Genomic DNA, 288358 nt, shown 5'->3' on the forward strand with positions numbered 1-288358 from the left:
CAGTGGATAAGTGCCATAGTGGGGGGGGTGTCACATGCCACGCAGTCACGCTGCCTACACCAGGTTTTGGCCATCATCACTACACACCCATCAGTCCGCAGGCACATATACCTGCCCAGAACATCTGCAGAAAGGCAGGCTGCCACCCAGGATTTCTACTGGGTGGCACAATTCCCAAAAGTGCTAGGTGCCATTGATTGCACCCATGTGGCTCTACGTCCCCCCAGGGCATCTGAGCACATCTATAGAAACCGCAAGCACTGGCATTCCATCAACATCCAGGTAGTATGTGATGCCAAGGAAATCATCACCTCAGTATATGCCAACTATCCAGGGTCCACCCACGACAGTTTCATTTACAGAATGTCAACCCTAAACTGAGACCTAGAAGCTGGGCGGCATGGCGATACATGGCTGCTTGGTGAGTATAAATGCCGCTGCACATGCATGCATGTCAAATACTGAGTAATGTCACAACGCCACTAATGATACCCATCACCACCTCCCCAGGGGACAGTGCCTACCCTCTGAGCACCCACATGATGACGCCAATTCGGAACCCCACCACGCCACCCCAGGTAAGATAAAACACAGCCCACATTGCAACCCGGGGCATAGTGGAGCGCACATTCGGAGTGCTCAAGTCACGCTTTCGCTCCCTTGACCGTTCTGGCGGGCAGCTATTATACGCTCCCCCAGTAGTGTGCAGGATCATAGTGTCAGCATGTGTCCTGCACAACGTTGCAACACGCCGGGGCCTGGCCATGGACACGGTGGTGCCCCACATCCCCAACCACATGCATGCCTGCTGCGTATGGGAGGGGAAAGGGCACAGGGTGAGGCAGCCCGTATGCAGCTGGTGGCTAATTACTTCACCTAAAATCACACCCCTGTGGAGTGCACACAGCCCTGGCACATACCAGCTGACTATCAATGATGATGAGTCAAGTGACAGTCAACTGTCACAACCATACCAGCCTGAGATTGTTCACCTGGAACTGTTCCATTGTGTGCATCCCTACCTACACAAACACCACCAATGCTGCGTCATCAAAAGACACACTTCTATGCTGCTAAAATCATTACCCCCTTGCAAGATACAACATGACAATAGTGCCATGTCACCCAGCCCCTCCCCAACACCGCAACCCAACACACCATGGCATGTCATGCTATGTGAGAGCAAACAAAGGAATCCCCAAAACATGACACAAGTGTCACAAAGTACAGTGTCCCGAATGGAAAATGGCCACACACCATATGCTCCCATTAATGTAGAACTGACAACACACATGACCAAATGCTTACCACAATATAATGCAGCTAGCCAACCCCAAACATAGCATTCACATGACAGTACTAAGTTAAAGGATACGTAGTCTTACAACCTGGTGATGCTAGCACATCAGCCACTTCCAACTGTACAGTGTTGGTGCCACGCAAATCTGGAAGTGCACTGCTTACAACATGAACTTCATCTCCAAAGTAGACGGCCTTGTGAAGACATGAGGAATGAACCTGCAAATTAGGAGGAAGACATGGATGCACAAGCACACATCAATACACCATGCAGTGTACAATACTACAACAATATGCACTAGGAATGTATACACAGTATTGACTACAGACTGCCCACATATGTCATGGGAGTGCAACGTCATTGTGTATGTAAGTCACTGTCACTTGGGCACACCCTTTGCAAGCCCATGGAAACAGGAAGCAGGAGGGGTGTGTGTCTCACAACCCCAATCATCTAACCCAAACTCAGGACAAGCCTGCATGTGCCCAGCCGGAATACAGTGGATGCCCACGGGAGCCACACAAGGCAATACACTGTAACAAAAACTCAAAAACCAAAAATCAAAAACCAAAAATCAAAAATCAAAAGTCAAAAATCAAAAATGGCCATGTGGGGGGCAGGGGGGGGGAGAGACAACCCAGGAGGTCCAAGGACAGGGTGCACACCAACAGCCACCTGTGTGGCTGTTGCGCAAAAAAAAGCACCTCCATGGGCTCATGGCCTGCACGGCTACGCTATCGTGAGAGAATCAGAATCGCTGTGGTCGCTCTCATCACTCTGTGCTGCTACCGCCACAGGAGGTGGTGGTGCTATGGGAGGCAGCCCACGCAAAGCCCTAGTCTGGTCCTCCATGGCAGCAAGCATGTGGTTGAGGAAGGTCTCATTCTGGAGGAATATGGTGCGGAGATCCCCATGCACCACCTGACGTGATGCCCGGACCTACTCCCGAGTTGCCTGTATCTCTGCTGAGAGCGCACGTGTGACCCGCTCCAGCAGCTTTTCTGTCCTCGTGACAGTGGAAGCCTCGAGGTCCACAAGAGTCTGCCTGAGGTGATGGACTTCTACCCTCAGGGCTTCCCTCTGGCCCTGGGACTCTAAAGAAATAGCTTCCCGCAAAGTGTCCAGGGCTGCCCGTCTGTCCTGTTGAACGCCAACATGTCCTCCCTGAGTGATCGGCAAATGGAGTCTGTTGCCTGCTGTAGTTGCTCCATCTGCCTTTCTGGGGGGACAATGGAAGTGGCCACCCTCTCCATAGCTTGAGCCACCATCTCAGATCATGCTGCCTGTTGGTTTGCCATACCGCATATGGATTTCTCCCATGCGGTATTGCCTGGTGGCGTACAGCCACCATGTTGGCGGGCACCACACCTGTCTGGGGCAAGGCGAACTGTGCCTTGCTGTGTCGGCACTGCCTGAGGCTGCAGGACTGCATTCCCCCTCTGATCTGCTTGCCCAGGAACAGGATCAGATGTTGCGGAGTGTGGCCTTGCATCTGTAACCACCAAAGGCGGACCTACCAACACTGACATCCCCATAGTGGGCTGTACCCCTGGTACAGGTGGGTCGGACAGAACAGAATCCCTCCCAGAAACACCTACCTGCGAAGCCACATAGGTCTCATCATACGAATGAACACCTGAATAGAGGTCTGGGGAGGTGCACCCAGAGACACCCCTGGAGAGAACAGTCTGCAGTAAGAGTGGGTTCTCACCAACCACCACACCCCGTCCCCCACTGGTGCCCGGTCGTGCCTGAGATCCCTCCTGGGTCTGCACCATCTCCTCACCCTCAACAGCATCAAGTGTGTCATCCCCTGCAAAAACATGAAAGACAAAAAATGGAAACAGGCTTTAGCACCATGGCGCACAATTAGGCCTCACAAGCTACAGAACCAATACTTGATTGACACATGTCCCACATGACTATAACCCTCCCATGCAAGCACTGTCACTGAGTTTGAAGGGGAGGAAAATGTCAGACACTGATGACACCAAGATGGAAGAGCAACACATTAGCTGCATGCTGGCTAGCAGTGCCATCACACATTGGCCTGTGAGTGGCATGTCCAATCCACATACATGACACATGCCATCACACAGATGGCATGTACCATAGGCATGTCACATATTGTTTGACAATAGGGCTGAGAAATGCGTAGTGAAAGTGGTGGAATCGAAACAATCAGCCAGAATGAACACTGAGAAATATGGAACAATGTTGTTGCAAGATGCCATTTCAAGGGCAACTGGCGTGATGTTGCACAAAATGTCTACTTTGGGCAGAAGGGATACTGTAATACCCAAATCCAAGGGCGCAGAATGTTTTGGATGAAGCAAATGGGTGACCCAAACCACTCAGGCACACACACCCTCACCTGGCACTCAATCAGGACCCCTCACACACACAATACACACATGGATCACACACACATGCATATGCACTCACCGGACAATGCCTCGTAATCTGGCAGTTCTCCCACACCTTGGATCTGTTCCTCTGTGACGTAGGTCCCAGCAACAGACTCATGTACAGTGAGTTCAATGTCCTCTTGTGGAGACCCACCTCCAGTCACCAGAGTAGGGGCATGACTTGAGGCCAGCTTTTTCTTTGCCCTGAGTTTAAGGTCATGCCAGCGCTTATAGCACTCACCAGCTGTGCGCCTCACAAATCCAAGAGCACTTATGATGTCCGCGATGGTCTGCCAGTGTGCCTGACGTTGAGCAGGTGTGGTCTTGCACCCTGAAGTGATCAACATTTCGCTGTCATGTGCGGACACATACTGCACAAGTGCATCACATTCGGCATCATTGAAGCTAGGCTTCCTTGGCGTGCCGGACTGCGTAGCTGTGTCTGGGGTAGCAGCCTGTAGTGGACGAGCACTCTTCCTCTTTCTTTTGGAAGGTGGTGGGGATCCTGAGTGGCCTACGCCGCTCTGGCCACTAGGGGCAGGAGCACCGGTGGACTGGGTAGTTGGAGTGTGGGAATGCACACTGAGCATGGGACTTGGTGCAGGCATTGGCTGAAGTGTGACGTAGTCAGGGGGAATGTTAGCAAGATGGACTGGGACCAACACTGCCCTGGCTAGGAGAGCCAGAGCTGGGGTGGATGGAGCTGCAGCTGCCGCTGCAGCCTCCCCACCCTGCCCACTAGGGGCAGCAGGTGACATAGCTGCCCCTGATCCACGTGGCCTGGTGACACCAACTTGCACCGCCACACATGGCCTAGACTTGGCGACCTGGAAGTAATCCTGGGAGTCACCCTGTGCCAGGTCAGGTGCCACAATGGGCCGGTCCAACAAGGGCTGAGCAGAGATGGTGTCAGCCACATTTCCCTCAACTATGGGGGGGGCATGGGTTTCCCTGACAGGTCCTCCACATATGGGGGGCTAGGGGTACCCTGCAAATCCCGGCCACGTCCCCCACCGTACCCACCACGCCCACCTCTTGAGGCTCGACCACCTTTGCCACCCTTACCGCTTGGTCGCCTACCAACCATGGCACTGATGTTGTTGTGCGTATGGGAGTTGCAGTAAACTATTGTCCTGGGCAATTGGGGGTCAAAGGGGTAGGGTAATAGATGGAATTCGTACCCTAGTGCTCTAGCAAGGCTGTATGTGACTCCTGGGGTAAGATGACGGGTCACGCAATGCACAGGCACCCCAAAAACAGAAAATAATGTGCACGCAACCCCACGTAGACCATGTGCGTGGAAAAATGAACCTGCACTATGCTGTGGCACCCAGAAACACAAAAATGAATGTACGCGTGTTACACGCAGCCTACAATGACCTCTGATGGGGTATGCAACACACGGGGCAAGCACAGTTGGTAAATACGTGCGCGACTCACCGTCTGCCTGGAAAATGAACGTGAAAAATATGCGCATGTGCGCGTTGGCAACACCCCCGCCAAAAGAAGAATTGTACACTGTCTGAGGAGACAGGACAAAAGAAGAAGCGAACGCTGTTTGAGGAAACAGGCCCAATGTAACGCTCACCTGATTCCCACGGAGGCGCGCGTCTTGGCAGGAAGGTGTCCGTAACACGAAACGTGATGTGCAGGATTCGGTTGGCTTCTGGGGTCGAACCTCTCTGCACTGTGTGTCGAACTCGAAGGGTGAGGTTTCTGCAGGTGAAATAATATGGGGATTAAAGGTCTGGGTTGTTGAATGTCCCTATCTCTCTCCTCCCAGCTTGTCTGTTGAACCCCCCTCCCAGGTCAACTTGCTCACCTTAGATAGGTGAATGCTGGGCTCTCCATCTGCGTCTAGTGCAGGGTGCCGTTGCCAGTTCCTTCACTGGTGAAACGTTAGCCTCTTGACTTCAGAGGATGAGTACCGTCGTTGTCTGCACGACCGGTAAGTTTCTGGACACCTTTAGTCTTTATAGTCTTTTATGCTTGGCAGTGAAGCGCCTGGAATTGAGTAAGTATGGCAAGCGCTCTTACTGTCTCTTTCTTTGTCTTTGCAGGCGGCGATGCAGAAAGAAGAAATCCGGAATCCGCCACGTGCCGGTGAGTGCTGTTGTGTATGCAGGTGAAGATGCAGCGTGAAGAATCCGGAATGCACAGCGTGCCGGTAAGTAGAATAATGCTGTTTATCTTTGTGCAGATGCAGCGTGAAGAATCCGGAATGCACGGCGTGCCAGTAAGTAAAATAATGCTGTTTGTCTTTGTGCAGATGCAGCGTGAAGAATCCGGAATGCACGGCGTGCCGGTAAGTAAAATAGTGCTGTTTGTCTTTGCAGGCGAAGGTGCAGCGTGAGACACGGCCGCTGCCGATGGATCAGGTAAGCAAACACTGTGTGTGAAAGTTCGTTCTGCTAACCTGTTGTTTCTGATCTTTTGCAGGTGCTGATGTTGCTCGGGTACCGGAATGGTGAGGATAATTCTTGCAGGTTCAGGATCTAAAGAAGAAAAGCTGGAGCAGACTCGGTGAGCGTTCTGCTGCTGATGCAGAATAACGCGAAGCACGTTTCATCAATCGGGTGTGGTTTAAATAGCCTTGGAGTGATGAGGCGTCTCCTTCCACGGCCCCGCCTAGGTAAGAAAAGAGTTCCTGCTTCCAGAAGAGTTCCAGTGGAGTGGTGCTGCCCCACCCAGGTAAGAAAAGTAGTCCCAGTTCACCGAGGACTTTTAAGAGTCTGGCAAGTCAGCAGCATGGTCTGCCGCAGGTAAGTCCACCCAAGCATCTTCACACCAATGATGAGCCCGGCGCTTCCAGTGCCGGGACCGAGGCTTCTGATGAGCCTGGTGCCACCGGCGCCAGGACAAGGTCCAAAAGGTCCCTGTGGGGACCGGCTGGTGCCTAGTATCAGGGTTAGGGGCCTGCTTCCAAGGACGTTGGGCTGATCCTGGCTCCTTGGAAGCAGTGATCATGACAGTATCCCCCCTCAAGGCCCCTCCTAAGTGTGTCTTCTCCGGGGGCTTTGGCTTGTCGGGGTGATCCAGATGGAATCTCTTGACCAGACGAGGTGCGTGGACGTGTTCTGAGGGTTCCCAAGACCTTTCCTGGGGACCGTATCCTTTCCAATCAACCAGATGGTATAATTTAGACCTGGAAATTTTGGAGTCTAGGATGTTCTTCACTTCAAATTCGAGTTCTCCGTCTACCAAAACGGGTTCCGGGAGTTCAGTCAATCGGGTTTCTGGTTGTACTGGTTTTAATAAGGAGACATGGAATACTGGATGTATTTTCATATGCGTAGGTAATTCCAATTTGGCAGCCACCGGATTAATTATGGCAGATATGAGGTAGGGCCCAAGGTATCTCGGGATGAAAGTGCGGGGTCCTTTTAAAGGCAGGTGCTTAGTGGATAACCAGACTTGATCTCCTACAGCGTAGTGAGGGGCCTCTTTACGGTGCCGATCGGCTGCCTTTTTGAATTGAGCTTTAGCTCTTTGCAGATGGGCAGTGGCTTCCTTAAAAGCACAGGTGATCTCCGAATGCAAGTGATCCACAGCAGGTGCTTCAATTTCTTGGGGAGGATCCAGGTTGGAGGTTCTAGGATGGTGTCCATAAAACAAGAAAAAGGGAGTCTTCCCGGTTCCAGAATGAGTCGAATTGTTGTACGCGTATTCAGCGATCCAAAGAATGTCCTTCCAGGGGTTTTCTGTTTGTTGGAGCATGCAGCGTAGATATTGTTCTAGTGTCTGGTTTGTCCTTTCGGTTTGTCTGTCAGTTTGGGGATGGTGACTGGTCAAAAGTCTTACATCAACTTGGGCTAGACGACAGCAACTGCGCCAGAAGTGGGAGATGAATTGACTTCCCCTATCGGAGACTAAAACCGAAGGAAAACCGTGTAAGCGAACAATGTTTGCCAAGAATTCCCGGGCCAATACTGAGGCTGAAGGCAGACCCTTCAAGGGTATGAAGTGAGCCATTTTCGAGAATAGATCCACGACTATTAAGAGGGTAGTATATCCCAAGCATGGAGGTAAGTCCGTGATAAAATCCATGGACAGGGTATGCCATGGACAGGGAGGGATGTCAAGTGGCTGTAACAGGCCGGCTGGTCTTTGCTTTTGACTTTTATTCTGGGCACACACACCGCAGGAGATTACAAAGTCTCTAATATCCCTTTTCCACGATGGCCACCAGAAATGTCTTTTGATCTTTTCCATGGTTTTGGTAATGCCAGGGTGCCCCTCCATTAGAGAATCATGATAACCGGAGATTACTTGTTTTTGTAGTTTCTCACAGGGCAAGTGCAATCGTCCTCGGAAATATGGTAGGTCTTGATCTACTGAGAAATCTTTTCCCTTTAATTGCCAGTCCTGCAAATCGGTCGGAGTTAGGAGCGATTTCACCGTGGTCTTGATGTCTTCAAAAGATTGAGTGCTGACCAAACCCAAAATCCTTTGTTCTGGGATTATGGGTATTGGATCTGGATTGATCAAATGTTCATCTACTCCCATCCGGGAGAGGGCATCCGCTTTTCCGTTCTTACTGCCTGGTCGATAAGTAATTAGAAAGTCAAATTCTGCTAGAAACAGAGCCCAACGAAGTTGTCTGGAAGACTGAGCTTTGGCTGTCTTTAGGTATTGTAAATTGCGGTGGTCAGTCATTACGGTGACTGTGTGTCTGGCTCCTAGAAGATAATGCCGCCAGGCTTTAAAGGCCGATCTGATGGCCAAAAGTTCCTTGTCTGTAATTGAATAGTTGATCTCAGGAGGCGAAAACTTGCGGGACCAAAAAGCAACCGGATGTAGTTGGTTTGTGACCGAATCTCTTTGTGATAACACTGCTCCCATAGCAAGACTAGAAGCATCCGTTTCCATGATGTAAGGTAGTTCTGGGCGAGGGTGTTTTAAAACAGGTGCAGAAATGAATTTAGCTTTTAGATCTTGAAAAGCTTGTTCCGCTTCAGAAGACCACTCAAAACGTTTGTTCTTTTTCAACAGAGCGGTGATGGGCTGGACTATCCGGGAAAATTCAGGAATGAATCTGCGGTAAAAGTTAGCGAATCCTAACATGCTTTGAACTCCTTTTACAGAGGTTGGTGATGGCCACTTCATAATTGCATCAACTTTCTTTGAATCCATATGGACTCCGTTAGGTGACAGTATGAATCCCAGGAACTCGACTTCCGTTGCGTTGAAGACGCATTTCTCAAGCTTAGCAAAAAGACTATGTTGACGCAATCTCTCGAGAACCTTTTTAACATGTCTCTGATGTTCTTCTTCAGATGATGAATAGACGAGGATGTCGTCAATGTAGACAACTACACATACGTCAATGAGTTCTCTGAGGACATCGTTCATAAAATATTGGAAAGCAGCAGGAGCATTACACAGTCCAAAGGGCATCACTTGATATTCGAATAGCCCGTACTTGGTGCGGAAGGCCGTTTTCCATTCATCGCCCTCTTTGATCCGTACCAAGTGGTAGGCTCCTCTGAGATCCAGCTTTGTGTATATACAGGCATCTTTGACTTGGTCCAGGAGTTCAGGGATCAAAGGTAACGGGTATCTGTTTTTAACAGTGATCTGATTCAGGGCGCGGTAATCTATGCAAGTCCTAAGGTCTCCTTCCTTTTTCGGAACGAAGAACAAAGCCGATGAAGCTGGAGATTTTGAAGGACGGATAAACCCGTTAGCTAGGTATTGGTCCAGGTACTGTCTGAGGTGAAGGTTCTCTGGCTCGGTGAGGGCATAGATCCTGCTGCAAGGAGGAGTTGTTCCAGGTATCAGATCTATTTGACAGTCGTAAGACCTATGAGGAGGTAGGGTGTTAGCTTGATCCTTCTGGAAGACGTCTTGGAACTCCTGGTATTCGGGAGGCAATTTGAGAATCTCCTCAGAAGAGATCGTCGCCAGTGAAACATCAGGTCGAGGATAACAAGTGGTAGAACACTCTGGAAACTGAACCGTCTTTGCTCGCCAATCAATCTGAGGGTTGTGCTTCTCTAACCAAGGGATTCCCAGAATGATCTGGAACTGAGGGGCCTTGATTACATCGAACACTATTCTCTCCCGGTGTCCATTATGACTCAACAGCGTCACTTCTTGGGTGGCATGCGTTACTGGTCCGGAGGCTATCTCCGTGCCATCCACAGTAGTGATGACGTCTTTTACTGCCTTAGGGACAAGGGGTAGATTCATCCTTGATACCATTTCACGGTCCACATAGTTACCGGTTGCTCCGCTGTCAATGTAAGCTTCAATTGCATGCAAACGATCCGGACGTTCAGGACTAATGAGGACCATGGGTATCACGAAATGCGAGGTCACGGGACAGATCTTAACGCTCGGCAAGAGGACCTCTACTCTTGTCGGGCAAGGTTGTTTCCCTGCTCAGAACTTGTGGTACAGGTATCAGCGGCTCCTACAGTCTTCTTAGCTGGTTTCACGGGACAGTCCCGAAGAAAGTGTCCTGAATTACCGCAATAGAGGCATAATTGCAGCTGCCTTCTTCTTTCCCGCTCTTTCTGGGTTAAAGGTCCTCTCATGCCCCCTATTTGCATGGGTTCCACAGTGTCAGCTCCCTTATTCGAGGTCTGTGGTTTGGAAAACACTCGGGTATCAATTTTGGAACGATCTGCCTTCCTGTTCTGTAGTCTATGGTCTAGTTGGACAACTAAGTCAATATAGTCTGAACATTCTTGTGGAGGATTCACAACCTGCGCTAGCACATCCTTGAGCTCTCCACGCAGGCCTCTGTAGAAAAGCGTTATTCTCTTGTCCTCGGGCCATTGTGTTTCCACAATGAGTCTATTGAAAGAGGCTATATAAGCCAAGAGGTCTTGGTTACCCTGTCGTAATGAGAGAAGTTCATTGTCCAAGGCCTGCCCTTGTGCATGTCTTGCGAACAGTTTCTCCATGCTGGACTGGAAGGCTTGAAAATCGTGTAAAACCGGATCATCCTGGGTGACTAAAGGGATCGACCAATCTGCAGCACTGCCACTGAGATAAGAAAGCACGAAAGCTACCTTGGCCTGGTCCGTTGGGAATGCAGCTGGTCGACATAAAAAATGCAGGCGGCACTGGTTGATGAACACTGCGAATTTCTTTGGATCACCAGCAAAGCGTTCGGGCGGAGCCAAGGGCACATTACCGGGCAGATTGATTTGCACTGGATTTGAAGCTGATGCAGAAGGATAACTCCCTCCTGGAACGGGCAAAGGTGTCTGTCCTGCCTGAGTTTGTAACAACTGCCTAGCAAGGTCCTCTGTTCGCTCCTTAGAAATTATCAGTTCTCTTCTTAGAGAGCTCGTTTCCTGGCGAGCTGCATGTACTTCTGATCTTAATTCCCCAAGCAACTGGGCTAGTTGATCGGTATCTGAAGTTTCCATTGCGCCTGGGTAGGAGTTTAGTGGTGGGCTTCGCGTTCTGTAACGCTCACCTGATTCCCACGGAGGCGCGGGTCTTGGCAGGAAGGTGTCCGTAACACGAAACGTGATGTGCAGGATTCGGTTGGCTTCTGGGGTCGAACCTCTCCGCACTGTGTGTCGAACTCGAAGGGTGAGGTTTCTGCAGGTGAAATAATATGGGGATTAAAGGTCTGGGTTGTTGAATGTCCCTATCTCTCTCCTCCCAGCTTGTCTGTTGAACCCCCCTCCCAGGTCAACTTGCTCACCTTAGATAGGTGAATGCTGGGCTCTCCATCTGCGTCTAGTGCAGGGTGCCGTTGCCAGTTCCTTTACTGGTGAAACGTTAGCCTCTTGACTTCAGAGGATGAGTACCGTCGTTGTCTGCACGACCGGTAAGTTTCTGGACACCTTTAGTCTTTATAGTCTTTTATGCGTGGCAGTGAAGCGCCTGGAATTGAGTAAGTATGGCAAGCGCTCTTACTGTCTCTTTCTTTGTCTTTGCAGGCGGCGATGCAGAAAGAAGAAATCCGGAATCCGCCACGTGCCGGTGAGTGCTGTTGTCTATGCAGGTGAAGATGCAGCGTGAAGAATCCGGAATGCACAGCGTGCCGGTAAGTAGAATAATGCTGTTTATCTTTGTGCAGATGCAGCGTGAAGAATCCGGAATGCACGGCGTGCCAGTAAGTAAAATAATGCTGTTTGTCTTTGTGCAGATGCAGCGTGAAGAATCCGGAATGCACGGCGTGCCGGTAAGTAAAATAGTGCTGTTTGTCTTTGCAGGCGAAGGTGCAGCGTGAGACACGGCCGCTGCCGATGGATCAGGTAAGCAAACACTGTGTGTGAAAGTTCGTTCTGCTAACCTGTTGTTTCTGATCTTTTGCAGGTGCTGATGTTGCTCGGGTACCGGAATGGTGAGTATAATTCTTGCAGGTTCAGGATCTAAAGAAGAAAAGCTGGAGCAGACTCGGTGAGCGTTCTGCTGCTGATGCAGAATAACGCGAAGCACTTTTCATCAATCGGGTGTGGTTTAAATAGCCTTGGAGTGATGAGGCGTCTCCTTCCACGGCCCCGCCTAGGTAAGAAAAGAGTTCCTGCTTCCAGAAGAGTTCCAGTGGAGTGGTGCTGCCCCACCCAGGTAAGAAAAGTAGTCCCAGTTCACCGAGGACTTTTAAGAGTCTGGCAAGTCAGCAGCATGGTCTGCCGCAGGTAAGTCCACCCAAGCATCTTCACACCAATGATGAGCCCGGCGCTTCCAGTGCCGGGACCGAGGCTTCTGATGAGCCTGGTGCCACCGGCGCCAGGACAAGGTCCAAAAGGTCCCTGTGGGGACCGGCTGGTGCCTAGGATCAGGGTTAGGGGCCTGCTTCCAAGGACGTTGGGCTGATCCTGGCTCCTTGGAAGCAGTGATCATGACACCCAACAGAAAATCAGAAAAAAGCTGTCAGAGGTAACAGGGAGTACGAACTAGAAACGCTGTGAAGTAAATCGTGTGTGAACCGACAAGAAGTACAGAATTCACCCACTCGCTCTCCACGAAAAGCACGTACAATGAAATGATGTCCTACCCGTACCTTTTGAACCGGCCTACACGTCCAACGTCACTTGCGCGTATACGCGCTAAGGCCCTATTATCCAATTATACGAGCTGCCACTTGGACGTGCAATTCTTGGACGTGTAACATGCACCCGGGTTCAGGGAAATGCCCGCGCGCGCACTTCACAGACACGCTTACGCTCTAAGGGCCTTTGATCCAATGAAATCACGTGCGCATGCTGACGCGCTTACGCGCTAAGGGCCTTTCCTCAAATTACACGCTGACGTGCTAGATTTTCACGTGCCAAATCACTCTATATAAAGCTGGCCACGCGTTCGCACATGGAAGACCACGCTCCTGCCCAGAAGGCTGAATTACTGCCCCCCAGAGCCCCGAGCACGCTCCCACCTGCCATCTGCTGCTGCCTGATTGCCTGCTGCCCACGTGCCCTGCCATTTGCTGCCTGCACGTCCGCCCGGGCTGCTGTTGCTGTGACCACCCCTGCTGGAACCGAAGACTCCTGACTACTATTCCATCGCTCCACCGCCCAGCCCCAGGACCCAGTTGCCCACCCACTCCTGCCTCTGGGGTTGCCATGTCGGGCACTACACCATCTGGCACCACTGGCAACCCCCAGCCAGAGAGGCAGAGGGCCACCAGCTTCACTGCCACTGAAGTTGGTGTCCTGGTGGAGCAAGTCCGGAGGCAGTATGATGCCCTCTTCGGAAGGTCGGCCGCCAACTAGTAAGGACGGACTCGGATCTGGATGGACATCGTGACTGCCATCAACGCAGAGGGGGTAGCAGTCCGTGACTTCCAACATGTCAAGAAGTGCTGGGAGGACTTCAGGTCCACAACCCTCAACAAGGCACGGCGCCTCTTGAAGGCAGCGGATGCTAGGGGGCACTGGGGCCACCTGTCGGAACATCAGATGAGGGTCCTGGAATGCATATGCCCAGCACTCCACATTCAGATCCTTGAGAGGCAGACCCATCTGGAGTCGAGCGGTAAGTGTACATGCATACTGATTGGAAGCTGTGCGTGTGGTGGTGTGCCAGTAGTGTGCAGGTTGTACATGTGGTTTTGTAGGGCCATGTATGGATGTGTATGTACAGGGCTGTGAGGCTGACACATGTAAGTCCTTTCATGTGTGAGATACATGGATGGTGTATGTGTGGGTAAGCATGCAGGCCAATTGCAGATGTGTGAGCACACATGTTTGGATTACTGTGTATGTAAGATGGCATGTTTGTGGTGTCACACATGGATGTTGGTTCCAGCTGGATGTATATGCACTGTGTACATGTGCATGTGTGTGTATTTGACATGGGTGCAACAGTGATGCAACATGGATGCATGTGAGACTGATATGTAGAAGACTGATTGCCAGATGTGACATGGATGCCAATCTCATCACTGCGACAGTTGGCATAGGTGTACATATGCATGTAATTGTGGTGGCGTGTGTGCATGTCTAGTGCACTCCCTGTGTTTCATGTGATGTCTGGCTCACCTTTGGCTGCTCATGCTGTTGTATGTGTATGGATGGTGCTGGCTGTTGCAATATGGCTGTGGAATAGCTCATGTGTGTGAGTTGCAATGACATGTGTGTAGGGGATTGTGATGCCATGTCTGAAGTTTGACAATGCCACTCATGTACAACTGTCATGTGTGTATGAGTCCATTTTACAGTGCCCTGATGCCTGTCTCCTATCTCTCCCTGTCTGCAGCGTCAACTGATGAAGAGGGCGGAGAAGGTGCTGTGGAGCACAGCGGCAGGGATCGCACCGCCAGCCGGAGACGCAAGGCCCGGCTCCCCTCCCAGGTTGTCATCTTGTCGGTGAGTGAGGAGTCTGGTGCCGCGTCCCAGGTTGCAGCTGCCGAGGGCAGGTCCAAGAGGCAGAGGTTGGAGTTGGACTCCTTGGCAGCCGAAGGGGCAGCTGAGACCCCACATGGACCAACGGAGGAAGATGGCACGGAGTCATCCAGGTTGGTGGGGGGTTTGGTGGAGGAGGAGGCCGTGCAAGGGACAGAGACGGGGTCTGGAGGTGGGGATTCCACTGGTGCTAGTGGTGCAGTGCAGGTGCAGGGACAGGAGGCAGCACAAGCCGCCGCAGAGGTGCCTGAGTGTAATCCTGTCCCCGATCCTGTGACTGCATCATCTTGCACCAGCAGGGGATTGCCTTACACCAACTGGCCTTCCTCTCCCTGCGGATGTGGCTATCCGGCACTGGGTTGAGCCTGTCCTGGGTGGGGTGGCGTTGCGTCAACGTGCCATGCGAGCTGACCTGCAGTCTTTTCATGAGGAGACTGCACGTCTTCTCGCATGGCTCGTTGACCGCGTTGACCCACTGGGACTGCTCACCATGGCCTTATTCCTCCGTTTTCTGGACCTTCTTCTGACCCCCTCCTCAACTGAACCCCCTATGTGCCAGTCGTCCTCCGTGCCATCTTCCCACCCATGTGTCACCTGGGTGCCCTGTGGAGCTGCCTCTGACCCTGCGACCAGGCTGGTGGAGGACACATCCCTGCGACAGTCGGGAGTCGGACGTCCAGCAGGGGTGGCCACCTCAACAACTGCACCCCAGCTGGAGGAGGATGTGCAGGCAGCAGGAGCCAGGGCACAGGCAGCGGCACAGCAGCAGCAGCAACAAGGTGGGAGCCATGATGGCTCGGGGCCTTCATCATCGGAGGGGCAGGCATCGGCCGGAGGGCAGGAGGACCATGGACAGGAAGTGTCATCCGTGTGGCAGCGGTTGGGCCATGCGATAGATGCGGAGCGGCAGCGGGCAGAAGAGGCACGGCTCACAATGGTCAGGGCGGAGAACTCCATGCGTAGGGCCCTGAGGCGGGCTGAGTGCCTCGAGGCCATTCGCAGGGACCTGGAGTTCCAGATGTCATCGTCCCTGCGAACCCTCGGGCCATGGAAGAGGACCTCCTCCGGGACATCGAGCAGGAGTTCGATGATGCCCTGGCCCGGAACATCAACATATGAGCAGTTGGACTTGCCCACTGCCCTTGTAAATAGTTATTTAGTTAGTATTCCTTTGGTTTTTTCTTTATTTTGGACCGCTTGGACAATGGACCACATTTTTGTACATAGTTTTTTTTATTAGGTAGTAGTTTTTGGTAGGTTTCATTTCTTAAGTTGGGCTCATGGACCCTGGATTCTTCAATTGTACATAGTTTTACATTGGATTCATCTTTTTTGATATGTTTTTTTTTGCGTTCACCATGGAGCAATGGTGTTTACTTTTTATTTTCCCTTGGATTTGATTTTTTGAACTGTGACTTTGGACACCTTTCCTTTGGATTATGATTTCTTGTTTTTCATTATTTTACAGACATTCCATTCATGTTGCTTTTAATACATTTTTTCTTCATACTTCGATGTGTGGTATTATCTCATTGGTTTCATGCGTGTCATGATATGGGTTTTGACATTCACTTGTCATGTGTTCATTTACATACTTGCCATTGGGGTTGTGCCATGTAATTTGCATTTCTATGTGGGTGGATGCAATACTTGGGTGGGTCTTTGGCATGTGGAGGCTGGCCATAAGGGCCAGGGATCTAGATTGTGATGACGTGTTGGCTGGGGGACATGTGTCGGGGCCTGCTGGCAGGTGTCCCGCACTGCTGGGGGTTGGGGGTGGCGGTGCAGGAGACATGTTTGGGGGCCTGTTGGCAGGTGCCCCTCAGTGCCAGGGTGTGGAGGTGCAAGGGGACATGAGGTGGACATGAGTGGGGGCCTGCTGGCAGGTGCCCCGCACTGCTGGGGGGTGGGGGTGCAAGGGGACATGAGTGGGGGCCTGCTGGCAGGTGCCCCTGACTGATGGGGGGGTGGGTGGGCAAGGGGACATGAGTGCGGGCCTGCTGGCAGGTGCCCCGCACTGCTGGGGGGTGGGGGTGCAAGGAGACATGAGTGGGAGGGGACAAGCACGTCAAGAAGCGCTGGGAGGACTTCAGGTCCAGGACCCTCCACGTGGAGGGGGGCCGGGCATGCCTGAGTACCATTCACATGAGGGTCCTGGAACGCGTAGGCCCAGAGCTCCACACCCAGATCCTTCAGAGGCAGACCCGTCTGGAGTTGAGTGGTAAGTGGCCAAGCATTGCTGTTTGAGACAGGGCATGTTGCAGTGTGCTGGTAGTCTGATGCTTGCCTGTATGTGTGACATAGGCCATGTATGGATGTGTGTGTGCAGGGACACCATGGTGAGGCATGTGAGACCAGTTATGTGGGGTCTGGTGGGGGTAGTACCATTGGTGCAAGTGGTGAAGTCCAGGGCCAGGGTCAGGAGGCAGCACAGGTCACTGCGGAGGGGCCTGTGCATGTCGCTGTCCTTGACCCTGTGACTGCACCATCATGCACCAGCAGGGAGGCCCCATCCCAGGCCCGTCCGCAGGTAGGGGAGAGTGCCATATCACCTGCCTCTCCACTACCTGTGGGCGAGGGGTCCCGCGACCGTATGGGATCCGTCCTGGTGGGTGCCACGTTGCACACGCGTGTCATTCGTAATGACGTGTGTTCTTCCTGGGCGGAGAACGCACGCCATCACGAAGAGCAGCGTTGTGACGTGGCACTGCTGGGAGGGGCCCTGGTCTGTGGGTTCCTACATGTGACGCGCACTCTGGCGGGCCTCTCCTCCTCTGTGGAGGCTATGCGCCGGTCGTTCTCCACATTGTCTTCTGGCCCAGATTCCACCAGGGCCCCCTGTGGACCTGGCCTGTCCAACACAGCCAGCTTGGTGGAGATCCCATCCCTGCCACTGTCGGAGTTGATGTTCCAGCATGGGTGGACACCACAACTGGAGACCAGCAGATGGAGGATGTACAGGCACCATCGGACAGGGCACATGGACAGCAGCAGCAGCAGCAGGAGCAGGCTGTGGGTGGGAGCAATGATGGCTCGGGGCCATCAATATCGGAGGGGCAGGCATCGGCCGGAGGGAAGGATGAACCTGGAGGGGAAGTGTCTTCCATGTGGGAGCGGTTGGGCCATGCGATAGATGCTGAGCGGCATGCAAGGGGACATGAGTGCGACATGAGTGGGGGCTGCTGGCAGGTGCCCTGCACTGCTGGGGGGTGGGTGTGCAAGGGGACATGAGTGGGGGCCTGCTGGCAGGTGCCCTGCACTGCTGCGGGGGGATGCAAGGGGACATGACTGGGGGCATGCTGGCAGGTGCCCCTGAGTGCTGGGGGCGGGGGTTCAAGGGGACATGGGTGGAACATGAGTGGGGGCCTGCTGGCAGGTACCCTGCACTGCTTGGGGGGTGGGGATGCAAGGGGACATGAGTGGGGGCCTGCTGGCAGGTGCCCCGCACTGCTGGGGGGGTGGGGGTGCAAGGGGATATGAGTGGGGGCCTGCTGGCAGGTGCCCTGCACTGCTGTGGGGTGGGTGTGCAAGGGGGTAATGAGTTGGTGATCAGTAGTGCAAGGTGACATATGGCTTGGCTGGGGTGGCATGCCCATGGTGGATGGGCTGCCTGCGAGACATGACCAGTGGTGCAGGGTAGTCCCCTGTGGTGTGGTCTGCCTGCAGGGGCGGTGGAGGGTGTAGAGGGAACACCTGGGAGGACCCACAATGCCAATTCACATGTAGGACTCCCCTGCACCCCCGAAATACACGTGCCCCTTTCGCACAGGGCCTATCGCGTGTGAAACTTGCCCGCACCCCAGTAATACACGTATCCTGCTGAAATCGCGTGTGGAACTTCCCACGCACGCCAGTAATACACGTACCCTGCTGAAATTGCTTGTGGGACTTCCCACGCACCCCTGTAATACACGTACCTTGATGAAATAGCATGTAAAACTTTCCTGCACCCCAGAAATACACGTACTCTGCTGAAATCGCGTGTGGAACTTCCCGCGCACTCTTGTAATACACGTTCCCTGCTGAAATCGTGTGTAAAACTTCCCCGCACCCCAGAAATACACGTACCCCACTGAAATCGCGTGTGGAACTTCCCACGCACCCCTGTAATACACGGACCCTGCTGTAATCGCGTGTTAAACTTCCCTGCATCCCAGGAATACACGTACCCTGCTGAAATCGCGTGTGGAACTTCCCGCGCACTCCTGTAATATACGTTCCCCCCTCGGCGTTTGCTGTTTGCCAGCCCTGTATACTGGTCCAGGGTTAGCGCATCCCTTTGCGCTGAATTGGGAATTTTGATGGCTTTTCCTTGCACGAGGGCATTCTTGGGGGCATAACTGGCGCTGCTGCAGGGTCGCTGTGCCACTCTACGCCATGGCTGGTTTTGGAGGCTAAAATCCATGAATACGCTGTGCGCGGATATCGATTTTAGTTCACGCGGCTAGTGCAGGCATTCGCACACGCACTCTGTGCGCCAGCCGCGTACCCCACTTTTGTGCAAAATTCTATGAATTACCCTCTTGAAGTGTACCATGCTAGACATGTGATGGTCCAGGCAGTGGTCCCTATGGCAGAAAAGAATAACATAGGAGAAATTGCTTTTCGCAATGGTGTCTCGCAAAGGTTCTTCCAAGTAGAACTGCCACAGCATTAGGAGGGAAGGTGGGAGGTGGCAGATGCATGGGGTGGGAGACAAAGAGGACCAATCAGGAGTTTGGGATGGGGTGTTCCGACACTGCAACACTGTCTTTGACCTTGCTGTGTTCTCTCACAATCGATTGGTCGCGCTGTCTCCAAATTAAGGGTACAATTAGCATAATGTAAAGGATGCCAACCAATAGGATTACTGAGTTTTCTGTCAGTCAGCATATTCTGATGTTATTGAGGGGCAGTGGAGGTAGTGTCATGATGACCTTAAGAGGTTTTATGTTGTGAGTTCCAAAATTGCACTGCCCAATCCCAGTGGTTAATGTATAGGCTTCTTAAGGGGTTAGAGGACATGTTGCCAACCATATTGTTCGATTTTCCCTAAAATGTGGCAACTGCAGAATATTATAATTTGTGGTTCTCCAACTATAAAAATGTAGCACGTCATAGGTGGAGTTGAGAATGTGTGTTCCAGTTCACTTCCACAGAGCTGACTGTTTTTCACTCAGCTGATTGATTATTAAAGATGTGGTCTTTCCTGCACAGTGTACTCTCCTTTTTGGAATACGTTTGTATTATTCAAGGATTACCCCTGGTGACAAATTGTCTACAGTGGCAAACATACGTTTGGATATTAGTAACACAATATAACACTAAAAGAGTTGTCCATTCCCAACTATAAGCGACTAAAGTTCCAAATGCCCACCAGTCCATTCAGAAGTTGCAGTTTGTCATATAGAAAATTCGAATGAATAATAGTTATATAGAAATATAGAATTATTCCAATTCCTATTGTTAACAAACTGGTGGTGAACTATGAGACAATGCATGATATTATGCAATTGTCACATCTGGAAACTGTCATATGAAATGGTTTTTCAAAAGAAATAAAGATCACTGGTGTAAGCCGTGTTCAATAATGAAGGGCAGTTGAAAATTCTCGATGAAAAAAACAAACTTAGAAGCTGTGATGATGCAAAACAAATGTTATTATTGATGAAACATGCATTTGTTCGTTCAAACTGTGTTCTGTTATTGTGTTGTGACATTCATAGAAATGCAAAATCTAAAATAATGGAATGAATTAGACATGGATTGTTTCTTACCTGCACAACGCTCAAAACTGCAGCATAAGAACTGAACTTCATAATCGTAACACTGTCCATCAGTCTGGTTCACATTATAACACGCAAGTCCAGATGCGTCACATTTCACTTTTTGTCTGAGATCGGTTATATTTTTGTCAGGAAACATCTTTGCTCTACATTTAAACTCTCTGGGTTCACTGCAGACTGGGATTCCATTGGCTCTCAGCTCCTCAGGTGTCTCAAAATCTCCATTGCCTTTGGCTGGATTACTGACATCATGCCAGTCTGACCAGACACAGACTTCATGCACGTAGACACAAGGGGCCTCTGTTGTCACTGTTCATTACAGAGAGAAAGTTAAATTAGGTGACTCAAATAAACAGAACCACCTGTCCATTGAGCATCACTGTAAGTTACAGCCTAACAAAGACTAAAGTATTGCATTTCTTTTCATGTTTACCTGCACCAAAGAGTCGATGAAAAAGTATATTCTTGCCCTGATGCAGTCTATTCATCCTCCTAAAACATCTCTCTGAACACTAACCATCAAACTCAGAATATCTTCAATATGCTTCTAACAATGTATTTGTTTCATTTATCAAGACAGAATTTGAAATGCATATATATACACCAAGCTATGATTGTAAAAGTGGACATTTGAAACACTCATAGGAGGGCACAAAATGCATCAGGAAAATTGCTCATGGTGTCGATTTAAATGATGAGTCTGCGATTAACATGTGTTATTATAAAAAAGTCCAGTGCTAGCCAGTATCTGTGCTTGTATCTGAATAACAACCTGAAATGTACCTCTTGAGAGAAGAATCCAAAGAGCCATGAAGATGAATCAAAAGAGCATCACTTCCAGCCTTTACAAGGGAGGAAGAAGAAACCATGTACAGTCAATAACCAGGACTGAGGCAATGAACTGGAATAGAAGTCTGGAAGGTGAGCCTTAGGCAGAGTTTGAAGAGTGTGTGGAATGGGTTTCCGGGAACAGAGAGACTAAATGGGGGCTACACCCTTGACCGGTGCCCACCAACGGACAAGTGAATTCATTCTGGGGATGAGCGAGAGAGTTGTGATCTGGGTTTGGATGTGATGCTATGTGAGCAAGTATGATCTATGTTGCAGTATTGAGCTAGTCCTATGCCTGCAAGCCCTTACATTGTCCAGCACAGGCATTTTTTATTCATTTTTTTTTTTGTTGCATTTGTTAGGCGCTTAACAGTAAGTCAATTCTGTCTCAAAACACCCACAAGCTATACTGCCTTTGTTGGTAGTGAGCTGGAACCTGGGCTGGCTTAGTGAGCTGACCCACATCTGGAACAGCGGATCATACCTAGTAATGGGAAAACAATTCAAATGAAGATGATGTGCATTAATCTGACCGGGGCTCAAGGATTAAACGGGCCTAAGAATGTAATGATGGTCAAGATTTAAGAATTCAATGAACTGCTGGACAAGGGACTTTGTCAGGGGTAAGACCGGAGAGACGTGTGGTTTTAGATAACCATTTATACTCAGAGCTTTTGAATAGGACTGATTTCATTTCCAAACTAATAGAGTTGGAGCTATGAAGATAATTTGCAAGAAGTAGTTCCACTGTACAGTTGTCTATCAGGAGAATGTATATTTTCTTCTCATTTCTTCTCTTAAACACCAGCTCTTCAAGCAAAGTCTGCAAGTAGGAACCTGCAGCCCCAAATGTGCATACCTTGCTGATATGTTATCACACCCGGTTGTTCTACCTCCCTATGTGTTTTGATTTTCTCAATTGCATTCAATTCTACTCTGCACAATTTTCAACACTGTGCTCACATCGTAAGTGGTCAGGTGCTGTGATGTAGAACACATGCACATTTTAAACATTATGTTTAATAAAGAGAAGCTGTGGGATTTATTGGGAAACAGATTTGCTATAATGTGAAATATTTAATGAAATTGATGAATGATATTTAATGTTTACATTTTCAATCCTTTTTTCACAAAGAGAAGCAGGTCTGGATCAACTGATGTTACCCAGGGTAATCCAGACGTGGATCCCTTGCTCCCCGTGCTTAGAGAGGCACATCTTCACCTCACTGGTGAGGCCCAACAAAGCCAAAACTCTTGTCTGGGGTTGCTGTTGGTACACTGTTGGTACACTTGCAGCATTTCGGCACACGCCTGTCCAAGTGGGTGGGACCAGACTGATATGCAAATGGCATTTTCTCTGCTGTGACCGCCCTGAATGAACACCGTCCCAAGAACAGGTTATTTGGTGGTATTCTTTCTCGGTAGAGGGGCTGCCAGACCTCTATTTGTATGTTAAGAACTTGGGGTTTTACATTACGTTACCCAGGTCTAGCTAGAGGCAGACCCCTTACTCACTGTGATTAGATAGGAACAGCTTCATCTCACTGATGAGGCCCAACAAGGAAAACCATGTGCCTCGGGTTGCTGTTGGTACTCTTGTTCAGAGGAGAGTTGCCTAGTATTTCGGTGCTGGACTTCCCAAGTCGGTGGAACCAGACTGATATGCAAATGGTAATGTCTCCTCTATGAAAGGTAAAGTGAGCTAACAAGTGGTTGTAGACCCTCACAAGTGGGCACCTTCCCAAAGAACAGGTCTTTTGTCTATCTTAGTTCTCAGTTGAGGGGCTCACAGACCTCTTTTTGTGGTTCTCTTTACAGTGTCAGCACACACACATCAGCCACTGCTTATGCACTACCAGCCATGCACACACCATAACTACAAGTATATATGTGCATATGTACCAAACCCCACTATCACCACTTCAATTAGCACAACTTACTCCATGACCACACACACACACACACACACACACAGATCCTTCAAACACCACTTCCACACCTGTAGCTGCAGTCATCTCCTACAACATCTGCTCCCACTAACTTAATAACAACCATCATCTTTCCTAGAAATATTATCATTGACATTATCACACACACTGCCAAACAAACCAACACATGCAGCCTCCAGAAATGCATTCATATACATTGCACAGCACAGACTGAAAACAAAACAAACGTACCAACAGACACTACCCTTACTCCAAGTAACACTACACTGACTGCAAATCAAATTTCACTGCCTGACTCACAAACACAGATACACCTATCACACCAACACCATTACCACATGAGAAGAATGTCACACCCCTGAAACCATTACCCAAGCTATATCTCTTGAACCCTCCCGTTCTTTGTGTGGCACTATTTTGGTGTCCCACACAGAGAGGATGCACAAATGGCACAAGCACTGACCCAAACTGGTACAACCACTTACTGCCTGCCTGGGTCAACTGCAATGAGGGGCACCATGGGGAAAGGTTGCATGTTGGTGCACATGCAACTAGAACACAACCACATACATAAACTATTTGCAGGCCCACACTGTAAAATCACAAGCATGACAGCACACACGAAGGAGCAAACAACAAACAAACATGTCCAACACCACTCACACAAGCACTGCACCTCGCAGCACAAACACAACACACACAACCAATGCATTGAAAAAAACATGACCAGCACCATCCTGTCCCAGACACTGATAGGAAGAATGCTCCTGCCACCCAAACCCCAATAAAGCTGGTAACAACACATACACAACCAACAATCATGCACTCCCCTCCCAAGAGAAAACAAATTTTCTGTCAGGATGATGCTAGCACTTCTGTCCCTTGCACAACAATTAACTTGAAACATCTGGAAAATAGTGTAATGTGTTTATGCCCAATCACCAGACTAAAATAATGTGAAAACACTACATATGAGATAGTTACATTGGGTGCCTGCCACCCAAAATTCAAATATGTTGAATAAGAACATGTTTTATGAATTATAACTGTGAATATATTTCACGTTACTCCTTAATCATGTTACTCTCGCACCTCACATTTAACAGCATTGGTAAGTTTCTGTTGGTTACTATTGGTTTTAGTTGTTATGCTTGTAAAAATATAAAGGATTAAAATTATATATTTTTCTTCATAATTGTGTTTGAACCAAAAACAAAAACGAAAAAAACACCACTGTGTGTTGTCTTACAATTAAAATGTGTCTACAATTTTAAAAAGCCTGTCTATGTGTATTTCCTCTAACATGTCCAAACAACAAAACCCGTATTAAGATGACACAACAAAAAAAATCAATGGGGAAAACATTTTTAAAGACACATATGCTGACATGCGACTTACTTTATATTGTAGAAGGTAAGTTAAAATTCCAGCAACACAAGTTTTGTTTCAGCATCGAGTAGGTTGTAATGAGATACAAACTCAAATTTCTATGGGAGCTTTTCTATTGTTTTCACACTTTACTTGTATTGCAACCACGCACAGATGTGCTATTTAATTGGAGCTGTAGGTGGGGCGTTCTTTCATTTGGAAATGCCCCACTTCAGTGCCAATTGAAGCACTTTGCTTGTGCATAAGCGCTTTACAAATGAACAATTACAATTACAAAAACAATTGCCTAAAACGTTAGGCCTAAGAAAGGCACTGCTGATAACAAAATGAAAGTAGTTCTGCAGACCATAACTGTTCATCGTCTACATTTCGTCCTGCTCGTAACATCCCTGAAGGTCAGCAGATGCCATTAGGAATGGCCAAGAGTTTTAGAGGGAGTTTCCTGGAGCTCAGTTATCCCAATGGTGCTGCACCCATGCATCCAGTTGCCTTTGTAAGCATTGAAGCTGTGACAGAGTCACATGGCAACAGAGTGCACTGTCAGAAACTGGCCAGATTGGTCTCAAGGACAGCTTCACATTCCTGAAGTCAAGTAACAAGCATGAACGATAGGGACCTGGACCACATGTACACTTACAACATGTCATTAACGCACAATAAATCCAGGGTCAGCTCGTCCATAATGGGTGCTGGGGTACCGACCCACCAAATCCCTTGCCTATCATGGAGGAGCCACACCAACCCAGGAGCCCTCCCTGAGCTGCTTGTTGCTTGTTGCAGCTAGGGTCCCTTTACCAGACGTCCTTACCGTGTCACGCGAGCACACCTTGTAATGCGGCGGTAGGGGGTTAACGGGCCAGCAGCTCTACCGCCCCGTTAACCCCTACCGCCAGGTTCGTAATGACCCCGAATGTGTGTTGTATAATGCAGCATTTTAACACAATATCAAAAAACATTTCTCAGGGGGTAAACCCTCTGAACCTGTTATGGTTGGCCTAGTCTCCCTCGCTACGCTTTGGCGCTCTGCCATATTCCTATATCTTCTCTTGTTCTCTTCAATAGAGACGCTAATTATTTTCATACTTCAGTTCATATTTTCACTAACAAAATTTGTTCAGTTTTATATTGACCACGTAACTCATTTAGTGATATATATTTTTATATTTATTTATTTTATATATATATTTTCCAACTAACTTGTTTAATAAGTATCACGCTTCAGGGTTGCCCTGTATTACTGCTGGAAAACTGATTAGTTATGAAATCAAATTGATTTACTTAAAGAGGGTGTTTTTCTGTTCAAAAGTGCCGGAGCTAGAGTTAAAAATACAACTAAAGAGTCACAAAGTAGGTGAAAAAGGGTATATTTTACAGCAGTACATGGGTTTTAGAAGCACTGGGTAAATGAATGAGATCTTTTTAAAGAAAAAAAAGAGAAAAATTCATGTTTTCTTATGGACCATAGTCAGTCATTCGATCTGTAAATTCCCTTGAGCTCTGCCTCCTGGTGATCTATTGAAAGTCACATATGTTATCTGGGACTTGAGAGTCCCCTGCACCTTTTTCTTGTCTTGGATGATGCTTTTTGCTTTCGTTATCTGAGTCAGAATGCTGAGATTCTAGGTGGCCATTCAAACCAAGTGGGTCTGAATGGCCATGGCTTCCTTCAACGGGTGCAAGGCATTTCCAGATCTGCATGGGCCTGGTGACCATCTGGTAAGACTCCCAGGGTAATGGAAATCAACTCTGCTGTCCTTCCCAGATGTTTTTGGTTGGCCTGCATGCCCTGGCATGGCTCCACTAACCAAACCCACAAGTGGATTAACTGTCATCTTGGCACCCACACTGCTTCTGAGTTGGTCGCCACTGGTCTCTGCCTCCACATCTGCCACTACTACACGCACTGAACCATCAATAAATATGTGTTGACTGTAGCCAGCAGGACCCTGCATTCATAGTTCCCTTGCAGATTCAGCTGTATGTGCTTTCCTCTCTTGACCATAAGGAATATTAAACACAAATCCTTCTGTTTCCATTGCTTTGTTTGCTTTATTTCAGGAACTCATTCATTTAGCAGGTATTGCCATGCTACTGAACTTTTAATGGGGATGGATGTTTGGGAAGCCCAGAGCTTGTTGGCAAACCCAGAGCATGCAAAATGTTTCTATTTATAAGGATGATACATGATAGGTCTACAGGATGTTGGTATGAAGACCACAGGTTAGAGAGGGTAATAGGAACCCGTGGGACTTTGCATTGACCTTTTTCAGGCCGTACATCAAGTTATAGGTTATGGGTGGTGGCACCATCTCCCCATACTCTCCTCTGCCTCATCTTCTAACCCCAAACATGGGTCTTTCTCACATGATATGATATGATAAGTAATTTATAATGCACCTGAACACAAGCGTTTTTAGGCACAACAAGGCAAGGGGGGGGGGGGCAGAAGGAGTACAAAACAACGATTTTACAAGACCTTTTTGTGTCATTCAGATTGCGCAAGTGCAGGGAAGAGGGAGGAGAGAAGTGCCAGAGGGGCTGTGGGGAGTGCAGGTGACTCAATACGTGCTGCTGGAGGGTGGCTCATAAGTGTAGAGAGATAAGGGACTGTAGGGTTGCAGATACAGACCATTAAGTGCTGGGTGAATCCAGAAGCAGTGTGAGGGCAACTGAACATGCAGGAGCCTGGCCCAAGTTTCAGTGGGTGGCCAGGTGACCAGTGTGCAGAGCAGTCACGGACATTAGCAGGGGCGAGGACGAAATAAAGTGGAAGCAAAAAGGAAGGTCTTCAGTTGCTTCCAGAGCCAGGGTTGTTCTGCTCAAGTTTGAGTGAGACATGGGTGCTTTGAGAGAAACTGATGTGGCTTAGGGGAGCCTGAAGGAGAGCTGGGTATCATCTGCATAACACTGAATGTTAGAGCAGAATGTCATGATGTGGTGGGCAAGAGGTGCCAGGTAGTGGTTGAAATGCCAGGGACAAAGGTTAGACCCCTGGGGAACACCCAGATATCAACAATGCCTCTCCTAACCACAGACACCCCATTCTACCATTACGAAAAAAGTGCCATCACCTACCATCCGCAAAACTAAGATCCCACACAACCACCCCAAGGTTAACATACCTTCACTGAAATGTGCTCTGCTCAATGCACTCTCTACGACCGCCCACGCCCTAGATATCCATAAACTCCTGACTTCTCACATCTTAGACATCTGGGAAACATGGCTTCCCAAAGCTTGCATCACAGCACTACATCTAGCCATCCCCCCTAGGTTACACAATGTGTTTCGAAGACAGACTCTAACACCAGAGGAGGAGGAGTAGATCTATTGGCCAAATACTCCCTCACCATAAAAACCTTTGACACCTCCCTAGAAATAAAATGGAGACATCCTCTCACTCAAATTCACCAACTCTCCCATCAGCACCATCACTATCCACAACAGCTAGCGCCCACCAGGCCTGGAACTCAACATTGAAGAAAACCTTTCTTTTCCATATGATTGGTGACAATATCAAGGCCTTCTCTCAAATCATCATCCTAGGCGACCTCAACCTAGGCCTCAATGATCCTGCCAACTCACAGTCTACTTCCATATCCAACTCAATGAAAGCACTGAACTTTCAATAATTTATCCATGAACCTACTCACTCAAAGGGTCACACCCTGGACTGGATCACAGTCCTCATCTTCCAGATCACCATCAAAAGAAACACCCTATGCCTGGGACAGACCATCACATAATCACCTTCTCCATCTTGCAGAACACAAAAAAAAGATACAATGTCATTTCATTGCTGGATGTTTTTTCGTGGGGTTTTTTACTGTGGATTTTATTTCGAAAAAAATAATTGAAATTTTGGGGTGGGTTAAAATAATTATATAAATTGGGTGTTGGTGTACGGGGATCTAAAACAAATTAAAGGGGATGGAGGGTTTGGGTGGTAACCCCACAAAAATAAAAAATAAAAAAATTCAATGAGTTTTTTCAAAAAAGAAATCTGTGGAAAAAAACTGCGAAAAACATCCTGCGATGAAATGACATGAAACCAAAAAAAACACCACCTAAATCCTAACCCCTTCCCTAACCCGTAGCCCACACAAGCTCACCAAAAACCACATCATGCCACTGCTGTCTATACCTACATTGGAACACAAAGCCTGCACTCCTATTCCTAGATGCCAATATTGCCAGTTCTTCTCAATGCTGTCCATCTTAACTGCCTATTCCTGCACCCCTTAATATTCCCAGATTCATACCTTTGTCTATAACTATTGCTATGCGGAAACGTGACTCTTCCCTGGCCTCTAACGGTGCTACAAACCAATGCAAATGCATAAACAATAGTAGCACCGCTTATGCACTTTTTACCATTATTTTAAACGTATATGGACCTAATTATGTGTTAATTACAGTGCTAAATGTTCAGCAATGAATTCTGAGTTTGACAATGAAATGGAGAATTTAAACTTAGCGTAATGCTGGAGGTCAATCGCTCACTTCAATGTAAAAAGGGGCAGATGTACTGGTAGAACTAGCAACTTCTTTGGTGCACCGCTGAATCTGACCTTGAAATGGAGGAGCTGGAGGTAAGTAATGTACTTCAATGTAAAAAAAAGGTCAGATTTTCCGTGGGTGGAATTACTGCCTGAGGTAAATCTAGCAAATCCCCAAATAATTCCTGTTGACTCCAAAAATTGGAATAAAGACTGCCATGCTGGCACTATAAATCTAGCATTACATCCACTCAGTGGCTGTAGCAGAATTTGGCAGAATTTCCACTTAAACACTTTAATAATATTGCTATATTCTGCATCTCCACTTGCCCCACCATAACCCCATTTATTATATAAATAATCCCCCAAAAATGATTGGGCACAAAAAAATGTACTTTTTAAATATGACAACTCTGTTTCCTTAAGTTATTGCTCATTTAATAAATATTTTAATTAATTCACATATTTGTAAACTTTTGTTCATAAAAAGCAAGATGTTAGCAATTTTATCTAATTTCTCCCCTTGTTCGCTACAATAAAACATTGCCATTAGGGCTTTTCGTCATTCAAATTTGATCGTGATAGCTTTATTACCTCTTTTTCTTCATTTTTACATAATGCTATTATTGTTCGGTGTTGTTCATTACAACACAGAAATAAATATAATTGCAATAATGCCAACTTAAAAACACTGAGTGAAACATATTTTTAAATGATAATACCAGATTTCAGATAGTACTTCACGCCACCCTCCTCTCCGATCTGAGCCCTTTGATTGCAGGTGTTTTTCTTACTTAATTCAATGGTGCTCCATTTAACGTAACAGATGCCATCTCATTTTACTCAAGCTCTTAATTTGGTGGGAGGGAGCTGTTAAGGCTCACCCAATATGAGCCTCTATGTGTATACGAGATTGTTAGGTAGCAACTTGTGAGAACATATCTGTGTCAATATCTGGCATGAACCTAATGCTAGGTACTGTAGAAGTTGCTCAAGCAAATCGCTCAGTAGGTTTAAGCTTCACGTTGAATAACCTGTGCTTCAAATTCATAGTCAGTGGAAATGACGTGATTGTCAAAATGGATGGCAGATTCAGCTTTAATAATCTATGACATTCAGGAATCCGTGCCTGCGAATGATTAAATATATATATTTGTGTTTTATCAATACAGCTAACCCAGTTTTGAAGCTTCCATTCAAAGTTTGATTTTTGCCAACGACTAATTTACTGTATGCCATATAATTTTGGGATGTCAAAAGGTTTTCACAGAAAACAATATCTTTCGTCTTGTAATGTTATACTCATGCAGGGCACTTCTTGATCACTCAATGCCTTCGATATACTTATGGTAAGGATTCCATAAATACTGTGACCACAAAAGTGATTTGTAGGGTAGTTATGAGGTGGTCATTTTCTATCTTTTATGAGTTAAAACACAATAACCTGGTTGAACAATTTGCTGACAGGCCTGCAACACCCAGAGGCACATTTTCGTTAATGGAGAATGGCAATAATAAATAGCTCAAACATTACAGCCCCTTTAGGCCTTCTGTACAGTCTCTGCAATTCACAAAAAGTAACCACATGCGTATGATGGGGGCTCATGTTTTGGTACTGTCACTGCGGATGTATACAATGACATATGCGTGCACACAGTATTGATTTGAAAAAGCACCTTCCATTTCAACCCTCTCAAATCATTGCAGTCAAATGTTAAGGCCGGAGCCTGGTATCGCTCATGTGATTCTGGAACAAACAGTGTTGGGGATTTTAACTACCTAAGGTGGGTGTGGCTAATAAGAGGACAAGCCAAAAAAGCTCTCTAAAAGTAAAATGTGCAGGCCGGGCTGTTTTGTACAGCCAACCTTTGATTAACGTCCCAACCCCCCAATTGAGAAATTATTTTTTGTTGTTGAGGATGTATTGATTTATTTCCAGAGGATTGCTTTTACCTGGGATGAAGATGTGCATTTTGTATATTATTTTAGAAGTATTGAACCTGTTAACTATGTGCCAGTGGTTTATAGAGGTGTGATGCTATGCACAATGAAAGTCACACCGTCCCTATGCACGATGAAAGCCACACCGTCAACAGGGCCCCAGACTACTTACAGGAATGTATTTTCAGCTTTTCATCACCCAGTTTGTTATTCAGTGCTTTTTTTAGATAAACATGTATCTTTCTGTTTCAGGTAGATTCAAATCCATGCTGGCCTCTTTAAATGATGATGCATATCCTACTTCCTGCAGTTGTCCCAGGGATTCACATCTATTATGGTTTTAGTTCATGCATAAATCCGGCTTGGAAATTATTGCTGTAGTATTATTGGAGTATGTCATCAAGTTGTAGAAGCTCTGCACCACTTTTAGGTACCAGGATGGGCTTTAGGTTATGCAAATAAGTGTCCCTAACTTGGTCGTACTCACTTGCAGTAGTCCAATCAAATGCTTTTAATAGTTAAATGACATCATGCATTCTTACCCATTGAATATAATGTCCAATCTGCACCTACCCATTCAAAGCCTCTAACTGCAAAACTATTAGCCCCACTTACACACTCTCCATTTGGACCTAAACTGGACTCTCTTAGGTTGACTGAATCTTCAGAATTGTGGTGTTCTATTTGCAGATAGCTTCAGAAAAATCCCCACTTTGCAGGTGGTGGTTCACTGATGGTCCATTTGTTGGACCATTGCTAGTTCTAGGGTAAAGGGGGTTGAGCAAAGGGATTTGAGAGGGGGCTGTTGTGGTTGAGGAAAGCAATGTAGATAAACAACAGGAATCACAACTAGCTACCCAACTTCCACACACATAAGGTGATTCTTACCTGGATATTGATCTTATCTGTCACTTTTTGTTACTAACATCATAAAAAGACTGAATTACTGTTTAACATCTTGTGTTTGCCCCCCAAGCCACATTATGTATGGCTCCTTGATAAATGCAAAGCAATACTATTTTTCCCATATATTTGCTAGTTTATTGTTTTAAAACGTCATATTAAAATGTATATCCATTAAAATATGTATTCTTTACTGAATCTGGTGTATAACTGTGTATTTATCCACTGACAGCCTGTGTGTTACATATGGTCTTTGAGTCACCGACCACCTTATGTGGGTGGAAGTAGGGTAGCTAGTTGTGGATCCTGTTGTTTCTGTCCATTGCTAGTTCAGCATTGTCACTTGAGACAACTTTCTAGTTTTGAAAATCAGGGGGAGCTAAAGTGCCATCACTAATCAGAAAGTATTGCATTGGAGTACTGCTAGGAGGAAGATGGCATCTGAAGAGGAACATAAAGCGTGTGGGGGTTGTTTATTTACCCACCCATTTACTGCCCATGGCCATGTTCATTTCTATGAAATATGCATGTGAGTACCGACCCCTCCTCACCCAAAACACATCCTCCTGAGTTGAGCTAGTTCTTCTAACCAGTAATATCAAATGTTAGCCTGCCAGTGCTATTTCTAAGCTGCCTGCTGCAAGTTAGTGGTTTTTCTTGCAGTTGTAAAAGTGCTACTGGTGGAATTAAAAAGTTTTAACCAAGTATCCATTCAGACAGTTGGTTTATCTCTGTTCTATGCACTGAAGTCATGTCAACAAATAGGCGTTGTAGTTAGATGTTGTTAATTGTATCTCATGTATTAGTAAAGCCTCCTTCCTCTATTGTGTTTGAAGTTGTGGATGTGAGCTTGAATTTGCCTCTCACCATTTCTATTTCTGCTTGTTCAGCACACATGGCATGCTGTTCTAGGGAATGCATTTTGGTGCACTAGATTACTTTCTGTTCAGGTATTTGTTAGCTGCCACCGAGCATGCAGTATTCAGCATTGCCTTTTTGTTAACACATTTCTTCTATCCTCACTGACCATGGTCCATTATTTATGGACCATGGTGTAGCTCAGATTCTTAGGGCCTGCAGCTTCCTATTATGTGTCTTTGGGGAGTTCATCGACTGGTGCTCTGTCATCACCCTAGTAGCCCTTTTGATTCCTTTTGGTTTGTCCTCTCCAACATTTAGCTATTCTAACACTTGGAATACGACTGGGCAAATGTCAATAGAATGTTTTTGTATGAGGATGCTTCTGGTAGACTCTTCCTGGTCAATGTGTGCAATGGTAAGTGCTGAGCCCCTGTCTTGATTGGTAGTTTGTCTGGGATCTTGGAGTTGTGCCTTGTCCTAGGGTTCTATTTTGGAATTCCTGGCCAAACTGCCATAGAAGGTAGATTTTGGAAGACCCTTTGTTATTGGTGCTTTCACTGCCTTCTTCCACTCCCTGGGGATGATTTTCCTGATACTTTGCAGGGCAGGTAGGCCAGACTTAGGGATTGGAACATACCAGCAGTTGGCATCTGGGAACTCCTTAGGGGAAGGGCCCCCATAACATTCTGTAGGTTCAGATTATGCACCAGGTGAGTAGCATCCTGAAGAGAGAGTCCCAGGAATGCCAGCCTCATCCCCATGAACATGATGGCCTGAAAAGTCAAGAATGCACAAAGTCACTCACAATTCCGACAGCCCCCAGGAGCAAAAGTGACTTAGACGTATGCAGAGAGATATTCTCTCAGGCAGCCATTCAAACCATATCCAGTAAATGTCTTTATGGAGACAGGTTCTTCAACAGTGGTAGTAGACCCAAATGCCATGAGGGATGACATTGACTAATGCCAAGAAACCACAGGGCTGACTTCAATGGTGACACCACGGAATGTCCACGATAGTCATGAGGTACACTCGCAACCATGCACAATTCTACACAAACACACACTCTTGTACACGAAGAACAGGCTTGCACAGTTCTGTAGATAGACGACAGATACATATAAATACTGTCAAAGCTTTTATTATTTTTCTTATTAGCCAAGTGCAAAAACACTGAACGCAAGGCAACAAAGAGGTTCAGAGCAAGCTGCAGATGCTTATGGCAACTAACCCTTTGGAACTACAGGATCACATAAGGAGCCTGGTAGGACCAAATACGACTAACCTATTGGAAATATAGCACTATATAAGTGTGTAGAAATCATAGTATGAATCTAATGAAAATCACATAAGGCAACAAGCCGCAGGAAAAGAGACGAGGGGAGTAGAACCATGCTGCACAGAGCAGGAAGGCCAGGGCTCACAGACCAGGTCAGAGACAAGTAGCACATTCCAAAGCTAAAACAACAAGAGGCCAGCTGACGAAAAACAGAATAAATCATCATAATTGCAGACCAGAGGAACTTGGTTTTGTGGTCCTCAACCATGTGATGCGGCCAAGCTAGGCACTGGTCATTCACCCCAGTGGGAAGATTAACAGTTCTCAGCAACCCGTACATGAAGTGAAACATGAACAAGTTAAAAATGTTGCAACATGGAGAGCACTCTCACAGGCAAAAGTGGTGTTGCTAACAGATTCATTGGGAACACATAGCTATTCACATAACCTTGAAGAAGTGCACAGATGTCTGAGAACAGAACTAGGTCCCAGGCCTTAGGAGACCAGTTCCAGCCAATTAAGGGACAGAAACACTGGGGTGGATTGGAGCGGGCAAGGGTCAATGGTAATACTGTGACCCTGCAACAATGTAATAGATAGTTTCTCAGGGAAGGGGAAGGCCAGCCAACTGACATGTAAGGGCCAATTGAGTAAGATCTATGAGGGCAATCCATAGTGTATACCACTCCAATCACCTGATGAGTATGTTTGAAAGGTTTTTCGGGAGGGCCCAGGATGTGACAACATTCTAGACCAGAAGGGGTTGACACGATTATGAGAATTGTGACTCTGGAGATGTTTTTATGTCCTGAATGATCCCAGTTGGTTTTTGTAATAAACAACAGTTCTAACTTGCCCTTGGCCCAGTCCTCCATTTATTCTGAGGGCAGGGTTGTTGGGCCCTTGGGAGCTAAACGGGTGAGCTCGTAGTAACCTCCAGACCTCTGGCATACCAGACCTCACCAATAAGTTGGTAGCAGAGGGATGGTTTACTATGCCCGTTTGGCATAAAGCTGCCTGTCCTGCTGCAGCCCCTGGAGAGCTGCGGTGTGCCTCGCGTAAAATTGAACCAGACAGGGGTGCAGCCCTCTGCAAAGGTCATCAGGAGCCATCTTGGAAATGTCCTGCCCGTGGTCCATTAGGACTCCAGCAGACCAGAAGGGTGGATTGTCAGCTTTGGAAGACCCAGTAGCTAAACAACATCAGTGGATCACAGAGTGTAAGTATTGACTCAACCACGCATCAACTATGGGGAGTTGAAATTAACGTGGGGTACGTGGGTGGTAATGAGTATTGTTGAGTATCTTTGTCAAGTATTGTGCAACATAGCAGGAAAGGAGCAGATGCAGATGTCGTTCTTGTGATTAGGGCACATTCGGTCCTAAGGTAAAAGGTTTTGGTGAATAACCTTGACTATTGATTTACAGGCATGGATGACAGAAGTTATGTAAATAGTGGATTCTCTGTGGATTGGGCATTAGTTATGTGTTCAGCTGATGTAATCGCTGTATGGTAGCTGCATCCTAGTGTTAGGTGTGGTGTGGAAGGTATTATTTGGGATGTGTGCAGTCTGGTGGGTGGAAATCCATGCTGGGATTGGCTGCGTGTTAGGGAGAATTCTCATAAATCTGCTAATTCCCTTCACCTTAGAGACCCCCAGCAATTTTGCTGGATTTTGAGGACTTCATTTTTTTTTCCAGGAAAGAGTGTGTGCCTTTTTACCCCACTCTTGCATGTATTTCGATGTGTGTTTTACTCTTGTGTTCTTTGATTATGGAGTTTTAAGATTTCTCCATAGGCATCTTTTCGTGTGTGTTACACAGCACCTTCAGTGCAGTGACACAGGGATATCTTTTTAGACTTTCAAAAGGTTTAAATACCTTCTCTTGGATAAACTACTGTTTCCCAGAGAATGTAAGTTAAATTGACCTTACTAGTCATTTTAAATTCCTAGACCCAGCACACACTATCTTCCAATAGAGTGTGGGAGGGCTTACCTAGTATCCCGTGTCTAGAAACTCATGTAGCAATCAAATGCTATCCTTTCCTATCGAAATGGCTGGTGGCAGTGGTTTTACAATGAACTACCATGACTTTTCCCGACCGCGAACACCTGTAGCTAAAAATTATCAACATGGCGCCTTAAGCCCCTTTGTTTAAACAGGTTCCAGTCTTCTTTTGTCGCAATTTCTTTTTGGAAAGGTCCTTCTAGAGTTTGTCCCTGCGTGCCAAACTAGGTGTGGTCCCATTGTTTCTATGCCTTTGGCAGGCTTCAGGACTGAAGATCGCCTCTGTCGGCTGAGTGTCTCGGGTGGGCAGGAAGTGATGATGTGCCTGAAACTCCCTGTGCTTAGACTCCTAGGAGACCCAAATACACTCTGGTGTGATTGGCCGGCTGACTGTCCCGCAAGGATAGCCACCCTCCTGAGTGGGTGGCATCTAGGCTAGAATGAATGGGAGAGAACTGTTTAAAAGGTGAATCTCTTGGACTGGAAAGCAGAGTCGACCACTGGAACGAAAGAACCAAAGACAAGCTGGAAGAGGACCGCTGCTTCAACTCCTGGACTGTTGGTTTGCCAGGTGAAGCCATGCTGCAGGTCTGAATTCATCTCGACAGAGAAGCCCTTCAAGGAAGACATCTTCCTTTGAATTGGTAGGACCAATCAACATTTAAGCCACCTTGATACCATTCTTAGAGCTGGTTAGGATTAACCAGGGGGAAGGACACCGGCTTGTGTACTTGAGGACAGCTACTCGAACCAAAGATCTTCCATTTTGCTAGCTTGTTGGACCCGTCCCTGTGTAGTGCAGGAGTCCCCCAACATCCTCCCTCTTGTTGCCAAGACTGAGGCTCAGGAACAGTGAGATCTGCAGGAACTGCCAGGAACCAACGTCTTCAGCTGCATCTTTTCTGCATATTAAAGTACTGTGCCAACCCGAATTGAGAGAACTTACCTCTTGAGGTGAACGTTTATGAAACTTTACCAACTTGCAGGCATGATCAGCTTGTGACCCAAAATATGATTCTTTTTTGTACAGACTACTTCTGAGAACTTTGGTAAAGACTTTACCGTTTACTACAAGAACTGCTCTTTCCTATTCAAGACACTAGCCCATTGACTTTGGCCTAGGCATATTGAATCGAATCGAGTGCTCTAGTGAAATGAAACTATTTGCACTGCCTAAGAAAGTATTTTTGATCTATTTTATTAACGCGCGCCTTTTTCCTCCTATTTAAAGTAACTGAAGTGCCTTTTTGCTCCTATTTTAGGGGAGCATTATTTACTCAGAAACGTATTGGTTTGGAACGGAAGTATATTTGTGTATGATATTAAGGTGCCTCCTTCTAGTTAATGTTTTCTAAATGATTGTGTAATAAGTTAATAAGTGTTTTACCAAGAAACCTTGAGTGTAATTGTCTACTTGAACCATTGTGATTGTAAGACCTCTATGTAACTTCTTTTACTGCTTACATTCCCTCTTGAGATCAGCCTTGCTGCTCAGCTCGCTACCAAAAACTGTGTAGAACACACTTATACCAAAGGTTTGTTTTGCTTACGCCTGTAGTCCTAATTGTATGTGGTGGTCCCAGAGGGTGGTCCATGCAATTCTGCCTAACACTAAGCCAGAAGGACGCTTATGTGAGCAGCTATGCCGGAAAGTCATCGGATAGCTACGCTTTATTAGGGTGTTGAGGTGTTCATGGGGTAGTGTTCATATGTGAACAGCTAGGCCGAATTCTTCAGGGGTACAGCTGTTTTGTAGTTGAGTGATGGTGTATAGTAGAGAGTAGGCGTAATGATGAGATATGATTACGATATGGTGGTTCATCTTATTGACACACGGACACACAGTGACAGTGGGCTGGGCTTACAGTTACCGGAGCGTTCATACGGATATATAGTAGTAGCATGGGGATAAGAAAGCAGAGTGCACAGTGATACATGGGTACAGAGACAAGTGTACAAATGTAGATAGGCTTTCAGTGCACTATCTATATTTGAGATGGGCTAACGGGTGGAATGTGATGCCTTTCAGACACAGATAAAATGTGATAGTCTTAAGAAGCAGAGTACAACACAGTAATCTTTGGGCACAGTATCTAGATGTGACACAGTCTTAAGATGCAGAATTCAATACAGTAAACTTCCAGTCTTGAGAGGCAGAGTTCAACACAGTAAACTTTCAGTGTACTATAGGCTTAGGGGGTGGGATGCAACACATTTCTAACTAAGTGTGACATTGCTAACATTCACAATCCCGTCCTGGTGTGACGCAGGTCAATGTTCATAATTCTAAACAAGTTGCTAACATTCACAATCTCATCTAGATGTGATGTTGGCTATTGTTCACAATTCTAACCACGTTTGGCATTGCTAACCTTCACAATCCTATTCGGGTCTGGAGCAGGCCATGTTCATAATTCTAACCAAGTGTGGTATTGCTAACATTCACAATCCTATCAGGGTCTGGCGCTGGCTAATGTTCATAATTCTAACCAGATGTGGCATCGCTAACATTCACAATCCCGTCCGGATGCGGCGCAGGCCATATTCACAATTCTAACCAAGTGTGGCATTGCTAGCATTCACAATCCTGTCTGGGTCTGGCACTGGCCATGTTCACAATTCTATCTAAGTGTTGCATTGCTAACATTAACAATCCTGTCAGGGTTTGGCTCTGGCTAATTTTCATAATTCTAATTAAGTGTGGCATTGCTAACATTCACAATTCTGTCCGGGTCTGGTGCTGGCTAATGTTCATAATTCTAACTAAGTGTGTCATTGCTAACATTCACTGTTCTGAGGTAAGGTAATGTTGAGTGACAGGTTTTTCTGGAGTAGAGTAATTGCTCTAATCCCCACCCATGCAACACTTACTTTTTGGTTGCTGCTGGTTGACGTCTGGTCGCTTGATACACTGGGCCTCAACAAGAGGTTGGCGCTAAAAATCTGGCCGAACCGGCATGGCGGTAATAACATGTCCGGCTTGGCACCAACCCGCAAATAGCAGACGATCAAGAGTGCACGGGCAAGCACATCCCTGCATGCCGGTTACAGCCGTACCGGCATGCCGGCAACGACCCCCAAACCCCCACACAGTGGCATCGACCAATACGCACAGAACGGCTCTGCCCTCGGCAACCCCTAAATACGTTACCGTTATTAACATAGTGCAAATAACGGGTGCATTAATACCGGACCCGGAAGTAACGTCATCGCGCCGGAACGGGAAATGCCATGGCGGCCATCTTTAAAAACACAATCCATTGCCATCCTCCACCTACATGACCCTCTACACCCCAACTCCCAGGCCACCACTGACAACATGTCGAAGAGCACCCGGAGAGGCATGGCCCACCTACGCAAACCACGTTTTACGGATGATGAGCTGAACATGTTGGCCGACACCCTTGTGGCAACTGCAGAAGTGGTGTTCTGCAACGACCTCAGGCATCCAGCCCAGCTCAAGAAAAAGGCCATCTGGGAAGAAGTTGCCCATAAAGTAAGTGCAGTCGGCACCACCGCACGCACAGTGCGTGATTGCAAAAAACGTTGGGACGACCTCAGGCTGAGAGTCTGGCACATATTGCCAGCTAATCAGAGCCAGGGGCTGGCAACAGGAGGAAGACCACACTCCCCACTGAAATTGGCCAGATAGGAGGATACCTGCAGCTCCATCATAAACGTGGAGTCCATCGAAGGAGTCGGTGAAGCAGAGTTTGGCGTGCCAACATCGGCAGATGAAGGTGAGTGTCCCTACTGAAACAGTAAAAATAATCATAATCATCCTCCCCCAAATGTGGCTGCTACACCAGCCAACAAATGGGCCATCATGCACACCTACACATATCCATGTACACATTCTGGGTCTACCACCATCCCATCCCAATGCATGTTGCGGTCATACACGAATACACCCACAAGACGCATTTCATGGGCATGTGCCACCCAGAACGACCCTCCCAAAACAAATCAATGTCCAACTGCACCCAACAATGCATACATGTGGACATGACTACGCTATCAAAATCCATTCTTAAACATTGCATGTACACAGTCCCCTACAAAGCCACAAATGCAACTGTTCAGATGGCGCCACATGTCCAATGACTAATGCATACACAATGCAATCGGAACCATCACTGATATCCTGCCACTCTCTGTCCCCCACAGGTACGGATGATGACAGTGATGAAGCGCAAGGGAGTGCACAATGCACAACACCAGCCAAAAGGCCTAGGAGGCAATCTGATGGCACAGGTTCATCAACCTCAAGTGGACCAAGGATGGGCCATGCGGGAAGTGGGGCAAGAACGGTGCAAAAACAGCACCACAGACAAGTACACAGGTTGAGCTGACACCTGCACCTGCATCCATGGTCCCACCATCCACACTGGCTGAGGACACAGCAGGCATGGAGGATGGCACACATTCTGCTGCTGCCAGCACAATTGGGTAGAGGCTGCATCGGCAGATCATAGTGTTGGTGAGGTAGCTGGGCCGGACAATGAGGGCGATGCAGGACTTGTCCACTCAGAGCCTGTAGTGCACACACCAAGCCCGCAGGCCACCCCTCAGGACAAACCTCAGCGAGACTCATCCGACCAGGGCAGCCATGGACAGTGGTCTCCGGCCATGCACAGCCCCATGATCCATGCTGTGCCGCCACATCACCCACCGACCACAACCCACACTGCCATACGGGACCTTGAGGGACGTCTCTCCAGGATGGAGGCCCGGCAGGAGGTGATGCAAGGCTATGTGCAGCAGTACCTTACTGAAGGTGAGACAACACGCCGTATTATCTAGGACAGCACAGCAGCCGTTATCCAGGCCATTAACTCAAGTGCACAGCAAGTGCGTGATGGCCTCAATTACTTGGGTCAGATTCTCACCTTGATTGCTGACCGCATGGACCAACGGCAAACCCTGCCCCTTGGATCACAAACTTCTGGGTCATCCGCATCATCCACGCCATCGGGCTCGAGGCAGACCAGCCCCGTGCGCATGTCCCTGCGGAGTTCGCGCCGCTCAGAGATGCAACCCCCACCTCCTAAGGGGGCTCAGCAGTAGCAGGGCCACCCTGCATAATCCCTTTGGGCATACATCCAGACACATGTCATGCCATAGTTGACTTTGGTTGTTAGGGGGTGGGTGGAGGGTGGTTGTGGGTGTAGTGTGTAGTACTGGGGTGTTTGGGGGCATGGGATTAGGTTGGGGGAGGTGGAGGGTGGTGGTGAGTGTAGTGTGTAGTACTGGGGTTTTTGGGGGCATGGGAGTAGGTTGGGGGAGCTGGAGGGGTGGTGGGGGCGTGGATTGTTGAATCATGTTGTACTTAATTTCTCACGAATACACCAGTTGTGTAACAAACATCACATGAGTGGACATTGCTGATTTTTCATATATCAATTTATTGCTTCATGGTGATTTGTGCGCATGTGCCCACACAACCAGTGCCCACAGTACACAACACATGGCACCCTCTGCTGTAAAGCACATCAGAATGATTGGTCTATGACCATTTTGCGCACTGCGCGACCCTCACGAGTTTCGCGCCCTGGCCTATGTCCTACTTCTACTCCTTCCTCTCCTTCTACTTCACCAGGTGGTGGCAGCTCCACGTCAGGTGGCAGGGGTATGTTCTGCCGGATGCACATGTTATGTAGCATTACACATGCCGTGATGATCTTGCCCACCTTCTCAGGCCCGTATATGAGTGCCCCTCCCGACCTGCTGATTCAGCGAAACCGTGCCTTCAAAAGGCCAAACGTCTGCTCAATGACCACACGTGTACATGTATGTGCACGATTGAAGTCCTCCTCCTGCCTGTTCTGCGGGTTCCTGACAAGGGTGAGTAGCCACGGCTTCAGGGGATTTCCAGCATCACCTACATGGGAGCAGAAGGAGGTATGTGTGAGGATGAGGTTCAGTTGACAGGTGTGCTCAGCCTGTACGTCATTCAAGTTCATATGCACTATCTCGTCATTGGCAGCCACATCCACATGACTATCAGCCCTGTACAGTGCATGCCAATCCATAGAGGGATCCTTGTGTGACATACACGACCTAGGGTCCTAGGACATCCTAGGCAATGTATGTCTTGGCTAGGGGCATTTTGCATGCAAATGTGAGGGCTGTGTGTCGACGGATGACTTAAGAAACTACCATTTCCCCCAATCCATCTGTACCCATGGCCCAGAGGGCATTCCCCTAGCATATGCATGTACCTCCCCCCCCAATCCATCTACCCCCATGCCCAGAGGGCATTCCCCTAGCATATGCATGTACCTCCCCCCGAATCCATCTGCTCCCATGGCCCAGAGGGCAGACTCACCCAACAGCCAGCCACTTCGTACAATGTCTCCTTCCATGTAGCGGGGTAGTGAGGAGTTCCGCAGCACCATGGCATCATGCGTGGATCCTGGATATCTGGCACAGCAGTGTGTTATTATCTGGCTGGCATCACATGCCATCTGCACATTGATGGAATGGTATAGCTTCCGATTGCGGTACACCGCCTCCACGGCATGTGGGACTACCAACTCTACATGGGTACAGTCGAGGGCACCAATTACATTGGGCATGCCTGCCAGTGCATGGAATGCTATTTTGGTGGCATTTGCCTCCTGTGGTGTCCTTGGTAAGGATATGTAGGCATTTGCGTGCTTCAGTAGTGCATCCAGCACTTGGTTTAACACAACAGAGAAGCATGATTGGGACATGCCATGCATTTGGCCCACTGTGTGTTGATAAGTGCCTGTGGCCAGGAAGTGGAGCACAGATGCCACCTTCAGCAAAGGGGAGATGGCTGTGCGGATGTTGATCAGGCTGACCAAGTCATCCTGTATTCATTCCACTATGTTGGTGATGGTGTCTCTGTCCAGGCGGTACAGGGTGTGGATCTGTGCTGGGGTTAAGTCAAATGGATTGGCCGTTATACGTTGGATAGTTGGCTGTCTGCGGGGAGAGACTGCCTGCACTGGTGGGATTTGCTGGGCATGTCTCACCCTCCTTCTCCTCCGGCGTCTCCTCTGTGTTTCCTGTTGTACTGCCTGCTCAAGGAGTAGCAGTGCAGGCATGTCCTCCAGGCCCAGTTTGGCAAGTACAAGTGGTAGCATTTTGCCTTGGAGGGGGGTGTGGTGTGTGGGTGTGCTCCTTTTGTGCTGACCCTGACTCCATTGCCTCCACCTGTGCTGATTGAGTGCACCTGTGGCACTTGGTTACACAGCAGTTTGCTGTTTATGGGTGGTCCGGGATGCCGGTATTGCCGGCATCATGGTGGCCCTTCTTACCGGCATCTCGATGCCGGTATGTACTTGTACATGTGACTCCTAGTGTCCCCTTCTTTGCGGCATGCCGGTATTAAGGCCTCCCCATATGTGTGCTTGCCCGCATGCCGGTACGGTGGTGCATGGCGACAGCGGGTCCTTGACGATGCCGGTAGCAACGGCATCTAGGGTCATGATACACCGGCCCGGTAATGGATGCCGGTATTGCCTTACCGGTGCCGTTGTTACCGGAGCGCCAACCTTGTGATGAGGCCCACTGGCTTCCCCTGCTGACACCTGTAGACACTTTCTGGAGCCGCCTCTGTTGGAACCACCCTTTGCCTTGGGACCCTTAGCAGCAGGGGCTGCCTGGCAGAGGGCTGCCGAGGAGAAGGCCCTTATGGCCTAAGTGGAGGACCAATCACGGGCGGTGGGTGACATGTTAGGCGGGAGGAGGCGGGAGAGGGAAGGGCACACTTACCTGTGAAGTAACCGGTCTTGAATCCATCCTGCTCTTCGCTTACCTCACCCATCTCCGGAGTTCGCCGCAAACTGCAAAAGTAAAGAAACAAGGACAGCATTAATAACAATTCTTACCTGGGCAAGCAGCGACTCCTGGCAGCACCCTGTGCTTCTCTTACCTCGTCCATGTCCGGGTTTCACTGCAACCTGCAAGGGAGAAGGAACAAGGTCAGCATTAACAAAGCACTTACCTGGGCAAGCAGCGCTTCGATCACTCATTACTTCGGAACATCACTGCATCCTGTACAAAGAGAAGAGAACACAGGTTAGCAATTAACACCAATAAACAGCGTAGCCCTCCGCGCATCAATAACTCACCATGGTCTTCGCCCTGTGAAAACAAAAAGAGACGTTGTTAGGGAACAGTGTAGTGGAGCAAGACGCAGAGAAGACAGAGAAAACAGAGGGAAAGAAAGAGACAGAATAAAGACGGAAAAGACATTATAACTCACCTGGAAGACAGTAAGCAGAGTCAGAGTCACAGCCAGTATGAACCCGACATAAGGGCAAACGGACCAGTGAAGCAACTAGGTCCACGGAATGCCTGCATCAACCATGCGCCCCTGCACAGAGACGCAGGACGGAAAGTTCAACACACAAAAACATAAGGTGAGCAATAACCCCAAGGGAAGGGATTTGGACCAGAGGGAGGTGGGAGCCCACCCATCACAGAACCAGTATCTTAACCCTCCTGTTATAGGTGCTACCCAATGTCTGGCACATAACCAAGCAGAGAGGGGTCCGGGATAGAGCTTAGACCTCCATCCAGTATTGTGTGGTGCCCCAGTGGATACCAGATGAGCGTAACATAGTGGCAATCTTCAGAGAACCTGCTGATGACATATGGAAAACAGTGGGGTACCCAGGAGTCAACACCTAGGACATAGCACACAATGGCGCACCATTTGAAAACTGGCGAGTGGCCGTATGGCAAGCTCTAAGGACACAGTATACTTACTTACATGTCAGACATTTATGCGATTATGGCACGCAAAATGGGGGAAGACAAAAACCCCTTACACTACATTCAGACGATTCAAGAGCTTTGTCACTTTGAAACGTGAGAACCTTGGGACAAAACAGTAGCATTATTCTGCTACATATTATGCCAAGGGTTGCCAGAACAGGTGCAAAAGCAACTCAAGAAGTTAGTGGGGATGGAGGTAAAGCCTAGGTCAGAAATACAGCTCATGATAGTACATTATTGTCGTCTACTACAAGAGAATGTGAGGAAAAGCAAAAGGAAAGGAAGCAGGAGGAGGCGAAGTTAGTACAAAGGAAGCTATCAAAATATGCAATGGAAGTAGCAGTATTGACGAGCACCGGAGGAAAGGGGCCACCACAGATGCAGTAAGCACCACCACCCACTGGGATTCATGGGGCAGGGGAATGAGCAGCATGGGTTATATGGAAAAGGGGGCCATCTAGAGGATGCGGTTATGGGGAGCAGATGCAGCAGAATCAAAGGGGATTCCCAGGTGTTTTCGAGGATATGTCCCACAAATGTAGCAGAGCCCAGGGGGATTTTCTGGGGGCTTCTGAGAGCAGGGGACAGAGCCACACCAATTCTGGGTGTTCAGGCAGATAGGACACATCTCGACAATGTTCAGAAGCAAGGGAGGGATGGAACAGAAAAGCAGGGGAACACAACAAGTTTTACATGCAAGACCAGACCCACCGCCAAGGACAGGCACCGAACGCCTACCTTCAGACACATCAGCCAATGACCAGGCATCACAACTGGAAGCACCTATGCAGTAGGTATTCGCAAACTACAGCTGCCACAGATGAAAGGTAACACACAACACACTTACACAACACAGCAAATACTTCAGATGCAGAACAGCACACAAGCAAACAATGTGACAATGGCACATACAGACTCCATGACAGCCACTCCCATTAGGAAACTGTGGGTGTCACTGTGGTGGGGGCAACCCATTTCTGGGGAATGGGATGTCCTTATACCCTCAATAGGACAGCCAACAGACAGACTTGATGTGTTCCATCCTATCGATTACACACAACCCTGCAGAGGAACCACGTGTACAGCCATCAATGCTCAAGGATTGTCTGCGGTGACGAAAGTGGTTCCTTTTACAGATGATATTGCTCTTTCAATAGAGGAGAATGATCTTTCCTTGCCCTCTACTTTATTCCTGAGAGAAACCTGTGAACATACTGGGGAGAGACATCAAGAGCAGACTTAACATGACCATTTCATTCACTGACAAGGGGATAGTATGCTCCACACCAGGGATACACATTCTCGATGTGAGGGAAATTGTTCAAGCTTATTTTGGACGAAGGGTACAGAAGGGGGTGCCAGTGGACGAGGAGCTTTTCCAACAAGGGACTGAAATTATAATAACATGACTTCTAGGGATCATGGGGAAAATGTGGCGCCTTCCAAATGAGTACCTTTTCAGTTCAGAGATACCATTAGACAAGGAGGAAATAACGATAATGCCACTAGAATTAGCGACAGTACATGTCTATATATAAATGAAAAATGGAAACATAATACAAGACTTCCTCAAGGGTACTGTGAATCACCTTCCATATTCAACATCGTCCTTAAAATGGACCTGGGCAACGTACAGATGGAAAGCACGGTTATACAGTACATAGATGACATATTGATCTGTAGCAAGACAGAATAACAGTGTAGAAATTACTCAGTGCACATTCTGGCAGTTTTAGTAGATAAGGCATACAAAGTGGACAAGGCAATACTACAATATTGCTAGACAGAAGTGTTATACATTGAACAGATTATCTCTCAAAATGACAGACGAGTGACACCAGAGAGGGCGGAGGCAATACGCAGGACAGCAAAACCCACAACAGTCAGAGAGATGCAGTAGTTCTTGGGACTATGTAATTATTGACGGGCATGGGTATTTGATTACAGCACGTATAATGGGTCTTTATTAAGGTTTTTGACAAGCTGAAGAAAGTAATATGCACAGCACCAGTATTAGGGATCACAAACTATCAAAAGGTATACTTTCTGTTCTCTCACTCCGATGGAGTAGTGATGACAGCAGTAGTGACACAGAAGACTAGATTAGGGCACAAACCACTAGATAATTACAGTGGGAAATTAGATCCATTAATGGGAGGACACTATCCATGCGAACAAGCCTTGGCTGAAGCCTCATTGCATTGGAAAAATCATCGAATATTACCATGGGATGCAGCACCACTCTCTACGTGGAACATGCTCTCTTTGAAATAATGGAAAGACCAAAGAGCACCCTGACAACACAGAGAGCCTTGGGGTATGAGGATTTCTATCTAACCTAGCTCTCAAAATAGTGAGATGCAGACTTGTCAACCTGGTGACATTTCTCGAAGACACTTTAGAGAAGAGTGACTATGCATATGACTTACAGCAAACCTAGATGAATTCAGGGACACTCACAAGGTACAGGAGGAGGCACAGAGGAGGAGATGTGCTTTACATTGACGGGTCTTCAACAATTGACCAGATGAGGCAGGAAGGAGATAATGGGACCGCAGTCGAGAAGGTGAAAGAGGACGGAACAAGTGAGGTAGTGAGAAGCTCATGACTACCATCACATTATTCAGCAGAAGCAGCAGAATGAGTGGCCTTAATATTGGAGCACAATGTAACGCTCACCTGACTCCCATGGGGGCGCTGGCCTGGTTCGCGCTGCTGTGACCTCGTCTAAGGTGATGGGCAGGGTTCGGAAGACGGACTGGACCGGGCCCCAGATCTGGCTTGTCTGACTCGCAGAAGTATCCTTCTGTAGGTGAGAATAGGGGGTTAACTGTCTGCGGGGTAATGCAATCGGCCTCTCACTTCTCCCTCTCACCCTCCTCAAACCCTTCTGTGCTTCCCCGTAGCGTCTCACCTTAGAGTCTGGAAGGACGAGCTCTCCATCCTGCTTCTGATGCAGGGGCACGTTGGTATCCAGTTACGTCACTGGATTTTCGGATGGGTGAGAACCAAACTTGCTTGGCTTCCAGGTAAGCTTTTCTGTAAGTGGTTCCCCTTGTGTCCATGCATTAAGGTTCTAATACTAGTGTCTTTTTCCCCATAGGGGCCGGGGTACAGAATGCCGGGGAACAGGTACCGACCCGAGGTGAGCGGTGAAATCCTTGAGGAAATCAGTTAAGTCTTTAATGAGTGTTTTGGTAATGTCTTTTCATTCACTCATTAACGCTGATGTCTTTTTCCCCTTAGGGGCCGGGGTCCGAAAATGCCTGGATGCGGCGCGGACCCGAAATGAAAAGGGAATGACCCAACAGGTAAGTCTTGACATGGAGTTTTAGCTTCCCTTTTCCCTTCTTTCTCTAACCTTTGTTCTTGTCTTTTTCTCCCTAGGCGCGGGGGCGCGACTGCGAATCCGGATGGTCGCTGCTGAACATGGAGGCGCCCTGTAAAGGTGAGTAGAATGGGGCGCTGCAGCGATCGATGCGATGTGCTTTTAAAAATAAATGTCTTTCTTTTCAGGATTGTCGGCAAAATGTCTCTGGGATGCAGATTTAGCAGGTGAGGCCTTTTCCTTCTTCTGTTCGCTTGTCCCTTCCTTTGCAGGTGATTCAGGATGCTGGCAGGTGAGACAGAAGTCAAGATGCAGGAGCAGACACGGTGAGCGTCCATCTGCTAGATGCAGAACAACGCGAAGCACGTGTGGCTGATCGGGTGTGGTTTAAATAGCCTTGGAAGAAGTTCCTAGAATGTGTCCTTCCTCCAATCAGGTATGTATCCTTCCCCGACCACGCCCGGGTGGTAAATGAGTCCCACAGGTAAAGTAGTTCCTTTCAGGCCTCAAGGAGGCCGGGGTTCTGCAGCATGGTCTGCATTAGGTAAGTGCACCCAAACACTTTCATAATGAGCCTGGCGCCTATGGGCCAGGACTGATGTTTTCTATGAGCCTGGCGCCATAGGCGCCAGGACGCTGTCCAAAGGGCCCCTATAAGGGGTTGCTGGGACCTTCCCCGGGGACTTGATGTCCGCTTTCGGGGACGCAGGGCCTGAGCCGGCTCCCCGGGAGCGGGCATCGTGACAGCACTCCCCCCCCAAGGCCCCTCCCAAGGTTGTTCCCTCCGGGGGTTTTGGTTTGTTTGGAAAGAGTCGGTGGAATTTCCTGACTAATCGAGGTGCATGCACATGGTCACTGGGTTCCCACAACCTCTCCTGAGGTCCGTACCCCTTCCAATCAATTAGGTAGAAAAGCTTTGACCTAAACATTTTTTAATCTAAAATGTTCTTCACTTCGAATTCGGGTTCCCCATCTATTTGAATAGGTTCTGGAGGTTTGAGTAGTCGGGTTCCGGGGACCACTGGTTTCAGAAGTGACACATGAAAAACAGGGTGAATTCGCATATTAGCTGGTAAATCAAGTTTAACCGCTACTGGGTTAATTATTGCCATAATAGAATAAGGTCCCAGATATTTTGGGTTAAAAGTTCGAGGACCTTTGAGCGGTAAATGTCTGGTAGCTAACCACACTTGATCCCCAATCTGATACGGAGGTGCTTCACTCCGATGTAGGTCAGCATTCTCCTTGTATTTTCTCTTGGCTTCTTGTAAATGCGTGGTTGCCTCTTTGAAGGCTTGGGTAATCGTAGAATGCAGATGTTCTACTGCGGGCACTCTGAGGTTCTGAGGTGAGTCGAGGTTTGAGGTTCGAGGGTGATGTCCAAACAAGGTATAAAAAGGACTATGGCCAGTTCCAGAGTGTACCGAATTATTATATGCGTATTCGGCTATCCAAAGAATGTCTTTCCAGTTGCTTTCAGATTGCTGTAACATACACCGTAAGTACTGCTCAAGGGTCTGATTTGTCCTCTCGGTCTGACCATCGGTCTGAGGGTGGTGACTGGTCGATAATCTTACATCGATTTGTGCCATTTGACAACATTTGCGCCAGAAGTGGGAAATGAATTGGCTTCCCCGGTCAGAGATTAGTATAGATGGGAATCCATATAGCCGAACAATATTTTCGAGGAATTCTTTGGCTAGGACAGAAGCTGAAGGTAAACCTTTCAAAGGAATGAAGTGGGACATTTTGGAAAACAAATCCACAATTACCAGAATGGTATTGTATCCCGAACAAGGAGGCAAGTCCGTAATAAAATCCGTTGATAGAGTGTGCCAGGGTGCTGGCGGTATGTCTAGAGGTTGAAGGAGACCGGCTGGTCTTTTCTTTTGACCTTTATTTTGGGCGCAAACACCACAGGACATCACAAAAGATTTAACATCTTTTCGCCAAGAGGGCCACCAGAATTGTCGTTTCAGCTTTTCCATTGTCTTGGCAATACCGGGGTGTCCCTCTGTTAATGTATCATGATAACCTGAAATAACTAGTTCGTGTAAATCCTTGTGCGGCAGGAATAAGCGTCCTTGGTAATAAGGTAAACCATTATCTATAGTAAAGTCTGATCCCTTTTGTATCCAATCCTGTAGGACTGTAGGGTCCAGGAGTTGTTTCTCTCTGACTTGAATGTCTTCAAGGGTCTGTAACAAAGTCATGCCTAGAATTCTCTGTTCGTGAATTATTGGTACTGGTTCTGAGTTTGTATCAGATTCTCCCATTCCAATTCGGGATAAGGCGTCTGCTTTGCCGTTCTTGCAGCCAGGTCGATAGGTAATTATGAAATCAAATTCAGCGAAAAACAAAGCCCATCGGAGCTGCCGTGATGATTGAGCCTTGGCGGTTTTCAAATACTGTAAATTCCGGTGATCAGTGATCACCGTGATGGTATGTCGAGCGCCAAGCAGGTAATGCCGCCAGACTTTATGGCTAACAGTTCTTTGTCAGTGATTGCATAATTAATCTCTGGTGCCAAGAATTTTCTGGACCAAAATGCTACAGGATGCAGTTGGTTGGTTTCAGGATCTCTTTGAGACAGAACTGCTCCCATGGCTAGGCTGGATGCGTCAGTTTCGACGACATACGGGAGATCTGGATGTGGGTGTTTCAATATAGGTGAGGAGGTAAACTTAGCTTTTAAATCCTGGAATGCCTGCTCGGCTTCTTCAGACCATTCAAAACGTTAATTTTTCCTCAAGAGTACAGTAATGGCTTGTACTATGTGTGAAAATCCTGGGATAAACCTGCGATAGAAATTGGCAAAGCCGAGCATGCTTTGAACCCCTTTTACAGAGCTAGGTGATGGCCATTTGAGGATGGCATCCACTTTTCTTGAGTCCATTCGGACTCCTTTGGGTGTCAGGATGAAACCGAGAAACTCAACTTCTGTGGTATGGAAAACACATTTCTCCAGTTTAGCAAATAGTTTGTGTTGGTGCAGTTTTTCCAGAACTGCCCTAACGTATTTTCTGTGATCAGATTCCGAAGAGGAGTACACTAGAATGTCATTGATATAGACGACAACACAAACATCGATGAGTTCCCGAAGGACATCATTCATGAAGAATTGGAAGGCAGCAGGCGCATTGCACAACCCGAAAGGCATTACCTGGTATTCGAATAATCCGTATTTTGTACGGAAGGCTGTTTTCCATTTGTCATCTTCTTTTACTCGCACCAGATGATATGCCACCCGGAGATCTAACTTGGTGTATATGCAAGCGTCCTTCACCTGGTCAAGGAGTTCAGGAATCAGAGGCAGAGGATAACGTTTTTTTTTAACGGTTTTTAACCGTTATCTGGTTCAATGCGCGGTAATCGATACAAGTTCTAAGGTCGCCTTCTTTTTTAGGCACGAAGAACAAAGCCGAGGATGCCGGGGACTTTGACGGGCGAATAAAACCATTGGCGAGGTATTGATCCAAATATTGTCTCAAATGCAGGTTCTCAGGTTCGGTAAGGGCATAAATCCTGCTACAAGGGGGTTGTGCACCGGGCACCAGATCGATTTGGCAATCGTACGATCGGTGAGGAGGTAACGTGTTGGCCTGTTCCTTTTGGAAGACGTCCTGAAAGTCCTGGTATTCCGGACGTAATTGCATGGAGGCAGAGGTTACAGATGCTAGATTAATCTTCAGGTTTTCTGGGTAGCATGTTTGTGCACAATCCGGGAAGGTTATTCTCTTAGCTCGCCAATCAATTCGAGGATTATGTGTCTCTAACCAAGGAATTCCAAGAATAACCTGAAACTGTGGAGCCTTGATTACATCAAACACAACTGCCTCCCGATGGCTGTCAGGACCAATAAGAGTCACCCCAGTAGTGGAATGTGTTACCGGTCCAGAGGCAATTTCAGTTCCATCGACTGTGGTGATGACATCTTTGCTGGTTTTAGGACGGAGAGGGAGGTTAATCCTAGAGGCCAATTCACGATCCACATAGTTTCTAATAGCCCCACTATCGATGTATGCCTTTATTGCATGCAACCGCTTAGGCTTTTCTGGATCTACGAGAACCATTGGCACAATGAAATGCGAGGTCTGAGAGTTAGTTTTCAAGCTCGGCAAGCGGACCCCTACGTTTCCCGAAACAGAGTCTTCATGGTTTTTATCAGCGCCTCCTACCGCTTTTCGGGGCGGTTTTGCCAGGCAATCTCGTAGAAAGTGTCCAGAGTTCCCACAATAAAGACATAATTTTAACTGCCGACTCCTTTCACGTTCCATTTGAGTTAAGGGTTCTTTAACCCCTCCAATTTGCATAGGCTCAGAGACATCAACTCCCTTGGGGTCAGCGTGGGTCTTGACCAACACCCGGGTCTCAAACCCGGACCGATCTGTTTTTCTGTTTTGAAGTCTGTGATCCAATTGGACCACTAAGTCTATATATTCTGTGCATTCTTGGGGCGGATTTACAACTTGGGCCAAGACATCTTTAAGTTCTCCGCGTAGACCTCAATAAAATAACGTGACTCTTTTATCCTCTGGCCATCCCGTTTCCACAATTAGTCTATTAATGGTTGCAATATAGGATAGGAGGTCCTGATTGCCCTGTCGCAGGGATAGAAGTTCGTCATCCAGAGCCTGCCCCTGAGAGTGTCGAGCAAATAACCTTTCCATGCTTGCTTGAAATCCTTGAAAATCACGGAGAATCGGGTCATCTTGAGTAACCAGTGGAACTGACCAATCGGCAGCACAGCCGCTGAGATATGACAATACAAAGGCTACTTTGGTCTGATCATTAGGGAAGGCCCCAGGTCTGCATAGGAAGTGCAAACGACACTGATTCATGAATACAGCGAATCGTTTGGGGTCCCCAGCAAAGCGTTCAGGTGGGGCCAGCGGCATGTTTCCAGGTAGATTAATCTGCACAGGGTTACTGGGAACCACAGGAGCGGGGTTCCCTCCGGAACAGGGTAGAGGAGTTTGTCCAGCTTGACCTTGCAAAAGCTGTCTGGCCAGGTCATCAGTTCATTCCTTTGACATTATTAATTCCCTCTTGAGGGCATTAGTCTCTTGACGAGAGGCATGTACTTCGACCCGTAATGCCCCCAGTAATAGGGCCAACTGATCAGTCTCAGAAGTTTCCATAGCGCCTGGGTGGGAATTTGTAGGAAGGCTTCGCGTTCTGTAATGCTCACCTGACTCCCACGGGGGTGCTGGCCTGGTTCGCACTGCTGTGACCTCGTCTAAGGCGATGCGCAGGGTTCGGAAGACCGACTGGACCGGGCCCCAGATCTGGCTTGTCTGACTCGCAGAAGTATCCTTCTGTAGGTGAGAATAGGGGGTTATAGGAGGGAAGGAAGTGACAACGTATTCAGTTTCAGCTTATGTGACATCCACAGTGCATTCTGAGCTGTCACATTGGATGATGAGGGGCTTCAGAAGTGCTGATGGGTCATTAGTACAGCATGTACTCCTATTGGGCAAATTGGTAGATGTCATAGATCTCCCAGAGTGACTAGCAATCTTGAAATGCCAAACAAACAGAAAAGGGGATGATCCGATCTCAAGGGGAAATGAAGCAGCAGAAGTGGAGGCAAAATGAGCCGCCTACTTTGGGGACATTTTAGAAATGGAGGCTTTGTCACATGCATGCGATTATGCAAGAACTATGATACTGAAAGAGCGGTATAACATATAAAAAGTGGCATAGATTATGGAGCTGCAGGGAGCTGCATCCAGGGAGGAAAAGGAACGATGGCTTCGGAGGGGATGAACTGCAACTCCAACAGATGCCCTATGGTAGCGAAACAAAAAGGGAAAGTGGCTATGCCACTTGCATTATTGAACACAGCACTGAGACAATTGCATTATCCAACCCATATGGGGAAGGAGGTGCTTTCCGCCATGTTGAAGAAACATGGATCTGTCCTAACTTGGCGGAATACAGGGCCAAATTCATGGTTGTTTGATATGTAAACAGTACACAGCAAGGTCTTACATTAAGGGTAGTTAACAGGAACCATACTTTGCCCAGTGGGCCCATTCCAACACTTCCATGTCGACTATGTTGACATGATCCAAGTCTGCCAAGGGTACCACTATATGATAATGGTTGTGTGTCCATTCTCCCATTGGATCGAATATGGTCCTTTTTTTATCCTGATGCCCTTAAATAAAGTGGCAAAATTCATGGTCCTGGAAGTATTCCCACGATGGGGCGTGTGTGGGGTCTGACAATGGCCCTCACCTCGCTAATGAGATGTTTCAGCACATTACAACTTTGCTGGTAGTCCAACACAAATTCTCCTGTGCATATCACCCACAAGTCAACAGGTTGTGTGAATGCCTCAAAGGCTTGCTTATAGAAGCTATAGCTGAGACTAAAAAGAGTTTGTACAATGGTTGGTTGCACTGCATACCCCTAGCCCTGTTTGCACTGCACAATAAGTCTGGGTCTGACCTCCATTTAGCCCCACATGAGGTGGTAAAAGGACAGCGCATGTGACTTCCCCTGGCTCCTCCTACTAGAGCAGTGAAAAATGCTGAGAGTGTAGTAAATTTATTGGGTCAGGAAATGTATCAATGTATGACTTCCTTGATTGCTAGTGCCTCTTTCATTTGTCACCAGCTGCAATGACACCAGAAGGGGCCTGAAGCCAGTGCAGAAGAAAACAATGTTGAGGACTTACTTAAGCAGCCACCCATATACCCAGGAGACCAGGTTCTCCTCAGGACCTTTTCCAGAAGGTGCAATTGACCCAGGTTCACAGGTCCCCACACCGTTGAAGCAGTGACTGAAAGAGCTGTCAAATTAATTGGAAAGAGCATTTGGAATCATTTAGGCAACATCAAACCCTACAGAGCTGTGGCCTCACCTGTCAACGACATCGACAGAGCCAACGATCCTCAACAAGAAGAGCAAAGTCGAGAGTCTTGGCGCAGGTGGTTCTCAGGAACCCTAAACTATTGTTGCTGGTGTGGAGGATGAAGGGACAATGATGTTCTACGAGACCTGTTTCTATATACCACCACTGCATTGATCAAAAGAAATATAGCTAAACTATGGGGCTCGGAAACAACACCGCAATACACACGGTGGGTCATGGATGTAAACATTTGCATAGCAATGGAACATCGGGTCTACACGGCCAGATGATGCCCAGGGAAGGCCAAAAAATCTGGCAGAAATGGGAAGATACCCAATAATCTGTTACACAAAGACTGTTGTGTAACCTAAAGAGGGGATGTGGTAATGAAGTTAAGAATATATTGTGTTCATGGTAAATGCTTTCTTTGGATCCAAATTCAATTTTAATTTGTTGTTGACTGACTCCTTCTGAGTCTAAGTTTATATGTTGTAACAAGCAATGTGTAAATCAATAAAATGTGTTATAAAAAAAAACAAGAAGAGCAAAGGGACAATTTGGAAGCAGCACTGCCGAGCAGAGGACACCAAATGGTTACTCGCTCACAGGCAGCAGAGTTAGGGCAACAACTTCCCATACATACAGAGTGAGGGTACACACTCTGTTATTTTGCTTTCAACATACATTTATCATGAAAGTGTGACTGTTCTTATTGCATTTCTTCCATGCTGCCCACTTATCAACCTGATACCTTCCAAGGCCAATTTCTCCAATTTATCAGAAGATCCAGAGCATGCCCTCCTAATGTGTATTATCATGTATTCATAGTATATTTGACCCAAGTTTACCCACAACTAGAAAGACGAATCCCATCTACTACAACACTAATTTTTTTGCATTTCCAGTAAGAAACTGATATCTTCAAGCTGCACCAGGTTTCATGCAGCACAGGCAATGGAAAGGGTTATTAAAAACATGCCCATCTTGTCTCTTATTTCCAAGTGGTGTTTTTGCATTTCCCTTTTTGGTGAATAGCCCTTGTATCTAGTTCTGCTGCTGTATCCTCTACTAACATTCCCACAACTCTAGCAGGTGGATTCACCATGTCAGGTGGACAGGAGGGAACTGCAAGCACGGTAAGGAGAGGTAAGCACAGTTATGACAAAGAAATAGGAGTGTTAGATCTATATCTCACGGACACTGCTCGAGTGTCTAACAATTTGTGGTACAATCACCTGGCTATGACTAAGTAGGTAAAGAAATCACTGCAGAGAGCTGCTATGTCTGCTCACTAATACCCAATGCCATGAGTGCTTCCAGAACGTGTATAGCAACTGAAATACCAGCAGCAAGAGCACAATGCCTTATGTACCTATCCATGTTCACAACCCAAGGAAGTTTCCAAGGGAAAACAGCAACATTAAGATGGATGTCTCAGGCAACGTTCCCCTATGAAGACAGTGATAGAAAGACTCTTGACAAGATGAACAATTACTGACAACTAGACCAATCTATACAATACATAACTAATGGCCCATAGAAAGGATAGACAAAAACAATAACACTGAAATAATTACTCTGCTTGAAGATGGGGTGGTCAAAGAAATAGGAGGATAACCAGGATGTTGGGAAAGACCACAGATGCTCGTGTATGGCCAAGTATGCACAGCAGAAGTATGGAAAGAGGGAGTTGTAAGAAGCAAAGCACACACCCTAGTACAAGTACCAGTGAACACAGTGCAAGGAGAAAACAACAAGTGCCTGAAGGAATGGAATGCAGGCACTAAGTTGCTCACCTGGGTAGACAATGAAGCTGGACCAATGCCTATAATACTAATGAAGAAACCAGCATTATGTTACCAGAATTAAGGTGCAGTTAAGGTAGGAGATACTACAGAGTGTAGGTCCACAGAGAAGCATCCAGCAATGAAGGTCAGCACAGCAGTACCAATGGACCATTATTGGGAATGTGGATCCAAGACATAAGCGAAGCTTCCACCCAGCTGGTGTGGAGTTTGCTCATTGGTGCACCGCAATATGCCAGCACTGGTAGTGTCACAGAAGGATTTGACGATAGATTGCTTCCCTAAAATGGATACTAATAAGAGGAAGAAGAGCTCAAAAGAAGGGGAAGAAAAGGGAAGAAAGAAAGAGTCATTAGAAATGAGTAGAGTGAAAATAGACAACTATTTCACATCAGTATCAGAAGGATCACTAGACGATGTATCCCCCTGAGCATCAGCTGTTCAACAGGACAGAGATGTTTTTCACATCAGTAGTTTCAGCTGTCCAGACATACACAAACGTAAAATGGTAACAGATAACCAGATGGGAGCTGATGCAGACAATACATTCTACAGTAAATGGCTTAAATGCGATAAAAGAAGAGCTCCGAGCATTAAGGTTAATGGCACTCCAAAACAGCAATGTTCTATAGCAATAAAAGGAGTTTGCGCCAAGATTGGGATTTTCTGTTGCATGTTCTGATCTGCCAGTGGCGGAAAACACGGCACACTGACTGAAGTAGTGACACGATTATCGAAGATGCACGCCAAGATGGAGGAAGTAGCCAAAGGGACAGGAAAGGACCAGAGCTGGTTGTTATATATATGGTCCTGGATGCCATCATGGTTAGCAGATGGTCTGAAAGTATTACTAGGAGCATTATTACTAGTACTAGTGGGAATGTTTGTGGTGAAGATCTGCATTACACAATGTTGTAAAAGTGTTAGTGGATGTTAACACAAAGAACAAAAGGGCACGATAGTGGTAGAAAAAATAGCCTTAGGGCCAGGATAAAGGAATGTCCACTGTTACCGACTGAGATGATAACGTTTGACAATCCATTCGACAATAACGCATACTGGGGAACATGGGGATGGTGCAACCCAGAAGGAGATTGCAGATATATGACCTGGAGTTTCGATGGCCATGCAAATTACTATTTACATCTTGGAGGATTAACAAATATATGGCTTCCAAAACCCAGAATGACAAAGTATGGAGGGTTGGTCGAAATGTCGACCAGAGTGGGGACTGAAGAGAGGGTCCCAGGAATGCCCGCCGGCTTCTCCATGAACATGACAGCCCAAAGTCACTCACTATTCAGACAGTCCCCAGGAGCACCAGTGACTGAGACATTTGCAGAGAGATATTCTCTCAGGCCACCATTCAAACCTTATCCAGTGAATGTCTTCATTGATACAGGTGCTTCAACAGTGGTCATAGACCCAAACGCCATGATGGGTGATATTGACTGATGCCAAGAAACCACTGTGCTGACGTCATTGGGGACACCACGACATAGCCACGTTAGTCATGAAGTACACTCGCACCATGCACAATTTTACAAAAACACACTTGTGTACAAGAAGAGCATGCTTACACAGTTCTGTAGATAGAGGACAGATACATAATAATACTGTCAAAGAATTATTATTTTTATCATAAGCCAAGTGCAGAAATGCTTAATGCAAGGCAACCAAGAAATGCAGAGCAAGCATGGAGATGCTTAGGGCAACTAAATCTATGGAATTACAGGATCACATAAGGAGACTGGCAGGACCAAATATAACTAACCTATAGGAAAATTAGCACTATATAAGTAACTAGAAATTATTTTATAAGTCTAATGAAAATCCCATAAGGCCACAAGTCTCAGGACAAGAGACGAGGGGAGCAGAACCAGGCTGCACAGGTCGGAGGCCATGGCTCACATCCAAGGTCAGAGACAAGTAACATATTCCAAACCTAAAATGACAAGAGGCCAGCTACAGAAAAACAGAAAAATTCTCATAATTTCAGACCAAAAGAGCTTAATTTTGTGGTCCTCAACCACATGATGCGGCCGAGCTAGACAGTGGTCATTCACTGCAGTGGGAAGACGAACAGTCCTTAGCAACCCAGGCACGAAGTGAAACATGAACAAGTTAATAACATTGCAACATGGAGAGCACTCTCACAGGCACAGTGGTGTTGCTAACAGATAAATTGGCAACACAGTCATTCACATCACCTTGAAGGGATCTATGTGATCACTGCTCCCCCATAACTGCGACGGCTGAAAATGCTGACACCAGTTACGGCGTGGCGCAGTGATCAAATGGATCACTGTGCCCACTTCCCCTGGCCTGCATTAACTCTCTCCACCCCCCAACTACACTTACCTTTAGGGCGACACACGCAGAAGTGTGCCGCCTGCACTCTGCGATCCCTGCTGTGTCAGCTCCTCTCACTAACGTGGGTTGGAGCTGACGCCGCAGGGAGATTTTCTTTTTGCTCTTTTTTTTCTTACTTATCCCTCGCTTTCCGAAATGGTAAGTGGGGGACTCCCCCGCAACCTCCGACCCCCATTACTGCGTGCAGGTAGAGCGGGGGACACACCCGCAGCCCACGCTCTGCATGGGCACAGTAAATGTCAACCTATTTTGTACGCCTCCAAAGTCGCAGTGACTGCTGGGGTGCACAAATGAGGGTGATATTTTGGTACAATACCGCTTGAAGAGGTGCTCCAGTTCCAGCCAATCAGAGGACAGCAACCCAGAGGTGGATGGCAGGGGGCAAGGGCCAATCCTGCAACCCTGCAACCCTGCAACAATGTAATAGATAGTTTCGCAGGGAAAGGGCAGGCCAGCCAACTGACATGTAAGGGCCAAATGAGTAATATCTATAAGGGAAATCCATGGTGTATACCACTCCAAGCACTCAGTGAGTACATGTGATGGCTTTTTCAGGGAGGGCCAAGGGTTTGACAACATTCTGCATCAAAAAGGGTTGACACGATTGTGGGAATAGTGACTGGAGATTTTTGAATGTCCTGCATGATCGCTGTTGGTTTTTGTAATAAACTACAGTTCTAACTAGCCCTTGGCTGAATCCTCTGTTTGTTCTGGTGGCAGGGTAGTTGGGCCCTTGGTAGTGAAATGGTGAACTCCTAATACCCCCCAGAAATCTTGCATACCAGACCTCACCGACGACCCTCAACCATATTATGCTTCTTCAGAAATGTCTCTGCAATAGGCTGTGGGATAGAAGGTCAGCCTGCTCAGTCAAACACAGAAGAACAGCAAGTATCAGGTGAAATGGAAGGAAGCAGGATGACAATTGCCATATTTACAGTCTCCATGTTCATAGACCTAAGTTGTATGTCTGTGATAGTAAGGAAATATTCTGCGTCTATGAGTGAGAATGGGATCTGTGCCCCATCCTGTATGTTGGAATCCGATTCCACTCCACTTGAGGTGCCTGCACTTACTCCAGCCCCTGGTACCGTGAACCCAGTTGCAGGAGAAGTACAGCAGGCACATTACTCCAACCTCCCTACCTTCCAAAGCTTCCACCTCTACCGTCACTCTAGTGCTGGTGAACAAGTGCTGTATTGTGGGCATGTCAGAAGCATGAACCCTAAGCCATCCAAAATTGCAAGCCAACTAATTGTAAGCCAACTAATTGTACCCCCATCATCAACCATCCCGATGCACAAAGTGGTCCAAAGTCCATGCTCCAGCAGGAACTGAGAACAAAAATTATATCAAGGAAAGGATAAAGAAAAGACATTGCCCTGCCTCCACAGAGACAGTGACAAATTAGAGGAGATCCTGTTGGGGGTGATCCTCATCCCATCCCCACCTCGGTAGAGGGGCCAGGGTCTCTGCAATCATGGCAAATGATAGTATTCAATATACTGTGAGTTCCTGTCCTATAAGATGGAAGCATCACATGATGGGGACTGGAAAGAGAGAGAGGAACAAGGAGATGATGTTTATGTTGGAGTAAGTACTTTGAGATTGAAAAGTGGGTGTAGAGGTAACGCGGCTTTGGGATACATGATTGTCAGGCAGTGCATGGATAGTGTGAGTACTGTGAGTAGGAAAAGTGGCTCTAGGGGTAATGTAGGCTTGCGGTTCATGACTGTCAGCGAGTGTCTTGATACTGTGAGTACCTTGAAGAGGAAGAGTAGGAGTGCAAGTAATGGAGATTATTGATAAGTAATCTGTCCATTCCTTCTGTATGATTGTGCCATGCAAATCCCTCTTTATCTCTTCCCAACGTGGCATAATGCTCTTCCACAGTGCTATCTGGTACTTTGCTGGGAGTGTGTGTGTGGGTGTGCCTCCCACAACAGAAGTTCATATTCACTATTGTATTCTGCGTGGGATCTCTTCTGGGAATCAGCTGCCTGGGCAATGCATTTCTGCCACACAATATTATCGATGGTGCAAACCCTTTCTGTTATATTAGCACTTTTTTTGTTAATTAGGCCCTTAATGTGTTACACTGTTCAGTACATGCATTAACTCAATCTGTAATACGCCCAACTTCTTGTAATGTCCAAGCATCACAGTATTTCACCTATTTGGCAGGGCCGTGTTTGGTAAGTAAACATGCCTCGATAACAAATTTGATTGCAGCGCTGTCAATGAAATTTACATGGTACCCCGCTTATATTCACCAGCATAATATGGAAATTGACAAAAGACAGTAAAAAATAAAATCATTGTATAATTCACAAATATTCAACTTGACTAAGTGGGTGACAACTGTTATGCTATTCATGCATCTTTATATCATTATTTTTACAGAGTGCTGTCCCTTGAACACAATGGGTGATGGGAATGGTAGTTTATTTCATAACGTAGATCTGTGAATGGTTTGCTATTTATGTATGTATTCATTTTATTGTTTAATGATCGGAACTAGCGTTTGGGCTGGCATCTTTCAACAGTCACCCAGTACTGAGCATCTTTTGGAATTAGACCTTGTCAGGTTGTGTTGAAAAACCCACATGTTGAGTGCTCTGCGGAATTCGAGAATTGTGGGAGCATTCCGATCCCATACAGTGATCGAGTTCCAGGGGTTGGGTGCATAATTAGAGAAAGATTGTTTGCAGGTCCTCTCTTTGTTACCTCAGGGCTCTTTGCAAACTAAAATGATGCAACAAAAATGTCTCTTCAATATTGTTGCAGAAAACATGACAAACATTGACAGAAATCGAACCAAAGTAGAAAACACTAAGGGCCTAATCCACAGACGCGTTTTATAATGGCAAAGCCCAATTGGAAAACGCTCTGTGAATTAGGGCATAAATGTACAAGTATGTGCATTATTAATTTGATCTCAAAACTGTGTACTCCACGATGCTCATGAATACACGTATTCAATCTCTTACTGACTCATCATTTCACTTGATTGCATCTCACTAAAAATAGCATTTCATGACAATCCATATTATCTTTCACATTTTACTATTGAGATTATGCAAGCAGTGTAGCAATGGACAGCTTCACAGGACAAAAAAAGAGATATTTATCAACATCAAATGGTATTTTAAAGAGTAAAGGAATCAAGTAAATGTTGTCAGTAAGATATGAATTACGTATTATATTCTTCATGTTCGTACTTTGGATTATACAGTTTTAAGCACAAATGGTTTGATCCAGAGGCATGCAAATCCATGTTACCATTCGAGTTTACTAGTGAGGTTGGATTTGCTTGAATGGTTGTCGAATTATTATGCATCAATATTGTAGCGACAAGTAGAGGACTTGTCCATTTTTGGTTATCACATAGGTAGCAAAACAATCACGGATATAGGGTTGACGCTAGTCTTTGGGGCTTATTTTCCCATCTGACACACTGAGTCCCTTCCCGTTACTCACAAATAAGCTAAGATGATCCTATTTGGGCAAACTACAAATTAGCTGAATTGTTAAATATTCAGTCAAACTACATTTTTCTGAGCTTCCTTCAATGATCGGGCATGCAGGCTTCAGCACGTTTGCATGTTATATATGGCTTCATATAATCCTACTGATTTTATAAAGCACTTGTGGTTGGAGTTTGTGATCGTCTTGTAGGCAGATCAATGTGGTTGCAAGTTTAGGAAGAGATATAAAACTCAAATCGGATTTACTTCAGTAAACAATCAACAATGAAAGAGGAATTAGCTAAGGCAGAGGGAGATGATTGAAATAGCTCAGACTGGTTATTTGTTTATTGTTCTAGAAGTTTTTGGAGGCGGGAGATTAGATATATAAGCATGTGATATTTCTTGTCTGACAGTGACTATTTAGGAAGGGGAAATCCAACAGTTTGGAGGCAGAATACATGTTGTGGCTGTAATTTACAGTCCAAAATAGATACAATAATTGCATGACTACAGAGCAGAGACATTGGGCAAAATAAGACAATTTTGGATGATTAACAGGAATGCTGTCGAATCTCATAAGAATGTGCGATGATGATGAACCCTGAATATGACATTTAATTATCATCAGAAGATCGCAAATCTGGAATATCAAATCCGGTTCACAACTCATTCTCCCCATCTTCAATGGTGCAGAAGTGTGAGTTGAGTGTGATAATAATTGCTACTTTCATATAGCAGGGACATCTCATATTTATGTGTTGCTTAGTTATAATAGATTGCTGCAGGTAATCATGGCACTGCTCAATGTATCAGTCTTGCATTGCTTTCTGATGGAATCATGTGGAGTGGTGGTCAAATGTGCTATGTTGTCCCCTTCTCCTGAAAGGCAGTGGGGAGGGAGAAATGTGGCTCTACAACTTAAAATGTATCTCAGCGCGTGGTCTAACACATACACATAAACAAGAAATACATAGAGATCCTCAGTAAAAAAAAGACCATAGGAAATGCATAAGAGTAAAGAATACAGAATCCCTTAAATGGAAAGAAAAAGAGAAGGTAGGGCACAATAAAGATTGGGGGAGTCCAGACACAAGGAAACTAACTGGCAGTCTGTGAAACAGAAAGGTATCCTAAAGCTCATCTGCCCCTATGCCAAGACCTATTCAACCTGTACACTTGCCAACGAAGTTGCCTCATGAACCCTGACCTACATATGGGGAGTCCATTGCAGACTTTATTTCATAAACACTGCCAATAGATTTGTTTTGGGCTTCCCACGCCACGCTCGCCTACACTCCCAGAGACTCACTGGAACAATCACTCCTGTTACACTATGCTCTATATGCATAGCTATCATATACAGATCCCCTTCATCTGTGCGGCCCCTACTCTTGAACACTGTCCTTGTCGCAAGCCCTCGAGCCTGTATGTGTAACATATCCTTCTCTTGAAATGTTGTTATAATACTGTACAAGCAATTACAATCTTTGCAATTCCACCTATGTCTACGCGATACTAAAGTTGCTGCTGTATGGGTTATACTGCACACCTGATTGCTCCCAATGTTCTGAGTCAATCCAGCTCATCACCATCACCCACCCTGGGATGGTGCCACTGCGCCTGCATTGCAATTTAAACTGCCTAATTCCAGTCCACTGTTTCTACTCTGATCACCAGACTATCCTTAAAACTGGAATGGCCTTAATACTGGACTTTTCAATGATTTCTGTACGCTGCATCGAGTCTGCAGGCTGCTGTGCCTGCACACCTCCAATCCCCCACTTGTCCCAATAGCTTACACTATTTTTAAAATGTTTTTTTGATTGTTTAATCAAAACAGATTTTTACAATACAATAGTTTCTTGAAAATTCCTAATAGATCAATGATTATGTAAATGTTGCAGTTTCATTTGCAAGTTTTTTGTGTGTAACTTGTTGCTTGTTGACAGACGTTGCCATTAAGTAGATTTTGCTCAATATATTCTTAACATTTTGGCCGTGGCAATTTGCCAGGTAGTTTTATCGCCTCCAATGAGCTGACACCATCATATATTTTCTTCATGTAGGATGTCAAAACCAAGTACGGCTGTCTGCTGGATGCGGTGGCAGGATATACCATAAGTAGATGTCTTATAGTCTCTTTTATGGGATATATGGTGTTATCGCAGAATCTACAGCCATTTGTTTGGGCTTGTCCTCTGATGTATAGTATCTCATTTGTTTTTAATAGATTGAGTCGTGCCTATAGGATTAAGTTTCGGGCCTTTTTGTTTGGAAATTGTTTTATAAAACTTTGCAACTCATTTCTTTTCAGAGTGTTGGGTGGCAAATGGGAGGTGAGCTGTAATATGGCAGTCGCATCTATTGTCTTTACCCAGTCTGCATCTTTAATTTTTGTAGAACTTTACATGGGTTACCAATAAGTTCTTCTTCATCTGATGCAATTTCGTGTAGCACCACAAGATTTTCTTCTTGCCATGCCATCAACATGACACAGCTTTTGGTGTACGTTTCGCGTTTTATCATGTTCAATATCTTGTTGCTGCTGTCCATTCTGGTCTTTCTGAAAAGCATGATGGAATTGCAGATCACTGTGCATTCTAATGACTGGAAACTTAGTTCCTGACGAATGGCTGCCCCAGATGTAGAATTGGGTAATTTCCGTACTTTACTCCAGAACAAGGCCTCCACTTTTGCCCATATTCGCTTAGGGACCGCAGGCATAGCTTCAGTCCCATGTGTGACCGCCGGCACAACCTTCCTTTCATAGAAGTTTAGTGTTGGCACGAGTGAGTACTTTCCAAATTTGCTATCGATGGCCTTTGCTTGTGTCGCTAATTTGTTCATCTTCACATACAGTTCAGATTGCATTGCGGTTTCTTAACATGAGCTAAGATATTTAAACGCGTTCACAATCTCGATTTTTGCTTGACCCAGCTGCCAGTTAAAATTGCTAGGTATTTTGTTATGATTTTGAAAGATCATGATTTTTGTTTTACTTATGTTGATTTCTAAATGTTTGTTCACGGCATACTGTTGTAAAGCATTGCGTTTGCGTTGTAGCCCTATTTGCGTCTGATCAAATATGGTAAGGTCATCAGCATGCAGAAGGTGACCAATTTCCTTTGCTCCAATTTTCGGCAGAAAAGCTCTTACTGTTTTTGCAATTTCTTGCATATCGCCGATATAGGTCAAAAAAAGAGCGGAAGCCAGAGGACACCCCTGTTTCACTCCACGTGCGCTGTTGACTTCAGCTGACAGTTCGCCTTCATGACTGAGTCACACTCTCATTGTGGTGTTACGATGAAGAGCTTGTATCGGTGCCAAGATATCTTCAGGGCAATTCCACTCCTTTAACTTCTTCCATAGGAGTGGTCTCTCTACTCAATCGAAAGCTTGCGTGAAGTCGATGAAGACTACGAATAAACTGCACTTGTTTTGCAGGGCTTTACTTTTTAGTATGTTACAAGCCAGGATGTTACACGTGGTGACTGCATTTTTTTTAAAGCCGTCTTGGAAGTCATCATTACATTTTGCTGAAGAAGCCCACACTTAAAATCTCTTCAATAATAGTGAGGCTTATACCTTGCCTATGACGTCTAATAGGGCTATAGGACGGAAGTTCATTGGATCTGTTAAATTACCTTTTTTGTAAATCGGTATGATTATCGCTTTTGTCCATGACTTGGGTATTGATCTAGATATAGTGCAGTGATGAAACATGGCGCTCATGAGGCTGGCCCATTCCGTTGGATGTTTTCAATTCGGCATTAGAGATGCCTTCTGGGCCTGGTGCTCTTGAATATTTTAACCTCTTAATTATGTCTAGAATGTCCTCTTTGCTTTCTAGGTTGACCCAATTTGCTGCTTCCAATTGTTGCTCGCTACTGTTTTCCGTTGTCGCTGCTTTGAAGACTTCAAAGTGCTTTTGCCACGTATGTTGACTGATGTTATTCAAAATTTGATTGTCTAAAGTTTTTCCTGTGTCTCTTACTAGGGTCCAAAAGTCACTGCTGTTGTATGAGATGAGTGCTTTTGTGATTTGTTCTGCATCAGCCTGGTAAAATTTGTGTCTATGCGTCCTCACCCATGCTTTGTACCTTGTCTTAATGTCTTTAATAATTTCGGGCACTTCTGCTGGCGTGTTCTTGTGTGCACGTCGTAACGCTCTTCTATATTCACATCTTCTTTAAATTAACTCTTCGTTATATACTTGTTTTGTGTCCCATTTTGTTGCATTCCCACTTCTTTTTTTTACAACACTTGTGCGGGATCAGCAAGGATTGGTAGTCAATTGCATCCTTTGATTCTGAGTATGAAGCTGCTTTGTATTTTGTTGTCACTTTGATGATGTCCTTGGCGCTTATTTTTATCCGAATACCTTGAGCATCAGGTTCGACCTGAAAGCCTGTTTGAATATTATTGTTGTTTACTAGGTGACACGATGTTTCTAGCAAATTGTGATCACTTGCTGTTGTGTGCCGGACATTGAAGTAAATCATAATATGTAGCAACGGCTGTGAAACGAAGATGTAATCGATCGTAGATGCGGAAAGTGCAAGCTCCCACGTTGGTATTCTGTTTGTGTGCGGAAATGCATTGTCCAGATTATGCAGCCCACACAAGCTGGTAAACTTGAGCCATTCTTTGGCTCGTTGTTCTATGGAATCAAGGGCTAAAGTTGCTCTTGCATTTTTTGTTGCTTTACATATTGGGTTTAAATCTCCACATACGAGAATTGTCGTCAGTAGATTTTCAGACGTGGCTACATCAATTACGTCCTCACACAGTGCAATACGTTTTTTTGCATTTTTTGTTGAGGGATTCCAATAGGTGTTGACTAAAATGGCTTTTGTGATTTCCACTTTTTGCTTCCTTGCATTTGCCAGGAAAATAGTACTGCCAAAATTGGCTGATTTGCGGTTATTGTTTTTTCAATTGATACTCCACATCCATTTTGACATGCCGTCATCAGCCCTGAGGTTGATCGCCCTTTACCGCCTCTTGCGGCTGGTGCTAGAATGACCTGATAGCCTTCTATCGTTGGTGTTAGTTGCAGCAATGTCTCCTGGAGACATATGATATCAAATTCTCTGAGATTTGGTCCCCCTGGTAACGTCAAATGTGAATGTCCTCGCGTGTTCCATGAGGATAGATTTACTTCCTTTGGTCGCTCCTCGTTCTGGTCGCGTGTCGCTGTCTCTGACCGCAAACATGGCTATTTCTTACAGTGCAGTGCGAGTGCTTTCGGGAGCCAGGCCCATAACCCTGTTTTGCTGCTTTGAGGAGCATCTTGGTTTTGTCCTGTCGGGCTGTTGTCTACTTTTTGTATGAATGTTCTTGTCATCGCACTCTCATTGTTGTTTGTCCGTTGCTCTTTTGTCATTTGCTTTTCCTCGCGGTTTCTGCTTTGGGATGAGCCATTTTTGATTGGCGGGCACTCGATGTTACGTGTTACATCCCCCGCTCTGTGTTGACTCTGTATTAGTTTGCACACCTTTGCTCTTTTATGTTCTTTTTGGGGACTTTCCTCTTTCTGTTGCTCGAAGTCCACCTTATTATCTGATTTTATTTTTCTGTCTCTGGTTGGAATTTCATGGCATTTGGTGATTCCTTCTGTATTTTCTTGATAATTTCGTAATGCTGCTTCTTCTATGTGGTAGCCATATTTGTAAATGTCATCTTGGTACTTTTGTATCATTTTATAAGCCGTGGTGGAGACACGATGTAGCAATGCAACTGCCCCCTGTCGATTATGCCATGGCTCAACTATTTTTATGTCTTCCGATTTTAGCCCTTTCAAATTGGTAATTTGATGTAGGATGTCTAAGACAGTTCTCCTGTTTAAAATGAGGTCTTCTTTATTGCTCCTCCTTTGTGTCATTTTGAGTGTCCACTTAAGGTCTTTTTTTTGTTTGATTTACCAGACTCGTCGCACTCTGCTTTAATCCTCGCATGGCTTGTGTAACGGCACAATCTTTGGGTGTTGCCATCTTTGCCATGCTGATGTTTTATTTTCGAATGTTTCTCCTTGCTGTTTTCTTTTTGTTTCGTGATGGGGTGATTGTGAATGTTCTTGTACTCGGCCGTTAGCCCTCGATTTCCCTTCTGTGCTTGACATGTTTAATCGCTTCAACACTGCTGCTTTTAAATTGATTCTGTTCTTTAGGTTTTATATTTGTATTTCTTTCTGAGCTATGTTTTTGCCCATATAGCTTGTGCGCCTCAGACGTTTGTAAACGATAGATCAAACAATTTCGTTTCTCCTCAAGTATTTCAAAGTTGCGGTCTTTGCAAACTTTGTTGTTGTTTTATTTCTCAATTGGAGATACCTCATAAACCAATCTGTGGCTCTTCTCTGTCATTTCCTTGGATTGTTCTGGCATCATCGCTAGGTGTACATCATCATCTGGGTACACACTCAGATTCATTAGGGTGCCTTCAGGATCTGCCGCCTCCGATTGGCTTGCTGTCACTGGATTTCCTTTGTTTGTTTTTTCTATTTTCTGGTTTTCTCCATCCGACATTTAGGGGAGTACTCTGCTGTGTCTTGTCTGTTGGCGATGAAGTGTCTCCCTTCAGTGTGCTCATTCTCGCCACAGTTTCTGCATTATGTTTATTGTTCATGTTTTTTGATGAGTCTGAGTTGTTAGCTGTTAAGGTTCTTGCGATTCCGGTGTTGACTTTGTCTTTAGGCTTGATTGGGTCGAAAATTACAGATGTTGATTCTTTGACTTCATTGTCACACTTGTTGTTTGCGGTTTCTTTGTTTAATACCAGAACCACCTTTGCAGTCTGTTTTGCTTTGCCCGTGGTTGCCTTATCGGTGATGCTATATTTGTCCATTATGTCTCTTGATTGTGTCTGTACCTCGACACTTTTTGTCGACTTCTGTTCCGCTGTTAGGTCGATGATTGTTTTTATCTGTGTTCCCACTTCATTCATGTTGTTTCTCTTGTCTTTCACGTCAGACTGTGCTGATCCATTGCGTGTGATTGCACTTTTGTCCATCAAATTGTTTGTAAACTGGTCCATCGCTTCCTTATTGTTTTGATTGTTCTCGTTTGCTGTTAAATAACCTTCTAAATGCAGAACTTTTGTCAAAATCATGGCTGAAATGGCGTGTTGATCTTTAGCTGTATCATTTAATCCCTCGTACAGTTTGCAAAAGGGATTAAGAGCAATCGTTATGGCTGACATTGTACTTAGCAAGTCAGTTTTCTTCGACGCAGAATCTTGTGATATGCTGGGAGTTTGCGAAGCCATACTTCTACCATGTGTATGTGGAAAGTCACTATACCTCCTTCTAGGCATTTGTGGAAAGCTGGTGGCTTTCTGTATTTTCAATGTCGATACATAATCCTCTAAAGCTATCCGATGTGACTTCTTTTTTTGCGGCTTGCATTTTTCTTCCTGTTCTGTCATGTCCTGCTGGTCACTTGGTGTTGCTGTGTTTGCCAAGTTAGGCCTTATTACTATTTCTGTTCCCATGGGACTTTCAGGTCCTGCCGTCTTGCTTCCTCCTATCTTTGTGGACTGTGACACTAAGTCCTGTCTTTGTGATGGAGGACTGGCAGATGCTTCCCTTTGATGTCGGAGTGGCTCATATTCAACCTCTGTTTCCTCTGTCAGTTCCTGTGTTTCACCATGACTGTACTTGTTTTATGCTGCATTATTTGATATAGATATTCTGGATCCCACGTGTGGTAAAGTGATGTCCACTTCGCTGCTGTGTGGAGCACTTTGAACTTTCTTTTTCCAGATTGTCATTCATGTCTGCCCTATTATGATTGGCAGCATTTGCCTTTGGTGAGTTTGGCTCATTTGGCACTGATTCTGACACTATTTCCTGACTCTGTGGTTCAGTGTCTATTTCCAGATCTGGCCATATCTCTATCATGTGGTCAATTTTCCATTGTTTTGCGTGTGGCATGGTGTCATTTACCACCGCGAGCATTTCAGCATCTGAAAGTTCACTGAATCTTTTAGATTTTGTTAGAAGCTGCATTTCGAAGAAGTCTGTCAGTATTCGCATGGTTTTGATTTGTCTTGTAGCTGCTGTACCTTTGATGTTCTTCGGTCCGCCTTTAATTAGCTCTTGCAAATTCTTATTGGGGCTTTGATTTTGGTTTGTATGCTGTTTTATTTTCTTTTGTTGTGACTTTTTGCCTCGGATGCTCGTCTTCAACTTTGTTTTTTTCGCTAATCTCCTTAGCTCTCTTCTTAGAGTTTTGTGCGGTTGACAGGGTGCTGTCCATTTGCTCCTCTCCAATTTGAATGTTGAGTGGTACTGGAGGACTTGTTTTGCTTTGCATGTCTGCTTTATTGCTGTTTATGTGCACCTGTGCCTTGACAATCTGGTCAAAAGGCAACACAGTCGAACTCGTTGACCTTGCCTCTACCTGATTTCCCCTGTATGCGCGTACCCCGGGTCTTTCTGTTGATGCTGTGGGCTACTGCTCATAACAACACTCCCGGGCCGCTTCCTCCACACTCGTTCTTAACAATGTTCCTGGCTGGCAAAAATCGGCTGCATCTCTTTCTGTTTTGCTCCCGGCTGTCTTTCTTTGCTGCCAGCACACAACGCCATGACTTCCTCAACAGCACCGTTGCTGCCTCGCCATGTCTCCCCTCCGGGAGGCTGCAGCGCGACAGGAACCACGGGGCTTAGCGGGGAGTCATTCGGCTTTTGCCATGACTTTCTTGGGATGTCGTCATGTTCTAATTTCCCAGTACGTTGCCTATGTCGTGGTAACCTGCGAAATTGTGACTGAGGTCTACTTGTTTCGGACGTGAGTTAAACATTTTGGGAATTTGTAGACCATGACCTTTTGTTGTACACGTCACGCCATGTATGCAGTCCCCACCCCCCTTTTTTTAACTGCATAAGCAGCGGCCGTCTTCTTCCTCCATACAACGTTAGATAGGGGAGGGGATGGTGGTGGTGGAAGGGGATTGGAGGCACTGGATTGTGTTTTTGTTCAATTTGTACAGAAACTTTGTCTTTCACGAAGTGTTTCATGCACAGTTTATGAGTCTTATCCTACTTTCCTGCACCAGTGTCCTCAGGCGGCACCACAGTCCACGGGCCCCCACCAGACCACGGCAGATGAGTTCTATACCGCTTCCACTCAGGACACTTTACGTTTTCCTTTTTGCTGATAGTGCCCCACTGCACCAAACAGCCGCACAACAGCCAGCGCCCTTTACCCCTGTCGGGCTTGATGCCACAAGGGTGGATGGCTCCGCGCTTTGAAGCTGAAGATAGTCACGTGATGATTCACGTGACAAGCGCAAGCCCCGCCTCCTCAAGGCAGCGTTCAAACTGCTGCAAGAGCCCCTTCATGTCTTGCAATGCAGGAGATTCAAAGTAAAGGAACGTTCGTTTTGCACAAGGTAATTCTGGGTAGTCCAACAAACACTTATGCTATTCAACACTAGCAACCCATTGCCTCCAGCCGGGCCTGCTGCCTACTGAGCCACTGCCGAGCATTGCTATCCTTGCATTTTCTATGGTTTGCTGCTTGGCTTCCAATTTGCCCTCCACTGCCATTATCCTGTCACGTTATGATTGGTAAAGCTGCTTACTGGCGAAACAGCCCAATAAACCCACGTTACTACTTTCATTCTACTTACTTATCTGCTGCCCCCAGTTTCATTTGTGACCTCATTACCCATTGTATTTAGAATTTTTGAAATGCTGCATTGATTGCCTCTAACACTCTGATGCCCCCAGTTTAATTTGTGACCTCTTTGCCCATTGTACTTAGAATGTTTGAATTGTTGCAATGTGCCAATGACTGTCTTCAACACATGTTGGCTCAGTCAGGCAGTCTCACCTCATACCCAAGCGCATAGATAAGTATTGATACCCATGATCTGATTCTGACCAGTTTCGAAATTGATTGCTATTGTAGCTACCGAAATATTGAAAACGGTCATTATTACTGCAACTAACATTTTCAATTTTGCCTTAGCCCTGGAAATTAACAGTAACTGTTGCCTCACTGTACCTTGAACCCACCCAAAATACTCAATTTGACATTCTGACATTTGCTGCCATCTGCACTCCAAACAAGTTCAACCAAGTCAGCAAACATTTAGGATCCATGCTAGCTAAGTGAAGTAAGCTGATCTATATTGTTGCTGTGCAGTTAAACCACTAGCACTGTCCAACCAACCACGTCCAACTATGCTAACATTCCTAACCACTATAATGTTCCCTTTTTGCGTAATGCCACACTCTGTGCCTTGCACAGGAGGACACTTAACTTTGTTCAATGATGGCATTGCGAGACTAGGCTGCCAGCGCCACCTCCAATTCCCTGCCCCACCCCATTTCTCCCATCTCTCCCCCCATTCCCAGCAATAAGCGCACACAACAATATCGCCACCACTTTTGCCGCTAACCCAGATGCTCCTACTACTCCCATCCGTAACTCAACACTATCCTCCCCTTGCAACAAGACCAACTATAAAACTATACCTTCCATGGGGCTCAACAAACTTAATAGACTTAGAGCCAGAACCAGTTCCAACCTTCAAGTGCCCAGACCCACAGCTACCAACCCACAGCTACCAAAGCCTCCAGCTCCAAAACAGCAACCGTACGTCCCAATAGACCATTCAAAGACTCTTCTAAAAAAAAAAACCAAACCACTCAGAGAAACCAAAAACATGACCCACCTTCCAAACCTAGTAATTACACCTCCCCTGGAGCCCATACCTTCAATCAGAGGTGCACTCATCAATGCTCGCTCTCTCTGTGCACATGCTGTAGAAATCCATGGCCTCATTGTCGACCAACAACTTGACATACTAGTAGTCACCGAAACCTGGCTACATCCTGCCGCAGGCCCCCTACTAGCCATTGCCATCCCCCCAGGGTACAGTATCCTCAGAACAGACAGAAACAACCTCCAAGGAGGCGGAGTTGCCCTTATAGCCAAAACCACATTGTAATTCAGAGCCTGCTCACTGGAACAAATACAGGGCTACAAACTCTTATTAGTAAAATTTTTCCCCAACCCTAAAACCACCACCAACTTTTTAGTGGTATACAGATCACCCAATAAAACCAGCCACCCCAACCTATACATCCCCCTACTGCTAACGCCCTTCATTAAGCCCAAGACTAAATTTATCATGCTCGGGGATGTCAACCTAGGCTATAGCGGCCCCCTTGACACAGACACTGCTGCCTTTCACACAACCATGTCAGATATGAACTTCACCCAGCTGATTAATGAACCCACTCACTCCAAAGGTAGAACGCTGGACTGGATCCTATCCCTCAACTCTCAAGTCACCATAGATTCCATCCTCCCCGTAGAATGGTCAGACCACCTTATCATCACCACCTTATCATCACCTTCACCCTGGAATATAAAAGCACTGACCCCACCAGCCCCAACGCACCTGACACCTTTGAATCTAGAAATATAAAAAAAATTCACAGCAGACAACCTCTCACCTATCCTGCACTTGGCCTTAGCCAGCGTCACCCTTAATACGAATAATCCCGACAATTTATCAGACTGTTATCAACACAGTCTCACCCATACCATTGACTCACTCGCCCTGTCACTACTAAAACTCGGAAACCTGTAAAACGCTCCTGTTTCTGGTTTGACAAAGAACTAGTCTCCCTCAGACGCACTAAAAGATCACTTGAGCACCTACACAGGAAAACCAACATTAGTGATTCAGCACAGGCTTTCAAAACAGCCAATAAAAAATACAAATCAGCCATAATCTCTCATAAAGCCAACGCCCTTAACACGCGTATAACCAATGCCAACGCTGACAGTAAAGAACTGTTCTCCATCCTCAGAGAGCTCGAGAACCCATGCCAAGTGACAGTACCCTACAAATCCAGTAAGTCCTGGTGCACCACAATGCAAGACGCATTAGCCTCTAAAATTATACTACTACAAAAGAAAATCGACAGCAAGAAAAACCTCCTTGCCAAAAAAAACACCTCCTAACATAGCCTCCAACCTACCCACTACCTCCGCCTGCACCCCTTTCAATTCACCCCAATCACTAACAAAGAAGTACTAGACACCATAATGAAACTCAAAGTTTCCAACTGCAAAGAAGACCAATTTCCCTCCCATCTAGTGAAACTGTGCGTCCATACCTTATCACCAGTCATCACAGAATTTGTCAACGCATCCTTCAGCTCAAACACAGTTCCCGCGAGCATTAAAAAAACCTGGGTAACACCCCTCCTAAAAAAACAGACCCTGGACCCCTCAACCCCCACCAATTACCGAACCATAACCACTGTCCCATTTCTACTGAAAATCATCGACAAAATAGTATACTCCCAAATTCAACACCACTTAGAACACCATCAATTACTAGGGGACCGACAGTTAGGGTTCCGCCCCAACCATAGCACGGAAAAAGCCCTACTCGACCTGAAGATCCAAATGGATGCCACGAGAGAATCAGTCAAACTCTGCCTGCTAATGCTCCTTGACCTCTCCGCAGCTTTCGACCTGATCCACCATGACAAACTCTGCACTACTGTCATGATGCCTACCCCCGGGCATCCAGATCGAGTCCATCAGCCCCAGGAGCAGGCATCCAGATACTTATTAAAACCCCAGCAGCCCCGGCTGGCGGCTGTTTGGGGTCAGTTCTGGCACCTTCGGCGGCAGGCTCATAGACATTACTTACCTCATGCAGACCATGCTGCAAAAGAATCCAAGCCAACGTGAGGCCTGGATGGGACTATTTTATTACAGGGACTATTTTTTACTCGGGTGTGGTTCTGGGGAACTTCTTACCTGGAACTACTTTGGAGGCTATTTAAACCACACCCGAACAGCAGCACATGCTCCGCGTTATTCTGCATTCTGCAGCGTAACGCTCACCGTGCCTGCAAGTCAGCATCCAATCTTCTGCCACGGCCGCCTCGAATCCGGAGGTCCTAGAAAAAGGGGAAAGAAGGAGAAAAGGTTAGATCACGGACATTAATTTAATTCCTTACATGATTCCGGATCCAGCACGTCTTCGAGCCTGGAAAGGACATTATATCAGCATGCGTCGCATCGCCAGCAGCAGTGCTGCGTCATACTCACCAATCCAAAGCATCTTTCGACTCGGTGCTGCCTCCATCATTTTCTTCGTCGAACTCCAGCACCTGGGGGGAAAACAAAAGAAATAACAAGGTGAGCCGAGAGAGACGACAAATACAATCTCTTTTACCACCATAGGTTTACCTATAAAGGGAGAGAAAACAACAAGTTAAACTCATGCAACTTTTACCGGACAGTGTTGGGTAATACAGACTCTTACCTGAATGCCATCAGCTGTCTCCAGGCAATATTCTTTTGGACCCAGCTGCAATTCAACAAGGGAATGGAACAAGAGTGAACATTGAACATATTGAACTCTTTGAACTTTATAAACCCCTTAGTCAATATTCCTCCGGAACTCCTCCAGTACCTTCAAACCAGTGAAGTAACTGGTATCTACGCGCCCCTGCATGCCGCGCAGGATGGAGAGCTCATCATTTAAAAACATAAGGTGAGGTTACTAAAAGGGGATATCGGAGGTGACTAGTGGAGATAACAAGAACAGTGGGGGGGGCCATCACTAAAATCCATGGGTGGCTAAATCCCTTTCTCCACTTCCAGGAGAATACTTCTACAGGACCAGCAGACGAGATTAGGCAGGCCAGTCCAGACAGTCATCTCTGCACTCCGCATCAAGTTGGTGGAGACTGCAGCTGTCCGGGTCCGATCAACGCCCCTGTGGGAACCAGGTGAGCGTAACAGAACGTGAAGCCTATCTACAAATCCCCACCAGGCGTAATGGAAAAGTCAGAAACCGACCAACTAGCCCATTTGTTAGGGGAACTTAGGGCAGAAGTGCCCTCCGCGCACTAAGAAACTAATGCCCTCGGGAAAGAACTGATTTTGTCAAAGGAGCGCACTGATGATATTGCTAGACAACTGCTGCAAATCCAAGCTGGGCAAACACCACTACCTGGACTCGGGGGGAATCCAACACCCGTTTCATCGAGCAATCCTGTGCAAGTGGTTCTACCAGGGAGCATTCCTTTATCTCCACCCGAATGTTTTGCTGGGGACCCGAAAAGGTTCGCCGTGTTCATAAACCGATGCCGCTTTCACTTTTTATGCAGACCTGGAGCTTTTCCAAACGACCAAGCCAAAGTAGCCTTTGTACTATCATACCTTAGTAGCAGCGCTGCGGATTGGTCAATTCCACTAGTCAACCAGGACAACCCTCTTCTTCAGGATTTTCAGTGTTTTCAATTGAGCATGGAAAGACTATTCGCCAGACATTCACAGGGAGAGGCCCTGGATAACGAACTTTTATCCCTACGACAAGGTAACCAGGATCTGCTAACCTATATCGCAACCTTCAATAGGTTGGTGGTGGAAACCGGATGGCCAGAGGTAAAACGAATCACAGTATTTCATTGTGGACTTCGGGGTGAACTCAAAGGTGTTTTGGCCCAAGTTATGAACCCACCTCAGGATTGCGCAGAATATATAGACTTAGTCGTCCAGTTAGACCACCTACTTCAGAATAGAAAGGCTGATCGAGCTAAGTTAGAGAATCGGGTATTGGTTAAGCCCAATGTTACCCCCAAAGGAACAGATGCATCAGAACCTATGCAGATCGGGGGGGTTAAGGGACCCTTAACTCAAAAGGAAAGAAAAAGGAGACGGCAGATGCAATTGTGTCTGTACTGTGGGGCCTCAGGACATTTTCTAAGGGATTGCCCTATAAAACCATCCAAGAAAGTAGTCAGAGTTGCTGATAGAAATCAAACATAGGCTGATTCGGGAGACGAGCACGCCCGACAAGTATAGAGGTCCGCTTGCCGAGCTTGAAGAAGGACCCTCAGACCTCGCACCTAATCATACCAATGGTCCTTATTGACCCAAGGCAGGCATCACGTATGCATGCAATAAGGGCATACATTGATAGCGGGGCCCTAGGAAACTATATGGACCACGAATTGGCTTCTAGGATGAATCTACCTCTCCGCAAAAAGACCGCTTCAAATGTCATCACCACAGTCGATGGAACTGAAATTGCCCCTGGGCTTGTAACTCATTCCACCACAGAGATGACACTGTTGGGTCAAGATGGGCATCGAGAGACTATTGTGTTTGATTTAATCAAAGCCCTAAAGTTCAAGATAATACTGGGGATACCTTGGTTGGAAACATATAATCCTTGTATTGATTGGCGAGAGAAGAGAATAACCTTCCCGGATTGTGTACACACCTGTTACCCAGAAAAAACCTTGAACAAAGGACTGGCCACAGTCGCTAATCCATTTGTGCAGTTACCTCAGGAATATCAAGAATTCCAGGATGTTTTCCAAAAAGAACAGGCAAACACCTTACCACCTCCAGATCATACGATTGTCAAATCGACCTCATACCCGGTGCACAACCTCCATGCAGTAGGATCTACGCCCTTACCGAACCCAAAAACTTCAACTATGACAATACTTGGACCAATACCTTGCTAATGGCTTCATTCATCCATCCAAGTCCCCTGCATCCTCAGCTTTATTCTTCGTGCCTAAAAAGGAAGGTGACCTCAGAATGTGCATTGACTACCGTGCATTAAATCAGATTACGGTGAAGAACCGACACCCATTGCTTCTGATCCCCGCGTAACTAGACCAAGTAAAGGATGCCTGCATCTACACTAAATTAGATCTCCGAGGGGCATATCATCTGGGATGTGTAAAGAAAGGCGACGAATGGAAGACTGCCTTTCGCACCAAGTACGGATTATTCTAATATCAGGTGATGCCCTTCAAGTTGTGCAAATCACCAGCAGCCTTTCAGTATTTTATGAACGATGTCCTTCGTGACCTCCTCTTCAGAATCAGACCATGTTAAGCACGTTTGTGCAGTCCTTGACAAACTACACCAGCCCAAGTTATATGCAAAATTGGAAAAATGTGTTTTTCATGCTACACAAGTAGAATTCCTTGGATTTATCCTGACTCCAAAAGGAGTCCGAATGGACCCTCGAAATGTGGATGCAATTCTCAAGTGGCCATCACCCAATTCAGTTAAAGGGGTACAAAGCATGCTTGGATTTGCTGATTTCTATCGCAGATTGATTCCTGACTTCTCACATGTTGTACACCCCATCACAGCACTTTTGCGAAAAAACAAACGCTTCTTGTGGGCCGAAGAGGCTGAAAAAGCCTTCCAAGAGCTGAAATTGAAATTCACGTCGGCACCTGTCTTAAAGCATCCACGCCCCGAGCTCCCATACATAGTTGAAACCGATGCATCCAGTTTAGCCATGGGGGCTGTCCTGTCCCAGAAGGATCCTGAAACCGGTCAACTTCATCCAGTAGCATTTTGGTCCGGAAAGTTCTCGGCCCCCGAGTTAAACTATGCAGTTACCGATAAAGAGTTCTTAGCCATCAAATCCACCTTCAAGGCTTGGCAGCATTATCTTCTCGGTGCCAGGCACACCATTACTGTAATCACCGATCACAGTATTTAAAAACAGCCAAGTTCCAATCATTGCGTCAACTTTGATGGGCATTATTCCTTGCCGAATTTGATTTCGTGATCACTTATCGACCAGGTTGTTAGAATGGTAAGGCACATGCCTTATCCCGAATAGGGATGGGAGAAGCATATTCGAACCCAGAACCGGTGCCTATAATTCCAGAACAAAGAATTCTTGGCATAACTACTCTACAGACTTTAGAAGATATACATTTAAAAATCCAACAACTTTTCGATTCAGCAGCCCTGCAGGACTGGGTGAAAAAGGGCCAAGATTATTCAGTCATCAATGACTTAACTTACTATCAAGGGCGTCTATTTCTACCACACAAGGAACTACAATAACTAGTCATCTCCAATTACCATGATGCTCTGATGGAAGGGCACCCAGGTATTGCAAAGACTGAAGCTAAAATTAAAAGACAATTCTGGTGGCCCACCTGGCGAAAAGACGTAAAGTCAGTTGTACTGTCTTGTGGCATCTGCGCCCAAAACAAATGTCAGAAGAAAAAACCAGCTGGTCTTTTACAACCTTTAGATTTTCCACCCACACCATGGCACACTTTGTCTTTAGACTTTATTACAGATCTACCGCCATGTAATGGATTCAACACCATTCTAGTTATTGTGGATCTTTTTTCCAAGATGGCCCACTTTATTCCTTTAAAAGGATTACCTTGCGCTTCAATTTTGGCCAAGGAATATCTCGAAAACATTCTTCAAATACATGGATTTCCTTCCGTATTGATTTCTGACCGAGGTAATCAGTTCATTTTGCAATTTTGGAAGAAATGTTGTCAATTGGCGCAAGTCGACGTAAGGTTATCAACTAGTCACCATCCCCAAACCGATGGTCAGACGGAGAGGACCAACCAGACTCTTGAACAATACCTACGTTGTATGCTCCACCAAACCAAGTAATTGGAAGGATATTTAATGGATTTCTGAATACGCATACAATAACTCTGTACATTCAGGAACCGGACAAAGCCCCTTTTACACCATATATGGACATCATCCTCGAACCTCAGAACTCGATTCGCCCCAGCACTTAGAAATGCCAGAAGTGACCGATCTGCACTCTACTATTACACAAGCCTTTAAGGAGGCAACATAACATTTGAAACAAGCAAAAGAGAAATACAAGAAAAATGCTGATCAACATAAAAGTGAGACTCCACCATATTGGATTGGAGATCCCGTTTGGCTGGCTACAAGACACATACCTCTGAAAGGAACTCAGACTTTTAATCCTAGATATTTGGGACCTTACACCATTAAGGCCATTATCCACCCGGTGGGCGTCAAATTAGAATTACCCTCTAATATGCAGATTCATCCTGTCTTTCATGTTTCACTTCTAAACCCAGTTCAACCCGGAACAAGATTAACCAAACCACCTGACCCCATCCTAATAGATGGAGAACCTGAATTCGAGGTAAAAACATCCTGGACTCTAAGATGGCTAAATCAAGACTTTTTTATTTAATCGACTGGAAGGGTTACGGACCACAAGAAAGGTCATGGGAACCCAGTGACCACGTTCATGCTCCTCGGTTGGTGAAAGACATCGGAACTTCCCAGACAAGCCAGGGCCAAGGGGATGAACAACTTTAGGTGTGGCCTTCTGGGGGAGTGCTGTCATGATGCATACCCCCGGGCATCCGGATCGAGTCCATCAGCCCCGGGAGTAGGCATCCAGATATTTATTAAAACCCCAGCAGCCCCAGCTGGGGGCTGTTTGGGTTCAGTCCTGGCGCCTTAGGCGCCAGGCTCATAGACATTACTTACCTCATGCAGACCATACTGCAAATGAATCCAAGCCAACGTGAGGCCTGGGTGGGATTATTTTATTACAGGGACTATTTTTTACTTGGGTGTGGTTCTGGGGAACTTCTTACCTGGAACTTCTTTGGAGGCTATTTAAACCATGCCCGAACAGCAGCACACGCTTCGCGTTATTCTGCATTCTGCAGCGTAACGCTCACCGTGCCTGCAAGTCAGCATCCAGTCTTCTGCCACGCCCACTTCGAATCCGGAGCTCCGAGAAAAAGGGGAAGGAAGGAAAAAAGGCTAGATCACGGGCATTATTTGAATTCCTTACATGATTCCGGAACCAGCACGTCTTCGAGCCTGGAAACGACATTATTTCAGCACGCGTCGCATCGCCAGCAGCAGCGCTGCGTCATACTCACCAGTCCACAGCATCTTTCGACTCGGCGCTGCCTCCATCATTTTCTTCGTCAAACTCCAGCACCTGGGGGTAAATCCAAAGAAATAACAAGGTGGGCTGAGAGAGCCGAAAAATACAATCTCTTTTACCACCATAGGCTTACCTAATTTACCACCGGAGGCATTACCCTTTAATACGCCACATCTTCCTATGCTGCACCTATAAAGGGAGAGAAAACAACAAGTTAAATTCATGCAACTTTTACCAGACAGTGTTGGGTCATACAGACTCTTACCTGAACGCCATCAGCTGCCTCCAGGGAATATTCTTTTGGACCCAGCTGCAATTCCAACAGGGAATGGAACAAGAGTGAACATCGGACATACTGAGCGCTTTCAACTTTATAAACCCCAGAGTCAATATTCCTCCGGAACTCCTCCAGTACCTTCAAACCAGTGAAGTAACTGGTATGTACGCGCCCCTGCATGCCACGCAGGATGGAGAGCTCATCATTTAAAAACATAAGGTGAGGTTACTAAAAGGGGATATCGGAGGTGACTAGTGGGGAGAACGAGACCAGTGGGGGGGGCATCACTAAAATCCACGGGTGGCTAAATCCCTTTCTCCACTTGCAGGAGAATACTTCTACGGGTCCAGCAGACGAGATTAGGCGGGCCAGTCCAGACAGTCATCTCTGCACTACTGTTAGGCAGAAACCTGTGCAGTTCCCTTAGGGACCACTGCAAAAGATTTAAGACTACAGGTGTTTGGCAGTAAACCCACTTGGTAGCAGTCTGTACCACACAGATTCACTTGGTACCTGTGGCTGAGCAGTCAGACTTCCCTCAAGAAGAGTTAGGCAGTATATAGAGTATACACAATAGGTACAGAGATACAGTGGCACAAGCAAACACTGACCAGAGCTTTGGTGTAAAAGTATATAATTATTTATTTAAAGACACACTTGTAAATTACACTAGCACAAAAGAGGTAAGTAAATTCAGCACACAGTCACTATTATATATATATATATATATATATATATATATATATATATATATATACAACCCTAATTACTTATTAGACAAGTCTTAGTGAGAAACACTGCTTATTTTCAGACAGAGGTGAGCGCTTAACATAAGATGGCACTCTAATAAGTTATTAAAACAGGGAGGGAAAAAGGCAGAGTTATGGAAGCACACACATTTCAGTACTTTTAAAAGAACCACAGTAAGGCAGGATAGGCAGCGTTCTACTGGAGAGCAAGGAAGTCAATTGCTAGGCCTAGCTCTTGAAGAGAGCAAGTAGAAGGGGTCCATGTTCACACAGTGGGGTTATGCCCAAAGAGTCTTGTAGATAGTTCGCACAAAAAGGATGAAATTAAAGTCAGGAAAAGTTAGCTAGGTTGTCCCAGGCCAGCCCAGGTTAGAAAGTCGAGGCTTTACTATCACCCCGAACGATCTGTCGCAAGGGAAGCCAGGTGGGACACAGTACCTTAAGTGTGAAGGAAGCTCCAGCAGGGGCAGTTGTTCCTGGCAGCGGGTGCAAGTCAGTGTTTCGTCCAGAGGAAGAGGAGGTCTCACCGTGGAGGAAAGATGAAGGTCGTTGCACTGCCAGGGAAGAAACCAGCTGCGGAGTTCTTTCGGTTAAAAGGTACTACCCTTCTCTTCACGGTAGTGGTAAGCCGTGGTATTCCGTTTGCCGGGGTGCTTGGCACAGGCAAGGCGGCCACGAGATGCGACAGGAAGGTGAAAAGAAGGCAAAACTGGTTATAACCACCAGTCAAAGGAAGAAGACACTCCGGACTGGAGATCTCCTCTGTCGTCGGGAAAAGTGGTGAGACGGTTCAGCAGGGCTCCACCAGTGGTGTCGTCGTTGCAGGTCAGCTCAGATTCTCCCTCCTCAGATTCTTAGGTCCTGTGGCGACTTCTGAAGTTCCAGTCCCCAAAGCCCTGCTTTTATGCAGCACACCCCCATTCATTAGGCCTAGCTGTCAATCAAACATGCTAAGTGGTGAGCCGGCCGGCTCATCACTTGGGCCAATCACACAAGAGTGCGACTTGAGTTTCCAAGGCAAGTCAGTCCAGGGTGCTTAAACCCCCTCCCACACCACTGTTGTACCCAGACAGAGTGGCATCACTTTTGGAGGCTTCTGTGGAGAAGCGCGCCAAAAAGTGGAACAAAGGGCTCGACTTGGGCTGGAGTCATAGAAGAGAACACAAACGCCATTTCAGAATCGAGTTCTGGCAAAAAATACCAACCGGTGAATTAATATTAAATAAATAAACCGACGGTATGTTCGAGGCTATAAGAATTAAATAATTAAAGTTGGTAGCCTCGAACAATGGGAAAATCCCATAGAGATATATTCGCAGTCGAATATAAAAAGTAGTATCCACTGCCACGAGCCAAAACTTGATCAGGGGGGACAGAGACGTGCCCCCTCGAAGAACAGACCCCGGGGCAATCGAATTGCCCCGACCAGTACATCCACAATATGATGGTTTGTACTGGTTTCTGTTCATAATTTGGGACTAGTAAAGCCAATGGTGACTTTACATGCCCTGGGAGACAGTAGTCAGTCCCAGGGTATGGAGTCTATGTTGGGGGGTTGCTACGACAACCCTGGGTTACGGCACGGAGGGTGCTGTGTAACCCACATCAAAAACACATGAGACCCTATGGAGTAAAAGACCCCATAGCCCATAAAACACATGGAAAGATGAAGGAACACCTCAAATCATGTCTAAGAGTGGGAGTAAAAGAGTCTCACACTTAGCAGGAGAAAAAATAAACCCCATAAATCCAGCAGAGCTGCTGGGGGACTCACTAGGTTTGGGAAATTAGCCTTTACAGAGAATTCTCCCTAACAACTACGCATCACGTTGGTGGAGACCGCAGCTGTCGGGGTCCGATCGACGCCCCTGTGGGAACCAGGTGAGCATAACAGCTACCCTAAATAACAACTTCAACCTATCCAACAATGCCACAGAGTGGATTAAATAATTCCTCGCAGACAGGACCTCACGAGTTGCCATTGGGAAATAATCAGCAGATCCCATACCAGTCCCGATAGGCGTCCCTCAAGGTACTTGCCTCTCCCCCACCCTGTACAACGCCTACACCAAGCTGCTGTTCGCAGCACTGGATGCTATGGGTGTCATCTATACCAATTTCACAGATGACACTCATAACCTCATCCCACTAACAGGTAACCATGAGCAAGACTCCTCGCTTATTAATAAAATCTACTCACTAATCCAAAACTGGATGGCCAACAACAGCCTATGTCTCAATGATGACAAAACAGAGCCACTTATAATAGGATCATCTTCCAAAATTGCCTCCATTCAGCCTGCTTACTCGTGATTCATCATTGATGGCCTCACAATCCCAGTACTTAAACAAATAAAGACACTCACCATGTCTAAGCAGGTTAATACCCTAGCCTCCTCTACCTCATACGCAGCCAAATTGATCTCTCTTAGTCACAAATTCCTGACACCTGAAAATTGCATTACACTAGCAAGAGTGCTCATACGATCAAAGCCTGACTATTGTAACATCCTCTTCCTAGGTACGTCCAACATCAACTTATCCAAACTCCGACTCATGCAGAATAAAGCCCTCCGTGCTGCATTAGACATAAAAAAATCTGATAGCATCTCCAATATAAGGAGACAAAATCACTGGCTTCCCATTAAAGCCAGAATACTTTTCAAAGCCCTTAGCATCGCCCATAAATGCATCGCCAACAAAGCCCCCAAATACCTTCTCAACACAGTCACCAAGAAATCCCACACTAGACTCCTCAGATCAAATAACAGCGAAAACCTTGAAACTCCATGATACAAAACAGAAAAAGCAGGAGGCAGTAGTTTCATAGTACTCGCTCCTAAGCACTGGAATGCCCTACCTATCAACATGAAGAATGAAGAATCCTTCCCACTATTTAAAAAATCACTCAAAATGTGGTTATTCAACCAGTTCTAAGTTGATCCAAGATACCCTCTATCCCAGACCAACTCCTCAGCTTCACTGTATATAAATGTATATAATTGTTAATAATGTAGAAAGGTAAACCTGTATCTTATTTTCAAATATTTTGATCAACACCAAGGTTGTATTTTGCTTCTCTCTGTAACTACACCGTGATACCTCAAGGTCTGGGCGTACAACAAATGTAATAAATAAATACATAAATAAAGCATAAAGATCACTTATACTACTCCTGTCAACCAGTAAGCGTTTCCACACTTTTGTGTCCTGATTTGGCCCATAGAAGCAAAGAGCTCTGGAGTGGCAGAAGCACACAAGGGTCATCATTTGCCAAGTAGAGTGTGCCTGCAGGAGAAAGGAAGTATGCCATTTCAGGTGCGTTTAAGATAAAGCGTAGCGTGACCTAACTAGGCTTCACAAGCTACTGGGAGAAGTTTGAAAGAGATTTTACCTTTTAAAGGTAGCCACTAAAGTTGTCTTAAAATAGGAGAAATATGAACAAGTTTCAGCAAATTCATGGCTATAAGTGCTGCCATATTTTTAAGAAGTAGCAAACAGTGGATGGACCCTCTGCAACTCAGGCATAAATGCTTAACAGTAATCTAATCGTGCATCCACAACATCTCTGGCCAAAATGGCACAATAAGTGGCTGTTAAACGTGGCCTAATCCGTCTGAATAGCACTAGCTAAAAGTTCATAGATTGTAAGGTGTGAGGTGCGTGTGTTGACATGGAGATCTACGAATATAAGAAAACACTAACGTGTTGTAATAAAAGAAATGTGAGCTAACCGGCAAGATCACAGTCTTAGTTTTATTAAAGAAGGAAAATAAGTTTATTTGGAAAACATAATCCATTAACATACAATGAAACTACAACAGTGCAAAACAAATTAAAAGAACAGAACAGCACAATTGACTATATTATGGTGTTCCCTCTTCTAATTGTTTCTTTAAAAGCATCCTTGATAGAATTTGATGCACCAAATAAAAAAGTGCATCATTATTATACATGAAAAGCACCTTAGCCACTGCACATGTCCTTGTGTTATTTCTGTTATTTCTGATAACATTTGGTCACAGCCAAATTTCCTTAAATTAGTTACAAATTCTCAAATTGTAAAAAAGTGTGTTAAATCTTCATCACATTTCAAACTACAAGGACAAATCTTCCTCAGACCAACCATGGTGGTCTAGTTCTAAGTGGTAACATTTTTAATGAGGCGATTAACAAATAACTCCGTCAATCAGGTGATTTGAACTTTATTATTGAGGGTCTCAGATTAGGATTGATAGGTGCAAGTGAGTAACACTTCAAAGATGGCAACTTGGCAACTATCCTGAAAAGTGCCCTGTTCCAACTCATCTGCCCTTTGTTTTAAGAAGCAGCACAAGCTGTGGGTTTGATAGGGAACCCAATCCTGCCACAGACCTCGGCCTCCAGTATTTCATTAAATTGACTTCACTGTTTAGACCAATTGGAGGGATATCTTCCCGGTGGCAGCACAACACCTTCACAGCAGTGCCGAGATTTGGGTTCCAATGAGAGTTAAACTGGATCTTCAGAAAAACTCCTTGAACCGCTGCTCAACTTAAAGGGTAATATTAACAAGTCCCAGTTCATACTGCAGAACATCTACAGAGGTTCTGGGGGACAGACCCAAAATCCTGCATAGCCATGAATTTTGGGAACTTTCCATGCACCTGCAATGGGATGATCCCTAGACTTCTGCACCATAGAGGACAACCGTTTAATCTTAGAGTGCAGCAATGAATGCATTTGTCTAGACATTCCCTCCAAATTTGTTATAAAAATGTCCAATTCCTCTGAAGCTCATGGCTGTCTGCATTACCCTTGTTTTTAGATGGCTTCTCCATGTGCCACTAATTTTATTCAGCCCAAGCCATTCTCACACATACAACTTTCACCCAAATGATCAAGCAATTTGATTTTACCTTGATTGCGCTTAATTCCAATTTACAAGATTAAAGATATGTCTGTGTTATCTGCATCTTCATATAGATGTTGGAGGGAATCTGAGAAATTCAAGCTTCTTGGGCAATTCACAGTTGTCCCATTTTGATACATGAGGTTCTGTCGTTCCAAAGCATTTTTTTAAAAGTCAGGAAACAGCTTTCCCAGATGCTCCAGCTACTTCACCAAAGTTTCAAAGAAGTATAATGTGATCAAGTGTATTGAAGACTGCTTATAGATCTAATAACATCAAAAGGATGCCTCTGATCCAAAATCTGTAGATAGGAGTTCTTTACATTGAAAGTGCTAGTTCAGTCCCTCTATAAAGGCAACAGGTGTCTACTTTCTGTGTAGGTTTTTATGTGAGCCAAAGCCACTTTACTGACCACTTTTAACAGAAAAAGAGAACTAGTTATCCGGCGACAGCTTGCACAGTCCCTGCAGCTCCAATTAGATTTGTTTCAGTGGAGGAGTGACCCAGGCTTGCTATAGATCATTGGAACCAGCCATTGCTGAAATTACACTTTCACAAATTTAGTGACTTTCAATTTAAAATGTCCACAAAGTGTTTAATGACTATTGAGGAGGAGTTGTATGCTAAATAGTTTGTTGTTGTAAGGCTGAATTAAAAGTTCAATGTTCCAGTACACTAAAATGCATTAACTTTTTGTCTTCTTCCCATTACCCCTTTCTCCTTTTCCTCCATTCCCGGGTGTTGTTGGTTGTTGGTATCAGTGGGGTTACATTTGACTATCTGTATTGAACAATGACAAATACTCATGGATGATTTTTTTGTGTGGGTGAACAATTTGTGTTGAATGTTTTAGATATTGTCAATGCATATTGAATATACTTGTTTAATTACGTATATGTATTACAGTCCTAAAGAAGACCTTTGAAAGGTTGAAACACGTGTAGGGGGCTGTACAAACAACATGTATAACACAATAAATTCTGTCCAATTTAACAGTGACAGACTTATTTTGCACTTCCTAAAGTATTGTTTGTTATGGTAGTGGCATAGGTGGCTGCTTAGACTTATAGAGAAGGCTGAGGAAGATGACTAGTTTTCATGCTATTCAGTGATAAAGTCGCCTCAGAACAGTACTCATGGGAGTGAAATTGCCCCAGATTTGCACTCCAACGTAAATAAAGCACTTTCCCCAAATATTCCAGGACTGGAGTTAAGTAGTAATTCATACCTGTCCTAGAACATGTGTGGGAAGTCTTTTAGGGGTGCACGGAAAACAATCACCTAACTGATGACATTTTCCCAACTGATTTTATCTCATAGAACCGTTTTCATGTACCCTTAGGTGGTGCTTGTCTTAGCAAGCATGCTGCTTAGGAAACATAACTGCTGTTCTTCTGATTGTGCCCCACTTGTGAAGTAAAGTGTCAGGCCTGACACTCTGTATAACATGGCAGTGCATATATTCCCAAGACCTGGTTCATTTTTTCTAGTGGCCGGTGCAGGCAGAGTCAGGGCTACGAAAATGTCTCATACCGAGCACTAATAGAGGAATTTAGGCTCAGAAGTAAAAAAGAAAGATCAGGGCTGATGGTTTGCTGTGCCTGTAAAGACAGTCTTATTGTCAAAGTGAATGGCACCCAATTAAAACATTTCTATATCTCTCTGTGTAGTTCCCTGCAGAGAACCCCTCACATAACATTAGATCCACTACAGTTCAGTGACAGGTGGCCACATACATTTCAAATAGATTTACATAGTTGTTCCATCCCTCCATAATCTTTTAATAAAGCTCCTCTAGGCATGCACACAGCAAGAAATGTAATACCACTAACGTTTGTCTCCCTTCTGAATGTGTATAGCTCATATGCCTAAAGATTGCTGACAACCCATTTTGCAAAAATAAATGCATGATGCCTGGATTGCCAAAGAGCAACACCATGTCATATCATGCACCATGTGCGAAAGTGTGGCCAAAGTGCAGTTAGACTGCAGGATGCTGGGCTGTATTGCTGTATTGCTGTAGGCACTGTGAAGGAGTTTGGAGCTTTTTTTCCTGGTCGCTACGTGCCATAATGTGAGGAGACAGAGACAGAGCCAATTACAAAAACGTCCGGTGGCACAAAGCGCAGGGATGGATATGTGGCCAAAGTGCATTTATACAGCATTTTAACGGCAGGTGAAAGGTTAAATTGTTTTCTTTGCGTCAGTGATTCCCCGGTTTGTCCACAGATCAAGGTGGATTGGCATTTGATTCCAGTTACCTCGTTACCAACAATGTTTTAAGAGTCCAGAAAGTTGATGGGTGTTCCTTTAGTAGACTGGTAAAATGTTTGGGTCAATGCTTACTTCAGGTGGACAGCTTGCAGCTCTTTCCAGATTGTGTAACAGCTTGGCTGAGCCTGACTCTTGATGGTCCTTTTGGTTTTTATCTTGAACAACAATGAGAAGAAAGGGCAAAAAATATAATCTCAGGTGCAAAGTAACAACTCCATTAGACAATGAAGTGGTACGCACTCTCGAGGTGGTGTACCTTATTCAGGAGGCACCTACGGGTCATGAGTCTGGAATTCAAAATAAATTTCCAAGTTCCCCACAAAACCTAGAGCCAAATTGAACAGCAGCCTAATACTGGAAGTGGGGCAGAGGTACTCCTAGTGTATTGGAAAGTGTGCAATCACTTGTTAGTGAAGTAAAGATACCAAAAGAGGGGCTGGACATGATCAATAATTCAAATGTATCCCTACCGAATGCATGTATAGGTTTAGAGGAGGAACTATTAGAAATGGAGATGCCAGTCACAAGTCTTAGTGCCTCCCCTTGTTTATTTGCACATTTGCAAAGTGATGTAGGGCTTAGTTCTGTCAGTGAAAATGACAACAAATCAGTTGGGCACTAGTCTGCCTCTCTTCCACCTGGCTTTGCCAATGAAAGAGGATTGCATGTGTAGGATTCTTCAAATTAGGTGCCCTCAATTTAGTCTTACGAGGTTTGGTTAGACTTTATGATAACCTAAACTTCAAAGTCATGTCTTACACCCTTATCTTATATGAAGTAAATCCTCACTCAAGGATTTCTTGAATTGTCTTCATAATAAGGACAAGAGAGTGAATGGGGTGGCTTGGGAGATCGGATTCATGCAAGTTTCTCCTCAAGTCTGCTGAATGAGTGCTGTTATGCAAATATAAATGTGAAAAGGCTCAGTTCCCCCTCCTCCCACTGCAGACCTTACTGCTGATGTACCTCTTAGCAACCTCCACATTGTCATCACCAACACTCTCAATATCCTTGCCCTAGTGATGATGATTCAGCTGAAACGTGCCATCAAGCGTAACACTTGGTACGACTCTGATCTTGAAGCCCTGAATTGCAAGTGCAGTGTTCATCCTCTGACAAACTGGCCTGTCTCCCTCTCCAAAGGCAATTTCCTCTCTCCATTTGCCCCAAGAAGAGGGCCCACATCCAGGATTGCGTCTCTGGTGTATCCAAAAACACGGCTGAACTCTTTAAAATCTGCAAGGAACTTGCCAATGCCTCTGCAGTCTCCCACGTACCTTTTCCCTCTCAGGCCCCCTGCACTGCATTGGCCACCCAATTCACTGCAAAAACCCTTGACATCCTGAGCATTATTACCTCCCCCTTCCAATCCCCTTGCCACCCCTGGCCTCCCATCTTCCCTCCTTCTCTCCTATCACACCAGCTGAGGACTCTAGTGTTGTCCGTTCTATGAAGCTCTCCTCCAAACATGCATCCCCTCTTCTTCCAGAACTGTTAAGTACAACACCAGCTCCCTTGCCCCGGCACTTGCTAATGTCTGCAATGACTCTCTTGCTCCTGGGAATTTCCTATTTGTCTGAAGCACTCTTTTGTGTGCCCCATCCTAAAAAAGCCTTCTGCCGACTCCTCATGTCCGGCTAACTATCGCCCCATCTCTATCTCTCCCTTCCTTGGGAAACTCCTGGAGAAATTGATCCTTATATAACTGACTCATTATACTGAGCTGGTTGGTTGTCTACACGCCCATCAATCTGGATTCTGAGCATCAAGAGGCATTGAAACTGCTCTCCTGAACAACTGTGAAAAAGTGCTCTTAACTCTGCACTGTAACTTTCAGCTGTTCTCATTCTACTCAATCTCTCCTCTGAATTTGATATGGTCAACCACTCCATCCTGATAAAACAGATCCATGATACCCTTGGTATCTCAGAGTGGGCACTGGACTGGGTGACCTACTTCCTCAACAACCGTCCCTCACAGGTTATCTTGGGCTCTGTCTCCTCTCCCACTTCTATCTCTACCTGTGTCATCCGAGGGCACAAACCTCTCAGCCTGGCTCATTATGTCTATCTCGCTTCACTTGCTCACCTTATTTCCACTTTCTCCCTAACTTTCAGGGTTATGCAGATGACACCCAACTCTTCTTCAAACTTCCCTCTGACACTCTTGCTACTTCCTCTACAATTCCTGACTGACTTTCTGCTCTCCAGTCCTGGTGTGCCTCTAACAATCGCTGCTTTATTGCCAGCAACAATGAGATCCTTCCTATAGGGATTCCTGGTCCCAATGTCCTCCCTTATATCTGGCCACCCTTTATGGGCTCCCCACCCTCCGTTATCTGAAGGCTGAAACCTCTAAGTCATCTTCGACTCCTCTCTTTCTTCCCACCCCTCACATCATGAACCTTGCCAAGAAGGCCCACTTCCAACTCCACATCCTCAGAGTCATCCTTCCTTTGCTCACCTTTCCCCCGAAGCACAATGTATCTATAGCAGTGGTATTCTCTAGGCTGGACTACAGGAACATTCTTTTCCTTACCATTCCCTCTTCCTCTCTCTGCCTCTTCCAGTTTATCCAGAATAGGGCTGCAATATTTATCCTTGGCCTCAACCACATGGACTGTATATCTCCAGCCCTAAAATCTCAACACTGGCTCCCAGTTGCTGCAAGGATCAATTTCAAATCCCTCTGCATCATCCATAATACTGTCTGGGACCATGGACCACTCTATCTGCAACTTGCTCTCACCAAATACTCATCATCCAGGTCTTCAAGTTCCCCCGGCTCCAACTCTCTGTGTGTCAAGCGCTTCTCTAATCAGCTTGCTGGAGGCCGATCTCTTTCATCGGGTGGATCCCTCCTCTGGAACAGCCTCCTCTCCCTCTTCGTCTGGAGCCGGATGCCTTCAAATTCTGGAAGCGCCTCAAGACTTTCCTCATAACCTCTTCCTTCCCACTGCCCCTCCCATGCTAATCCCCTCAGTCGTTGAGATTAGCGGCCTTGGCCCTTATGTGTCCTTCTGGGTCTGTGCCTTATTTCCAATCCACTCCAGCCCCTCCCGCTCCTATTACTTGCGTTTGGGCACTCACTGTCCCGTGTTCCCTCACAAGACTGCACTTATTGAATCGGCCGATGACTACTCTTTACTATGTGACCTCTGCAAAGCACTTACCGGCTCCCTGCAACTTACTCCCTGGCATTTCCCAATGCGAGGAATTTCATAGCATTTACCCCCTTCGCCTGTCCCTTCTCTCTCTCTGCACTTGCACAATCAGAATGCTCACAAGGCCTAGTAGGACCTCCTCTATCCTGTTCGTTATTGTATTCTATGCTTTTGTCCCATGCCCCCACCTTGCCCTATGGGTGCTTTGAAACACAATGTTGTGCTTTATAAGTGCCTTACAAATGCACAATAAATGAAACAAAAAATAGGAAATAAAATAAAATGTGAAAGGAGGTTCAGCCTGGAAGCGTGCTGGCTCCAGAAAATGTCTGCCGAACATCCTTCAGGCTACCCAGAGGCAAGATAAGAAAATCACTAAGGTGGCAATTTCGACAGATGATATTGAAATTCTGGAATCTCAAGGAGAGGCGGAAGATGGTGTTGCTACATCGAATGTCAGCCAAAAAATTGAGGGTTTTTCTAATGAGGCTGCGTTAAAACCCATGGACGTGGAGATCTTGGGTAGAAAGGCAACAGGGCAATTTGTGTCACTTGGGTATTACTTTGCCACAAACTAAAAATGGTATGATGATCATTCTTCGCCTGTTTTCTTTTTTGCAGCAATTTTTGATGACTTTTTTTGCTGAAAGAAAACATTGAAAAATGAGGGGGGCATATAAGAGGTAGGGTGTGGTAATATATAGTGAATAAATAAAGGGGGAGGGGGCTAGAGGGGAACCCCACAAATAAAATATAAAAAATGTGATTACATTTTTCGGCAAACATTTTTCAGCAAAAAGCACAGCAAAAACCCTGGCAAAGAATGAACATAGAACCTTAAAAAAACCTCCTCTTGGAACTAAAAGGAAACAATTTAATAGAAAATATAAAGATTTTAGACTGCTGTCTTTAGCCCAAATGGAGACAACAGGGTAGGGGGGGTGTGCATTTCTACTTGTGATATTGTGGAGCTTCAACTGCTCATTGATGGTGGCATATGGACTAACAGTGCAGAGGGCACTGAAGAGAGGAAAGAACATATGGATGATTTTTGAGCTGGGTAGGTAATAGATTGCTGGAGTTAAATCAGAGAATGAGGGACTACGTTAAAGATCTAGGCCCTATGTCAGTAAGTAGGGATTTAATATTGAATGGCTGGAAGGAGAGATATATTGTTTTTGTCTCTATAGTTTGGGATGAAGTGGCTAGTACAATGAACAAATTATGTATTTTAGCAATCTTATTTTAGTATTCCCTTATTGTCAAGATTTAAAATGGGTGGATCTTTGTGATGACAATCTTTATAATGTATGTACTGTCCATTTTTATTCAGGTTTGGTGTGAGATTTGGTACAATCTGCACATGACCATATAAGTGCAAGAGGTTATGATAAGTTAGTTCCTGAATAGGAGAGTTGTGGGTTTTGTAAAGGTTATCTGCGGGAGACCGTAGCTTCTGGAAAAATATCTCCATTCAGTATAAGGAGTAAGACACGTACTTGTCTTCAGCATTTGTCTTCTGAAGTAAGACATGTCTCTCTTCCATTGCATTCCTTGAATGCTATAGATGATTGACTGTGGCTAGCTCGTACCTGACCCTCACACAAAGGTGGTTTGCTGGGTTTCTATCAGTCAGGAGTTCTCTATTCTATGTTTGAACATGAAGGGTATAATAGTTTCATGAATGAACAAATGATGGGTAAGTTAAAAGATTTAACTTTAGTGCTCCTTCAAGAAAGAACGACCCTGTGGTAGACACTCAGGGGGTCTTTTATTTGCTTCATGGAATGGTTTTGGACTAGTGTTGGAGGAATGTTAAGTTAATCAGTAATCTATTCTAGTTGTGAAAATTCATTTAGGTAGCTTTCCCACTCAATCAAATATGCTTAGGTTTAATGTATATTGTAACCCAGTTTTTGTGGCAGATGAGGAAGTGCGGAAGGAATTAGATTCCATTTTGTTTTGTTGGATGTCTGAATTTCTCTCTGCTCCTGTAACTATCACAGGAGATTTTAATTGTTTTTGTATGGATGAGGAGGAGGTTGGAAGCTCACAGTATTTAATGGAGTCTAAAGACAAAGGAGATTAGGATGGTGTGGTATAAGTTAGCTGAGGTTTATGATTAAGTGGGATTTACTTAGATTACATGGAAACATATGGAGGGATTGCCCCATACAACCTACATGGTGTGTGCTTTACTTGAGGTAAACAATTGATTTTATATTTATTTCTCAGTCAATTCTATCAACCTTGTGATGTTATTGTTGATATGTATGGTGGGTTATGATAGGAGCCAGCTGCAGGACTCAGACTGTATTAATTTCAGGAACAATAGTGCAGGAAATAGATTAGCATAGGGAGGCATTCCCCTAGCCTGATTTAATAATAGGGCTGTTCAGGATTGGCAATGTTGGCCACTAAAGGAAAAGATGTGCCATTGTGATGGGAATGCCTTTACAGCGACTTTAATACGTTGGAAAGAGCAAGTAAGTCAAGCCCCACAGTGGAAGCTGAAAGCATGTGTACAACCATTTGACAGATAATAGATTGTAAAAGGGAATTAAAATGTGAACTGTGTCGGATTACGATGGATTCTACCTTGGCACCTATAGATAAGAAGCGTATTCGTATAAACTTGAAGCATTTGTATTAAAATTGGTGTGAGTCTTATAATCTATTAAGGTTTTGTAAGCAAAATCAATTGATTATCTGAAAATTAATTTCCAATGATGTGAGGGGCATATGGCGCCTCTTAAGGATCTCCCAATAATCCACCTTAATTACTAGTGGTGAAGGAGCAGAATTTTTAGTGGCTCCTATAGTTGGGGTTTCTTGGACACTACATTTTGATAGTAAAGATCTAGTTTATGCATTAAAGAGGTAGAAACACTCAAACCATGTGGTAATGATGGTGTTTCAAAACTGGTTTCAAAGGTGAATGCAGAACTATGGGCAGACATACTGATGTCTCTCTGCTCACAAATTGCAGAGCGAAATTGCATGCCCAAGTCTTGGGCAATATCCATTATAGTACATATTTCTGAAAAGGGACCGCGTAGTTCTCCAAGTAACTAGAGGCCAATTTCCTTAATTGACACTACTTGGAACGTTTTAACTAGTTTTGTTTTAAAAGACTTACAAAAGTGGTCATTAAGGTGTAGTAGATTAAGCATGTTTCAGACTGGCTTCAGAACTTGGAGTGGAACAGTCCTGAATGGATTAATGTTGTCATTGAATCAATCTAATGATGTAGGGCTACAGTTGGAGGAATAGAAAATTAATCAGGAATCTATGCTGGTGGTGAAAGTGTGTTTGTAGCTTTCCCACTCAAGCGAATATTCAAATGGTTAGTATTTATTGTAACCCAGTTTCTGTGGCAGTTGTGGAAGCACGGAAGTACAGAAGGAATTCCATTTTGTTTTGTTGGATGTCTGATTCCCCTCTGCGCTTGTAATTATTGCAGGAGATTTTAATTTTTTTGTTTGGATGAGGAGGAGGTTGGAAGCAGATACAATTTATTTGAGTCTACAGACAAAGATCTGAAACCTGAAAAACAAACTTACATGGGCTTGCTTTTTAAGAGTTAATTAAAGATAATGGTGGTTATGAGGGGTTGGCGGTGTACACAACAATATATGATTAATGCCCGTTCGCAGTCCTTTAGAACAATGTTGTTGCAATTCAGATTAAGCTAGTTGATATAGCGGGCATTTCAAGGGCTTTCATTCCCTGATAAGTACAGGTAACTGCAAAATTTGGGGCAGATTGGTGAAATGGTGTGGAACTGTATAAGGAACAAAACTTCGCCAAGACACATACTCCCAACCCCACTAACACATTTTGACTTTTGCTGACATCTGGGGAAATGGGTGGGGTGTCCAGATGCCATGGAGTCAGTGTTATCCAGAGGTTCCTAACAGGTGACAGTGCAAAATGTGTTGCATCTTGGTGAAACACTGTGGAATTGTATATGGAACATACGCGAAGCCACAAACTCACAAACCAAGAGGCTTTTGCTGACATCCAGGGAAAGGGGTCGGGTGTCCAAATGTCATGTAGCCAGTAATATCTGAAGGGTCCTAACAGGTGAATTCTGGGGCAGACGGGTGGACCAGTGTGGAATTGTATGGGGAACATGGGCGAAGCCACAAACGTACAAACCCACACATTTTAATTTGTATATATATAGAATATTGTCTGGTGCGATGGAGGTTCTGGGGCCTTGTATCGGAACAGAGTATGATAAAAGAATATGTGGATTATGTACACTCAATAAGGAGAGCGAAACTCTAAAACACCTTGTACTATATAGTAAAGCTTTATTACCAAGGAGATTGTTTTATTTCTCAAGTTTTATTTATTCAACCTTGGCTGTGTTTTCAGATGACCTGTGGAATTGTTTAATGAATGCACTCCAGTTGTCTTTATCCATTGCACTATTTGCCTTTTTAACTTAAATTATTGATGACCTAGGCAACATTCCTGCACTTACTAAAGCACTTTTGAGTATATTAATGTTTTTGTAATTGTATTTGCATGTGTTTTATTTTATTGTATTTATTTATGTATTTATATAGCGCTGCAGCCCACAGGCATGAGAGTGCGTTCCATATAGACAGGAACATATTGACGGGACAACATATAGCTGCGAGGTGCAGAGGTCAGCAGATTGTTAAGGAGGGGATTTATTTCAAGAGCAAGGTCTTCAATTTCTTTTTGAAACTTGGGAGATTAGAATCAGATCTAAGGGTCTCTGGAAGTTTATTCCATTTTGCTATTGCTTTGGTCGAAAAGTCCCTACCTGGTCCCTTTGCCTTTTTATGTTGACGTGGTATGGAGGAGGCCTTTGTTTGTTGATCTAAGATTGCGGCTAGGTTCATACTACATGAATTGTTTCTTTAGGTATGCTGGAGCATTTCCATATCAGCAGCGATGAACCAGTGTCAAGGATCTGAATGTAATAGGCTCATCTATAGCTAACCAGTGAAGATCTCTTCTCTCTCCTGTGATGTGTGCTCTTTTTGTTTTGCCAGTTATGTTTCTTATGGTGTTGTTCTGAATCACCTGATACTGTTCGAGGCATTTGTTACTAGCGCCCAGTATCAGGGCATTTCCATAGTCTAGTCGTGAGAGAATAGTGGCCCGGGCAATTGTTGTACTGTTTTGTTTATTTAGCAGGGGTCTAATTTTCCTCAGGAATCTCTGGTGGTACTGGCAATTTCTTTTGAGGTAGGCACTTGAGCCTGAGCTCCCACACAGGCCTGCAAGTATGTGCCTAGGGTCTAAACTTTTTCTGTAACTGGAATTGATGTCTCTTTGATGTCGAATTGGGAGGTGGCCTGGCTACGATTTTTTCTGGCGCAAGGAGAGCCAAAGACCATTTGCTCTGTTTTGGTGCCATTAAGACACATCCAGTTAGCTTTCATCCAGGATTCGATGGTTTTGTATATCAATGTTACTTTGTCACTGTTTTGGTTGTAGTCTCCACTGAGTTCAAATATCAGTTGGGTATTATTGGCAAAGTTAGTAAAAAATATGCCGAGATGAGTCAACAGGGTGCATAAGTAACAAAGTTACATATTGAACAGTAGCGGGGAAAAACTAGCTCCCTGTGGGACGCCACACTCCACTGGTTTGGATGATGATGCATGATTTCCCATGATTATTTTTGAATTTCTATCTTGAAGAAAGTATGGCACCCAATCAATGGCTCCCTGGGAGCAGTTCCCCACTGATTCCAGGGCCTCCCGGAGCTTCTGGTGATCTAGTAAATAAAAGGCTGCCAAGAGGTCCAATAGAATCAGTAAACCTTCTTTACCCTTGTCTAGTGAGCCCAGCATTTCTGTCTGCAGGTCGAGTAGTGCAGACTCTGTGCTATGGTCTTTTCTGAATCCTGACTGTTGTGGAGGAGGAGATTGCTATCCAGATACTCTTGGAGGTGTTCTGTACCAATCCTATCTAGTATTTTCAATAGACAATTACAGTTGGTTATGGGTCTGAGGTTTGAGGGGTCATGTTGGCTTAATTCTGGCTTTTCTGGTAGGGGTGTGACCGTGGCTGTTTTTATAGCTGTAGGTACAATGTGGTCTCTAAAGGAAGCATTTACCATTCTTTTAAGAAATGGGATGAATGTTTCTGGGTTGTCCAGTATCAATTTTGGTGGTTATACATTTTCTGTACAGGAAGTGCAATTTATGTTAGAAAGTCTTTTCCTCATGTTGTCTATTGTGGTAGGTGTGAACAGGAATTCTGGACTATTTGGTTTATGATTTTCTTTCTTAGTGTATTTAGGATGGATGGGACTATGCAATTTGTGTTTAAATATTCTGCTTTTAATAATGTTTTCATCATGTACTGTAAAATGTTTGATTTGTGAAAGGTTTCCTTTTTGAACCATAGCATAATTAATACATGAACAAATAAATTAATAATACTGAAATATAACTAGTGCACTCAGTATAGGAAGGATATTTAATGACACATTTGTCTCCTTTTAGACAGTTTAAGATTTCTAATGCTCCTAATTAACCACTTTAAATATGGGGGGGGGGGTCCCCCGTAATGAACGAGAGGCAAAGAAGGGCACACTTCAACCAATGCAATTGGTACAAAAATCAAGTATTTTTATCCATGTGATTTAAATATTTTTATATACATGTATAAAAATCAAGTTCATCGTAGTCATTATGATGATTAATGGTCTCACTTTCTAATGAACAATGCAATCAATATGTTTAACATAGTAATTCATCTTCATTTCAATGCTTTTCCATCATCCATTTCAAGTTCAACAATTGGTAAATTACATTAATACAAAAATATTTAAATCATAAAGATAAGAACAATTGATTTTTTACCAATTGCATTGTTTGAAGTGTGCCCTTGTTTGCCTCTTGTTCATTAAGGGGGACCCCCCATATTTAAAGTCTTCGGCCTGGTAGCACAGACCCAACAAACAGCACCTGAGAGTAATTTACTTTATATATAGAACTTTGTTATATGATCTACTATGTGTGCACCTTCACAACTAATGTTTGCCTAATTAACCAATTCCCAGATTGAATATATATGTTTTAATAGAGCACAAAATTATCTGTGAAGCAACACATTGGTGAGAGAGGCGAGGTGGACTGCATGGGTTATGATTGGATGCAAGTCGGTGGAGCTCTTAAGGTTGATAGCGCTAGCTCGGATACTGTATGAACAATAATATCTTAATTTCTTTTCTGAGCTCTAAGAGCATTAGGGACATGCAGATGTTTGGTGACTTGCCAAGCAGATTTCAACAACATGTGCTGACAAGGTTGTGAGGTGCTGTGATGTCAGGGTTGTGCACAATTATAACACACTGATGGAAAAGATGAGCTCATCAGTAGGAATTGAGAAAGAATGTGCAAACTATGAGTAGGAGCTCATAGAATTGATGATAGGTATTTCAATAAGCAATTCTGTTTGCGCTGAACATGTAGATTTTTGGGACCGAATGATGAATACTCTGTGAGTCACTGAATTGCACATTTAGCACAAATAAACAGTTGAGTGACCGTTTGTGTAACAATGAGTTTGTTATGCTGGAAATTATGCATTGGGTGAGAAAAAGGCACTTTGGTAAACCAATATAGAATAGTTTGCTTTGAAATGAGGGTATTTTCATTTGAAGAAAGAGACATATGTTAAATGCTGAATATATTCCATGAAGCAAACAAGCGCATCATGAGTACGGTAGTGACAGTGAAAAAATACACCACTTTAATACCATCTCATTGTGAGTTGGGATCATTGATATTGATATTGATATTTTATTTCTATTACACTCATACACAAGTGTTTCAGAGCGCGACAAGGCAAGGGAGAGGAATAGGAGAGAACAAAACAATGATCTTACTAGGCCCAGTGACAGTGAGAACGCGCAAGTGCATGAGAGAGGGGGAGGGGAAATATGCATGGAAGGGGGGAGAAGCGGAGAGTGCGTAGCAAAGGAGAAACAGATAAATAATAATAAATAAATAAAAAATAAAGGCAACAAACAGTATTAATGCAGCCAGCAATTGGCAAGTGCTGGGTTTAAGGAAGCAGACAGGGTAGGTATGATAAGTGCAGGAAGAAAAAAGTGGGGGCTGTATGGGTACAGATACAGAAACCGCAGTGCAAGAGGTGGAGCGGAGGCAGTGCGGGAGGGTGGCAGGGTGAGCAGGTACCTGGGCCCAAAGGACAGAGGGTGGCCAGGTGCACGGCACGGTGCCAAGAGAGAACACATCAGCAGGGGAGAGGGGGAGCGAAGGCAGAAGGAAAGAGGAAGGTCTTGAGGTGCTTCTGGAACCGGAGATGGTTCTGCTCAAGTTTTAGAGTGGCAGGGAGGCTGTTCCAGGGGGAGGCCCCAGCCGAAGACTGTGATCTACCCCCAGTTTGTTTCTTTGAAAAACATCTGACCCTGAGGGAGTTAGCGGTAGAGGAGCAAAGAGCTTGAGAGGGGAGGTATTTGCAGAGGGATAGCTGAAGCTATTTTGGACCCAGATCCCCAGAAGGCCTTGTGGACAATGCAGATGGTTTTGAATTTAATCCTTGCATCCACTGGGAGCCAATGGAGAGATTGCAGAGCTGGAGAGATACAATCATATAGGATAGTCATTGCATAGGCTATATAGAAAGGACTGCATGGAGAAAATAGCCCGCATTCACCCCATGCATTATGGTCTATATACACCATGAAGTAAATATCCCATTAAATCCTAACCACTAACCACTCCTAATGGGATGGTCTATTTTAAGTACAGGCTTTTCAAACAGCACCATTCTCATATTGAGGCCTAGTTTGAGAACACAATTAACAATATGAAATGCTCTTCTGTAGGAGGTTTAAAGACATCTGCAACAGTAACACATTTCAAAAGAAGACACCAAGCAGTTAGACCTTTAAATATTCTTAATCAGTCATGACTTGAAAAATAGCAGCAACATCATCAAATCTTTTGTTCTTACCGCGTGTGGAAATTGTAGAAAATGGAGTACTGGTAGTGGAGCTTGTAGTTGAGGAAGTACTGGTAGTGATGCTTGTAGAAGAGGGAGTACTGGTACTAGTTCTCGTAGAAGATGGAGTACTGGTAGTAGTGCGTGTTGAAGATGGAGTAAAGGTTGAAGTGCTTGTAGTGGAGAGAGTGCTGGTTGTGGAACTTGTAGAAGATGGAGTTCTGGCAGTGGAACTTGTAGTTGAGGAAGTACTGGTGGTGATGCTTGTAGAAGAGGGAGTACTGGTACTAGTTCTCGTAGAAGATGGAGTACTGGTAGTAGTGCGTGTTGAAGATGGAGTAAAGGTTGAAGTGCTTGTAGTGGAGAGAGTGCTAGTTGTTGAACTTGTAGAAGATGGAGTACTGGCAGTGGAACGTGTAGTTGAGGAAGTACTGGTAGTGATGCTTGTAGAAGAGGGAGTACTGGTACTAGTTCTCGTAGAAGATGGAGTACTGGTAGTAGTGCGTGTTGAAGATGGAGTAAAGGTTGAAGTGCTTGTAGTGGAGCGAGTGCTAGTTGTTGAACTTGGAGAAGATGCAGTACTGGTAGTGGAGCTTCTAGTTGAGGAGGTCGTGGTGCTTGTTGAAGAGGGAGTACTTGTACTAGAGCTTGTAGAAGATGGTGTACTGGTAGTAGTGCGTGGGCTGGTTGTATAATTCTGGCATGGCTCAAAATTGTAGCTGTAGCACAGAAATCTGACTTGATAGTTTAAACACGGTGGAACCTTCTGATCCTGATTGTAGCACACAAGTCCATATTTATTACATGTTACTTCTTGGCCAAGGTTCATAATTGGTGTGTTTGGCTCATTTTCTGCTCTGCAGCCTATATCTCGTGGAGATTTACAGATTTCATATCCTTCAGCTGTAATATTTTTAATTGTCTCAAAGTCTCCAGTCCCATTCTTTGGATTTGTTACATCAAACCATGGTGTCCAGTTCAGGATTTCCTGGGCAAGTTTGCAGTCAGGAGCTAGTGGCACTGTTGGAATAAAGTGAGTCATTGGTGACTTGTGCATGAAGCTAAAGCTGCATCAGATCTCCTAGGAATACATTTCAAATCTAAATCTGTGCTGCTGTTACTTGTGAGGCTCTCCTAGAAATGATACTAAGGCTGGGGAATCAGTATCTGAGCAGGAGATTACTGTTCTAAGATGTGCTGCTTCGGAAAAATGAAAGGTATTTTCCTCTTTTTTGTTATGGGGGGGCTCGGCTCAAGAGGGACCAATACATTCTTGTAAAAGTAACAATCCAGCATAGGCTACTCTGTCCTTCCACACTATATGGTGGGGTATCAACCCACAACCAATAGGAGACTCCTATCTCCCGTTCGCTTGATCAAGGCTTAGTCAGTTTATTTAAAAAAATATGTATTCATAATTTAATGATAGAAAAAACACATGGATAAAAAACAATCAATACAAATTCACAATCCATATCTAGATGGCATCTCTTACAAGAACGATATTTGTGCGGTTACTAGCAGAGTGATAAAGAATGCTATGTTGTTCTAGTAATAGTGTGCTCGAACACTTGTCTTGATTTGAGTGATTTTCCACCCTCATGTAATATCAATATCAAACTTCGGCTTGTGCCCCCACTTACCCTGTGATTTTATTGACTCAAACTATAGGACATCCAGATCATTTCTTCGTTACACCCAGGATCACCATATGGCTCCTATCCTCTCAACTTCTTTTTGAACATGTTAACAAAATTGACACTGCCCTGCTATTTTAAAAAGGTTTCAAGATGCAAATGTAAAAGTAACCTTCCACAAACAAACTTCAAGGATAAAGAAACAATCATGCTGAAGCATAATCACTTTTTATTTGTCTCTCCCAGCCTGTCTGAAAATGGTCCATCGTTTCAACATGCTCTGGTCCATATTGTATGCCGATAGCAACATTCCTAAAGATCAATACCTCCCTATGTATTAATATTAGTGGCCACTCCTTTCTCACTCTAGTCTAAAAATATCCATTCACTTGGCTCCAGACTTTTAGTTGGCGCTTTCTTTCATGCTCGATTTCTAAGCTTGCTGAATCAACAAGTATTCTGCAAAATCCACAGCCCATGGTACTTCAGCGGCCACATGGATGCTGCAATTTAGTCTCCCATTCTAGCCAAACACACCCCTGAGGAATCCTAGACTCTCACTGTGTCCCTTATCCTGGGTTGCAGTGTTTTAGTCCAATCTTTTTTGCATTTCTATATGTAACTGGAGAGGGAAACCAGTGTGCAAACTAAAAGAAATATGGAGCATAAAAACCCAAATTTAAAAATGTATACGAAAACCATCTGAAATGTGATAACGAAAGACAAATAGAAAATTGAATATGATAAGTATACATTACAGAAAACAGCATTAAGAAGAGGCAAATATTACATCAGATCTAAATACTTCAGAAATTCCTTGCTGCCTCCTTCTAAAAACGTGTATCACAATATTTTCAACATACTTTCATGAAGTGCCATGTTGTTTTTCGATCGTCTGCATATCTGCGTTCCATAATAAAATATATGCTTTAATTCCTCAAAGCTGTAATGACACGTTGTTGGAGCATTGCTCTTCCAAACTGTGACCACTGGAATTTGGGCAATGATTTCAACTTTTGTTTTTATTAGGGCATCTCATCCCAGTTGCATTCCATCCTTCCATACCCCGCCCTCTCATGCAGACTCTTAACCTTTCCTCTTTTCTCCTTCTTTGTTTCAGCCCGTCTCTGATGTGTAATGGGTTCATTTCTTCTCTCTTCCTCTTTCTCACTCTCTTCCAGTTCCTTCTTTTGACCGGTTCTCCAATCTTCTGCCTTCTCTGACGTCTCCTCTTCCTATGTGCTCCCTTCTCCTCTATGCTCTCTAGTGACTCTGCTTTTCCCCTGATTCTCTCATTATATTGACTCACTTGAAATTGGCACTTTATTTCTCGAGCACACTGTGGTATTTGTCTTTTTCTCCCCTCCTGTGCCTCCATCCAGCCACTTGCTCCTTGTCTGCCTTCTTCTCCACTATTAGGGCCCACTCGCCTTCTTTTTTTTTCCTTCTGTGTCTTTTCTATTTGAGTCATCTTCCTAATTGTTTTCTCTATGCGGACCTCCTCCTCTTTACCCCATGCAATTTCTGCCTCTGTCACTATCGGGTTAAAAGTGAATTACTACTTCCAGTCACTATGAACCATTCCATTACTTTCTTTTTATAGCCATCCCCACTCTTGGTCTTCCTCGTAATCCAAATGATTGCACTCTCCTGTCCCCAATCTCTCAATGGTGGCCAGACATAGGACCCATGCATCATGTCCAGTTCAATGCTGGCTATGTCAGCGGCAGGTGTCGTGTTCTGATGTGTAACCTGACTTTCTGTGAACCCTACTGGACAAAGACCTATTTGCCGGTTTTCTGTTGCAGCACCTATGCCCTGATCAGAGTCATCCCACTCTTAATACCACCAACAAGAACAACAGAGGTGGCCTGGTTCCAGTGCTCAACCTGCACAGGACACAATCTGTCCACATCCTTCTCTGCACCAGCTTCCATATCCATGAGGTAAGTGGCTAACACCAATTTCCCAGGGCATCACTTATTCCCCCTTCCCTCCACACATGATGAGTCCCATAACCGGAGGCCCTCCCCCGCTCCACAACCTGCTCTGCAGCATCTGGCAATATCACAAGCTATAGTAGGGTTGTGCTATCCTGTAAGAAGTGGCCCATCAAAGGCACAAGTCAGTCAGTTTGCAAGAACTTAAGTAAACATTTTGCAGTTAGTGTTGAATAGTCCCATTCATTTAAATATACATCTTGGGCTATGGATAATTCCCTTTCTTCATGCATATATTTGACTCAACTCATGCCCTGTGAGTGGTAGAAGAATCTGGTATCTTACCACAGACATAGCCTCTGGTAAGTTTTTAATTGAGCCCCATACTACTTTCATGGACTTTTTTCAGTAATTGCAGCTTCTCTGATACAGGAGCAAGTAGATCACTGTGGTGTAAACAATCCAATGTAATTCCATCGGATTTGAATGGTATTAGCATAATTGACCTAAAAATATTTTACCTAAAACATTTATTTCAGTTTTTTTAAACTTTTATTTTGGTCAAATGTAATTAAATATATATATGGGGTGGGTAAGTGTATAGATTAAGTTAGGGGAAGTGGGAGGTGTTGCAGGAGGGTCTCCCTGCATTTTAGACCAAAAAAGAGGTCAGATATGTTTGATAAAATGTGATAAGGTCAAATGTTTTAGGTCAAATCGACCCAATCCGTCTTGTTAAGTCTTATTAGATTGGAATGGAGAGTACATTTCACCGCCATGTGATATCGATTTGTCCGTATCATTAAAAATGACAGCAACACAATCAAGATTTTTGCTCTCAAGCCGTGTATGATAATGGCTTCCCAGCATTGTAATAAATCTCATAGGCACTTGCTCTAAGCTGTTCAATTGCATTCTCAAACCCTTAACTACATCATGTTTTAATAGAGGACCTTGCTTTCGTTAGTTTAACCGTGGCATGACCTATTGGAATTCCCTTAGAGATCAAGTCAACATGTTTGTCCACTTCTTAAAGCTTGGTATGGTTTTTCCACATGTATTTCCCATTCCTTTCTCTGAAAATAGCAAGCACTTCCAAGAGTTAAAGTACAGAGTTCCAGCATTGACAAGGTAAGAGGGTAAAAGGGCTGCTTTCATCGCCTTTGAGATGTCATGTGGTCAGGAAAGGTTCCCACTATCAAGAGGGATCCATGTTGCGGGTGCCATATTTGTGACTGGGGGAGCAGCGAACTAGGGGCGATGTGGTAATTCCATATGTATCCAGTGTAGTTAATTGTGAATGGAATATGTTACTGTTATTTTGTGGTTAAAGTTTATCCATATTAGATTGTATGTGCAAAGACAGATAAAATGCTAACACCACATAATTAAATATAAATATACAAACATAATGTGCTATGGAGTGGCAAGAAGTAGGCAACAAGGAGTTTTTAATGCGCATGCGAATAAAGTGTCTCTCCTGAAGTGCCCACTGTAAAAGACTGATATTATTTATTAAACATGATGCACACTGAGAAACATACAAAGGGTATTTATGAATCTGTATTAATTTTTTTTTTTTTTTATGAATTCATTCAGATTATGCAGCCAGCAGTTTGTGCTGTGACTTTCAAGAGGCGGGGAAAACATCCAGTTTTGCAGGAGTGAAGGGCAAAGGAAAGTCAATGATTAAACACTGCCGACACAACCCCTGAATTATTTTTGCAGTGCAAAGTCATTTTGTACTGCAACCGTGCAACCATGCAAAAGATTCCATGAATGGGGTCCACAGTGTTTTATGGCTTGAAAGTTTTGCAGGGTACAGATGTAATCTCCTTAAGTGAATTGAAATTTCGCAGAGTGACACAGCCATTTGTTTGACCAGTAATAAATATGGGATGAAATAGCACCCGAGGATAAAGTGATGAATACCGAGTAATTTGAATTGTATTTCAATATGTAACGTGCATGTTGGAATGGTAGTCATTTCGATTAGAAATGGTAGCTGAAGGAGATGGCTGCATGAGAGCTCTGCTCCTGCCCTGAGATCCTGTTCTATATATTATGGCAAACCCAACTTCAGTTGAGATGGCTGCCCCCCCCACTTCTGCGAGGAGATCCGGGTAATGGGGTGAACATACAGAACCACAGGAACATGTTTCTCGGCCTTCCAAGGGAGCTAAAAAGGATGGTCTTGCTACCTGCAGTGCTGAGGGCCAATCTGCTGAAGACTACTTGACAGAAATTATGGACAGTGTTGTCCTCTCCATTGGAAAAATTAAACAGACAGTGCTAGAAATTAAGAATGATCAGGCACTGGTCAAAAAGCATACAGATCCATTGGAGTCTAGAGTGTCTGATTCTGAAGACCAAGTCTTGACCCTGAAGAACAAGGTCTCACACCTATCCCTGATGTTGGATGATGCTCCAAAGAAAATCTCTGCACAGGAAAACTACTCTAGATGTTCAAATATCAGGATCACTGGCTTCCTAGAAGGGGTTCAGAGTGGCTGTCCAATGGATTTCCTGCAGAATGTTTTACCTAAGTTATTGAAGTTCCCCCTGGTAATCATCATCAGATTAAGAGTGCTCATCTCACCCTTGTCACCTAAGTCAACAGTTGGCCAACCCCCCTGAGCTTGTCTGGTAAAACTACTCAGGTTTCATGTAAAGTAGCTCCTGCTGAGAAAGTCTAGATAGATGAAATGGGAAATACACTTGATTATGTTGTTCAATGACTACAGCAGGGAGATTGCTGCACAGAGAAAACTTTTCTTGGACTGCAAACGAGCATCAAGGTAAAAACACATTTCTTACTGCATGATTTATCCTGCTATTCTTAAAGTAGTTGTGGATGCTTCTACTCATGCACTCAATGACCATCTGAAAGCCATGGACTTGATATGATATGATAGTTTATTTCTATCGCACTCCTACACAAGTTTTACAGAGCGCTGCAAGGGCAGGGAAAGAGGGGAGAACAAAACCAATGATCATACTAGGCCCTTTAACATTGAGAACACGCAAATGCATGGGAGAGGGAGAGAGGGAAACGTGCATGGAAGGGGGGAGAAGTGGAAAGTGCGGAGCAAAGAAAAAACAGATGAATAATATCAATAATAAATAAATAAATAAATAAAAGAGCCAACAAACAGTGGTAGTGCTGCCAGCAAGTGGCAAGTGCTGGGTTAAAGGCAGCAGATAAGGTAGGTCTGATAAGTGCAGGAATAAAAGGTGGGGGCTGTTTGGGTACAGATAAAGACCCCAGAGCAAGGGGTGGCCTGGAGGCAGTGCAGGAGGGTGGCAGGGTGAGCAGGTACCTGGGCCCAGAGGACAGAGTGTGGCCAGGTGCATGGTGTGGAGAGAGAACAGATCAGCAGGGGAGAGGGGGTCGAAGGCAGAAGCAACGAGGAAGGTCTTGAGATGCTTCCGGACCCTGAGATGGTTCTCCTCAAGGTTCAGAGTGACAGGGAGACTGTTCCAGAGGGAGGCCCCAACCGAGGACAGAGATCTACCCCCAGCTCGTTTCTTTGAAAAACAACTAACTCTGAGAGAGTTAGAAGTAGAGGAGCGAAGAGCAATAGAAGGGAGGTATTTGCTGAGGGATAGCTGAAGGTATTTTGGACCTAGGCCCCATAAAGCCTTGTGGACAATACAAAGAGATTTTAATTCATGCCTTGCATCCATTGGGAGCCAATGGAGAGATTTCAGAGCTGGAGAGATACGATCCCAGAGCTTGAGGCCAATGACAAGTCCCACAGTCCTGTTCTGGATTAGCTGCAGAGGACGGAGAGTAGAGGAAGGTAGATTTAGAAAAAGGCTGTTACAATAGTCCAACCTAGAGAGAACCAGAGCTTGGGAGATAGTGAACCTCTGGGGGAAGATAGGAGGTGCAGTAGGCAGTTTGACCTTTTGTAGACATCCAAGATGTGGGCAGAGAAGTGAAGTGTGGAGTCAAAGATGACCCAGAGGATCTTAGCCTCACGGGTAGGGGTGGGAGGATGGCCAAGGGAGGCCAGCCAGAGAGTGAAGGGAAAGGATGGTGAAGGTGTGCCGATGACCAGGATCTCCATCTTGCTGGCATTCAGACAAAGATCATTGGAGGCACACCAATCTTGAATGGCAGTTATGCAATGAGAGATGAGAGAAGGGGAGGAGGTGGCCGAGGACAGCCTGAAGATGAGTTGAGTGTCGTCCGCATAGCACTGGAAATTTAAGCAGCAAATGCCAATGCAGTGGACGAGAGTGGCTGTCATGATGCCCGCTCCCGGGGAGCCGGTTCAAGCCCTGCGTCCCCGAAAGCGGACATCCAGTCCCCAAGGAAGGACCCAGCAACCCCATATAGGTGCCCTTTGGACAGTGTCCTGGCGCCTATGGCGCCAGGCCCATAAAAGACATCAGTCCTGGTGCCATAGGTGCCAGGCTCATTATGGAAGTGCTTGGGTGAACTTACCTGATGCAGACCATGCTGCAGGATCCCAGCCTCCTTAAGCCCTGAAAGGAACTACTTTACCTGTGGGACTAATTTACCATCCGGGTGTGGTCGGGGAAGGATACATACCTGATTGGAGGAAGGAAACATACCTGGAACTTCTTCCAAGGCTATTTAAACCCCACTCGAACAGCCACATGTGCTTCGCGTTGTTCTGCATCTAGCAGCTGGACGCTCACCGTGTCTGCTCCTGCATCCTGACTTCTGCCACGCCTGCCAGCATCCTAGATCACCTGCAAAGGAAGAGAAGAAGAGAACAGAAGAAGGAAAAGTCCTTACCTGCTAAATCCGCATCCCGGAGACATCTTGCCGACAATCCTGAAAAGGAAGACTTTTATTTAAAAGCTCATTGCGTCGATCGCTGCAGCGCCACATTCCACTCACCTTTACAGGGCGCCTCCATGTTCAGCAGCGATCATCCGGATTCGCAGTCACGCCCCAACGCCTAGGGAGAAAAAGACGAGAACAAAAGGTGAGAGAGAGAAGGGAATAAGGATAGCTAAATCTCCATGTTAAGACTTACCTGTTGATTCATTCCCTCTTCATTTCGGGTCTGCGCCGCATCCTGGCATTTCCGGACCCCAGCCCCTAAGGGGAAAAAGAGACATCAGTGTTAATGAGCGAATTAAAAGACATTACCAAAAAACGCTCATTAAAGACTTACCTGATTTCTACAAGGATTTCACCTCTCATCTCGGGTCGGTGCCTGTTCCCCGGCATTCCGTACCCCGGCCCCTAGGGGGAAAAAGACACTAGCATTAGTACATTAATGCATGGACACAAGGGGAACCTCTTACCAAAAAACTTACCTGGAAGCCAAGCAAGTTTGGTTCTCACCAATCCGAAAATCCAGTGAAGTAACTGGATACCAACGCGCCCCTGCATCAGAAGCAGGATGGAGAGCTTGTCCTTCCAGACCCTAAGGTGAGACGCTACGAGGAATCACAGAAGGGTTTCGAGGAGGGTGAGAGGGGAAAGTGGGAGGCTGACTGCATCACCCTGCAGACAGTTAATCCCCTATTTTCGCCTACAGAAGGATACTTCTGCGAGCCAGACAAGCCAGATTTGGGGGCTTGGTCCAGTCCGTCTTCCGAACCCTGCGCATCACCTTAGAAGAGGTCAAAGCAGCGCGAACCAGGCCAGCACCTCTGTGGGAGTCAGGTGAGCATTACAGAACGCAAAGACTTCCTACAAATTCCCACCCAGGCGCTATGGAAAGTTCTGAGACTGATCAGTTGGCCCAATTACTGGGGGAATTACGGGCCGAAGTACATGCCGCTCGTCAAGAGACTAAATCCCTCAGGAGGGAATTAATAATATCAAAGGAAAGAACTGATGACCTGGCCAGAAAGCTTTTGCAAGGTCAAGCTGGGCAAACCCCTCTACCCGGTTGCGGAGGGAACCCCGCTCCTGTGGGTTCCAGTAACCCTGTGCAGGTTAATCTACTTGGAAACATGCCGCTGGCCCCACCCGAACGCTTTGCTGGGGACCCCAAACGATTCGCCGTATTCATGAATCAGTGTTGTTTGCACTTCCTATGCAGACCTGGGGCGTTCCCTAATGATCAGACCAAGGTAGCCTTTGTATTGTCATATCTCAGCGGCTGCGCTGCCGATTGGTCAGTTCCACTGGTTACTCGAGATGACCCAATTCTCAGTGATTTTCAAAGGTTTCAAGCAAGCATGGAAAGGTTATTTGCTCGACACTCTCGGGGGCAGACTCTGGATGACGAACCTCTATCCCTGCGACAGGGCAATCAGGACCTCCTATCCTATATTGCAACCTTTAATAGACTAATTGTGGAAACGGGATGGCCAGAGGATAAAAGAGTCACGTTGTTTTATCGAGGCCTACGCGGAGAACTTAAAGATGTCTTGGCCCAAGTTGTAAATTGGCCCCAAGAATGCACAGAGTATATAGACTTAGTGGTCCAATTGGATCACAGACTTCAAAACAGAAAAGCAGATCGGTCAAGGTTTGAGACCCGGGTGTAGGTCAAGACCCATGCTAATCCCAAGGGAGTTGATGTCTCTGAGCCTATGCAAACTGGAGGGGTTAAAGGACCCTTAACTCAAAAGGAATGTAAAAGGAGGCGGCAGTTAAAATTATGTCTTTATTGTGAGAATTCTGGACACTTTCTATGAGATTGCCCGGCAAAACCGCCCCGAAAGGCGGTAGGAGCCGCTGATAAAAACCATGAAGACTCTGTTTCGGGAAACGACTCCGCCCGACAAGTGTAGGGGTCCTCTTGCCGAGCTTGAAAACTAACTCTCAGACCTCGCATTTCATTGTGCCAATGGTTCTCGTAGATCCAGAACAGCTTAAGCGGTTGCATGCAATAAAGGCATACATCGATAGTGGGGCTATTGGAAACTATGTGGATCGTGAATTGGTCTCTAGGATTAACCTCCCTCTCCGTCCTAAAACCAGCAAAGATGTCATCACCACAGTCGATGGAACTGAAATTGCCTCTGGACCGGTAACACATTCCACTACTGAGGTGACTCTTATTGGTCCCGACGTCCATCGGGAGGGTGTTGTGTTTGATGTAATCAAGGCTCCACAGTTTCAGGTTATTCTTGGAATCCCTTGGTTAGAGACACATAATCCTCGAATTGATTGGCGAGCTAAGAGAATAACCTTCCCGGATTGTACACAAATCTGCTACCCAGAAAACCTGAAGATTAATCTAGCATCTGTAACCTCTGCCTCCATGCAACTACCTCCAGGATACCAAGACGTTCAGGACGTCTTCCAAAAGGAACAGGCCAACATGTTACCTCCTCACAGATCGTACGATTGCCAAATCGATCTGGTGCCCGGTGCACAACCCCCTTGTAGCAGGATTTATGCCCTTACCGAACCTGAGAATCTGAATTTGAGACAATATTTGGATCAATACCTAGCTAATGGTTTTATTTGCCCGTCAAAGTCCCCGGCATCCACAGCTTTGTTGTTCGTTCCCAAAAAAGAAGGCGACGAATGGAAAACTGCCTACCGTACTGAATACGGATTATTCGAGTACCAGGTGATGCCTTTCGGTTTGTGTAACGCGCCGGCTGCCTTCCAATACTTCATGAATGATGTTCTTCGGGAACTCATCGATGTTTGTATTGTCGTATATATCGATGACATTCTGGTGTACTCCTCTTCGGAGTCTGATCACAGAAAACACGTCAGGGCAGTACTTGAAAAACTGCGCCAACACAAACTATTTGCTAAATTGGAGAAATGTGTTTTCCATACCACAGAAGTCGAGTTTCTAGGTTTCATCCTGACACCCAAAGGAGTCCGAATAGACTCAAGAAAAGTGGATGCCATCCTCAAATGGCCATCACCTAGCTCTGTAAAAGGGGTTCAAAGCATGCTCGGCTTTGCCAATTTCTATCGCAGGTTTATCCCAGAATTTTCACGCGTGGTGCAACCCATTACTGCACTCTTGAGGAAAAATAAACGTTTTGAATGGTCTGAAGAAGCCGAGCAGGCCTTTCAGGATTTAAAAGCTAAGTTTACCTCCGCACCTATATTGAAACACCCGCGTCCAGATCTCCCTTATGTCGTCGAGACTGACGCATCCAGCCTAGCCATGGGAGCTGTCCTGTCCCAAAGAGATCCCGAAACCAACCAACTGCATCCCGTAGCATTTTGGTCCAGAAAATTCTCGGCACCCGAGGTTAATTATGCAATCACGGACAAAGAACTGTTAGCCATTAAGTCCGCTTTTAAAGCCTGGCGGCATTATCTGCTTGGCGCTCGACATACCATCACAGTGATCATTGGTCACCCGAATTTACAGTATTTGAAAACCGCCAAGGCTCAGTCATCACGGCAGCTCCGATGGGCTTTGTTTTTCGCTGAATTTGATTTCGTGATTACCTATCGACCTGGCTGCAAGAATGGCAAAGCAGACGCCTTATCCCGAATTGGAATGGGAGAATCTGATACAAACTCAGAACCAGTACCAATAATTCCCGAACAGAGGATTCTAGGCATGACTTCGTTACAGACACTTGAAGACATTCAAGCCAGAGTGAAACAACTCCTGGACCCTACAACCTTACAGGATTGGATACAAAAGGGATCAGACTTTACCACAGATAATGGTTTACCTTATTTCCAAGGACGCTTATTCCTGCCACATAAGGAATTACACGAACTAGTTATTTCCGGTTATCATGATGCATTAATAGAGGGACACCCCAGTATTGCCAAGACAGAGGAAAAGGTGAAACGACAATTTTGGTGGCCCTCTTGGCGAAAAGATGTTGAATCTTTTGTGATGTCCTGTGGTGTTTGCGCTCAAAATAAAAGTCAAAAGAAAAGACCAGCCGGTCGCCTTCAACCTCTAGACATACCGCCAGCACCTTGTCACACCCTATCAATGGATTTTATTACGGACCTGCCTCCTTGTTCGGGGTACAATACTATTCTGGTAATTGTGGATTTGTTTTCCAAAATGGCCCACTTTATTCCTTTGAAAGGTTTACCTTCAGCTTTTGTCCTAGCCAAAGAATTCCTCGAAAATATTGTTCGGCTACATGGATTCCCATCTATACTAATCTCTGACCGGGGAAGCCAATTCATTTCCCACTTCTGACACAAATGTTGTCAAATGGCGCAGATCGACGTAAGATTATCGACCAGTCACCACCCTCAGACCGATGGTCAGACCGAGAGGACAAATCAGACCGTTGAGCAATACTTACGGTGTATGTTACAGCAATCTGAAAGCAACTGGAAAGACATTCTTTGGATAGCCGAATATGCATATAATAATTCGGTACACTCTGGAACTGGCCACAGTCCTTTTTATACTTTGTTTGGGCATCACCCTCGAACCTCAAACCTTGACTCACCTCAGAACCTCGGAATGCCTGCAGTAGAACATCTGCATTCTACAATTACCCAAGCCTTCAAAGAGGCAACTATGCATTTACAACAAGCCAAGAGAAAATACAAGGAGAATGCTGATCTACATCGGAGTGAAGCACCTCCGTATCAGATTGGGGATCAAGTGTGGTTAGCTACCAGACATTTACCACTCAAAGGGCCTCGAACTTTTAACCCAAAATATCTGGGACCTTATTCTATTACGGCAATAATTAACCCAGTGGCTGTTAAACTTGATTTACCAGCTAGTATGCAAATTCACCCTGTTTTTCATGTGTCACTTCTGAAACCAGTGGTACCCGGAACCCGACTACTCAAACCTCCAGAACCTATTCTAATAGATGGGGAGCCCGAATTCGAAGTGAAGAACATTTTAGACTCAAAAATGTTTAGGTCAAAACTGTTCTACCTAATTGATTGGAAGGGGTATGGACCTCAGGAGAGGTCGTGGGAACCCAGCGACCATGTGCATGCACCACGATTAGTCAGGAAATTCCACCGACTCTTCCCAGACAAACCAAAACCCCCGGAGGGAACAACCTTGGGAGGGTCCTTGGGGGGGAGTGCTGTCATGATGCCCCCTCCAGGGGAGCCGGTTCAAGCACTGCGTCCCCAAAAGCGGACATCCAGTCCCCAAGGAAGGACCCAGAAACCCCATATAGGGGCCCTTTGGACAGTGTCCTGGCCTATGGCGCCAGGCTCATAAAAGACATCAGTCCTGGCGCCATAGGTGCCAGGCTCATTATGGAAGTGCTTGGGTGCACTTACCTGATGCAGACCATGCTGCAGGATCCCGGCCTCCTTGAGGCCTGAAAGGAACTACTTTACCTGTGGGACTAATTTACCATCCGGGCGTGGTCGGGGAAGGATACATACCTGATTGGAGGAAGGATACATACCTGGAACTTCTTCCAAGGCTATTTAAACCCCACCCGAACAGCCACACGTGCTTCGCGTTGTTCTGCATCTAGCAGCTGGACGCTCACTGTGTCTGCTCTTGCATCCTGACTTCTGCCACGCCTGCCAGCATCCTGGATCACCTGCAAAGGAAGAGAAGAAGAGAACAGAAGAAGGAAAAGTCCTTACCTGCTAAATCCGCATCCCGGAGACATCTCGCCGACAATCCTGAAAAGGAAGACTTTTAATTAAAAGCTCATTGCGTCGATCGCTGCAGCACCACATTCCACTCACCTTTACAGGGCGCCTCCATGTTCAGCAGCGATCATCCGGATTCGCAGTCACGCCCCAGCGCCTAGGGAGAAAAAGACGAGCACAAAAGGTGTGAGAGAGAAGAGAATAAGGAAAGCTAAATCTCCATGTTAAGACTTACCTGTTGATTCATTCCCTCTTCATTTCGGGTCCGCGCCGCATCCTGGCATTTCCGGACCCCGGCCCCTAAGGGGAAAAAGAGACATCAGCGTTAATGAGCGAATGAAAAGACATTACCAAAAAACGCTCATTAAAGACTTACCTGATTTCTACAAGGATTTCACCTCTCATCTCGGGTCGGTGACTGTTCCCGGCATTCCGTACCCCGGCCCCTATGGGGAAAAAGACACTAGCATTAGTACATTAATGCATGGACACAAGGGGAACCTCTTACCAAAAAACTTACCTGGAAGCCAAGCAAGTTTGGTTCTCACCAATCCGAAAATCCAGTGAAGTAACTCGATACCAACGCGCCCCTGCATCAGAAGCAGGATGGAGAGCTTGTCCTTCCAGACCCTAAGGTGAGACGCTACGAGGAATCACAGAAGGGTTTCAAGGAGGGTGAGAGGGGAAAGTGGGAGGCTGATTGCATTACCCCGCAGACAGTTAATCCCCTATTTTCACCTACAGAAGCATACTTCTGCAAGGCAGAGAAGCCAGATTTGGGGGCCCGGTCCAGAACGTCTTCCGAACCCTGCGCATCACCTTAGAAGAGGTCACAGCAGCGCGAACCAGGCCAGTGCCTCCGTGGGAGTGAGGTGAGTGTTACAGTGGCCAGGTATTGGTTGAAAAGCCAGGGCAAGAGGTTAGACCCCTGGGGAACACCACAGCTAGAGAGGAAGATAGATGATAGGAAGGACCGTAGTTGGACCGTGGAGGGTCAATATGAGAGGACAGAGGTCAGCCGGTCCAGAGCTTCATCGATGATACCCAGGTTGTCACAGAGACGGTTGAGCAGGATGGAATGGTTGACTATGTCGAAGGCAGAATAGAGATCGAGTAGGATGAGAACAGTGGGAATGTTAGAGTCAAGGTTGGAGAGCAGATCTTCACAGATGTTCAGGATAGCAGTTTCCGTGCGTCTGGGAGGTCTGAAGCCAGACTGGTGGTCATGGAGACAGCCAACAGAGTCGGAATTAAGGTGAAGCTGAGGGATGGCCAGCTTTTCCAGAAGTTTGCCCAGGAAGGGAATAATGGAAATTGGGCGATAGTTAGCCGGGCAAGAAGGATCAGCTGAGGGTTTCTTAAGAAATGGATGCACAAGGTATTGCTTCGGGGGGTGGGGGGGTTCCTGATGCAAAGGAGAGGTTGCGAAACTCGGCAAGTGCCGGTGCGGGGGTATCAATGTGGTCCTTGATGGTTTTAGAGGAACAGGGGTGAACCTGTTTTGACAAGACTTTCATAGATCAGACTTGTCTAGCGACCTCATCAGGGAAGAGAAGGAGAAAGGAGGAGAAAGAGGGTGGGGGTAGCTGAAAGAGGGTCAGCAAGCACAGACGGAGTTGGGAGAGGAGGAAGAAGGGAGGAGAGGGTGAACAAAATGTCCTGGGTGTTTGAGATAAAGTGATAGTGCTGCAGGGTTGGCTAGCACCTCACAGATTTTAAAGATTGTGGCTGAGTTGTTAGATGCTGCAGAGACACAGGTTTGAATGTGGGCCCTCTTCTTGGTGAGGACAGAGTCAATATTGTCTTTGGAACAGGCGACAGGCCATTTTGTCAGAGGATGAACAAGAAGCCCTCCATTTCCTCTCAGCCGCCCTACACTTACATTTGAGTGTAGCTAGGTCAGAGTCAAACCAGGAATTGCACTTGGCTTTGGACTTCAAATGGATACTTATGATGGGGAAAACAGAATCAAGATTATCAGAAATAGAAGAGTAGAGCAGAGACAGGGCTTTGTCAAAATGTGAGTCAGCTAGGTGTGGAGGGGGCAGAGAAGGTGACATCAAAAGCCTCAACTGATGCACACTTCATAGGCTGGATGTCCGAGAAGGTAGGTGGCAATGTTGGGGTAGGCTTGGCTTTGGGGGAAGACAGGGAGAGATCAGAGGAGGAAATGATCGCTCCAGGAGAGAGGAGTGGTCAGAGGGATAGAAAGGGGGAGGTCAGAGGAGATCAAGACATCGGGTGTGTGCCCTGCAGAGTGAGTCGGGCAAGAGGGGAGGATGGATAGGGAGAGGGAGTCCAGAGGTCACAGAAGTGTAAAGATGAGGAACAAGGAGAGTCTAAATGGATATTGAGGTCACCGAGGAGGAGGAGTTGAGTGGTATAGGCCAGGAGGTAGGAGGCGAGGTCTGCCCACTCAGAGAGAAAATTGGTGATTTGGCTAGGAGGCCAGAAAATAGTAGCCACAGTAAGATAATGGCTAGGTGAGAGAGAGAGCATACAGACAAAGCATTCAAAAGAGATGTATGTCTTAGTGGGAATGATAGAGGCAGGAATCCACTCAGGAAAGATCAGGGCTAAATGGCCACCGGACCTGGAAGATCTGGGTGCGGAGAGGATCTTGTGGCCATCAGCGAGGAAAGTGTAACAGCTTATGACAGAGCTGGCCATGATCCATATCTGAGTAAGACAAAGGACTACTTCTAAAAGGAGGTGGTAGATGTCAGAAGAGTGCCTTCTTGCATTCAGTCCACTTGGAAAAGGATGAGAGGAAAAACAGGCATTAATGGGATTATTTTTCCTTTTTGTCTGTTCATGAATGTTAATTATAAATGTTGTGATAGGTTCTTTCTTAATTTTACTTAGAATTATCATATATCACTTATTAGTATTTGTTTTTGTATAAACAGTGAGAGCCTGTGAAGTGTTTCCGTTTATGTAGCATCCTCATGCGGGAGCACACTTCTTGAAGTTTTTCTGTAAATTCTCCAGGTGCTTTCCTCAAACTTTAAGGGACCCAGATGATTTTTCAATGGCCGCCAATTGCTTCTGTTTCCCCTCCCTTCTGCCGGTAAGCCTTTGTAGAGTATGACTCACATGCACTCATGGTTTGTTCGAGTCAAGCGTTCAGTGATTTGTCATTTCTGGCACTGTAGAGATGTTGTTGCTCCTAGCATTGCGCTACAAGTAACCGAGCACATAGCTAGGCACCAGGCACTGGGCACCGACACCACACTTCACAGCATGGGGTGGGCTGCAGGTAAGCCCATATGACTTATTTCACCAGCAATTGGGTTAAATGTTTTTATCTGTCGGGTCAGACCTGCGAATGGAAAAGTAACGCACTGAGCGAATTACAGCTGTTGATTGAGTTCAAGTGTGGGCCTAGGACAGTTTAACATCGAATACCACAAAGCATCAAACAATGTTAATTGGAGGTCTAGTTTCAAATGTTGTAATAATGAAGCGTAACACAGTCGACAGCCTGAATAAACTAGTGGATAGAACCGGCTAGTAACCGTATTGCATAACACTTTAAATGAAGAGGCATTTCCTTCTTCTAAACATCTTTATTACTCTGATCTATTGCACTCTCAATCCTTCCACCCTCGTCGCCTTTTCCAATTCCTTCTCTCGTCTACTGTTTCCCCCGCCTGATCCCTCCCCGGTGCAGTTGTTTCCTCTTTTTCACCTATCTCAACTATAACTAATTCTGACAGTTCCTTACTCATATCTCGGCCACATCCCACTGCGTCTTGTAAAGATCCTGTTCCTTTTGCTCCCATTTCTACAATCTATCCTTTCCTCAATTCTTACATTACTAATCTTCTTAACATTTCTCTCAATACTTCTATTTACACATGCAATCATTCTTCCTATTCTGAAAAAACCTTCTTGGATCCTGCCATTCCTTTGCAGTTCCGTCCTATTTCTCTTTTATCCTATATTTCTAAATTACTGGAATGTCCCATCTACTCTCAGATTTTTTTCCTTTGTCACTCTTAATTCGATTCTACCTCGCTTTCAATCTAGCTTCCGAGCTCTTCACTGTACGGAAACTGCTCTTTTATCTCCTTTCTGCCCGCTACGCAAAACACTCTTCTATTCTTATACTTTTGGATCTATCAGCTACTTTTGACACAGTGGACAACTCATTACTCCTCCTTTCTCTTTCTTCCTCTGTTTTTTCCGGCTCTTTAATTTCATGGCTGTAATCATATCTTGCTAATCGTACCTACTCACTATACTGGGCTGGTATCAATTCGGATTCCTTTTCTATTCTACATGGTCTCCCAGAAGGGTCTGTCCTTGGGCCATTTCTCTTCTCTTTGTATACTTTTCTTTTAGCTAAGATTATCTCTTCTTTTGGGTTGTCTCATTACTTTTATGCTGATGACACACAACATTTTCTAGCTTTCTCTTCTTTCACATCTAATATTCACTCAAATCTTTCAGCTTGTCTGTCCATGATCAGAACTCGGATTTCACACCATACTCTCATTCTTAATCCATCTAAACCTGAAGTTCTCTTTTTTCCTGCCAATGCTATGCCCACTTCAGTTTCCCATCCATTTGCTCTTACTTCCCCTTCACATCTGCCCTTTTCCCTTTTCCCTTTTCCCTGACTGCCTGCTACGTTGGTTTTTATCTTGATACTAATCTTTCCTTTGCTCATCATATCTCAATTACAGCTCTTTCCTACTGCTTTCATCTTTTTTAAAATGTTTTTAACTCTCCTTCCCTTCAGTGATACAAAGCTTCTAATTTCTTCCTTAATTTTCTCTCAACTATTTAACTGTTCTGTTTTTTTTTTCTTCCCGCCTCCCGTCTAGCTACCCTTAAATCTCTTTTCAATTCCTCTATAGGTCTCTTGTATTCCAACCTGTTTGTGACTCCATTTCCCCCCTCCTTGACCTCTCTCCGTTGGCTGCCTTTTCACTCTCCAATTAAATAACATTTCCTCAGTATTGTATTTAAATATCTTCATGGACTCCTACTTATCTTGCCTCTTTCGTTCCCTTCTATGTCCCCTCCTGCACTCTTCGTTCCCAAAATCCTCTTTCTTTGAACTGTTCCTCATCCCCTTGTGCTTCCTCTCGTTCCCGTTGTTTTTCTTTTCTGGCTCCTCATTACTGGAATGCTCTTCCTCTCTCCCTCTGGTCTATTCAATCTTCGCCGACCTTCCGTTCTGCCTTAAAGACCTTCTTACTTCTGCCTTAATTGTTTTGTAAACTTCACTGTAAACTATATTCTTTTATTGTAACCACTGTCTCATTTTTTATTGTACTGTAAAATTGGTTTTGTACAGTGCCTTGGCGTAAGGCTCTATATAAATAACAAATAAATACAAATACAAATACAAGTATTGCAAGTTGCAACACTGCATCTCTCAGCTAAGGCTTGAACATCTAGCGACTTTTGTTTTGCAAATTTGCCTGTTGTTAGTTACGCTTAAAGAATGGCAACTCTCTCTGAGACTTTATTGGTTTTGCCTGACGCAACCTCAGCCTGGCCGGTGATCATTTAGGAAAACCCTTCTTTCCCTTAAAATGCCATTAGCTTAATATGGAATAAATTGATGCCATCATTTCAGGTCACAGTGTTTTCCCTTTCCAGTTCGATTTCCAGTTCCACCAATGTCGCAGGATGAGAGTTGTGTGGTGAGTGAAGGGTGAGTGAACGGTGCTTTTGCTGTACATTAGATATGGTGACTCTAACAAAGCTAAGAGTAATGCTATTCGATTTTGTTACTGGTCTTGACATGACACATATATTGCCAAATGTATGGCCACTTGGAGCTTATTTGACATATTTCCTACATTTGAATGGCATTCCTGTGACATTTAGTGTTGAATTTGGTGTATAGTACATGGATGGCAATACCTTCCAAACTATATTTTAAATAGGGGAGATGAGCTTTCACATATTGATTGTGTTACTGGGGTATTTGAGGCTCATTTACAGTTAATGTTATTTTTTTTACAGTTGGTTGCGCTCGAGGCAGAGGGATGCAGGTGGTGTTGTGACAATGCATTTATTAGTCCACTGCCTTATTCTATAATCAGTATATGATGTGTGTGGAAGTAGCTCAAGGCATGTCCTACAGCCAAGGGGCAGCCAATGAGATATTAACTCATATATTTCTATAAGTAAACATGTTCCCTTGATCCAATCCCTTCCGTGAATAGGTTTTACAAAATGCCATGAAGGATGATATCACAAATTACATATTAAAAAGTATATAAACTCTGTACAAGCAAGATAAAGAGTGAACATGCATGAATCTCTTTTGTTAGCTGTATATCTCTCTGCTTTCTTTCATTGAGATTAAAGCAGTATTTTACCATCTTGCTTGCATCTTTCTGTTATTTGGTCTAAGATATTTACTAGTAATTCCATTTAGCACATAAAGGACGCTTCAAAGTGCCAGAGCACATTACCCTGTAGTCACTGTTCTTTATTCACAACACTACTCAATGCTGAATGGCATTACGCTCTAGTGCACCTCTTATGTGCTGTGGTGAGTGAACCTCCTTCTCCAAATCTCTTCTGGGTTTTACCCTGAGACTTTCTGTATTTCCAGGAGCTTAGTATTCATTTGGCATAATAGATATGTGTTTGGGAGTCCTTGGCTGTAAAGCGCGGTTTACCAAATCAAAATTCTATAATTCAGGAGTCACATTTGATGTGGGTCCCCAGCGAAACAAAGGACTGTGCTCTGTTCAAACCGAGATCCCCTTTCCAAAACTCAAGAAGCTAACATCCTCTGCGAGTTTGGAGCACTACTATAACTAAAATTTGGGTATGAAGAGGCTGAGAGAGAGCATACATATGTCCTCAAATCAACTTCATTCTAAGGCTGTAACAACATTCTCGACATATGGCCTGATAACAAAAGCACATGGACTGAGTTCAGGGTTTTTTGTCATCTTTGCCTTGCAGAATTACATACTGAGGTGATGGGTCTCTTGCTTGAGGTAATGGGTCTCTTGCTTGAGGTGTTGTGTCTCTTGCTTGTTGTTCACACACATCGAACACATGATGCTAGAGCACTGCTAGGTTGTCTAGGTTGATTTATTATCCTACTTTTTCTTTTTCCTATATAAGATGCTCTATAGATTCATGTTTTAACTGTTTTTTATACTGTTTCACTGAACCTGTTTGTTTTCATCCATTATACGCATACCAATATTTGTTTGATTCCAAAGTTTTCTTTGTCTTCTTGCAATTTTTCAAATATTCTGTGGATGTCTGTTTCACTTATTGATAGTATATGTGTTTGTACCGGGAGGGGATCTATTATTAGTTTCCACATAAATATATTAATCGGTGGATGACTTAAAACCTTTTGAACTATGCTCATTTTAAGTGTCTTCAGCTTCTTTTCTTGTTTGCCCAGGCAATTTATTTTTTGGGGCAGCTGGATGCTATCTCGCAGCTGATTTTGCTCCATGTTCTGGCTTTGGGCCCAGACAGTTCCTTTCCTTTTCCACCCTTTTCTTTTTATATCCAATTGTGTTGTGTTTACCTCAACTTACATTTGTCATTTACTTCTAGATTCTTTAATTCCTTTGATGGAGATTTAACCTGTGCACATGCTTTGAAATGAATTAGTCTTTCCAAAGAAGCTTACTTTGTACTTGGTCCAAAGTCCTGACTTGATTTCATCTGTCTAGTTTTCTGATTTTCAATGTTTTTTAAGCTGGATTTGTGAAAGAGATGAGTAGTCCAATAAAGTGGTGGCAAATACTTAGACTTAACTTCCTAGGCAAAAAGAGACCCAATTTGGTTTTGTTTCAAGAGACTCATCTGAAACAGGATAAAGTGGACTGTATTCTAAACAAAACATTTAAAAGGCATTTCTCAAGCACATTTGCAAGCAATTCTAGAGGAGTTGCTATCTTGTTTGGGACAGTTCTAAGATTTACTGTGGACAGATTGAAGCTTGATTCGAATTGAGAGGTATGTGGCAGGTAAGTTGCTAGTTCAGAATACACGCTTGATTAAACTGAATATTTACGCCCCTAATGTAGAGTAGGCTGGGTTTTTTTTCGGGAAATTAGAGGATGTCCTAGCAAGCATTAGCGATGGGGCAGTAATAATAGGGGGTTATTCCAATGCTACTGTGAATGATATACTGGACAAGTTGGATATCTCCCGTTCTTATGCTGAGGTCAGGGCCAGGAAGGGGTTCCTACAGATTATGCAGAAGTATGATTTGCATCATGTTTAGCATGAACTAAACCCACAGAAACAGCATTACAGCTTTCACTCAGTTCCTCACTGAACCTCTTCTCATATTGATTATTTCTTAATAGGTAGGGACCGCTGCAGAGATCTGAGTACAGCTGGAATTGGTGATGTTCTGATCTCCGATCATGCTTGTGTGCACCTGGCAATAGATAGATTTGTGGGAGGAGAAAGGAATAGTAGGCAGTGGAGGTTCAATACTCGTCTGCTGTTGGATCAGGATTTTTTTAAACACATTGATGCTGAGATTTCAATATTTCTTAGTGAGAATACAAAATCTGGTGACAGGATCTGTACCATATGGGATGCTGTGAAAGCCCTTGTACGTGGAAAGATAATCAGTTTTGCCTCTTACAAAAAGCAAAAAGCTGAACGGAGCTTGGACACCTAAAATCCAGTTTTATGCCAGGCAAGCATACTGGGAACATGGGGAAAAGTCTGGAGCATTTTTGACTAGCAGGCTGAAAGGGAGAGAGAAGGGGAAGCAGATGTTATTCACTGCAGATTACACTGTGCCTCTTATTAGGAGAAATTAAGACATTTGCAATGCTTTTCATAGGTCCTATGAGATGGTATATTGTAATGATGCGCTAATTGAAGATGAGAGGATGACTGCTTTCTTAGACAAAATCAATTTCCCAAAGTTTGATGACTGTGACAAGGCTTGTCTAGATAGGGACATTATGACTCAGGTTTTCGTAGATTCCATAGGATTGATGTCACCTGGTAAGTGTTCTGGACCAGCTGGTTTTCCCATTTCGTTTTTTATAGCTTTCAGTTCCTGGCTTACTCTGTTCATAGTAGAATTATTCAAGGAGATTATTGCCAATGAAGATAATGACTAACTTCATGAAAATGGATGTAATCAATGTGATCCCCAAGCCACAGAAAGACCACTCCATTGGTGGAAACTATACACGCATTTCCTTATTGAATGCTGATATTAAGCTCCTAGTCAAGATCTATGCCGAAAGGATCAATCCCCTATTGCCAAAACTAGTCCATCAAAATCAAACAGGTTTTGTCTTTGGCAGGAATAGTTATGAGAATCGTAGGGAGAGCCTGGAAGTGACCCACCTTAAGCGTAACTCTCCTGAAGCCTTCACTGCAGTTATTATTGACGCTGAGAAGGCGTTTCACGAGTGCTGGATAGGGTAACTGTGGACCTTGGTTCTTGCAACTCTTCAACGCCCCGTGTAAGAATGCAGAGGCTATGGTTGCAGTTAACTAGTTTTTCTAGTGCACACGACAAGGATGTCTTCTATCGCCATTACATTTTGACCTCTTCATTGAGACTTTAGCAGTTGTGAATAGAGAAAATGTGGGTATTAAGGGTATTTCAATTGGTGACTTGGTTTCTAAGGCACTCTTATATGCTAACAACCTTTTGGTTTTACTCTCTGATCCAGGCGCTTCATATGGGGAATTGTTGTTGGCTCTGCAATCATTTGGCCAAGTTTCTATTGCTCTGAACTGTTTGGATGTGTATGTATTTTCTTTTCACATGTACATAATCAATTTACAATGTTTATTTTTGTGCCAATAATAATGTTAATATTAAGAATATTGTCATGATGCCTACCCCCGGGCATCAGGACCAAGACCCTCAGCTCTGAGAGCAGGCATCCAAACATTTGTTTAAACCTCAGCAGCCCCGGCTACGGGCTGTCTGGGTTCAGTCCTGGTGCCTTAGGCGCCAGGCCCATCATAGAAATCAGTCCTGGCGCCATAGGCGCCAGGCTCATAGACATTACTTACCTGATGCAGACCATGCTGCAAAAAAGTCCAAGCCTACATGAGGCCTGGACGGGACTATTTTGTTACAGGGACTATTTTTTACTCAGTCGTGGCTCTAGGGAACTTCTTACCTGGAACTACTTTGGAGGCAATTTAAACCACACCCGAACAGCAGTACATGCTTCGCGTTATTCTGCATCCAGCAGCGTGACGCTCACCGTGCCTGCAGCCAGCATCTAGTCTTCTGCCATGCCCGCGTGCCTGCAGCCAGCATCCAGTCTTCTGCCACGCCCGCCTCGAATCCGGGGCTCCTAGAAAAAAGAAGAAGAAAAGGACAAGGTTAGAAAAGGAACTTATTTCAAATTCCTCACCTATTTCCAGAACCATTTCATCTCCGGACCTGGAAAGTACATCAGTCTTGCACGCATCGCTTCGCCAGCTCCAGCATGGCGCCAAACTCACCAGTTCTCACAGCATCTTTCGATCCGGCACTGTCTCCATCATTTCTTCGCCGTAATCCGGCACCTAGGGGACACAAGAAAAAACAAGGTGAGTTTAGGGAATCAACAAATACAACCTCTTACCACCAGAGACTTACCTGATTTACCACCGGAAGTATTATTCCATAACTCTCCACATTTTCATATGCTGCATCTGTAAAGAGGGAGAAGAACAACACGTTAATGCATGCAATAGTTACCGGACAGCGTTGGGTAACACAGACTCTTACCTGAACGCCAGCAGCAGCTACGAGACCTTCTTCTCATGAACTCAGTTGCAACTTAAGGAAGGAAGGGGACAAGAGTGATCATCGGGCACATTGAACTCTTTGAACATGATACTTACCAATCCCGCCAGGGACTTCAGAGTCAATACTTACCGGAACTCTCCCAATGCCTTCAAACCAGTGGAGTAACTGGTATCTACGCACCCCTGCAAGGCACGCAAGATGGAGAGCTCATCTTTAACGAACATAAGGTGAGATTACTAAGGGGATATCGGAGGTGATTAGTGGGGGAGAGCGAGAACAGTTGGGAGGCCATTACTAAAACCCACAGGTGGTTAATCCCTGTCTCCACTTGCAGGAAAATACTTCTTCGGGTCCAGCAGACAAGACTAGGCGGGCCAGTCCAGACAGTCATCTCTGCACTACACATCACGTTGAAGGAGACCGCAGCTGTCCGGGTCCGATCGACACCCCTGTGGGGTCCAGGTGAGCGTAACAAATATGCCCTGATTTCATAAAGGCAAGTTGCTGAAACACATGTCATCAGGAGGGGCACAGTGTGAAATGTGGAATTAAGTTTTGTTTCTAAATCAATTGGAGCAGATCTCTGGGAGTTTCTTCACTCAGTACTTCATGTCATATGAAATTACTTGTTGTGGGTGGAGGATGGGTTCAAATAATTAAGTATACATATTTCCAAACGGGTTATATACATTATTGGTGTCTAATGTCCAATCCAAGACATAAAATTGAAATCTCAGCACATCAAGCTTGCTGAGATTAATATTTTATGTCTAAAATGGGGGAGGTTAAAACTGACGTTATGGGGAAAAGTATACGTAATTAAAATGACCCTATTTCCTAAAATATTATATGTATATATATATAGATATATATATATATATATATATATATATATATATATATATATATGTATATATATATATATATATATATATATATATATATATATATATATTTAGTATAATCCCTCTTCCCCTGTCAGGAGATCGATTTCAGGAAATTGATAAGGATTTCCTTAATTTTCTTTGGGGAGATGTTGAGAGATCAATGATCCCTAAAGATCATCTTATGTGACAAGTGAGCCAGCGCTGTTTGGAGCTCCTCATGTCACATTGTAACACAGAGTCTTCACGTTTCTTACTTTACATTTTTGCTAATGAATGAGTTGATCAATTGTCCTAACTGTGTGGCTATAGAGAAAAATGCGGTTCATCCTGTTCCCTTGGATGTTCTGCTTAGTATGGATAAGAAGCTGATTATTGATCAGACACCGCATTTTGTTAAACACGTCTTGAAAGACTGGAGGAAATGTTGGGAGATTGGTGGTCTTAAGTATCTTCTGAGTCTGGAGTCATCACTGTGGAAAAACCTGGCTATATACCTTAACAATGTCTTGGCCCTCTTGACATTCTGCTGGTATGTGTAGATTGGGACAAGCCCATGATGGTGTTTATATGCTCACCTTTGAATTTCTATGACTTGAATATAAATTGAATAGTTCAGAAGTTTGTCGTTATCACACTCCTTGTTCCGTTTTTGAACATTTGGGTTCACCCCTGAATGCCTCTCTACATGATGTTCATCCTGTTTTAGATTTAGCTAGGAGCACGCCTCTTTCTGCTTCACTTATATAAAATTCTTACTTCTACAGTATTAAAAAAGGCTTCAGTTCATGGGTGTACTGTTTGGTCTTTTAAATTTGGGTACAAGATCTGGGATGCTGAATGGAAATGTATATGTTCTTGGGCGTACCGGTTCAAATTAGATCTGGGTCTGAGATATACTCAGCAATGGATTTTGAACTGTATTTATTGGTCCCCCTGGAGAATGAAAAAGTGTAAACTGGTAGACGATGACACCTTTTGCAATTGTAAATCTTATGCAGGGACTTTGCTACATGTGTTGTGTTCGTGTTCTAGTATCAAGTCCTTTTAGGAAGATGTCATCAAGTGTGTGGAATTAATTCTGTGTCTTGCGCTTCCTCATGATCCGTTACTGTGTGTGTTGGGGATGTTCCCGATCAGGCTTTATTTGTCTGTTGGCTTGCGCCTTTGGCGTAACAGAGCTCTAATCGTGGCCAAGAAGCAGATTTTAACGTGCTGGAAGAGCATCTTCAGGCAATGTGTAGTAGATTGGCTGCATGATTTATGGATTATTTCATGTAGAGAAATCGTGACTTAGTTCAAGAAAAAAGAAGATATATACTGTGACATTTGGGATGTCTTCAATTAGATTTAAGCTTGAGGTTTACGTCCCTGCCTTTTTTTTTTCTTTCTCTTTTCTCTCTATCATCCTCATCTATTACTTAGTTACTACTTTTCTTCTTTCTTTTTTCTCTCTTTCATTATCTCTTCTCTTCCTCTCCTTGTGCCCTTCCCTTCTTTGCATATGGATAATGGTTAACTGTTACTATGTTTTGTAATTGATATACCTTGGTTCACTTGTCTGTTGTTACATTGTTGATGAATGTATTATTATCTTGAAAATCTCAATAAATACATTCATAAAGAGTGTTCCAATGGTGCCAGTAAGCCAAGCGGATGAGATAGCTATCGTCAGTTAAAAGAGAACCTGTTTATTCAGTCTCATTCATATCGCTTGAAGAATCTATGCAAACCATATGCACGTATGTTAAAGGTTAAAGGACTCAGGCCAGCTGTTACTAGTAATGAATTATGTTTGCACAAAAATGTTTAACTGTTTGATGATGTCATGAGCAACCACAGATACATCCCAAGAAAGGGTGTGCTATGAATCTGATCTTAAGATGATAGTTAAGATAACACTGGCCAATGAGAACGGAAGAGTTGGAGAAAGATGGGATTTCTTTGTAGCAAGTTTGTGCATTCATGTGAGAGGGTGGATTGTGATAACAAATATGGGAGTGTTTTAACTGTTGTAGAAATGTATATAATGTGTCAATTTATGTGGTTCAATGAGACTTGGGTTAGTTTGGCTTGATAGGGTCATCTAACTGCTTCCCAGACAATTGTACAATAAACGTCTTAAGGAGTGTGCCTGCTTTGGGTTAAGATGATTAGGGGCCCACTCCTACATTTGGTGTGCCAGGTAGAAGCCCAGGATTTCTGAGATGTTGAGAGTATCCGTTCCACACAACTCAACTGCAGCACCTCTCTGTGGGGACTAGTCTTCCATGCATGGAGAAAAAGAGAGGTTTGCGGGTGCCATACATGTTAAAGATCCATCTGTTCCCCAGAGCCATGGTACCGTGGCCCAGCTGTGCAAGACAACTTGACAGAGCACCACATCGGACCACTTTGGGTTCAGATGAGTGCACTTTTGGGGGTTAAAGCAAGAAGGGAAATAGGGTTAAAAGAGGTTTGTTACTTTGATTTAAGGAGTTTTGGTAAAGGTACACCTGGAGTGCGAGTGTTAAGTTAGTCGAATTTACATTTATTGAAAATATGATTGTTTTGAAGGAGTGATTGAACTGTTTTACGTTATAAGTCCCTTGAATATATTTTTACCTAATTTGTTATTTTAGGGCTCTGAGGTGCTATCCCACCAAGCACGGCCATTGTGAGGTTTGTTCTGATACCCTTCCGTTTGGGTGTCTGCTTGACGGGAACCAAAAGGAGAGGTGGCATTTTATGATAAGTCCACGCGTAGATACATTCCTGAGGTATATTATACCCTTGGCATCTTTCAAACTGTATTGGCAATGCAGTCAAGCCCTCACCACGCTTCCCTTGGTTAGGTGAAGAAGTGATGGGGAAACATCCTGTAGTCAGGAAAAGACAGTTTTGTAGTAGAGAAGACCATGCTAGTGATGAAGAGAGCGAGATAAGAGGTGTTGTAGTGAAAAGTATTGCGCTCTATTTTTGCTTGTGTGAAGGAGATATCGCTGAGGTATTGGTTGGCAAGTGTTTTTTGTATAACATGGTGTTTTTTGTGTAAGAGTTAGAAGTATAATTACATTGAATAGCTTAGCAAGGTGATTGCGGTGAAAGCGAGTGAAGTGAGTGATTGTTATGTTATGTTAAGGGAATTTCTAGAGCGCGACCTGAGGGGATCTTGGCACTGGAGAACCACTAAACACCCGGAAGGAGCTATCTGCTAGAGAGGCCAAGAGGGCCATGAGCTAATCAAATACTTTGTTTTTATGTTTTTTTCCTATAAGAAAGGTGGTCACCTGTCACCATCAAAGAGAGCGGGAGAGAGCACTGAAGGCAGACTCAGCTAGAGAGAAAGCCTGGCCTCCAATAGTGCTCCTAACCACAAGAGAAACCCATTGCAGCAGATGGTCAGCTCAGCGAAGGTTGCGAGAAGGGCAACACTTAACAAATATTTACTGCAAGTACACAGTGCCAGAATCATAAAAGGCCCTGTGCACAATGTAGATGGATTGAAATGTAACTCTCGCTTCCACAGGAACCCAATGAAGCTTGCTTAACACCTTGGATGTGTGGGCAAACTTGGCCAGGCCCAAGACCAGGTGGGCAGCAGAGTTCTGTAGGACCTGTAAGCGTTGTATCACCAATTTGGGTTCAGACAAAAACAACACATTACAGTAGTCCAGAGTGCCAGATATGATAACAGGGATCACCTGGCACCTCTGACTCTAAGGGATGTAAGGCAGAATTTTTCTCAGGGTTTTAAGTTTAAAGAAGCCTGGACTAAACCTGGCACTGACCTCTGGAACCATAGGAAGCGAGAAGTAGATTTTCACCCCAAGTTCTTGACAATCGAAACTGGGCTTGGCAAAGGACCCCAGTAGACAGGCCACAAGTCATTAGTCCATGGGGAAGACTGCATTAGAAGATTTGCTCAGAATCATAATCTCTGTCATGTCAGAGTCTAACTTGAGCCAATTAGCGTTCATTCAATTCCTAATGGTCATGAGACAATTTCTCAAATAGGATGACACAAGGTCACAGTTACGGGCAATCCAAAGGATCAACCATGTGTCATCTCCATAAGCGTAAAGGCAATGGCTATGATCATTTATGAGTTTAATCAACGGAAGGACATAAACATTAAACAACAGAGGGGGGATGGTCGAGCCCTGCAGAACCCCACATGTCAAATTAGTAGGGGCAGCAGAGAAAGGGGGAAGGGAAACAATTTGTGTTAAGTCCTACAAAAATGACCAAAACCAGTAGAGAGCAGCACCACTAATCCTTATCTCCTTTAGGTGTTGACATAGTATAGTATGATCAATCGTATCAAATGCTACTGAGAGATCCAGCAAGATAAGAAGCCCAACGCCTCCCTGATGAAGGATCATGGACAAGTCATCCAAAACCAAGATCAGCGCAAACGCCATCCCCTTTAAAGGGTGGAAGCCGGATTGAAAGATGTCTATAACTTTTGATTGATCTAGAACATCTCTAAGTTGGGGCGTGACTACCGCCTCCAACACCTTCACGGGAAAGTCCAGCAATGAGATTAGCCAAAAATGGGCAAACACAGCAGTCTCGAGGGAAGGTCTTTTACTAGGGGGGTGACATTGGTGCACTTAAGTGTAGAGGGGACAAACCCTGTTGAAAAGAGGAGTTCACAGCCCCAGTAAGAGTCGGGCCAAGTTGCTCGCAACATTCTGTATCATTTTAAGAGGTACAGGATCTCTCAGAGAGGAAGATTTCATTTGAACTACAATCTTGTGGACGTTGTCCTCAGTGGCCGGGGATAAAGCCAAGAAAGAGGTGTTTGTCCCAGACAAAGCTGGGATGTGGGCAACATCCAGTTCCATGGAAACCACAGAGGAAGCAGAGATATTAGCACAAATCTTATTATTAAAAAAAGAAATAGGGAGTCACACACAGACTGCGACGCAGGTAAGGATAGAGTAGTCAAAGGTGGGAAGGAGAGCTCACAGACTAGAGCTAACAGTTCTTTAGAACAATTCCCTGCTGCGGAAATGTGATTTGAAAAGTATAAACCCTTTGCCTTTTGTATAGCTTTGTGATATTTAAGTCTGACTGCTTTTAGATGTATATTTTACCTTCATCCAGGAATGCCTAATGCAACAGCATTCAGCCTGCCTGTATTGAAGTTTAATCTCCTGTACCTCGGAGGAGAACCAGGGGGCAGACCTCTTGGATGGCATAGCGTAGTTTTTTTCCGGTGCCAGATCATCAGCGGTGTCTACACAAGCAATATGAAAAGCAAGCAGCGGGTCTACAATGTTTTTTCCACATAGTTTGGTTGGGTGTCCTGTCAAATGCAAATGTAGAAGGTTCAAATGTATCTAGGTTTGTAGAACCTGATAATGTATTGCCAAGAGTAAAAATAAGTATTGATGTTGATATTTTGAATAATGGGGATGATGAAATAGATCCCATAACAAATGCACATGGTTTTGCAGTGCATAATGTCTGGTATAGCCATATGAGGAAGGTTGGGAGAGAGTGATCAGTAGGATATTTCTACATGTGATTTCTCAGTCCCCACACTTTTGGTGTGCCTAGGCTGTTTATCCCGAATGAAGTAGAGGGAAGGTGTGGAGAAGTTAGTTGCAGCATCTGACGTGGCTCATAGGGGTTACTCCAAAGTCCCACCCTACCATAAGTCCTACTCCAGAATTAACATCATAGGTGTAACCTGGAAGTCCCACAGTACTGGAAAGTCCACTCTAGAGGCAGTGGTCGAAGTGGGCGGGAGCGGTCAGGAGCGGTGCTCCTATACTTCTTTTAAATAAGTTTTACCGTTCCTATACTTTTATTTTAAAAAGAAACCGTTCCGGCACGGTTTCATTTTAGAATAAAAGTATAGGGAGAAGTGGAAACTTGCACTTTCAGTGCACTGCACTGGACGTGCCTTAAACAGCAAGTGCATAGGTTTTGGCGTTTGTATTCTGCGTGGGAGGTGGGTGGCAATGGGGTTTGTGGGGAGCGTACAGGCCAGTAGGGAACATAGTTCCACTACTTCTTTTCGTACACTTCGACCTCTGTCTAGAGGTGAGATCATGTGGGTCTCTCGGAAGTCACACCCTACTGAAAGTCCTATCCCGGATGTGACAAAGCTTGTTGGCACAAATGGGAGCTGCAGCTGAATGTTTCACATCTCTAATCTGGCTGTAGGCACAGCTGTACTTCTGGCCAATGTTTGGATTTGTGGATTGAAGGCCTATAAGCAGTTGCCGCCAGCCTGGCAAGGTGTGTGCAGTTTATCTACATTCCATGTGCCAGTCCTCATTATCCCTAAGGAACATCTGATGCGGGCCCATCCAATGCCCAAAGTTACATCTGTGCCCCATTTGTCCCCTGTGCCCCTTGCATCCACTTCATCATTAGACATGGACAAATCAATAACTCGGTTCAAGAACTGAAGCAGGAACTATTGCAGCAAACCAAAAGCTGGTACTACCTTTCAGCAGCATCATCAAAAGCCTTAATGGACATTCCTGAACCGTATCAGCTGTTTATTCACAAAGAAACTTGTTTTGCTTCTCTTCTGGCACCTGACATGTAAACTGCCAAGTGCCAAGTGGCTCCAGGTGACCAGATATGAACTTCTATTGTTTATCAATGCCTCTGAGTCAGTGTTTAGTGCCAGTAAGGAAGAACTACAGGACCTGAGGCTCATGACTTTGCAAAACGGTTACATTCTCGACCTCCTGACAGCAATGTAGGAGGATGTGTGTCTTCCAATGACACAGAGAATGGTACCCTGTCACAAACTGTTGCTGCCTTGCATAAGCTCAGAGTGATCAAGGAAAAAGATTCAGGAATATCAAATAATGTGTGGTTAGACACTCTTTTTTCCTGGGTGCCATCTTGGATTAGCCTCACTGTGAAAATCCTTCTACCCATTTATGTCTTTTTTCGTATTGTATTTTGCTCTTCCCAAATGCTCTTACAATGTTATTATGCCCAAATACCAAAAGCAACTGCCATGATGACTGTGACCCTCTCTGTAGCTAGAAATACTAACATTTTATCTCACATTGGTACTCTGACTGAAACAGTTTTTTTTTTCCTCCACCAAGTTGGGATGATTCTGTGGAGCAGTGAGTAGATTGCGGGAATAGTAGGGGATGAATTGCATTTGTTTAGCAGAGGAGTGTGACCAATTTGGGACCGAGATGAGAAAAGATTGTAGGGAAGTTCCCCAAGAAGAAGATTTTAAAGGACAGGACTATGATTTATTTGTTCAAGTATTAATTGAAGGTGGGAATGTTGGGGTCATCAGGAAAGGTCCCCACGATCATGATGGTTTCATGTTGCATGCTCCATATTTGAACCTGGGGGTACGGCGAACTAGGGGCAATTTGGCAATTTCATATGTATCCATTGTAGTAAATTGTGAATGGGATATGTTACTTTAGTGTTACGTTTTGGTTAAAGATGATACATATTAGGTTGCATGCACATAAAAAGATAAAATGCTAAAACCACAAAATTAAACATAAATACGATTCAGACATAATGTGCTATGGAGTGCCAGGGAGCAGGCCATGAGGAGTTTTTAATGTACATGTGAAGAAGAGGCCTGTCCTGAAGAAGCCACTCTAAAAGAAAGCTAGTATTTATTAAACATGCATGCAGACTGATAAACATATACAGGGGATGTATAAATCTGTATATAGTGTTTTAGGAATTCATTCAGACTCTGCAGCCAGCAGTTTGTGCTATGACTTTCACGTGGAGGGGAAACATCCAGTTTTACAGGAGTGAAGGACAAAAGAGAGACAATGATTAACCAGGCAGAGGGTCAGCCGTCGAACAGGACACAGTGTTTTGTGGCTTTGTAGTTTCGAAGAGAACAGATGTAATCTCCTTAATTGCATTGGAGTTTTGCAAAGGGACTCAGCCATTTATTTGAACAGTAATACATTTGGGGTGAAATAGCACCCGAGACGAAAGGTAGCGATATCTAGGAGTTTCACTTGTATTTCTAGATGTACAGTGTGTGTTGGAATGGTAGTCATGCAGATTAGAATGTTTCAATGCTGCCAGCAAGTCAGGGTGGATGAGACAGCTATAGTCAATTCAAGGACAACCTCTTTATTCAGCATCCTTCATATTGCTTGAAGTACCTATGCAAACAATGTGCAATTATCTAACAGGTTAATGGACTCAGGCCAGTTGTTACCATTAATTAATTATATTTGCACACAAATGTTTAACTGTATGATAATGTCATGACCTATCATGGACAAATCCCAAGAAAGGTTGTGCTATGAATATGATCTGATGATGATAGTTAAGATAACACTGGCCAATGAGAAAGAAAGAATTGGAGAAAGATGGGATTTGTTTGTAGTAGGTTTCTACAATCATGTTTTCGGTTGGATTGTAATACAACATATGGGAGTGTTTTAACTGTTGCAGAAAGGTATATAATATGTCAACTAATTTGGTTTAATGAGACTTGGCTTAGTTTTCCCTCTCTTAAGTGGTGGCCCACTTTGGGTTAAGGTGATTGGTGATTTATTCATTAGTTTATTGTTCGCTTGTTAGGTGCTTAAACAGAAAGTACATTCTTTTTCAAAGCGCCAACATGGCAACGAGGAGGAGAAACATTAAAATTAATAAACACATAATTAAATACAGTGGGGGGGGGAAACCTACTATGCCTTGGAGTGTTCAGAATGTGCAAGTGCAGAAGGGCGGGGAATGGGGTCCTCGTGGGTGAGCAACAGGTGAAGTGCAATATAAAGTAAGTGTGATCCTCTAGGATGGAGGAAGTGTTGAGGCAAGTGCTGAGGATAAACAGAAGCCGGGGGTGATTCAGTATGGGAGGTCAGACCCCCGAGGATGCATGAGGGCCCTGGACACCAAAAAAGGAACTGTGAGATTAGCAGAGGAGAGAAGGGGGGACAGAAGGGGTAAAGAGGAAAGTCTTGTGGATCTTCCGGAATTTAAGAAAGTTCTGCTCAAGACAAAAAGTAGGAGGGGGAGTCTGCAAGTGATCGACCTCCTGCCCTCTGTTTTACGAAACGCTTTACACACAAAGAGTTTTGTGCCAGAGGAGCGCAAAGGTCTAGAGAGGGACTATTTAGTAAGAGATAGTTGCAAATAGTGTGGTCCCCAGCCCCAAACATCCTTGTGGATGATACAAAGGTATTTGAATGTAATCAGTGAAGCAACCGGGAGCCAGTGAAGAATTTTTAGGGCAGGAGACATCCGGTCCCTGGGCTTGAGGCCAAGGACAAGTCTTGGTGCCCTATTCTGGATTAGCTGGAGAGGTCGCAAGGTGGAAGAAGGTAGATTCTGGAGGACACTACTGCAAAAGTCAAGCCTAGAGAGAACCAGGGCTCAGGTAACATTGAGCTTCTGGGGGAAGGTGAGAAAGTGGAAAATTCCTTTGAGAAGGAAGAGCTGAAAGTGGGACTTCTTGGCAATGTCCTGAGTGTGAGGGAGGAAGGAGAGAGAAGAGTTGATGGTGACTCCAAGGGTTCTGGCTTCAGAAGAGGGGGCAGGAGGAGAGCCCCTGGAGGAAGGCCAGAGTGAAGGGAAGAAGTCGGGAGCAGGGATCCCAATGCGAAGGATCTCCATTTTGCTGGCATTGAGGCATTGATCATTAGAAGTGCACAATACCTGGATGGCAGCTAGGCACTCAGGGATGATTAGGGGCCCACTCCTGCATGCGCCCAGTGAGTGACAATAGCATCCAGTTACGCACCAAGTTTCGTTAAAACACTGAGCTGGTCCTCCACTGGTTGGCATGCCCTTTAAACACACTTATGCTCCCAGGAAGAGCAGAAATGAGGGAATCCTCATTATCCCAGATGGGCAACTGCATTTGCCAGTCAGAACTGGCTTCAAGGTGTCTTCAGCCCTGTTAGGGAGAATTCTCATAAATATGCTAATTTCCTTCACCTTAGAGACCCCCAGCAACTTTGCTGGATTTTGAGGACTTGATTTTTTTACCTAGAAAGAGTGTGAGCCTTTTTTTCCCACTCTTTCGTGTATTTTGATGTGTGTTTTACTCTTGTGTTTTTTGATTATGGAGTTTTAAGATAACTCCATAGCCATATGTTCATGTGTGTTACACGGCACCCTCAGTGAAGAGACACAGAGATGTCTTTTGAGAATTCCAAAAGGTTTAAATACATTCACTGGGATAAACTACTGTTTCCCAGAGAATGTAAGGTTAAATTGACTTTACAAGTCTTTTTAAATTCCTAGACCCAGCACACACTATCTTCCTATAGAGTGCTGGAGGGGGTAACTAGTATCCCCTGTGTCTACAAACTCATGTAGCAGTCAAATACTACCCTTTCCTTTTGAAATGGCTGTTGGCAGTGGTTTTACAAAGAACTACCATGATTTTTCCAAAAACGCGAACAGTGGTAGCTAAAAATCGCGGGAGCCATGTTTTTCAAGATGGCGCCTTAAGCCCCTTTCTTTAAACAGGGCCTGGTCTTCTTTTTTCACTATTTCATTTTGGAAACATCCTTCTAGAGCTTGTATGTGCAGGCCAAAGTAGGCTTGGTCCCTTTGTTTCTATGCCTTTGGCGGGCTTCAGGACTGAGTGTCTGGGGTGGGCAGGAAGTGAGGGAGGTGTCTGGAACTCCATGTGCTTTGTCTTCTAGGAGTCCCAAATGCAGTCTGGCATGATTGGCTGGCTGACTGTCCGGCACTCTGCTGGGTGAGTGGCAGCTACGCTGAAATGAATGGGAGAAAAATGTATAAAAGTCAATTCTCTTGGACTGGAAAGAAAGAAACAAAGAAGAGCTGGAAGAGGACGGCTGCTGCAACTCCTGGACTGTTGGTTTGCCCGGTGAAGCCCTGCTGCAGGTCCGAATCGCCAAGTTAATCTCGACAGAGAAGCCTTCAAGGAGGACTTCTTCCTTTTCGTGGGTAGGACCAATCAACTCGCAGGTCACCTGGATACCAATTCCGGAGCTGGTTAGGATTAACCAGGTGGAAGTTCACCAGCTTGTGTGCTTTACACTAGCTACTCGAACCGAAGATCTTCCATTTAGCCAGCTTGTTTGACCTGTCCCCGTGCAGTGCAGGAGTCCCCCGATGTCCTCCCTCTTGTCCCACAACTGATGCTCAGGAACACTGAGGTCTGCAGGAACTGCCATGAACCAACATCTTCAGCTGAATCTTTTCTTCATATTAAGGTACTGTCCCAACCCGATTGAGAAAACGTACCTCTCTCGGTGAAAGTTTGTGAAACTTTCCCAACTTGCAGGCCTAATCAGCTTGTGACTCAACATATGATTCTTTTTCGTACAAACTACTTCTGAAAACTGAGGCAGATGGGGAGCAGGTGCAAGTGGATCTAGGTCACCTGGCCTAAGCCCCGCCCACCTGGTGCCTTCCTGCATGCCGCTCTTTTTCACAATTTAGCAAGCCCCGCTCAGCTGGTGCCTTTCTGCTTGCCGCTCTTTTTACCACTTAGAAATCCCCGCCCACCTAGTGCCTTCCTGCTTGCTGCTCTTTTTCAGCACTTAGCAATCCCCACCCACCTGGTGCCTTCCTGCTTGCCACTCTTTTTCCCTACTTAAGGAGCCCTCCAGCCTCTTTTCCTTTGCAGATGGGGAGCAGGTGCAAGTGGATCTAGGTCACCTGGCCTAAGCACCACCCACCTTCTTAGCCCTGTCTCTTCCTTATTGCTCTTAACTATTAGATACAGGGCGACTTTCACCTGGGCATCCTAAGCGAAGGGCAGACGAAGCAGTTCGGACCAGGAGGACCCAGGGCCTGACCCCCTGCTCAGACAGCAGGTAAGCATGCACCAACATGTGTTACTCCCTCTGTCCCCACGGGCCATCCCCACCCCCTCTGGTCCACCCGTGATGTTCCATTGTGCACCCACCATTCTCGCACACAGGTGTTGCCTGTTTTGCTTGATTCTTCTACCCTGCTCCCACCTAACCCACCTCAAGTCTACTTCTGCAGTAGTCTGTCCTGATAAATTCTGGTTCACCATCATCGTCTTGTGGCCAATGCTGGATTTGACTTTCTTCAGTCACGGTGCGTTTCCCTTTCTCAACTCTCATGCTGGACTTCCCTTGCATCTTGTAATCATGGTGGCCCTGAATCAGGCTGTTCACATCTTCATCTTGTATCCTGGCTTGCAACATTATGTGTTAGTACTGACTTCTGCAATTGTATTCTCTCTCTCCTCATGCGTCTCCACTCTTTTGACTGCTAACTCTCTGTTCTCTCCTTTCCTTTCTCCCTTTCTCTATCTACTCCCCTTACTTTCTTCTATGCACTTACTGTATCAAAATTATCCCTGGACCTAGTATGATATCAACCTCATCAGTTTCCTCCCCACACCCCTCCAGCACTATTTGAAATGTCGTCAGGCCTAGTATGATAGTCGCTTGTTTTGTTCCTCCCCTACCTTTCTGCATCCCTCTCCTCCAACACCTTTTGTTTTTCTCCGGCTCTACCAGAAATGTTGTCAGGCCTAGTAAGGTAGTTGCATGTCTGTTTCCATTTCCTTCCCACTCTCCCCCTTCCTTCCTTATCTATGTCTCAGCTCTTGCACTATCTGAAATGTCGTCAGGCCGAGGACGATATTTAATTTCACATCCTTACTGTTCATAGCCTGTAAGAATGGCATTGTATTTTCCCTTGTTCCCTCCCTTGCCTTGAAGCGCTTTGAAACACATTGTGAATTGGTGCTATATAAATAAACTATCATATATAAATAAACTATCATAACTTTGGCAAAGACTTTACCGTTTATTACAAGAACTGCTCATTCCCATCCAAGACACTAGCCCATTGACTTTGGCCTAGGCCTATTGAACTGAAACGAGCCCTCTAGTGAACTGAATCTATTTGCACTGCCTAAGAAAGTATTTGTGATCTATTTTTTTAACTTGTGCCTTTTTCCTCCTATTTAAAGTAACCGAAGTGCCGTTTTGCTCCGATTTCAGGGGAGCCTTATTTACTCAGAAACATATTGGTTTTGAACTGAAGTATATTTGTGTATGATATTAAGTTGCCTCCTTCTAGTGAATGTTTTCTAAATGATTGGGTAATAAATTAATAAGTGTTTTACCAAGAAACCTTGAGTGTAATTGTCTACTTGAACCACTGTGATTGGAAGACCTCTGTGTAACTTCTTTTACTGCTCAGATTCCATCTTGAGATAAGCCTGGCTGCTCAGTACGCTACCAAAAACTGTGTAGTACAGACTTATACCAAAGGTTCGTTTTGCTTACACCTGTAGTCCTAATTGTATCTGGTAGTCCCAGAGGGTACTGCTTGCAATTCGGCCTAACAAGCCCAAAGACAAAAGTGTTGTGAAATGCAGAAGCAGGGTAAAAAAGGTCCAAGCCAGGTAAACTGCTTTGCATCAAGGGGAGCCTTTTTACGCATGGCAAAAATACTACCACTGTTAGGGAGAATTCTCTGTTTAGGCTGAATTTCCTAACCTAGTGAGTCCCCCAGCAGCTTTGCTGGATTTTTGGGGTTTATTTTTTTCTCCTGCCAAGAGGGAGACTCTTTTACCCTCACTCTTGGGCATGACTTGAGAGTATTTTTGTGACTTGCTATGTGCTTATGGGCTATGGGTATTTTTTCCCCATAGGCTATCATTGGTTTTTGAATGTGTGTTACACAGCACCCTCAGTGCAGTAACACAGGGGTGTCATAGAGACCCCCAAACATAGAATCCACACCCTGGGACTGACTACTGTCTCCCTGGGTCTGTAAAGTCACCATTGACTTTACTAGTCTTAATTTAGGAACTTAACGAGTACAAACCATCATGCTGTGGAAGTACTGGTAGGGGCAATTAGATTGCCCCTGGGTCTGTTGTCGAGGGGGTACTGTCTCGTCCCCCCTCGCCGAGTTTCTGGCTGGTGGCAGTGGATACCACGGAAATATTACACCGGAATATTTCCCAATGGGATTTCCCATTGATTTTAATGCACCACTTTTTGGTGCAATGTTAAAGATACCGCCGGTTTATTTATTTAATATAAATTCACCGGTTGGGATTTTTTGCCGGAACTCGCCGCCAAAATGGCGTCTAGGTTCACTTCAGTAACCCTGAACCCGAGTCGAGCCTTTGTTCCACTTTTGGCGGGCTTCTACACAGAAGCCCTCCAAAGTGGTGCCATCCTGTCTGGGTACCACAGGGGGTGTGGGAGGGGGTTTAGGCACCCTGGACTGACTTGCCTTGCCAACTCATGTCGCACTCTAGTGTGATTGGCCCAAGTGGTGAGCCGCCCCGCTCACCACTTAGCATTTTTGAGTGACAGCTAGGCTGTATGAATGGGGGTTTGCTGCATAAAAGCAGGGTTTTTGGGACTGGTTCTTCAGAAGTCGCCACAGGACTCAAGAAGCCGAAGAGGGAGAAGCCGAGCCGACCTGCCAAGACGACACCACCGGTGGAGCCTTGCTGAACCGTCTCACCACTTTTCCCAACGACAGAGGAGATCTCCCGCCTGGAGAGTCTTCTTCCCTTGACTGGTGGGGACAACCAGTTTCTGCCTTCTTTTCGCCCCCCTGAAGCATCTCATGGCCGCCTTGCCTGTGCCAAGCACCCCGGCAACTGGGATACCACTTTTTACCTCAACCGCGAAAGAGGGGTAACATCCTTTTAACCGGAAAAACTCCACGGATGGTTTCTTCCCTGGTAGTGCAACGACCTTCAGCTTTCCTCCACGACAAGATCTTCTCCTCCTCTGGACGACGCCGCGACTTGCACCCACTACCAAGAACAACTGCCACCGCTGGAGGATCCTTTCCATTTTTAAAGGTACCGTGTTCCGCCCGGCTTCCCTTGCCACCGATTGCACGGGGTAGATTTAGCCCTCGGCTCTTGACCCTAGGTAAGCCTGGGACACCCTAACTAAGCCTGGGACACCCTAACTAAACTTTTCTAGACTTAGTAAAACCTTTTCTACTCACCTGTAAAGACTTGTGACATTGTGTGATCTTGGGCATCTTTTCGCCTGGCTTTCCCTAGAGTGGGCCTGGCAACCGAACTTCCTTGCTCCTCAATAGACTGCCTTTCTAAACTCACTGTGAATCTCTGAAAAGTGTTTTGCCTTGGTATTTTCATTACTTTTGCCTTTTCCCTCCCTTTTTAACTAACTTGTTGGAGTGCCATCTAATGTTAAGCGCTCACCTCTGTTTGGAAATAAGTGGTGTCAACTTAGACTTGTCCAACAAATAACTAGGGATGTACATATAAGTAGTAGTGACTGTGTTTTGACTTACTTACCTTTTCTCTGCTAGTGAATTTATGAGTGTGTCTTTTAAATAAATAATTATATTCTTTCACACCTAGCTCTGGTCAGTGTTTGCTTGTACTACTGTGCCTCTGTACCTATTATGTATGCTCTGTATACTGCCTAACTCTTCTTGAGGGAAGTCTGACTGCTCAGCCACAGCTACCAGGTAAATCTGGGCGGTACAGACTGCTACCAAGTGGGTTTACTGCCAAACACCTGTAGTCTTAAATCAGTGGTCCCACTGCACAGGTTTCTGCCTAACACTGGTGTACAGCGGTGGGATTTGTACTGAGCATACACTTTAGTGTACTTTTGAGATACCTTAGTGCAACTAACCACAAAGCTTAAGCACAAAAAAAAAAGTCATTTTCTAACAGGTCTGCTATGGAAAGTTATAGTCAAGAGTCCCTTGCTACAAAAACTGCTGATTGTTTAAGAGTTCTCTGTAAGCATAAGAATCTCATGACTAAAGGAAAGAAAATGGAGCTAATAGAAAGGTTGTTAGAAAACCAAAGTCTGGATGATGGTTCAGAGGAACCTACCACTCCAGCAAATGTAGAGAACAGCAATGATATTGATATTGAACAAAGTATTGATGATCTTGGGTCAGAACCAGAAGAGGAAGATGAAACTATTGTAGATGTTCCCTCTAGGCCTCTGTCTGCTCTACCAGCTGTACCTACTGGGCCTTTGCCAGGTCCCACATTTGGTCCTCAGTACTATGAACTGGAGAAAATGAAACTTGAATTGGAGTATAAGAAACTTAATGCTCAAACTGACAAAGAACTAAGGCTAAGAGAAATGGAGCTCAAGTATGAGCTAGAAATGAAGAAATTGTCTGTTGAGAATGCTTCTCTCTCTGGCTCCTCTAGAAGTTCCAGTCCTAAAAGACCCCGGATGCCTAAAGAATTGATTGGTATGTATGAGCCTAAGTTGGATGTGTTGGATTGGTTGTCTATGTTTGAGTATAATCATGGGCTCCAGAACATCACAGATAATGAGTTACTCACCTGGTTGTTCTCTAGGCTCCCCCCTGTTGCGACTGATGCAGTAATGGAGTTGGGGGAGGAGGATAGGAAAGAGTATGAATGTGTGAAACTAGCTTTAATAGCTAGGTTTGGGAAGACCCCTTCCCAGTATCTTAGGAGGTTTAGAAGCCTCAAAAAGCATGATGGTACCCCTTGGGCTACCTGGGTGTGTGAAGGGTTGAAAAACTTAGAGGGATGGATTAAGGGTTAGAAAGTGAACACTTATGAAGGAATGAGAAATCTTGTAATGATGGAGTCAATTTATGATGCCTGCTCTCCTGAGTTCAGACAGCACTTGGCTGATTCACAGGAATTAGATCCTAGAAAGCTAGCTAAGGCTGCTGACTTGTGGGTTGCCCACAGGGCTACTCACAAGGATTCCAGGGTAACTCAGAAGAAGGATGAGGGGAGACAGCCTAAGAAAGACTCCAAAGAGAATTCTAATAATTCCAATACCAAAGAGGGCCCCAAACCACACCATAAGGGTAAGCCACCTTGGAAACCACAGCAGAGTAGTATACTTTCTGGTGCCAAACCAGACGGAGGTCAGAACAAGCCTCCATTCCAAAGGGCCTTTGGATCCTGTTATGTTTGTAAGGCTACTGACCATGTGAAAGGAGATCCCAGATGTAAGGGTAAACCGTCAGGGGCCCAGCTTGTCTCCTTAGCCTTCGCTCCAGAGGAGGAGGTCCCTATGGCAAGTGGAAACTTTCTACTACTGGCTGATGAACCCACTGGAGTCTCAGCCAGTGTTTCTTTAGTCTCTCTGGGGTTGTGAGAACAACAGAATTTAGATGTCTATAATTCTATCCAAGATAATACTAAAGAGTATTATAAGGACAGTGTCCACGTGAATGGTCAGGAGACTCCTGCCATCAGGGACATTGGGGCCAGCATAACTGTGGTGGATGAATCATTTTTCAAGGCAGAGGATGTTGCTAAGGCACCCAAATGCCTCACCAAGTTAGCTGGAGGGCCTGTGCAGATGTGTCCCCAGTTACCAGTTCTCATCCAGTGTAATGATATGGCTGTGAAGATACCTGTCAGTATACAATGTGAAGTACCAGGAAGGGTTCTGTTGGGTAATGACCTGAAAACTCTTGGAGTTGTGTCACATACCCCCAGACCTCCTAGTAAAAGGTTACAGGAGCTCACCAAACCTGCAAGAGAGAAAACCCTGCGAGGTTTATCTCAGGAGATGATGACAGAAATCACTACTCTTCCACTGGAGCAACTTACTGCAGTAACTACCATATCAGGAGCAAAGGGGCAACCCAAGACTCCTAGGAAAAAACTTACAGCAAGCACTCCAGTGCTTCCAACAAGGACTTCCCCGAGGTTGTCCAAAGTTACACCAGTAACTCCACCTCCAGCTGTGGCTGAGAGGGAGGTACAACCCTGTCTGGTTGAACTAGACTCTGAAGAAGAGCTAGTAGGAGGCCCAGAACTTATTGGAGACCTGGACCCGGCTGACCATCCTGAGCTGCAGTCTTTACTGGCAGAAGGTGGACCCAGCAGGTCAGCTTTTCGTAAGGGACAAAGAGAATGTCCAACTCTGGAGGGCCTTCGCCAACAGGCAGCTTCTCAGGCTGATGGGCAAGAGCCTGGGAAGTATAGGTTACACTGGGAAGATGGCCTCTTCTACAGTGAACCAACTGGATCTGAACCTGGAGCCTACCAACGCCTGGTAGTGCCCCAAGAGAACAGGCAACAGTTCTTGCAACTAGCCCACGAGATTCCTTTGGCTGGTCACTTGAGTTTCAAGAAGACCAAGGAAAGGCTCTCTCTCTACTTTTATTGGCCAAAGATGGGGGCTGAAGTAGATAGATATTGCAAGAGCTGCCATACCTGCCAGACTTCTGGTAAGGTTGGTTCCAAGAATGTGGCACCTTTAGTGCCTCTCCCAGTTGTGGGAGTCCCATTTGAGAGGGTAGGGATTGACATTGTTGGTCCCCTTGATCCCCCAACCTCCTCAGGCAACAGGTTTATCCTTGTTGTAGTAGACCATGCTACTAGGTACCCTGAGGCAATTCCTATGAGGACTGTTACAGCTCCGGCTGTAGCTAAGGCCCTCCTTGGTATTTTTACCAGGGTTGGGTTTCCTAAGGAGGTGATCTCAGATAGGGGGTCAAATTTTATGTCCCACTACATGAAAGCCATGTGGAAAACCTGCAGAGTTACCTACAAGTTCTCAACCGCATACCACCCTCAGACAAACGGGCTGGTAGAAAGGTTTAACAGAACCATGAAGAGCATGATAGGTGCTTTAGAAGAACCCCTTAAAAAGAAGTGGGACCTTCTACTGCCATGCCTTCTCTTTGCTTATAGAGAAGTCCCTCAGGAGGGAGTAGGGTACTCTCCCTTTGAACTTCTCTATGGCCATCCAGTCAGAGGCCCCTTTGCCCTGATTAAGGAGGGGTTGGAGAGTGCTCCTTCCCCCAAGCCAGTCATAGTGACTGACTATGTGATAGGTCTCCGAAGGAGAATGTCACACATGATGGCAGAAGCAAGTGACAACTTGAAAGCTGGACAAGCTCTGATCAAACATTGGCATGATCCGAAGGCTAACATGGTTGAGTTTACTCAAGACCAGCTAGTTCTAGTTATGCTTCCAACAAGGCAGAGGGCCTTGCAAGACAAATGGATGGGACCCTTCAAGGTTGTGGGAAAACTTGGAGAGGTCAACTATCTGGTGGATCTGGGCAAACCCAGGGAAGCTCCCAGAGTCTTCCACACCAACCGCCTCAAAGCCTATGTCTCTAGACCAGAAGTAGGAGCCTTGCTTCTAGCTTCATCAGAAGAGGAGGAGGAGAGTGAAGCTCTACCTGACCTCCTGAGAGGCTTACCTTTGGACAAAAAGGTTGAAGGAGTTAATCTCTCTTCAGATCTGACCCCTGAGCAACAGGAGGAGTGCAAAGCTATGTTAAATCAGTTTGGCCCCTGTTCTCACTTTCACCAGGCTTGACCCCTTGGGGACAGCATGTTATACTCACTGGTGACTGTCTGCCAGTCAAAAGCAGAGGATACAGAATGTCAGAACATGTCAGAACCCACATCAAAGGTGAGGTCAAGAAGATGCTTGATTTCGGGGTAATAGAGCCCTCTACTAGTCCATGGTCTAGCCCAGTGGTGTTAGTACCAAAGGCAGGATCCAAAGAGTTGAGATTCTGTGTGGACTATAGAGCTCTTAATGCAGTCACCAAGACTGATGCCCACCCTTTGCCAAGGACAGATGAGTTGGTGGATAAACTTGGTGCAGCCTAGTACCTCAGCACACTGGACCTTACGTCAGGCTATTGGCAAATAGCCCTGACAGACCATGCCAAGGAGAAAATTGCATTTTCTACCCCAGTTGGCCTATACCAATTCAAGATTATGTCTTTTGGACTAAAAAATGCACCTGCAACATTCCAAAGGATGGTGAACCAAGTTCTAGCTGGGATGGAGGACTTCTGCATGGCATACTTGGATGACATTGCAGTCTTCAGCCACTCCTGGGAGGACCATGTGAACCACTTAGGACATGTTTTGCAGGCTCTTGAGCAGGCCAATCTGACCATAAAGGCAAGCAAATGCCAAATTAGACAGAGTAAAGTGGTCTACCTTGGACATGAGGTAGGAGGTGGAGAGATAAGGCCTTTGCTCAGCAAGATTGAAGCTGTGCAAAATTGGACAACACCTACTACTCAGACCCAGGTGAGAGCCTTCTTAGGCCTCACTGGGTATTCCATCCTCTCCAAAATTCCCTAAGAAGGTCAAATGGAATGAGGAATGCAATCAGGCCTTTGAAAACCTGAAGAAAGCTCTTTGCCAAGCTCCAGTACTCCGAGCTCCTGACTACCACCAAACTTTCATTGTACAAACTGATGCTTCCAATGTAGGTATAGGTGCAGTTCTTAGCCAACTGGATGAGAAGGGTAGGGAACACCCCATTTGCTTCATCAGTAGAAAACTGAAGGATCTTGAAACAAGGTGGGCAACAATAGAAAGAGAATGCTTTGATATTGTGTGGGCACTGAAGAAGTTTAGGCCATACTTGTATGGTTCTACTTTTGTCATTCAGACTGACCACCAACCCTTGAGATGGTTAATGCAAATTAAAGGGGAAAATCCAAAACTATTGAGATGGTCAATCTGCCTCCAGGGGTTTGATTTCACCATTGAGCACAGGTCAGAGTGTCACCATCAAAATGCTGATGGACTCTCTAGGATGTATGTCATCGACTAGAGGTATGAGGTTCATCCAGGAGTGGATTAAATCCTCCTGTCCCTTAGTCTGGGGGGGGGGGCGAGTGTTAGGGAGAATTCTCTGTTTAGGCTGAATTTCCTAACCTAGTGAGTCCCACAGCAGCTTTGCTGGATTTTTGGGGTTTATTTTTTTCTCCTGCCAAGAGTGAGACTCTTTTACCCTCACTCTTGGGCATGACTTGAGAGTATTTTTGTGACTTGCTATGTGCTTATAGGCTATGGGGTATTTTTTACCCATAGGCTATCATTGGTTTTTGAATGTGTGTTACACAGCACCCTCAGTGCAGTAACACAGGGGTGTCATAGAGACCCCCAAACATAGACTCCACACCCTGGGACTGACTACTGTCTCCCTGGGTCTGTAAAGTCACCATTGACTTTACTAGTCTTAACTTAGGAACTTAACCAGTACAAACCATCATACTGTGGAAGTACTGGTAGGGGCAATTAGATTGCCCCTGGGTCTGTTGTCGAGGGGGTACTGTCCCGTCCCCCCTCGCCGAGTTTCTGGCTGGTAGCAGTGGATACTACGGAAATATTCCACCGGAATATTTCCCAATGGGATTTCCCATTGATTTTAATGCACCACTTTTTGGTGCAATGTTAAAGATACCGCTGGTTTATTTATTTAATATAAATTCACCGGTTGGGATTTTTTGCCGGAACTCACTGCCAAAATGGCGTCTAGGTTCACTTCAGTAACCCTGAACCCGAGTCGAGCCTTTGTTCCACTTTTGGCGGGCTTCTGCACAGAAGCCCTCCAAAGTGGTGCCATCCTGTCTGGGTACCACAGGGGGTGTAGGAGGGGGTTTAGGCACCCTGGACTGAGTTGCCTTGCCAACTCATGTCGCATTCTAGTGTGATTGGCCCAAGTGGTGAGCCGCCCCGCTCACCACTTAGCATGTTTGAGTGATAGCTAGGCTGTATGAATGTGGGTTTGCTGCATAAAAGCCGGGTTTTTGGGACTGGTTCTTCAGAAGTCGTCACAGGACCTAAGAAGCTGAAGAGGGAGAAGCCAAGCCAACCTGCCAAGACGACACCACCGGTGGAGCCCTGCGGAACCGTCTCACCACTTTTCCCAATGACAGAGGAGATCTCCCGCCTGGAGAGTCTTCTTCCCTTGACTGGTGGGGACAACCAGTTTCTGCCTTCTTTTCGCCGCCCTGATGCATCTCGTGGCTGCCTTGCCTGTGCCAAGCACCCCGGCAACCGGGATACCACTTTTTACCTCACCCGCGAAAGAGGGATAACATCCTTTTAACCGGAAAAACTCCACGGTTGGTTTCTTCCCTGGTAGTGCAACGACCTTCAGCTTTCCTCCACTATGAGATCTTCTCCTCCTCTGGATGATGCCACGACTTACACCCACTACCAGGAACAACTGCCACCGCTGGAGGATCCTTTCCATTTTTAAAGGTGCCGTGTTCCGCCCGGCTTCCCTTGCCACCGATTGCACGGGGCAGATTTAGCCCTCGGCTCTCGACCCTGGGTAAGCCTGGGACACCCTAACTAAACTTTGCTAGACTTAGTAAAACCTTTTCTACTCACCTGTAAAGACTTGTGACATTGTGTGATCTTGGGCATCTTTTCGCCTGGCTTTCCCTAGAGTGGGCCTGGCAACCGAACTTCCTTGCTCCTCAATAGATTGCCTTTCTAAACTCACTGTGAATCTCTGAAAAGTGTTTTGCCTTGCTATTTTCATTACTTTTGCCTTTTCCCTCCCTTTTTAACTAACTTGTTGGAGTGCCATCTAACGTTAAGCGCTCACCTCTGTTTGGAAATAAGTGGTGTTAACTTAGACTTGTCCAACAAATAACTAGGGATGTACATATAAGTAATAGTGACTGTGTTTTGACTTACTTACCTTTTCTGTGCTAGTGAATTTATGAGTGTGTCTTTTAAATAAATAATTATATACTTTTACACCTAGCTCTGGTCAGTGTTTGCTTGTACTACTGTGCCTCTGTACCTATTATGTATGCTCTGTATACTGCCTAACTCTTCTTGAGGGAAGTCTGACTGCTCAGCCACAGCTACCAGGTAAATCTGGGTGGTACAGACTGCTACCAAGTGGGTTTACTGCCAAACACCTGTAGTCTTAAATCTTTTGCAGTGGTCCCGGAGGGAACTGCACAGGTTTCTGCCTAACACTGGTGTACAGCGGTGGGATTTGTATTGAGCATACACTTTAGTGTACTTTTGAGATACCTTAGTTCAACTAACCACAAAGCTTAAGCACAAAAAGAAAAAGTCATTTTCTAACAGGTCTGCTATGGAAAGTTATAGTCAAGAGTCCCTTGCTACAAAAACTGCTGATTGTTTAAGAGTTCTCTGTAAGCATAAGAATCTCATGACTAAAGGAAAGAAAATGGAGCTAATAGAAAGGTTGTTAGAAAACCAAAGTCTGGATGATGGTTCAGAGGAACCTACCACTCCAGCAAATGTAGAGAACAGCAATGATATTGATATTGAACAAAGTATTGATGATCTTGGGTCAGAACCAGAAGAGGAAGATGAAACTATTGTAGATGTTCCCTCTAGGCCTCTATCTGCTCTACCAGCTGTACCTACTGGGCCTTTGCCAGGTCCCACATTTGGTCCTCAGTACTATGAACTGGAGAAAATGAAACTTGAATTAGAGTACAAGAAACTTAATGCTCAAACTAACAAAGAACGAAGGCTAAGAGAAATGGAGCTCAAGTATGAGCTAGCAATGAAGAAATTGTCTGTTGAGAATGCTTCTCTCTCTGGCTCCTCTAGAAGTTCCAGTCCTAAAAGACCCCAGATGCCTAAAGAATTGATTGGTATGTATGAGCCTAAGTTGGATGTGTTGGATGGGTTGTCTATGTTTGAGTATAGTCATGGGCTCCAGAACATCACAGGTAATAAGTTACTCACCTGGTTGTTCTCTAGGCTCCCCCCTGTTGCGACTGATGCAGTAATGGAGTTGGGGGAGGAGGATAGGAAAGAGTATGAATGTGTGAAACTAGCTTTAATAGCTAGGTTTGGGAAGACCCCTTCCCAGTATCTTAGGAGGTTTAGAAGCCTCAAAAAGCATGATGGTACCCCTTGGGCTACCTGGGTGTGTGAAGGGTTGAAAAACTTAGAGGGATGGATTGAGGGTTACAAAGTACCACTTATGAAGGAATGAGAAATCTTGTAATGATGGAGTCAATTTATGATGCCTGCTCTCCTGAGCTCAGACAGCACTTGGCTGATTCACAGGAATTAGATCCTAGAAAGCTAGCTAAGGCTGCTGACTTGTGGGTTGCCCACAGGGCTACTCACAAGGATTCCAGGGTAACTCAGAAGAAGGATGAGGGGAGACAGCCTAAGAAAGACTCCAGAGAGAATTCTAATAATTCCAATTCCAAAGAGGGCCCCAAACCACACCATAAGGGTAAGCCACCTGGGAAACCACAGCAGAGTAGTATACCTTCTGGTGCCAAACCAGAAGGAGGTCAGAACAAGCCTCCATTCCAAAGGGCCTTTGGATCCTGTTATGTTTGTAAGGCTACTGACCATGTGAAAGGAGATCCCAGGTGTAAGGGTAAACCTTCAGGGGTCCAGCTTGTCTCCTTAGCCTTCGCTCCAGAGGAGGAAGTCCCTATGGCAAGTGGAAACTTTCTACTACCGGCTGATGAACCCACTGGAGTCTCAGCCAGTGTTTCTTTAGTCTCTCTGGCATTGTGGGAACAACAGAATTTAGATGTCTATAATTCTATCCCAGATAATACTAAAGAGTATTATAAGGACAGTGTCCACGTGAATGGTCAGGAGACTCCTGCCATCAGGGACACTGGGGCCAGCATAACTGTGGTGGATGAATCATTTCTCAAGGCAGAGGATGTTGCTAAGGCACCCAAATGCCTCACCAAGTTAGCTGGAGGGCCTGTGCAGATGTGTCCCCAGTTACCAGTTCTCATCCAGTGTAATGATATGGCTGTGAAGATACCTGTCAGTATACAATGTGAAGTACTAGGAAGGGTTCTGTTGGGTAATGACCTGAAAACTCTTGGAGTTGTGTCACATACCCCCAGACCTCCTAGTAAAAGGTTACAGGAGCTCACCAAACATGCAAGAGAGAAAACCCTGCGAGGTTTATCTCAGCAGATGATGACAGAAATCACTCCTCTTCCACTGGAGCAACTTACTGCAGTAACTACCAGATCAGGAGCAAAGGGGCAACCCAAGACTCCTAGGAAAAAACCTACAGCAAGCACTCCTGTGCTTCCAACAAGGACTTCCCCGAGGTTGTCCAAAGTTACACCAGTAACTCCACCTCCAGCTGAGGCTGAGAGGGAGGTACAACCCTGTCTGGTTGAACTAGACTCTCAAGAAGAGCTAGTAGGAGGCCCAGAACTTATTGGAGACCTGGACCCGGCTGACCATCCTGAGCTGAAGTCTTTACTGGCAGAAGGTGGACCCAGCAGGTCAGCTTTTCGTAAGGGACAAAGAGAATGTCCAACTCTGGAGGAACTTCGCCAACAGGCAGCTTCTCAGGCTGATGGGCAAGAGCCTGGGAAGTATAGGTTACACTGGGAAGATGGCCTCTTCTACAGTGAACCAACTGGATCTGAACCTGTAGCCTACCAACGCCTGGTAGTGCCCCAAGAGAACAGGCAACAGTTCTTGCAACTAGCCCACGAGATTCCTTTGGCTGGTCACTTGAGTTTCAAGAAGACCAAGGAAAGGCTCTCTCTCTACTTTTATTGGCCAAAGATGGGGGCTGAAGTAGATAGATATTGCAGGAGCTGCCATACCTGCCAGACTTCTGGTAAGGTTGGTTCCAAGAATGTGGCACCTTTAGTGCCTCTCCCAGTTGTGGGAGTCCCATTTGAGAGGGTAGGGATTGACATTGTTGGTCCCCTTGATCCCCCAACCTCCTCAGGCAACAGGTTTATCCTTGTTGTAGTAGATCATGCTACTAGGTACCCTGAGGCAATTCCTATGAGGACTGTTACAGCTCCGGCTGTAGCTAAGGCCCTCCTTGGTATTTTTACCAGGGTTGGGTTTCCTAAGGAGGTGATCTCTGACAGGGGGTCAAATTTTATGTCCCACTACATGAAAGCCATGTGGAAAACCTGCGGAGTTACCTACAAGCTCTCAACCGCATACCACCCTCAGACAAACGGTCTGGTAGAAATGTTTAACAGAACCATGAAGAGCATGATAGGTGCTTTAAAAGAACCCCTTAAAAAGAAGTGGGACCTTCTACTGCCATGCCTTCTCTTTGCTTATAGAGAAGTCCCTCAGGAGGGAGTAGGTTACTCTCCCTTTGAACTTCTCTATGGCCATCCAGTCAGAGGCCCCTTGGCCCTGATTACGGAGGGGTTGGAGAGTGCTCCTTCCCCAAAGCCAGTCAGAGTGACTGACTATGTGATAGGTCTCCGAAGGAGAATGTCACACATGATGGCAGAAGCAAGTGACACCTTGAAAGCTGGACAAGCTCTGATCAAACATTGGCATGATCAGAAGGCTAACATGGTTGAGTTTACTCAAGACCAGCTAGTTCTAGTTATGCTTCCAACAAGGCAGAGGGCCTTGCAAGACAAATGGATGGGACCCTTCAAGGTTGTGGGAAAACTTGGAGAGGTCAACTATCTGGTGGATCTGGGCAAACCCAGGGAAGCTCCCAGAGTCTTCCACACCAACCGCCTCAAAGCCTATGTCTCTAGACCAGAAGTAGGAGCCTTGCTTCTAGCTTCATCAGAAGAGGAGGAGGAGAATGAAGCTCTACCTGACCTCCTGAGAGGCTTACCTTTGGACGAAAAGGTTGAAGGAGTTAATCTCTCTTCAGATCTGACCCCTGAGCAACAGGAGGAGTGCAAAGCTATGTTAAATCAGTTTGCCCCCCTGTTCTCACTTTCACCAGGCTTGACCCCTTGGGGACAGCATGATATACTCACTGGTGACTGTCTGCCAGTCAAAAGCAGAGGATACAGAATGTCAGAACATGTCAGAACCCACATCAAAGGTGAGGTCAAGAAGATGCTTGATCACGGGGTAATAGAGCCCTCTACTAGTCCATGGTCTAGCCCAGTGGTGTTAGTACCAAAGGCAGGATCCAAAGAGTTGAGATTCTGTGTGGACTATAGAGCTCTTAATGCAGTCACCAAGACTGATGCCCACCCTTTGCCAAGGACAGATGAGTTGGTGGATAAACTTGGTGCAGCCAAGTACCTCAGCACACTGGACCTTACGTCAGGCTATTGGCAAATAGCCCTGACAGACCATGCCAAGGAGAAAATTGCATTTTCTACCCCAGTTGGCCTATACCAATTCAAGGTTATGCCTTTTGGACTAAAAAATGCACCTGCAACATTCCAAAGGATGGTGAACCAAGTTCTAGCTGGGATGGAGGACTTCTGCATGGCATACTTGGATGACATTGCAGTCTTCAGCCTCTCCTGGGAGGACCATGTGAGCCACTTAGGACATGTTTTGCAGGCTCTTGAGCAGGCCAATCTGACCATAAAGGCAAGCAAATGCCAAATTGGACAGAGTAAAGTGGTCTACCTTGGACATGAGGTAGGAGGTGGAGAGATAAGGCCTTTGCTCAGCAAGATTGAAGCTGTGCAAAATTGGACAACACCTACTACTCAGACCCAGGTGAGAGCCTTCTTAGGCCTCACTGGGTATTCCATTCTCTCCAAAATTCCCTAAGAAGGTCAAATGGAATGAGGAATGCAATCAGGCCTTTGAAAACCTGAAGAAAGCTCTTTGCCAAGCTCCAGTACTCCGAGCTCCTGACTACCACCAAACTTTCATTGTACAAACTGATGCTTCCAATGTAGGTATAGGTGCAGTTCTTAGCCAACTGGATGAGAAGGGTAGGGAACACCCCATTTGCTTCATCAGTAGAAAACTGAAGGATCCTGAAACAAGGTGGGCAACAATAGAAAGAGAATGCTTTGTTATTGTGTGGGCACTGAAGAAGTTTAGGCCATACTTGTATGGTTCTACTTTTGTCATTCAGACAGACCACCAACCCTTGAGATGGTTAATGCAAATGAAAGCGGAAAATCCAAAACTATTGAGATGGTCAATCTGCCTCCAGGGGTTTGATTTCACCATTGAGCAGAGGTCAGGGTGTAACCATCAAAATGCTGATGGACTCTCTAGGATGTATGTCATCGACTAGAGGTATGAGGTTAATCCAGGAGTGGATTGAATCCTCCTGTCCCTTAGTCTGGGGGTGGGGGGGGCGAGTGTTAGGGAGAATTCTCTGTTTAGGCTGAATTTCCTAACCTAGTGAGTCCCCCAGCAGCTTTGCTGGATTTTTGGGGTTTATTTTTTTCTCCTGCCAAGAGTGAGACTCTTTTACCCTCACTCTTGGGCATGACTTGAGAGTATTTTTGTGACTTGCTATGTGCTTATGGGCTATGGGGTATTTTTTCCCCATAGGCTATCATTGGTTTTTGAATGTGTGTTACACAGCACCCTCAGTGCAGTAACACAGGGGTGTCATAGAGACCCCCAAACATAGACCCCACACCCTGGGACTGACTACTGTCTCCCTGGGTCTGTAAAGTCACCATTGACTTTACTAGTCTTAACTTAGGCACTTAACCAGTACAAAGCATCATACTGTGGAAGTACTGGTAGGGGCAATTAGATTGCCCCTGGGTCTGTTGTCGAAGGGGTACTGTCCCGTCCCCCCTCGCCGAGTTTCTGGCTGGTGGCAGTGGATGCCACGGAAATATTCCACCAGAATATGTCCCAATGGGATTTCCCATTGATTTTAATGCACCACTTTTAGGTGCAATGTTAAAGATACCGCCGGTTTATTTATTTAATATAAATTCACCGGTTGGGATTTTTTGCCGGAACTCGCCGCCAAAATGGCGTCTAGGTTCACTTCAGTAACCCTGAACCCGAGTCGAGCCTTTGTTCCACTTTTGGCGGGCTTCTGCACAGAAGCCCTCCAAAGTGGTGCCATCCTGTCTGGGTACCACAGGGGATGTGGGAGGGGGTTTAGGCACCCTGGACTGAGTTGCCTTGCCGACTCATGTCGCACTCTAGTGTGATTGGCCCAAGTGGTGAGCCGCCCCGCTCACCACTTAGCATTTTTGAGTGACAGCTAGGCTGTATGAATGGGGGTTTGCTGCATAAAAGCAGGGTTTTTGGGACTGGTTCTTCAGAAGTCGCCACAGGACTCAAGAAGCCGAAGAGGGAGAAGCCGAGCCGACCTGCCAAGACGACACCACCGATGGAGCCCTGCGGAACCGTCTCACCACTTTTCCCAACGACAGAGGAGATCTCCCGCCTGGAGAGTCTTCTTCCCTTGACTGGTGGGGACAACCAGTTTCTGCCTTCTTTTCGCCGCCCTGAAGCATCTCGTGGCCGCCTTGCCTGTGCCAAGCACCCCGGCGACCGGGATACCACTTTTTACCTCAACCGCGAAAGAGGGGTAACATCCTTTTAACCGGAAAAACTCCACGGCTGGTTTCTTCCCTGGTAGTGCAACGACCTTCAGCTTTCCTCCACGACGAGATCTTCTCCTCCTCTGGACGTTGCCGTGACTTGCACCCACTACCAGGAACAACTGCCACCGCTGGAGGATCCTTTCCATTTTTAAAGGTACCGTGTTCCGCCCGGCTTCCCTTGCCACCGATTGCACGGGGTAGATTTAGCCCTCGGCTCTCTACCCTGGGTAAGCCTGGGACACCCTAACTAAACTTTTCTAGACTTATTAAAACCTTTTCTACTCACCTGTAAAGACTTGTGACATTGTGTGATCTTGGGCATGTTTTCGCCTGGCTTTCCCTAGAGTGGGCCTGGCAACCGAACTTCCTTGCTCTTCAATAGACTGCCTTTCTAAACTCACTGTGAATCTCTGAAAAGTGTTTTGCCTTGCTATTTTCATTACTTTTGCCTTTTCCCTCCCTTTTTAACTAACTTGTTGGAGTGCCATCTAACGTTAAGCGCTCACCTCTGTTTGGAAATAAGTGGTGCTAACTTAGACTTGTCCAACAAATAACTAGGGATGTACATATAAGTAATAGTGACTGTGTTTTGACTTACTTACCTTTTTTTGCTAGTGAATTTATGAGTGTGTCTTTTAAATAAATAATTATATACTTTTACACCTAGCTCTGGTCAGTGTTTGCTTGTACTACTGTGCCTCTGTACCTATTATGTATGCTCTGTATACTGCCTAACTCTTCTCGAGGGAAGTCTGACTGCTCAGCCACAGCTACCAGGTAAATCTGGGTGGTACAGACTGCTACCAAGTGGGTTTACTGCCAAACACGTTTAGTCTTGAATCTTTTGCAGTGGTCCCAGAGGAAACTGCACAGGTTTCTGCCTAACACTGGTGTACAGCGGTGGGATTTGTATTGAGCATACACTTTAGTGTACTTTTGAGATACCTTAGTGCAACTAACCACAAAGCTTAAGCACAAAAAGAAAAAGTCATTTTCTAACAGGTCTGCTATGGAAAGTTATAGTCAAGAGTCCCTTGCTACAAAAACTGCTGATTGTTTAAGAGTTCTCTGTAAGCATAGGAATCTCATGACTAAAGGAAAGAAAATGGAGCTAATAGAAAGGTTGTTAGAAAACCAAAGTCTGGATGATGGTTCAGAGGAACCTACCACTCCAGCAAATGTAGAGAACAGCAATGATATTGATATTGAACAAAGTATTGATGATCTTGGGTCAGAACCAGAAGAGGAAGATGAAACTATTGTAGATGTTTCCTCTAGGCCTCTGTCTGCTCTACCAGCTGTACCTACTGGGCCTTTGCCAGGTCCCACATTTGGTCATCAGTACTATGAACTGGAGAAAATGAAACTTGAATTAGAGTACAAGAAACGTAATGCTCAAACTGACAAAGAACTAAGGCTAAGAGAAATGGAGCTCAAGTATGAGCTAGAAATGAAGAAATTGTCTGTTGAGAATGTTTCTCTCTCTGGCTCCTCTAGAAGTTCCAGTCCTAAAAGACCCCGGATGCCTAAAGAATTAATTGGTATGTATGAGCCTAAGTTGGATGTGTTGGATTGGTTGTCTATGTTTGAGTATAATCATGGGCTCCAGAACATCACAGGTAATGAGTTACTCACCTGGTTGTTCTCTAGGCTCCCCCCTGTTGCGACTGATGCAATAATGGAGTTGGGGGAGGAGGATAGGAAAGAGTATGAATGTGTGAAACTAGCTTTAATAGCTAGGTTCGGGAAAACCCCTTCCCAGTATCTTAGGAGGTTTAGAAGCCTCAAAAAGCATGATGGTACCCCTTGGGCTACCTGGGTGTGTGAAGGGTTGAAAAACTTAGAGGGATGGATTAAGGGTTACAAAGTGAACACTTATGAAGGAATGAGAAATCTTGTAATGATGGAGTCAATTTATGATGCCTGCTCTCCTGAGCTCAGACAGCACTTGGCTGATTCACAGGAATTAGATCCTAGAAAGCTAGCTAAGGCTGCTGACTTGTGGGTTGCCAACAGGGCTACTCACAAGGATTCTGGGGTAACTCAGAAGAAGGATGAGGAGAGACAGCCTAAGAAAGACTCCAAAGAGAATTCTAATAATTCCAATTCCAAAGAGGGCCCCAAACCACACCATAAGGGTAAGCCACCTGGGAAACCACAGCAGAGTAGTATAGCTTCTGGTGCCAAACCAGAAGGAGGTCAGAACAAGCCTCCATTCCAAAGGGCCTTTGGATCCTGTTATGTGTGTAAGGCTACTCACCATGTGAAAGGAGATCCCAGATGTAAGGGTGAACCTTCAGGGGTCCAGCTTGTCTCCTTAGCCTTCGCTCCAGAGGAGGAAGTCCCTATGGCAAGTGGAAACTTTCTACTACTGGCTGATGAACCCACTGGAGTCTCAGCCAGTGTTTCTTTAGTCTCTCTGGGGTTGTGGGAACAACAGAATTTAGATGTCTATAATTCTATCCCAGATAATACTGAAGAGTATTATAAGGGCAGTGTCCACGTGAATGGTCAGGAGACTCCTGCCATCAGGGACACTGGGGCCAGCATAACTGTGGTGGATGAATCATTTTTCAAGGCAGAGGATGTTGCTAAGGCACCCAAATGCCTCACCAAGTTAGCTGGAGGGCCTGTGCAGATGTGTCCCCAGTTACCAGTTCTCATCCAGTGTAATGATATGGCTGTGAAGATACCTGTCAGTATACAATGTGAAGTACCAGGAAGGGTTCTGTTGGGTAATGACCTGAAAACTCTTGGAATTGTGTCACATACCCCCAGACCTCCTAGTAAAAGGTTACAGGAGCTCACCAAATCTGCAAGAGAGAAAACCCTGCGAGGTTTATCTCAGGAGATGATGACAGAAATCACTCCTCTTCCACTGGAGCAACTTACTGCAGTAACTACCAGATCAGGAGCAAAGGGGCAACCCAAGACTCCTAGGAAAAATCCTACAGCAAGCACTCCAGTGCTTCCAACAAGGACTTCCCCGAGGTTGTCCAAAGTTACACCAGTAACCCCACCTCCAGCTGAGGCTGAGAGGAAGGTACAACCCTGTCTGGTTGAACTAGACTCTGAAGAAGAGCTAGTAGGAGGCCCAGAACTTATAGGAGACCTGGACCCGGCTGACCATCCTGAGCTGCAGTCTTTACTGGCAGAAGGTGGATCCAGCAGGTCAGCTTTTCGTAAGGGACAAAGAGAATGTCCAACTCTGGAGGGCCTTCGCCAACAGGCAGCTTCTCAGGCTGATGGGCAAGAGCCTGGAAAGTATAGGTTACACTGGGAAGATGGCCTCTTCTACAGTGAACCAACTGGATCTGAACCTGGAGCCTACCAACACCTGGTAGTGCCCCAAGAGAACAGGCAACAGTTCTTGCAACTAGCCCACGAGATTCCTTTGGCTGGTCACTTGAGTTTCAAGAAGACCAAGGAAAGGCTCTCTCTCTACTTTTATTGGCCAAAGATGGGGGCTAAAGTAGATAGATATTGCAGGAGCTGCCATACCTGCCAGACTTCTGGTAAGGTTGGTTCCAAGAATGTGGCACCTTTAGTGCCTCTCCCAGTTGTGGGAGTCCCATTTGAGAGGGTAGGGATTGACATTGTTGGTCCCCTTGATCCCCCAACCTCCTCAGGCAACAGGTTTATCCTTGTTGTAGTAGACCATTCTACTAGGTACCCTGAGGCAATTCCTATGAGGACTGTTACAGCTCCGGCTGTAGCTAAGGCCCTCCTTGGTATTTTTACCAGGGTTGGGTTTCCTAAGGAGGTGATCTCTGACAGGGGGGTCAAATTTTATGTCCCACTACATGAAAGCCATGTGGAAAACCTGCAGAGTTACCTACAAGTTCTCAACCGCATACCACCCTCAGACAAACGGGCTGGTAGAAAGGTTTAACAGAACCATGAAGAGCATGATAGGTGCTTTAGAAGAAACCCTTAAAAAAAAGTGGGACCTTCTACTGCCATGCCTTCTATTTGCTTATAGAGAAGTCCCTCAGGAGGGAGTAGGTTACTCTCCCTTTGAACTTCTCTATGGCCATCCAGTCAGAGGCCCCTTGGCCCTGATTAAGGAGGGGTTGGAGAGTGCTCCTTCCCCCAAGCCAGTCAGAGTGACTGACTATGTGATAGGTCTCCGAAAGAGAATGTCACACATGATGGCAGAAGCAAGTGACAACTTGAAAGCTGGACAAGCTCTGATCAAACATTGGCATGATCAGAAGGCTAACATGGTTGAGTTTACTCAAGACCAGCTAGTTCTAGTTATACTTCCAACAAGGCAGAGGGCCGTGCAAGACAAATGGATGGGACCCTTCAAGGTTGTGGGAAAACTTGGAGAGGTCAACTATCTGGTGGATCTGGGAAAACCCAGGGAAGCTCCCAGAGTCTTCCACACCAACCGCCTCAAAGCCTATGTCTCTAGACCAGAAGTAGGAGCCTTGCTTCTAGCTTCATCAGAAGAGGAGGAGGAGAGTGAAGCTCTACCTGACCTCCTGAGAGGCTTACCTTTGGACGAAAAGGTTGAAGGAGTTAATCTCTCTTCAGATCTGACCCCTGAGCAACAGGAGGAGTGCAAAGCTATGTTAAATCAGTTTGCCCCCCTGTTCTCACTTTCACCAGGCTTGACCCCTTGGGGACAGCATGATATACTCACTGGTGACTGTCTGCCAGTCAAAAGCAGAGGATACAGAATGTCAGAACATGTCAGAACCCACATCAAAGGTGAGGTCAAGAAGATTCTTGATCTCGGGGTAATAGAGCCCTCTACTAGTCCATGGTCTAGCCCAGTGGTGTTAGTACCAAAGGCAGGATCCAAAGAGTTGAGATTCTGTGTGGACTATAGAGCTCTTAATGCAGTCACCAAGACTGATGCCCACCCTTTGCCAAGGACAGATGAGTTGGTGGATAAACTTGGTGCAGCCAAGTACCTCAGCACACTGGACCTTACGTCAGGCTATTGGCAAATAGCCCTGAAAAGACCATGCCAAGGAGAAAACTGCATTTTCTACCCCAGTTGGCCTATACCAATTCAAGGTTATGCCTTTTGGACTAAAAATGCACCTGCAACATTCCAAAGGATGGTGAACCAAGTTCTAGCTGGGATGGAGGACTTCTGCATGGCATACTTGGATGACATTGCAGTCTTCAGCCACTCCTGGGAGGACCATGTGAACCACTTAGGACATGTTTTGCAGGCTCTTGAGCAGGCCAATCTGACCATAAAGGCAAGCAAATGCCAAATTGGACAGAGTAAAGTGGTCTACCTTGGACATGGGGTAGGAGGTGGAGAGATAAGGCCTTTGCTCAGCAAGATTGAAGCTGTGCAAAATTGGACAACAACTACTACTCAGACCCAGGTGAGAGCCTTCTTAGGCCTCACTGGGTATTACAGGAATTTCATTGAGAACTATGGGACCATAGCTTCTCCTCTGAATGTGATATCCTCTCCAAAATTCCCTAAGAAGGTCAAATGGAATGAGGAATGCAATCAGGCCTTTGAAAACCTGAAGAAAGCTCTTTGCCAAGCTCCAGTACTCCGAGCTCCTGACTACCACCAAACTTTCATTGTACAAACTGATGCTTCCAATGTAGGTATAGGTGCAGTTCTTAGCCAACTGGATGAGAAGGGTAGGGAACACCCCATTTGCTTCATCAGTAGAAAACTGAAGGATCCTGAAACAAGGTGGGCAACAATAGAAAGAGAATGCTTTGCTATTGTGTGGGCACTGAAGAAGTTTAGGCCATACTTGTATGGTTCTTCTTTTGTCATTCAGACTGACCACCAACCCTTGAGATGGTTAATGCAAATGAAAGGGGAAAATCCAAAACTATTGAGATGGTCAATCTGCCTCCAGGGGTTTGATTTCACCATTGAGAACAGGTCAGGGTGTCACCATCAAAATGCTAATGGACTCTCTAGGATGTATGTCATCGACTAGTAGTATGAGGTTCATCCAGGAGTGGATTAAATCCTCTTGTCCCTTAGTCTGGGGGGGGGGGCGAGTGTTAGGGAGAATTCTCTGTTTAGGCTGAATTTCCTAACCTACTGAGTCCCCCAGCAGCTTTGCTGGATTTTTGGGGTTTATTTTTTCTCCTGCCAAGAGTGAGACTCTTTTACCCTCATTCTTGGGCATGACTTGAGAGTATTTTTGTGACTTGCTATGTGCTTATGGGCTATGGAGTATTTTTTCCCCATAGGCTATCATTGGTTTTTGAATGTGTGTTACACAGCACGCTCAGTGCAGTAACACAGGGGTGTCATAGAGACCCCCAAACATAGACTCCACACCGTGGGACTGACTACTGTCTCCATGGGTCTGTAAAGTCACCATTGACTTTACTAGTCTTAACTTAGGAACTTAACCAGTACAAACCATCATACTGTGGAAGTACTGGTAGGGGCAATGAGATTGCCCCTGGGTCTGTTGTCGAGGGGGTACTGTCCCGTCCCCCCTCGCCGAGTTTATGGCTGGTGGCAGTGGATACCACGGAAATATTCCACCAGAATATTTCCCAATGGGATTTCCCATTGATTTTAATGCACCACTTTTTGGTGCAATGTTAAAGATACCGCCGGTTTATTTATTTAATATAAATTCACCGGTTGGGATTTTTTTTGCCGGAACTCACCGCCAAAATGGCGTCTAGGTTCACTTCAGTAACCCTGAACCCGAGTCAAGCCTTTGTTCCACTTTTGGCGGGCTTCTGCACAGAAGCCCTCCAAAGTGGTGCCATCCTGTCTGGGTACCACAGGGGGTGTGGGAGGGGGTTTAGGTACCCTGGACTGAGTTGCCTTGCCAACTCATGTCGCACTCTAGTGTGATTGGCCCAAGTGGTGAGCCGCCCCGCTCACCACTTAGCATGTTTGAGTGACAGCTAGGCTGTATGAATGGGGGTTTGCTGCATAAAAGCAGGGTTTTTGGGACTGGTTCTTCAGAAGTCGCCACAGGACCTAAGAAGCCGAAGAGGGAGAAGCGGAGCCGACCTGCCAAGACGACACCACCGGTGGAGCCCTGCGGAACCGTCTCACCAATTTTCCCAACGACAGAGGAGATCTCCCACCTGGAGAGTTTTCTTCCCTTGACTGGTGGGGACAACCAGTTTCTGCCTTCTTTTCACCGCCCTGAAGCATCTCGTGGCCGCCTTGCCTGTGCCAAGCACACGGGCAACCGGGATACCACTTTTTACCTCAACCGCGAAAGAGGGGTAACATCCTTTTAACCGGAAAAACTCCACGGCTGGTTTCTTCCCTGGTAGTGCAACGACCTTCAGCTTTCCTCCATGACGAGCTCTTCTCCTCCTCTGGACGATGCCGTGACTTGCACCCACTACCAGGAACAACTGCCACCGCTGGAGGATCCTTTCCATTTTTAAAGGTACCGTGTTCCGCCCGGCTTCCCTTGCCACCGATTGCATGGGGTAGATTTAGCCCTCGGCTCTCTACCCTGGGTAAGCCTGGGACACCCTAACTAAACTTTTCTAGACTTAGTAAAACCTTTTCTACTCACCTGTAAAGACTTGTGACATTGTGTGATCTTGGGCATCTTTTCGCCTGGCTTTCCCTAGAGTGGGCCTGGCAACCGAACTTCCTTGCTCTTCAATAGACTGCCTTTCTAAACTCACTGTGAATCTCTGAAAAGTGTTTTTTGCCTTGCTATTTTCATTACTTTTGCCTTTTCCCTCCCTTTTTAACTAACTTGTTGGAGTGCCATCTAACGTTAAGCGCTCACCTCTGTTTGGAAATAAGTGGTTTTAACTTAGACTTGTCCAACAAATAACTAGGGATGTACATATAAGTAATAGTGACTGTGTTTTGACTTACTTACCTTTTCTGTGCTAGTGAATTTATGAGTGTGTCTTTTAAATAAATAATTATATACTTTTACACCTAGCTCTGGTCAGTGTTTGCTTATACTACTGTGCCTCTGTACCTATTATGTATGCTCTGTATACTGCCTAACTCTTCTTGAGGGAAGTCTGACTGCTCAGCCACAGCTACCAGGTAAATCTGGGTGGTACAGACTTCTACCAAGTGGGTTTACTGCCAAACACCTGTAGTCTTAAATCTTTTGCAGTGGTCCTAGAGGGAACTGCACAGGTTTCTGCCTAACAACCACCAGCGAAGCCACATGACTAACAGATAGCTAATTGAATATTATAGGTGCTCAGCTAGCTGCCACGAGCCTGTTGCCCAACACTTTTATAAGATGCTCACCCTAGGACAAAATTGGATACTGCGATACCCATGCTCAGATAGCTTTATGTGCTACTAACGGGTGCAAATCAAAAAGGAGGTAGAGCTGCTTGGTTTTAGAAAAAGCCTAATTGCTGGCAAAAATACATTCAGAACACCAGAAATTATATAATAAGATCGGCGTGCACTAGAGTGTACAAAGGGATCCTAAAAATTAATTTCTGACCTAACATAGAAAATCAGTTCTTTAATTCTGGGTACACCGCTTTCCAACATACTGATTGGAACAAGATCACACAATCTGTCTGTTCTTCTCTATACAATGTGAAAGTCCTTAGGTACCACATCAACACCAATATTCAGTGCAATATTTGTGTGTGTTCTAGTCAGTAAAAAATAGACTTTGAAAACCGAAGTTCAGCATTATAATCAAAGAACTCCTTTGGAAACCCTGGATCTGACAGAAACAGGTGCAACAATTTTATCATCAGAGGTTGGAAAGCTATGGCAGCATCACCTTCCTTGTCTTAAAAGTGGCTCCTATATCTAGTCTGAAAGCGAGCTGCACTTCTTGATCTGCTGTTAATAGTTATATCCTGGTGGAAAAAAATAAATAGAAAGCAAGCTGTGCCTCAAGAAAAATTGACCCGGGAGCCAGAGAGGTACAAATATGCAAATTTAGTGTCTACAAGGGGGACACGCGTGCAAGTAGAGGAAGTGACACAATGATGCAAGGAGTTATGAGATAACTTATGTAGCAAGTATATAGTAGTTTAGGGGGCGAGGTGCCTTGGAGAATAAGGGGACAACCATGGCTGCAGCAGGGGAAAGCACATGTGCAACAAACCCATTTCTCTGCTCTTTCTTTATTTTCACTTCCATTTATAAAGCATCCTCATACTTCATGCGCAACACAGTGTGGAGCAAAACATTAACTTGTAGATTCTACAACTATGCACATCTTTTGTTGTTTTTGCCACATTTAGTTAAGCACATGTATATTATTAGACAGAGGTATTTAGGGCTAGGGCTAGTGTTCAAATGGGACTGCATTAAGTATAATGGGTCGAGGTGGCAGTGAGCAAAATATCTGCCATGTTTTAGTCAGCCCAGCGTAAATGTGCAAAGCTGCCATTCATTTTCTAAAGGCCACAGCTCACAGGCCACAGCTCACAGCAAAATTGAATTTCTGCTGATGAACCGAGAAACAGCGAAATAGGCAAGGTCCGGTTAGGATCGCAGTGTGCAATTAACTGTTGTGAAGGAGAAGTTTCTCATGAGCAGGGTAACACCAGCTAGACAACAGGTGCGTGTCCACAAGATATTTGCAGGCCGATTCATGGAATTAATGTGCGCTGAAAAAGTGCGTGGCGCATGCCGGCGCACATGTCATCTAACGGCGTACGCTAAGGCCACAGCGAAAGCGCACATAGCGCAGCGTACATAACAAAAGTAGGCGGAGCACGGGGCGTAACACTCGGAATGGAGAACAACTCATGAAAATGTGGGCGGCACGGGGGAAGTACAGGAGGCAAGTGCGCGGAACGCCCACATGCTCGCCTACAACACATATTCATGGAATCAAATAGGGCAAACCAGCGCACGAGCAAAGACGCGCACAGCCCCAAACCTGTCCGCCACACGAAGGCAGGTGGTAGCGTCCCTGCACTGGAAAATAATCTGTGCCAAAATGTGCGAATCTATAGCTCTAATGAATGTCCCATACTGTGGCCCCCTAGGACAAATGACGTGCAGAGGGGTACGCGACAAACAGTGACACCCACTGTGTGAAAAATAGCGTGTGCGTGTATTTCGGGTGTGCGCAGGAAGTTTTAGACACAATCGGGCCTGGGGGAGTGGGGTACATGTATTTCAGTGGTGCGCATGAAGTTCTACACGCGATCGTGCCGGGGGAGCAGGGTACGTGTATTCCAGGGGTGCGTGTGAAGTTTCACACGCGATCGGGCCTGGGTGAGTGGGTACGTGTATTACTGGGGTACGCGGGAAGTTTTACACACGATCGGGCCTGGGGGAGCGGGGTACGTGTATTTCAGGGGTGCACGTGAAGTTCTACACGCGATCGTGCCTGGGGGAGCGAGGTACGTGTATTACTGGGGTGCGCGGGAAGTGTTGCACGCGATTGGCCTTGGTACGTGTATTTCAGGGGTTCGCGTGAAGTTTCACACGCGATAGGGCCTGGCCGAGCGGGGTACGTGCATTACTGGGGTGCGCGGGAAGCTTCACATGCTCGCCTACAACACATATTCATGAAATCGAACGTGGGTAAGACATGCGCCCAAAAAGACGGGCCAATCCGGAAACACGTACGCCAGCAGGAAGCAGGCATACGTCGACCCGCCCAGCATAAAAGTGCACGCAAACAACAAACAAGCTCATACGCCAGGATGAATATACCATTCCTAGCAGCAGTGGCCCTGGGATACCGCAGGAGGAGGAGGAGGATAGTCAAGGCCAGAATCTTTACACCCAGAGCAGCCTTTTTGGGATGCCTGATGACCACGTGTATGGGAGGTACAGGTTTCCACCTCACATAATACTCGACCTGGTCAGTGAGTGGGAGGATGACCTCACATCACCCACCCTGTGCTCCCAAGCACTCAGCCCCCTGGAGAAGGTCCTTAATGTACTGCACTTCTCGGCCACTGGATCATTTCAGTGGATAAGTGCCATAGTGGGGGGGGTGTCACAGGCCACGCAGTCACGCTGCCTACACCAGGTTTTGGCCATCATCACTACACACCCATCAGTCCGCAGGCACATATACCTGCCCAGAACATCTGCAGAAAGGCAGGCTGCCACCCAGGATTTCTACTGGGTGGCACAATTCCCAAAAGTGCTAGGTGCCATTGATTGCACCCATGTGGCTCTACGTCCCCCTAGGGCATCTGAGCACATCTATAGAAACCGCAAGCACTGGAATTCCATCAACATCCAGGTAGTATGTGATGCCAAGGAAATCATCACCTCAGTATATGCCAACTATCCAGGGTCCACCCACGACAGTTTCATTTACAGAATGTCAACCCTAAACTGAGACCTAGAAGCTGGGAGGCATGGCGATACATGGCTGCTTGGTGAGTATAAATGCCGCTGCACATGCATGCATGTCAAATACTGAGTAATGTCACAACGCCACTAATGATACCCATCACCACCTCCCCAGGGGACAGTGCCTACCCTCTGAGCACCCACATGATGACGCCAATTCGGAACCCCACCACGCCACCCCAGGTAAGATAAAACACAGCCCACATTGCAACACGGGGCATAGTGGAGCGCACATTCGGAGTGCTCAAGTCACGCTTTCGCTCCCTTGACCGTTCTGGCGGGCAGCTATTATACGCTCCCCCAGTAGTGTGCAGGATCATAGTGGCAGCATGTGTCCTGCACAACGTTGCAACACGCCGGGGCCTGGCCATGGACATGGTGGTGCCCCACATCCCCAACCACATGCATGCCCGCTGCGTATGGGAGGGGAAAGGGCACAGGGTGAGGCAGCCTGTATGAAGCTTGTGGCTAATTACTTCACCTAAAATCACACCCCTGTGGAGTGCACACAGCCCTGGCACATACCAGCTGACTATCAATGATGATGAGTCAAGTGACAGTCAACTGTCACAACCATACCAGCCTGAGATTGTTCACCTGGAACTGTTCCATTGTGTGCATCCCTACCTACACAAACACCACCAATGCTGCGTCATCAAAAGACACACTTCTATGCTGCTAAAATCATTACCCCCTTGCAAGATACAACATGACAATAGTGCCATGTCACCCAGCCCCTCCCCAACACCGCAACCCAACACACCATGGCATGTCATGCTATGTGAGAGCAAACAAAGGAATCCCCAAAACATGACACAAGTGTCACAAAGTACAGTGTCCCGAATGGAAAATGGCCACACACCATATGCTCCCATTAATGTAGAACTGACAACACACATGACCAAATGCTTACCACAATATAATGCAGCTAGCCAACCCCAAACATAGCATTCACATGACAGTACTAAGTTAAAGGATACGTAGTCTTACAACCTGGTGATGCTAGCACATCAGCCACTTCCAACTGTACAGTGTTGGTGCCACGCAAATCTGGAAGTGCACTGCTTACAACATGAACTTCATCTCCAAAGTATACGGCCTTGTGAAGACATGAGGAATGAACCTGCAAATTAGGAGGAAGACATGGATGCACAAGCACACATCAATACACCATGCAGTGTACAATACTACAACAATATGCACTAGGAATGTATACACAGTATTGACTACAGACTGCCCACATATGTCATGGGAGTGCAACGTCATTGTGTATGTAAGTCACTGTCACTTGGGCACACCCTTTGCAAGCCCATGGAAACAGGAAGCAGGAGGGGTGTGTGTCTCACGAACCCAATCATCTAACCCAAACTCAGGACAAGCCTGCATGTGCCCAGCCGGAGCCACACAAGGCAACACACTGTAACAAAACTCAAAAACCAAAAATCAAAAATCAAAAACCAAAAATCAAAAATCAAAAGTCAAAAATCAAAAATGGCCATGTGGGGGACAGGGGGGGGAGAGGCCACCCAGGAGGTCCAAGGACAGGGTGCACACCAACAGCCACCTGTGTGGATGTTGCGCAAAAAAAAGCACCTCCATGGGCTCATGGCCTGCACGGCTACGCTATCGTGAGAGAATCAGAATCGCTGTGGTCACTCTCATCACTCTGTGCTGCTACCGCCACAGGAGGTGGTGGTGCTATGGGAGGCAGCCCACGCAAAGCCCTAGTCTGGTCCTCCATGGCAGCAAGCATGTGGTTGTGGAAGGTCTCATTCTGGAGGAATATGGTGCGGAGATCCCCATGCACCACCTGACGTGATGCCCGGACCTACTCCCGAGTTGCCTGTATCTCTGCTGAGAGCGCACGTGTGACCCGCTCCAGCACCTTTTCTGTCCTCGTGACAGTGGAAGCCTCGAGGTCCACAAGAGTCTGCCTGAGGTGATGGACTTCTACCCTCAGGGCTTCCCTCTGGCCCTGGGACTCTAAAGAAATAGCTTCCCGCAAAGTGTCCAGGGCTGCCCGTCTGTCCTGTTGAACGCCAACATGTCCTCCCTGAGTGATCGGCAAATGGAGTCTGTTGCCTGCTGTAGTTGCTCCATCTGCCTTTCTGGGGGGACAATGGAAGTGGCCACCCTCTCCATAGCTTGAGCCACCATCTCAGATGCTGCTGCCTGTTGTTTTGCCATACCGCATATGGATTTCTCCCATGCGGTATTGCCTGGTGGCGTACGGCCACCATGTTGGCGGGCACCACACCTGTCTGGGGTAAGGCGAACTGTGCCTTGCTGTGTCGGCACTGCCTGAGGCTGCAGGACTGCATTCCCCCTCTGATCTGCTTGCCCAGGAACAGGATCAGATGTTGCGGAGTGTGGCCTTGCATCTGTAACCACCAAAGGCGGACCTACCAACACTGACATCCCCATAGTGGGCTGTACCCCTGGTGCAGGTGGGTCGGACAGAACAGAATCCCTCCCAGAAACACCTACCTGCGAAGCCACATAGGTCTCATCATACGAATGAACACCTGAATAGAGGTCTGGGGAGGTGCACCCAGAGACACCCCTGGAGAGAACAGTCTGCAGTAAGAGTGGGTTCTCACCGACCACCACACCCCGTCCCCCACTGGTGCCCGGTCGTGCCTGAGATCCCTCCTGGGTCTGCACCATCTCCTCACCCTCAACAGCATCAAGTGTGTCATCCCCTGCAAAAACATGAAAGACAAAAAATGGAAACAGGCTTTAGCACCATGGCGCACAATTAGGCCTCACAAGCTACAGAACCAATACTTGATTGACACATGTCCCACATGACTATAACCCTCCCATGCAAGCACTGTCACTGAGTTTGAAGGGGGGGAAAATGTCAGACACTGATGACACCAAGATGGAAGAGCAACACATTAGCTGCATGCTGGCTAGCAGTGCCATCACACATTGGCCTGTGAGTGGCATGTCCAATCCACATACATGACACATGCCATCACACAGATGGCATGTACCATAGGCATGTCACATATTGTTTGACAATAGGGCTGAGAAATGCGTAGTGAAAGTGGTGGAATCGAAACAATCAGCCAGAATGAACACTGAGAAATACGGAACAATGTTGTTGCAAGATGCCATTTCAAGGGCAACTGGCGTGATGTTGCACAAAATGTCTACTTTGGGCAGAAGGGATACTGTAATACCCAAATCCAAGGGCGCAAAATGTTTTGGATGAAGCAAATGGGTGACCCAAACCACTCAGGCACACACACCCTCACCTGGCACTCAATCAGGACCCCTCACACACACAATACACACATGGATCACACACACATGCATGTGCACTCACCGGACAATGCCTCGTAATCTGGCAGTTCGCCCACACCTTGGATCTGTTCCTCTGTGACGTAGGTCCCAGCAACAGACTCGTGTACAGTGAGTTCAATGTCCTCTTGTGGAGACCCACCTCCAGTCACCAGAGTAGCGGCATGACTTGAGGCCAGCTTTTTCTTTGCCCTGAGTTTAAGGTCATGCCAGCGCTTGTAGCACTCACCAGCTGTGCGCCTCACAAATCCAAGAGCACTTATGATGTCCGCGATGGTCTGCCAGTGTGCCTGACGTTGAGCAGGTGTGGTCTTGCACCCTGAAGTGATCAAAATTTCGCTGTCATGTGCGGACACATACTGCACAAGTGCATCACATTTGGCATCATTGAAGCTAGGCTTCCTTGGCGTGCCGGACTGCGTAGCTGTGTCTGGGGTAGCAGCCTGTAGTGGACGAGCACTCTTCCTCTTTCTTTTGGAAGGTGGTGGGGATCCTGAGTGGCCTACGCCGCTCTGGCCACTAGGGGCAGGAGCAACGGTGGACTGGGTAGTTGGAGTGTGGGAATGCACACTGAGCATGGGACTTGGTGCAGGCATTGGCTGAAGTGTGACGTAGTCAGGGGGAATGTTAGCAAGATGGACTGGGACCAACACTGCCCTGGCTGGGAGAGCCAGAGCTGGGGTGGATGGAGCTGCAGCTGCCCCTGCAGCCTCCCCACCCTGCCCACTCGGGGCAGCAGATGACATAGCTGCCCCTGATCCACGTGGCCTGGTGACACCAACTTGCACCGCCACACATGGCCTAGACTTGGCGACCTGGAAGTCATCCTGGGAGTCACCCTGTGCCAGGTCAGGTGCCACAATGGGCCGGTCCAACAAGGGCTGAGCAGAGATGGTGTCAGCCACATTTCCCTCAACTATGGGGGGGGCATGGGTTTCCCTGACTGGTCCTCCACATATCGGGGGCTAGGGGTACCCTGCAAATCCCGGCCACGTCCCCCACCGTACCCACCACGCCCACCTCTTGAGGCTCGACCACCTTTGCCACCCTTACCGCTTGGTCGCCTACCAACCATGGCACTGATGTTGTTGTGCGTATGGGAGTTGCAGTAAACTATTGTCCTGGGCAATTGGGGGTCAAAGGGGTAGGGTAATAGATGGAATTCGTACCCTAGTGCTCTAGCAAGGCTGTATGTGACTCCTGGGGTAAGATGACGGGTCACGCAATGCACAGGCACCCCAAAAACAGAAAATAATGTGCACGCAACCCCACGTAGACCATGTGCGTGGAAAAATGAACCTGCACTATGCTGTGGCACCCAGAAACACAAAAATGAATGTACGCGTGTTACACGCAGCCTACAATGACCTCTGATGGGGTACGCAACACACGGGGCAAGCACAGTTGGTAAATACGTGCGCGACTCACCGTCTGCCTGGAAAATGAACGTGAAAAATACGCGCGTGTGCGCGTTGGCAACACCCCTGCCAAAAGAAGAATTGGACACTGTCTGAGGAGACAGGACAAAAGAAGAAGCGAACGCTGTTTGAGGAAACAGGCCCAACAGAAAATCAGAAAAAAGCTGTCAGAGGTAACAGGGAGTACGAACTAGAAACGCTGTGAAGTAAATCGTGTGTGAACCGACAAGAAGTACAGAATTCACCCACTCGCTCTCCACGAAAAGCACGTACAATGAAATTATGTCCTACCCGTACCTTTTGAACCGGCCTACACGTCCAACATCACTTCCGCGTATACGCGCTAAGGCCCTATCCTCCAATTACACGAGCTGACACTTGGACGTGCAATTCTTGGACGTGTAACATGCACCCGGGTTCAGGGAAATGCCCGTGCGCGCACTTCACAGACACGCTTACGCTCTAAGGGCCTTTGATCCAATGAAATCACGTGCGCATGCTGACGCGCTTACGCGCTAAGGGCCTTTCCTCAAATTACACGCTGACGTGCTAGATTTTCACGTGCCAAATCACTCTATATAAAGCTGGCCACGCGTTCGCTCATGGAAGACCACGCTCCTGCCCAGAAGGCTGAATTACTGCCCCCCAGAGCCCCGAGCACGCTCCCACCTGCCATCTGCTGCTGCCTGATTGCCTGCTGCCCACGTGCCCTGCCATTTGCTGCCTGCACGTCCGCCCGGGCTGCTGTTGCTGTGACCACCCATGCTGAAACCAAAGACTCCTGACTGCTATTCCATCGCTCCACCGCCCAGCGCCAGGACCCAGTTGCCCACCCACTCCTGCCTCTGGGGTTGCCATGTCGGGCACTACACCATCTGGCACCACTGGCAACCCCCAGCCAGAGAGGCAGAGGGCCACCAGCTTCACTGCCACTGAAGTTGGTGTCCTGGTGGAGCAAGTCCGGAGGCAGTATGATGCCCTCTTCGGAAGGTCGGCCGCCAACCAGGAAGGACGGACTCGGATCTGGGTGGACATCGTGACTGCCATCAACGCAGAGGGGGTAGCAGTCCGCGACTTCCAACATGTCAAGAAGTGCTGGGAGGACTTCAGGTCCACAACCCTCAACAAGGCACGGCGCCTGTTGAAGGCAGCGGATGCTAAGGGGCGCTGGGGCCACCTGTCGGAACATCAGATGAGGGTCCTGGAATGCATATGCCCAGCACTCCACATTCAGGTCCTTGAGAGGCAGACCCATCTGGAGTCGAGCGGTAAGTGTACATGCATACTGATTGGAAGCTGTGCGTGTGGTGGTGTGTCAGTAGTGTGCAGGTTGTACATGTGGTTTTGTAGGGCCATGTATGGATGTGTATGTACAGGGCTGTGAGGCTGACACATGTAAGTCCTTTCATGTGTGAGATACATGGATGGTGTATGTGTGGGTAAGCATACAGGCCAAATGCAGATGTGTGAGCACACATGTTTGGATTACTGTGTATGTAAGATGGCATGTTTGTGGTGTCACACATGGATGTTGGTTCCAGCTGGATGTATATGCACTGTGTACATGTGCATGTATTTGACATGGGTGCAACAGTGATGCAACATGGATGCATGTGAGACTGATATGTAGAAGACTGATTGCCAGATGTGACATGGATGCCAATCTCATCACTGCGACAGTTGGCGTAGGTGTACATATGCATGTAATTGTGGTGGCGTGCGTGCATGTCTAGTGCACTCCCTGTGTTTCATGTGATGTCTGGCTCACCTTTGGCTGCTCATGCTGTTGTATGTGTATGGATGGTGCTGGCTGTTGCAATATGGCTGTGGAATAGCTCATGTGTGTGAGTTGCAATGACATGTGTGTAGGGGATTGTAATGCCATGTCTGAAGTTTGACAATGCCACTCATGTACAACTGTCATGTGTGTATGAGTCCATTTTACAGTGCCCTGATGCCTGTCTCCTATCTCTGCCTGTCTCCTATCTCTCCCTGTCTGCAGGGTCAACTGATGAAGAGGGCGGAGAAGGTGCTGTGGAGCACAGCGGCAGGGATCGCACCGCCAGCCGGAGACGCAAGGCCCGGCTCCCCTCCCAGGGTGTCATCTCGTCGGTGAGTGAGGAGTCTGGTGCCGCGTCCCAGGTTGCAGCTGCCGAGGGCAGGTCCAAGAGGCAGAGGTTGGAGTTGGACTCCTTGGCAGCCGAAGGGGCAGCTGAGACCCCACAGGGACCAACGGAGGAAGATGGCACGGAGTCATCCAGGTTGGTGGGGGGTTTGGTGGAGGAGGAGGCCGTGCAAGGGACAGAGACGGGGTCTGGAGGTGGGGATTCCACTGGTGCTAGTGGTGCAGTGCAGGTGCAGGGACAGGAGGCAGCACAGGCCGCCGCAGAGGTGCCTGAGTGTAATCCTGTCCCCGATCCTGTGACTGCATCATCTTGCACCAGCAGGGATCCCTACGTCCAGACCCATTCTCACGGAGGGGATTGCCTTACACCAACTGGCCTTCCTCTCCCTGCGGATGTGGCTATCCGGCACCGGGTTGATCCTGTCCTGGGTGGGGTGGCGTTGCGTCAACGTGCCATGCGAGCTGACCTGCAGTCTTTTCATGAGGAGACTGCACGTCTTCTCGCATGGCTCGTTGACCGCGTTGACCCACTGGGACAGCTCACCATGGCCGTATTCCTCCGTTTTCTGGACCTTGTTCTGACCCCCTCCTCAACTGAACCCCCTATGTGCCAGTCATCCTCCGTGCCATCTTCCCACCCATGTGTCACCTGGGTGCCCTGTGGAGCTGCCTCTGACCCTGCGGCCAGGCTGGTGGAGGACACATCCCTGCCACAGTCAGGAGTCGGACGTCCAGCAGGGGTGGCCACCTCAACAACTGCACCCCAGCTGGAGGAGGATGTGCAGGCAGCAGGAGCCAGGGCACAGGCAGCGGCACAGCAGCAGCAGCAACAAGGTGGGAGCCATGATGGCTCAGGGCCTTCATCATCGGAGGGGCAGGCATCGGCCGGAGGGCAGGAGGACCATGGACGGGAAGTGTCATCCGTGTGGCAGCGGTTGGGCCATGCGATAGATGCGGAGCGGCAGCGGGCAGAAGAGGCACAGCTCACAATGGTCAGGGCGGAGAACTCCATGCGTAGGGCCCTGAGGCGGGCTGAGTGCCTCGAGGCCATTCGCAGGGACCTGGAGTTCCAGATGTCATCGTCCCTGCGAACCCTCGGGCCATGGAAGAGGACCTCCTCCGGGACATCGAGCAGGAGTTCGATGATGCCCTGGCCCGGAACATCAACATATGAGCAGTTGGACTTGCCCACTGCCCTTGTAAATAGTTATTTAGTTAGTATTCCTTTGGTTTTTTCTTTATTTTGGACCGCTTGGACAATGGACCACATTTTTGTACATAGTTTTTTTATTAGGTAGTAGTTTTTGGTAGGTTTCATTTCTTAAGTTGGGCTCATGGACCCTGGATTCTTCAATTGTACATAGTTTTACATTGGATTCATCTTTTTTGATATGTTTTTTTTTGCGTTCACCATGGAGCAATGGTGTTTACTTTTTATTTTCCCTTGGATTTGATTTTTTTGAACTGTGACTTTGGACACCTTTCCTTTGGATTATGATTTCTTGTTTTTCATTATTTTACAGACATTCCATTCATGTTGCTTTTAATACATTTTTTTCTTCATACTTCGATGTGTGGTATTATCTCATTGGTTTCATGCGTGTCATGATATGGGTTTTGACATTCACTTGTCATGTGTTCTTTTACATACTTGCCATTGGGGTTGTGCCATGTAATTTGCATTTCTATGTGGGTGGATGCAATACTTGAGTGGGTCTTTGGCATGTGGAGGCTGGCCATAAGGGCCAGGGATCTAGATTGTGATGACTTGTTGGCTGGGGGACATGTGTCGGGGCCTGCTGGCAGGTGTCCCGCACTGCTGGGGGTTGGGGGTGGCGGTGCAGGAGACATGTTTGGGGGCCTGTTGGCAGGTGCCCCTCAGTGCCAGGGTGTGGGGGTGCAAGGGGACATGAGGTGGACATGAGTGGGGGCCTGCTGGCAGGTGCCCCGCACTGCTGGGGGGTGGGGGTGCAAGGGGACATGAGTGGGGGCCTGCTGGCAGGTGCCCCTGACTGATGGGGGGTGGGTGGGCAAGGGGACATGAGTGCGGGCCTGCTGGCAGGTGCCCCGCACTGCTGGGGGTGGGGGTGCAAGGAGACATGAGTGGGAGGGGACAAGCACGTCAAGAAGCGCTGGGAGGACTTCAGGTCCAGGACCCTCCACGCGGAGGGGGGCCGGGCATGCCTGAGTACGATTCACATGAGGGTCCTGGAACGCGTAGGCCCAGAGCTCCACACCCAGATCCTTCAGAGGCAGACCCGTCTGGAGTTGAGTGGTAAGTGGCCAAGCATTGCTGTTTGAGACAGGGCATGTTGCAGTGTGCTGGTAGTCTGATGCTTGCCTGTATGTGTGACATAGGCCATGTATGTATGTGTGTGTGCAGGGACATCATGGTGAGGCTTGTGAGACCAGTTATGTGGGGTCTGGTGGGGGTAGTACCATTGGTGCAAGTGGTGAAGTCCAGGGCCAGGGTCAGGAGGCAGCACAGGTCACTGCGGAGGGGCCTGTGCATGTCGCTGTCCTTGACCCTGTGACTGCACCATCATGCACCAGCAGGGAGGCCCCGTCCCAGGCCCGTCCGCAGGTAGGGGAGAGTGCCATATCACCTGCCTCTCCACTACCTGTGGGCGAGGGGTCCCGCGACCGTATGGGATCCGTCCTGGTGGGTGCCACGTTGCGCACGCGTGTCATTCGTAATGACGTGTGTTCTTCCTGGGCGGAGAACGCACGCCATCACGAAGAGCAGCGTTGTGACGTGGCACTGCTGGGAGGGGCCCTGGTCTGTGGGTTCCTACATGTGACGCGCACTCTGGCGGACCTCTCCTCCTCTGTGGAGGCTATGCGCCGGTCGTTCTCCACATTGTCTTCTGGCCCAGATTCCACCAGGGCCCCCTGTGGACCTGGCCTGTCCAACACAACCAGCTTGGTGGAGATCCCATCCCTGCCACTGTCGGAGTTGATGTTCCAGCATGGGTGGACACCACAACTGGAGACCAGCAGATGGAGGATGTGCAGGCACCATCGGACAGGGCACATGGACAGCAGCAGCAGCAGCAGGAGCAGGCTGTGGGTGGGAGCAATGATGGCTCGGGGCCATCAACATCGGAGGGGCAGGCATCGGCCGGAGGGCAGGATGACCCTGGAGGGGAAGTGTCTTCCATGTGGGAGCGGTTGGGCCATGCGATAGATGCTGAGCGGCATGCAAGGGGACATGAGTGGGACATGAGTGGGGGCCTGCTGGCAGGTGCCCCGCACTGCTGGGGGGTGGGTGTGCAAGGGGACATGAGTGGGGGCCTGCTGGCAGGTGCCCTGCACTGCTGGGGGGTGGGGATGCAAGGGGACATGACTGGGGGCATGCTGGCAGGTACCCCTGAGTGCTGGGGGACGGGGGTGCAAGGGGACATGGGTGGAACATGAGTGGGGGCCTGCTGGCAGGTACCCTGCACTGCTTGGGGGGTGGGGATGCAAGGGGACATGAGTGGGGGCCTGCTGGCAGGTGCCCCGCACTGCTGGGGGGTGGGGGTGCAAGGGGACATGAGTGGGGGCCTGCTGGCAGGTGCCCTGCACTGCTGTGGGGTGGGTGTGCAAGGGGGTAATGAGTTGGTTATCAGTAGTGCAAGGTGACATGTGGCTTGGCTGGGGTGGCATGCCCATGGTGGATGGGCTGCCTGCGAGACATGACCAGCGGTGCAGGGTAGTCCCCTGTGGTGTGGTCTGCCTGCAGGGGCGGTGGAGGGTGTAGAGGGAACACCTGGGAGGACCCACAATGCCAATTCACGTGTAGGACTCCCCTGCACCCCCGAAATACACGTGCCCCTTTCGCACAGGGCCTATCGCGTGTGAAACTTGCCCGCACCCCAGTAATACACGTATCTTGCTGAAATCGCGTGTGGAACTTCCCACGCACGCCAGTAATACACGTACCCTGCTGAAATTGCTTGTGGGACTTCCCGCGCACCCCTGTAATACACGTACCTTGATGAAATCGCATGTAAAACTTCCCTGCACCACCTAAATACACGTACTCTGCTGAAATCGCGTTTGGAACTTCCCGCGCACTCTTGTAATACACGTACCCTGCTGAAATCGTGTGTAAAACTTCCCCTCAGCCCAGAAATACACGTACCCTGCTGAAATCGCGTGTGGAACTTCCCACGCACCCCTGTAATACACGTACCCTGCTGTAATCGCGTGTTAAACTTCCCTGCATCCCAGGAATACACGTACCCTGCTGAAATCGTGTGTGGAACTTCCCGCGCACTCCTGTAATATACGTTCCCCCCTCGGCGTTTGCTGTTTGCCAGCCCTGTATACTGGTCCAGGGTTAGCGCATCCCTTTGCGCTGAATTGGGAATTTTGATGGCTTTTCCTTGCGGGAGGGCATTCTTGGGGCGTAACTGGTGCTGCTGCAGGGTCGCTGCGCCACTCTACGCCATGGCTGGTTTTGGAGGCTAAAATCCATGAATACGGTGTGCGCGGATATCGATTTTAGTTCACGCGGCTAGTGCAGGCATTCGCACACGCACTCTGTGCGCCAGCCGCGTGCGCCACTTTTGTGCAAAATTCTATGAATTACCCTCTTGAAGTGTACCATGCTAGACATGTGATGGTCCAGGAAGTGGTCACTATGGCAGAAAAGAATAACATAGGAGAACTTGCTTTTCTCAATGGTGTCTCGCAAAGGTTCTTCCAAGTAGAACTGCCACAGCATTAGGAGGGAAGGTGGGAGGTGGCAGATGCATGGGGTGGGAGACAAAGAGGACCAATCAGGAGTTTGGGATGGGGTGTTCCGACACTGCAACACTGTCTTTGACCTTGCTGTGTTCTCTCACAATCGATTGGTCGCGCTGTCTCCAAATTAAGGGTACAATTAGCATAGGATGCCAACCAATAGGATTACTGAGTTTTCTGTCAGTCAGCATATTCTGATGTTATTGAGGGGCAGTGGAGGTAGTGTCATGATGACCTTAAGAGGTTTTATGTTGTGAGTTCCAAAATTGCACTGCCCAATCCCAGTGGTTAATGTATAGGGTTCTTAAGGGGTTAGAGGACATGTTGCCAACCATATTGTTCGATTTTCCCTAAAATGTGGCAACTGCAGAATATTATAATTTGTGGTTCTCCAACTATAAAAATGTAGCACGTCATAGGTGGAGTTGAGAACGTGTGTTCCAGTTCACTTCCACAGAGCTGACTGTTTTTCACCCAGCTGATTGATTATTAAAGCTGTGGTCTTTCCTGCACAGTGTACTCTCCTTTTTGGAATACGTTTGTATTATTCAAGGATTACCCCTGGTGACAAATTGTCTACAGTGGCAACATACGTTTGGATATTAGTAACACAATATAACACTAAAAGAGTTGTCCATTCCCAACTATAAGCGACTAAAGTTCCAAATGCCCACCAGTCCATTCAGAAGTTGCAGTTTGTCATATAGAAAATTCGAATGAATAATAGTTATATAGAAATATAGAATTATTCCAATTCCTATTGTTAACAAACTGGTGGTGAACTATGAGACAATGCATGATATTATGCAATTGTCACATCTGGAAACTGTCATATGAAATGGTTTTTCAAAAGAAATAAAGATCACTGGTGTAAGCCGTGTTCAATAATGAAGGGCAGTTGAAAATTCTCGATGAAAAAAACAAACTTAGGAGCTGTGATGATGCAAAACAAATGTTATTATTGATGAAAGATGCATTTGTTCGTTCAAACTGTGTTCTGTTATTGTGTTGTGACATTCATAGAAATGCAAAATCTAAAATAATGGAATGAATTAGACATGGATTGTTTCTTACCTGCACAACGCTCAAAACTGCAGCATAAGAACTGAACTTCATAATTGTAACACTGTCCATCAGTCTGGTTCACATTATAACACGCAAGTCCAGATGCGTCACATTTCACTTTTTGTCTGAGATCGGTTATATTTTTGTCAGGAAACATCTTTGCTCTACATTTAAACTCTCTGGGTTCACTGCAGACTGGGATTCCATTGGCTCTCAGCTCCTCAGGTGTCTCAAAATCTCCATTGCCTTTGGCTGGATTACTGACATCATGCCAGTCTGACCAGACACAGACTTCATGCACGTAGACACAAGGGGCCTCTGTTGTCACTGTTCATTACAGAGAGAAAGTTAAATTAGGTGACTCAAATAAACAGAACCACTTGTCCATTGAGCATCACTGTAAGTTACAGCCTAACAAAGACTAAAGTATTGCATTTCTTTTCATGTTTACCTGCACCAAAGAGTCGATGAAAAAGTATATTCTTGCCCTGATGCAGTCTATTCATCCTCCTAAAACATCTCTCTGAACACTAACCATCAAACTCAGAATATCTTCAATATGCTTCTAACAATGTATTTGTTGCATTTATCAAGACAGAATTTGAAATGCATATATATACACCAAGCTATGATTGTAAAAGTGGACATTTGAAACACTCATAGGAGGGCACAAAATGCATCAGGAAAATTGCTCATGGTGTCGATTTAAATGCTGAGTCTGCGATTAACATGTGTTATTATAAAACAGTCCAGTGCTAGCCAGTATCTGTGCTTGTATCTGAATAACAACCTGAAATGTACCTCTTGAGAGAAGAATCCAAAGAGCCATGAAGATGAATCAAAAGAGCATCACTTCCAGCCTTTACAAGGGAGGAAGAAGAAACCATGTACAGTCAATAACCAGGACTGAGGCAATGAACTGGAATAGAAGTCTGGAAGGTGAGCCTTAGGCAGAGTTTGAAGAGTGTGTGGAATGGGTTTCCGGGAACAGAGAGACTAAATGGGGGCTACACCCTTGACCGGTGCCCACCAACGGACAAGTGAATTCATTCTGGGGATGAGCGAGAGAGTTGTGATCTGGGTTTGGATGTGATGCTATGTGAGCAAGTATGATCTATGTTGCAGTATTGAGCTAGTCCTATGCCTGCAAGACCTTACATTGTCCAGCACAGGCATTTTGTATTCATTTTCTTTTTGTTGCATTTTGTTAGGCGCTTAACAGTAGGTCAATTCTGTCTCAAAACACCCACAAGCTATACTGCCTTTGTTGGTAGTGAGCTGGAACCTGGGCTGGCTTAGTGAGCTGACCCACATCTGGAACAGCGGATCATACCTAGTAATGGGAAAACAATTCAAATGAAGGTGATGTGCATTAATCTGACCGGGGCTCAAGGATTAAACGGGCCTAAGAATGTAATGATGGTCAAGATTTAAGAATTCAATGAACTGCTGGACAGGGGGCTTTGTCAGGGGTAAGACCGGAGAGACGTGTGGTTTTAGATAACCATTTATACTCAGAGCTTTTGAATAGGACTGATTTCATTTCCAAACTAATAGAGTTGGAGCTATGAAGATAATTTGCAAGAAGTAGTTCCACTGTACAGTTGTCTATCAGGAGAATGTATATTTTCTTCTCATTTCTTCTCTTAAACACCAGCTCTTCAAGCAAGGTCTGCAAGTAGGAACCTGCAGCCCCAAATGTGGATACCTTGCTGATATGTTATCACACCCGGTTGTTCTACCTCCCTATGTGTTTTGATTTTCTCAATTGCATTCAATTCTACTCTGCACAATTTTCAACACTGTGCTCACATCGTAAGTGGTCAGGTGCTGTGATGTAGAACACATGCACATTTTAAACATTATGTTTAATAAAGAGAAGCTCTGGGATTTATTGGGAAACAGATTTGCTATAATGTGAAATATTTAATGAAATTGATGAATGATATTTAATGTTTACATTTTCAATCCTTTTTTCACAAAGAGAGGCAGGTCTGGATCAACTGATGTTACCCAGGGTAATCCAGACGTGGATCCCTTGCTCCCCGTGCTTAGAGAGCCACATCTTCACCTCACTGGTGAGGCCCAACAAAGCCAAAACTCTTGTCTGGGGTTGCTGTTGGTACACTGTTGGTACACTTGCAGCATTTCGGCACACGCCTGTCCAAGTGGGTGGGACCAGACTGATATGCAAATGGCATTTTCTCTGCTGTGACCGCCCTGAATGAACACCGTCCCAAGAACAGGTTATTTGGTGGTGTTCTTTCTCGGTAGAGGGGCTGCCAGACCTCTATTTGTATGTTAAGAACTTGGGGTTTTACATTACGTTACCCAGGTCTATCTAGAGGCAGACCCCTTACTCACTGTGATTAGATAGGAACAGCTTCATCTCACTGATGAGGCCCAACAAGGAAAACCATGTGCCTCGGGTTGCTGTTGGTACTCTTGTTCAGAGGAGAGTTGCCTAGTATTTCGGTGCTGGACTTCCCAAGTCGGTGGAACCAGACTGATATGCAAATGGTAATGTCTCCTCTATGAAAGGTAAAGTGAGCTAACAAGTGGTTGTAGACCCTCACAAGTGGGCACCTTCCCAAAGAACAGGTCTTTTGTCTATGTTAGTTCTCAGTTCAGGGGCTTTCAGACCTCTTTTTGTGGTTCTCTTTACAGTGTCAGCACACACACATCAGCCACTGCTTATGCACTGCCAGCCATGCACACACCATAACTACAAGTATATATGTACATATGTACCAAACCCCACTATCACCACTTCAATTACCATAACTTACTCCATGACCACACACACACACACACACACACACACACACAGATCCTTCAAACACCACTTCCACACCTGTAGCTGCAGTCATCTCCTACAACATCTGCTCCCACTAACTTAATAACAACCATCATCATTCCCAGAAATATTATCATTTACATTATCACACACACTGCCAAACAAACCAACACATGCAGCCTCCAGAAATGCATTCATATACATTGCACAGCACAGACTCAAAACAAAACAAACGTACCAACAGACACTACCCTTACTCCAAGTAACACTACACTGACTGCAAATCAAATTTCACTGCCTGACTCACAAACACAGATACACCTATCACACCAACACCATTACCACATGAGAAGAATGTCACACCCCTGAAACCATTACCCAAGCTATATCTCTTGAACCCTCCCGTTCTTTGTGTGGCACTATTTTGGTGTCCCACACAGAGAGGATGCACAAATGGCACAAGCACTGACCCAAACTGGTACAACCACTTACTGCCTGCCTGGGTCAACTGCAATGAGGGGCACCATGGGGAAAGGTTGCATGTTGGTGCACATGCAACTAGAACACAACCACATACATAAACTATTTGCAGGCCCACACTGTAAAATCACAACCATGACAGCACACACGAAGGAGCAAACAACAAACAAACATGTCCAACACCACTCACACAAGCACTGCACCTCGCAGCACAAACACAACACACACAACCAATGCATTGAAAAAAACATGACCAGCAACATCCTGTCCCAGACACTGATAGGAAGAATGCTCCTGCCACCCAAACCCCAATAAAGCTGGTAACAACACATACACAACCAACAATCATGCACTCCCCTCCCAAGAGAAAACAAATTTTCTGTCAGGATGATGCTAGAACTTCTGTCCCTTGCACAACAATTAACTTGAAACATCTGGAAAATAGTGTAATGTGTTTATGTCCAATCACCAGACTAAAATAATGTGAAAACACTACATATGAGATAGTTACATTGGGTGCCTGCCACCCAAAATTCAAATATGTTGAATAAGAACATGTTTTATGAATTATAACTGTGAATATATTTCACGTTACTCCTTAATCATGTTACTCTCGCACCTCACTTTTAACAGCATTGGTAAGTTTCTGTTGGTTACTATTGGTTTTAGTTGTTATGCTTGTAAAAATATAAAGGATTAAAATTATATATTTTTCTTCATAATTGTGTTTGATCCAAAAACAAAAACGAAAAAAACACCACTGTGTGTTGTCTTACAATTAAAATGTGTCTACAATTTTAAAAAGCCTGTCTATGTGTATTTCCTCTAACATGTTCAAACAACAAAACCCGTATTAAGATGACACAACAAAAAAAATCAATGGGGAAAATATTTTTAAAGACACATATGCTGACATGCGACTTACTTTATATTGTAGAAGGTAAGTTAAAATTCCAGCAACACAAGTTTTGTTTCAGCATCGAGTAGGTTGTAATGAGATACAAACTCAAATTTCTATGGGAGCTTTTCTATTGTTTTCACACTTTACTTGTATTGCAAACACGCACAGATGTGCTATTTAATTGGAGCTGTAGGTGGGGCGTTCTTTCATTTGGAAATGCCCCACTTCAGTGCCAATTGAAGCACTTTGCTTGTGCATAAGCGCTTTACAAATGAACAATTGCCTAAAACGTTAGGCCTAAGAAAGGCACTGCTGATAACAAAATGAAAGTAGTTCTGCAGACCATAACTGTTCATCGTCTACATTTCGTCCTGCTCGTAACATCCCTGAAGGTCAGCAGATGCCATTAGGAATGGCCAAGAGTTTTAGAGGGAGTTGCCTGGAGCTCAGTTATCCCAATGGTGCTGCACCCATGCATCCAGTTGCCTTTGTAAGCATTGAAGCTGTGACAGAGTCACATGGCAACAGAGTGCACTGTCAGAAACTGGCCAGATTGGTCTCAAGGACAGCTTCACATTCCTGAAGTCAAGTAACAAGCATGAACGATAGGGACCTGGACCACATGTACACTTACAACATGTCATTAACGCACAATAAATCCAGGGTCAGCTCGTCCATAATGGGTGCTGGGGTACCGACCCACCAAATCCCTTGCCTATCATGGAGGAGCCACACCAACCCAGGAGCCCTCCCTGAGCTGCTTGTTGCTTGTTGCAGCTAGGGTCCCTTTACCAGACGTCCTTACCGTGTCACGCGAGCACACCTTGTAATGCGGCGGTAGGGGGTTAACGGGCCAGCAGCTCTACCGCCCCGTTAACCCCTACCGCCAGGTTCGTATTGACCCCGAATGTGTGTTGTATAATGCAGCATTTTAACACAATATCAAAAAACATTTCTCAGGGGGTAAACCCTCTGAACCTGTTATGGTTGGCCTAGTCTCCCTCACTACGCTTTGGCGCTCTGCCATATTCCTATATCTTCTCTTGTTCTCTTCAATAGAGATGCTAATTATTTTCATACTTCAGTTCATATTTTCACTAACAAAATTTGTTCAGTTTTATATTGACCACGTAACTCATTTAGTGATATATATTTTTATATTTATTTATTTTATATATATATTTTCCAACTAACTTGTTTAATAAGTATCACGCTTCAGGGTTGCCCTGTATTACTGCTGGAAAACTGATTAGTTATGAAATCAAATTGTTTTACTTAAAGAGGGTGTTTTTCTGTTCAAAAGTGCCGGAGCTAGGGATAAAAATACAACTAAAGAGTCACAAAGTAGGTGAAAAAGGGTATATTTTACAGCAGTACATGGGTTTTAGAAGCACTGGGTAAATGAATGAGATCTTTTTAAAGAAAAAAAAGAGAAAAATTCATGTTTTCTTATGGACCATAGTCAGTCATTCGATCTGTAAATTCCCTTGAGCTCTGCCTCCTGGTGATCTCTTGAAAGTCACATATGTTATCTGGGACTTCAGAGTCCCCTGCACCTTTTTCTTGTCTTGGATGATGCTTTTTGCTTTCGTTATCTGAGTCAGAATGCTGAGATTCTAGGTGGCCATTCAAACCAGGTGGGTCTGAATGGCCATGGCTTCCTTCAACGGGTGCAAGGCATTTCCAGATCTGCATGGGCCTGGTGATCATCTGGTAAGACTCCCAGGGTAATGGAAATCAACTCTGCTGTCCTTCCCAGATGTTTCTGGTTGGCCTGCATGCCCTGGCATGGCTCCACTAACCAAACCCACAAGTGGATTAACTGTCATCTTGGCACCCACACTGCTTCTGAGTTGGTCGCCACTGGTCTCTGCCTCCACATCTGCCACTCCTACACGCACTGAACCATCAATAAATATGTGTTGACTGTAGCCAGCAGGACCCTGCATTCATAGTTCCCTTGCAGATTCAGCTGTATGTGCTTGCCTCTCTTGACCATAAGGAATATTAAACACAAATCCTTCTGTTTCCATTGCTTTGTTTGCTTTATTTCAGGAACTCATTCATTTAGCAGGTATTGCCATGCTACTGAACTTTTAATGGGGATGGATGTTTGGGAAGCCCAGAGCTTGTTGGCAAACCCAGAGCATGCAAAATGTTTCTATTTATAAGGATGATACATGATAGGTCTACAGGATGTTGGTATGACGACCACAGGTTAGAGAGGGTAATAGGAACCCGTGGGACTTTGCATTGACCTTTTTCAGGCCGTACATCAAGTTATGGGTTATGGGTGGTGGCACCATCTCCCCATACTCTCCTCTGCCTCATCTTCTAACCCCAAACATGGGTCTTTCTCACATGATATGATATGATAAGTAATTTATAATGCACCTGAACACAAGCGTTTTTAGGCACAACAAGGCAAGGGGGGGGCAGAAGGAGTACAAAACAACGATCTTACAAGACCTTGTGTCATTCAGATTGCGCAAGTGCAGGGAAGAGGGAGGAGAGAAGTGCCAGAGGGGCTGTGGGGAGTGCAGGTGACTCAATACGTGCTGCTGGAGGGTGGCTCATAAGTGTAGAGAGATAAGGGACTGTAGGGTTGCAGATACAGACCATTAAGTGCTGGGTGAACCCAGAAGCAGTGTGAGGGCAACTGAACATGCAGGAACCTGGCCCGAGTTTCAGTGGGTGGCCAGGTGACCAGTGTGCAGAGCAGTCACGTACATTAGCAGGGGCGAGGACGAAATAAAGTGGAAGCAAAAAGGAAGGTCTTCAGTTGCTTCCAGAGCCAGGGTTGTTCTGCTCAAGTTTGAGTGAGACATGGGTGCTTTCAGAGAAACTGATGTGGCTTAGGGGAGCCTGAAGGAGAGCTGGGTATCATCTGCATAACACTGAATGTTAGAGCAGAATGTCATGATGTGGTGGGCAAGAGGTGCCAGGTAGTGGTTGAAATGCCAGGGACAAAGGTTAGACCCCTGGGGAACACCCAGATACCAACAATGCCTCTCCTAACCACAGACACCCCATTCTACCATTACGAAAAGTGCCATCACCTACCATCCGCAAAACTAAGATCCCACACAACCACCCCAAGGTTAACATACCTTCACTGAAATGTGCTCTGCTCAATGCACTCTCTACGACCGCCCACGCCCTAGATATCCATAAACTCCTGACTTCTCACATCTTAGACATCTGGGAAACATGGCTTCCCAAAGCTTGCGTCACAGCACTACATCTAGCCATCCCCCCTAGGTTACACAATGTGTTTCGAAGACAGACTCTAACACCAGAGGAGGAGGAGTAGATCTATTGGCCAAATACTCCCTCACCATAAAAACCTTTGACACCTCCCTAGAAAAAAAATTGAGACATCCTCTCACTCAAATTCACCAACTCTCCCATCAGCACCATCACTATCCACAACAGCTAGCGCCCACCAGGCCTGGAACTCAACATTGAAGAAAACCTTTCTTTTCCATATGATTGGTGACAATATCAAGGCCTTCTCTCAAATCATCATCCTAGGCGACCTCAACCTAGGCCTCAATGATCCTGCCAACCCACAGGCTACTTCCATATCCAACTCAATGAAAGCACTGAACTTTCAATAATTGATCCATGAACCTACTCACTCAAAGGGTCACACCCTGGACTGGATCACAGTTCTCATCTTCCAGATCACCATCAAAACAAACACCCTATGCCCGGGACAGACCATCACATAATCACCTTCTCCATCTTGCAGAACACAAAAAAAAGATACAATGTCATTTCATTGCCGGATGTTTTTTCGTGGGGTTTTTTACTGTGGATTTTATTTCGAAAAAAATAATTGAAATTTTGGGGGGGGTTAAAATAATTATATAAATTGGGTGTTGGTGTACGGGGATCTAAAACAAATTAAAGGGGATGGAGGGTTTGGGTGGTAACCTCACAAAAATAAAAAATAAAAAATTTCAATGAGTTTTTTCAAAAAAGAAATCTGTGGAAAAAAAACTGTGAAAAACATCCTGCGATGAAATGACATGAAACCAAAAAAAACACCACCTAAATCCTAACCCCTTCCCTAACCCGTAGCCCACACAAGCTCACCAAAAACCACATCATGCCACTGCTGTCTATACCTACATTGGAACACAAAGCCTGCACTCCTATTCCTAGATGCCAATATTGCCAGTTCTTCTCAATGCTGTCCATCTTAACTGCCTATTCCTGCACCCCTTAATATTCCCAGATTCATACCTTTGTCTATAACTATTGCTATGCGGAAACGTGACTCTTCCCTGGCCTCTAACGGTGCTACAAACCAATGCAAATGCATAAACAATAGTAGCACCGCTTATGCACTTTTTACCATTATTGTAAACGTATATGGACCTAATTATGTGTTAATTACAGTGCTAAATGTTCAATGGTAATTCTGATACAATTTTGTTTGCATTAACAGAATTACCAGCAGTTTCGCTGCAGCAATGAATTCTGAGTTTGACAATGAAATGGAGAATTTAAACTTAGCGTAATGCTGGAGGTCAATCGCTCACTTCAATGTAAAAAGGGGCAGATGTACTGGTAGAACTAGCAACTTCTTTGGTGCACCGCTGAATCTGACCTTGAAATGGAGGAGCTGGAGGTAAGTAATGTACTTCAATGTAAAAAAAAGGTCAGATTTTCCGTGGGTGGAATTACTGCCTGAGGTAAATCTAGCAAATCCCCAAAGAATTCCTGTTGACTCCAAAAATTGGAATAAAGACTGCCATGCTGGCACTATAAATCTAGCATTACATCCACTCAGTGGCTGTAGCAGAATTTGGCAGTATTTCCACTTAAACACTTTAATAATACTGCTATATTCTGCATCTCCACCACCATAACCCCATTTATTATATAAATAATCCCCCAAAAATGATTGGGCACAAAAAAATGTACTTTTTAAATATGACAACTCAGTTTGCTTAAGTTATTCCTCATTTAATAAATATTTTAATTAATTCACATATTTGTAAACTTTTGTTCATAAAAAGCAAGATGTTAGCAATTTTATCTAATTTCTCCCCTTGTTCGCTACAATAAAACATTGCCATTAGGGCTTTTCTTCATTCAAATTTTATCGTGATAGCTTTATTACCTCTTTTTCTTCATTTTTACATAATGCTATTATTGTTCGGTGTTGTTCATTACAACACAGCAATAAACATAATTGCAATAATGCCAACTTAAAAACACTGAGTGAAACATATTTTTAAATGATAATACCAGATTTCAGATAGTACTTCACGCCACCCTCCTCTCCGATCTGAGCCCTTTGATTGCAGGTGTTTTTCTTACTTAATTCAATGGTGCTCCATTTAACGTAACAGATGCCATCTCATTTTACTCAAGCTCTTAATTTGGTGGGAGGGAGCTGTTAAGGCTCACCCAATATGAGCCTCTATGTGTATACGAGATTGTTAGGTAGCAACTTGTGAGAACATATCTGTGTCAATATCTGGCATGAACCTAATGCTAGGTACTGTAGAAGTTGCTCAAGCAAATCGCTCAGTAGGTTTAAGCTTCACGTTGAATATGTTATGGGATATGTAAACCTGTGCTTCAAATTCATAGTCAGTGGAAATGACGTGATTGTCAAAATGGATGGCAGATTCAGCTTTAATAATCTATGACATTCAGGAATCCGTGCCTGCGAATGATTAAATATATATATTTGTGTTTTATCAATACAGCTAACCCAGTTTTGAAGCTTCCATTCAAAGTTTGATTTTTGCCAACGACTAATTTACTGTATGCCGTATAATTTTGGGATGTCAAAAGGTTTTCACAGAAAACAATATCTTTCGTCATGTAATGTTATACTCATGCAGGGCACTTCTTGATCACTCAATGCCTTCGATATACTTATGGTAAGGATTCCATAAATACTGTGACCACAAAAGTGATTTGTAGGGTAGTTATGAGGTGGTCATTTTCTATCTTTTATGAGTTAAAACACGATAACCTGGTTGGACAATTTGCTGACAGGCCTGCAACACCCACAGGCACATTTTCGTTAATGGAGAATGGCAATAATAAATAGCTCAAACATTACAGCCCCCTTAGGCCTTCTGTACAGTCTCTGCAATTCACAAAAAGTAACCACATGCGTATGATGGGGGCTCATGTTTTGGTACTGTCACTGCGGATATATACAATGACAAATGCGTGCACACAGTATTGATTTGAAAAAGCACCTTCCATTTCAACCCTCTCAAATCATTGCAGTCAAATGTTAAGGCCGGAGCCTGGTATCGCTCATGTGATTCTGGAACAAACAGTGTTGGGGATTTTAACTACCTAAGGTGGGTGTGGCTAATAAGAGGACAAGCCAAAAAAGCTCTCTAAAAGTAAAATGTGCAGGCTGGGCTGTTTTGTACAGCCAACCTTTGATTAACGTCCCAACCACCCAATTGAGAAATTATTTTTTGTTGTTGAGGATGTATTGATTTATTTCCAGAGGATTGCTTTTACCTGGGATGAAGATGTGCATTTTGTATATTATTTTAGAAGTATTGAACCTGTTAACTATGTGCCAGTGGTTTATAGAGGTGTGATGCTATGCACAATGAAAGTCACACCGTCCCTATGCACGATGAAAGCCACACCGTCAACAGGGCCCCAGACTACTTACAGGAATGTATTTTCAGCTTTTTCATCACCCAGTTTGTTATTCAGTGCTTTTTTTAGATAAACATGTATCTTTATGTTTCAGGTAGATTCAAATCCATGCTGGCCTCTTTAAATGATGATGCATATCCTACTTCCTGCAGTTGTCCCAGGGATTCACATCTATTATGGTTTTTGTTCATGCATAAATCCGGCTTGGAAATTATTGCTGTAGTATTATTGGAGTATGTCATCAAGTTGTAGAAGCTCTGCACCACTTTTAGGTACAAGGATGGGCTTTAGGTTATGCAAATAAGTGTCCCTAACTTGGTCGTACTCACTTGCAGTAGTCCAATCAAATGCTTTTAATAGTTAAATGACATCATGCATTCTTACCCATTGAATATAATGTCCAATCTGCACCTACCCATTCAAAGCCTCTAACTGCAAAACTATTAGCCCCACTTACACACTCTCCATTTGGACCTAAACTGGACTCTCTTAGGTCGACTGAATCTTCAGAATTGTGGTGTTCTATTTGCAGATAGCTTCAGAAAAATCCCCACTTTGCAGGTGGTGGTTCACTGATGGTCCATTTGTTGGACCATTGCTAGTTCTAGGGTAAAGGGGGTTGAGCAAAGGGATTTGAGAGGGGGGCTGTTGTGGTTGAGGAAAACAATGTAGATAAACAACAGGAATCACATCTAGCTACCCAACTTCCCCACACATAAGGTGATTCTTACCTGGATATTGATCTTATCTGTCACTTTTTGTTACTAACATCATAAAAAGACTGAATTACTGTTTAACATCTTGTGTTTGCCCCCCAAGCCACATTATGTATGGCTCCTTGATAAATGCAAAGCAATACTATTTTTCCCATATATTTGCTAGTTTATTGTTTTAAAACGTCATTTTAAAATGTATATCCATTAAAATATGTATTCTTTACTGAATCTGGTGTATAACTGTGTATTTATCCACTGACAGCCTGTGTGTTACATATGGTCTTTGAGTCACCGACCACCTTATGTGGGTGGAAGTAGGGTAGCTAGTTGTGGATCCTGTTGTTTCTGTCCATTGCTAGTTCAGCATTGTCACTTGAGACAACTTTCTAATTTTGAAAATCAGGGGGAGTTAAAGTGCCATCACTAATCAGAAAGTATTGCATTGGAGTACTGCTAGGAGGAAGATGGCATCTGAAGAGGAACATAAAGCGTGTGGGGGTTGTTTATTTACCCACCCATTTACTGCCCATGGCCATGTTCATTTCTATGAAATATGCATGTGGGTACCGACCCCTCCTCACCCAAAACACATCCTGCTGAGTTGAGCTAGTTCTCTTAACCAGTAATATCAAATGTTGGCCTGCCAGTGCTATTTCTAAGCTGCCTGCTGCAAGTTAGTGGTTTTTCTTGCAGTTGTAAAAGTGCTACTGGTGGAATTAAAAAGTTTTAACCAAGTATCCATTCAGACAGTTGGTTTATCTCTGTTCTATGCACTGAAGTCATGTCAACAAATAGGCGTTGTAGTTAGATGTTGTTAATTGTATCTCATATATTAGTAAAGCCTCCTTCCTCTATTGTGTTTGAAGTTGTGGATGTGAGCTTGAATTTGCCTCTCACCATTTCTATTTCTGCTTGTTCAGCACACATGGCATGCTGTTCTAGGGAATGCATTTTGGTGCACTAGATTACTTTCTGTTCAGGTATTTGTTAGCTGCCACCGAGCATGCAGTATTCAGCATTGCCTTTTTGTTAACACATTTCTTCTATCCTCACTGACCATGGTCCATTATTTATGGACCATGGTGTAGCTCAGATTCTTAGGGCCTGCAGCTTCCTATTATGTGTCTTTGGGGAGTTCATCGACTGGTGCTCTGTCATCACCCTAGTAGCCCTTTTGATTCCTTTTGGTTTGTCCTCTCCAACATTTAGCTATTCTAACACTTGGAATACGACTGGGCAAATGTCAATAGAATGTTTTTGTATGAGGATGCTTCTGGTAGACTCTTCGTGGTCAATGTGTGCAGTGGTAAGTGCTGAGCCCCTGTCTTGATTGGTAGTTTGTCCGGGATCTTGGAGTTGTGCCTTGACCTAGGGTTCTATTTTGGAATTCCTGGCCAAACTGCCATAGAAGGTAGATTTTGGAAGACCCTTTATTATTGGTGCTTTCACTGCCTTCTTCCACTCCCTGGGGATGATTTTCCTGATACTTTGCAGGGCAGGTAGGCCAGACTTAGGGATTGGAACATACCAGCAGTTGGCATCTGGGAACTCCTTAGGGGAAGGGCCCCCATAACATTCTGTAGGTTCAGATTATGCACCAGGTGAGTAGCATCCTGAAGAGAGAGTCCCAGGAATGCCAGCCTCATCCCCATGAACATGATGGCCTGAAAAGTCAAGAATGCACAAAGTCACTCACAATTCCGACAGCCCCCAGGAGCAAAAGTGACTTAGACGTATGCAGAGAGATATTCTCTCAGGCAGCCATTCAAACCATATCCAGTAAATGTCTTTATGGAGACAGGTTCTTCAATAGTGTTAGTAGACCCAAATGCCATGAGGGATGACATTGACTAATGCCAAGAAACCACAGGGCTGACTTCAATGGTGACACCACGGAATGTCCACGATAGTCATGAGGTACACTCGCAACCATGCACAATTCTACACAAACACACACTCTTGTACACGAAGAACAGGCTTGCACAGTTCTGTAGATAGACGACAGATACATATAAATACTGTCAAAGCTTTTATTATTTTTCTTATTAGCCAAGTGCAAAAACACTGAACGCAAGGCAACAAAGAGGTTCAGAGCAAGCTGCAGATGCTTATGGCAACTAACCCTTTGGAACTACAGGATCACATAAGGAGCCTGGTAGGACCAAATACGACTAACCTATTGGAAATATAGCACTATATAAGTGTGTAGAAATCATAGTATGAATCTAATGAAAATCACATAAGGCAACAAGCCGCAGGAAAAGAGACGAGGGGAGTAGAACCATGCTGCACAGAGCAGGAAGGCCAGGGCTCACAGACCAGGTCAGAGACAAGTAGCACATTCCAAAGCTAAAACAACAAGAGGCCAGCTGACGAAAAACAGAATAAATCATCATAATTGCAGACCAGAGGAACTTGGTTTTGTGGTCCTCAACCATGTGATGCGGCCAAGCTAGGCACTGGTCATTCACCCCAGTGGGAAGATTAACAGTTCTCAGCAACCCGTACATGAAGTGAAACATGAACAAGTTAAAAATGTTGCAACATGGAGAGCACTCTCACAGGCAAAAGTGGTGTTGCTAACAGATTCATTGGGAACACATAGCTATTCACATAACCTTGAAGAAGTGCACAGATGTCTGAGAACAGAACTAGGTCCCAGGCCTTAGGAGACCAGTTCCAGCCAATTAAGGTACAGAAACACTGGGGTGGATTGGAGCGGGCAAGGGTCAATGGCAATACTGTGACCCTGCAACAATGTAATAGATAGTTTCTCAGGGAAGGGGAAGGCCAGCCAACTGACATGTAAGGGCCAATTGAGTAAGATCTATGAGGGCAATCCATAGTGTATACCACTCCAATCACCTGATGAGTATGTTTGAAAGGTTTTTCGGGAGGGCCCAGGATGTGACAACATTCTAGACCAGAAGGGGTTGACACGATTATGAGAATTGTGACTCTGGAGATGTTTTTATGTCCTGAATGATCCCAGTTGGTTTTTGTAATAAACAACAGTTCTAACTTGCCCTTGGCCCAGTCCTCCATTTATTCTGAGGGCAGGGTTGTTGGGCCCTTGGGAGCTAAACGGGTGAGCTCGTAGTAACCTCCAGACCTCTGGCATACCAGACCTCACCAATAAGTTGGTAGCAGAGGGATGGTTTACTATGCCCGTTTGGCATGAAGCTGCCTGTCCTGCTGTAGCCCCTGGAGAGCTGCGGTGTGCCTCGCGGAAAATTGAACCAGACAGGGGTGCAGCCCTCTGCAAAGGTCATCAGGAGCCATCTTGGAAATGTCCTGCCCGTGATCCATGAGGACTCCAGCAGACCAGAAGGGTGGATTGTCAGCTTTGGAAGACCCAGTAGCTAAACAACATCAGTGGATCACAGAGTGTAAGTATTGACTCAACCACGCATCAACTATGGGGAGTTGAAATTAACGTGGGGTACGTGGGTGGTAATGAGTATTGTTGAGTATCTTTGAAGTATTGTCTAGTAGTGTCAAGTATTGTGCAACATAGCAGGAAAGGAGCAGATGCAGATGTCGTTCTTGTGATTAGGGCACATTCGGTCCTAAGGTAAAAGGTTTTGGTGAATAACCTTGACTATTGATTTACAGGCATGGATGACAGAAGTTATGTAAATAGTGGATTCTCTGTGGATTGGGCATTAGTTATGTGTTCAGCTGATGTAATAGCTGTATGGTAGCTGCATCCTAGTGTTAGGTGTGGTGTGGAAGGTATTATTTGGGATGTGTGCAGTCTGGTGGGTGGAAATCCATGCTGGGATTGGCTGCGTGTTAGGAAGAATTCTCATAAATCTGCTAATTCCCTTCACCTTAGAGACCCCCAGCAACTTTGCTGGATTTTGAGGACTTCATTTTTTTTTCCAGGAAAGAGTGTGTGCCTTTTTACCCCACTCTTGCATGTATTTCGATGTGTGTTTTACTCTTGTGTTCTTTGATTATGGAGTTTTAAGATTTCTCCATAGGCATCTTTTCGTGTGTGTTACACAGCACCTTCAGTGCAGTGACACAGGGATATCTTTTTAGACTTTCAAAAGGTTTAAATACTTTCTCTTGGATAAACTACTGTTTCCCAGAGAATGTAAGTTAAATTGACCTTACTAGTCATTTTAAATTCCTAGACCCAGCACACACTATCTTCCAATAGAGTGCGGGAGGGCTTACCTAGTATCCCGTGTCTAGAAACTCATGTAGCAATCAAATGCTATCCTTTCCTATCGAAATGGGTGGTGGCAGTGGTTTTACAATGAACTACCATGACTTTTCCCGACCGCGAACACGTGTAGCTAAAAATTATCAACATGGCGCCTTAAGCCCCTTTGTTTAAACAGGTTCCAGTCTTCTTTTGTCGCAATTTCTTTTTGGAAAGGTCCTTCTAGAGTTTGTCCCTGCGTGCCAAACTAGGTGTGGTCCCATTGTTTCTATGCCTTTGGCAGGCTTCAGGACTGAAGATCGCCTCTGTCGGCTGAGTGTCTCGGGTGGGCAGGAAGTGATGATGTGCCCGAAACTCCCTGTGCTTAGACTCCTAGGAGACCCAAATACACTCTGGTGTGATTGGCCGGCTGACTGTCCCGCAAGGATAGCCACCCTCCTGAGTGGGTGGCATCTAGGCTAGAATGAATGGGAGAGAACTGTTTAAAAGGTGAATCTCTTGGACTGGAAAGCAGAGTCGACCACTGGAACGAAAGAACCAAAGACAAGCTGGAAGAGGACCGCTGCTTCAACTCCTGGACTGTTGGTTTGCCAGGTGAAGCCATGCTGCAGGTCCGAATTCATCTCGACAGAGAAGCCCTTCAAGGAAGACATCTTCCTTTGAATTGGTAGGACCAATCAACATTTAAGCCACCTTGATACCATTCTTAGAGCTGGTTAGGATTAACCAGGGGGAAGGACACTGGCTTGTGTACTTGAGGACAGCTACTCGAACCGAAGATCTTCCATTTTTCTAGCTTGTTGGACCCGTCCCTGTGTAATGCAGGAGTCCCCCAACATCCTCCCTCTTGTTGCCACGACTGAGGCTCAGGAACAGTGAGATCTGCAGGAACTGCCAGGAACCAACGTCTTCAGCTGCATCTTTTCTGCATATTAAAGTACTGTGCCAACACGAATTGAGAGAACTTACCTCTTGAGGTGAAAGTTTATGAAACTTTACCAACTTGCAGGCATAATCAGCTTGTGACCCAAAATATGATTCTTTTTTGTACAGACTACTTCTGAGAACTTTGGTAAAGACTTTACCGTTTACTACAAGAACTGCTCTTTCCTATTCAAGACACTAGCCCATTGACTTTGGCCTAGGCATATTGAATTGAATCGAGTGCTCTAGTGAAATGAAACTATTTGCACTGCCTAAGAAAGTATTTTTGATCTATTTTATTAACGCGCACCTTTTTCCTCCTATTTAAAGTAACTGAAGTGCCTTTTTGCTCCTATTTTAGGAGAGCATTATTTACTCAGAAACATATTGGTTTGGAACTGAAGTATATTTGTGTATGATATTAAGGTGCCTCCTTCTAGTTAATGTTTTCTAAATGATTGTGTAATAAGTTAATAAGTGTTTTACCAAGAAACCTTGAGTGTAATTGTCTACTTGAACCATTGTGATTGTAAGACCTCTATGTAACTTCTTTTACTGCTTACATTCCCTCTTGAGATAAGCCTTGCTGCTCAGCTCGCTACCAAAAACTGTGTAGAACACACTTATACCAAAGGTTTGTTTTGCTTACGCCTGTAGTCCTAATTGTATGTGGTGGTCCCAGAGGGTGGTCCATGCAATTCTGCCTAACACTAAGCCAGAAGGACGCTTTTGTGAGCAGCTATGCCGGAAAGTCATCGGATAGCTACGCTTTATTAGGGTGTTGAGGTGTTCATGGGGTAGTGTTCGTATGTGAACAGCTAGGCCGAATTCTTCAGGGGTACAGCTGTTTTGTATTTGAGTGATGGTGTATAGTAGAGAGTAGGCGTAATGATGAGATATGATTACGATATGGTGGTTCATCTTATTGACACACGGACACACAGTGACAGTGGGCTGGGCTTACAGTTACCGGAGCGTTCATACGGATATATGGTAGTAGCATGGGGATAAGAAAGCAGAGTGCACAGTGATACATGGGTACAGAGACAAGTGTACAAATGTAGATAGGCTTTCAGTGCACTATCTATATTTGAGATGGGCTAACGGGTGGAATGTGATGCCTTTCAGACACAGATAAAATGTGATAGTCTTAAGAAGCAGAGTACAACACAGTAATCTTTGGGCACAGTATCTAGATGTGACACAGTCTTAAGATGCAGAATTCAACACAGTAAACTCCCAGTCTTGAGAGGCAGAGTTCAACACAGTAAACTTTCAGTGTACTATAGGCTTAGGGGGTGGGATGCAACACATTTCTAACTAAGTGTGACATTGCTAACATTCACAATCCCGTCCTGGTGTGACACAGGTCAATGTTCATAATTCTAAACAAGTTGCTAACATTCACAATCTCATCTAGATGTGATGTTGGCTATTGTTCACAATTCTAACCACGTTTGGCATTGCTAACCTTCACAATCCTATTCGGGTCTGGAGCAGGCCATGTTCATAATTCTAACCAAGTGTGGTATTGCTAACATTCACAATCCTATCAGGGTCTGGTGCTGGCTAATGTTCATAATTTTAACCAGATGTGGCATCGCTAACATTCACAATCCCGTCCGGATGCGGCGCAGGCCATATTCACAATTCTAACCAAGTGTGGCATTGCTAGCATTCACAATCCTGTCTGGGTCTGGCACTGGCCATGCTCACAATTCTATCTAAGTGTTGCATTGCTAACATTAACAATCCTGTCAGCGTTTGGCTCTGGCTAATTTTCATAATTCTAATTAAGTGTGGCATTGCTAACATTCACAATTCTGTCCGGGTCTGGTGCTGGCTAAGGTTCATAATTCTAACTAAGTGTGTCATTGCTAACATTCACTGTTCTGAGGTAAGGTAATGTTGAGTGACAGGTTTTTCTGGAGTAGAGTAATTGCTCTAATCCCCACCCATGCAACACTTACTTTTTGGTTGCTGCTGGTTGACGTCTGGTCGCTTGATACACTGGGCCTCATCAAGAGATTGGCGCTAAAAATCTGGCCGAACCGGCATGGCGGTAATAACATGTCCGGCTTGGCACCAACCCGCAAATAGCAGACGATCAAGAGTGCACGGGCAAGCACATCCCTGCATGCCGGTTACAGCCGTACCGGCATGCCGGCAACGACCCCCAAACCCCCACACAGTGGCATCGACCAATACGCACAGAACGGCTCTGCCCTCGGCAACCCCTAAATACGTTACCGTTATTAACATAGTGCAAATAACGGGTGCATTAATACCGGACCCGGAAGTAACGTCATCGCGCCGGAACGGGAAATGCCATGGCGGCCATCTTTAAAAACACAATCCATTGCCATCCTCCACCTACATGACCCTCTACACCCCAACTCCCAGGCCACCACTGACAACATGTCGAAGAGCACCCGGAGAGGCATGGCCCACCTACGCAAACCACGTTTTACGGATGATGAGCTGAACATGTTGGCCGACATCCTTGTGGCAACTGCAGAAGTGGTGTTCTGCAACGACCTCAGGCGTCCAGCCCAGCTCAAGAAAAAGGCCATCTGGGAAGAAGTTGCCCAGAAAGTACGTGCAGTCGGCACCACCGCACGCACAGTGCGTGATTGCAAAAAACGTTGGGACGACCTCAGGCTGAGAGTCTGGCACATATTGCCAGCTAATCAGAGCCAGGGGCTGGCAACAGGAGGAAGACCACACTCCCCACTGAAATTGGCCAGATAGGAGGATACCTGCAGCTCCATCATAAACGTGGAGTCCATCGAAGGAGTCGGTGAAGCAGAGTTTGGCGTGCCAACATCGGCAGATGAAGGTGAGTGTCCCTACTGAAACAGTAAAAATAATCATAATCATCCTCCCCCAAATGTGGCTGCTACACCAGCCAACAAATGGGCCATCATGCACACCTACACATATCCATGTACACATTCTGGGTCTACCACCATCCCATCCCAATGCATGTTGCGGTCATACACGAATACACCCACAAGACGCATTTCATGGGCATGTGCCACCCAGAACGACCCTCCCAAAACAAATCAATGTCCAACTGCACCCAACAATGCATACATGTGGACATGACTACGCTATCAAAATCCATTCTTAAACATTGCATGTACACAGTCCCCTACAAAGCCACAAATGCAACTGATCAGATGGCGCCACATGTCCAATGACTAATGCATACACAATGCAATCGGAACCATCACTGATATCCTGCCACTCTCTGTCCCCCACAGGTACGGATGCTGACAGTGATGAAGCGCAAGGGAGTGCACAATGCACAACACCAGCCATCTCCGGAGTTCGCCGCAAACTGCAAAAGTAAAGAAACAAGGACAGCATTAATAACAATTCTTACCTGGGCAAGCAGCGACTCCTGGCAGCACCCTGTGCTTCTCTTACCTCGTCCATGTCCGGGTTTCACTGCAACCTGCAAGGGAGAAGGAACAAGGTCAGCATTAACAAAGCACTTACCTGGGCAAGCAGTGCTTCGATCACTCATTACTTCGGAACATCACCGCATCCTGTACATAGAGAAGAGAACACAGGTTAGCAATTAACACCAATAAACAGCGTAGCCCTCCACGCATCAATAACTCACCATGGTCTTCACCCTGTGAAAACAAAAAGAGACGTTGTTAGGGAACAGTGTAGTGGAGCAAGACGCAGAGAAGACAGAGAAAACAGAGGGAAAGAAAGAGACAGAATAAAGACGGAAAAGACATTATAACTCACCTGGAAGACAGCAAGCAGAGTCAGAGTCACAGCCAGTATAAACCTGACATAATGGCACACGGACCAGTGAAACAACTAGGTCCACGGAATGCCTGCATCAACCATGCGCCCCTGCACAGAGACGCAGGACGGAAGATTCAACACACAAAAACATAAGGTGAGCAATAACCCCAAGGGAAGGGATTTGGACCAGAGGGAGGTGGGAGCCCACCCATCACAGAACCAGTATCTTAACCCTCCTGTTATAGGTGCTACCCAATGTCTGGCACATAACCAAGCAGAGAGGGGTCCGGGATAGAGCTTAGACCTCCATCCAGTATTGTGTGGTGCCCCAGTGGATACCAGATGAGCGTAACATAGTGGCAATCTTCAGAGAACCTGCTGATGACATATGGAAAACAGTGGGGTACCCAGGAGTCAACACCTAGGACATAGCACACAATGGCGCACCATTTGAAAACTGGCGAGTGGCCGTATGGCAAGCTCTAAGGACACAGTATACTTACTTACATGTCAGACATTTATGTGATTATGGCACGCAAAATGGGGGAAGACAAAAACCCCTTACACTACATTCAGACGATTCAAGAGCTTTGTCACTTTGAAACATGAGAACCTTGGGACAAAACAGTAGCATTATTCTGCTACATATTATGCCAAGGGTTGCCAGAACAGGTGCAAAAGCAACTCAAGAAGTTAGTGGGGATGGAGGTAAAGCCTAGGTCAGAAATACAGCTCATGATAGTACATTATTGTCGTCTACTACAAGAGAATGTGAGGAAAAGCAAAAGGAAAGGAAGCAGGAGGAGGCGAAGTTAGTACAAAGGAAGCTATCAAAATATGCAATGGAAGTAGCAGTATTGACGAGCACCGGAGGAAAGGGGCCACCACAGATGCAGTAAGCACCACCACCCACTGGGGGATGATTCATGGGGCAGGGGAATGAGCAGCATGGGTTATATGGAAAAGGGGGGCCATCTAGAGGATGCGGTTATGGGGAGCAGATGCAGCAGAATCAAAGGGGATTCCCAGGTGGTTTCGAGGATATGTCCCACAAATGTAGCAGAGCCCAGGGGGATTTTCTGGGGGCTTCTGAGAGCAGGGGACAGAGCCACACCAATTCTGGGTGTACAGGCAGATAGGACACATCTCGACAATGTTCAGAAGCAAGGGAGGGATGGAACAGAAAAGCAGGGGAACACAACAAGTTTTACATGCAAGACCAGACCCACCGCCAAGGACAGGCACCGAACGCATACCTTCAGACACATCAGCCAATGACCAGGCATCACAACTGGAAGCACCTATGCAGTAGGTATTCGCAAACTACAGCTGCCACAGATGCAAGGTAACACACAACACACTTACACAACACAGCAAATACTTCAGATGCAGAACAGCACACAAGCAAACAATGTGACAATGGCACACACAGACTCCATGACAGCCACTCCCATTAGGAAACTGTGGGTGTCGCTGTGGTGGGGGGCAACCCATTTCTGGGGAATGGGATGTCCTTATACCCTCAATAGGACAGCTGTTAGGCAGAAACCTGTGCAGATCCCTTGGGGAACACTGCAAAAGATTTAAGACTACAGGTATAGCAGTAAACCCACTTGGTAGCAGTCTGTACCACCCAGATTTACCTGGTAGCTGTGGCTGAGCAGTCAGACTTCCCTCAAGAAGAGTTAGGAAGTATGCAAAGTATACACCATATGTACTCAGACACAATAGCACAAGCAAACACCGACCAGAGCTTGGTTTCAAAAGTATATAGTTATTTATTTAAGAACACAGAAGTTGAAAACACTCTAGCAAAATATAGTAAAACACTCCAAACACAGTTATATGGAAAGCAGTCCCAATCCTTATTCCTAACTAGACAACTCTAGGTTAACACCACATAATTCAAACAGAGGTGAGCGCTTAACTTTAGATGACACTCTAGTAGGGTAAAAGAAGGGAGGGAGGAAGAGCAGAATTAGGATAAACACACCACTCTAAGGTCAAGAACACTTTTTGTAAGCTCAAAGAAGTACAAAGTCACAGGTGAGCAAAAGTCACTAAGCAGGGCCCACTCTTAGAGCAGACAGAGCGAAAACGTGCCCAAGATCACACAGTTATTAGGGATTCAGAGTCTTGCAAAAGAGTTCGGAAAAGAGTTAGAGAGGCTTAGAAAGTTTAGCCAAAGTGTCCCAGGCAATCCCAGGATCGAAAGCCGGGGGCTAAAACTACCCCGTACAGTCGGTGGCAAGGGAAGCCAGGCGGAACACGGTACCTTAACGGAAAGGATCCTCCAGCGGGGGCAGTTGTTCCAGGCAGTGGCAGCAAGGCTCGACGTCGGTCAGGGGAGAAGAAGATCTCGCTGAAGAGCAGAAGAAGAAGGTCGTTGCACTGCCCGGGAAGAAACCAGCCGCGGAGTCCTCCGGTTAAAGGGTTGTACCGACTTTCGCGGTTGGGGTAAAAGTGGGGGGTATTCCGGTTGCCGGGGTGCTTGGCTCTGGCAAGGCGGCCACGAGATACCTCGAAGAGCGGAAAGCAGGTGAAAACTGGTTGTCCCCACCAGTCAAGGGAAGGAGCCACTCCGTTAAGAGTTCTCCTCGGTCGTCGGGAAAAGTGGTGAGATGGTTCAGCAGGGCTCCACCGGTGGTGTCGTCGTAGCAGATCAGCTCAGCTCGTCCCTCGTTGGATTCTTAGGTCCTGTGGCGACTTCTGAAGTTCCAGTCCCCAAAGCCCTGCTTTTATGCAGCAAACCCCCATTCACCCAGCCTAGCTGTCACTCAAACATGCTAAGTGGTGAGCCGGCCGGCTCACCACTTGGGCCAATCAGGACGGAGTGCGACTTGAGTTACCTAGGTAACTCAGTCCAGGGTGCCTAAATCCCCCTCCACCCCTCCTAAGTACCCCAGACAGAGTGGCACCACTTTGGAGGGCTTCTGTGGAGAAGCCCGCCAAAAGTGGGACAAAGGGCTCCACTTTGGGTCAGAGTTACAGAGGCGAATGCCAACGCCATTTTAGCATCAAGTTTTGGCAAAAAATCCCAACCGGAGTTATAATAATAAATATATAAACCGGCGGTATGTTTAAGGCTACCGTAAATAAATAATTAAATGTGTTAGCCTAAAACAATGGGAAATCCCATAGGAAAATATTCGCGGTCGAATATAAAACGTAGTTTCCACTGCCACCAGCCAAAACTCGATCAGGGGGGACGGAGACGTGCCCCCTCGACTAACAGACCCTGGGGCAATCGAATTGCCCCAGCCAGTACGTCCACAATATGATGGTTTGTACTGGTTCTGTTCAGGATTTAAGACTAGTAAAGTCTTTGGTGACTTTACATGCCCTGGGAGACAGTAGTCAGTCCCAGGGTATGGAGTCTATGTTGGGGAGTCCCTAGGACACCCCTGGGCTACGGCACCGAGGGTGCTGTGTAACCCACATCACAAAAATATATGAGGCCCTATGGAGTAAAAGACCCCATAGCCCATTCAACACAAGGTTTAACCAAGAAAACACACTTCAACATGCCCAAGAGTGAGGGTAAAAGAGTCTCACTCTTGGCAGGAGAAAAAAAATAAACCCCAGAAATCCAGCAAAGCTGCTGGGGGACTCACTAGGTAGGGAAATTCAGCCTAAACAGAGAATTCTCCCTAACACTCGCCCCCCCCAGACTAAGGGACAGGAGGATTTAATCCACTCCTGGATGAACCTCATACCTCTAGTCGATGATATACATCCTAGAGAGTCCATCAGCATTTTGATGGTGACACCCTGACCTGTGCTCAATGGTGAAATCAAACCCTTGCAGGCAGATTGACCATCTCAATAGTTTTGGATTTTCCCCTTTCATTTGCATTAACCATCTCAAGGGTTGGTGGTCAGTCTGAATAACAAAAGTAGAACCATACAAGTATGGCCTAAACTTCTTCAGTGCCCACACAATAGCAAAGCATTCTCTTTCGATAGTTGCCCACCTTGTCTCAGGATCCTTCAGTTTCCTACTGATGAAGCAAATGGGGTGCTCCCTACCCTTCTCATCCAGTTGGCTTAGAACTGCACCTATACCTATTTTGGAAGCATCAGTTTGTACAATGAAAGTTTGGTGGTAGTCAGGAGCTCTTAATACTGGAGCTTGGCAAAGAGCTCTCTTCAGTTTTTCAAAGGCCTGATTGCATTCCTCATTCCATTTTACCTTTTTAGGGAATATAGGAGAGGAGATTACATTCAGAGGAGAAGCTATGGTCCCATAGTTCTCAATGAAATTCCTGTAATACCCAGTGAGGCCTAGGAAAGCTCTCACTTGGGTTTGAGTAGTTGGTGTTGTCCAATTTTGCACAGCTTCAATCTTGCTGAGCAAAGGCCTTATTTCTCCACCTCCTACCTCATGTCCAAGGTAGACCACTTTACTTTGACCAATCTGGCACTTACTGGCTTTGATTGTCAAATGGGCCTGTTCAAGGGCCTGCAACACATGTCCTAGGTGGTTCACATGCTCCTCCCAGGAGTGGCTGAAGACTGCAATGTCATCCAAGTATGCCATGCAGAAATCTTCCATCCCAGCCAGAACTTGGTTCACCATCCTTTGGAATGTGGCAGGTGCATTTTTTAGTCTAAAAGGCATGACCTTAAACTGGTACAAGCCAACTGGGGTTGAAAATGCAGTTTTCACCTTGGCATGGTCTGTCAGGGCTATTTGCCAATAGCCTGACGTCAGGTCAAATGTGCTGAGGTACTTGTATTACGATGCGTCCAATATTAGACAGAACAATTTGCAGTTCACTAACCTGGGCAGCGGGCGGACTCCGTATCAGCAACAAGGCAGATAGTGAAGGCCTCCCGGGAAACCCTGCTCCCTCCCAGCCGTTAGCATCAGCTGCGGAGGAACCACAGTCCCCAGGGAAAACCCTCCGGGGAAGAAAAACCCTGTGTTGTTGTGACGGGATACTGTAGACCTTCGGGATGAATCAGCCAGCTTCTCTTCAAATGATCCGGTGCAGACGAAGCTGGTCCTGGACGAAAGAAAGTAGAGGTGAGTTTTCTCCACTTTCGATAGTCTGTTGTTGATACGAAAAGCTATGATAACTTACTCCGGGTATGGAGTTGAGAGATTCGAGAAGTCTGTGTAAAGTCTTCGAGAAGGGGGGGAGTCCTACGAGGAAAGAGAGAGAGTTTCCGGAACCCCGAAGCGGATGTTAGTATTTGAGCTGCTAAGATTGGGGAAGAGGATTGAAAGGAACAATAAACCCTCAAGAACTCACTCTTTGGGCTGGAATCAGACCTTATAGGAGGGGTGGTGAGCGGACGGAGGACGGAAAATGGCCTAATGGAGGAAGGGGCAGAGAGAACAGGAAGTTAGATACAGAAGACTAAAGATAGGAGGACGGGACATGAAACAGATTCCCTAGGAACGAACTTACGAAGCGCCGATCTGGAGAGTAGCGACGCATTTGCTGAACTTCCTGGTCGGGTTATATGGAGTCACATGATCGTCGCGGCGTGAAGGTAAACAACGTGCAACCTCTGCAGCGTAAGCTTCACAAACAGATTCAGAGGCGTCCGCCATCTTGGGTGAGTATGAATGCATTGTGTTGTACACCCGATGCCGTCGCCAAAGCGACCATCGGTGCAAAGGTGTAACAGTATGCCCCCTCCTACGAGGCGCACAACCCGGCTTCCCAGGGTGCCGCCTAAAAAACCGTCGAACCAACGAGGGAGCATGAACCCCCGATGCCAATTCCCAAGTCCGTTCGGCAGGAGAATAGCCCTTCCAGTCCACGAGAAATTGCAACCGGCCTCTGTGATATCTGGAATCGCAAATCTCTGCCACTTCATACTCCGGTCCCGTATCTGTCATCATCGGAGGAGGACGAACTGCAGGGGTGCGTTGAAATCTATCCTTCACGGATAATTTAATCTGGGAGACGTGAAAGACCGGATGAAGACGGGCCCAAGAAGGAGGCAACGCCAGTCGGACTGCCACCGGACCAACAAATGCTTTTATTTTAAATGGTCCAAAATATTTGGGCGACAGTTTGGACGGCACCAAATGTCTCGGGAGGAACCGGGCTGATAACCAGACCGCATCCCCGACCTGAAGGGATGGCAGATCTTGTCGACGGCGATTAGCTGCCCTCTTTGCTCGATCTTGGGCGGCTAGCAGAGCTATTCGAGCGAGCTGTTGACCCTTCTGAATACCATCGACTAGACTGTCTATTCCAGGACATCTGGAGGAGGACTTTGAGATGGACGGTTCAAAGGATGGATGATAACCATAAGAACAGTAAAAAGGACTGGTCTTTAGTGCCGAATGACTGGCATTATTGTAAGCATATTCCGCCAAGGGTAGGAGATCTCCCCAATCATCTTGTGCCGCAGAAACAAAACAACGCAAATATGTTTCTAATGTTTGATTTAGGCGCTCAGTCTGGCCGTTTGTTTGTGGATGATACCCTGAGCTAAGGGCTCTATTGATTCCCAATGTTTGACAGATACCCTTCCAAAATTGTGAGATATATTGGGGACCCCGATCAGACACAATAGTGTTAGGAAGACCGTGTCTGGAGAAAATGTCTGATATAAAGATTTTTGACATCAGAGCAGCCCCGGGGAGTTTTTGCAAAGGAATGAAATGGGCCATCTTCGTGAAATAGTCAATAGTCACCATAATGGTGGTGTAACCAGAGGACAACGGAAGATCGACAATAAAGTCAGTGGAAATGACTTGCCAGGGCTTGTCCGGAATCGGCATACAGGTGAGTAAACCAAAAGGTGGATACCTGGGAGTCTTAGATTGTAGACAAACCGTGCATGCTGATACATAATCTTGGATATCCTTGGTTATTCCTGGCCACCAAAAATGACGTGTAGTCAGCTCAAGGGTGTTTTGATATCCTCGATGCCCGGCTGCCTTGGAGTCATGACACATGAACAGGACTTCTTTCTGAAGAGTCGGGGTCGGAATAAACACTTGATCATTAAAAAAGTAGTATCCTTTCTCCTGAGTCAGCGAATGAGTCTCTTGTAAGACCCTGCAGATCGGATCTAGACGTGCCGTTTCCTGTCTGACAATATGTAGAAAATCAGTCACTGTTGCCAGAAATTTAGCCTTAGGAAAGAAAGGTTCTGAATGGAACTTTTTGATTGGAGGATCCTTTCTTGAAAGCGCATCTGCTCGGAGGTTTTGATCTCCGGGAAGGAAAGTAAATTCTATCCGAAACGGTAGAAAAAAATGAGCCCAGCGAGCTTGTCGACTGTTTGTGGTATGGGCTTGTTGTAATACTTTGAGGTTGTGATGGTCTGTTCGAACCTCGACCGGGTAGGCCGAGCCCAGCAAGAGATGTCTCCACTCCTCAAAGGCTCGCTTGATTGCCAGTAATTCTTTCTCAAGGACTGAATAATTTATTTCCGAGGAGGAGAAGGTTTTGGAGAGATAAGCAACTGGTCTTTCTTCTCTTGACTCGTCCTTTTGCAAAAGAATTGCCCCTAGAGCATGGTGAGACGCATCAGTCTCGACAATGAAGGGTCGAGACTGGTCTGGGGTGAGCAAAATGGAAGCAGACGTGAAAAGATTCTTTAGTTCAGAAAAAGCTTTCTGCGCAGGGTCATCCCAAACGAAAGTCTTCCCCTTCTTCAGAAGACTGGTAATGGGAAGCACGGTCTCGGAGAATCCTGGGATGAATTTTCTATAAAAATTTGCGAATCCCAAAAATCGTTGGACCTCTTTGACGTTTGAAGGGGAAGGCCAATCTAGAATAGCCGAGATCTTCCGGGGGTCCATCGAAATCCCCTGGGCAGACAGCACGAACCCAAGATACGTCACCTGGTTCCTGTGGAACTCGCATTTTGCCAGTTTGCAGTATAGCTGGTTGGCCTTAAGTCGGTCTAATACCAAATTGACATGTCCGATGTGTTCCTCTATTTTCTGTGAAAAGACTAGAATATCATCCAAATAGACGATTACATAGTGAAGGAGTACATCGGCGAATAGATGGTCCATAAAGCGCTGAAAAACAGCGGGAGCATTAGCCAACCCAAACGGCATCACCCTATATTCGTAGTGACCGAATGGGGTCCGAAAGGCAGTCTTCCACTCGTCGCCAGGGGCGATGCGAATCAAGTGATATGCCCCTCGTAAATCCAACTTGGTATAGAGAGAAGCCCCTTGAACGGCTTCCAGAATGTCTGGGATAAGCGGCATTGGATACTTATCCGGAATGGTGACCTTATTGAGCCCTCGATAGTCTATGCATGGCCGTAGTTCCTCTGTATCCCTCTTGGGAATAAAGAATAACGAAGCACCGGCTGGCGATTTGGACTCAGTTATAAGACCGTTTTGAAGATTAGTCTGAAGGTAGTCTTTGAGAGCCTTTTTCTCCGGCTGGGATAAGATGTACATTCGGCCGAAAGGTATCGGTCGATCAGGGAACAAATCTAAATGACAGTCATCCCGACGGTGAGGAGGTAATGTAGGGAATTCTGGCTGAGAAAATATGGACTGAAATTGTTGATGGCACCTCGGGATCTGACTGACCATCCCAATCGAGGAGCCTTCGGTTGGTACTACCATCATGGAAGGTGCTTGAATGCCAACAGACGATTGAGCAAGACAATGGGAAACACAATATTCGGAACCTAAGAACAAAGTTCCTGCCTTCCAGTTTATAAAAGGATTATGGGTTCGCAGCCACGGTAAGCCCAAAATAATGGGAAAATGAGCAGTCTTGATCAGGTCAAAAACTAACGTCTCCTGGTGGGTTGAAATCAGGCAGGTAAGAGGAGTAGTCTGTTCTCGAATAGGTCCAGAACTAAGGGGACAACCATCCACCCCCTGAATGGGAGTTATACACGTCTTGGCGGATCTAATGATTCCATGCTTCGCAGCCCATTGGTCATCAATAAAGTTGCCAGCTGCTCCACAATCGATCAATGCCGGCACCCCACGTAGCTCTAAGTCTGGTAATTTCAAGATCAGGGGAAGTACTAACATAGTGTGTTCCGTAATCTCCTCTTTAAGAGAAGTACCAAGTCTCTTTGGGGAACTCCTTTCAGGACCTCCTGCCGTGGTTCCCCTTACGACAGGGTCTTGGCGTTTCCCCGCATCGGATTCCTTATCCGACGAGGAGGAACGACGGGACAATCCTTCAGCATGTGAGATGAAGCCCCACAGTACATACATAGGCCCTGACTCATCCGTCTTTCTCTTTCGCCCTCTGACAAAGGGCCTCTGGCCACCCCTATTTGCATGGGTTCGTCGGGATTCTGAGATCGAGAAACCGGGGAAGGAGAACTGGAGAAGAGTTTAGAGGGTTTCCCTCTCTTCTTCTCATGGAAGCGTTCATGGAGACGGTAATCAATCTGCATCGTGAGCGCAATCATCTCGGCTAAATTGGCGGGACGAGGAACCTTTGAGACTTCATCCTTCAGTTCCTCGGAAAGACCTCTGCGAAATAGCGTGAGGAGACCGTCATCCGGCCACCCTGTTTCAGCTGATAGCTGTTTAAATTGAGTCACGTAACTCATAAGATCCTTATTTCCCTGCTTTAAATCTAGTAGTTTCTCCTGCGTAGAGACTGAAATTTCCTGCCTACTAAACATAGACCGCAAACTGTTAGTAAAGGCTGTGTATGAGTCTAGAATGGCATTTCCTGAGGTGACTAGGGGAGTTGCCCAGGCCAATGCAGGGCCTGCCAAATGGGATATCAGATAACCTACTTTGTCCTTATCAGATGGGAAAAAACGTGCTTTAAAGGTAAACTGAACCAGGCAACTGTCCAGGAACTCCTTGAGTTTGTGCGGGTTTCCGTCATACTTATCGGTATGTAAGGCATAAGGAGGAGTTTCTGAAAACGCTCGGGCGACCTGTTGTCTTAACTGAGCGTTGTCTTGTTTCAGAGATTGCATCTCTAGAGACATAGACTGCATGGCAGCCATTAATTGTTGCATTTGTTGCTCCATCGGAGTCCACCGTCTGCACAAGAGCTTATAACAGGATATTTTCTTTTCAAGGCGTCGCTAACTATTACGATGCGTCCAATATTAGACAGAACAATTTGCAGTTCACTAACCTGGGCAGCGGGCGGACTCCGTATCAGCAACAAGGCAGATAGTGAAGGCCTCCCGGGAAACCCTGCTCCCTCCCAGCCGTTAGCATCAGCTGCGGAGGAACCACAGTCCCCAGGGAAAACCCTCCGGGGAAGAAAAACCCTGTGTTGTTGTGACGGGATACTGTAGACCTTCGGGATGAATCAGCCAGCTTCTCTTCAAATGATCCGGTGCAGACGAAGCTGGTCCTGGACGAAAGAAAGTAGAGGTGAGTTTTCTCCACTTTCGATAGTCTGTTGTTGATACGAAAAGCTATGATAACTTACTCCGGGTATGGAGTTGAGAGATTCGAGAAGTCTGTGTAAAGTCTTCGAGAAGGGGGGGAGTCCTACGAGGAAAGAGAGAGAGTTTCCGGAACCCCGAAGCGGATGTTAGTATTTGAGCTGCTAAGATTGGGGAAGAGGATTGAAAGGAACAATAAACCCTCAAGAACTCACTCTTTGGGCTGGAATCAGACCTTATAGGAGGGGTGGTGAGCGGACGGAGGACGGAAAATGGCCTAATGGAGGAAGGGGCAGAGAGAACAGGAAGTTAGATACAGAAGACTAAAGATAGGAGGACGGGACATGAAACAGATTCCCTAGGAACGAACTTACGAAGCGCCGATCTGGAGAGTAGCGACGCATTTGCTGAACTTCCTGGTCGGGTTATATGGAGTCACATGATCGTCGCGGCGTGAAGGTAAACAACGTGCAACCTCTGCAGCGTAAGCTTCACAAACAGATTCAGAGGCGTCCGCCATCTTGGGTGAGTATGAATGCATTGTGTTGTACACCCGATGCCGTCGCCAAAGCGACCATCGGTGCAAAGGTGTAACAACTTGGCTGCACCAAGTTTATCCACCAACTCATCTGTCCTGGGCAAAGGGTGGGCATCAGTCTTGGTGACTGCATTTAGAGCTCTAAAGTCCACACAGAATCTCAAGTCTTTGGATCCTGCCTTTGGTACTAACACAACTGGGCTAGACCATGGACTAGTAGAGGGCTCTATTACCCCGAGATCAAGCATCTTCTTGACCCCTCCTTTGATGTGGGTTCTGATATGTTCTGACATTCTGTACCCTCTGCTTTTGACTGGCAGACAGTCACCAGTGAGTATCTCATGCTGGCCCCATGGGGTCAAGCCTGGTGACAGTGAGAACAGGGAGGCAAACTGATTTAACATAGATTTGCACTCCTCTTGTTGCTCAGGTGTCAGGTCTGAAGAGAGATTGACTCCTTCAACTTTTTCATCTAAAGGCACACCTCTGAGGAGATCAGGGAGAGATTCACTCTCTTCTTCCTCTGCAGCTGAAGCTAGAAGCAAGGCTCCTACATCAGGTCTGGAGATGTATGCTTTTAGTCTGTTGGTGTGGAAGACTCTCGGAGCTTCCCTGGGTCTGCCCAGATCCACCAGATAGTTGACCTCTCCAAGTTTTCCCACAATCTTGAAGGGTCCCATCCATTTGTCTTGCAAGGCCCTCTGCCTTGTTGGGAGCATAACTAGAACTAGCTGGTCTTGAGTAAATTCAACCATGTTAGCCTTCTGGTCGTGCCAATGTTTGACCAGAGCTTGACCAGCTTTCAAGTTGTCACTTGCTTCTGCCATCATGTGTGACATTCTCCTCCGGAGACCTATCACATAGTCAGTCACTCTGACTGGCTTGAGGGGAGGAGCACCTTCCAATCCCTCCTTAATCAGGGCCAATGGACCTCTGACCGGATGGCCATAGAGAAGCTCAAAGGGAGAGTAACCTACTCCCTCCTGAGGGACTTCTCTATAAGCAAAGAGAAGGCATGGCAGTAGAAGGTCCCACTTTTTCTTAAGGGGTTCCTCTAAAGCACCTATCATGCTCTTCATGGTTCTGTTAAACCTTTCAACCAACCCGTTTGTCTGAGGGTGGTATGCGGTTGAGAACTTGTAAGTAACTCCACAGGTTTTCCACATGGCTTTCATGTAGTGGGACATAAGGTTTGACCCCCTGTCAGAGATTACCTCCTTAGGAAACCCAACCCTGGTAAAAATACCAAGGAGGGCCTTAGCCACAGCCGGAGCTGTAACAGTCCTCATAGGAATTGCCTCAGGGTACCTAGTAGCATGGTCTACTACAACAAGTATAAACCTGTTGCCTGAGGAGGTTGGGGGATCAAGGGGACCAACAATGTCAATCCCTACCCTCTCAAATGGGACTCCCACAACTGGGAGAGGCACTAAAGGTGCCACATTCTTGGAACCAACCTTACCAGAAGTCTGGCAGGTATGGCAGCTCTTACAATATCTATCTACTTCAGCCCCATCTTTGGCCAATAAAAGTAGAGAGAGAGCCTTTCCTTGGTCTTCTTGAAACTCAAGTGACCAGCCAAAGGTATCTCATGGGCTAGTTGTAAGAACTGTTGTCTGTTCTCTTGTGGGACTACAAGGCGTTTGTAGTCTCCAGGTTCAGACTCAGTTGGTTCACTGTAGAAGAGGCCATCTTCCCAGTGTAACCTATACTTCCCAGGCTCTTGCCCATCAGCCTGAGAAGCTGCCTGGTGGCGGAGACCTTCCAGAGTTGGACATTCTCTTTGCCCCTTACGGAAAGCTGCCCTGCTAGGCCCACCTTCTGCCAGTAAAGACTGCAGCTCAGGATGGTCCTCAGGGTCCAAATCTCCAATAAGGTTTGGGCCTCCTTCTAGCTCTTCCTCAGAGTCTAGCTCAACCACACAGGGTTGTACCTCCCTCTCAGCCTCAGCTGGAGGTGGAGTTACAGGTGTAACTTTGGACAACCTAGGGGAAGTCCTTGTTGGAAGCACTGGAGTGCTTGCTGCTGGCTTTTTCCCAGGAGTCTTGGGTTGCCCCTTTGCTCCTGATCTGGTAGTTACTGCAGTAAGTTGCTCCAGTGGGAGAGGAGTGATTTCTGTCATCATCTCCTGAGATAACCCTCTCAGGGTTTTCTCTCTTGCAGGTTTTGTGAGCTCCTGTAACCTTTTGCTAGGTGGTCTGGGGGTATGTGACACAACTCCAAGAGCTTTGAGGTCATTACCCAACAGAACCCTAGCTGGCACTTCACATTGTATACTGACAGGTATTTTTACAGCCATATCATTACATTGGATGAGAACTGGTAACTGGGGACACATCTGCACAGGCCCACCAGCTAACTTGGTGAGGCATTTGGGTGCCTTAGCAACATCCTCTGCCTTGAAAAATGATTCATCCACCACAGTTATGCTGGCTCCAGTGTCCCTAATGGCAGGAGTCTCCTGACCATTCACCTGGACACTGTCCTTATAATACTCTTTAGTATTATCTGGGATAGAGTTATAGACATCTAAATTCTGTTGTTCCCACAACCCCAGAGAGACTAAAGAAACACTAGCTGAGACTCCAGTGGGTTCATCAGCCAGTAATAGAAAGTTTCCACTTGCCATATGTACTTCCTCTTCTGGAGCGAAGGCTAAGGAGGCAAGCTGGACCCCTGAAGGTTTACCCTTACATCTAGGATCTCCTTTCACATGGTCAGTAGCCTTACAAACAAAGCATGAGCCAAAGGCTCTCTGGAATGGAGGCTTGTTCTGACCTCCTTCTGGTCTGGGACCAGAAGGTACACTAGCCTGATTCGGTTTCCCTTGTGGCTTACCCTTATAGTTTTGTTTGGGGCCCTCTTTGGAATTTGTATTATTAGAATTCTCTTTGGAGTCCTTTTTAGGCTGTTTCTCCCCATCCTTCTTCTGAGTTACCCCAGAATCCTTGTGAGTGGCCCTGTTGGCAACCCACAAGTCAGCAGCCTTAGCTAGTTTCCGGGAATCTAATTCCTTGGAATCAGCCAAGTGTTGTCTGAGCTCAGGAGAGCAGGCATCATAAATAGTCTCCAACATAAACAAATTCTTCATACCTTCATAAGTGTTCACCTTGTAACCCTTAATCCATCCCTCTAAGTTTTTCAACCCTTCACTCACCCAGGTAGCCCAAGGGGTACCATCATGCTTTTTGAGGCTCCTAAACCTCTTAAGATACTGGGAAGGGGTCTTCCCAAACCTAGCTATCAAAGCTAGTTTCACACATTCATAGTCCTTCTTATCCTCCTCCCCCATCTCCATTACCACATCAGTTGCAACAGGGGGAAGCCTAGAGAACAACCAGGTGAGTAAGTCATTTCCTGTGATGTTCTGGAGCCCATGATTATATTCAAACAGAGACAACCAATCCAACACATCTAACTTAGGCTCATACATACCAACCAATTCTTTAGGCATCCGGGGTCTTTTAGGACTGGAACTTCTAGAGGAGCCAGAGAGAGAAGCATTCTCAACAGATAATTTCTTCATTTCTAGCTCATACTTGAGCTCCATTTCCCTTAGCCTTAGTTCTTTGTCAGTTTGAGCATTAAGTTTCTTATACTCCAATTCTAGTTTCATTTTCTCCAGTTCAAAGTACTGAGGACTAAATGTGGGACCTGGTAAAGGCCCAGTAGGTACAGCAGGTAGAGCAGGCAGAGGCCTAGGGGGGACAGTCACAACAGCCTCACCCTCCTCTTCTGACTCTTCCTCCGAATCATCAACATTTTGCTCCATGTTAACTTCAATACTGTCATCTACAGTTGCTGGAGTGGTAGGTTCCTCTGAACCATCACCCAGACTTTGGTTAGCTAACAATCTTTCAATCAGCTCCATTTTCTTGCCCTTAGTCAGGAGGTCCTTATGTTTACAGAGCACTCTTAAACAATCAGCAGTTTTGGCTGCAAGGGACTCTTGACTATAGCTTTCTATAACTGACATGTTAGAGGATTACTTTTACAGTGCTAAGCTTTGTGGTTAGTTGCACTAAGGTATCTAAAGCACAATAAAATGTATACTCAATACAAATCCCACCGCTGTACACCAGTGTTAGGCAGAAACCTGTGCAGTTCCCTTGGGGAACACTGCAAAAGATTTAAGACTACAGGTATAGCAGTAAACCCACTTGGTAGCAGTCTGTACCACCCAGATTTACCTGGTAGCTGTGGCTGAGCAGTCAGACTTCCCTCAAGAAGAGTTAGGCAGTATGCAAAGTATACACCATATGTACTCAGACACAATAGCACAAGCAAACACCGACCAGAGCTTGGTTTCAAAAGTATATAGTTATTTATTTAAGAACACATAAGTTGAAAACACTCTAGCAAAATATAGTAAAACACTCCAAACACAGTTATATGGAAAGCAGTCGCAATCCTTATTCCTAACTAGACAACTCTAGGTTAACACCACATAATTCAAACAGAGGTGAGCGCTTAACTTTAGATGACACTCTAGTAGGGTAAAAGAAGGGAGGGAGGAAGAGCAGAATTAGGATAAACACACCACTCTAAGGTCAAGAACACTTTTTGTAAGCTCAAAGAAGTACAAAGTCACAGGTGAGCAAAAGTCACTAAGCAGGGCCCACTCTTAGAGCAGACAGAGCGAAAACGTGCCCAAGATCACACAGTTATTAGGGATTCAGAGTCTTGCAAAAGAGTTCGGAAAAGAGTTAGAGAGGCTTAGAAAGTTTAGCCAAAGTGTCCCAGGCAATCCCAGGATCGAAAGCCGGGGGCTAAAACTACCCCGTACAGTCGGTGGCAAGGGAAGCCAGGCGGAACACGGTCCTTTAACGGAAAGGATCCTCCAGCGGGGCAGTTGTTCCAGGCAGTGGCAGCAAGGCTCGACGTCGGTCAGGGGAGAAGAAGATCTCGCTGAAGAGCAGAAGAAGAAGGTCGTTGCACTGCCTGGGAAGAAACCAGCCGCGGAGTCCTCCGGTTAAAGGGTTGTACCGACTTTCGCGGTTGGGGTAAAAGTGGGGGGTATTCCGGTTGCCGGGGTGCTTGGCACTGGTAAGGCGGCCACGAGATACCTCGAAGAGCGGAAAGCAGGTGAAAACTGGTTGTCCCCACCAGTCAAGGGAAGGAGCCACTCCGTTAAGAGTTCTCCTCGGTCGTCGGGAAAAGTGGTGAGATGGTTCAGCAGGGCTCCACCGGCGGTGTCGTCGTAGCAGATCAGCTCAGCTCGTCCCTCGTTGGATTCTTAGGTCCTGTGGCGACTTCTGAAGTTCCAGTCCCCAAAGCCCTGCTTTTATGCAGCAAACCCCCATTCACCCAGCCTAGCTGTCACTCAAACATGCTAAGTGGTGAGCCGGCCGGCTCACCACTTGGGCCAATCAGGACGGAGTGCGACTTGAGTTACCTAGGTAACTCAGTCCAGGGTGCCTAAATCCCCCTCCACCCCTCCTAAGTACCCCAGACAGAGTGGCACCACTTTGGAGGGCTTCTGTGGAGAAGCCCGCCAAAAGTGGGACAAAGGGCTCCACTTTGGGTCAGAGTTACAGAGGCGAATGCCAACGCCATTTTAGCATCAAGTTTTGGCAAAAAATCCCAACCGGAGTTATAATAATAAATATATAAACCGGCGGTATGTTTAAGGCTACCGTAAATAAATAATTAAATGTGTTAGCCTAAAACAATGGGAAATCCCATAGGAAAATATTCGCGGTCGAATATAAAACGTAGTTTCCACTGCCACCAGCCAAAACTCGATCAGGGGGGACGGAGACGTGCCCCCTCGACTAACAGACCCTGGGGCAATCAAATTGCCCCAGCCAGTACGTCCACAATATGATGGTTTGTACTGGTTCTGTTCAGGATTTAAGACTAGTAAAGTCTTTGGTGACTTTACATGCCCTGGGAGACAGTAGTCAGTCCCAGGGTATGGAGTCTATGTTGGGGAGTCCCTAGGACACCCCTGGGCTACGGCACCGAGGGTGCTGTGTAACCCACATCACAAAAATATATGAGGCCCTATGGAGTAAAAGACCCCATAGCCCATTCAACACAAGGTTTAACCAAGAAAACACACTTCAACATGCCCAAGAGTGAGGGTAAAAGAGTCTCACTCTTGGCAGGAGAAAAAAAATAAACCCCAGAAATCCAGCAAAGCTGCTGGGGGACTCACTAGGTAGGGAAATTCAGCCTAAACAGAGAATTCTCCCTAACAACAGCCAACAGACAGACTTGATGTGTTCCATCCTATCGATTACACACAACCCTGCAGAGGAACCACGTGTAGAGCCATCAATGCTTAAGGATTGTCTGCGGTGACGAAAGTGGTTCCTTTTACAGATGATATTGCACTTTCAATAGAGGAGAATGATCTTTCCTTGCCCTCTACTTTATTCCTGAGAGAAACTTGTGAACATACTGGGGAGAGACATCAAGAGCAGACTTAACATGACCATTTCATTCACTGACAAGGGGATAGTATGCTCCACACCAGGGATACACATTCTCGATGTGAGGGAAATTGTTCAAGCTTATTTTGGACGAAGGGTACAGAAGGGGGTGCCAGTGGACGAGGAGCTTTTCCAACAAGGGACTGAAATTATAATAACATGACTTCTAGGGATCATGGGGAAAATGTGGCGCCTTCCAAATGAGTACCTTTTCAGTTCAGAGATACCATTAGACAAGGAGGAAGTAACGATAATGCCACTAGAATTAGCGACAGTACATGTCTATATTTAAATGAAAAATGGAAACATAATACAAGACTTCCTCAAGGGTACTGTGAATCACCTTCCATATTCAACATCGTCCTTAAAATGGACCTGGGCAACGTACAGATGGAAAGCACGGTTATACAGTACATAGATGACATATTGATCTGTAGCAAGACAGAATAACAATGTAGAAATTACTCAGTGCACATTCTGGCAGTTTTAGTAGATAAGGCATACAAAGTGGACAAGGCCATACTACAATATTGCTAGACAGAAGTGTCATACATTGAACAGATTATCTCTCAAAATGACAGACGAGTGACACCAGAGAGGGCGGAGGCAATACGCAGGACAGCAAAACCCACAACAGTCAGAGAGATGCAGCAGTTCTTGGGACTATGTAATTATTGACGGGCATGGGTATTTGATTACAGCACGTATAATGGGCCTTTATTAAGATTTTTGACAAGCTGAAGAAAGTAATATGCACAGCACCAGTATTAGGGATCACAAACTATCAAAAGGTATACTTTCTGTTCTCACACTCCGATGGAGTAGTGATGACAGCAGTAGTGACACAGAAGACTAGATTAGGGCACAAACCACTAGATAATTACAGTGTGAAATTAGACCCATTAATGGGAGGACACTATCCATGCGAACAAGCCTTGGCTGAAGCCTCATTGCATTGGAAAAATCATCGAATATTACCATGGGATGCAGCACCACTCTCTACGTGGAACATGCTCTCTTTGAAATAATGGAAAGACCAAAGAGCACCCTGACAACACAGAGAGCCTTGGGGTATGAGGATTTCTATCTAACCTAGCTCTCAAAATAGTGAGATGCAGACTTGTCAACCTGGTGACATTTCTCGAAGACACTTTAGAGAAGAGTGACTATGCATATGACTTACAGCAAACCTAGATGAATTCAGGGACACTCACAAGGTACAGGAGGAGGCACAGAGGAGGAGATGTGCTTTACATTGACGGGTCTTCAACAATTGACCAGATGAGGCAGGAAGGAGATAATGGGACCGCAGTCGAGAAGGTGAAAGAGGACGGAACAAGTGAGGTAGTGAGAAGCTCATGACTACCATCACATTATTCAGCAGAAGCAGCAGAATGAGTGGCCTTAATATTGGAGCACAATGTAACGCTCACCTGACTCCCATGGGGGCGCTGGCCTGGTTCGCGCTGCTGTGACCTCGTCTAAGGCGATGGGCAGGGTTCGGAAGACGGACTGGACCGGGCCCCAGATCTGGCTTGTCTGACTCGCAGAAGTATCCTTCTGTAGGTGAGAATAGGGGGTTAACTGTCTGCGGGGTAATGCAATCGGCCTCTCACTTCTCCCTCTCACCCTCCTCAAACCCTTCTGTGCTTCCCCGTAGCGTCTCACCTTAGGGTCTGGAAGGACGAGTTCTCCATCCTGCTTCTGATGCAGGGGCACGTTGGTATCCAGTTACGTCACTGGATTTTCGGATGGGTGAGAACCAAACTTGCTTGGCTTCCAGGTAAGCTTTTCTGTAAGTGGTTCCCCTTGTGTCCATGCATTAATGTTCTAATGCTAGTGTCTTTTTCCCCATAGGGGCCGGGGTACAGAATGCCGGGGAACAGGTACCGACCCGAGGTGAGCGGTGAAATCCTTGAGGAAATCAGGTAAGTCTTTAATGAGTGTTTTGGTAATGTCTTTTCATTCACTCATTAACGCTGATGTCTTTTTCCCCTTAGGGGCCGGGGTCCGAAAATGCCTGGATGCGGCGCGGACCCGAAATGAAAAGGGAATGACCCAACAGGTAAGTCTTGACATGGAGTTTTAGCTTCCCTTTTCCCTTCTTTCTCTAACCTTTGTTCTTGTCTTTTTCTCCCTAGGCGCGGAGGCGCGACTGCGAATCCGGATGGTCGCTGCTGAACATGGAGGCGCCCTGTAAAGGTGAGTAGAATGGGGCGCCGCAGCGATCGATGCGATGTGCTTTTAAAAATAAATGTCTTTCTTTTCAGGATTGTCGGCGAAATGTCTCTGGGATGCAGATTTAGCAGGTGAGGCCTTTTCCTTCTTCTGTTCTCTTGTCCCTTCCTTTGCAGGTGATTCAGGATGCTGGCAGGTGTGTCAGAAGTCAAGATGCAGGAGCATACACGGTGAGCGTCCAGCTGCTAGATGCAGAACAACGCGAAGCACGTGTGGCTGATCGGGTGTGGTTTAAATAGCCTTGGAAGAAGTTCCTAGAATGTGTCCTTCCTCCAATCAGGTATGTATCCTTCCCCGCCCGGGTGGTAAATGAGTCCCACAGGTAAAGTAGTTCCTTTCAGGCCTCAAGGAGGCCGGGGTTCTGCAGCATGGTCTGCATCAGGTAAGTGCACCCAAACACTTTCATAATGAGACTGGCACCTATGGCACCAGGACTGACGTTTTCTATGAGCCTGACGCCATAGGCGAAGGACGCTGTCCAAAGGGCCCCTATAAGGGGTTGCTGGGACCTTCCCCGGGGACTTGATGTCCGCTTTTGGGGATGCAGGGCCTGAGCCGGCTCCCCGGGAGCGGGCATCGTGACACACAACAGGGGGAAGGAAGTGACAACGTATTCAGTTTCAGCTTATGTGACATCCACAGTGCATTCTGAGCTGTCACATTGGATGATGAGGGGCTTCAGAAGTGCTGATGGGTCATTAGTACAGCATGTACTCCTATTGGGCAAATTGGTAGATGTCATAGATCTCCCAGAGTGACTAGCAATCTTGAAATGCCAAACACACAGAAAAGGGGATGATCCGATCTCAAGGGGAAATGAAGCAGCAGAAGTGGAGGCAAAATGAGCCGCCTACTTTGGGGACATTTTAGAAATGGAGGCTTTGTCACATGCATGCGATTATGCAAGAACTATGATACTGAAAGAGCGGTATAACATATAAACAGTGGCATAGATTATGGAGCTGCAGGGAGCTGCATCCAGGGAGGAAAAGGAACGATGGCTTCGGAGGGGATGAACTGCAAATCCAACAGATGCCCTATGGTAGCGAAACAAAAAGGGAAAGTGGCTATGCCACTTGCATTATTGAACACATCACTGAGACAATTGCATTATCCAACCCATATGGGGAAGGAGGTGCTTTCCGCCATGTTGAAGAAAAATGGATCCGTCCTAACTTGGCGGAATACAGGGCCAAATTCATGGTTGTTTGATACGTAAACAGTACACAGCAAGGTCTTACATTAAGGGTAGTTAACAGGAACCATACTTTGCCCAGTGGGCCCATTCCAACACTTCCACGTCGACTATGTTGACATGATCCAAGTCTGCCAAGGGTACCACTATATGATAATGGTTGTGTGTCCATTCTGCCATTGGATCGAATATGGTCCTTTTTTTATCCTGATGCCCTTAAATAAAGTGGCAAAATTCATGGTCCAGGAAGTATTCCCATGATGGGGCGTGTGTGGGGTCTGACAATGGCCCTCACCTCGCTAATGAGATGTTTCAGCACATTACAACTTTGCTGGTAGTCCAACACAAATTCTCCTGTGCATATCACCCACAAGTCAACAGGTTGTGTGAATGCTTCAAAGGCTTGCTTATAGAAGCTATAGCCGAGACTAAAAAGAGTTTGTACAATGGTTGGTTGCACTGCATACCCCTAGCCCTGTTTGCACTGCACAATAAGTCTGGGTCTGACCTGCATTTAGCCCCACATGAGGTGGTAAAAGGACAGCGCATGCGACTTCCCCTGGCTCCTCCTACTAGAGCAGTGAAAAATGCTGAGAGTGTAGTAAATTTATTGGGTCAGGAAATGTATCAATGTATGACTTCCTTGATTGCTAGTGCCTCTTTCATTTGTCACCAGCTGCAATGACACCAGAAGGGGCCTGAAGCCAGTGCAGAAGAAGACAATGTTGTGGACTTACTTAAGCAGCCACCCATATACCCAGGAGACCAGGTTCTCCTCAGGACCTTTTCCAGAAGGTGAAATTGACCCAGGTTCACAGGTCCCCACACCATTGAAGCAGTGACTGAAAGAGCTGTCAAATTAATTGGAAAGAACATTTGGAATCATTTAGGCAACATCAAACCCTACAGAACTGTGGCCTCACCTGTCAACGACATCGACAGAGCCAACGATCCTCAACAAGAAGAGCAAAGGCGAGAGTCTTGGCGCAGGTGGTTCTCAGGAACCCTAAACTATTGTTGCTGGTGTGGAGGATGAAGGGACAATGATGTTCTACGAGACCTGTTTCTATATACCACCACTGCATTGATCAAAAGAAATATAGCTAAACTATGGGGCTCGGAAACAACACCACAATACACACGGTGGGTCATGGATGTAAACATTTGCATAGCAATAGAACAGAGGGTCTACACGGCCAGATGATGCCCAGGGAAGGCCAAAAAATCTGGCAGTAATGGGAAGATACCCAATAATCTGTTACACAAAGACTGTTGTGTAACCTAAAGAGGGGATGTGGTAATGAAGTTAAGAATATATTGTGTTCATGGTAAATGCTTTCTTTGGATCCAAATTCAATTTTAATTTGTTGTTGACTGACTCCTTCTGAGTCTAAGTTTATATGTTGTAACAAGCAATGTGTAAATCAATAAAATGTGTTATAAAAAAAAACAAGAATAGCAAAGGGACAATTTGGAAGCAGCACTGCCGAGCAGAGGACACCAAATGGTTACTCGCTCACAGGCAGCAGAGTTAGGGCAACAACTTCCCATACATACAGAGTGAGGGTACACACTCTGTTATTTTGCTTTCAACATACATTTATCATGAAAGTGTGACTGTTCTTATTGCATTTCTTCCATGCTGCCCACTTATCAACCTGATACCTTCCAAGGCCAATTTCTCCAATTTATCAGAAGATCCAGAGCATGCCCTCCTAATGTGTATTATCATGTATTCATAGTATATTTGACCCAAGTTTACCCACAACTAGAAAGACGAATCCCATCTACTACAACACTAATTTTTTTGCATTTCCAGCAAGAAACTGATATCTTCAAGCTGCACCAGGTTTCAAGCAGCACAGGCAATGGAAAGGGTTATTAAAAACATGCCCATCTTGTCTCTTATTTCCAAGTGGTGTTTTTGCATTTCCCTTTTTGGTGAATAGCCCTTGTATCTAGTTCTGCTGCTGTATCCTCTACTAACATTCCCACAACTCTAGCAGGTGGATTCACCATGTCAGGTGGACAGGAGGGAACTGCAAGCACGGTAAGGAGAGGTAAGCAAAGTTATGACAAAGAAATAGGAGTGTTAGATCTATATCTCACGGACACTGCTCGAGTGTCTAACAATTTGTGGTACAATCACCTGACTATGACTAAGTAGGTAAAGAAATCACTGCAGAGAGCTGCTATGTCTGCTCACTAATACCCAATGCCATGAGTGCTTCCAGAACGTGTATAGCAACTGAAATACCAGCAGCAAGAGCACAATGCCTTATGTACCTATCCATGTTCACAACCCAAGGAAGTTTCCAAGGGAAAACAGCAACATTAAGATGGATGTCTCAGGCAACGTTCCCCTATGAAGACAGTGATAGAAAGACTCTTGACAAGATGAACAATTACTGACAACTAGACCAATCTATACAATACATAACTAATGGCCCATAGAAAGGATAGACAAAAACAATAACACTGAAATAATTACTCTGCTTGAAGATGGGGTGGTCAAAGAAATAGGAGGATAACCAGGATGTTGGGAAAGACCACAGATGCTCGTGTATGGCCAAGTATGCACAGCAGAAGTATGGAAAGAGGGAGTTGTAAGAAGCAAAGCACACACCCAAGTACAAGTACCAGTGAACACAGTGCAAGGAGAAAACAACAAGTGCCTGAAGGAATGGAATGCAGGCACTACGTTGCTCACCTGGGTAGACAATGAAGCTGGACCAATGCCTATAATACTAATGAAGAAACCAGCATTATGTTACCAGAATTAAGGTGCAGTTAAGGTAGGAGATACTACAGAGTGTAGGTCCACAGAGAAGCATCCAGCAATGAAGGTCAGCACAGCAGTACCAATGGACCATTATTGGGAATGTGGATCCAAGACATAAGCGAAGCTTCCACCCAGCTGGTGTGGAGTTTGCTCATTGGTGCACCGCAATATGCCAGCACTGGTAGTGTCACAGAAGGATTTGACGATAGATTGCTTCCCTAAAATGGATACTAATAAGAGGAAGAAGAGCTCAATAGAAGGGGAAGAAAAGGGAAGAAAGAAAGAGTCAGTAGAAATGAGTAGAGTGAAAATAGACAACTATTTCACATCAGTATCAGAAGGATCACTAGACGATGTATCCCCCTGAGCATCGGCTGTTCAACAGGACAGAGATGTTTTTCACATCAGTAGTTTCAGCTGTCCAGACATACACAAACGTAAAATGGTAACAGATAACCAGATGGGAGCTGATGCAGACAATAAATTCTACAGTAAATGGCTTAAATGCGATAAAAGAAGAGCTCCGAGCATTAAGGTTAATGGCACTCCAAAACAGCAATGTTCTAGAGCAATAAAAGGAGTTTGTGCCAAGATTGGGATTTTCTGTTGCATGTTCTGACCTGCCAGTGGCGGAAAACACGGCACACTGACTGAAGTAGTGACACGATTATCGAAGATGCACGCCAAGATGGAGGAATGTAGCCAAAGGGACAGGAAAGGACCAGAGCTGGTTGTTATATATATGGTCCTGGATGCCATCATGGTTAGCAGATGGTCTGAAAGTATTACTAGGAGCATTATTACTAGTACTAGTGGGAATGTTTGTGGTGAAGATCTGCATTACACAATGTTGTAAAAGTGTTAGTGGATGTTAACACAAAGAACAAAAGGGCACGATAGTGGTAGAAAAAATAGCCTTAGGGCCAGGATAAAGGAATGTCCACTGTTACCGACTGAGATGATAACGTTTGACAATCCATTCGACAATAACGCATACTGGGGAACATGGGGATGGTGCAACCCAGAAGGAGATTGCAGATATATGACCTGGAGTTTCGATGGCCATGCAAATTACTATTTACATCTTGGAGGATTAACAAATATATGGCTTCCAAAACCCAGAATGACAAAGTATGGAGGGTTGGTCGAAATGTCGACCAGAGTGGGGACTGAAGAGAGGGTCCCAGGAATGCCCGCCGGCTTCTCCATGAACATGACAGCCCAAAGTCACTCACTATTCAGACAGTCCCCAGGAGCACCAGTGACTGAGACATTTGCAGAGAGATATTCTCTCAGGCCACCATTCAAACCTTATCCAGTGAATGTCTTCATTGATACAGGTGCTTCAACAGTGGTCATAGACCCAAACGCCATGATGGGTGATATTGACTGATGCCAAGAAACCACTGTGCTGACGTCATTGGGGACACCACGACACAGCCACGTTAGTCATGAAGTACACTCGCACCATGCACAATTTTACACAAACACACTTGTGTACAAGAAGAGCATGCTTACACAGTTCTGTAGATAGAGGACAGATACATAATAATACTGTCAAAGAATTATTATTTTTATCATAAGCCAAGTGCAGAAATGCTTAATGCAAGGCAACAAAGAAATGCAGAGCAAGCATGGAGATGATTAGGGCAACTAAATCTATGGAATTACAGGATCACATAAGGAGACTGGCAGGACCAAATATAACTAACCTATAGGAAAATTAGCACTATATAAGTAACTAGAAATTATTTTATAAGTCTAATGAAAATCCCATAAGGCCACAAGTCTCAGGACAAGAGACGAGGGGAGCAGAACCAGGCTGCACAGGTCGGAAGGCCATGGCTCACAGCCAAGGTCAGAGACAAGTAACATATTCCAAATCTAAAATGACAAGAGGCCAGCTACAGAAAAACAGAAAAATTCTCATAATTTCAGACCAAAAGAGCTTAATTTTGTGGTCCTCAACCACATGATGCGGCCGAGCTAGACAGTGGTCATTCACTGCAGTGGGAAGACGAACAGTCCTCAGCAACCCAGGCACAAAGTGAAACATGAACAAGTTAATAACATTGCAACATGGAGAGCACTCTCACAGGCACAGTGGTGTTGCTAACAGATAAATTGGCAACACAGTCATTCACATCACCTTGAAGGGATCTATGTGATCAGTGCTCCCCCATAACTGCGACGGCTGAAAATGCTGACACCAGTTACGGCGTGGCGCAGTGATCAAATGGATCACTGTGCCCGCTTCCCCTGGCCTGCATTAACTCTCTCCACCCCCCAACTACACTTACCTTTAGGGCGACACACGCAGAAGTGTGCCGCCTGCACTCTGCGATCCCTGCTGTGTCAGCTCCTCTCACTAACTTGGGTTGGAGCTGACGCCGCAGGGTGATTTTCTTTTTGCTCTTTTTTTTCTTACTTGTCCCTCGCTTTCCGAAATGGTAAGTGGGGGACTCCCCCGCAACCTCCGACCCCCATTACTGCGTGCAGGTAGAGCGGGGGACACACCCGCAGCCCACGCTCTGCATGGGCACAGTAAATGTCAACCTATTTTGTACGCCTCCAAAGTCGCAGTGACTGCTGGGGTGCACAAATGATGGTGATATTTTGGTACAATACCGTTTGAAGAGGTGCTCCAGTTCCAGCCAATCAGAGGACAGCAACCCAGAGGTGGATGGCAGGGGGCAAGGGCCAATCCTGCAACCCTGCAACCCTGCAACAATGTAATAGATAGTTTCGCAGGGAAAGGGCAGGCCAGCCAACTGACATGTAAGGGCCAAATGAGTAATATCTATAAGGGAAATCCATGGTGTATACCACTCCAAGCACTCAGTGAGTACATGTGATGGCTTTTTCAGGGAGGGCCAAGGGTTTGACAACATTCTGCATCAAAAAGGGTTGACACGATTGTGGGAATAGTGACTGGAGATTTTTGAATGTCCTGCATGATCGCTGTCGGTTTTTGTAATGAACTACAGTTCTAACTAGCCCTTGGCTGAATCCTCTGTTTGTTCTGGTGGCAGGGTAGTTGGGCCCTTGGTAGCTGAAATGGTGAACTCCTAATACCCCCCAGACATCTGGCATACCAGACCTCACCGACGACCCTCAACCATATTATGCTTCTTCAGAAATGTCTCTGCAATAGGCTGTGGGATAGAAGGTCAGCCTGCTCAGTCAAACACAGAAGAACAGCAAGTATCAGGTGAAATGGAAGGAAGCAGGATGACAATTGCCATATTTACAGTCTCCATGTTCATAGACCTAAGTTGTATGTCTGTGATAGTAAGGAAATATTCTGCGTCTATGAGTGAGAATGGGATCTGTGCCCCATCCTGTATGTTGGAATCTGATTCCACTCCACTTGAGGTGCCTGCACTTACTCCAGCCCCTGGTACAGTGAACCCAGTTGCCGGAGAAGTACAGCAGGCACATTACTCCAACCTCCCTACCTTCCAAAGCCAGTTTTTTCTGTACAGCCAATGGGAAGCTTCCACCTCTACCGTCACTCTAGTGCTGGTGAACAAGTGCTGTATTGTGGGCATGTCAGAAGCATGAACCCTGAGCCATCCAAAATTGCAAGCCAACTAATTGTAAGCCAACTAATTGTACCCCCATCATCAACCATCCCGATGCACAAAGTGGTCCAAAGTCCATGCTCCAGCAGGAACTGAGAACAAAAATGATATCAAGGAAAGGATAAAGAAAAGACATTGGCCTGCCTCGACAGAGACAGTGACAAATTAGAGGAGATCCTGTTGGGGGTGATCCTCATCCCATCCCCACCTCGGTAGAGGGCCCAGGGTATCTGCAATCATGGCAAATGATAGTATTCAAGATACTGTGAGTTCCTGTCCTATAAGATGGAAGCATCACATGATGAGGGCTGGAAAGAGAGAGAGGAACAAGGCGATGATGTTTATGTTGGAGTAAGTACTTTGAGATTGAAAAGTGGGTGTAGAGGTAACGCGGCTTTGGGATACATGATTGTCAGGCAGTGCATGGATAGTGTGAGTACTGTGAGTAGGAAAAGTGGCTCAAGGGGTAATGTAGGCTTGCGGTTCATGACTGTCAGCGAGTGTCTTGATACTGTGAGTACCTTGAAGAGGAAGAGTAGGAGTGCAAGTAATGGAGATTATTGATAAGTAATCTGTCCATTCCTTCTGTATGATTGTGCCATGCAAATCCCTCTTTATCACTTCCCAACGTGGCATAATGCTCTTCCACACTGCTATCTGGTACTGGGCTGGGAGTGTGTGTGTGGGTGTGCCTCCCACAACAGAAGTTCATATTCACTATTGTATTCTGTGTGGGATCTCTTCTGGGAATCAGCTGCCTGGGCAATGCATTTCTGCCACACAATATTATCGATGGTGCAAACCCTTTCTGTTATATTAGCACTTTTTTTGTTAATTAGGCCCTTAATGTGTTACACTGTTCAGTACATGCATTAACTCAATCTGTAATACGCCCAACTTCTTGTAATGTCCAAGCATCACAGTATTTCACCTATTTGGCAGGGCCGTGTTTGGTAAGTAAACATGCCTCGATAACAAATTTGATTGCAGCGTTGTCAATGAAATTTACATGGTACCCCGCTTATATTCACCAGCATAATATGGAAATTGACAAAAGACAGTAAAAAATAAAATCATTGTATAATTCACAAATATTCAACTTGACTAAGTGGGTGACAACTGTTATGCTATTCATGTATCTTTATATCATTATTTTTACAGAGTGCTGTCCCTTGAACACAATGGGTGATGGGAATGGTAGTTTATTTCATAACGTAGATCTGTGAATGGTTTGCTATTTATGTATGTATTCATTTTATTGTTTAATGATCGGAACTAGCGTTTGGGCTGGCATCTTTCAACAGTCACCCAGTACTGAGCATCTTTTGGAATTAGACCTTGTCAGGTTGTGTTGAAAAACCCACATGTTGAGTGTTCTGCGGAATTCGACAATTGTGGGAGCATTCCGATCCCATACAGTGATCGAGTTCCAGGGGTTGGGTGCATAATTAGAGAAAGATTGTTTGCAGGTCCTCTCTTTGTTACCTCAGGGCTCTTTGCAAACTAAAATGATGCAACAAAAATGTCTCTTCAATATTGTTGCAGAAAACATGACAAACATTGACAGAAATCGAACCAAAGTAGAAAACACTAAGGGCCTAATCCACAGACGCGTTTTATAATGGCAAAGCCCAATTGGAAAACGCTCTGTGAATTAGGGCATAAATGTACAAGTATGTGCATTATTAATTTGATCTCAAAACTGTGTACTCCACGATGCTCATGAATACACGTATTCAATCTCTTACTGACTCATCATTTCACTTGATTACATCTCACTAAAAATAGCATTTCATGACAATCCATATTATCTTTCACATTTTACTATTGAGATTATGCAAGCAGTGTAGCAATGGACAGCTTCACAGGACAAAAAAAGAGATATTTATCAACATCAAATGGTATTTTAAAGAGTAAAGGAATCAAGTAAATGTTGTCAGTAAGATATGAATTACGTATTATATTCTTCATGTTCGTACTTTGGATTATACAGTTTTAAGCACAAATGGTTTGATCCAGAGGCATGCAAATCCATGTTACCATTCGAGTTTACTAGTGAGGTTGGATTTGCTTGAATGGTTGTCGAATTTTTATGCATCAATATTGTAGCGACAAGTAGAGGACTTGTCCATTTTTGGTTATCACATAGGTAGCAAAACAATCACGGATATTGGGTTGACGCTAGTCTTTGGGGCTTATTTTCCCATCTGACACACTGAGCCCCTTCCCGTTACTCACAAATAAGCTCAGATGATCCTATTTGGGCAAACTACAAATTAGCTGAATTGTTAAATATTCAGTCAAACTACATTTTTCTGAGCTTCCTTCAATGATCGGGCATGCAGGCTTCAGCACGTTTGCATGTTATATATGGCTTCATATAATCCTACTGATTTTATAAAGCACTTGTGGTTGGAGTTTGTGATCGTCTTGTAGGCAGATCAATGTGGTTGCAAGTTTAGGAAGAGATATAAAACTCAAATCGGATTTACTTCAGTAAACGATCAACAATGAAAGAGGAATTAGCTAAGGCAGAGGGAGATGATTGAAATAGCTCAGACTGGTTATTTGTTTATTGTACTAGAAGTTTTTGGAGGCGGGAGATTAGATATATAAGCATGTGATATTTCTTGTCTGACAGTGACTATTTAGGAAGGGGAAATCCAACAGTTTGGAGGCAGAATACATGTTGTGGCTGTAATTTACAGTCCAAAATAGATACAATAATTGCATGACTACAGAGCAGAGACATTGGGCAAAATAAGACAATTTTGGATGATTAACAGGAATGCTGTCGAATCTCATAAGAATGTGCGATGATGATGAACCCTGAATATGACATTTAATTATCATCAGAAGATCGCAAATCTGGAATATCAAATCCGGTTCACAACTCATTCTCCCCATCTTCAATGGTGCAGAAGTGTGAGTTGAGTGTGATAATAATTGCTACTTTCATATAGCAGGGACATCTCATATTTATGTGTTGCTTAGTTATAATAGATTGCTGCAGGTAATCATGGCACTGCTCAATGTATCAGTCTTGCATTGCTTTCTGATGGAATCATGTGGAGTGGTGGTCAAATGTGCTATGTTGTCCCCTTCTCCTGAAAGGCAGTGGGGAGGGAGAAATGTGGCTCTACAACTTAAAAAGTATCTCAGCGCGTGGTCTAACACATACACATAAACAAGAAATACATAGAGATCCTCAGTAAAAAAAAGACCATAGGAAATGCATAAGAGTAAAGAATACAGAATCCCTTAAATGGAAAGAAAAAGAGAAGGTAGGGCACAATAAAGATTTGGGGAGTCCAGACACAAGGAAACTAACTGGCAGTCTGTGAAACAGAAAGGTATCCTAAAGCTCATCTGCCCCTATGCCAAAACCTATTCAACCTGTACACTTGCCAACGAAGTTGCCTTATGAACCCTGACCTACATATGGGGAGTCCATTGCAGACTTTATTTCATAAACACTGCCAATAGATTTGTTTTGGGCTTCCCACGCCACGCTCGCCTACACTCCCAGAGACTCACTGGAACAATCACTCCTGTTACACTATGCTCTATATGCATAGCTATCATATACAGATCCCCTTCATCTGTGCGGCCCCTACTCTTGAACACTGTCATTGTCGCAAGCCCTCGAGCCTGTATGTGTAACATATCCTTCTCTTGAAATGTTGTTATAATACTGTACAAGCAATTACAATCTTTGCAATTCCACCTATGTCTACGCGATACTAAATTTGCTGCTGTATGGATTATACTGCACACCTGATTGCTCCCAATGTTCTGAGTCAATCCAGCTCATCACCATCACCCACCCTGGGATGGTGCCACTGCGCCTGCATTGCAATTTAAACTGCCTAATTCCAGTCCACTGTTTCTACTCTGATCACCAGACTATCCTTAAAACTGGAATGGCCTTAATACTGGACTTTTCAATGATTTCTGTACACTGCATCGAGTCTGCAGGCTGCTGTGCCTGCACACCTCCAATCCCCCACTTGTCCCAATAGCTTACGCTATTTTTAAAATGTTTTTTTGATTGTTTAATCAAAACAGATTTTTACAATACAATACTTTCTTGAAAATTCCTAATAGATCAATGATTATGTAAATGTTGCAGTTTCATTTGCAAGTTTTTTGTGTGTAACTTGTTGCTTGTTGACAGACGTTGCCATTAAGTAGATTTTGCTCAATATATTCTTAACATTTTGGCCATTGCAATTTGCCAGGTAGTTTTATCGCCTCCAATGAGCCGACACCATCATATATTTTCTTCATGTAGGATGTCAAAACCAAGTACGGCTGTCTGCTGGATGCGGTGGCAGGATATACCATAAGTAGATGTCTTATAGTCTCTTTTATGGGATATATGGTGTTATCGCAGAATCTACAGCCATTTGTTTGGGCTTGTCCTCTGATGTATAGTATCTCATTTGTTTTTAATAGATTGAGTCGTGCCTATAGGATTAAGTTTCGGGCCTTTTTGTTTGGAAATTGTTTTATAAAACTTTGCAACTCATTTCTTTTCAGAGTGTTGGGTGGCAAATGGGAGGTGAGCTGTAATATGGCAGTCGTATCTATTGTCTTTACCCAGTCTGCATCTTTAATTTTTGTAGAACTTTACATGGGTTACCAATAAGTTCTTCTTCATCTGATGCAATTTCGTGTAGCACCACAAGATTTTCTTCTTGCCATGCCATCAACATGACACAGCTTTTGGTGTACGTTTCGCGTTTTATCATGTTCAATATCTTGTTGCTGCTGTCCATTCTGGTCTTTCTGAAAAGCATGATGGAATTGCAGATCACTGTGCATTCTAATGACTGGAAACTTAGTTCCTGACGAATGGCTGCCCCAGATGTAGAATTGGGTAATTTCCGTACTTTACTCCAGAACAAGGCCTCCACTTTTGCCCATATTCGCTTAGGGACCGCAGGCATAGCTTCAGTCCCATGTGTGACCGCCGGCACAACCTTCCTTTCATAGAAGTTTAGTGTTGGCACGAGTGAGTACTTTCCAAATTTGCTATCGATGGCCTTTGCTTGTGTCGCTAATTTGTTCATCTTCACATACAGTTCAGATTGCATTGCGGTTTCTTAACATGAGCTAAGATATTTAAACGCGTTCACAATCTCGATTTTTGTTTGACCCAGCTGCCAGTTAAAATTGCTAGGTATTTTGTTATGATTTTGAAAGATCATGATTTTTGTTTTACTTATGTTGATTTCTAAATGTTTGTTCACGGCATACTGTTGTAAAGCATTGAGTTTGCGTTGTAGCCCTATTTGCGTCTGATCAAATATGGTAAGGTCATCAGCATGCAGAAGGTGACCAATTTCCTTTGCTCCAATTTTCGGCGGAAAAGCTCTTACTGTTTTTGCAATTTCTTGCATATCGCCGATATAGGTAAAAAAAAGAGCGGAAGCCAGCGGACACCCCTGTTTCACTCCACGTGCGCTGTTGACTTCAGCTGACAGTTCGCCTTCATGACTGAGTCACACTCTCATTGTGGTGTTACGATGAAGAGCTTGTATCGGTGCCAAGATATCTTCAGGGCAATTCCACTCCTTTAACTTCTTCCATAGGAGTGGTCTCTCTACTTAATCGAAAGCTTGCGTGAAGTCGATGAAGACTACGAATAAACTGCACTTGTTTTGCGGGGCTTTACTTTTTAGTATGTTACAAGCCAGGATGTTACACGTGGTGACTGCATTTTTTTTAAAGCCGTCTTGGAAGTCGTCATTACATTTTGCTGAAGAAGCCCACACTTAAAATCTCTTCAATAATAGTGAGGCTTATACCTTGCCTATGACGTCTAATAGGGCTATAGGACGGAAGTTCATTGGATCTGTTAAATTACCTTTTTTGTAAATCGGTATGATTATCGCTTTTGTCCATGACTTGGGTATTGATCTAGATATAGTGCAGTGATGAAACATGGCGCTCATGAGGCTGGCCCATTCCGTTGGATGTTTTCAATTCGGCATTAGAGATGCCTTCTGGGCCTGGTGCTCTTGAATATTTTAACCTCTTAATTATGTCTAGAATGTCCTCTTTGCTTTCTAGGTTGACCCAATTTGCTGCTTCCAATTGTTGCTCGCTACTGTTTTCCGTTGTCGCTGCTTTGAAGACTTCAAAGTGCTTTTGCCACGTATGTTGACTGATGTTATTCAAAATTTGATTGTCTAAAGTTTTTCCTGTGTCTCTTACTAGGGTCCAAAAGTCACTGCTGTTGTATGAGATGAGTGCTTTTGTGATTTGTTCTGCATCAGCCTGGTAAAATTTGTGTCTATGCGTCCTCACCCATGCTTTGTACCTTGTCTTAATGTCTTTAATAATTTCGGGCACTTTTGCTGTCATGTTCTTGTGTGCACGTCGTAACGCTCTTCTATATTCACATCTTCTTTAAATTAACTCTTCGATATATACTTGTTTTGTGTCCCATTTTGTGGCATTCCCACTTCTTTTTTTTACAACACTTGTGCGGGATCAGCAAGGATTGGTAGTCAATTGCATCCTTTGATTCTGAGTATGAAGCTGCTTTGTATTTTGTTGTCACTTTGATGATGTTCTTGGCGCTTATTTTTATCCGAATACCTTGAGCATCAGGTTCGACCTGAAAGCCTGTTTGAATATTATTGTTGTTTACTAGATGCCACGATGTTTCTAGCAAATTGTGATCACTTGCTGTTGTGTGCCGGACATTGAAGTAAATCATAATATGTAGCAACGGCTGTGAAACGAAGATGTAATCGATCGTAGATGCGGAAAGTGCACGCTCCCACGTTGGTATTCTGTTTGTGTGCGGAAATGCATTGTCCAGATTATGCAGCCCACACAAGCTGGTAAACTTGAGCCATTCTTTGGCTCGTTGTTCTATGGAATCAAGGGCTAAAGTTGCTCTTGCATTTTTTGTTGCTTTACAGATTGGGTTTAAATCTCCACATACGAGAATTGTCGTCAGTAGATTTTCAGACGTGGCTACATCAATTACGTCCTCACACAGTGCAATACGTTTTTTTGCATTTTTTGTTGAGGGTTTCCAATAGGTGTTGACTAAAATGGCTTTTGTGATTTCCACTTTTTGCTTCCTTGCATTTGCCAGGAAAATAGTACTGCCAAAATTGGCTGATTTGCGGTTATTGTTTTTTCAATTGATACTCCACATCCATTTTGACATGCCGTCATCAGCCCTGAGGTTGGTCGCCCTTTACCGCCTCTTGCGGCTGGTGCTAGAATGACCTGATAGCCTTCTATCGTTGGTGTTAGTTGCAGCAATGTCTCCTGGAGACATATGATATCAAATTCTCTGAGATTTGGTCCCCCTGCTAACGTCAAATGTGAATGTCCTCGCGTGTTCCATGAGGATAGATTTACTTCCTTTGGTCGCTCCTCGTTCTGGTCGCGTGTCGCTGTCTCTGACCGCAAACATGGCTATTTCTTACAGTGCAGTGCGAGTGCTTTCGGGAGCCAGGCCCATAACCCTGTTTTGCTGCTTTGAGGAGCATCTTGGTTTTGTCCTGTCGGGCTGTTGTCTACTTTTTGTATGAATGTTCTTGTCATCGCACTCTCATTGTTGTTTGTCCGTTGCTCTTTTGTCATTTGCTTTTCCTCGCGGTTTCTGCTTTGGGATGAGCCATTTTTGATTGGCGGGCACTCGATGTTACGTGTTACATCCCCCGCTCTGTGTTGACTCTGTATTAGTTTGCACACCTTTGCTCTTTTATGTTCTTTTTGGGGACTTTCCTCTTTCTGTTGCTCGAAGTCCACCTTATTATTTGATTTTATTTTTCTGTCTCTGGTTGGAATTTCATGGCATTTGGTGATTCCTTCTGTATTTTCTTGATAATTTCGTAATGCTGCTTCTTCTATGTGGTATCCATATTTGTAAATGTCATCTTGGTACTTTTGTATCATTTTATAAGCCGTGGTGGAGACACAATGTAGCAATGCAACTTCCCCCTGTCGATTATGCCATGGCTCAACTATTTTTATGTCTTCCGATTTTAGCCCTTTCAAATTGGTAATTTGATGTAGGATGTCTAAGACAGTTCTCCTGTTTAAAATGAGGTCTTCTTTATTGCTCCTCCTTTGTGTCATTTTGAGTGTCCACTTAAGGTCTTTTTTTTGTTTGATTTACCAGACTCGTCGCACTCTGCTTTAATCCTCGCATGGCTTGTGTAACGGCACAATCTTTGGGTGTTGCCATCTTTGCCATGCTGATGTTTTATTTTCGAATGTTTCTCCTTGCTGTTTTCTTTTTGTTTCGTGATGGGGTGATTGTGAATGTTCTTGTACTCGGCCGTTAGCCCTCGATTTCCCTTCTGTGCTTGACATGTTTAATCGCTTCAACACTGCTGCTTTTAAATTGATTCTGTTCTTTAGGTTTTATATTTGTATTTCTTTCTGAGCTATGTTTTTGCCCATATAGCTTGTGCGCCTCAGACGTGTGTAAACGATAGATCAAACAATTTCGTTTCTCCTCAAGAGTTTCAAAGTTGCGGTCTTTGCAAACTTTGTTGTTGTTTTATTTCTCAATTGGAGATACCTCATAAACTAATCTGTGGCTCTTCTCTGTCATTTCCTTGGATTGTTCTGGCATCATCGCTAGGTGTACATCATCATCTGGGTACACACTCAGATTCATTAGGATGCCTTCAGGATCTGCCGCCTCCGATTGGCTTGCTGTCACTGGCTTTCCTTTGTTTGTTTTTTCTATTTTCTGGTTTTCTCCATCCGACACTACATTTAGGGGAGTACTCTGCTGTGTCTTGTCTGTTGGCGATGAAGTGTCTCCCTTCAGTGTGCTCATTCTCGCCACAGTTTCTGCATTATGTTTATTGTTCATGTTTTTTGATGAGTCTGAGTTGTTAGCTGTTAAGGTTCTTGCGATTCCGGTGTTGACTTTGTCTTTAGGCTTGATTGGGTCGAAAATTACAGATGTTGATTCTTTGACTTCATTGTCACACTTGTTGTTTGCGGTTTCTTTGTTTAATACCAGAACCACCTTTGCAGTCTGTTTTGCTTTGCCCGTGGTTGCCTTATCGGTGATGCTATATTTGTCCATTATGTCTCTTGATTGTGTCTGTACCTCGACACTTTTTGTCGACTTCTGTTCCGCTGTTAGGTCGATGATTGTTTTTATCTGTGTTCCCACTTCATTCATGTTGTTTCTCTTGTCTTTCACGTCAGACTGTGCTGATCCATTGCATATGATTTCACTTTTGTCCATCAAATTGTTGGTAAACTGGTCCATCGCTTCCTCATTGTTTTGATTGTTCTCGTTTGCTGTTAAACAACCTTCTAAATGCAGAACTTTTGTCAAAATCATGGCTAAAATGGCGTGTTGATCTTTAGCTGTATCATTTAATGCCTCGTACAGTTTGCAAAAGGGATTAAGAGCAATCGTTATGGCTGACATTGTACTTAGCAAGTCAGTTTTCTTCGACGCAGAATCTTGTGATATGCTGGGAGTTTGCGAAGCCATACTTCTACCATGTGTATGTGGAAAGTCACTATACCTCCTTCTAGGCATTTGTGGAAAGCTGGTGGCTTTCTGTATTTTCAATGTCGATACATAATCCTCTAAAGCTATCCGATGTGACTTCTTTTTTTGCTGCTTGCATTTTTCTTCCTGTTCTGTCATGTCCTGCTGGTCACTTGGTGTTGCTGTGTTTGCCAAGTTAGGCCTTATTACTATTTCTGTTCCCATGGGACTTTCAGGTCCTGCCTTCTTGCTTCCTCCTATCTTTGTGGACTGTGACACTAAGTCCTGTCTTTGTGATGGAGGACTGGCAGATGCTTCCCTTTGATGTCGGAGTGGCTCATATTCAACCTCTGTTTCCTCTGTCAGTTCCTGTGTTTCACCATGACCGTACTTGTCTAATGCTGCATTATTTGACATAGATATTCTGGATCCCACGTGTGGTAAAGTGATGTCCACTTCGCTGCTGTGTGGAGCACTTTGAACTTTCTTTGCCAGATTGTCATTCATGTCTGCCCTGTTATGATTGGCGGCATTTGCCTTTGGTGAGTTTGGCTCATTTGGCACTGATTCTGACACTATTTCCTGACTCTGTGGTTCAGTGTCTATTTTCAGATCTGGCCATATCACTATCATGTGGTCAATTTTCCGTTGTTTTGCGTGTGGCATGGTGTCATTTACCTCCGCGAGCATTTCAGCATCTGAAAGTTCACTGAATCTTTTAGATTTTGATAGAAGCTGCATTTCGAAGAAGTCTGTCAGTATTCGAATGGTGTTGATTTGTCTTGCAGCTGCTGTACCTTTGATGTTCTTCGGTCCGCCTTTAATTAGCTCTTACAAATTCTTATTGGGGCTTTGATTTTGGTTCGTATGCTGTTTTATTTTCTTTTGTTGTGACTTTTTGCTTTGGATGCTCGTCTTCCACTTTGTTTTTTTCGCTAATCTCCTTAGCTCTCTTCTTAGAGTTTTGTGCGGTTGACAGGGTGCTGTCCGTTTGCTACTCTCCAATTTGAATGTTGAGTGGTACTGGAGGACTTGTTTTGCTTTGCCTGTCTGCTTTATTGCTGTTTATGTGCACCTGTGCCTTGACAATCTGGTCAAAAGGCAACACAGTCGAACTCGTTGACCTTGCCTCTACCTGATTTCCCCTGTATGCGCGTACCCCGGGTCTTTCTGTTGATGCTGTGGGCTACTGCTCGTAACAACACTCCCGGGCCGCTTCCTCCACACTCGTTCTTAACAATGTTCCTGGCTGGCAAAAATCGGCTGCATCTCTTTCTGTTTTGCTCCCGGCTGTCTTTCTTTGCTGCCAGCACACAACACCATGACTTCCTCAACAGCACCATTGCTCCCTCGCCATGTCTCCCCTCCGGGAGGCTGCAGCACGACAGGAACCATGGGGCTTAGCGGGGAGTCATTCGGCGGCAGTGCCTCTCTGTTGACTGCTTTTACCGGCAGGCCATGACTTTCCTGGGATGTCGTCATGTTCTCATTTCCCAGTACGTTGCCTATGTCGTGGTAACCTGCGAAATTGTGACTGAGGTCTACTTGTTTCGGACGTGAGTTAAACATTCAGGGAATTTGTAGACCATGACCTTTTGTTGTACACCTCACACCATGTATGCATTCCCCACCCCCCTTTTTTTAACTGCATAAGCAGCGGCCGTCTTCTTCCTCCATACAACGTTAGATAGGGGAGGGGATGGTGGTGGTGGAAGGGGATTGGAGGCACTGGATTGTGTTTTTGTTCAATTTGTACAGAAACTTTGTCTTTCACGAAGTGTCTCATGCACAGTTTATGAGTCTTATCCTACTTTCCTGCACCAGTGTCCTGAGGCGGCACCACAGTCCACGGGCCCCCGCCAGACCACGGCAGATGAGTTCTATACCGCTTCCACTCAGGACACTTTACGTTTTCCTTTTTGCTGATAGTGCCCCACTGCACCAAACAGCCGCACAACAGCCAGCGCCCTTTACCCCTGTCGGGCTTGACGCCACAAGGGTGGATGGCTCCGCGCTTTGAAGCTGAAGATAGTCACGTGATGATTCACGTGACAAGCGCAAGCCCCGCCTCCTCAAGGCAGCGTTCAAACTGCTGCAAGAGCCCCTTCATGTCTTGCAATGCAGGAGATTCAAAGTAAAGGAACGTTAGTTTTGCACAAGGTAATTCTGGGTAGTCCAACAAACACTTATGCTATTCAACACTAGCAACCCATTGCCTCCAGCCGGGCCTGCTGCCTACGGAGCCACTGCCGAGCATTACTATCCTTGCATTTTCTATGGTTTGCTGTTTGGCTTCCAATTTGCCCTCCACTGCCATTATCCTGTCACGTTATGATTGGTAACGCTGCTTACTGCCTAAACAGCCCAATAAACCCACGTTACTACTTTCATTCTACTTACTTATCTGCTGCCCCCAGGTTCATTCGTGACCTCATTACCCATTGTATTTAGAATGTTTGAAATGCTGCATTGATTGCCTCTAACACTCTGATGCCCCCAGTTTAATTTGTGACCTCTTTGCCCATTGTACTTAGAATGTTTGAATTGTTGCAATGTGCCAATGACTGTCTTCAACACATGTTGGCTCAGTCAGGGAGTCTCACCTCATACCCAAGCGCATAGATAAGTATTGATACCCATGATCTGATTCTGACTAGTTTCGAAATTGATTGCTATTGTAGCTATCTTACACATCTAACTTGCCGAAATATTGAAAACGGTCATTATTACTGCAACTAACATTTTCAATTTTGCCTTAACCCTGGACATTAACAGTAACTGTTGCCTCACTGTACCCTGAACCCACCCAAAATACTCAATTTGACATTCTGACATTTGCTGCCATCTGCACTCCAAACAAGTTCCACCAAGTCAGCAAACATTTAGGATCCATGCTAGCTAAGTGAAGTAAGCTGATCTATATTGTTGCTGTGACGTTAAACCACTAGCACTGTCCAACCAACCACGTCCAACTATGCTAAAATTCCTAACCACTATAATGTTCCCTTTTTGCGTAATGCCACACTCTGTGCCTTGCACAGGAGGACACTTAACTTTGTTCAATGATGGCCTTGCGAGACTAGGCTGCCAGCGCCACCTCCAATTCCCTGCCCCACCCCATTTCTCCCATCTCTCCCCCCATTCCCGCAATAAGCGCACACAACAATATCGCCACCACTTTTGCCGCTAACCCAGATGCTCCTACTACTCCCATCCGTAACTCAACACTATCCTCCCCTTGCAACAAGACCAACTATAAAACTATACCTTCCATGGGGCTCAACAGACTTAATAGACTTAGAGCCAGAACCAGTTCAAACCTTCAAGTGCCCAGACCCACAGCTACCAAAGCCTCCAGCTCCAAAACAGCAACCGTACGTCCAAATAGACCATTCAAAGACTCCTCTAAAAAAAAAAAAAAACACTCAGAGAAACCAAAAACATGACCCACCTTCTAACCCTAGTAATTACACCTCCCCTGGAGCCCATACCTTCAATCAGAGGTGCACTCATCAATACTCGCTCTCTCTGTGCACATGCTGTAGAAATCCATGACCTCATTGTCGACCAACAACTTGACATACTAGTAGTCACCGAATCCTGGCTACATCCTGCCGCAGGCCCCCTACTAGCCATTGCCATCCCCCCAGGGTACAGTATCCTCAGAACAGACAGAAACAACCTCCAAGGAGGCGGAGTTGCCCTTATAGCCAAAACCACATTGTAATTCAGAGCCTGCTCACTGGAACAAATACAGGGCTACAAACTCTTATTAGTAAAATTTTCCCCCAACCCTAAAACCACCACCAACTTTTTAGTGGTATACAGATCACCCAATAAAACCAGCCACCCCAACCTATACATCCCCCTACTGCTAACGCCCTTCATTAAGCCCAAGACTAAATTTATCATGCTAGGGGATGTCAACCTAGGCTACAGCAGCCCCCTTGACACGGAGACTGCTGCCTTTCACACAACCATGTCAGATATGAACTTCACCCAGCTGATTAATGAACCCACTCACTCCAAAGGTAGAACGCTGGACTGGATCCTATCCCTCAACTCTCAAGTCACCATAGATTCCATCCTCCCCGTAGAATGGTCAGAACACCTTATCCTCACCACCTTATCATCACCTTCACCCTGGAATATAAAAGCATGGACCCCACCAGCCCCAACGCACCTGACACCTTTGAATCTAGAAATATAAAAAAAAACTCACAGCAGACAACCTCTCACCTATCCTGCACTTGGCCTTAGCCAGCGTCACCCTTAATACGAATAATCCCGACAATTTATCAGACTGTTATCAACACAGTCTCACCCATACCATTGACTCACTCGCCCTGTCACTACTAAAACTCGGAAACCTGTAAAACGCTCCTGTTTCTGGTTTGACAAAGAACTAGTCTCCCTCAGACGCACTAAAAGATCACTTGAGCACCTACACAGGAAAACCAACATTAGTGATTCAGCACAGGCTTTCAAAACAGCCAATAAAAAATACAAATCAGCCATAATCTCTCATAAAGCCAACGCCCTTAACACGCGTATAACCAATGCCAACGCTGACAGTAAAGAACTTTTCTCCATCCTCAGAGAGCTCGAGAACCCATGCCAAGTGACAGTACCCTACAAATCCAGTAAGTCCTGGTGCACCACAATGCAAGACGCATTAGCCTCTAAAATTATACTACTACAAAAGAAAATCGACAGCAAGAAAAACCTCCTTCCCAAAAAAACACCTCCTAACATAGCCTCCAACCTACCCACTACCTCCGCCTGCACCCCTTTCAATTCACCACAATCACTAACAAAGAAGTACTAGACACCATAAGAAAACTCAAAGTTTCCAACTGCAAAGAAGACCAATTTCCCTCCCATCTAGTGAAACTGTGCGTCCATACCTTATCACCACTTCATCACAGAATTTGTCAACGCATCCTTCAGCTCAAACACAGTTCCCGCGAGCATTAAAAATACCTGGGTAACACCCCTCCTAAAAAAATAGACCCTGGACCCCTCAACCCCCACCAATTACCGAACCATAACCACTGTCCCATTTCAACTGAAAATCATCGACAAAATAGTATACTCCCAAATTCAACACCACTTAGAACACCATCAATTACTAGGGGACCGACAGTCAGGGTTCCGCCCCAACCATAGCACGGAAAAAGCCCTACTCGACCTGAAGATCCAAATGGATGCCACAAGAGAATCAGTCAAACTCTTCCTGCTAATGCTCCTTGACCTCTCCGCAGCTTTCGACCTGATCCACCATGACAAACTCTGCACTACTGTCATGATGCCTACCCCCGGGCATCCAGATCGAGTCCATCAGCCCCAGGAGCAGGCATCCAGATACTTATTAAAACCCCAGCAGCCCCGGCTGGCGGCTGTTTGGGTTCATTTCTGGCGCCTTCGGCGCCAGGCTCATAGACATTACTTACCTCATGCAGACCATGCTGCAAATGAATCCAAGCCAACGTAAGGCCTGGATGGGACTATTTTATTACAGGGACTATTTTTTCCTCGGGTTTGGTTCTGGGGAACATCTTACCTGAAACTACTTTGGAGGCTATTTAAACCACACCCGAACAGCAGCACATGCTTCGCGTTATTCTGCATTCTGCAGCGTAACGCTCACCGTGCCTGCAAGTCAGCATCCAATCTTCTGCCACGGCCGCCTTGAATCCGGAGGTCCTAGAAAAAGGGGAAAGAAGGAGAAAAGGTTAGATCACGGACATTAATTTAATTCCTTACATGATTCCGGATCCAGCACGTCTTCGAGACTGGAAAGGACATTATATCAGCATGCGTCGCATCGCCAGCAGCAGTGCTGCGTCATACTCACCAATCCACAGCATCTTTCGACTCGGTGCTGCCTCCATCATTTTCTTCGTCGAACTCCAGCACCTGGGGGGAAAACAAAAGAAATAACAAGATGAGCCGAGAGAGACGACAAATACAATCTCTTTTACCACCATAGGTTTACCTGATTTACCACCGGAGGCATTACCCTTTAATACGCCACATCTTCCTATGCCGCACCTATAAAGGGAGAGAAAACAACAAGTTAAACTCATGTAACTTTTACCGGACAGTGTTGGGTAATACAGACTCTTACCTGAATGCCATCAGCTGTCTCCAGGCAATATTCTTTTGGACCCAGCTGAAATTCAACAAGGGAATGGAACAAGAGTGAACATTGAACATATTGAACTCTTTGAACTTTATAAACCCCTTAGTCAATATTCCTCCGGAACTCCTCCAGTACCTTCAAACTAGTGAAGTAACTGGTACCTACGCGCCCCTGCATGCTGCGCAGGATGGAGAGCTCATCATTTAAAAACATAAGGTGAGGTTACTAAAAGGGGATATCGGAGGTGACAAGTGGAGAGAACAAGAACAGTGGGGGGGGCCATCACTAAAATCCACGGGTGGCTAAATCCCTTTCTCCACTTGCAGGAGAATACTTCTACAGGACCAGCAGACGAGATTAGGCAGGCCAGTCCAGACAGTCATCTCTGCACTACGCATCAAGTTGGTGGAGACCGCAGCTGTCCGGGTCCGATCAACGCCCCTGTGGGAACCAGGTGAGCGTAACAGAACGTGAAGCCTATCTACAAATCCCCACCAGGCGTAATGGAAAAGTCAGAAACCAACCAACTAGCCCATTTGTTAGGGGAACTTAGGGCAGAGTGTACTCCGCGCACTAAGAAACTAATGCCTTCAGGAAAGAACTGATTTTGTCAAAGGAGTGCACTGATGATCTTGCTAGACAACTGCTGCAAAACCAAGCTGGGCAAACACCACTACCTCGACTCGGGGGGAATCCAACCCCCGTTTCATCGAGCAATCCTGTGCAAGTGGTTCTACCAGGGAGCATTCCTTTATCTCCACCCAAATGTTTTGCTGGGGACCCGAAAAGGTTCGCCGTGTTCATGAACCAATGCCGCTTTCACTTTTTATGCAGACCTGGAGCTTTTCCAAATGACCAAGCCAAAGTAGCCTTTGTACTATCATACCTTAGTAGCAGCGCAGCGGATTGGTCAATTCCACTAGTCAACCAGGACAACCCTCTTCTTCAGGATTTTCAGTGTTTTCAATTGAGCATGGAAAGACTATTCGCCAGACATTCACAGGGACAGGCCCTGGATAACAAACTTTTATCCCTACGACAAGGTAACCAGGATCTGCTAACCTATATCGCAACCTTCAATAGGTTGGTGGTGGAAACCGGATGGCCAGAGGTAAAACGAATCACAGTATTTCATTGTGGACTTCGGGGTGAACTCAAAGATGTTTTGGCCCAAGTTGTGAACCCACCTCAGGATTGCGCAGAATATATAGACTTAGTCGTCCAGTTAGACCACCGACTTCAGAATAGAAAGGCTGATCGAGCTAAGTTAGAGAATCGGGTATTGGTTAAGCCCAATGTTACCCCCAAAGGAACAGATGCATCAGAACCTATGCAGATCGGGGGGGTTAAGGGACCCTTAACTCAAAAGGAAAGAAAAAGGAGACGGCAGATGCAATTGTGTCTGTACGGTGGGGCCTCAGGACATTTTCTAAGGGATTGCCCTATAAAACCATCCAAGAAAGTAGTCAGAGTTGCTGATAGAAATCAAACATAGCCAGATTCGGGAAACGACCACGCCCGACAAGCATAGAGGTCCGCTTGCCGAACTTGAAGAAGGACCCTCAGACCTCGCACCTAATCATACCAATGGTCCTTATTGACCCAAGGCAGGCATCACGTATGCATGCAATAAGGGCATACATTGATAGCGGGGCTGTAGGAAACTATATGGACCACGAATTGGCTTCTAGGATGAATCTACCTCTCCGCAAAAAGATCGCTTCAAATGTCATCACCACAGTCGATGGAACTGAAATTGCCCCTGGGCTTGTAACTCATTCCACCACAGAGATGACACTGTTGGGCCAAGATGGGCATCGAGAGACTATTGTGTTTGATTTAATCAAAGCCCTGCAGTTCGAAATAATACTGGGGATACCTTGGTTGGAAACATATAATCCTCGTATTGAATGGCGAGAGAAGAGAATAACCTTCCCGGATTGTGCACACACCTGTTACCCACAAAAAACCTTGAACAAAGGACTGGCCACAGTCGCTAATCCATTTGTGCAGTTACCTCAGGAATATCAAGAATTCCAGGATGTTTTCCAAAAAGAACAGGCAAACACCTTACCACCTCCAGATCATACGATTGTCAAATCGACCTCATACCCGGTGTACAACCTCCATGCAGTAGGATCTACGCCCTTACCGAACCCAAAAACTTCAACTATGACAATACTTGGACCAATACCTTGCTAATGGCTTCATTCGTCCATCCAAGTCCCCTGCATCCTCAGCTTTATTCTTCGTGCCTAAAAAGGAAGGTGACCTCAGAATGTGCATTGACTACCGTGCATTAAATCAGATTACGGTGAAGAACCGACACCCATTGCTTCTGATCCCCGCGTAACTAGACCAAGTAAAGGATGCCTGCATCTACACTAAATTCGATCTCCGAGGGGCATATCATCTGGGACGTGTAAAGAAAGGCGACGAATGGAAGACTGCCTTTCGCACCAAGTACGGATTATTCTAATATCAGGTGATGCCCTTCAAGTTGTGCAATGCACCAGCAGCCTTCCAGTATTTTATGAACGATGTCCTTTGTGACCTCCTCTTCAGAATCAGACCATGTTAAGCACGTTTGTGCAGTCCTCGACAAACTACACCAGCACAAGTTATATGCAAAATTGGAAAAATGTGTTTTTCATGCTACACAAGTAGAATTCCTTGGATTTATCCTGACTCCAAAAGGAGTCCGAATGGACCCTCGAAATGTGGAACGCAATTCTCAAGTGGCCATCACCCAATTCAGTTAAAGGGGTACAAAGCATGCTTGGATTTGCTGATTTCTATCGCAGATTGATTCCTGACTTCTCACATGTTGTACACCCCATCACAGCACTTTTGCGAAAAAACAAACACTTCTTGTGGGCCGAAGAGGCTGAAAAAGCCTTCCAAGAGCTGAAATTGAAATTCACGTCGGCACCTGTCTTAAAGCATCCACGCCCGAGCTCCCATACATAGTTGAAACCGATGCATCCAGTTTAGCCATGGGGGCTGTCCTGTCCCAGAAGGATCCTGAAACCGGTCAACTTCATCCAGTAGCATTTTGGTCCGGAAAATTCTCGGCCCCCGAGTTAAACTATGCAGTTACTGATAAAGAGTTGTTAGCCATCAAATCCACCTTCAAGGCTTGGCAGCATTATCTTCTCGGTGCCAGGCACACCATTACTGTAATCACCGATCACAGGAACTTGCAGTATTTAAAAACAGCCAAGTTCCAATCATTGCGTCAACTTTGATGGGCATTATTCCTTGCCGAATTTGATTTCGTGATCACTTATCAACCAGGTTGTTAGAATGGTAAGGCACATGCCTTATCCCGAATAGGGATGGGAGAAGCATATTCGAACCCAGAACCGGTGCCTATAATTCCAGAACAAAGAATTCTTGGCATAACTACTCTACAGACTTTAGAAGATATACATTTAAAAATCCAACAACTTTTCGATTCAGCAGCCCTGCAGGACTGGGTGAAAAAGGGCCAAGATTATTCAGTCATCAATGACTTAACTTACTATCAAGGGTGTCTATTTCTACCACACAAGGAACTACAATAACTAGTCATCTCCAATTACCATGATGCTCTGATGGAAGGGCACCCAGGTATTGCAAAGACTGAAGCTAAAATTAAAAGACAATTCTGGTGGCCCACCTGGCGAAAAGACGTAAAGTCAGTTGTACTGTCTTGTGGCATCTGCGCCCAAAACAAATGTCAGAAGAAAAAACCAGCTGGTCTTTTACAACCTTTAGATTTTCCACCCACACCATGGCACACTTTGTCTTTAGACTTTATTACAGATCTACCGCCATGTAATGGATTCAACAACATTCTAGTTATTGTGGATCTTTTTTCCAAGATGGCCCACTTTATTCCTTTAAAAGGATTACCTTGCGCTTCAATTTTGGCCAAGGAATATCTCGAAAACATTGTTCAAATACATGGATTTCCTTCTGTATTGATTTCTGACCGAGGTAATCAGTTCATTTTGCAATTTTGGAAGAAATGTTGTCAATTGGCGCAAGTCGACGTAAGGTTATCAACTAGTCACCATCCCCAAACCGATGGTCAGACGGAGCGGACCAACCAGACTCTTGAACAATACCTACGTTGTATGCTCCACCAAACCAAGTAATTGGAAGGATATTTTATGGATTTCTGAATACGCATACAACAACTCTGTACATTCAGGAACCGGACAAAGCCCCTTTTACACCATATATGGACATCATCCTCGAACCTCAGAACTCGATTCGCCCCAGCACTTAGAAATGCCAGAAGTGACCGATCTGCACTCTACTAATACACAAGCCTTTAAGGAGGCAACATAACATTTGAAACAAGCAAAAGAGAAATACAAGAAAAATGCTGATCAACATAGAAATGAGACTCCACCATATCGGATTGGAGATCCCGTTTGGCTGGCTACAAGACACATACCTCTGAAAGGAACTCAGACTTTTAATCCTAGATATTTGGGACCTTACACCATTAAGGCCATTATCAAACCGGTGGGCGTCAAATTAGAATTACCCTCTAATATGCAGATTCATCCTGTCTTTCATGTTTCACTTCTAAACCCAGTTCAACCCGGAACAAGATATACCAAACCACCTGACCCCATCCTAATAGATGGAGAACCTGAATTCGAGGTAAAAACATCCTGGACTCTAAGATGGCTAAATCAAGACTTTTTTTATTTAATCGACTGGAAGGGTTACGGACCACAAGAAAGGTCATGGGAACCTAGTGACCACGTTCATGCTCCTCGGTTGGTGAAAGACATCGGAACTTCCCAGACAAGCCAGGGCCAAGGGGATGAACAACTTTAGGAGGGGCCTTGTGGGGGAGTGCTGTCATGATGCATACCCCCGGGCATCCGGATCGAGTCCATCAGCCCCGGGAGCAGGCATCCAGATACTTATTAAAACCCCAGCAGCCCCAGCTGGGGGCTGTTTGGGTTCAGTCCTGGCGCCTTAGGCGCCAGGCTCATAGACATTACTTACCTCATGCAGACCATACTGCAAATGAATCCAAGCCAATGTGAGGCCTGGATGGGATTATTTTATTACAGGGACTATTTTTTACTTGGGTGTGGTTCTGGGGAACTTCTTACCTGGAACTACTTTGGAGGCTATTTAAACCATGCCCGAACAGCAGCACATGCTTCGCGTTATTCTGCATTCTGCAGCGTAACGCTCACCGTGCCTGCAAGTCAGCATCCAGTCTTCTGCCACGCCCACCTCGAATCCGGAGCTCCGAGAAAAAGGGGAAGAAAGGAGAAAAGGTTAGATCACGGGCATTATTTGAATTCCTTACATGATTCCGGAACCAGCACGTCTTCGAGCCTGGAAACGACATTATTTCAGCACGCGTCGCATCGCCAGCAGCAGCGCTGCGTCATACTCACCAGTCCACAGCATCTTTCGACTCGGCGCTGCCTCCATCATTTTCTTCGTCGAACTCCAGCACCTGGGGGTAAATCCAAAGAAATAACAAGGTGGGCTGAGAGAGCCGAAAAATACAATCTCTTTTACCACCATAGGCTTACCTAATTTACCACCGGAGGCATTACCCTTTAATACGCCACATCTTCCTATGCTGCACCTATAAAGGGAGAGAAAACAACAAGTTAAATTCATGCAACTTTTACCGGACAGTGCTGGGTCATACAGACTCTTACCTGAACGCCATCAGCTGCCTCCAGGGAATATTCTTTTGGACCCAGCTGAAATTCCAACAGGGAATGGAACAAGAGTGAACATCGGACATATTGAACGCTTTCAACTTTATAAACCCCAGAGTCAATATTCCTCCGGAACTCCTCCAGTACCTTCAAACCAGTGAACTAACTGCTATGTACGCGCCCCTGCATGCCACGCAGGATGGAGAGCTCATCATTTAAAAACATAAGGTGAGGTTACTAAAAGGGGATATCGGAGGTTACTAGTGGGGAGAACGAGACCAGTGGGGGGGGCATCACTAAAATCCACGGGTGGCTAAATCCCTTTCTCCACTTGCAGGAGAATACTTCTACGGGTCCAGCAGACGAGTTTAGGCGGGCCAGTCCAGACAGTCATCTCTGCACTACTATTAGGCAGAAACCTGTGCAGTTCCCTTAGGGACCACTGCAAAAGATTTAAGACTACAGGTGTTTGGCAGTAAACCCACTTGGTAGCAGTCTGTACCACGCAGATTCACTTGGTACCTGTGGCTGAGCAGTCAGACTTCCCTCAAGAAGAGTTAATAAGTTATTAAAAAAGGGAGGGAAAAAGGCAGAGTTATGGAAGCACACACATTTCAGTACTTTTAAAAGAACCACAGTAAGGCAGGATAGGCAGCGTTCTACTGGAGAGCAAGGAAGTCAATTGCTAGGCCTAGCTCTTGAAGAGAGCAAGCAGAAGGGGTCCATGTTCACACAGTGGGGTTATGCCCAAAGAGTCTTGTAGATAGTTCGCACAAAAAGGATGAAATTAAAGTCAGGAAAAGTTAGCTAGGTTGTCCCAGGCCAGCCCAGGTTAGAAAGTCGAGGCTTTACTATAACCCCGAACGATCTGTCGCAAGGGAAGCCAGGTGGGACACAGTACCTTAAGTGTGAAGGAAGCTCCAGCAGGGGCAGTTGTTCCTGGCAGCGGGTGCAAGTCAGTGTTTCGTCCAGAGGAAGAGGAGGTCTCACTGTGGAGGAAAGATGAAGGTCGTTACACTGCCAGGGAAGAAACCAGCTGCGGAGTTCTTTCGGTTAAAAGGTACTACCCTTCTCTTCACGGTAGTGGTAAGCCATGGTATTCCGTTTGCCGGGGTGCTTGGCACAGGCAAGGCGGCCACGAGATGCTCCAGGAAGGTGAAAAGAAGGCAAAACTGGTTATAACCACCAGTCAAAGGAAGAAGACACTCCAGACTGGAGATCTCCTCTGTCGTCGGGAAAAGTGGTGAGACGGTTCAGCAGGGCTCCACCGGTGGTGTCGTCGTTGCAGGTCAGCTCAGATTCTCCCTCCTCAGATTCTTAGGTCCTGTGGCGACTTCTGAAGTTCCAGTCCCCAAAGCCCTGCTTTTATGCAGCACACCCCCATTCATTAGGCCTAGCTGTCAATCAAACATGCTAAGTGGTGAGCCGGCCGGCTCATCACTTGGGCCAATCACACAAGAGTGCGACTTGAGTTTCCAAGGCAACTCAGTCCAGGGTGCTTAAACCCCCTCCCACACCCCTGTTGTACCCAGACAGAGTGGCCTCACTTTTGGAGGCTTCCGTGGAGAAGCGCGCCAAAAAGTGGAACAAAGGGCTCGACTTGGGGTGGAGTCATAGAAGAGAACACAAACGCCATTTCAGAATCGAGTTCTGGCAAAAAATACCAACCGGTGAATTAATATTAAATAAATAAACCGACGGTATGTTCGAGGCTATAAGAATTAAATAATTAAAGTTGGTAGCCTCGAACAATGGGAAAATCCCATAGAGATATATTCGCAGTCGAATATAAAAAGTAGTATCCACTGCCACGAGCCAAAGCTCGATCAGGGGGGACGGAGACGTGCCCCCTCGAACAACAGACCCCGGGGCAATCGAATTGCCCCGACCAGTACGTCCACAATATGATGGTTTGTACTGGTTTCTGTTCATAATTTGGGACTAGTAAAGCCAATGGTGACTTTACATGCCCTGGGAGACAGTAGTTAGTCCCAGGGTATGGAGTCTATGTTGGGGGGTTGCTACGACACCCCTGGGTTACGACACGGAGGGTGCTGTGTAACCCACATCAAAAACACATGAGACCCTATGGAGTAAAAGACCCCATAGCCCATAAAACACATGGGAAGATGAAGGAACACCTCAAATCATGTCTAAGAGTGGGAGTAAAAGAGTCTCACTCTTAGCAGGAGAAAAAATAAACCCCATAAATCCAGCAGAGCTGCTGGGGGACTCACTAGGTTTGGGAAATTAGCCTTTACAGAGAATTCTCCCTAACAACTACGCATCACATTGGTGGAGACCGCAGCTGTCGGGGTCCGATCGACGCCCCTGTGGGAACCAGGTGAGCATAACAGCTACCCTAAATAACAACTTCAACCTATCCAACAATGCCACAGAGTGGATTAAATAATTCCTCGCAGACAGGACCTCACGAGTTGCCATTGGGAAATAATCAGCAGATCCCATACCAGTCCAGATAGGCGTCCCTCAAGGTACTTGCCTCTCCCCCACCCTGTACAATGCCTACACCAAGCTACTGTTCGCAGCACTGGATGCTATGGGTGTCATCTACACCAATTTCACAGATGACACTCAGAACCTCATCCCACTAACAGGTATCCATGAGCAAGACTCCTCGCTTATTAATAAAATCTACTCACTAATCCAAAACTGGATGGCCAACAACAGCCTATTTCTCAATGATGACAAAACAGAGCCACTCATATTAGGATCATCTTCCAAAATTGCCTCCATTCAGCCTGCTTACTCATGATTCATCATTGATGGCATCACAATCCCAGTACTTAAACAAATAAAGACACTCACCATGTCTAAGCAGGTTAATACCCTAGCCTCCTCTACCTCATACACAGCCAAATTGATCTCTCTTAGTCACAAATTCCTGACACCTGAAAATTGCATTACACTAGCAAGAGCGCTCATACGATCAAAGCCTGACTATTGTAACATCCTCTTCCTAGGTACGTCCAACATCAACTTATCCAAACTCCGACTCATGCAGAATAAAGCCCTCCGTGCTGCATTAGACATAAAAAAATCTGATAGTATCTCCAATATAAGGAGACAACATCACTGGCTTCCCATTAAAGCCAGAATACTTTTCAAAGCCCTTAGCATCGCCCATAAATGCATCGCCAACAAAGCCCCCAAATACCTTCTCAACACAGTCACCAAGAAATCCCACACTAGACTCCTCAGATCAAATAACATCGAAAACCTTGAAACTCCATGATACAAAACAGAAAAAGCAGGAGGCAGTAGTTTCATAGTACTCGCTCCTAAGCACTGGAATGCCCTACCTATCAACATTAAGAATGAAGAATCCTTCCCACTATTTAAAAAATCACTCAAAACGTGGTTATTCAACCAGTTCTAAGTTGATCCCAGATACCCTCTATCCCAGACCAACTCCTCAGCTTCACTGTATATAAATGTATATAATTGTTAATAATGTAGAAAGGTAAACCTGTATCTTATTTTCAAATATTTTGATCAACACCAAGGTTGTATTTTGCTTCTCTCTGTAACTACACCGTGATACCTCAAGGTCTGGGCGTACAACAAATGTAATAAATAAATACATAAATAAAGCATAAAGATCACTTATACTACTCCTGTCAACCAGTAAGCGTTTCCACACTTTTGTGTCCTGATTTGGCCCATAGAAGCAAAGAGCTCTGGAGTGGCAGAAGCACACAAGGGTCATCATTTGCCAAGTAGAGTGTGCCTGCAGGAGAAAGGAAGTATGCCATTTCAGGTGCGTTTAAGATAAAGCGTAGCGTGACCTAACTAGGCTTTACAAGCTACTGGGAGAAGTTTGAAAGAGATTTTACCTTTTAAAGGTAGCCACTAAAGTTGTCTTAAAATAGGAGAAATATGAACAAGTTTCAGCAAATTCATGGCTATAAGTGCTGCCATATTTTTAAGAAGTAGCAAACAGTGGATGGACCCTCTGCAACTCAGGCATAAATGCTTAACAGTAATCTAATCGTGCATCCACAACATCTCTGGCCAAAATGGCACAATAAGTGGCTGTTAAACGTGGCCTAATCCGTCTGAATAGCATTAGCTAAAAGTTCATAGATTGTAAGGTGTGAGGTGCGTGTGTTGACATGGAGATCTACGAATATAAGAAAACACTAACGTGTTGTAATAAAAGAAATGTGAGCTAACCGGCAAGATCACAGTCTTAGTTTTATTAAAGAAGGAAAATAAGTTTATTTGGAAAACATAATCCATTTACATACAATGAAACTACAACAGTGCAAAACAAATTAAAAGAACAGAACAGCACAATTGACTATATTATGGTGTTCCTTCTTCTAATTGTTTCTTTAAAAGCATCCTTGATAGAATTTGATGCACCAAATAAAAAAGTGCATCATTATTACACATGAAAAGCACCTTAGCCACTGCACATGTCCTTGTGTTATTTCTGTTATTTCTGATAACATTTGGTCACAGCCAAATTTCCTTAAATTAGTTACAAATTCTCAAATTGTAAAAAAGTGTGTTAAATCATCATCACATTTCAAACTACAAGGACAAATCTTCCTCAGACCAACCATGGTGGTCTAGTTCTAAGTGGTAACATTTTTAATGAGGCGATTAACAAATATCTCCGTCAATTAGGTGATTTGAACTTTATTATTGAGGGACTCAGATTAAGATTGATAGGTGCGAGTGAGTAACACTTCAAAGATGGCAACTTGGCAACTATCCTGAAAAGTGCCCTGTTCCAACTCATCTGCCCTTTGTTTTAAGAAGCAGCTCAAGCTGTGGGTTTGATAGGGAACCCAATCCTGCCACAGACCTCGGCCTCCAGTATTTCATTAAATTGACCTCACTGTTTAGACCGGTTGGAGGGATATCTTCCGGGTGGCAGCACAACACCTTCACAGCAGTGCCAAGATTTGGGTTCCAATGAGTGTTAAACTGGATCTTCAGAAAAAAACTCCTTGAACCGCTGCTCAACTTAAAAGGTAATATTAACAAGTCCCAGTTCATACTGCAGACCATCTACAGAGGTTCTGGGGGACAGACCCAAAATCCTGCATAGCCATGAATTTTGGGAACTTTCCATGCACCTGCAATGGGATGATCCCTAGACTTCTGCACCATAGAGGACAACCGTTTAATCTTAGAGTGCAGCAATGAATGCATTTGTCTAGACATTCCCTCCAAATTTGTTATAAAAATGTGCAATTCCTCTGAAGCTCATGGCTGTCTGCATTACCCTTGTTTTTAGATGGCTTCTCCATGTGCCACTAATTTTATTCAGCCCAAGCCATTCTCACACATACAACTTTCACCCAAATGATCAAGCAATTTGATTTTACCTTGATTACGCTTAATACCAATTTACAAGATTAAAGATATGTCTGTGTTATCTGCATCTTCATATAGATGTTGGAGGGAATCTGAGAAATTCAAGCTTCTTGGGCAATTCACAGTTGTCCCATTTTGATACATGAGGTTCTGTCGTTCCAAAGCATTTTTTTAAAAGTCAGGAAACAGCTTTCCCAGATGCTCCAGCTACTTCACCAAAGTTTCAAAGAAGTATAATGTGATCAAGTGTATTGAAGACTGCTTATAGATCTAATAACATCAAAAGGATGCCTCTGATCCAAAATCTGTAGATAGGAGTTCTTTACATTGAAAGTGCTAGTTCAGTCCCTCTATAAAGGCAACAGATGTCTACTTTCTGTGTAGGTTTGTATATGAGCCAAAGCCACTTTACTGACCACTTTTAACAGAAAAAGAGAACTAGTTATCCGGAGACAGCTAGCACAGTCCCTGCAGCTCCAATTAGATTTGTTTCAGTGGAGGAGTGACCCAGGCTTGCTATAGATCATTGGAACCAGCCATTGCTGAAATTACACTTTCACAAATTTAGTGACTTTCAATTTAAAATGTCCACAAAGTGTTTAATGACTATTGAGGAGGAGTTGTATGCTAAATAGTTTGTTGTTGTAAGGCTGAATTAAAAGTTAAATGTTCCAGTACACTAAAATGCATTAACTTTTTGTCTTCTTCCCATTACCCCTTTCTCCTTTTCCTCCATTCCCGGGTGTTGCTGGTTGTTGGTATCAGTGGGGTTACATTTGACTATCTGTATTGAACAATGACAAATACTCATGGATGATTTTTTTGTGTGGGTGAACAATTTGTGTTGAATGTTTTAGATATTGTCAATGCATATTGAATATACTTGTTTAATTACGTATATGTATTACAGTCCTGAAGAAGACCTTTGAAAGGTTGAAACACGTGTAGGGGGCTGTACAAACAACATGTATAACACAATAAATTCTGTCCAATTTAACAGTGACAGACTTATTTTGCACTTCCTAAAGTATTGTTTGTTATGGTAGTGGCATAGGTGGCTGCTTAGACTTATAGAGAAGGCTGAGGAAGATGACTAGTTTTCATGCTATTCAGTGATAAAGTTGCCTCGGAACAGGACTCATGGGAGTGAAATTTCCCCAGATTTGCACTCCAACGTAAATAAAGCACTTTCCCCAAATATTCCAGGACTGGAGTTAAGTAATAATTCATACCTGTCCTAGAACATGTGTGGGAAGTCTTTTAGGGGTGCACGGAAAACAATCACCTAACTGATGACATTTTCCCAACTGATTTTATCTAATAGAACCGTTTTCATGTACCCTTAGGTGGTGCTTGTCTTAGCAAGCATGCTGCTTAGGAAACATAACTGCTGTTCTTCTGATTGTGCCCCACTTGTGAAGTAAAGTGTCAGGCCTGACACTCTGTATAACATGGCAGTGCATGTATTCCCAAGACCTGGTTCATTTTTTCTAGTGGCCGGTGCAGGCAGAGTCAGGGCTACGAAAATGTCTCATACCGAGCACTAATAGAGGAATTTAGGCTCAGAAGTGAAAAAGAAAGATCAGGGCTGATGGTTTGCTGTGCCTGTAAAGACAGTCTTATTGTCAAAGTGAATGGCACCCAATTAAAACATTTCTATATCTCTCTGTGTAGTTCCCTGCAGAGACCCCCTCACATAACATTAGAACCACTACAGTTCAGTGACAGGTGGCCACATACATTTCAAATAGATTTACATAGTTGTTCCATCCCTCCATAATCTTTTAATAAAGCTCCTCTAGGCATGCACACAGCAAGAAATGTAATACCACTAACGTTTGTCTCCCTTCTGAATGTGTATAGCTCATATGCCTAAAGATTGCTGACAACCCATTTTGCAAAAATAAATGCATGATGCCTGGATTGCCAAAGAGCAACACCATGTCATACCATGCACCATGTGCGAAAGTGTGGCCAAAGTGCAGTTAGACTGCAGGATGCTGGGCTGTATTGCTGTATTGCTGTAGGCACTGTGAAGGAGTTTAGAGCTTTTTTTCCTGGTCGCTACGTGCCATAATGTGAGGAGACAGAGACAGAGCCAATTACAAAAACGTCCGGTGGCACAAAGCGCAGGAATGGATATGTGGCCAAAGTGCATTTATACAGTATTTTAACGGCAGGTGAAAGGTTAAATTGTTTTCTTTGCGTCAGTGATTCCCCGGTTTGTCCACAGATTAAGGTGGATTGCCATTTGATTCCAGTTACCTCGTTACCAACAATGTTTTAAGAGTCCAGAAAGTTGATGGGTGTTCCTTTAGTGGACTGGTAAAATGTTTGGGTCCATGCTTACTTCAGGTGGACAGCTTGCAGCTCTTTCCAGATTGTGTAACAGCTTGGCTGAGCCTGACTCTTGTTGGTCCTTTTGGTTTTTATCTTGAACAACAATGAGAAGAAAGGGCAAAAAATATAATCTCAGGAGCAAAGTAACAACTCCATTAGACAATGAAGTGGTACGCACTCTCGAGGTGGTGTACCTTATTCAGGAGGCACCTACGGGTCATGAGTCTGGAGTTCAAAATAAATTTCCAAGTTCCCCACAAAACCTAGAGCCAAATTGAACAGTAGCCTAATACTGGAAGTGGGGCAGGGGTACTCCTAGTGTATTGGAAAGTGTGCAATCACTTGTTAGTGAAGTAAAGATACCAAAAGAGGGGCCGGACATGATCAATAATTCAAATGTATCCCTACCGAATGCATGTATAGGTTTAGAGCAGGAACTATTAGAAATGGAGATGCCAGTCACAAGTCTTAGTGCCTCCCCTTGTTTATTTGCAAATTTGCAAAGTGATGTAGGGCTTAGTTCTGTCAGTGAAAATGACAACAAATCAGTTCGGCACTAGTCTGCCTCTCTTCCACCTGGCTTTGCCAATGAAAGAGGATTGCATGTGTAGGATTCTTCAAATTAGGTGCCCTCAATTTAGTCTTACGAGGTTTGGATAGACTTTATGATAACCTAAACTTCAAAGTCACGTCTTACACCCTTATCTTATATGAAGTAAATCCTCACTCAAGGATTTCTTGAATTGTCTTCATAATAAGGACAAGAGAGTGAATGGGGTGGCTTGGGAGATCAGATTCACGCAAGTTTCTCCTCAAGTCTGCTGAATGAGTGCTGTTATGCAAATATAAATGTGATAAGGCTCAGTTCCCCCTCCTCCCACTGCAGACCTTACTGCTGATGTACCTCTTAGCAACCTCCACATTGTCATCACCAACACTCTCAATATCCTTGCCCTAGTGATGATGATTCAGCTGAAACATGCCATCAAGCGTAACACTTGGTACGACTCTGATCTTGAAGCCCTGAATTGCAAGTGCAGAGTTCATCCTCTGACAAACTGGCCTGTCTCCCTCTCCAAAGGCAATTTCCTCTCTCCATTTGCTCCAAGAAGAGGGCCCACATCCAGGATTGCGTCTCTGGTGTATCCAAAAACACGGCTGAACTCTTTAAAATCTGCAAGGAACTTGCCAATGCCTCTGCAGTCTCCCACGTACCTTTTCCCTCTCAGGCCCCCTGCACTGCATTGACCACCCAATTCACTGCAAAAACCCTTGACATCCTGAGCATTATTACCTCCCCCTTCCAATCCCCTTGCCACCCCTGGCCTCCCATCTTCCCTCCTTCTCTCCTATCACACCAGCTGAGGACTCTAGTGTAGTCCGTTCTATGAAGCTCTCCTCCAAACATGCATCCCCTGTTCTTCCAGAACTGTTAAGTACAACACCAGCTCCCTTGCCCCGGCACTTTCTAATGTCTGCAATGACTCTCTTGCTCCTGGGAATTTCCTTTTTGTCTGAAGCACTCTTTTGTGTGCCCCATCCTAAAAAAGCCTTCTGCCGACTCCTCATGTCCGGCTAACTATCGCCCCATCTCTATCTCTCCCTTCCTTGGGAAACTCCTGGAGAAATTGATCCTTATATAACTGACTCATTATACTGAGCTGGTTGGTTGTCTACACGCCCATCAATCTGGATTCTGAGCATCAAGAGGCATTGAAACTGCTCTCCTGAACAACTGTGAAAAAGTGCTCTTAACTCTGCACTGTAACTTTCAGCTGTTCTCATTCTACGAAATCTCTCCTCTGAATTTGATATGGTCAACCACTCCATCCTGATAAAACAGATCAATGATACCCTTGGTATCTCAGAGTGGGCACTGGACTGGGTGACCTACTTCCTCAACAACCGTCCCTCACAGGTTATCTTGGGCTCTGTCTCCTCTCCCACTTCTATCTCTACCTGTGTCATCCGAGGGCACAAACCTCTCAGCCTGGCTCATTATGTCTATCTCGCTTCACTTGCTCACCTTATTTCCACTTTCTCCCTAACTTTCAGTGTTATGCAGATGACACCCAACTCTTCTTCAAACTTCCCTCTGACACTCTTGCTACTTCCTCTACAATTCCTGACTGACTTTCTGCTCTCCAGTCCTGGTGTGCCTCTAACAATCGCTGCTTTATTGCCAGCAACAATGAGATCCTTCCTATAGGGATTCCTGGTACCAATGTCCTCCCTTATCTCTGGCCACCCTTTATGGGCTCCCCACCCTCTGTTATCTGAAGGCTGAAACCTCTAAGTCATCTTCGACTCCCCTCTTTCTTCCCACCCCTCACATCATGAACCTTGACAAGAAGGCCCACTTCCAACTCCACATCCTCAGAGTCATCCTTCCTTTGCTCACCTTTCCCCCGAAGCACAATGTATCTAGAGCAGTGGTATTCTCTAGGCTGGACTACAGGAACATCCTTTTCCTTACCATTCCCTCTTCTTCTCTCTGCCTCTTCCAGTTTATCCAGAATAGGGCTGCAATATTTATCCTTGGCCTCAACCACATGGACCGTATATCTCTAGCCCTAAAATCTCACCACTGGCTCCCAGTTGCTGCAAGGATCAATTTCAAATCCCTCTGCATCATCCATAATACTGTCTGGGACCATGGACCACTCTATCTGCAACTTGCTCTCACCAAATACTCATCATCCAGGTCTTCAAGTTCCCCCGGCTCCAACTCTCTGTGTGTCAAGCGCTTCTCTAATCAGCTTGCTGGAGGCCGTTCTCTTTCATCGGGTGGATCCCTCCTCTGGAACAGCCTCCTCTCCCTCTTCATCTGGAGCCGGATGTCTTCAAAATCTGGAAGCGCCTCAAGACTTTCCCCATAACCTCTTCCTTCCCACTGCCCCTCCCATGCTAATCCCCTCAGTCGTTGAGATTAGCGGCCTTGGCCCTTATGTGTCCTTCTGGGTCTGTGCCTTATTTCCAATCCACTCCAGCCCCTCCCGCTCCTATCACTTGCCTTTGGGCACCCACTGTCCCGTGTTCCCTCACAAGACTGCACTTATTGAATCGGCCGATGACTACTCTTTACTATGTGACCTCTGCAAAGCACTTACCGGCTCCCTGCAACTTACTCCCTGGCATTTCCCAATGCGAGGAGTTTCATAGCATTTACCCCCTTCGCCTGTCCCTTCTCTCTCTCTGCACTTGCACAATCAGAATGCTCACAAGGCCTAGTAGGACCTCCTCTATCCTGTTCGTTATTGTATTCTATGCTTTTGTCCCATGCCCCCACCTTGCCCTGTGGGTGCTTTGAAACACAATGTTGTGCTTTATAAGTGCCTTACAAATGCACAATAAATGAAACAAAAAATAGGAAATAAAATAAAATGTGAAAGGAGTTTCAGCCTGGAAGCGTGCTGGCTCCAGAAAATGTCTGCCGAACATCCTTCAGGTTACCCAGAGGCAAGATAAGAAAATCACTAAGGTGGCAATTTCGACAGGTGATATTGAAATTCTGGAATCTCAAGGAGAGGCGGAAGATGGTGTTGCTACATCGAATGTCAGCCAAAAAATTGAGGGTTTTTCTAATGAGGCTGCGTTAAAACCCATGGACGTGGAGATCTTGGGTAGAAAGGCAACAGGGCAATTTGTGTCACTTGGGTATTACTTTGCCACAAACTAAAAATGGTATGACGATCATTCTTCGCCTGTTTTCTTTTTTGCAGCAATTTTTGATGACTTTTACTGCTGAAAAAAACATTGAAAAATGAGGGGGGCATATAAGAGGTAGGGTGTGGTAATATATAGTGAATAAATAAAGGGGGAGGGGGCTAGAGGGGAACCCCACAAATAAAATATAAAAAATGTGATTACATTTTTCGGCAAACATAGAACCTTAAAAAAACCTCCTCTTGGAACTAAAAGGAAACAATTTAATAGAAAATATAATGATTTTAGACTGCTGTCTTTAGCCCAAATGGAGACAACAGGGTAGGGGGGGTGTGCATTTCTACTTGTGATATTGTGGAGCTTCAACTGCTCATTGATGGTGGCATATGGACTAACAGTGCAGAGGGCACTGAAGAGAGGAAAGAACATATGGATGATTTTTGAGCTGGGTAGGTAATAGATTGCTGGAGTTAAATCAGAGAATGAGGGACTACGTTAAAGATCTAGGCCCTATGTCAGTAAGTAGGGATTTAATATTGAATGGCTGGAAGGAGAGATATATTGTTTTTGTCTCTATAGTTTGGGATGAAGTGGCTAGTACAATGAACAAATTATGTATTTTAGCAATCTTATTTTAGTATTCCCTTATTGTCAAGATTTAAAATGGGTGGATCTTTGTGATGACAATCTTTATAATGTATGTACTGTCCATTTTTATTCAGGTTTGGTGTGAGATTTGGTACAATCTGCACATGACCATATAAGTGCAAGAGGTTATGATAAGTTAGTTCCTGAATAGGAGAGTTGTGGGTTTTGTAAAGGTTATCTGCGGGAGACCGTAGCTTCTGGAAAAATATCTCCATTCAGTATAAGGAGTAAGACACGTACTTGTCTTCAGCATTTGTCTTCTGAAGTAAGACATGTCTCTCTTCCATTGCATTCCTTGAATGCTATAGATGATTGACTGTGGCTAGCTCGTACCTGACCCTCACACAAAGGTGGTTTGCTGGGTTTCTATCAGTCAGGAGTTCTCTATTCTATGTTTGAACATGAAGGGTTATAATAGTTTCATGAATGAACAAATGATGGGTAAGTTAAAAGATTTAACTTTAGTGCTCCTTCAAGAAAGAACGACCCTGTGGTAGACACTCAGGGGGTCTTTTATTTGCTTCATGGAATGGTTTTGGACTAGTGTTGGAGGAATGTTAAGTTAATCAGTTATCTATTCTAGTTGTGAAAATTCATTTAGGTAGCTTTCCCGCTCAATCAAATATGCTTAGGTTTAATGTATATTGTAACCCAGTTTTTGTGGCAGATGAGGAAGTGCGGAAGGAATTAGATTCCATTTTGTTTTGTTGGATGTCTGAATTTCTCTCTGCTCCTGTAACTATCACAGGAGATTTTAATTGACAAAGGAGATTAGGATGGTGTGGTATAAGTTAGCTGAGGTTTATGATTAAGTGGGATTTACTTAGATTACATAGACACATATGGAGGGATTGCCCCATACAACCTACATGGTGTGTGCTTTACTTGAGGTAAACAATTGATTTTATATTTATTTCTCAGTCAATTCTATCAACCTTGTGATGTTATTGTTGATATGTATGGTGGGTTATGATAGGAGCCAGCTGCAGGACTCAGTCTGTATTCATTTCAGGAACAATAGTGCAGGAAATAGATTAGCATAGGGAGGCTTTCCCCTAGCCTGATTTAATAATAGGGCTGTTCAGGATTGGCAATGTTGGCCACTAAAGGAAAAGATGTGCCATTGTGATGGGAATGCCTTTACAGCGACTTTAATACGTTGGAAAGAGCAAGTAAGTCAAGCCCCACAGTGGAAGCTGAAAGCATGTGTACAACCATTTGACAGATAATAGATTGTAAAAGGGAATTAAAATGTGAACTGTGTCGGATTACGATGGATTATACCTTGGCACCTATAGATAAGAAGCGTATTAGTATAAACTTGAAGCATTTGTATTAAAATTGGTGTGAGTCTTATAATCTATTAAGGTTTTGTAAGCAAAATCAATTGATTATCTGAAAATTAATTTCCAATGATGTGAGGGGCATATGGCGCCTCTTAAGTGATTCTGAGCCTTGGAAAATGCTGTTCCAATCAAATTGTATTTCTGAGTCAGTTTGGATCTCCCAATAATCCACCTTAATTACTAGTGGTGAAGGAGCAGAATTTTTAGTGGCTCCTATAGTTGGGGTTTCTTGGAGACTACATTTTGATAGTAAAGATCTAGTTTATGCATTAAAGAGGTAGAAAAACTCAAACCATGTGGTAATGATGGTGTTTCAAAACTGGTTTCAAAGGTGAATGCAGAACTATGGGCAGACATACTGATGTCTCTCTGCTCACAAATTGCAGAGCAAAATTGCATGCCCACGTCTTGGGCAATATCCATTATAGTACATATTTCTGAAAAGGGACCGAGTAGTTCTCCAAGTAACTAGAGGCCAATTTCCTTAATTGACACTACTTGGAACGTTTTAACTAGTTTTGTTTTAAAAGACTTACAAAAGTGGTCATTAAGGTGTAGTAGATTAAGCATGTTTCAGACTGGCTTCAGAACTTGGAGTGGAACAGTCCTGAATGGATTAATGTTGTCATTGAATCAATCTAATGATGTAGGGCTACAGTTGGAGGAATAGAAAGTTAATCAGGAATATATGCTGGTGGTGAAAGTGTGTTTGTAGCTTTCCCACTCAAGCGAATATTCAAATGGTTAGTATTTATTGTAACCCAGTTTCTGTGGCAGTTGTGGAAGCACGGAAGTACAGAAGGAATTCCATTTTGTTTTGTTGGATGTCTGATTCCCCTCTGCGCTTGTAATTATTGCAGGAGATTTTAATTTTTTTGTTTGGATGAGGGGGAGGTTGGAAGCAGATACAATTTATTTGAGTCTACAGACAAAGATCTGAAACCTGAAAAACAAACTTACATGGGCTTGCTTTTTAAGAGTTAATTAAAGATAATGGTGGTTATGAGGGGTTGGCGGTGTACACAACAATATATGATTAATGCCCGTTCGCAGTCCTTTAGAACAATGTTGTTGCAATTCAGATTAAGCTAGTTGATATAGTGGGCGTTTCAAGGGCTTTCGTTCCCTGATAAATACAGGTAACTGAAAAATTTGGGGCAGATTGGTGAAATGGTGTGGAACTGTATAAGGAACAAAACTTCGCCAAGACACATACTCCCAACCCCACTGACACATTTTGACTTTTGCTGACATCTGGGGAAATGGGTGGGGTGTCCAGATGCCATGGAGTCAGTGTTATCCAGAGGTTCCTAACAGGTGACAGTGCAAAATGTGTTGCATCTTGGTGAAACACTGTGGAATTGTATATGGAACATACGCGAAGCCACAAACTCACAAACCAAGAGGCTTTTGCTGACATCCAGGGAAAGGGGTCGGGTGTCCAAATGTCATGTAGCCAGTAATATCCGAAGGGTCCTAACAGGTGAATTCTGGTGCAGACGGGTGGAGCAGTGTGGAATTGTATGGGGAACATGGGCGAAGCCACAAACGTACAAACCCACACATTTTAATTTGTATATATATAGAATATTGTCTGGTGCGATGGAGGTTCTGGGGCCTTGTATCGGAACAGAGTATGATAAAAGAATATGTGGATTATGTACATTCAATAAGGAGAGCGAAACTCTAAAACACCTTGTACTATATAGTAAAGCTTTATTACCAAGGAGATTGTTTTATTTCTCACGTTTTATTTATTCAACCTTGGCTGTGTTTTCAGATGACCTGTGGAATTGTTTAATGAATGAACTCCAATTGTCTTTATCCATTGCACTATTTGCCTTTTTAACTTAAATTATTGATGACCTAGGCAACATTCCTGCACTTACTAAAGCACTTTTGAGTATATTAATGTTTTTGTAATTGTATTTGCATGTGTTTTATTTTATTGTATTTATTTATGTATTTATATAGCGCTGCAGCCCACAGGCATCAGAGTGCGTTCCATATAGACACGAACATATTGACGGGACAACATATAGCTGCGAGGTGCAGAGGTCAGCAGATTGTTAAGGAGGGGATTTATTTCAAGAGCAAGGTCTTCAATTTCTTTTTGAAACTTGGGAGATTAGAATCAGATCTAAGGGTCTCTGGAAGTTTATTCCATTTTGCTATTGCTTTGGTCGAAAAGTCCCTACCTGGTCCCTTTGCCTTTTTATGTTGACGTGGTATGGAGGAGGCCTTTGTTTGTTGATCTAAGATTGCGGCTAGGTTCATACTACATGAATTGTTTCTTTAGGTATGCTGGAGCATTTCCATATCAGCAGCGATGAACCAGTGTCAAGGATCTGAATGTGATAGGCTCATCTATAGCTAACCAGTGAAGATCTCTTCTCTCTCCTGTGATGTGTGCTCTTTTTGTTTTGCCAGTTATGTTTCTTATGGTGTTGTTCTGAATCACCTGATACTGTTCGAGGCATTTGTTACTAGCGCCCAGTATCAGGTCATTTCCATAGTCTAGTCGTGAGAGAAAAGTGGCCCGGGCAATTGTTGTACTGTTTTGTTTATTTAGCAGGGGTCTAATTTTCCTCAGGAATCTCTTGTGGTACTGGCAATTTCTTTTGAGGTAGGCACTTGAGCCTGAGCTCCCACACAGGCCTGCAAGTATGTGCCTAGGGTCTAAACTTTTTCTGTAACTGGAATTGATGTCTCTTTGATGTCGAATTGGGAGGTGGCCTGGCTACGTTTTTTTCTGGCGCAGGGAGAGCCAAAGACCATTTGCTCTGTTTTGGTGCCATTAAGACACATCCAGTTAGCTTTCATCCAGGATTCGATGGTTTTGTATATCAATGTTACTTTGTCACTGTTTTGGTTGTAGTCTCCACTGAGTTCAAATATCAGTTGGGTATTATTGGCAAAGTTAGTAAAAAATATGCCGAGATGAGTCAACAGGGTGCATAAGTAACACAGTTACATATTGAACAGTAGCGGGGAAAAACTAGCTCCCTGTGGGACGCCACACTCCACTGGTTTGGATGATAATGCATGATTTCCCATGATTATTTTTGAATTTCTATCTTGAAGAAAGTATGGCACCCAATCAATGGCTCCCTGGGAGCAGTTCCCCACTGATTCCAGGGCCTCCCGGAGCTTCTGGTGATCTAGTAAATAAAAGGCTGCCAAGAGGTCCAATAGAATCAGTAAACCTTCTTTACCCTTGTCTAGTGAGCCCAGCATTTCTGTATGCAGGTCAAGTAGTGCAGACTCTGTGCTATGGTCTTTTCTGAATCCTGACTGTTGTGGAGGAGGAGATTGCTATCCAGATACTCTTGGAGGTGTTCTGTACCAATCCTATCTAGTATTTTCAAAAGACAATTACAGTTGGTTATGGGTCTGAGGTTTGAGGGGTCCTGGTGGCTTAATTCTGGCTGTTCTGGTAGGGGTGTGACCGTGGCTGTTTTTATAGCTGTAGGTACAATGTGGTCTCTAAAGGAAGCATTTACCATTCTTTTAAGAAATGGGATGAATGTTTCTGGGTTGTCCAGTATCAATTTTGGTGGTTATACATTTTCTGTACAGGAAGTGCAATTTATGTTAGAAAGTGTTTTCCTCATGTTGTCTATTGTGATAGGTGTGAACAGGAATTCTGGACTATTTGGTTTATGATTTTCTTTCTTAGTGTATTTAGGATGGATGGGACTATGCAATTTGTGTTTAAATATTCTGCTTTTAATAATGTTTTCATCATGTACTGTAAAATGTTTGATTTGTGAAAGGTTTCCTTTTTGAACCATAGCATAATTAATACATGAACAAATAAATTAATAATACTGAAATATAACTAGTGCACTCAGTATAGGAAGGATATTTAATGACACATTTGTCTCCTTTTAGACAGTTAAAGATTTCTAATGCTCCTAATTAACCACTTTAAATATGGGGGGGTCCCCCGTAATGAACGAGAGGCAAAGAAGGGCACACTTCAACCAATGCAATTGGTACAAAAATCAAGTATTTTTATCCAGGTGATTTAAATATTTGTATATACATGTATAAAAATCAAGTTCATCGTAGTCATTATGATGATTAATGGTCTCACTTTCTAATGAACAATGCAATCAATATGTTTAACATAGTAATTCATCTTCATTTCAATGCTTTTCCATCATCCATTTCAAGTTCAACAATTGGTAAATTACATTAATACAAAAATATTTAAATCATAAAGATAAGAACAATTGATTTTTTACCAATTGCATTGTTTGAAGTGTGCCCTTGTTTGCCTCTTGTTCATTAAGGGGGACCCCCCATATTTAAAGTCTTCGGCCTGGTAGCAAAGACCCAACAAACAGCACCTGAGAGTAATTTACATTATATAAAGAACTTTGCTATATGATCTACTATGTGTGCACCTTCACAACTAATGTTTCCCTAATTAACCAATTCCCAGATTGAATATATATGTTTTAATAGAGCCCAAAATTATATGTGAAGCAACACATTGGCGAGAGAGGCGAGGTGGACTGCATGGGTTATGATTGGATGAAAGTCGGTGGAGCTCTTAAGGTTGATAGCGCTAGCTCGGATACTGTATGAACAATAATATCTTAATTTCTTTTCTGAGCTCTAAGAGCATTAGGGACATGCAGATGTTTGGTGACTTGCCAAGCAGACTTCAACAACATGTGCTGACAAGATAGGTTGTGAGGTGCTGTGATGTCAGGGTTGTGCACAATTATAACACACTGATGGAAAAGATGAGCTCTTCAGTAGGAATTGAGAAAGAATGTGCAAACTATGAGTAGGAGCTCATAGAATTGATGATAGGTATTTCAATAAGCAATTCTGTTTGCGCTGAACATGGAGATTTTTGGGACCGAATGATGAATACTCTGTGAGTCACTGAATTGCACATTTAGCACAAATAAACAATTGAGCGACCGTTTGTGTAACAATGAGTTTGTTATGCTGGAAATTATGCATTGGGTGAGAAAAAGGCACTTTGGTAAACCAATATAGAATAGTTTGCTTTGAAATGAGGGTATTTTCATTTGAAGAAAGAGACATATGTTAAATGCTGAATATATTCCATGAAGCAAACAAGCGCATCATGAGTACGGTAGTGACAGTGAAAAAATACAGCACTTTAATACCATATCATTGTGAGTTGGGATCATTGATATTGATATTGATATTTTATTTCTATTGCACTCATACACAAGTGTTTCAGAGCGCGACAAGGCAAGGGAGAGGAATAGGAGAGAACAAAACAATGATCTTACTAGGCTCAGTGACATTGAGAATGCGCAAGTGCATGAGAGAGGGGGAGGGGAATATGCATGGAAGGGGGGAGAAGCGGAGAGTGCGTAGCAAAGGAGAAACAGATAAATAATAATAAATAAATAAAAAATAAAGGCAACAAACAGTATTAATGCAGCCAGCAATTGGCAAGTGCTGGGTTTAAGGAAGCAGACAGGGTAGGTATGATAAGTGCAGGAAGAAAAAAGTGGGGGCTGTATGGGTACAGATACAGAAACCGCAGTGCAAGAGGTGGAGCGGAGGCAGTGCCGGAGGGTGGCAGGGTGAGCAGGTACCTGGGCCCAAAGGACAGAGGGTGGCCAGGTGCACGGTGCCAAGAGAGAACACATCAGCAGGGGAGAGGGGGAGCGAAGGCAGAAGGAAAGAGGAAGGTCTTGAGGTGCTTCTGGAACCGGAGATGGTTATGCTCAAGTTTTAGAGTGGCAGGGAGGCTGTTCCAAGGGGAGGCCCAAGCCGAAGACTGTGATCTACCCCCAGTTTGTTTCTTTGAAAAACAACTGACCCTGAGGGAGTTAGCGGTAGAGGAGCAAAGAGCTCGAGAGGGGAGGTATTTGCAGAGGGATAGCTGAAGCTATTTTGGACCCAGATCCCCAGAAGGCCTTGTGGACAATGCAGATGGTTTTGAATTTAATCCTTGCATCCACTGGGAGCCAATGGAGAGATTGCAGAGCTGGAGAGATACAATCATATAGGATAGTCATTGCATAGGCTATATAGAAAGGACTGCATGGAGAAAATAGCCCGCATTCACCCCATGCATTATGGTCTATATACACCATGAAGTAAATATCCCATTAAATCCTAACCACTAACCACTCCTAATGGGATGGTCTATTTTAAGTACAGGCTTTTCAAACAGCACCATTCTCATATTGAGGCCTAGTTTGAGAACACAATTAACAATATGAAATGCTCTTCTGTAGGAGGTTTAAAGACATCTGCAACAGTAACACATTTCAAAAGAAGACACCAAGCAGTTAGACCTTTAAATATTCTTAATCAGTCATGACTTGAAAAATAGCAGCAACATCATCAAATCTTTTGTTCTTACCGCGTGTGGAAATTGTAGAAAATGGAGTACTGGTAGTGGAGCTTGTAGTTGAGGAAGTACTGGTAGTGATGCTTGTAGAAGAGGGAGTACTGGTACTAGTTCTCGTAGAAGATGGAGTACTGGTAGTAGTGCGTGTTGAAGATGGAGTAAAGGTTGAAGTGCTTGTAGTGGAGAGAGTGCTAGTTGTGGAACTTGTAGAAGATGGAGTACTGGCAGTGGAACGTGTAGTTGAGGAAGTACTGGTAGTGATGCTTGTAGAAGAGGGAGTACTGGTACTAGTTCTCGTAGAAGATGGAGTACTGGTAGAAGTGCGTGTTGAAGATGGAGTAAAGGTTGAAGTGCTTGTAGTGGAGCGAGTGCTAGTTGTTGAACTTGGAGAAGATGCAGTACTGGTAGTGGAGCTTCTAGTTGAGGAGGTCGTGGTGCTTGTTGAAGAGGGAGTACTTGTACTAGAGCTTGTAGAAGATGGTGTACTGGTAGTAGTGCTTGGGCTGGTTGTATAATTCTGGCATGGCTCAAAATTGTAGCTGTAGCACAGAAATCTGACTTGATAGTTTAAACACGGTGGAACCTTCTGATCCTGATTGTAGCACACAAGTCCATATTTATTACATGTTACTTCTTGGCCAAGGTTCATAATTGGTGTGTTTGGCTCATTTTCTGCTCTGCAGCCTATATCTCGTGGAGATTTACAGATTTCATATCCTTCAGCTGTAATATTTTTAATTGTCTCAAAGTCTCCAGTCCCATTCTTTGGATTTGTTACATCAAACCATGGTGTCCAGTTCAGGATTTCCTGGGCAAGTTTGCAGTCAGGAGCTAGTGGCACTGTTGGAATAAAGTGAGTCATTGGTGACTTGTGCATGAAGCTAAAGCTGCATCAGATCTCCTAGGAATACATTTCAAATCTAAATCTGTGCTGCTGTTACTTGTGAGGCTCTCCTAGAAATGATACTAAGGCTGGGGAATCAGTATCCGAGCAGGAGATTACTGTTCTAAGATGTGCTGCTTCGGAAAAAGGAAAGGTATTTTCCTCTTTTTTGTTATAGGGGGGGCTCGGCTCAAGAGGGACCAATACATTCTTGTAAAAGTAACAATCAAGAATAGGCTACTCTGTCCTTCCACACTATATGGTGGGGTATCAACCCACAACCAATAGAAGACTCCTATCTCCTGTTCTCTTGATCAATGCTTAGTCAGTTTATTTAAAAAAAATAAGTATTCATTATTTAATGATAGAAAAAACACATAGATAAAAAACAATCAATACAAATTCACAATCCATATCTAGATGGTATCTTTTACAAGAACGATATTTGTGCGGTTATTAGCAGTGTGATAAAGAATGTTATGTTGTTCTAGTAATAGTGTAATCGAACACTTGTCTTGATTTGAATGATTTTCCACCCTCATGTAATATCAAACTTCAGCTTGTGCCCCCACTTACCCTGTGATTTTATTGACTCAAACTATGGGACATCCAGATCATTTCTTCGTTACACCCAGGATCACCATATGGCTCCTATCCTCTCAACTTCTTTTTGAACATGTTAACACAATTGACACTGCCCTGCTATTTTAAAAAGGTTTCAAGATGCAAATGTAAAAGTAACCTTCCACAAACAAACTTCAAGGATAAAGAAACAATCATGCTGAAGCATAATCACGTCTCTCCCAGCCTGTCTGAAAATGGTCCATCGTTTCAACATGCTCTGGTCCATATTGTATGCCGATAGCAACATACCTTTAAGATCAATACCTCCCTATGTATTAATATTAGTGGCCACTCCTTTCTTACTCTAGTCTAAAAATATCCATTCACTTGGCTCCAGACCTTTAGTTGGCGCTTCCTTTCATGCTCGATTTCTAAGCTTGCTGAATCAACAAGGATTCTGCAAAATCCATAGCCCATGCTACTTCAGCAGCCACATGGGTGCTGCAATGTAGTCTCCCATTCTAGCCAAACACACCCCTGGGGAATCCTATTTTAGTCCAAGTTTTTTGCATTTATATCTGTAACTGGAGAGGGAAACCAGTGTGCAAACTAAAAGAAATATGGAGCATAAAAACCCACATTTAAAAATGTATACGAAAACCATCTGAAATGTGATAACGAAAAACAAATAGAAAATTGAATATGATAAGTATACATTACAGAAAACAGCATTAAGAAGAGGCAAATATTACATAAATCTAAATATTTCAGAAATTCCTTGCTGCCTCCTTCTAAAAACGTGCATCACAATATTTTCAACATACTTTCATGAAGTGCCATGTTGTTTTTCGATCGTCTGCATATCTGCATTCCATAATAAAATATGTGTTTGAATTCCTCAAAGCTGTAATGACACCTTGTTGGAGCATTGCTTTTCCAAACTGTGACCACTGGAATTTGGGCAATGATTTCATCTTTTGTTTTTATTAGGGCATCCCATCCCAGTTGCATTCGATCCTTCCATACCCCTCCCTCTCTTGCAGACTCTTAACCTTTCCTCTTTTCTCCTTCTTTGTTTCAGCCCATCTCTGATGTGTAAGGGGTTAATTTCTTCTCTCTTCCTCTTTCTCACTCTCTTCCAGTTCCTTCTTTTGACCAGTTCTCCAATCTTCTGCCTTCTCTGACGTTTCCTCTTCCTATGTGCTCCCTTCTCCTCTATGCTCTCTAGTGACTCTGCTTTTCCCCTGATTCTCTCATTATATTGACTCACTTGAAATTGGCACTTTATTTCTCGAGCACACTGTGGTATTTGTCTTTTTCTCCCCTCCTGTGCCGCCATCCAGCCACTTGCTCCTTGTCTGCCTTCTTCTCCACTATTAGGGCCCACTCTCCTTTTTTGTTCCTTCTGTGTCTTTTCTATTTGAGTTCATCTTCCTAATTGTTTTCTATATGCAGACCTCCTCCTCTTTACCCTATGCAATTTCTGCCTCTGTCACTATCGAGTTAAAAGTGAATTACTACTTCCAGTCACTATGAACCATTCCATTACTATCTTTTTATAGCCATCTCCACTCTTGGTCTTCCTCGTAATCCAAATGATTGGACTCTCCTGTCCTCAATCTCTCAATAGTGGCCAGACGTAGGACCCACGCATCATGTCCAGTTCAATGCTGGCTATGTCAGAGGCAGGTGTCGTGTTCTGATATGTAACCCGACTTCCTGTGAGCCCTACTGGACAAAGACCCACTTGCCGGTTTTCTGTTGCAGCACCTATGCCCTGATCAGAGTCATCCCATCTTAGTACCACCAACAAGAACAACAGAGGTGGCCTGGTTCCAGTGCTCAACCTGCACAGGACACCATCTGTCCACATCCTTCTCTGCACCAGCTTCCATATCCATGAGGTAAGTGGCTAACACCAGTTTCCCAGGGCATCACTTATTCCCCCTTCCCTCCACACATGATGAGTCCCAGAACCTGAGGCCCTCCCCTGCTCCACAACCTGCTCTGCAGCATCTGGCAATATCACAAGCTATAGTAGGGTTGTGCTATCCTGTAAGAAGTGGCCCATCAAAGGCACAAGTCAGTCAGTTTGCAAGAACTTAAGTAAACATTTTGCAGTTAGTGTTGAATAGTCCCATTCATTTAAATATACATCTTGGGCTATGGATAATTCCATTTCTTCATGCATATATTTGACTCAACTCATGCCCTGTGAGTGGTAGAAGAATCTGGTATCTTACCACAGACATAGCCTCTGGTAAGTTTTTAATTGAGCCCCATACTACTTTCATGGACTTTTTTCAGTAATTGCAGCTTCTCTGATACAGGAGCAAGTAGATCACTGTGGTGTAAACAATCCAATGTAATTCCATTGGATTTGAATGGTATTAGCATAATTGACCTAAAAATATTTTACCTAAAACATTTATTTCAGTTTTTTTAACCTTTTCTTTTGGTCAAATGTAATTAAATATATATATGGGGTGGGTAAGTGTATAGATTAAGTTAGGGGAAGTGGGAGGTGTTGCAGGAGGGTCTCCCTGCATTTTAGACCAAAAAAGAGGTCAGATATGTTTGATAAAATGTGATAAGGTCAAATGTTTTAGGTCAAATCGACCCAATCCGTCTTGTTAAGTCTTATTAGATTGGAATGGAGAGTACATTTCACCGCCATGTGATATCGATTTGTCCGTATCATTAAAAATGACAGCAACACAATCAAGATGTTTGCTCTCAAGCCGTGTATGATAATGGCTTCCCAGCATTGTAATAAATCTCATAGGCACTTGCTCTAAGCTGTTCAATTGCATTCTCAAACCCTTAACTACATCATGTTTTAATAGAGGACCTTGCTTTCGTTAGTTTAACCGTGGCATGACCTATTGGAATTCCCTTAGAGATCAAGTCAACATTTTTGTCCACTTCTTAAAGCTTGGTATGGTTTTTCCACATGTATTTCCCATTCCTTTCTCTGAAAATAGCAAGCACTTCCAAGAGTTAAAGTACAGAGTTCCAGCATTGACAAGGTAAGAGGGTAAAAGGGCTGATTTCATCGCCTTTGAGGTGTCAGGTGGTCAGGAAAGGTTCCCACTATCAAGAGGGATCCATGTTGCGGGTGCCATATTTGTGACTGGGGGAGCAGCGAACTGGGGGCGATGTGGTAATTCCATATGTATCCAGTGTAGTTAATTGTGAATGGAATATGTTACTGTTATTTTGTGGTTAAAGTTTATCCATATTAGATTGTATGTGCAAAGACAGATAAAATGCTAACACCACATAATTAAATATAAATATACAAACATAATGTGCTATGGAGTGGCAAGAAGTAGGCAACAAGGAGTTTTTAATGCGCATGCGAATAAAGTGTCTCTTCTGAAGTGCCCACTGTAAAAGACTGATATTATTTATTAAACATGATGCACACTGAGAAACATATAAAGGGTATTTATGAATCTGTATTAAGTTTTTTTTTTTTATGAATTCATTCAGATTATGCAGCCAGCAGTTTGTGCTGTGACTTTCAAGAGGCGGGGAAAACATCCAGTTTTGCAGGAGTGAAGGGCAAAGGAAAGTCAATGATTAAACACTGCCGACACAACCCCTGAATCATGGAAGTATTTTCGCAGTGCAAAGTCTGTGCAAAGTCATTTTGTACTGCAACCGTGCAACCATGCAAAAGATTCCATGAATGGGGCCCACAGTGTTTTATGGCTTGAAAGTTTTGCAGGGTACAGATGTAATCTCCTTAAGTGAATTGAAATTTCGCAGAGTGACACAGCCATTTGTTTGACCAGTAATAAATATGGGATGAAATAGCACCCGAGGATAAAGTGATGAATACCGAGTAATTTGAATTGTATTTCAATATGTAACGTGCATGTTGGAATGGTAGTCATTTCGATTAGAAATGGTAGCTGAAGGAGATGGCTGCATGAGAGCTCTGCTCCTGCCCTGAGATCCTGTTCTATATATTATGGCAAACCCAACTTCAGTTGAGATGGCTGCCCCCCCCACTTCTTCGAGGAGATCCGGGTAATGGGGTGAACATACAGAACCACAGGAACGTGTTTCTCTGCCTTCCAAGAGAGCTAAAAAGGATGGTCTTGCTACCTGCAGCGCTGAGGCCCAATCTGCTGAAGACTACTTGACAGAAATTATGGACAGTGTTGTCCTCTCCATTGGAAAAATTAAACAGACAGTGCTAGAAATTAAGAATGATCAGGCACTGGTCAAAAAGCATACAGATCCATTGGAGTCTAGAGTGTCTGATTCTGAAGACCAACACCTGACCCTGGAGAACAAGGTCTCACACCTATCCCTGATGTTGGATGATGCTCCAAAGAAAATCTCTGCACAGGAAAACTACTCTAGATGTTCAAATATCAGGATCACTGGCTTCCTAGAAGGGGTTCAGAGTGGCTGTCCAATGGATTTCCTGCAGAATGTTTTACCTAAGTTATTGAAGTTCCCCCTGGTAATCATCATCAGATTAAGAGTGCTCATCTCACCCTTGTCACCTAAGTCAACAGTTGGCCAACCCCCCTGAGCTTGTCTGGTAAAACTACCCAGGTTTCATGTTAAGTAGCTCCTGCTGAGAAAGGCTAGATAGATGAAATGGGAAATACACTTGATTATGTTGTTCAATGACTACAGCAGGGAGATTGCTGCACAGAGAAAACTTTTCTTGGACTGCAAACGAGCATCAAGGTAAAAACACATTTCTTACTGCATGATTTATCCTGCTATTCTTAAAGTAGTTGTGGATGCGTCTACTCATGCACTCAATGACCATCTGAAAGCCATGGACTTGATATGATATGAAGTTTATTTCTATCGCACTCCTACACAAGTTTTACAGAGCGCTGCAAGGGCAGGGAAAGAGGGAAGAACAAAACCAATGATCATACTAGGCCCTTTAACATTGAGAACACGCAAATGCATGGGAGAGGGAGAGGGGGAAACGTGCATGGAAGGGGGGAGAAGTGGAAAGTGCGGAGCAAAGAAAAAACAGATGAATAATATCAATAATAAATAAATAAATAAATAAATAAATAAAAGAGCCAACAAACAGTGGTAGTGCTGCCAGCAAGTGGCAAGTGCTGGGTTAAAGGCAGCAGATAAGGTAGGTCTGATAAGTGCAGGAATAAAAGTTGGGGGCTGTTTGGGTACAGATAAAGACCCCAGAGCAAGGGGTGGCCTGGAGGCAGTGCAGAAGGGTGGCAGGGTGAGCAGGTACCTGGGCCCAGAGGACAGAGTGTGGCCAGGTGCATGGTGTGGAGAGAGAACAGATCAGCAGGGGAGAGGGGGTCGAAGGCAGAAGCAACTAGGAAGGTCTTGAGATGCTTCTGGACCCTGAGATGGTTCTCCTCAAGGTTCAGAGTGACAGGGAGACTGTTCCAGAGGGAGGCCCCAACCAAGGACAGAGATCTACCCCCAGCTCGTTTCTTTGAAAAACGACTAACTCTGAGAGAGTTAGAAGTAGAGGAGCGAAGAGCAATAGAAGGGAGGTATTTGCTGAGGGATAGCTGAAGGTATTTTGGACCTAGGCCCCATAAAGCCTTGTGGACAATACAAAGAGATTTTAATTCATTCCTTGCATCCATTGGGAGCCAATGGAGAGATTTCAGAGCTGGAGAGATACACGATCCCAGAGCTTGAGGCCAATGACAAGTCCCACAGTCCTGTTCTGGATTAGCTGCAGAGGACGGAGAGTAGAGGAAGGTAGATTTAGAAAAAGGCTGTTACAATAGTCTAACCTAGAGAGAACCAGAGCTTGGGAGATAGTGAACCTCTGGGGGAAGATAGGAGGTGCAGTAGGCAGTTTAACTTTTTGTAGACATCCAAGATGTGGGCAGAGAAGTGAAGTGTGGAGTCAAAGATGACCCAGAGGATCTTAGCCTCACAGGTAGGGGTGGAAGGATGGCCAAGGGAGGCCAGCGAGAGAGTGAAGGGAAAGGATGGTGAAGGTGTGCCGATGAGGAGAATCTCCATCTTGCTGGCATTCAGACAAAGATCGTTGGAGGCACACCAATCTTGAATGGCAGTTATGCAATGAGAGATGAGAGAAGGGGAGGAGGTGGCCGAGGACAGCCTGAAGATGAGTTGAGTGTCGTCCGCATAGCACTGGAAATTTGAGCAGCAAATGCCAATGCAGTGGACGAGAGTGGCTGTCATGATGCCCGCTCCCGGGGAGCCGGTTCAAGCCCTGCGTCCCCGAAAGCGGACATCCAGTCCCCAAGGAAGGACCCAGCAACCCCATATAGGTGCCCTTTGGACAGTGTCCTGGCGCCTATGGCGCCAGGCCCATAAAAGACATCAGTCCTGGTGCCATAGGTGCCAGGCTCATTATGGAAGTGCTTGGGTGAACTTACCTGATGCAGACCATGCTGCAGGATCCCGGCCTCCTTAAACCCTGAAAGGAACTACTTTACCTGTGGGACTAATTTACCATCCGGGCGTGTTCGGGGAAGGATACATACCTGATTGGAGGAAGGATACATACCTGGAACTTCTTCCAAGGCGATTTAAACCCCACCCGAACAGCCACACGTGCTTCGTGTTGTTCTGCATCTAGCAGCTGTCCAGTGAATCCAATCCGAAAATCCAGTGAAGTAACTGGATACCAACGCGCCCCTGCATCAGAAGCAGGATGGAGAGCTCGTCCTTCCAGACCCTAAGGTGAGACGCTATGAGGAATCACAGAAGGGTTTCAAGGAAGGTGAGAGGGGAAAGTGGGAGGCTGATTGCATCACCCTGCAGACAGTTAATCCCCTATTTTCGCCTACAGAAGGATACTTTTGCGAGCCAGACAAGCCAGATTTGGGGGCCCGGTCCAGTCCGTCTACCGAACCCTGCGCATCACCTTAGAAGAGGTAAAAGCAGCGCGAACCAGGCCAGCACCTCTGTGGGAGTCAGGTGAGCGTTACAGAACGCAAAGACTTCCTACAAATTCCCACCCAGGTGCTATGGAAAGTTCTGAGACTGATCAGTTGGCCCAATTACTGGGGGAATTACGGGCCGAAGAACATGCCGCTCGTCAAGAGACTAAATCCCTCAGGAGGGAATTAATAATATCAAAGGAAAAAACTAATGACCTGGCGAGACAGCTTTTGCAAGGTCAATCTGGGCAAACCCCTCTACCCGGTTGCGGAGGGAACCCCGCTCCGGTGGGTTCCAGTAACCCTGTGCAGATTAATCTACTTGGAAACATGCCGCTGGCCCCACCCGAACGCTTTGCTGGGGACCCCAAACGATTCGCCGTATTCATGAATCAGTGTTGTTTGCACTTCCTATGCAGACCTGGGGCGTTCCCTAATGATCAGACCAAGGTAGCCTTTGTATTGTCATATCTCAGCGGATGCGCTGCCGATTGGTCAGTTCCACTGGTTACTCGAGATGACCCAATTCTCCGTGATTTTCAAAGGTTTCAAGCAAGCATGGAAAGGTTATTTGCTCGACACTCTCAGGGGCAGGCTCTGGATGACGAACCTCTATCCCTGCGACAGGGCAATCAGGACCTCCTATCCTATATTGCAACCTTTAATAGACTAATTGTGGAAACGGGATGGCCAGAGGATAAAAGAGTCACGTTGTTTTATCGAGGCCTACGCGGAGAACTTAAAGATGTCTTGGCCCAAGTTGTAAATCGGCCCCAAGAATGCACAGAGTATATAGACTTAGTGGTCCAATTGGATCACAGACTTCAAAACAGAAAAGCAGATCGGTCAAGGTTTGAGACCCGGGTGTTGGTCAAGACCCATGCTAATCCCAAGGGAGTTGATGTCTCTGAGCCTATGCAAACTGGAGGGGTTAAAGGACCCTTAACTCAAAAAGAACGTGAAAGGAGGCGGCAGTTAAAATTATGTCTTTATTCTGGACACTTTCTACGAGATTGCCCGGCAAAACCGCCCCGAAAGGCGGTAGGAGCCGCTGATAAAAACCATGAAGACTCTGTTTCGGGAAATGACTCTGCCCGACAAGTGTAGGGGTCCTCTTGCCGAGCTTGAAAACTAACTCTCAGACCTCGCATTTCATTGTGCCAATGGTTCTCGTAGATCCAGAACAGCTTAAGCGGTTGCATGCAATAAAGGCATACATCGATAGTGGGGCTATTGGAAACTATGTGGATCGTGAATTGGTCTCTAGGATTAACCTCCCTCTCTGTCCTAAAACCAGCAAAGATGTCATCACCACAGTCGATGGAACTGAAATTGCCTCTGGACCGGTAACACATTCCACTACTGAGGTGACTCTTATTGGTCCCGACGGCCATCGGGAGGGTGTTGTGTTTGATGTAATCAAGGCTCCACAGTTTCAGGTTATTCTTGGAATCCCTTGGTTAGAGACACATAATCCTCGAATTGATTGGCGAGCTAAGAGAATAACCTTCCCGGATTGTACACAAACCTGCTACCCAGAAAACCTGAAGATTAATCTAGCATCTGTAACCTCTGCCTCCATGCAACTACCTCCGGAATACCAAGACGTTCAGGACGTCTTCCAAAAGGAACAGGCCAACACGTTACCTCCTCACAGATCGTACGATTGCCAAATCGATCTGGTGCCCGGTGCACAACCCCCTTGTAGCAGGATTTATGCCCTTACCGAACCTGAGAATCTGAATTTGAGACAATATTTGGATCAATACCTAGCTAATGGTTTTATCTGCCCGTCAAAGTCCCCGGCATCCGCGGCTTTGTTGTTCGTGCCCAAAAAAGAAGGCGACGAATGGAAAACTGCCTTCCGTACTAAATACGGATTATTCGAGTACCAGGTGATGCCTTTCGGATTGTGTAACGCGCCGGCTGCCTTCCAATACTTCATGAATGATGTCCTTCGGGAACTCATCGATGTTTGTATTGTCGTATATATCGATGACATTCTGGTGTACTCCTCTTCGGAGTCTGATCACAGAAAACACGTCAGGGCAGTACTTGAAAAACTGCGCCAACACAAACTATTTGCTAAATTGGAGAAATGTGTTTTCCATACCACAGAAGTCGAGTTTCTAGGTTTCATCCTGACACCCAAAGGAGTCCGAATAGACTCAATAAAAGTGGATGCCATCCTCAAATGGCCATCACCTAGCTCTGTAAAAGGGGTTCAAAGCATGCTCGGCTTTGCCAATTTCTATCGCAGGTTTATCCCAGAATTTTCACGCGTGGTGCAACCCATTACTGCACTCTTGAGGAAAAATAAACGTTTTGAATGGTCTGAAGAAGCCGAGCAGGCCTTTCAGGATATAAAAGCTAAGTTTACCTCCGCACCTATATTGAAACACCCGCGTCCAGATCTCCCATATGTCGTCGAGACTGATGCATCCAGCCTAGCCATGGGAGCTGTCCTGTCCCAAAGAGATCCCGAAACCAACCAACTGCATCCCGTAGCATTTTGGTCCAGAAAATTCGCGGCACCCGAGGTTAATTATGCAATCACGGACAAAGAACTGTTAGCCATTAAGTCCGCTTTTAAAGCCTGGCGGCATTATCTGCTTGGCGCTCGACATACCATCACAGTGATCACTGATCACCGGAATTTACAGTATTTGAAAACCACCAAGGCTCAGTCATCACGGCAGCTCCGATGGGCTTTGTTTTTCGCTGAATTTGATTTCGTGATTACCTATCGACCTGGCTGCAAGAATGGCAAAGCAGACGCCTTATCCCGAATTGGAATGGGAGAATCTAATACAAACTCAGAACCAGTACCAATAATTCCCGAACAGAGGATTCTAGGCATGACTTCGCTACAGACACTTGAAGACATTCAAGCCAGAGTGAAACAACTCCTGGACCCTACAACCTTACAGGATTGGATACAAAAGGGATCAGACTTTACCATAGATAATGGTTTACCTTATTTCCAAGGACGCTTATTCCTGCCACATAAGGAATTACACGAACTAGTTATTTCCGGTTATCATGATGCATTAATAGAGGGACACCCGAGTATTGCCAAGACAGAGGAAAAGGTGAAACAACAATTTTGGTGGCCCTCTTGGCGAAAAGATGTTGAATCTTTTGTGATGTCCTGTGGTGTTTGCGCCCAAAATAAAAGTCAAAAGAAAAGACCAGCCGGTCGCCTTCAACCTCTAGACATACCGCCAGCACCTTGGCACACCCTATCAATGGATTTTATTACGGACCTGCCTCCTTGTTCGGGGTACAATACTATTCTGGTAATTGTGGATTTGTTTTCCAAAATGGCCCACTTTATTCCTTTGAAAGGTTTACCTTCAGCTTATGTCCTAGCCAAAGAATTCCTCGAAAATATTGTTCGGCTACATGGATTCCCATCTATACTAATCTCTGACCGGGGAAGCCAATTCATTTCCCACTTCTGACGCAAATGTTGTCAAATGGCGCAGATCGACGTAAGATTATCGACCAGTCACCACTCTCAGACCGATGGTCAGACCGAGAGGACAAATCAGACCGTTGAGCAATACTTACGGTGTATGTTACAGCAATCTGAAAGCAACTGGAAAGACATTCTTTGGATAGCCGAATATGCATATAATAATTCGGTACACTCTGGAACTGGCCATAGTCCTTTTTATACTTTGTTTGGGCATCACCCTCGAACCTCAAACCTTGACTCACCTCAGAACCTCGGAATGCCTGCAGTAGAACATCTGCATTCTACAATTACCCAAGCCTTCAAAGAGGCAACTATGCATTTACAACAAGCCAAGAGAAAATACAAGGAGAATGCTGATCTACATCGGAGTGAAGCACCTCAGTATCAGATTGGGGATCAAGTGTGGTTAGCTACCAGACATTTACCACTCAAAGGGCCTCGAACCTTTAACCCAAAATATCTGGGACCTTATTCTATTACGGCAATAATTAACCCAGTGGCTGTTAAACTTGATTTACCAGCTAGTATGCAAATTCATCCTGTTTTTCATGTGTCACTTCTGAAACCAGTGGTACCCGGAACCCGACTACTCAAACCTCCAGAACCTATTCTAATAGATGGGGAGCCCGAATTCGAAGTGAAGAACATTTTAGACTCAAAAATGTTTAGGTCAAAACTGTTCTACCTAATTGATTGGAAGGGGTATGGACCTCAGGAGAGGTCGTGGGAACCCAGCGACCATGTGCATGCACCTCGATTAGTCAGGAAATTCCACCGACTCTTCCCAGACAAATCAAAACCCCCGGAGGGAACAACCTTGGGAGGGGCCTTGGGGGGGAGTGCTGTCATGATGCCCGCTCCAGGGGAGCCGGTTCAAGCACTGCGTCCCCAAAAGCGGACATCCAGTCCCCAAGGAAGGACCCAGAAACCCCATATAGGGGCCCTTTGGACAGTGTCCTGGTGCCTATGGCGCCAGGCTCATAAAAGACATCAGTCCTGGCGCCATAGGTGCTAGGCTCATTATTGAAGTGCTTGGGTGCACTTACCTGATGCAGACCATGCTGCAGGATCCCGGCCTCCTTGAGGCCTGAAAGGAACTACTTTACCTGTGGGACTAATTTACCATCCGGGCGTGGTCGGGGAAGGATACATACCTGATTGGAGGAAGGATACATACCTGGAACTTCTTCCAAGGCTATTTAAACCCCACCCGAACAGCCACACGTGCTTCGCGTTGTTCTGCATCTAGCAGCTGGACGCTCACCGTGTCTGCTCCTGCATCCTGACTTCTGCCACGCCTGCCAGCATCCTGGATCACCTGCAAAGGAAGAGAAGAAGAGAATAGAAGAAGGAAAAGTCCTTACCTGCTAAATCCGCATCCCGGAGACATCTTGCCGACAATCCTGAAAAGGAAGACTTTTATTTAAAAGCTCATTGCGTCGATCGCTTCAGCGCCGCATTCCACTCACCTTTACAGGGCGCCTCCATGTTCAGCAGCGATTATCCGGATTCGCAGTCACGCCCCAGCGCCTAGGGAGAAAAAGACGAGAACAAAAGGTGAGAGAGAGAAGGGAATAAGGAAAGCTAAATCTCCATGTTAAGACTTACCTGTTGATTCATTCCCTCTTCATTTCGGGTCCGCGCCGCATCCTGGCATTTCCGGACCACGGCCCCTAAGGGGAAAAAGAGACATCAGCGTTAATGAGCGAATGAAAAGACATTACCAAAAAACGCTCATTAAAGACTTACCTGATTTCTACAAGGATTTCACCTCTCATCTCGGGTCGGTGCCTGTTCCCCGGCATTCTGTACCCCGGCCCCTATGGGGAAAAAGACACTAGCATTAGTACATTAATGCATGGACACAAGGGGAAACTCTTACCAAAAAACTTACCTGGAAGCCAAGCAAGTTTGGTTCTCACCAATCCGAAAATCCAGTGAAGTAACTGGATACCAACGCGCCCCTGCATCAGAAGCAGGATGGAGAGCTCGTCCTTCCAGACCCTAAGGTGAGACGCTACAAGGAATCACAGAAGGGTTTCGAGGAGGGTGAGAGGGGAAAGTGGGAGGCTGATTGCATTACCCCACAGACAGTTAATCCCCTATTTTCACCTACAGAAGGATACTTCTGCGAGCCACACAAGCCAGATTTGGGGGCCCGGTCCAGTCCGTCTTCCGAACCCTGCGCATCACCTTAGAAGAGGTCACAGCAGTGCGAACCAGGCCAGTGCCTCCGTGGGAGTGAGGTGAGTGTTACAGTGTCCAGGTATTGGTTGAAAAGCCAGGGCAAGAGGTTAGACCCCTGGGGAACACGATAGCTAGAGAGGAAGATAGATGATAGGAAGGACCGTAGTTGGACCGTGGAGGGTCAATCTGAGAGGAAAGAGGTCAGCCGGTCCAGAGCTTCATCGATGATACCCAGGTTGTCACAGAGACGGTTGAGCAGGATGGAATGGTTGACTATGTCGAAGGCAGAATAGAGATCGAGTAGGATGAGAACAGTGGGAATGTTAGAGTCAAGGCTGGAGAGCAGATCTTCACAGATGTTCAGGATAGCAGTTTCCGTGCTTCTGGGAGGTCTGAAGCCAGACTGGTGGTCATGGAGACAGCCAACAGAGTCGGAATTAAGGTGAAGCTGAGGGATGGCCAGCTTTTCCAGAAGTTTGCCCAGGAAGGGAATAATGGAAATTGGGCGATAGTTAGCCGGGCAAGAAGGATCAGCTGAGGGTTTCTTAAGAAATGGATGCACAGGGTATTGCTTCGTGGGGTGGGGGGGTTCCTGACGCAAAGGAGAGGTTGCGAAACTCGGCAAGTGCCGGTGCAGGGGTATCAATGTGGTCCTTGATGGTTTTAGAGGAACAGGGGTGAACCTGTTTTGACAAGACTTTCATAGGTCAGAATTGTCTAGCGACCTCATCAGGGAAGAGAAGGAGAAAGGAGGAGAAAGAGGGTGGGGGTAGCTGAAGGAGGGTCAGCAAGCATAGACGGAGTTGGGAGAGGAGGAAGAAGGGAGGAGAGGGTGAACAAAATGTCCTGGGTGTTTGAGATAAAGTGATAGTGCTGCAGGGTTGGCTAGCTCCTCACAGATTTTAAAGATTGTGGCTGAGTTGTTAGATGCTGCAGAGACACAGGTTTGAATGTGGGCCCTCTTCTTGGTGAGGACAGAGAGTCAATATTGTCTTTGGAACAGGCGACAGGCCATTTTGTCAGAGGATGAACAAGAAGCCCTCCATTTCCTCTCAGCCGCCCTACACTTACATTTGAGTGTAGCTAGGTCAGAGTCAAACCAGGAATTGCACTTGGCTTTGGACTTCAAATGGATACTTATGATGGGGAAAACAGAATCAAGATTATCAGAAATAGAAGAGTAGAGCAGAGACAGGGCTTTGTCAAAATGTGAGTCAGCTAGGTGTGGAGGGGGCAGAGAAGGTGACATCAAAAGCCTCAACTGATGCACACTTCATAGGCTGGATGTCCGAGAAGGTAGCTGGCAATGTTGGGGTAGGCTTGGCTTTGGGGGAAGACAGGGAGAGATCAGAGGAGGAAATGATCGCTCCAGGAGAGAGGAGTGGTCAGAGGGATGGAAAGGGGGAGGTCAGAGGAGATCAAGACATCGGGTGTGTGCCCTGCAGAGTGAGTCGGGCAAGAGGGGAGGATGGATAGGGAGAGGGAGTCCAGAGGTCACAGAAGGGTAAAGATGAGGAACAAGGAGAGTCTAAATGGATATTGCGGTCACCGAGGAGGAGGAGTTGAGTGGTATAGGCCAGGAGGTAGGAGGCGAGGTCTGCCCACTCAGAGAGAAAATTGGTGATTTGGCTAGGAGGCCAGAAAATAGTAGCCATGGTAAGATAATGGCTAGGTGAGAGAGAGAGCATACAGACAAAGCATTCAAAAGAGATGTATGTCTTAGTGGGAATGATAGAGGCAGGAATCCACTCAGGAAAGATCAGGGCTAAATGGCCACCGGACCTGGAAGATCTGGGTGCGGAGAGGATCTTGTGGCCATCAGCGAGGAAAGTGTAACAGCTTGTAACAGAGCTGGCCATGATCCATGTCTGAGTAAGACAAAGGACTTCTTCTAAAAGGAGGTGGTAGATGTCAGAAGAGTGCCTTCTTGCATTCAGTCCACTTGGAAAAGGATGAGAGGAAAAACAGGCATTAATGGGATTATTTTTCCTTTTTGTCTGTTCATGAATGTTAATTATAAATGTTGTGATAGGTTCTTTCTTAATTTTACTTAGAATTATCATATATCACTTATTAGTATTTGTTTTTGTATAAACAGTGAGAGCCTGTGAAGTGTTTCCATTTATGTAGCATCCTCATGCGGGAGCACGCTTCTTGAAGTTTTTCTGTAAATTCTCCAGGTGCTTTCCTCAAACTTTAAGGGACCCAGATGATTTTTCAATGGCCGCCAATTGCTTCTGTTTCCCCTCCCTTCTGCCGGTAAGCCTTTGTAGAGTATGACTCACATGCACTCATGATTTGTTCGAGTCAAGCGTTCAGTGATTTGTCATTTCTGGCACTGTAGAGATGTTGTCGCTCCTAGCATTGCGCACAAGTAACCGAGCACATAGCTAGGCACCAGGCACTGGGCACCGACACCACACTTCACAGCATGGGGTGGGCTGCAGGTAAGCCCATATGACTTATTTCACCAGCAATTGGGTTAAATGTTTTTATCTGTCGGGTCAGACCTGCGAATGGAAAAGTAACGCACTGAGCGAATTACAGCTGTTGATTGAGTTCAAGTGTGGGCCTAGGACAGTTTAATATCGAATACCACAAAGCATCAAACAATGTTAATTGGAGGTCTAGTTTCAAATGTTGTAATAATGAAGCGTAACACAGTCGACAGCCTGAATAAACTAGTGGATAGAACCGGCTAGTAACCGTATTGCATAACACTTTATATGAAGAGGCATTTCCTTCTTCTAAACGTCTTTATTACTCTGATCTATTGCACTCTCAATCCTTCCACCCTCGTCGCCTTTTCCAATTCCTTCTCTCGTCTACTGTTTCCCCCGCCTGATCCCTCCCCGGTGCAGTTGTTTCCTCTTTTTCACCTATCTCAACTATAACTAATTCTGACAGTTCCTTACTCATATCTCGGGCACATCCCACTGCGTCTTGTAAAGATCCTGTTCCTTTTGCTCCCATTTCTACAATCTATCCTTTCCTCAATTCTTACATTACTAATCTTCTTAACATTTCTCTCAATACTTCTATTTACACATGCGATCATTCTTCCTGTTCTGAAAAAACCTTCTTGGATCCTGCCATTCCTTTGCATTTCCGTCCTATTTCTCTTTTATCCTATATTTCTAAATTACTGGAATGTCCCATCTACTCTCAGATTTTTTTCCTTTGTCACTCTTAATTCGATTCTACCTCGCTTTCAATCTAGCTTCTGAGCTCTTCACTGTACGGAAACTGCTCTTTTATCTCCTTTCTGCCCGCTACGCAAAACACTCTTCTATTCTTATACTTTTGGATCTATCAGCTACTTTTGACACAGTGGATAACTCATTACTCCTCCTTTCTCTTTCTTCCTCTGTTTTTTCCGGCTCTTTAATTTCATGGTTGTAATCATATCTTGCTAATCGTACCTACTCACTATACTGGGCTGGTATCAATTCGGATTCCTTTCCTATTCTACATGGTCTCCCACAAGGGTCTGTCCTTGGGCCATTTCTCTTCTCTTTGTATACTTTTCTTTTAGCTAAGATTATCTCTTCTTTTGGGTTGTCTCATTCCTTTTATGCAGATGACACCCAACATTTTCTAGCTTTCTCTTCTTTCACATCTAATATTCACTCAAATCTTTCAGCTTGTCTGTCCATGATCAGAACTCGGATTTCACACCATACTCTCATTCTTAATCCATCTAAACCTGAAGTTCTCTTTTTTCCTGCCAATGCTATGCCCACTTCAGTTTCCCATCCATTTGCTCTTACTTCCCCTTCACATCTGCCCTTTTCCCTTTTCCCTTTTCCCTGACTGCCTGCTACGTTGGTTTTTATCTTGATACTAATCTTTCCTTTGCTCATCATATCTCAATTACAGCTCTTTCCTACTGCTTTCATCTTTTTTAAAATCTTTTTAACTCTCCTTCCCTTCAGTGCTCCAAAGCTTCTAATTTCTACCTTAATTTTCTCTCAACTATTTAACTGTTCTGTTTTTTTTTTCTTCCCGCCTCCCGTCTAGCTACCCTTAAATCTCTTTTCAATTCCTCTATAGGTCTCTTGTATTCCAACCTGTTTGTGACTCCATTTCCCCCCTCCTTGACCTCTCTCCGTTGGCTGCCTTTTCACTCTCCAATTAAATAACATTTCGTCAGTATTGTATTTAAATATCTTCATGGACTCCTACTTATCTTGCCTCTTTCGTTCCCTTCTATGTCCCCTCCTCCACTCTTCGTTCCCAAACCCACTTTCTTTGAACTGTTCCTCATCCCCTTGTGCTTCCTCTCGTTCCCGTTGTTTTTCTTTTCTGGCTCCTCATTACTGGAATGCTCTTCCTCTCTCCCTCTGGTCTATTCAATCTTCGCCGACCTTCCATTCTGCCTTAAAGACCTTCTTACTTCTGCCTTAATTGTTTTGTAAACTTCACTGTGAACTATATTCTTTTATTGTAACCACTGTCTCATTTTTTATTGTACTGTAAAATTGGTTTTGTACAGTGCCTTGGCGTAAGGCTCTATATAAATAACAAATAAATACAAATACAAATACAAGTATTGCAAGTTGCAACACTGCATCTCTCAGCTAAGGCTTGAACATCTAGCTACCTTTGTTTTGCAAATTTGCCTGTTGGCAGTTACGCTTAAAGAATGGCAACTCTCTCTGAGACTTTATTGGTTTTGCCTGACGCAACCTCAGCCTGGCCGGTGATCATTTAGGAAAACCCTTCTTTCCCTTAAAATGCCATTAGCTTAATATGGAATAAATTGATGCCATCATTTCAGATCACAGAGTTTTCCCTTTCCAGTTCGATTTCCAGTTCCACCAATGTCGCAGGATGAGAGTTGTGTGGTTAGTGAAGGGTGAGTGAACGGTGCTTTTGCTGTTCATTAGATATGGTGACTCTAACAAAGCTAAGAGTAATGCTATTCGATTTTGTTACTGGTCTTGACATGACACATATATTGCCAAATGTATGGCCACTTGGAGCTTATTTGACATATTTCCTACATTTGAATGGCATTCCTGTGACATTTAGTGTTGAATTTGGTGTATAGTACATGGATGGCAATACCTTCCAAACTATATTTTAAATAGGGGAGATGAGCTCTCACATATTGATTGTGTTACTGGGGTATTTGAGGCTCATTTACAGTTAATGTTATTTTTTTTACAGTTGGTTGCGCTCGAGGCAGAGGGATGCAGGTGGTGTTGTGACAATGCATTTATTAGTCCACTGCCTTATTCTATAATCAGTATATGATGTGTGTGGAAGTAGCTCAGGGCATGTCCTACAGCCAAGGGGCAGCCAATGCGATATTAACTCATATATTTCTATAAGTAAACATGTTCCCTTGATCCAATCCCTTCCGTGAATAGGTTTTACAAAATGCCATGAAGGATGATATCACAAATTACATATTAAAAAGTATATAAACTCTGTACAAGCAAGATAAAGAGTGAACACGCATGCATCTCTTTTGTTAGCTGTATATGTCTCTGCTTTCTTTCATTGAGATTAAAGCAGTATTTTACCATCTTGCTTGCATCTTTCCGTTATTTGGTCTAAGATATTTACTAGCAATTCCATTTAGCACATAAAGGACGCTTCAAAGTGCCAGAGCACATTACCCTGTAGTCACTGTTCTTTATTCACAACACTACTCAATGCTGAATGGCATTAC

Source organism: Ambystoma mexicanum, chromosome 11, assembly GCF_040938575.1.
Source record: "Ambystoma mexicanum isolate Mex_15411 chromosome 11, UKY_AmexF1_1, whole genome shotgun sequence".
Classification (NCBI taxonomy): Eukaryota; Metazoa; Chordata; class Amphibia; order Caudata; family Ambystomatidae; genus Ambystoma; species Ambystoma mexicanum.